Raw genomic sequence first — 253242 nt, forward strand, 5'->3', positions numbered from 1 at the left:
GGACAGGCAGCCAAGCCTCTGCTGATTGGAAGGTGGTCCACTGGGACCCTCCATTCACTGGAGACTTCTTTTGCACTTCTCCTGGAGGAGAAAGAAGAACTTGATGCAAACATAGGCTGACATTGTCAGTTTTATGACCCTTGGTCTGATCACCTCATCCCCATCACAATTAAAGGGGTGAGGACCTTCTAGGTATATCATAATTTGTACTTTTGCTGTAAGAAGGAAAAACACTTTCCTTAGCCCATCCTGGAGGTGAGTGTAAAGGGAATATATATGTGAATTCACTTAAGATGATCATGGGCCTCAACTCTGCAGAATCCATGTTCTGGAGAAAAGGAGTTTTCCCCTTTACCAAAGCAGATATGAAGACTTATGCTTTTTACAGAGGTTGGCAACAAAGACAAATCAAAAGCATGCATCAGGCAGCCCAGTAAGCTGAAATTCTGTCTTTCTTGATAACTTGCATGTATACATTTTACCCTATGTGTCTGGATTTAGAAGCGCTACATACACACACCCACACCCAGATAGGGATCTAGAGGGAGAGCACTGAAGAGATTCCAGGGGAAGATAGCATCAACCACAGCCGCTGGCTGGGTCTGTGTGAAGACAGATTCCACACCCTTCCTGTGTTCATAAGCAGCAACTAAGAGTTCCTTAGATTAGGAATATTCTGGGGGAAGCCTCTGAATTGGAAGGGTTTTTTAGGTACTCTGGTTCCCCCTACCCCCGCCACCCTATGCCAGGAAGCTCTCTAATACATGCTGGCAGATGTCCACGTGGTCTCTGAAGACAAGACACCTCAATCCCCCAAGACAGCCTGGGGCATCTCAGAGTTGCTCCAAGGCATGCAGTGGAGCCGGAAAGGCAGAAACCCTGAGAATCCACTTGTGCAATCTTGGGAAAGGCATTCAACCTCTGTGATATCTTCACTCATTCAACAAGTATTCACCAGGTAATGGTCTAGGTGCTGAGGATACAGCAGGATGCAATTTCTTGATCGTTCCAATTACCTGGATCTATAGCATGGAAATAATAGCTCACCTTACAAATGGGCTCATGCTTTTGACACTTGTAAGTGGTATACAACTGACACTATTTCTCTTGATTATAATGATCAGAAAGGTTGTCTTTATATATAGGAAGGTGTATTCCCTGTATCTTGCACCCTTTGGTTTTAGTTCTACCTCAGCTTCTTCCTCAATGACATGCATCTCTCTCACAAATCCTGTTTGCATTTCCAGGCAGAATGTTCTCTGATCCTTCAGCCTCTCCTCACACCACATAATTTCTTGAACTTTCTTCATCTTAAGCAGTCTATCTCTGAGCACACTCTGATTCATCAATGCCATTCTCAAAATCTGATGCCCAAAATTGAATATGATACTCCAGATGTCATCTGACTAAAAATATAATGAGACCACTCCTTCCCATGAGTACTGGATTTCTCTGAATACTTCTGTCTCTTGTTGCATCGGGTTGTTAGCGATCATATCACACTCTTGGCTTATTCTGGGCTGGTGGTCATTGAAAAGCCTCAGATATTTTTCACGTGATTTCCTGCCAAGGCGATGAGCCCTCCTCTGGTTTTTTTGCCACTTATTTTTTGCATGTAAATGCCAGACTTTCCATTCAGTCCTGTTCAGTTGTATCTTATTGTTTTTGACCCAACATTCCAACCTGTCAGGACCACTCTGGGCCCTCATTCTGTCACCTCTGGTATTAACTCTCCCTCTCAGATGTGTGACATTTACACCTTTGATCAGTTTCCCTCCTGAGTTTTCATCTAATGATAAATCAGACAGGATCAAGGTTAGAGCTGCTGGCACTTTGTAAGAGACCTCCTTGAAGGTTGATATCCATTGTCATGAGTTGGACCCAGCCACCTTCAAGAAGCAAGGAGCAGAAACCTGGAGCAGGACTGTATGCACACCCACTCCTATGACTTCCTTTGACTTCCCTCTGATCCCGCCTTCCTCTTCCTCCCTCCTGAAATCCATCTCTTTGTCTGCATCCTCCTCTCTAGGTCTTCTCCATGATCGTTCTCACTTCTACCCCCATCCTGTGTCCTCCTGATCCACCCTGCTTAACCCTTGGTCCCTGGGTGACAGGTCCAGGATTTGCTGGCACTAGTCCTGCCCATTTCTAGACTGTCTCACCCAGAGTGTCAGACTTTCGCTCCCAGCCAAGCCTTTGGCCCAGGCCAATATGTGACTTCTCTCCCTACCACCCTGATGGGGCTCAGCACATGGTCTGTGACATCCATTCAACACTCAACACTCTTTGGATTCAGCTGTTGAGACAGCTGCAAATACACAAAACCACTGCTCTCATCCAACCCACATTTCACCATCTTAACCACAAGGAAACCATGAGAGAAACTGTTAACCCTAAGCTGAAATCAAGACTTGCAATGTTTATGGCATACACCTGATTCACAAACATAGTAACTTTATCAAAAAAGGAAATGAGGTTACTTTGGAATAAATTGTGCTCAGTGAAGTCATGTTGCTTTCAACTGACCACTGCATTCCTTCCTAAACGCTCACTCACCATCTGCTTTTTAATGCATCCTGCTTCTCTGTTGTCACCTACCTCAAATCTACTTGTCTAGAGTTTCCAGAAACAATTTATTTTCTTTTTATGAAAATCAGGATAACCTCTGACCAGTTCCTGATTCTGGCACCACCTTCTATTCTCCACAATTACTTAAAGTTACTGACTGTGGCTCCCCAGCCCCACCGGAAAGTTCTTTCCACACCTCGAGATGTGAGTCATCAGGCCAGTTCCTGAGACCCAATTAAATCAGCTTCTTGCCCTCTTCCTATCTGATCTCCTCAGCTTTCTTGAGCTCTGAGCCAGCCAGGACACTTTGGGCTGCAAAGAGCAGAAACTCTAGGCTCAACTGGCTTAAAGTATAAGGAAAATTGGTTGTCTCATAAAATGAGAGGGGCTAGGAAGAGGAGCTTCAAGATTGATTACTTCAGTAGATGGATTGCATCTCCAAGGATACTTCCCTACCCTTTTGTTCCACCATCCTCAGGTGGCCAATTGTCAGTTGAATTCCCTCATGATCTCAAAACAGGTTTTACAGTTCCACCTACACCATGAAAATGCAACAATGTCCAGCAATAAAAGGACTTCTGGTTTCATGTATCTTCTACTTAGAAGCAAGGACACATTTTCAGAAATCCAGACAGGCAGACAATTCCCCTATCTCTTTGGTCAGAAGTAAGTCTCATGCCCATCCTTAAGCCAATCCATGATGAGGAGAATGGAACCACAGTGATCTTCTTGGATCACTGCATCTCAGACATGGGGGAGGAATGTTGATACATTAAAATATCAGGCCCGACCAGACGCAGTGGCTCATGCCTGTAATCCCAGCACTTTGGGAGGCAGAGGCAGGTGGATCATCTGTGGTTAGGATCTTGAGACCTGCCTGGCCAACATGGTGAAACCCTGTCTCTACCAAAAATACAAAAATTAGCTGGGTGTGGTGGTGTGTGCCTGTAATCCCAGCTACTGAGGAGGCTGAAGCAGGAGAATCACTTGAACCCAGAAGGCGGAAGTTGCAGTGAGCCGAGATCACGCCACTGCACTCCAGCCTGGGCAACAGAGTGAGACTCCATCACAAAAAAAGAAAAAAAAAAAAAAGAAAAAGAAATCAGGCTGAAGACTGGGTGTGGTGGCTCACACCTGTAATCCCAGCACTTTGGGGGGCCGAGGTGGGTGGATCACCTGACGTCAGGAGTTCAAGACCAGCCTGGCCAACTTGGTGAAACCCTGTCTCTACTAAAAATACAAAAATCAGCCAGGCATGGTGGCGGGTTCCTGTAATCCCAGCTACTCAGGAGGCTGAGGCAGGAGAAGCGCTTGACCCCGGGAGGTGGAGTTTGCAGTGAGCCAAGATTGCAGCATTGCACGCCAGCCTAGGCAACAAGAGCGGGAGGAAATAACCATTGAGTGAGCCATCCCTGTCTCTCTACAGACTTTGAATCTCAATACTGTACATTGTTTGTTCTTCCCTTTCTGGTTTGACATCCTTGATGGAAAAATTACATTTTCAACTTTTCTTTTACTTTCTCTGTCTTTTTAATCTAAAAATATCTCCTTTTGCCCAAGCAATGCGTCTATGCTTACTCTGTTTTTTGCTTACTAAACAAAGCCCCCCAAAGATTTTAATTGTCCTCAAAATGTCTTCCTCTTTAAATCTGAGTTTATGCTGAATCGGCCTTGTTGTAACTATTTCCAAAGACCCCCCCTACTCTTTGTTCATCATCCTCAGGACCCTATGGTTCCTATGTCATTTTAAAGTCAGAACTCACCGTAGAGCAACCTGCATGGCTCAAGTGTGGCTTTAGTCACCTGCTCCATCCCATCTATGCCTCTCCTCATTGGGATCAGCTCTGACCATAGTTTTATTACGTGTTTTCTAAACACATCCTGTCTTCCTTTATGAGGTCGTTGGCTATAGAGCCAGTCTTCTCTGTGAACATTTAGATCATGTTATGATGGATACATTATAATGTTCCAGGGATCATATTTCCTTTGTGGAACTGCTCCTCCCACACCCTCGCTAACCCAAACTCCATCTCTGGGTGAAACAGTGATTCAGGCTGTCTCAGGCATAGTATGCCATTGAGCTTGCAATAGTGACTAGTACAGAGGGTGGCATGAGACCTAGCCATGTCAATTAGGGATCTGGCTTGAGTTGAAAAATAGAAATTGAAGGAGATAAAGGGTAGCTAAGGTGAGAAGATATAAATCTGAAAGTATTTGCAGTTGCCTTTCCCACTTGTCAGCAGGTGTCGATACACGGAACCAAGGGATGAGGCAATAGAGATCAAAGTAGCCCTTGGAGTCAGGTGTGGTGGCTCACACCTGTAATCCCAGCACTTTGAGAGACTGAAGTAGGAGGATCACTTGAGGCCAGGAGTTTGAGACAAGCCTGGGAAACATAGCAAGACCTCGTCTCTAAAAAAGAAGAAGAAACAATTAGCCAGGTATGGTGGTGCGCACCTGTAGTCCCAGTGACTCCGGAGGCTGGGGCAGGTGGAGTGCTTGTGCCCAGGAGTTCCAGGCTACAGTGAGCTATGATCACAACTCTGCACCCCAGGCTCGGCTCCAGAGCAAGATCCTATCTGAAAAACAAGACAAAACACAACAAAAAAGGAGCCCTCAATGCCTTGTTGTTGGAGCTCCTGATCATAGCAGTGCCCGAAGCCAATCACCCGTGGGCTTCCCATGACTAGGGCCAACTTACCCCCTTCCTCTGCAGGCTATTGAGAGCACCCTGACTAATACGTCTACCTTCCCAATGTCCAGGCACATGTTTACCTGGGGCCGTGGTCCTCCTTCTTCACTGTCCACACCTGACTCCAACAGGACTGGAATAGTTTTTCTCTCCCAGGGTCCCCATGACTTCCATGGGAACAGCTAGTTCATCCCTGGATGTACAAAATGCATGTGGACAGTTCTCTTTCCTTCTCCTTTGTCTCAGAGAGGATGTCATTTTCCATGCAAGGTGAAAACACTTTGCCAAAGATTCAGCTTTTAAGATAATAAGACCCCCACCATCAGCAGATGACTGGAAAGTTGACAGTCTCTATCATTTCTTCACCTTTTGTCTGTGCTAGAGAATCAGAACTTTAAAAAAAAATCATCTGTATCTTCTGTTATTCCAGGTGGCCACATATGCATAAAAGCTTAGACTCTGTGGATTCCCTGGGTCTGGATTCCCACTCCATTTTCTTTCAAGATGACTTTGGACAAATGGCCTGACCTTTCTAATCCTTAGCTTCCTAACCTATAATATGAGAATAATAATAGTCTGTGTCTTTTAAGATTGTAGTGAAAATTAAATGATATATTGCATGCCATATGCTTCGACGGTGCCTACCTATAAAAGAAACCTCAATAAACATTAGCAAAGATTATTATTATTTTTTCTCTCATCACCCAAATTCTCTACTCTGTTCACCCTTAAGTTAATTTTCACACTCCTCATATGTACTAGTGCACTCCTCCCTGCCTTTATTAGAACTCTCTTTTATTTTATTTTATATATATTTTTTGAGACAGAGTCTTGCTCTGCCGCCCAGGCTGGAGTGCAGTGGCACAAACATGGCTCACTACAGCCTCGATCTCCTGGGCTCAAGTGATCCTCCTGCCTCAGCTTCTTGTGTAGCTAGGACCAAAGGTGCACCACCATGCCAGGATATTTATTTTATTTTTTGTGGAAACAGGGTCTCGCTTTGTTGCCCAGACTGGTTGCCTTTTAAACCATCCACTCCTTCCACTGCCAGATGAGCATGATCCCAGCACATGTCCAATTCTCTGAAATCATACTTGCTTCTTCATGTTACATGTCAAGTTTGCCTTTTGCAGACTCCTGAACACCTCTGTTTCCATGTTACCTTTGCTGGAGAGCCTGGCTCAGAGGTTTTGCTATGTCTCATGCATTCGGCTTATGGATCATCTCTCTATCTCGTTTACACTTTCTCTTACTTCATCGCACTGACCCACGTTTAAAGCCAAGTTCTTATCCTTAGTTTCTACACGAAAATACTCATGCGAGGTATTTCTAAGCACAGCAGAAAAACAACTACAAATGAACATGAAGCATCTTCATTTCAAAAGTCCTTCGTCTACCCTGCTATAATGTTGTACTTTGTCCTCTGTCTACCTTCTGCTCTCATCCCCACTCTCTCCCACTTGCTGCAAATTCCTGTTTTTTATTAACATACAGAGGTTTTAGCTGATTCTTTTTTTCCCTTGAAGCATGCTAGATTATTTCTACTATACCCTACCTTCAATTGCAAACTGCTTATCAAGGGATTTTCCTGATCAAAATAGTTCCTTTCTTAAGAGGACTTCTGGTGCAAGACATAAGAATGTTTTCATTCATTCATATCCTTCATACCATTTATCTTAGCTTTTTTTTTCTTCCTCAGTTTAAAGAGTTTTGATCAGGTAGGCAAGTTTCCTCTCACATATGTTGTTGTTTTTATAACAGGCACTCCTGTTACCATAAGCATGGTCCCAGATACCAAATGCTATTTTATTTCATTTTTTTGTAAAGGGCTCTGATTCTTTCCAATTGAAAGCCCCAATTTCAGGAGAGAAAAGAAGAGAGAAATAGAGATGAATATGCCTTCAAGTCGTCCTGTTTTTTTATCTACAGTATTAAAACATCCAAATAGTTGTGGTCGTGTAGACCTCTGCTCACTGTACCAGTGACTTCAGGGAACTCAGCAAAAGCAGGTAGCGACTGGTAGGTCTTCAAGATGACTCTTGGCAGGTTCTTCATCATGCCTGGTGCACACATTAAAGATAGAATACTTTCCAGTGAAGTCTCAGCAGCTCTACTCACAGAAAATTCCACATCGCCTCTCAGGACGACAGTGCTCATTCCCATAATACATCTGTCCCACCCTGGAGCGTGGGGGCTCCTTCCACTAGCTTATGCCTGTTAGCATGATGGTGGGTGAGTCTTGAGTTGAGATTTCTTCAAAACATCTAGAACTACCCTCTTTAATACTATACCCTGGTGTAACAGGCCCGGGTAGAGAGGCAATCTGAGGCCAGACTGAGGGTGTAATCAGATTTCACCACGGTACAGGGAAAAATTATGTCAAGATCCAAAAAATGGCACCAGGAGTGGACCACTAGGTCAGTAATGATTGTATTCATTCACAGAGAGTACCCAGGGTCGTTCCAGAAGGGGGTCATTGGACTAGGAAATAAATCAGGAATCTTGGCCAGGCACAGTGACTCACACCTGTAATCCCAACACTTTGGGAGTCCAAGGCAGAAGGATGGCTTGAGCCCAGGAGTTCAAGACCAGCCCCAGCAACATAATGAGACCCTGTCTCTGCAACCAATTTTTTAAAATTAGCCAGGCGTTGTGGCACACACCTGTGGCCCAAGATAGTTGGACCTGAGGCTGAGATGGAGCATTGCTTGAGCCCAGGAGGTCGAGGCTGCAATGAGCCATGATCACACCACTGCACTCCAGCCTGGGCAACAGAGCAAGACCCTGTCTCAAAAAAAAAAAAAAGAAGAAGAAGAAGAAGAAAAGAAAAAAGCAGAAATCTTAAGTATGAAACAGAAAGCCACAAAAGGAATGCAGACCCAAGGATTGATACAAATGCAGGAAGTCACTATACCTATTGAGAAGTCCAGATTATTTTATCACACCTTTTGTTTGCTGCCAGAGTGGATTCTAGTTGACCACCTGGAGAAATCATGGCTTCTCTACCCAAGAAATGTACCCCAAAGCCCCTTTCAGCTGAGGGACTGTGGGCCTACACAGTGCATGTTTAGGGCAGATTCTGCTTCTTTCTCTCCCCTAGGTCACATTCTTACACTATCCTGATTCTTGACCCTTTTAACAAAGTCCCAGCTGGTGCCTAAGCTGTGTCTGTAGCTAGGATTCAAACACGCATCCGGGATGCTCTAGAGTCCTACCTGGAGTTTACTTATTCACATCCAAAGCTGAGGGGGACTCCTAAGAAATAACTCACCCAACAAGAACAGGAAGTTGGACAGAGGAGCGGGGCCTAAACAAATCCTTATGCTGGGAGGAAGTGTGGCTCTGACTATAGAATAGCATCTGCCTCTTGGATTTGTCTCCTTGCCAGCCTCCCTCACAGGCTCATGCCTAGATCCTAGGAAATGATAGGCTTTGAATAAAAAATTTTTAAAAAGTAATGTTGCTGAAATTCTGCATGAAAGCAGGGCTCTTGTCACAAAGCATAAAAAAAATCAATCTCCCTCTCCTTCCCCTTGTAATCCAGCTCACAGCAGTATTTTCCATACCCAGAGAGATGAATCAATGGAGGTCGATGGTAGGCAGCCTCAAGACAGATCCCAGTGATCCCCCATCTCCTGATAATCACACTTTTGAGTAGTCCCCTCTCACATTGTATCAGGGTTAGTCTGTGTGACCAATGGGGCATAGCAGAAGTTATGATTTGTCATTTCCAAAACCAAAAGGCACTGAAGCTTCATATTTGCTCTCCCTGAACCACTCACTCTGGGTGAAGTCAGCTGCCATGTTAAAAGGATGCATTTGGAACTCTGTAAAGAAGTCCATGTGGTGAGAAACTGAGGCCTCCCGCCAGTAGCCCTTGAGGAACTGAGGCCTCTAGCCAACAGCCATGTGAATGAGCCATTGTGGAAGTGGTTCCTCCAGGCCTGGCCAACATCTTGACTGCAACCTCATGAGAGACCCTGAGCCAGAACCCTCCCGCTAAGCTATTTTTGGATTCCTTGGTCCTTAATTGGTGAGATTAAAATGTGGGTTTGGGGGTGGGGGGGGGCAATTTGTTATGCATCAATAGATACAGATTTTGGTACCAGAAGTGAGGTGCTCTCAAAAGTAATATCTAGAAATGTAGGCATGGCTTTAGAACCAAGCAATAAGCAGAAGATAGAAGGATATTGAGGACAGTGTTAGCAAAGGCCTGAAGAGCTTCAGCAAAACTGCTGGTGGATGCATGATGATCTTTGAGGAGGCTTCAGATGAGGGCATAAAGGACATTGAGGAAAAACTTACTGGAAAGTAGAAGAAAGGAGGATCCTTGTTGTATTGTGGCAAAAAGTTTAACAACACTGTCACCTGTACTTAATGAACTGGATCTAGCTAAAGAGACTACTAAGCTATGTGTTAAAGGTGCCACCTGGTTTCTTGCTGCTTAGAGTAAAATGTGAGGGGAGACAGGTAAGCTAAAAGAAGGACTGCTACACATGGAGGTGCCAGGACTTGATAGTCTTAAAATTTTTCAACCTCCCAAGATGGCAATCAAAGCTAAAATTAAGAAATGACTTCCTGGGCAGGCATGGTGGCTCGCGCCTATAATCCCAGCACTTTGGGAGGCCAAGGCAGGCAGATCACAAAGTCAGGAGTTTGAGACCAGCCTGGCCAACAAGGCGAAACCCTGTCTCTACTAAAAATACAAAAATTAGCCAGGCGTGGTGGTGGGCGCCTATAATCCCAGCTACCCAGGATGCTGAGGCAGGAGAATGGCTTGAACCCTGGAGGCAGAGGTTGCAGTGAGCCAAGATCATGCCATTGCACTCCAGCCTGGGCAACAAGAGCAAGACTCCACCTCAAAAAAAAAAAAAAAAAAAGCTTCCTAACATGGTAATGTATTGAAGGAAAAAATAAATAAAAAGAAATGCCTTCCATCCATGATCACTTTCAGGACACTGCAGGAAAAAATGGTCAGAAGATGAAGCCAAGAGTGTGGCAGTTAAAGCCCTTTGTTAAGACCTCGGAATGCTCTAAGGTAATATTTCAGAGTACTATTCAATCAGACAAAACACCTCTAAAAAATGGGTGTGTACCTCACAGATACTCTCAAATAATAGAGATTCTAAGAAGCTTAATGTCCCTCAGCCATTTTAGCAGAAGACCATGAGTTTATCTCAAAGAGATTTCTAGGTATGACTTTTGTCTAATGGAATGACTCCAATATGGTTCAGAAGAGACTCACAAACTTTTTAAGAAAATTATATTTGCAGAAACACCACTGGCTTAGACAGTAACAGTACAAAATGGAAAACAACTTTGAACCTTCCTCCCCCAACCGCACCACCTCCTACAAATAAAACCTGGTGTGAAATAAGCTGAGAAAACTACACAGTCGTAGACAAGACTACTTCTCATGGAAAAGGAAAAGTGACTCAGAGAGCAAACTAAGACCCCAGATGGCAAGGCAAAGAGCCATGAAAAATTATTTCCAGTCAGGAGTAAACCAAGTCTTAATCAGAGAACTTCCAACATTTTTCTAATTGTATTTCAGACATTCTATGGACTAGTGACTTTTATGCCTCCCATTTTCCACATTTTTGAACATAAATGTCTATAGCGATTATCCTATGCCCACATAGTGCCCACATTTTGAGTGTGTGTGTTCACAGGTCTTCCTTAAAGAGCTGAATTTAAGGAATTACACCTGAGGCATCTCATCAGCTCCTAAATTAGATGAAAAATGTTGGAACTAGCTCTGATGCTGTGATGAAATGACATTTGTGTGTCTTGGGAGGTGGGTGAGTGTATTTTGCATGTGGGAGGAATATAAACCATTAGTGGACAGAGGGTGGATGGTGCTTGTTTTTAAATGTCCACAGATTGTTTGTACACCTCCCTCCAAGTACATAGTGGTACACAGTAGACAAGTACATAGTAGTACATAGTAGACAAGTATATAGTAGACATAGTAGTACATAGTAGACATAGCAGTACATAGTAGACAAGTACACAGTAGACATAGTAGTACAAGGTAGACAAGTACATAGTAGACACAGAAGCAAGTAGCAAGTACTATAGTAGACATAGTAGCAAGTAGCAAGTACTATAGTAGACATAGTAGCAAGTAGCAAGTATTATAGTAGACAAAGTAGCAAGTAGCAAGTACTATAGTAGACATAGTAGCAAGTAGCAAGTACATAGTAGACATAGTAGCAAGTACATAGTGGACACCATGCTGAGGGTTGTCAGCTGTCCCTACAGCAGAGTGGAGGTAAGGTAGTCCAGTGGTTAAGAACACAGATGTTGTAATCAAGCAGAACTGGGTGAGAATCAGGCTCTGACACTCCTTAGCTCTGTGACCCTAGGCAAGTGACTTCCTTTCTCTGTGCCTCCATTTCCACATCCATAAAAGGAATAATTCTCACCTTTTCAAGATTATTGTGAGGATTCAATAAAATACTGTATCTAAATTACTTGGAGTAGGGCCGGCATGGTGGCTTACGCCTGTAATCCCAGCACTTTGAGAGGCTGAGGCGGGCAGATCACTTGAGGCCAGGAGTTCGAGACCAGCCTGGCCAATGTGGCAAAATCCCATCTCTACTAAAAAAAAATACAAAAATTAGCCAGGCATGGTGGCATGCACCTGTAATCCCAGCTACTCAGGAGGCTGAGGCACAAGAATCACTTGAACCCAGGAGGTGGAGGTTGCAGTGAGCCAAGATCACGCCACTGCACTCCAGCCTGAGCGACAGAGTGAGACTCCATCTCAAAAAAAAAAAACAAAATTACTTGGAATAGGCTCTGAAACACAGTAAATGCTCAGTAAATAGAAGATACCATTAATACATGGCAGTGTGAAGTTATAGAAAGAACAATGGAGCCAGGTTCAGGTTCCACCACATGAGGTTATAATGAGGATTAGATAAGATCAAGGAGTATGATGTGCCCAGCACATACAAAGCAGTTCGTAACTGTTCACTTTCATAGTGTCCACTCTCTCTAATAACGCTGTGGTTCATACACACAGGTTGCACCTAATAAACTCCTTTCATATTTCTAGGTTTTCAAACTACATGGAAACAAACAGCATAGATAATATTCTGTTCCCGGTTCCATGTATGTCTGTGCATTTCTACATTAAATAGCACCACAAAGACACACTATAACATAATACTGATAGAAAAGAGGCCTGGCACCGTGGCTCACACCTGTAATCCCAGCACTTTGGGAGGCTGAGGCGGGTGGATCATCTGAGGTCAGGATTTCGAGATCAGACTGGCCAACATAGTGAAACCCTGTCTCTACTAAAAATGCAAAAAATTAGCTGGGTGTGGTGGCACACGCTTGTAGTCCCAACTACTTAGGAGGCTGAGGTAAGAGAATCGTTTGAACCCAGGAGGCAGAAGTTGCAGTGAGCCAAGATTGAGCCACTGCACTCCAGTCTGTGCAACAGAGTGAAACCCTGTCTCAAAAAAAAAAGAAGAAAGAAAGAAAGGAAGGAAGGAAGGAAGGAAGGAAGGAAGGAAGGAAGGAAGGAAGGAAGGAAGGAAGGCAGGCAGGCAGGCAGGCAGGCAGGCAGGCAGGCAAGCAAGCCAGCCTAGAGGCCAACTAATCCAACACACCCCTACCCACCGATTTCACAGAGGAGAAAGTTGAGGTCCTAAAGGAGTAAAGGATGTGAGAAAGTCCCACATCTAGTGAGTGGCCATGTCAGGTCAGCCCTGACCCCTGCCTCTCAACTCCCAGCCTTGTGCTCTTTCCTTTCTAGCAGTAGAGTGCTGAACTTGCTGTTTGCCCATGCATTTGGGGTCGGGACAGGGGAAAGGACATTGAGAAAGGGATCGCTTTAATTAACACAGACACAGAGGAGGCATGGGCTGGGCAGGTGTTGTGGCAGAGGGAGTTTCAGAAGGGATTTCCAGGCCACTGACTGTGCCAGGCTCCAAGTTCCAGATGCTCTTTGTCATAGGGGCCCATCCACATGACATCCGCCACCATGGCACAGGCTGGATGGAGGACATGCCCTGCCTGACCAACATTTTAGGGGCTGGAAGACGAGAGGAATCTTCCTGGAGAGAGGCTGGATTCTGTGCCTAGCTGCACTAGGGATTCACGAGGAAACTAACTTGAAAGGTAAGGTGGTGTACCAGAAAGCTCGTCAGACAAAAATTCAGTTAAGCTTTGCTTCTGCTCCTGTCTTACTGTGTGACCTTGAATCTCTCCCTTAACCTCTCAGAGCCTCAGTTTCCTCAGTTATATCAAGTATCACAACACCTGCTATTCCACCTACTCACAATTGTGGGAAAACTCTAATCTAACTCACTAATTCGATAGATAAGGAGCTCACAAATCCATTTGTATAAAATCCTGAACATGGGTGAGATAATAATAAAAGGTGGTTTGAACATCCTGGTGTCTAGGAATTAAGGTACACGAAATTACCCAACCACACACCGCTTCCAGAGTCCAAAGGCTGGAGAGATTTCAGCAGCCTCCATTTCAGGGCCAATGAGATTCTTGAAGACAAAGGGAAAAATGTTCTCAATTCCTTTGTCAAGAGACTCACATCAACAGATGTCCCAGATAGAGACACTCAGGATGTGGAATGGAATAGTGCCCACAAGGAATAGGGGCCCAGGGAACCCTCAGAGCTCCAAGTCCTGGTCCTGCACATGGAGCTCCGGAGAGAGGCCAGGAGGGAGGCTGGGATCCAGGGCAGGAACATGTGGAGGAGGAAAGGCGAATGGGCCAGCTCTGGGGAGACATCCCAAACATCCGGAACCCATTGCTCAAGCAGGGCACTGGGCTCCAGAGGCATGCTGAGTGGAAGATGGTGGGGTTTTGTTTTATTTTTGGATTTTGCCAAATCAAAAGAATTCAAGAAATTTTGGGAACTGTTATGTTGAAATGCAGACCCTGCCAGGGTTGGCACAGGCCTGTTTATAAGTAATTCAGTCTGAGGCAGGGAGGAGCTGCAAGCGTGCACACATGCACACTCACACACACTCGCACACACATTCTGCCTGCACAGGCCAGTGGCCACAGGAGGCCTGATCTTCCCTTGTTGGCTCCTGAGGGGGTGGCCAACACACATGGGCCCCAGGCCAATATTCATTCATCTGTGCACTCCTGTATTCACTGAGTGCCTACGACGCAGCAGGCAAGTCAGAAGCTCACAGATGGTGTGGGGAGCAGAGATGGCCCCTCCCTTCACAGTACTGCCATTCTGCGGGGCCATACAATGGTAGGGGATGCAGGTCCCCCCTTTGTATCTGAGCCTAAGTAGAGAAGAGTAGGCGATGGGCTAGGGAAGGCGAGTAAAGGGGAAGGAGACATGTAGCAGACACTGATGGCTCCCCACCTATCACCCATCCATACTTCCTGCTTTTGCTCTTGCTCAGGTAAGCAGTCAGGGATCTCAGGGATCCCTTGATCTTGGGGAGAGGAGACACCTTCCCAGTCTTAGGGGATGCATCATAACAGGTCCAAAACAATCATGGTCACCTCATTACCTTTAGTTAGTAATTGGCCTGAAGGTCTACACATGTGACCCAGTTTTAGCTAAAAAGCTGTAAGAATTCCCCTAGGAGAGCTAAGCTCTTTTGCCCTTCCCCTTTCTTCTTACTAGAACATGGACATAAGGGTCAGAGGTGTCAAATCCATTTGAAAACCAAGAGGCAACGTGTCAACAAGCTAAGATGGCAGGACTACAAGAAAGAGCCTGCATGTTTGACAACACTGAGCCATTGCACCAGAGTTGGAATGCCTGCCTTCAGACACTCATCAGGTGAGACCAAATATAAATATATATTTATACTATATATTTATTAAGTAAATATCTATTTATATAATATCTATTTATAAATAATATATATTTATAGTATAATATATATTATATATTTATATTATAAATAATGTATATTATATATTTATATTATAAATAATATATCTTTATATATTTATATTATAATGTATCTTTATATATTTATATTATAATGTATCTTTATATATTTATATTATAAATAATGTATCTTTATATATTATAAATAATGTATCTTTATATATTTATATTATAAATAATGTATCTTTATATATTTATATTATAATGTATCTTTATATATTTATATTATAAATAATGTATCTTTATATATTTATATTATAAATAATGTATCTTTATATATTTATATTATAAATAATATATCTTTATATATTTATATTATAAATAATATATCTTTATATATTTATATTATAAATAATATATCTTTATATATTTATATTATAAATAATATATCTTTATATTTATAAATAATATATACATTTTTGTCTCATCTGATGAGTGTCTAAAGGCAGGCAGTCCAGCTCTGGCTCAGTATGTCAAACACACAGGCTGTTTCTCTTAGTTCTGACATATATATACTTTAGATAGATAGATAGATAGATAGACAGACAGACAGACAGACAGATAGATATAAAATGCCCTATTTGTTGAAGCTGCTTTTAATTGGGTTTTTCTGTTACTTACAGCTGAGAACATTCCTAAAGCATCTGAGAGAGGATGTTACTAGTATTATCATGAGAAAGCCATGTTGCAGGGCATAAATAGGCCCCCGCTCCAAGAAGAGCCATTGGAAAGAGCCAGGAAACAAAGAGCTCAACCACACTTCTTTTTTTTTTTTTTGAGACGGAGTTTCGCTCTTGTTGCCCAGGCTGGAGTGCAATGCCGCGATCTCGGCTCACCGCAACTTCCGCCTCCCAGGTTCAAGCGATTCTCCTGCCTCAGCCTCCCTAGTAGCTGGGATTACAGGCATGTACCACCATACCTGGCTAATTTTGTATTTTTAGTAGAGACGGGGTTTCTCCATGTTGGCCAGGCTGGTCTCGAACTCCCGACCTCAGGAGATCCTCCCGCCTTGGCCTCCCAAAGTGCTGAGATTATAGGCATGAGTCACCGCGACCGGCCAACCACACTTCTTTTTTAAACAAAGTGGTCTCCTGGGTGATCTGTTCTCTATTAGGTGCTAAAGGCATGTATGGTGCTAAGGGTATGTATACCACCCCTTCCCACTGGAGGGACTTTAGCACCAAAATTCCTTCCTGAAGAGGACTTACTAAATCATTCCAACCCCAATTTCTTGTTCTTCAATACAAGTTGGTATTATAATTGCATTTGGAGGAATCAGTAAGTTGGGACTTTAAATCCTGTGTGTGTGTGTGTGTGTGTGTGTGTGTGTGTGTGTGAGAGAGAGAGAGAGAGAAAGAGAAAGAAAGTTGCTGTTTAAAAATTGCTATTGCTTCATGTCTAATAATGGCATTCAACAATCGCCTGGGTTCGAATCTAGCTACTCCCTAACCATATGAAATTCAGTTGTAAAACCTATCTGTGCCTCACTTTTCTCATCTGTAATAGCTTCTACTTCATAGAGCTGATGTGAGGAGTAAATAGATTAATTATTATTTAGAATTAAGTCTTAGAACAAGTGCCCAGCACATGATAGATCCCCAAGAAATATTACCTAATATTTTCATTGATTCTGAGATGCACATAGGTTTGTCTTAGGGTGTTTGTTTTGTTTTTTGGAGACAGGGTCTCCCTCTGTCACTCAGGCTGCAGTGCAATGGCAGAATTACAGCTCACTGTAGCCTCAACTTCCCAGGCTCAGGCAATCATCTCATCATCTCACCTCAGCCTCCTGAGTAGCTGCGACCACAGGCATGCGCTACCATGCCAAGCTAACTTTTTTTTTTTTTTTTTTTTTTTTTGTAGAGACAGGGTCTCTCTATGTTGCCCAGGCTGGTCTCGAACTCCGGGCCTCAAGTTATCCACTAGCCTCAGCCTCCCAAAGGGCTGGGATTATAGGCATAAGCCACCACACCCAGCAGCCTATTTTTTTAGACATTGATTTTGAATTTTATTCCAGTATTTAAATTTCTAAAATACATTAATTTGTCAAGTGGAAATCAAGAACATTTAACTGCCTGTTGATGAATGAGCAGAGAAAATCTGGTGTCTACAAAGCATCCAGATAAGTATATAAGTACAACGTACGCACACACTTTACATTCAGCATTGTTAACAGTCACTTTCAAAACCTCCTCATGGTTGACTTACAGCTCATTGGGCCCCCTTTTTGTACCTCCACAGAACTTTCAGGGATTTTGTTCTTTCCAACTTTTATTTTAGGTTTGGGGGTACATGTACAAGTTTGGTTTACAGGCAAATTGCGTGTCATGGAGATTTGGTGTACAAATTATTTCCTCACACAGGTAATAAGCATCGTATCTGACAGTTTTTCAGTCCTCACCCTCCTCCCAACCTCCACCCTCAAGTAGGCCCCAGTGTCCATTGTTCCCTTCATTGTGTCCATGTGTACTCAACATTTAGCTCTCACTTTTACGTGAGAATATGTAGTATTTGGTTTTCTGTTCCTGCAATAATTCACTTAGAATAATGGCCTGCAGCTCCTTCCATGTTACTGCAAAGGATATGATCTCATCCTTTTTCATAGCCGCATAGTATTCCATGGTATATATGTACCATATTTTCTTTATCCAGTCCACCACTGATGGGCATTTAGATTGATTCCATGTATTTGCTATTGTGAATAGTTCAGCTCATATTTTTACCATCCCTCAAACCATGATGTTTTTCAGAGAATAGTACGTGTCATAGGTAACTGGAATCATTTTTTTCTGGGTGATTTGCTTTTACAACCTGCAATATCTTTGATCTGACAAAGTGTGGAATTATTATTGAAGGAGATCTCCTTGCTGTGAAAAGGGCCACTTATGTAGTCCTGTAGGCTTAAAGACATATAAAGCAAATAGGCACCTCATTCTCACTGGGGAAGGAGTTTTGAAGGTTTCTCAAAGGCCACCCTATCCAGTACCTTTTGTTTGTGGAGCTCAAAGGCTCTGGTGAAGGAACGGGTAAATTTGTGTAGGGGATCAGCAGATCCAAATGGAAATCAATGCTTTTTAAAGACTTTACTTTTTTAGAGAAATTTTAGGTTCACAACAAAATTGAGAGAAAGGTACAGAGACTTCCTCTATACCCCCTGCCCCCACACATGTTTAGACTCTCCCACTATCAACATCCCTCACCAGAGTGAAGCATTTGTTACAATCAATGAACCTACATTGACACATCATTATCACCCAGAGTCCACAGTCTACATGAAGGTTCACTCTTGGTGTATATTCTGTGGGCTCTGATAAATATATAATGATATGTATCCACCATTACCATATCATACTGAATAGTTTCGCTGGCCTAAAAATCCTCTGTGCTCTGCCTAGTCATCCTTCCCCCTCCTCTAACCCCTGGCAACCAATGATCTTTTCACTGTCTCCAGAGTTGTGCCTTTCCCAGAATGTCATGTAGTTGGAATCCTACAGTATGTAGCCTTTTCAGTTTGGCTTCTCTCCCTTAGTAATATGCATTTAAGGTTACTCCATGTCTTTCTGTGGCTTGATAGCTCATTTCTTTTTAGCGATGAATAATATTCCACTGTCTGGATGTACCCCGGTTTATTTATCCATTCACCTCCTGAAGGACATCTTGGTTGCTTCCAAATTTTGGCAATTTTGAATAAAGCTGCTACGAACATTTGTGTGCAAGCTTTTGTGTGGACATAAGTTTTCAATTCCTTTAGTTAAAAACCAAGGAGTGCGGTTGCTGGATCGCACGGTAAGAGTATGTTTAGTTTTGTGACAAACTGCCAAACCATCTTCCAAAGTGGCTATACTGTTTTGCATTCCCACCAGCAATGAATGAAAGTTCCTGTCACTCCACATCCTCACCAGCATTTGGTGTTACCAGTGTTTTGGATTTCCGCCGTTCTAATAGGTATGTAGTGGCATCTCACCGTCATTTCAATTTGCATTTCCCTGATGACATATAATATAGAGCCTTTTTGTATGTGCTTATTTGCCATCTGTGTATCTTCTTTCATGGGGTGTCTGTTAAAGTCTTTGGACCATTTTTTAATCAGGTTGTTTGCTTTTTTATTGCTGAGTTTTAAGAGTTCTTTGTATATTTTGAATAACATTCCTTTATCAGATGTGTCTCTTGCAAATATTTTCTCCCAGTTTGTCACTTGTCTTCTCTTTCTTTAGACATTGTCTTTCACAGAGCAGAAGTTTTTAATTTTAACGAAAACCAGCTTATCTGTTACTTATTTCACAGATCATGCTTTTAGTGTGGTATCCAAAAAGTCATCACCATACTCAAGGTTATCTAGATTTTATTCTGTGTTACCTTCCAGGAGTTTTATAATTTTGTATTTTACATGGAAATCTAGGATCCATTTGAGTTAATTTTTTATGAAGAGTGCGAGGCCTCTCTCTAGTTTCAGTTTCTTGCATGTGGGCGTCCAGTTTTCCAGCATCATTTGTTGAAAAGGCTATTAGATCAATGCTTTTGGATTTAAGATTATTCAAAAACCTAAAGAATTGAGGTTGTACAGTGAGGTCACTTGAGCAGAAAGGACATGAAGGGCCTCCCAAGAAGGAGCAGAAAAACGTGCGGTGACTTCGACTAGAGCCGGAGCTGAGAATGTCAGGTGGAGATTCATTGCTCCAGCAACTAACGTGGCAAAGGTGGACCCAGGACAGCCAGGGCCTCACCAGCTTCCTGGTGGCACACCTGCATCTGATAGAATCCCCAGTGGGACTGGATCGAATATGAATAAGCATTTGGAGGGTTGCAACTATAAGTTGAAACTCCATCATTCCTCTTCAGTTCAATGTGGGAGGGTAGACACCAGGAAGGAGAGAAAGGCAATCTTCTGATGGAGAGACAGGGTTATGATCAGTTTCAGCTTGAACAACACAGGAAGCGTGGGCTTATTTTTTAGCTTAAGCATGTGAAGCAAGTTATGTGAATGAAATTATTATTATTAATAATTATTATTTACAATATGACATTATTACCAGTAGCAGCCGACACTTATCAAGTACTACTATGTGTGGAGCACTGGACTATGCACCTTGTGTAGATGATCACATTTACTCTACAGAGCTAGGAAGTAGCAGCGATGACTCATTTGACAGCTGCGGAAATGAGACCCAAAGAGGTCAATTAATTTTTCTATAGTCACTCTGCCAGCATGCAACAGGGCTCAGGTTCAAACTCAACTTGTCTCACAACAGAGCCTGCGTTAATCACTATTCATGTTTGAAAATAGTTTCTTCTTCTTCTTCTTCTTCTTCTTCTTCTTCTTCTTCTTCCTCCTCCTCCTCCTCCTCCTCCTCAGGTTCAAACTCAACTTGTCTCACTCCAGAGCCTGCGTTAATCACTATTCATGTTTGAAAATAGTTTCTTCTTCTTCTTCTTCTTCTTCTTCTTCTTCTTCTTCTTCTTCTTCTTCTTCTTCTTCTTCTTCTTCTTCTTCTTCCTCCTCCTCCTCCTCCTCCTCCTCCTCCTTCTTCTTTTTTGAAATGGAGTTTCGCTCTTATTGCCTAGGCAACCTCTGCCTCCTGGGTTCAAGCAATTCTCCTGCCTCAGCCTCCCGAGTAGCTGGGATTACAGGCATGCATCACCATGCCTGGCTAATTTTGTATTTTTAGTAGAGATGGGGTTTCTCCATGTTGGTCAGGCTGGTCTCAAACTCCTGACCTCAGGTGATCTGCCCACCTCAGCCTCCCAAAATGCTAGGATTACAGGCATGAGCCACTGAGCCCGACCGAATTTCTTCTTTTAATAGCAGTGTTTCAGTTGGTTTCTGACTGCAAAGTTGGCTGAGTGTGTGTGGCTTCTCCCTCTCTCTGTAGAAACTCCATCATTCCTCTTCAGTTCAATGAGGGTTATCCAGGATTTGCTGGATACTATTTTCTCTGCCTCAATGCTCCCTTGCCAGATGGCCTTACTTCAGCAGTGTATTAGTCAGGTTGGGCTGCCAGAACAAAATACCATAGATTGGGTGGCCTAGACAAAAGAAATTTATTTCCTGACAGTCCAGAGGCTGGAAAGCCAAGACAAAAGTCTGGCAAAGTTCGGATCCTGGTGAGGACTCTCCTCCTGGCCTGCAGACGGCTGCCTTCTCTCTGGGTCCTCACACAGCAAGAGGGGGAGAGATTTCTTGCTCTTCCTCTTTTTATAAGGCCACAGTCCTATTAGATTAGGATACTACCTCATTTAACCTTAATTATGTCCTAAAGATCTTATCTTCAGATATAGTCACATTGGGGGTTAGGGCTTTAACTTACGAATTTGGAGGGGACACAATTTAGTCCACAGCAAGCAGTTACTTTTTTTTCTTTTTTTTTTTTTTTTTTTTTGAGACAGGGCCTCACTCTGTCACCCAGGCTACAGTGCAGTGGCACGATCGCGGCTCACTGTAGCCTTGACCTCCCCAGCTCAAGCAACATTCCTGCCTCAGCTTTACAAGTAACTGAGACTACAGGAGTGCACCACCATGCCCAGCTAATTTTTTTATTTTTTGTAGAAACAGAGTCTCCCTATGTTGCCCAGGCTGGTCTTGGACTCCTGAGCTCAAGCAATCCTCCTACCTCAGGCTCCCAAAGTGCCCAGGCCAGAGTACAGTAGTGTGATCTCGACTTACTGCTTGTGCCTCCTGGGCTCAAGTGATCATCCCACCTCAGCCTTCCAAAGTGATGGGATTACAGGCAGGACCCACTGCACCTGGCCAATTTACTCTTTTTTTTTTTTTTTTTTTTTGAGACAGGGTCTCGCTCTGTCACCCAGGCCAGAGTACAGTAGTGCAATCTCAACTTACTGCCTCTGCCTCCTGGGCTCAAGTGATCATCCCACCTCAGCTTCCTGAGTAGTGGGAAGTACAGGCACATGCCACCATGCTTGTCTAATTTTTGTATTTTTTGTAGAGACGGGGTTTTCTATGTTGCCTAGACTAAGGTTATTCTTATATTCTTTAAAAGAATGAAATTTTCCATGAATGTCTACTCTCAGGTATCTCGATGACCACAGATTTTAGATCTTAGAAGCATCTTAGAGGAAATCAAGCCCAAATTCTTCTTCATTTTACAAATTAATACATGTGATTCCGAGACATTAGGGGATTTGCCTTGAGCCACACAGCTAGTTAATGGCAGAGCTGAAACTAGAACTAGGTCTTCTGATTCCAGTGGTGCAGTGGCACCATTGCAAGGTCTTGGAGGAACAATGATGGTGATGATGATTCAAGACCCTACTATTTGACAGGCATAGTATGACTTATTTTATACACACCACCTTATTTATTCTTCACAATAGCCTGGTGTAATGGGTACTATTATCCACCCATATAGATGAGGAAACAGGCTCAGAGAATGAGACACCTTACCAAATTCACACAGCCAGTTGGTGAGGGGGGCCTGGATCCAAATTCTGTGCTCCTTTGATTTCACTGTGCTCTATTTCCACTGAGCAAGCGGGTTCCCTGGTGGGGCCAAGGAGGTGGCTCTATGGCTATGAGCCAAGATTTTAGGCCAAGTCAAGGTCATGGACTCTTGGAATCAGCCCTGGGGCCAACAGGCTGCCAGAAGTGACAGAATGAAGAAAGAAAAGGAAGGGGAGAAACAGGAGACAAATCTTGATGGCTTCCCCATATTGCCATTGTCCTACTTGGGGAGCTCCAGTTCCATCTGTTTTATCTTTTTTTTTTTCCTTTACCTTCGAGCTCTATGTCTCTTTATCAATAAACCAGCCTTGCAGACAAGTACAAACTGTGCCAGCCCTCAGGCTGCAAAGGAAATGAAGTTGGCATTCTGTAGTCCTCACCTGGCATGAATCATACGCAGCCCCAAGGGACCGGGACAAGGCTACATGTCAGACTGATGGGCTATTGTCTGGAGCCTTGAGAGAGGAAAAAGGGAAGGCTGCTTGCAGGAGAAAGGTGAACAGGCTGGCCCCGGACCAAGAATGACAGAGGCACCTTGCTCCTGCCACCCGGCTCTGCTCCTCTGGCCCAGGAACAATAACAAGGCGCTGTCAGGAAGTGACACTGAAACGCCATTCCCCTTATACCTCGTTCAGCCTCTGGCAAAAGGAGGTTCCCGGAGGGAATATTTTTAGTTTGACAAATGAAAGCCTGGGACCGAGGACAGGAGGGATTAAGGGAGCTCTTCTCTGACACTCCTGGAGACGGGGAGATGATGAGTCAGATACAGAGGGCTTAGGCACGACTTCTCAAGACATTCCTCAGGCATGAGCACAAGCCAGCCGCTCAAATTCCTCCTGCGAGGCCCGCCAGCCGGCAGTCAGGGCGGAGGGGCCGGGCCAGAGGAGCAGCTCTGCTCTGTCTTCCTCTTGGCACATTGTTGGACAGCAGCTTTGGAAGATCAAAGCAGCCGCCTGTATTGCTTTCCGGAACTGGGACTCAGGAGGCCTGGGTTCAAGTCCAGGCTTCACCATTTGCCGGCTGTGACATTAAGTGTCCTCATTTCTCCCTTTATGCCTCAGTTTCCTCATCACCAAATTGAGAGTATTATAACACCTTGGAATTATTATGAGGCTGTACCTTTGGAAAAAAAAGCTTTGAGAATGCAGTGTTTAAAAGCATTATTTTTCTGTATTGCTCCCGGTACCCCATATGCAGATGGACTCAAAATCTCACAGTGGTGGCCAGGTGCAGTGGCTCATGCCTGTAATCCCAGCACTTTGGGAGGCAAAGGTGGGTGGATCACCTGAGGTCAGGAGTTCGAGACCAGTGTGGCCAACATGGTGAAACCCCGTCTCCACTAAAAATACAAAAATTAGCCAGGCATGATAAATAGGTGCAGGCCTGTAATCCCAGCTACTGGGGAGGCTGAGGCACGAGAATCACTTAAACCTGGGAGGCAGTGGTTGCAGTGAGCCGAGATTGCACCACGGCACCCCAGGCTGGGCAACAGAGAGAGATTCGGTCAAAAAAAAAAAAAAAAATCTCACACTGGTAACAATAATAACCAGTACCTACTGAGTGCTTCTTATTTACCAGGCTTGTGCCAACTGCTTTCACATTCAACCCTCTCAATAGCTCTGTGAGGTAGATCTAATCGTTCCCACCTTCTAGACAAGTAAACTGAGGCTCAGAGAGGTGGCATGGGCTGCCTAAGGTCACAGAGCTAATAGATGATAGGTTGACATTAGACTCCAGCTCCCTAGACTCTGAAGCCCACTTTTCTTTTTTTTTATTATCATACTTTAAGTTTTAGGGTACATGTGTACAACGTGCAGGTTTGTTACATATGTATACATGTGCCATGTTGGTGTGCTGCACCCATTAACTCGTCATTTAACATTAGGTATATCTCCTAATGCTGTCCCTCCCCCCTCCCCCAATCCCACAACAGTCCCCGAAGTGTGATGTTCCCCTTCCTGTGTCCATGAGTTCTCATTGTTCAATTCCCACCTATGAGTGAGAACATGTGGTGTTTGGTTTTTTGTCCTTGCGATAGTTTACTGAGAATGATGGTTTCCAGCTTCATCCATGTCCCTACAAAGGACATGAAGTCATCATTTTTTATGGAAGCCCACTTTTCAAATCCCTGTGCTGGGAACCCTCAGCCTGGGCCTGTAACCAGCAGGAGAACAAGATCAAGGCAGTGCGCTGGGCCAGGCACCAATCCGGGAGCCAGAGGGAGGGGAAGGACCAGAACAGATAAAGAAATCGGAGGTGGAGCCAGGGTTCAGATGCAGAGCAGCAAGTTGAAGGAGGAGGGAAAGCACCAGGGGCTGGAGCTGGAACCCTGGCAGCTGTCCACACTTGGTGCAAACATGCTTATGGCAATATGGTGGATGGCTGGGGCAGGGAAGGGTGGGTGCACTTAAAAGTCAGAATCTGCTCATCTGATTGGAAGAGAGAATGAGGCAACTAACCATCTGTAGATAGGCTTATTTCTCACTTTTTAAACAGCTGGTTTGGGTGGGTGCACCCAGGGACTCAGCGCCAAGTCATTGGGTGAATTCTACCCAAAATATGTAAAGCCATGATGAGCAACCCACCCCACAGGCCACACATGGCCCACCTAGTGTCATTGGGTCCGTGATTTAATTTGGGGATGAATAGTAAGAGGCCATCAATGTGTGCTGCCTCTCAAAAAATTCTCATAGTGATACTTTTTGTTGTTAAATTTAGTGTTACTTCACTCATTAACATCCTTCTCTTAGGTAGGTGATCTAACTCTTGAGAAATCACTTTTGATCCCCTCATAGGACTTGATAGAGTCATTTTGTTTTAAGCAGAAAACAAAAGATGGCTCTTAAAGTCAATTATTTTCTTCTTTAATTCACCCTCAGGAAGGAAGGAGAGGGTGAGAAAGGGAGCAAGGAGGGAGAGGGGAAGAAGAGAGGCAGGCAGGCTACCACTGATGTTGAGTCTCAACATCCTCAAACTGCAGACCATGAACTCTTTTCTCTGTGTACTCATAGGAAGGTCATCCTACTGCCTCCTCAGCCAAGCTAAAACCCAAGAGACTTCTCACCATTCCTCTCTCTCCTTCTCCCAGGGATATCACCCCCAGCATCACTGCTAGGGCTCAGGATATCACTAGTATTCCCAACATCACTCAGTGTCTCTCTAGAAGATCTATGAAGAGTCTCCTCTCAGACCTCAGTGTCAAGGCAGACAGCAAATGGCTGCTTTTATCTGGTAGGTGATGTGAACATGTAAAAGGGTCATGTCCTCATGTTTGCATTGGTCACTAAAAACGTTGAGAGCGGATGTTGCATCTTTCCTTTCAGGATCTCACAATGTGAATGTAGGTTCTCCTGCAAGTGTCCCCAGTGACAAGACATGGGACCTTGGGCAAGTCATTTAAACTCTGTGAACCTTATCTGTAAAAGAGAGTTAATTACCACCTGCCTCATAGGGCAGATGTGGAAGTGAAATTTAGGTGATAGATAGATAGATACATAGATAGATAGATAGATAGATAGATAGATAGATAGATAGATAGATAGAGAGATAGAGAGATAGATCGATCACATGTGCCTAGCATATAATAGGTCATCAATAAGTGATAGGTGGTGTTATTATTATCTGCAGCAGCACCCTGACACTATGTATACTAAATTTTCTTTTTTTTTTTTTTTTGAGATGGAGTCTCGCTCTGTCACCCACACTGGAGTGCAGTGGTGCCATCTTGGCTCACTGCAAGCTCCGTCTCCCGGATTCACACCATTCTCCTGCCTCAGCCTCCCGAGTAGCTGGGACTACAGGTGCCAGCCACCACACCCAGCTAATTTTTTGTATTTTTGGTAGAGATGGGGTTTCACCATGTTAGCAAGGATGGTCTCAATCTCCTGACCTGGTGATCCGCCTGCCTGGGCCTCCCAAAGTGCTGGGATTACAGGCATGAGCCACTGCGCCCGACCACTAAATTTTCTTTTACTGCATTTTATTCAACTACCTTTCTCTTTCTATTTCACAGAATCTCTATCTTTTTACTTCTCATCTTATGGTAGTATGTGTTTGTGAGGTTTGTGGGAGGGAGTTGCAATCCACCTTAATATTGTGGAGCAGAGCAGGTCAAAAAAGCCAAACAACCATAATACTAAAATGAGGACTGTTTTTCCCAGACTCTGCAGCTAGGTTGAAGTTGTTGTCAAGCTGTTTGACTGCAGAATCTCTTGAATATTAAGGAATGTGGGGCATGGGGGTAGGTGTGGCAAGGACACCAGTGAAGAAAGAGGGATCTTGCTTGGGATGCAAGATTGAGACCTACAGGAAGTAGGGAACCTTTGCCATGCCAGGGCACTTCCAGGAGCTGATGGCTTGGTCTTCCTTTTGATAGCCACTGACCAGGTTCTCTCTCGTGGGAACATGGTCTCAGGGACCAGCTTTTCCTGCATGTGCTGTTCTCCTGCTCCCAGCTGGCCCACCCTCTCTTCCATCTGTATGCTTCTGTTTCCTTACGGTTTCTACAGCCTGCTGCTTGGGTTCCAGAGGGCCCAGGGGGCTATGACACCCTGTCTGTATGTCATAAACCTTCAGCTTCAGCCACCTCTGCCACCAGCCTCATTCTCCTATCATTTCCTAAGTCAAATTCTCTAAGGAAGAAATATGATGGCATATACTCATCCTTCTCTAAACCTGTGTCCTAGTGGTGGACTCTGTAAGGGATGCCACTGAGTCCCACCCTTGGGGATTCTATGGAGCCAAAGAGTTGGGATGGGGACAGAACATGGAATAATCAGCCACCTATTTGGCTGCCCTTTGAGCAGGGATATGAGAGATATGGCTTTCCCCTAACAGGGAGGCCCCATGGTTGACATATGGGGATACCTTGGCACTTCCAAGTGGCCTTCCTGCAGTCTCCACCTGTACTTACGCTTTGCCCTCAGGGTCTAGACTTGGGACACAAATCCCAGCCCTGCCACTGAACAGCTGCTTTGTTTCAAGCAAGAATTCTTTCCAACTCTCAGATTTCTTATCTGTAAATAGTGATCCTGATAGTATCAACCTCAAATGGTTGTGATGTGGAGTAACTAAGATTATCGGAACACAGCCTAAAACATAACAAACACTCAACACCTACAAGTTGCTATTATTGCGATTGCCATTAATACAATTCAGAGTTGGGTAGAATCGCTCAAATCCCATTTGAGAACTCTTTAAGCCTCAGTTTCTACATCTATGCCAAGGTGCTTCTAACACCTTCCTTGCAGGACTGGTGCAAATGCTAATGTATGTAGCGATCTCAAGGAGTACCTGGTAGACACTAATATTAACAAATGCTTACTCTTTTCTCCCTCATTCTTTATGAGGTGCCCCTTGACTGTTTTCCTAAAAGGCCATTCTCCTCCCCATAAGGTACCTCTAGAAGTATCCTATAAAGAGCTCATCCCTTTGGCTCTTGGAACCAATCATTGGCTAAAAACTCAACCTCAAGAAGCCATAAGATGGTAGAATAGGTAGGAAACTTGGAGTCCCACTGACCTTATCATTTACAGATGGGGGAAACTGAGGCCAATGATAAGAGGTAATAGACCCATGTAAGAAAGGGGCCAACCCAGAAACAAGACCCTGCCTCTCCTGATTCCCAGTGCAATGTTTATGCCACAATTTATTTGCCCTCAGTAGATTTCTCCATCTGAGGTTCCCTTTCTCTAGTCATCAAATACACTCACACCCATGCTTGTGCTACCAGAACCTTCTCTGTGAAGAATTAAAAGCAAAGACTTTGAGGCAAACTGAAAGGGGAAAGAAAAACAGCCCCAGAGACAGCAGGAAAGCAGCAACAAGCACACCCACAGCCTGGTCCCTCACAGACCCAAGCCCATGGCTTAGCTATAACAAGAGTGATTTCGGAGTTATTAAGGAGCCTTTAAACCACGACGTCATAAGAATGGCGGGTGTCTGTGGGCCTTGAAAGAGAAAGGGGATTAGGCCAGTGTTCCAGGGCTGAGCCGTTACGGCCTTGAGGTCCCCAAAGCAGACCACCTGCCCTGCCTAAGAAATGTTCACCAAAGCTCCAACATGAGAAATGAATTTTTAAATTTGACATTTTTAAAAACCATCCCTAGCTCCAATTTCAAAGGCTGACAAGCCTGCCCCTGCTCCCCTACCCTCCCAGGCCCAGCCCATCCCACCAGAACAACTAACCCATGACATCAGAGCCTGCCCTGGGGAGATAGTCTGGTAAATCAGCACTATCTACAGAGGCAGAGGATGGAGTTACAACCTCATCAACTGGGGAGAATTTGGGACTCCTTCCTGGCTTAGCTCACACTTCCAGTTGCTTGTCACAATGCCTATGTCCAGAACTTCTGGGTCTTGACAGCAAATCTCTTGCCTCCTACACTCCTACAGAGTGGGATCCCAAGCCCCAGAGAGGAGGTCAACGGCATCCATGTGGAAGGCAGGTGGGTTCCCAGCCACTAGCCCTCTCAATCCCACTTGCTAAAATAGTTCATAACTTGCTCTCCCTTTCATCCAGGGGTCCCCAAGTTGGGCTAAACTTGGGATGCTGGGGGAGGGGGGAGATACACCTAATGCTAAATGACGAGTTAATGGGTGCAGGAAATCAACATGGCACATGGATACATATGTAACAAACCTGCACATTGTGCACATGTACCCTAAAACCCTAAAGTATAATAAAAAAAAAAAAAAAGAAATAAAAAAAAAATAATAATAAATAAAAAAATAAAAAAAACTTGGGATGCTGCCCAGGTCCAGAATCTTGACACTGGTGTTTTTTCAAACCGCCCCCCAGGAGACACCAGTGAGCAGCCATGGTGGGAGCCTCTGCTGCAGTCAATCCACCCTTCACACTGCAGTCAGACTGTTCTCTCCAAAGCACAGATCTGTTAACACATCCAAGGGGAGGGACCCCAACTCCTTCCCTTGGGGTCCAATTTCCTTGTCCATTGACCTAGTCCTCCACTCCTGCCCCATCTGCCTTCACTCCCCCTTACACTCTAGTCATTGGCCTGGTTTTTTGTTGTTGTTGTTGTTTCTGTTTTTTTTTGTTTGTTTGTTTGTTTTTTAATTGAGACTGGCTCTGGCTCTGTTACCCAGGCTGGAGTGCAATGGTGCGATCTCGGCTCACTGCAACCTCCAACTCCCAGATTCAAGCGATTCTCCCACCTCAGTCTCCCAAGTAGCTGGGACCACAGGCGTACACCACCACACCCATCTATATTTTGTATTTTTAGAAGAAATGAGGTTTTGTCATGTTGCCCAGGCTGGTCTCAAACTCCTGAGCTCCAGCCATCTGCCCACCACAGCCTCCCAAAGTACTGGGATTACAGGCATGACCCACCTAGCTTGGTTGGATCTCCTTTTTTTTTTTTTTTTTCTTTTTGAGATGGAGTTTCAGTATGTTGCCCAGGCTGGAGTGCAGTGGCATGATCTCTGCTCACTGCAACCTCCGCCCCCCAGGTTCAAGTGATTCTCCTGTCTCAGCCTCCCAAATAGCTAGGATTACAGGTGCCTGCCACCACTCCTGGCTAATTTTTTAATGTTTAGTAGAAATGAGGTTTCCCACGTTGGCCAGGCTGGTCTCGAACTCCTGACCTCAGGTGATCCACCCTCCTTGGCTCCCAAAGTACTATAATTACAGGCATGAGCCACTGCGCCCAGGCTGGATCTTCATTTTCTAAACAAACCACCTCTTTTGACTTTGGGGCTCCAACTATTCCATCTGCCTGGAACGCCGAACCTTGCTCCCACCCATACCTAGGAAAGTTTTCCTTAACTTTCAACACTCAACATGAATGTCTCTCTTGCCCCACACCGTATTCATTGTTTCCTGGTGATAGTCAAAACCCATCCTTCAATAGCACTCACCATGAGGTAGTTGCCACATAAATGGTAATTTTACATATTCTAATTCATTTCATCCTCACCACAACACTTCAAGGTAAGTATTATTATCATCCACACTTTACAGACGAGTAAACAGAGGCAAGGAGACATGAAATTACTTGCTTGAGATCACACGGCTAATGACTGATGAAGGAAGGCTTGAACCCCGGCCTCCTGGGTCCAGAATCCACTGTGCTATAGGCCACTGCATAAGGCTACCTTTTCTTTTCTTCCTCTATTGTAGAGAAATAGAAAAAAAAGAAAAACCAAAAAGGAAATCTTACCCACCAAACACCAAGCTCCTTGAATGCAGGAATTGTCTTTTATTATTATAAGTATTACAGTAGTCTAAGTATTATTATTCAGTATTATTAATAGATCACTACATTAGTAGAAATTACAGTCACTCTCACGTATGTATGGATTATTCTCTGTGTGTGTTCATGTATTATCTTCTCTATCACTCAACAACAACATGAGGATGTGTATTATTTTTACTTTATAAATAATCTAATTTATCTATAGGCTTTGTGAAGTTAACACCAAAAGTCACCCACCCCTACCCTAAATTCTCCACTACTTAGCACAGTCAAGATGCAAAGTCAAGACTCAATGATCTGTTTAATTAATCTGAATGTCTCATTGTAGGCCTCTACATTTGAGTTCTAATACAACCTATTAATACAAGATTGCAACTTCCAATAACTAGGAGCTATTACCTTCCTACTATGTGCCAGAGGTGGTGCTGAGGGCTCCACTGGCATAGATTTGTTTATTCTCAAAACCCGCTGGGGCAGGGCCCATTGTTCGACTCGTTTTTCAGATGTCTCGCGGAGACTCGGAGAGGTTGTGTGATGTGCCCAAGGTCACAGAGCTGGCTAGAAGCAGGGCCAGTGGAGGAGCCCTGCTCTTTGGGGGCTGTGTTCCCAGGCTCTCTTCTACACTGAGAATAGAAGCACCAGAGACAGAGGTGGGGATGGTGCGGGGCAGAGAGGAGGGGGCGGCTATGAGCAGCATTCCATCAGATACAACTTTCTCAGACATTTCAACGAATTCCTCAGTCCCTGTAGGACCAGATTGTCTCTACGGCAAATGATGACATGAACCGTCCAGTTGCTCCCAGTGACATCTTACTTCTGCTCCTTCCGGGCCCCTGCACAGGCCCCTGTGCATTCCTGGTGACGTCACCCAGCTGTGCTCCCTCATCTCCCGAAGGAAGTTCTGTCACAGTCAGGAAGGGGGAGGGCCCAGCGGGGGTGCAGAGGGATGGCACGGAGACAGGCCGCCTCTTGGCGCCTGAAGGAATGCGTTCTGGCCTGGCCGAGTTTGGGGAGGGTCCCCAAGCAGGGTCACTTCCTGATGATCAGAAGGTGGACGCTGGGGCCTGAAACGCCCAGGCTCGAGATGAAAAATAATCCAACTGAATAAATAAATCACCAAAGAGAGCAGCAACCACCGTCTGCCAAGAAATTTAATCCTGAATGTGGAGAGAGTTGATGGGGGTTGGGGGACAGGGAGGGCTGAGGTTCTGAAAAGATTTAATTGGTGATAGGGCCCTAAGAATATGTAAATAGTCTCTTGGTTTCTGTCCTAAAAGGAGAAACAGATGCCAAGGACTCCAAGCTGAGCTTTCTTATGAAAATGACTAAGACCCCAGAATGCCATTTAAAATGTATATAATTTGATTGTTATCTCCTATGGGGAAGGGCTCCTTGCTCAAGGTTTCCTTTTACATCAGCCCCCGCCCCCCCATTGTAAGACTCAAGGCTCCATTTTCTGTCCCCCTTTCCCCCTTCCCCTCCTCCAAGGCCCTACAACCAGCTCCAGCTGGAGAAGGCAATGGAGTGTTCAGTGTGGGGGGTTGCACTTTTAAGGTCTCAAAAGCCTGTAGCTAAACCTTTAACTCACAGACAATAGAAATAAGGTTAACAATTTCCAAGTCCAACCTCTGCTAAGAAATGTCCAGTGGCAAGGAATCGGTTCCCTGTTTCTCCCTGGGCAGCCAGTCCTATTAGTTTGGACATTACTGATTCTTAGACTGCTCCCCCATATGTTGAATTAAATTCGTCTCCTTAAAACTTTTCACTTTTGCTCCTTGGCATGACACAAACACAATGGATCGTTCTTTCCCATGGCAAGCCCTTCTAGAAGTGCTCTGGGGTGTCAGATATATCGGACCCTTAAAGATAAGAAGTGGAGGGTGTCATGGAAGGAGCTTGGAGGTGAGAAGTAGTCAGGACACCTGTGTTCTAGGCCAATGTTACTTCTTGAATGTTGAGGGCCTCAGTTTCCCTGTCTTTAAAATCGGAAGACTGATGCCTGCCCTTTGCCAATGGGTTGAGGATAAAGGGAGAAAAGGGAAACCATCTATTCTGGACATAAAATAATCCCATAAAAGTGAGTTATAATTAAAACACCACCTGAACCTACGGAAGTGATGGGATGGGGCTGCGTTTCCTCCCCCTGCAAATTGAGGGGGTTGAACCAGTTATCTCCAGAGTTCCTCCAGCTCTGATGGGCAAGAAGTCTCGTGTGATTGGGAGGAGAACAGAGTGGCAGTTTTTCAGGCTTGTGCACCTCAACAAGCACTAGCCCATTTGTCTCTGGCCAGGGTGGCTCCTGTGAGCAGATAGGATATTTCCAGAAGCACAGAGGAAGAGAGGGTAGAATGGCAGGAGGAAGTGTGGAAGGAGGCTCTTCTCATTTATTTAAGCATTTGGCAAGCTCCCACTGCAGGTAGCACACTGGACAAAGCTCTGTGCAGGAGAATGCCCCCAGCAGTGGGAGGTTTGCCAATGGGCCGCATAAGATGATTTAGCATGGTGTGGGAGGCTGAATATGCCCCCCAAAGCAATCCACATCCTAATACCCAGAACCTGTGGATCTGTTACCTTACCTAGCAAAAGGTAACTTTGTAGATGTGATTAACATTTGTAATCAGTTATCTTGGACTCTTCAGGTGGGCCCAATATAATCACAAGGGTCCTGATAAGAGGGAGGTGGGAGGATCAGTCAGAGAAGGCCACGTGATGCTGGAAGCAGAGGTTGGAGTATGCAGGACATGAGCCTCTAGAAGCTGGAAAGGATAAAGGGACAGATTTTCCCCCAGAGCCTTCAAAAGGAACACAGCCCTGCTAACTTATTTTGGACTTCTGACCTCCAGAACTGTAAGAGAATAAATCCGTGTTGTTCGAAGCCACTAAGTTGGTGGCGGTTTGTTACAGCAGACTTAGGATGTTTTAACTCTATTACAGCACATGGGCCAGGTAAAAGACACATGTATCTGTATACAGAACAAGCACATCAACCCAATTTGATTCCACTCAAGGTCTTTGCACATGCTTTTCCCTCTGCCAGGAAAGCTCTTCCCCTAAATTGTCACACAGCTCCCTCCTTTCACCTCTGTGATTTCTGCTCAAGCTTCAGGTCCTCAAAGATTCTTTTCTGGCTGCTCTATCTAAAATTGTGCCATACATGCCACCACCAATCCCTAGCTGTTCCAGTGTTTTTCAAACTGCAGGCTGCAATCCATTTCTAGATTGTACAACCCATCTAATGTGGCCCATAACCAGCATCTTCTAAAATAAAACAGAAGAGAAAATAGCAGAACACATCATGTGTAATAAAGGTAAGTAGTGTTTCTTAACATTTTCATTTGTCTTTTTTGTATGTTTGTGTGTACATTGGGCTGCAATGTAAAATCAGTTTCTTACTAGGAATCAAAAATTTTGACCTAATACATTACCCTGCTGAGTTTTCTTCAGAGCAGCAGATGTTATCTGAAACTCTCTTCTGTATATATTTATTCTCCATCTCCTCCAAGCAAACGTAATCTCCATAAGGGAGAGACTTTGCCTGCTCCTTTTTTCTTTGCTGCATCGCCAGCACATAGAACAGTGCCTGTACCCCATAGGCATACAATCAATATTTGTAGAACAAATGGATGAATGGATTAGTGAGCCCATGATTTCATGAATATTATTGTTTAGGACAGAAGCAACATTTCTTAAAAGTGAGTAAATTTAAAGGAACATATTAAGTAAATAGTAATACAAGAGGTACCCAGTGAGGCAAAAATCATAAAGATGGGGATATTGAAATACTAAACTTGGGGACATAAATATTCCCTGCTCTTGTGGAAGCTTCAAGCTAGCTGGTGAAACTAGCTGCAGAAGGGCTAAAGAAAGGACGAATCCTGTCCCAGAATGTTGGAGATCACGTCCGCCTCCTCTCGTTTCACCAATAAGAATGCCGCAGCCCAGAGGGCAGAAGTGACTTCTCCCAGGCCACAGAGTGGCCAGCGGCAGAAGCCACAGCAGAACCCCACGTCCCGCCTCCTGGGGACAAGCTCTCTCTCCTTTCAGCCCGAATGACAGCTTTGGGGACACTGAGTCCCAGTCAGTTTCCTTTCAACCCCAACACATTTGGGCCCCTAACTCCAAAAATCCAGGGCAGGAAAGTTCATCCTAATTTTAGCCTCCCCCTCCCCACCCCCTGCTCTCATCCAGTGCTTTTTTTTCTCTTCTGTAATATACTGTCCAGGAATTTAGAGGCAATGCCATGTAGTAGAAAGACACCCAGCTCAAGAATCAGACACAACTGGCTTCCAATAGGCCTGTGTCTATTCCTTATGAACCAGGAAGCTTGGGCATGTTTCTTAACCCCTCTGAGCTTCACTTTCCTCACCTGTAAAACGGAGCTTATAAATAAAATAGCTCTGGCTGGGCGCAGTGGCTCACGCCTGTAATCCCAGCACTTCGGGAGGCCAAGGTAGGTGCATCACGAGGACAGGAGATCAAGACCATCCCGGCCAACATGGTGAAACCCCGTCTTTACTAAAAATACAAAAATTAGCTGGGCGTGGTGGTGGGTGCCTGTAGTTCCAGGTACTCAGGAGGCTGAGGCAGGAGAAATGCTTGAACCCAGGAGGCAGAGGTTGCAGTGAGCCCAGATCGCGCCACTGCACTCCAGCCTGGGTGACGGAGTGAGACTCCTTCTCAAAAATAAATAAATAAATAAATAAAATACCTCTGTAAAGTGCCCAGAAGAAAGTAGGTTCTCAGGAAATGTTGATTCTCTTATGCTTTCTGCCAAGAGATTTATGCATTATTATTGTGGTTTCATCTTTAACCAATGCCCACAGAGGGTGGACACTGTTCAGATGTCTTCACTGACAAGCCAGCCAGGAGGCATCATCTTCCAGTGTCAGCTCCAGGCACTCCAGAACAGGTGTCCCTGCAAGGGGAACTCTGTCCTCTGAGGTGGAGGGCGCTCATTCCAGCGCAATGAGACACTAAAGCAATCATGCAGGTGTCAGAACGTGAATGAGCTGCTCAGGAATGGTGACAGGCCTCCTCCAGTGCTGAGGGTCTGATTCCCCCTCCCTTTCCCACTAAGGTGCAGTCTAGCCAGAACCACAGGATGACTCCTGTGGGCTCCTTCCTCCATGAAACAAACATGAATGCACATATTTTACAACTGCATTGGTATAGAGACAAAAGTCAATATATCATAAAACATTTTCTTTGACCTAAAATTTCATTTTTTTTCTGATTTTAAAAGAAATTAAAATACATTCATGGGACCCTAAAACTATTCTTATATCCTCTGAGCACTGTGCCTGTGTGTGGTACCCAAGGGATAACTTGGTCCTGCTCCAGCCTCCCTTTGCCCACCTCTTCCACAGGGCAGGCCAGCTCTGTGTTGGTTAACTCTGACTTAGAACATTTTTTGTGTGTTGTTTTTGTTTGTTTGTTTACAGACAGGATGTTGCTCTGTTGCCCATCCCGTGGCACCATCATGGCTCACTGCAGCCTTAAATTCCTGGGCCCAAGCAATCCTCCCGCCTCAGCCTCCCCAGTAGCTGGGACTACAGGTGTATACCACCATGGTTGGCTGATTTTTTTTTCAGAGATGGGGTCTTTTTATGTTGCCTAGGCTGGTCTCAAACTCCTGACCCCGAACGACCCTCCTTCTTCAGCCTCCCAAGGTGCTGGGATTATCGGCGCAAGCCAGCACACTGGGTCTACCGTTCTTTACAGTGAGAAAAACGTGTGTCCCTTGAGCTTCCACTCTCTTTGGCCCCAATCTTAAGTACAGAGAAAAGAGAGCTCCTGTCGTCCTGTAGGAGGTCAGCTGTCTGTAGTGGGTGGAATGGTGGCCCCCAAAGATATGTCCACGTCCCAGAACATCTGAATGTTGCCATATTTGGGAAAAGGGTCTCCGAAGATATAATTAAGGATCCCCAGGTGAAATCATCCTGAGATTATCCACGTAGGCCCTAAATCCAATGACAATATATATATAAGAAACACACAGAGAAGGCACGCTAGGAGAAGACAAGACTCTGTAAAGACGGAGGCAGGGATTGGAGTGAGGCAGCCTCAAGCCAAGCAAGGCCTGCAGCCACCAGAGGCTGGAAGAAGCAAGGAAGGATCCCCAGCTGAGATGGTTTGCATTTGTGTCCCCACCCAAATCTCATGTCAAATTGGAGGAGGGGCCTGGTGGGAGGTGACTGGATCACAGATTTCCCCCTTGCTGTTCTCGTGATAGTGAGTTCTCCCAAGATCTGATGGTTCAAAAGTTTGTGGCACTTCCCCCTTCACTCTCTCCTACCGCCATGTGAAGAAGGTGCTGGGTTCCCTTCACCTTCCATCATGATTGTAAGTTTCCTGAGGCCTCCCAGTCATGCTTCCTGTTAAGCCTGTGGAACTGTGGGTCAATGAAACCTCATTTCTTCATAAGTTACCCAGTTTCAGGTAGTTCTTTAGAGCAGTTAGCAGAGACTAACACACCCTGCTGGAACCATTGGAGGGAGTCTGGCCTTGCCCACATCTTGATTTCAGACTTCTGGCCTCCTGAGCTGTGAGAGAACAAATTTCTATTGTAAGCCACTCGATCTGTGGTTATTTGTCACAATAGCCCTAGGAAACAAATATATTGTCCATTCCACAGTGCTCCTGCCCCAGGCTCCTGCCTTGTGGAGCTGTAGAAAGAATAAGTGCTTCAAAGTAGGCTCTGAATCTGACTCTGCCAGTGAGTATCTGAGTAAATTGTCCTACATGGGACAAAAAAAGTATTGAATTTTTTATTTCCATTTATGTAATTACAACTGACAATCTAGGCCAACATGTATCTCCTTGAAAAAGAAGGAAAATTGAAAGGAAAGATGACTTATAAGTCCAGAAACAAGAAAATGCAAGTGATATTTTCCAGAAGGGTCACATGAATTATCCCATAAGTATAAGGTGAACATGCTGTTTCCACCAAGAGAGTCGCTGAGGTGGGAAAAAGCCAATGAATAACATCATCTCTCAATAAAAAAAAAAAAATGGTACAGTGCCCTGTAGTGGCATAGAGATGTCCACATCCCCCCCACAGAAACCCTGGCAAACCCTTGTGTGGTTCCTAGAACCATACTTCTCTCTACCCTATTAACTCATATGTAAAATGGGGACAAAAATCTCTACCTTGCAGCACTGTTTAGAGGATTAGAAATAATAACTAGAAAATGCCTAGCTCGAGCTTAACAACAGAGGGAATCATCAAGTTCTGTTGGGCTCCAGGAATTGAGCCCAACACAGGCCTCTCCCTTGCTCAGACTCCTATATAGCCTGGTCCTGACATTTGGGGAGAGGATGGGATGCCTGGAGTTTTGAGAAGAGGAGCCAGCTCTAAGGGGAGTGAATTTGAGAAAGATTTCCAACTAGGAGGCAGTGTTTGTCTTGGCCAAAAGGCCTGGAGCATCCAGGAGTCCCCTTGGAAAAAACCTGGGGTCCACTTTTCTTCTGATCAGCAAACATTTGATATTTTTTTTCAGATATTTTCAGATATTCTTTTCAGATATTTTCTATTTGATTATTTAGACAAAGAGAATACGGAGAGTTGATGGAGGAGAAGGAAGAGCATCTTCATGAAGTCCCAGCAGAAGGATCAGACCCACGAAGAGGACACAGGATGGGCAGGACAACCTCAAGTGACTCTTTTTTCCATTTTTGAGGGGACAAGGTCTTGCTCTGTCACCCAGGCTGGAGTGCAGGGGCACAATCATAGCTCACTGCAGCCTAAAACTCCTGGGCTCGAGCGATCCTCCTGCCTCAGCCTCCCAAGTAGCTGGGACTACAGGCATGCACCACCACACCAGGTTATTATTTTTATTTTTCATAGAGTTGGCATCCCACCGTGTTGCCCAGGTTGGTCTTGAACTCTTGGCCTCAAGTGATCCTCTTGCCTCGGCCTCCCAAAGTGCTGGGATTACAGGCATGAGCTACCATACCCAGCCCCTTTTTTGAGGTTGCAGGGAAGAGTATAAAGAGCAAGGAGTCGTAGGGATTCCAGGTAGTTGGGAAAAGAAGATGGGAATTACCAGTTTGGGCAAAGAGACATAGGAAGGCTAAGAATCCAGGAGCCGCAGGAGGTGGGAAATGTGTCGGATGCAAAACAGGCACTCAAAAGTCCCAGATCCCAAAGGCCGCCCTGAGGGCACCTGAAAACACTCAGCTCAAGTCTGATCTTCACCAGCTGACCCCTCTCTTCCCTGAATCTCCCCTTCTAAGTAACCCCCTCAGGGATCCTGAGGGTCCGAGGCTGATGGCTGCAGAAGTAGGAGGCACCGTGGGGCACCTACAAGTGCAGAGATGGGCCAGGCAGACCTCAGCCTGTCAATCAGTGGAAGAGGTAGGTTTAAATCCCGAGCCCATACTCTGTACCCAAATCCCCAGCCCATACTCTGAACAAGAATACTGGGTGTTCCCTCCTCATCTATAAAATGAGGACAATAACACCTTTCTCACAGGCTGTTTTGAGAATTAGAAACAACCCATTCAGCTTCCCTAGCACATCCTAGACCATACACCAAAGCTTTCATCATGGCCAGTGGGACCATGCCTGGGCCAGATTCCCATCAGTCTCTGCTATAATTTGGATATTTGTCCGCACCCAAATATCATGCTGAAATGTAATCCCCAGTGTTGGAAGTGGAGCCTGGTGGGAGGTGTTTGGATCATAGGGGTGGATCCCTCATGCATGGTTTAGGCCATCCCTTTGGTGCTAGGTGAGCTCCTCTCTGAGTTCACAGGAGAGTCTGGTCATTTAAAAGCATGCGGCACCTCCTCCCCCGCACTCTCACTCTCTGGCTCCTGCTTTCACCATGTGAAATACCTGCTCCCTCTTCATCTTCCGCCATGACTGTAAGCTTCCTAAGGCACTCCCATGCCTCCTGTAAAGCCTGTAGAACTAGGAGCCAATTAAAACTCTTTTCTTCATAAATTACCCAGTCGCAGATACTTCTTTATAGCAACACAAGAACAGCCTCATATTGTCTCCCAGGATGTCAATGGCTGGGCACTCACTTTGTTGATGCTGTATTATACTCTCATTCTACTAAATGGTAATAATGCCTTTCCTATATCTCTCGTTGTCTTACACAGGGCCAAAAAATATTGATTTTTTTAAATTTCCATTTATGCAATGACAACAGTCAATCTAGGCCAAAACATGCTTGAAAAATGAGGAAAACGAAAAGATGACTTATAAGTCCAGAAACAAGAAGATGCAAGTGATATTTACCAGAGGGGCCACAAGAATTATCCCATAACTATAAGGTGAACATGCTGTTTCCACCTAGAGAATCGCTGAGGAGGGAAAAGGCCAATGCATAATGTCATCTCTCAAGAAAAGAATGGCACAGTGCCCTACTGTGGCATAGAGGGGCCCACATCCCTCACAGGACCCTGGCAAACCCGAGTTCTTTAAAACTTGGCCCAGGGACCTGTCATTGCACAGGCATTTTCCAGAAAATCTATCCCCACCCAGTCCAGGTAAGGTAGAGGCTGGAAGGGAGCTGTGCAACTCATAGGCGAGGCCTCACTTCCTTTGAACCCCAAGAATCTGAAGATTTGGAATCAAGCAGAACTGGCTCTTCAACCTGTAACTGAGAACTTAGCTCCAATTATTTATAATAAATTCTCTGAGTCCTCCGTTGAATGGAAATGACAACTTTCTTGGGCTGTTTAGAGCCCAAATGAGGTGACTTGTGGAAACACAGTTTAGACAGATGGCAGGACTCAAGGACTGGTAGCTCTTATTTCAACAGGGCAAGCTGTTTTCCTGAGCAAGTCTAGCGTTTCCCAGGCCGATGCCGTAGGACTATACGTTGGGCCAACAGCACCACCTGGTGGTCAGTATAAGATCTGGCAAATCTCGCCCAGGGCTTCAAACTTAGTCTGGTCCTAGGGAGGCTGGCGTCACACACACAAAAACAGACTGTCCCATAAAGAGGAACCCGGTTGAAAGAGGCCCCACAGTCAGGAAGGAAGCATAACCTGACCTATTTTCTTCCCTAAGAGAAGAAAACCTGGTAGTGTCCAAGAAACTGAACACTGGGTTCCATCCACCTTAGGCAAGACATTTCACTTCTCTGAGCTTCCATTTCTTTATTTGTATAATGAAAACAATGATACCTTATTTGTAAGTATCAAAAATGAAATAAATCTAGGTCTAGTGACAGGCATCTAGCAAACACTCATGGCAATTTTTTATGTTTAGGAAGCAACTGCCTGTGTCTGATCCCTAAAAGCTTTACCTAATCTTTAGACAACATTATGTCTTGTGTGTCTGGGGCAAGTTTTCAAGAAGAAACACTCAGTAGCGAGCCCTCGCCTGGGCCCAGCTCCCTACCTCTGAAGCCACCCCCTGCCTCTGGGGCCACTGCTTCAGGGTCAGACCTGCTTGGGGAGCACCCATGAGAAGCTAGGGTTCTTGGACACTGGCAAAGAAGGAGATCACTCATTCATTCATTCATTTAACAAAAGCACTCAACATTTGAGATACAAGGATGGTTTTGACATGGCTCCTGTCACCAAGGAGCTTGCATTCTAACCGAGACAGCAGAATAATAAAGAAATACTTAATTGCTGTCCAGGCGTGGTGGCTCACACCTGTAATTCCAGTACTTTGAGAGGCCGAGGTGGGCGGATCACCTGAGGTTGGGAGTTGAGACCAGCCTGATCACCACGGAGAAACCCCGTCTCTAATAAAAATACAAAAAATTAGCTGGGCGTGGTGACGCATGCCTGTAATCCTAGCTACTCGGGAGGCTGAGGTAGGAGAATCGCTTGAACCCGGGAGACCGAGGTTGTGGTGAGCAGAGATCGCGCCATTGCACTCCAGCCTGGGCAACAAGAGTGAAACTCTGTCTCAGAAAAAAAAAAAAAAAGAAAGAAAGAAAGAAATACTTAATTGCGACAGGCCAGGTACTCTGACAGAAATGTGTACTGTTTAGAAAGATAGCACAGAGGAGAAAGTAGCCAATTCATCCTGGGCGAGTCTGATGGATTGAACAGTTCAACAAACACAGGAAAGAATCTACCAAGCACCAAGCACAACGGGAGGACCTGGAGATTCAAGGATGAGTAAAACCCAATCCCTTGCCCAAAGAGGTTGTGGTCAACCCGGGTAAGGGAAAGATGCAGAGAGAACATGATATGTGGTCTGGGACTGCAGGGGTGTTGGTTAGGTGAGCTTGAGGCAAAGGGAACAGCCTGAGCAAAGAAAGGCTTAGAGTACAGACGGAGCAGTATCCACCAAGCGCCTTCTCCACACTCATCCTTTGTGTCTTCCGAGCTGCTTCCTCTGCTTTGGGATTCAGGAAATGCAGTTTTTAAAATTCAATGCCATTTTTTAAGCCTGCTTATCCTCCACTCTGGTCCCCTTTCCCTGGGGTTGCAGATGTGCAAGGCCTGAATCACATCACCCAGAACATGCCCAGGCAAGCCCACTCCCTACTTATGTTGCCCTGGCACGGGCGACACCGCCATCCCCACCCCCCTCGGTTGTGAATCCTCTCTCCAAGGTGACCTTCTCACCAATGGCCTGGGACAGCTTCCCGAAGTCTCTACACCACGGTCCTCCCTCAACCCCCAAACTACCTGAGGCTCCAGTGTCCCTCTGCCCTACCAGCTGGAGGAGGCTGGGATGGAGGGACATGTTATAAGGGTGCTATGGTAGAAGAGGTGCCCACAGGTTCTAGGTGCCCCTGCTGATCAGTTCCAAGAGAAGTGAGTGGAAACTACCACCCAGGCAGCTTCATTTCCTAAAAGCCTACTGTGTTCATTCACTCTTCAGTGGCAGCCAAGCAAGGCAATTAAGGGCTTAGGGCCTGGATTTCACATCCAAGTTCTATCATTTCCTGGCTGGGTGGGCTTGGATAAGTCACTTCGACTCTCAGTGCCTCCATTTCTTTTTCTGTAAAGTGTAGACTGGGGCTTTTGTGAAGATTAAATAACATAAAGTACTTAGAAGGCTGCCTGGCACAGAGCAAGAGCTCACTAACCATTAGCTATTGTACAACAATAATTATTTCTTGAGCATCTACCATACGCCAGGACTGAAGCTGCAGCTGTGAACCAAAAAGACCTGGTCAAGAGACAAGCCATGAAAGTAAGACACAGATGTTGCTATAATCACCACTGTGATGGGCGTTATGGAGAAAATGGATAGTATTAATGGAGAAAATAAAAGGAATAAAGAGAGGCAATGGAATTGTTAATAGATTGGGGGTAGTGAAATTTAAGCTGAGACCGAAAGGATGTGTAGGAATGACATGAGGAGCTGTAGGAATGGATGCCAAGGTCCTGAGGCAGCCAAGAACACTGAGCCATCAGGAGCTGGAGGGAGAGGGCCAGTGTGGCTGCCTTGCAGTGAACAAGAGAGAAAGGACCCTCCAGCTAGGGCTGGAGAAGCAGGTAGAAGTCGGCTGCACCTGGGCCCTAAGGCTCGAGGAAATGAGCACTTTACTCTCAGTCAGTGGGAAGCCAGTGATGTTTCCGGACAGGGTATACTTTCACACATGACTTAATTTACATTTTCAGAAGATCACTCTGCTGATTACCATAAAAATAGAGCTGGGGGCATCAGAAGGGAAGTGATTATAAATAGGGAGGTGCCCAGGGCTAGTGCAGGGACACTGGAGATACACCTGCAGATATAATCAATGAATATGGTGACAGAATAGATACGAGAGATGAGGGAGAGGGAGGATGAAGATCACATTTAACCTGGGGAATGACTGAAGGAGGCGCAGATGTCAAGCAAGACCAAGAATCAACTTTAGAGATGCCAGACAAATGCTCTATCTGCAAACGTGGAATTCCAAAGAAATGTACATTTAGGAGCAATACGTCTAAGAGTGAGAGCACACAGATTTCATGTCAAGTCATGGGAATGAACAAAATTACTTGAGAACTTATAGAGAGAGAATAGAAGTGGGATCAGGATTAAAGACTTCAACATTTAGAAAGCAAGTACAGAAATGAGAACTGGCAAAAGAGATCGAGGAGAAGCCGAAAAGATAGGAGGAAAAGCAGGAGAAACTCATGTTTCAAAAAGGAGGCAATGGGCCGGGCGCGGTGGCTCACGCTTGTAATCCCAGCACTTTGGGAGGCCGAGGCGGGCGGATCACAAGGTCAGGAGATCGAGACCACGGTGAAACCCCGTCTCTACTAAAAAAATACAAAAAATTAGCCGGGCGCGGTGGCGGGCGCCTGTAGTCCCAGCTACTCGGAGAGGCTGAGGCAGGAGAATGGCGTGAACCCGGGAGGCGGAGCTTGCAGTGAGCCGAGATTGCGCCACTGCACTCCAGCCCGGGCGACAGAGCGAGATTCTGTCTCAAAAAAAAAACAAAACAAAAACAAAAACAAAAACAAAAAAAACAAAAACAAAAAGGAGGCAATGGGCCACAGGGTCTACAGCTACTTCCAGGTTAAGTAAGATGAAGACAAATAAGAAGCTATTGGACGGGTGTGGTGGCTCACACCTGTAATCCCAGCACTTTGGGAGGCTTCAGCCCAGGAGTTTGAGAACCAGCCTGGACAACATGGCAAGACCCCTTTCCCTACTTTTAAAAAGACAGAGAGAATAGGAGCCACTGTATTTGGCATCATGGCTGTTGTTGATGACCTCGGCAAGAGCAGCCTCATGGAGTAGCAGAGTGGACGCTAGATTAGACTGGGTGGGTGCAGGGACAGATGTGTCGGCAGTTCTGTGTAGCAGCTTGAGTCTGGCATGGGTAAGGAGTAAAAGAAGGGTAGTAGCTAGACAGGGATGGAAGGGGTCAAAGGCTGTTTTTCATCCCTTTAAAAAGTTCAAAAAATTCAGCAGTTGTTAGAGCACTGGCTGGGATGATCTATTAGAGAAAGCAAAAGGACAACACAGCAAAAGAGGGGATAATAGTAGAGAGAGGGCCTGAGAGGTCATATGAGGCTGGGTAGAGAGCACGTGTGGACGGATGGGCCTATAAGGAGATAGAGGAGAAGCTGGTGGCCGATGGAGGTAGGTCTGTCAAATTGAACTGTAGACAAGTGAGAACCCAGCTCTGTGCAAGGCCGTTCCACAATTTTTTTTTTTTTTTTTTTTTTTTTGAGACAGAGTCTCACTCTGTCGCCCAGGCTGCAGTGCAGTGGTGCGATCTCGGCTCACTGCAAGCTCTGCCTCCCAGGTTCACGCCATTCTCCTGCCTCAGCCTCCCAGGTAGCTGGGACTACAGGCCCCCACCACCATGCCTGGCTAATTTTTTGTATTTTTTAGTAGAGACGGGGTTTCAACGTGTTAGCCAGGATGGTCTCGGTCTCCTGACCTCGTGATCTGCCCACCTCGGCCTCCCAAAGTGCTGGGATTACAGGCGTGAGCCACCGCGCCAGGCCGGCCTTTCCACATTCAATCTTCAACATACATCCTAGGAAATTGGCTCTGCTTCCCCCACTTGAGAAATGAGGGGGACACAGCCCAGGAATGTTAAGTTGCTTGGCCCATTGTCCTGTTGTTGGGCAGCCCAACCAGAATTCAAACTGGACTTTGTCCAACTTAAAGACTCTGTCTTCTTCAGCATGTTACCCTGAAAAGCTCACAAAATAGTACTCATTACAGAGGGGGAGCTCACTAAGTGTTCGTTGGATGAAGTCTTAGTTATAAGCACACTGACCCCAAACTGTTTTGATGTTGATTTGGATCTTGGCAGCAGCAGAGCATGGAACCCCCCGGGAACAAGAGGGACTGGTGGAGAGGGGTTGCTTAGAAAGGAGTAGGGAGAGCTAAGATGAGGCCAGGGTGGAAGGGCAGGTAAGAGAGAAACCGACCAGCATAAATCCACTAGGATGCAGATCTCCACTAAGGCCTCTGGAAGTTCTCTGGTCTCTGAGCTCACCTCTTTCATCCCACTACACTAAAAAGTAACAGTGGGGCAGAGACGGGCTAGCTGTTTGCCAAGCCTATTTTCTCTTGGTCCTGGGCATGCAGGTAGACTACACTTCCCAGACATCCTTGATCCAGACACCACACACCAGAATACAGAGGAGCTGGGGTTCCCCTGGATTCCTAGCTTGCCAGATGTCACGGATTGGGAATTCCCAACAAAGGCAGAGGCCCCCAATATTATGCAGCCCTGGATTCTGGATCAAGCCCCAGCTCTCTCACTCGCTAGCTCTGTAGTTGTCACCAGCTCAGTTTATCTCTAAGATGATGAAACACTCATTGACAGGTTTTCCTCTAGTATTTCCTGTCTGTCAGGTCCATTCTCCCATTAGACACAGGACTTTGCAGCATCTATTTCTTCAGAGAAAGAAAGCTACATCAGAAGCAAAGCAAACATTTTTGATTTTCAGAAATAGATAGACCCTGGAATCTCAGGACACAGCCATCACATGATACATCAGAATTAGGCTCTTGAACCAAGATTGATTAAAGAATCCCTCCGTATAAAGAAGAAATGGTGGAGCCAGGCATGGTGGCTCATGCACTTTGGGAGGTGGAGGTAAGAGGATCACTTGAAGCCAGGAGTTGGAGACCAGCCTGGGCAACATAGCAAGACCTCATCTGTGTAAAAAAGAAAAAAATTAGCCATGCACCTGTAGTTGCAACCATTATTTCACATTCAGAATAACAGCTACTTGAGAGTCTGAGGCTGGAGGATCACTTGAGCCCAAGAATTCAGAGGCTGCAGTGAACTATGATCATGCCACTGCACTCTAGCCTGGGCAACAGAGTGAGACCCTAAATAAATAAATAAATAAATAAATGCCAGGCAAAGACAGGCCAGCTGTTTACCAAGTTCATTTTCTCCATGGTCCTGGGCATGCAGGTAGACTACAATTCCCAGATACCTTTGCAGGTAGACATAGCCATGGGACTGAGTTCCAGCCAACAGAATGTGATTGGCACTATGTGTGCACTTCTTCCAGGCTTGGACTTGGGAAGTGTTCCAAGTTCGATTCTTCCACACTCTTGCTTAATTCGGGACCTGATGCCGTTATACCCAGCAACTTTGAAAACCACGTGTTAAGGATGAGGGAGCTACAGATGGAAGGTATCTAGAGAGCCACCTGCCAATTAGGAACACCCATTTTGGCTTTCATGTGACTGATGAAGAAGCTTCTACAGTGTTTAAATTATCATATGTTCTTGGCATTGTCATCTAATATTGCCTTCGATAATACAATTGGAGACGAAACCCCAAGGGAAACACTGCAAGGCAGTGCAGGCGGCCACAGGGAAATAGAACTGGCCAACAATCCCGTTTTATCCCCACAAAACGATGGGAGCTCAAAATAGAAATTAAAGTTGACTATTTGTGCATTGGAGTTTGTGGACTAAGATTTTTTTCTTGCTGCTTCTCCAATAATGGAGCTAAAAATGTGGTCCTTCCTTCCTCATAGAGTTGTAAGAATCAAAATCAAATAATGTACTTCATAGTAAACTGCAAATTATTCTGAAATATAATATATCATTATTGTCATCATCATTATTAACTTTGGCCAAAGTTGATGGGGAAGGAATCTCAAGGGTCTAGATCAGGGGACATTTATAGCAGGAAGACCAGACCCTTCTGCCAGTCCAAGGAAAAGGGGGAATGTCCACTCCTCGGATAAGGCCTATAATCCCAATTCACAGATCCTAATCCTGAAGAAATGGCTCCTTCTCTATTCCTCAACCCCTATGCCCTTCCTCAAGAAAAAGCAGCCTTGTTTCCTAGAGATCTATCAGATGCTCCTGATGACAAAAGAGAAAGAGAACTTCTGATGGAGAACAGAACCCGAGAACGTGAAGGGTGTTACCGCCTCACCCAGGAGGCAGGGCGGAGTCCACTTCACTCAGTCCAGGCTGCCTGGAGCCCACGTCCACGTAGGAACAAGCTGATCTCCCCCTCCAAAGGAGGCTCTCAGCAAATGGGACCTACATCCCCCCATGGCAACTTACCTTCTTCACTATATTTGGTCCTTAATGGAGACATTGCTTTATGAAAATAAACAATAATTATTTCACATCCATAATCATAGCTTAAAATAATTAGTACATTTATTAAGCACTCACTGGGTGGCAGGGACTATATTAAAAATGTTAATACCACATGTCCTCACAAAAATTATTATTATCCTCATTTCTTTTTTTTTTTTTCTTTTGAGACAGAGTCTCACTCAGTCACCCAGGTTGGAGTGCAGTAGCGTGATCTCGGCTCACTGCAACCTCCACCTCCCAGGTTCAAGCGACTCTTCTGTCTCAGCCTCCTGAGTAGCTGGGATTACAGGCACTCACCACAATGACCAGGCAAATTTTTGTATTTGTAGTAGAGAAGGGGTTTCACCACGTTGGCCAGGCTGGTCTCGAACTCCTGACCTAAAGTGATCCGCCCGCCTTGGCCTCCCAAAGTGCTGGGATTATAGGCGTGAGGCACTGCACCTGCCCTTATTATCCTCATTTCAAAGATGAAGCACCTAAGACTCAGAGAGGCCAGGTGACTCGTCCTAAATCACAAAGCTTGATTGTGGCAAAGTCAGAATTCAAATCTATGACTGCCTGACTTCAGAGGCCAAGCTCTTTTACTCAGTAAGCTATATGGCATCTTATTTTCTGTTTATGTTGTTACAGGCATTGGCCATGTGTTCTACACATGTAGGGCACCTGATGCTTTTGAAAAGAGAAACATTATTATCAAGTCTCATCGGCCTCCTTGTTTTGCATGGTACCATGTTAACTGAAACTCATCGATATCATCACCATGTTCTCACTTTACAATTCTCAGTTGCCATGGAGCTATGCAAAGCGAGAACAGCCTGTGTTATCCTCATTGCCATTATCAGAGTATCAGACTGCAATCATGCTGCATAACAGGCCTTTCCAAAACTCAGTGACCTACCACCACAAGCATTTGATCTGTGTCACTCTCGGGTGTCTGAGCAGGTTGGGGCAGCTCTGTGTCAGGCTGCAGGGCAGCTGTGCTTGGCTCCAAACTCTGGGTTGGGTTCATACCTATGCGTGTGTCTGTACCTTCTTCTTGGACCAGCAGGTAGCAGGGCGTATTCTTCTCATCGAAGATCCTAGGAGTTCTGTACAAGAGGCCAAGTTGCACTAGAACATTTAAGGCCTCTGAACACTCTTAGCATCCCATTGACCCAAACAAGTCAGCTAGCCAAGCTGACATCAATGAGGTGGGAACGTGTACTCCACTCACAGTCGGGGGGCACTGTGAAGTCACATGGAAAAAGGTAGAGATATACAATCCTATTCCGGGGGTAAAAAAATAGGACCCAGAGCCAGTCAGCCACAGTCAGTGTCTTCACCATCATTACCAGCAGGCTTCTAGCTTGGTTAATAGGTTGGCAGAGAGCAGTCCTGATATCCTTCTGAGGGCTGCAGGGGACACATCAGCCTAAGAGATTGCGGATGGCCTCCCTTTCCTTTCCGCCTCCTCCTCCCTCCCAGTGATATCTTGGCTTCTCCCTCCGCCTCCAGGCACCCTCCTCTCAACGCCTTCCCTTTCCTTGGCTCTGGCTATTGCAGAGATGGTCAGGTTCTCGTCAAAACCCAACTGACCCAAAACAGGACTGCAGCAAAATTCAGAATCCAATTCACGAAAATAAATAGAGTCCCTCAGCTGTGCAGCTATTTCCTGACTTAAACTTCATAACTGTATGAAGTACACAGGGCTGGACTTGTTTTCCAGGTTCCCACTGTATGGGTGGGAATACTGAAGCTCAGAGAAGTTATGATTTGCTAAAAGTCTCATGGGAGCGTCAAAGTGGCCCAGCCCAAACTTGAATACAGGTCTTCTCTCTCCAGGCCCTGGTAATGGGAGGAAGGAAAAATCATCAAACCCAGATCCTGAAAACAGCTAGGGTTTGGGCAAGTCAGACTCGGTTGGGAGAAACGTCTGGGAAAAGGTGTGTCCCACGAAGATTCCCTGCACACACTTCCCTCCGGAAGTTTGGTCGGCACAGCTGAACATAGTCCAGCTCTCAACAGTCCTCCACTGGGACGTGGCCAGAAGCATCTGGGCCACAAGAATTCAGTGTCCTTCTGAGTGTCTTAAGAAGAGCCGATTTGGATCTGAATTCTAGGAACTGTGTGAGTTGATTCACGTCCATCACCAGGCCCAAAGCGGCGTCGTTCTCCATTTCTCCAGGGCCTTTTCTCCAGCCACCCTTCCTCTCCACCCACTCCATTCCTGCCCCCTCCCACTTTCTCTAGACATGAAGATGGTCTCCTGGCTGATTGGGTTTGAAGTGGAATAAAAATTTTAAACAGACTCCATCCTGCAGACATTTTAGCTACAAAGTGGTATTGCTATGTTTTGGGGATGATAGTAAAATAAGGACTTTTTTTTTAAGTTAATGAATTGGCTGACATTATGATGTCAGAAGGACTGGAGCCAAAGGTGTTTTGCTAAAGGGAGTCTCCCCACAGCCCCCACTCCAGACGACACAGCACCCCTGGAGCCCATAGTACTTGCGACTGTTCACGCTGTTTACACACCCAGCTCCGCTGACTGCCTCTTTGTGGGAAGTTGTTTACATGAATTTATTTTGGGAAAATTCCATTAGACAGCACTGGGATTTCTTCACAAATCATTGCCTCTCACTTGTGTCTTGATCAAATCTGGGCAGGCGACTTTTTCTTCAGAGCCCTGTCTCCCTGTGTTTCTATTAGGGATTGAGGGGGTACTCAGGGAGAGGGGACAGGAAGGATAATGAAGTAGCCAGGGATGGCTTGGAAAGAAGAGGCCTGTCTGGTTGGATTAGAAACAACACTTGAGGGACAAAAAAAGGGGTCTCTACTGGCTTGGGGGCTGCAGGCTCACATGCGGTTTTCCAGGCCACAGCCATTCATGGACTTGCCCATCCTGTGCCTGGCCCTGTGTTAAGGTGCTGGGACATAGAGACACATTGCCAATGCTCCATGATTCCAAGAACCTTGGAGTTAAATGAAAGAGCAACAGAAACAAGCAATTCCAATCAAATTGTCTTGAGGTCCTTCTTGCCCCACCTGACCCTTCGTTAGGTGTGTGGATCCTGTCTATCAACTCACTTTTGTCATTCTCTCTGTTGAACGAGAATCCCAAACATTGGATGCACCCCAATTAGCTACCATTGGTTTAACCTCAAATTGACATCACATGTAAACGTGCCACCTGGTCACTTCTTTAGTGCTGGAGAAATTCCCTCTTGTCCCCAAAGACAGATTTACCAGATACCTACTTGGTGCCAATGCCTGTGGATCGGAGATCCTGAGACATTGCCCTTGCTCTGCAAGAATTCAGAGGAGGGAGAGGAGTGGGACCGCAGATAAACCATAAAGGAGACACTTGCTCCCAGGTGAGGGAAGCTGGCTGTGGTTCCAGGTACCCTACAAGGAGAGCTAGAAGGAAGGGGACAGCTCCTAGCAGTATCCCGGCTCCACTCATGGGTCCAGCCACCCTGTGCCTTCATCTATCCAGCAGGTCTGGCTCCCCTGTCCCAAAACACTTCTCCCAACACACAGACTGCCAAGGTGTACGGTCACAGGGTTCAATGAACACCCCTGGGAGGGATCTGCTTCTCTGAGTTTCCTCATTTCTAATCAGAAGGGGCTGCCCCACCAGGTCTACACATGTGTTAGCCATAAGAGCCTCTGTGGAAACATCTTGGGCGCTGTTAGTGGCCCACATTTACTGAGCACTTACTACACATTAGGCACAGGTCTACCTGTTTCACATGTGTCAATTCACTTAATCCTCACAGCAACCCCGTAACAGGTACTTATAGCCATCCACGGGGGACACGTTGCAAGACCCCCAGTGGATACCTGAAACCTTGGATATACTGAACTCTGTATACAATGCTTTTTCCTATACATACATAACTATGACAAAGTTTAATTTATAAATTTGGCACAGTAAGAGATTAATAACAATAATTAACAGGACAATTATACCAATATACTGTAATAAAAATTATGTGAATGTGGTCTCTCTCTCTTTGTGTCTATCTCTTTCTGTCTGTCTCTCTCTCTCTCAAAATATCTTATTGTACTGGACTCACCCTTCTTCTCGTGACCTGTCAATCTGATAACCAAGACAGCTTTTAAATGAATAATGGGCAGGGAGTGTCTACCGCACAAATAAGCTGGACGAGGGGATGATTCAGGGCCCTCATAGAACTGAGCAGGAGAGCGCGAGATTTCATCACACTACTCAGAATGGCACACAACTTAAAACTTACAAACTGTTTATTTCTGGAATTTTCCATTTAATATTTTTGGATCACAGATGATCAAGGATAACTGAAACTGTGGAAAGCAAACCCGTGAATAAGGGAAGACTACTGTGCTACAAATAAGCAAACGTTAAATAATAAGTCACTTACCCAAAAAGCCAGTTAAGAAACCAGATAATAGCACAGCACCTTTTGTCAATGAAAGGGTGGGTCTGCTCCACCTCACAGCTCTCACTCTAGTATCTCAGTGTTGGAAATAAAAGGACTTGCTTTGTGGACACCACTCCATGCCCCTAGGAGGCTCCACTGCCAGGAGCCTGCTAGTAGGGAGGCAGTGGGACAGGGTAGATTGAGCATTCACTTCAGAGTCAGATCTCACTCATATTCCAACTCCATCCCTCAACAACAGGGCAAGTTACTTCAGCAAACTTCTTAAACTTTCCAGATCTTGTTTCCTTCATAGGGCTTCTGTGAATGTTAAATGGGATAACGTATGCACAACACCTAGTGCAGCATTACGGTAGGTATTCAAAAATACAGCAATTGTTATTAAGATGGGTACAAGAGGCAGCATGTTGTAAGATGTTCAAGCAAGATGTGGTGCCATTATGGGTTATTCCTTGAGCCTCAGAGTGGCTCTATTTGGGAGATGGAGACCATCCGAGCAACTGGCCTTATTTTGTTTCATATCCCCCACTGTTCTCAACACATTTCCATGCACATAGCAAGTGCTGTTGAATGAATGATTCGTGGATGGCTCAATTGGTGGGAGGATGGATGGATGGATGGATGCATGGATGGATGGATGGACGGATGGATGGATGTATGGATGGATGGGTGGATAGATGAATGGACAAATGGACAGATGGACAGATAGATGGATGGTCTAAATTTGTCAACTCCTTATAAAATATTCCATCACACACCTCTACATGTCTCATTTCAACACCTCAAGGAACACTCCAGTCTTTGACTCCTCCCCATTCTTTCAAACCTGTGACTCATCCTGCCAGATAACCTCATTGTTGTCTGTCTGCTCAGCCCCTTTGCAATGATGCATTGTTCCACTATCTGGTGGTTCTTGACTCTTGCTCTTCCTCTGAACAGTTTTAGAGCCACACTCCACATCCATGGGCCAGTTCCATCCCAGTTCCCAGTACTATCCTCCAAAACCCCAGCCTGTGCACAGTGTGGTACAGCTGTTGGGGAGGAGGTAATGTCCAGGTATGCATTCCCTGAAGCCCTGGTCCCTGGAGACCCGGGCTGGAACAGTGGTTCCTGTGTGTCTTGGCATTCCATGGCCAGACTCCAGCCACGCACTGAGGTTGTTTCATGCACAGTCCTAAGTGCTCTGTGTTCTGCCTACACAGGAGCCAGGAGCAAACCCAGCCTGAGGCTCTGTCGCCCTCCCTTGGCAGTGGCTCCAGCAGAGCATGGAGCCATGGCATGCGATGGCTTCCTAGAAGCCAATGCAGTCCACCAGCTGCAACAGATATAGCTGGATTCCCAAGGTGAGGGCTGCCAGTCTAGCACAGTCATGCACCCACCAATATACCATCATAGACTGCTCTCACCATGACCAGTCGCAGAAAATCTACCTGATACCTTAGAGAATCTGTCTCCTTCCTCTTACAGATGCAGCACTACCAAGAAAACCTCAGGTCCAAGTTCTCAGGGGATCGTGCATGTCACCCTCCCGGTTTTATACCTGGTGGGGAAGATAGGTGGACTTGGCTTTTTTTCCCACAACTGGGGATAATAGTGAGGCCAGGTTTAGCCTGTGGTGGCATTAACGGGTCTTTGTCTCTTTTAACATCCCAGCCTCAGTTTCTGGAAAGAACAGCCTATGTTTCATAAGAGTTCTTGGTAGTAGGATGCTAATTAGCAATTATAGATTTAATGGGAGGGCATCAGCTCTCACCTGGCTGAAGGTCAGGTCTCTACAGACAGACACTGATGACAAGCAGCCCTGGCTTAGGGGAAAGGCAACTTGTCAGTCATGAGTTATTCCCTATACCATGTGTTGGAAGCATATCCAGAGGCTGATGTCCTGTCACTTGCTACTCACTTTAACTTTGTCACTGGCTTCTCTTGCCCAGAGGCCCTGATGCAACGTTCTCCCAGGAATCCCATTACCTCTGCTTCAGTGCTGCCTTCTCCTGGATGCCACCTCTGTGCTGCTGGTTCCAGAAAAATATGCATTTTATAGGGATGTGAAGGTAGGTGCACTGCTCTGGAATCACTTCCGTCCAGTTTAACCTGCAGCCCATCTCTGTGATAAGCACATAAACTCCCCTTGCAAAGACATCACCGCCAAGTGATCCTGTGGTTTGCCAGGCCCTCCACCTTCCCTGCAGGCTCTTCACCCAGGGCCATGTTAGAAAGGAACAAGGAAATGTGGGTGGGGGGATCACCCTAAAGGATAGAGCAGGTGCCTAAATCATCCAGGCAGAAGGTTAGTTCCCAAAGAGACTGTTAGTTACTGGCTTGGGCTAAAGTTACCTGATTGAACTAAAATTTACGGTTTTCTGTCCAACCCCACCTTCCAGGAATAAAAGGGCCTCATGAGGAAGAGAAAATCTATTATAGAGAACTGTCCTTGAACTATAATTTCACTGCATATAAAATTTTAGTACAAGAAAATGTATGCCCCCACTGAAAACATACAAGCAGCGACCTCAGAAAGGGATGACAGTGTTAAAGGAGAGAGGTGCCCAAGGCTCCTGGCTCTGAGTGAATGCTCAAAAAGTAGCTGCAATTATTATTTTTATCAAAACGAAGTTTATAATGACTCTGCTTTAAACATCATAGAAGTTAAAAGGGACTTTCCCAGGGCTGTGTCTTACCCCACTCACATCAGGGTCCAGGGATGCAGAGAAATGGCCTGACATTCACAGCTTGTCACTCAATTCCATGGCTGGGGCCAGAATCCCCAGTCACTAGCAGTCTCATTGGTGGACTGCAGCCCCAGGTGTTGTGGAAGAGGGCAGGGGGTAGAGGAGAGCAGGCACAGTTCAGAGGAGAGCTGCCTACTCTTATTTATGACTTTGACCCTCCCCAGATCCCAGGGACAGAAGTTTAGACTTTCCCCAGTCCAGGCTGGCTAAGGGCAAGATGATTAGCAGAGCACCTGGGCTATGCAGAGGAAACCACCATGTATATTAAAGACCTGGGTTCCAGGGAGCTAGTAATGTTCTGTTCTCGATCTGGGTGCTGGTTACAAAGGTGTGATAACTTTCTAAAAAATCCTCAGGTTGTATATTTAGGATTTGTGCAGTTTTCTGCACTTATACTTTGATTAAAGATTTATTTTTAAAAATCACCAAAAACCAAATACCCTCCCACACAACCTCTGGATTCTTCCCTGCACCCAACCTGCTAGGCAGAGATGAGCATCCTTGCAGCTGTTGCTGTAAATTATCCAGTATGTTTATTGATCTACTTAAGAAACAGAATCCCATTCTGTTGCCTAGGCTGGAGTGCATAGCTCACTGCAGCCTCAAACTCCTGGGCTCAAACGATCCTCCCATCTCAGCCTCCAAAGTGGCTGGGACTACAGGTGCATGCCAACATGCCTGGCTATAAATTGTCCAGTTTAATCCAAGTTATTGAGAGATTGGGTCGGGCCAGTCAGGACTCCCATGGGATAGCTTACTCTTTCACTACAAAACTCAGAGTCTGACCTTGATTCATTCTTTCACTCATTTCACATGTTTATATGCACCACATGTTTATACTCATCAGATGCTAAACTGGACTCCCCATGCCTTACCCTGAAACCTGCCTGACTTCCATCAGCCAATACATCACCATCTACCCAGACACAGAGTCCAGGAGTTGTGATTCCACCTCTAGTCTACCCCACCTTCCTGGTTTACAAGAACCAATCAGTTATGCTTCAAATTCTGCTTTGGAAAATTCATCAGACTCCATCTCTTCCTCTCCAACTGCATGGCATGTCCCTCATCCTCTCACACATGGGCTACTACAGTGGCCTCTTGCCTTGTATCTCTGTCTGCAGCCTTCACGGCCTTGAAGATGACCTCTGATATGGTTTGGCTGTGTCCCCACTCAAATCTCATCTTGAGTTATAGCTCCCATAATTCCCACGTGTTGTGGGAGGGACACAGTGGGAGGTAATTGTATCATGGGGGCAGGTCTTTCCCGTGCTGTTCTCGTGATGGTGAATAAGTCTCACAAGATGTGATGCTTTCATAAAGGGGAGATCCCCTGCACATATTCTCTTTGCCTGCTGCCATGTAAGATATGACTTTACTCTTCCTTCGCCTTCAACGATTGTGAGGCCTCCCCAGCCATGTGGAACTGTGAGTCATTTAAACCTCTTTCCTTTATAAATTACCCAGTCTCAGGTATATCTTTATTAGCAGCATGAGAACGGACTAATACAACCTCCTATGCCATCATCAGAGATAGGGTCATTCATCATCCAAGACCATCAATGCCTCCTGACTGCCCATGGGGAGAGGGTCTACATCCCTTTACTTGCCAAAAAGGCCCTTCATGATCCAAGTGCACCTCCCACCGCATTCCTCCATTCACCTACCACTGACTATGATGGGTCACTCTCCACTCCCCCATGGACATGTAATACATTTTTATTTCCATGACTGGGCTCACACTATTCTTCCAATACCAGATACTCTCCCCACTTCCCCATCTTTTGACACTTCACTCAGCCTCCAGGGCTCTGCTCAGAAGTGACCTCCTTTGAGAAGCCTTCCCTAATCCCTTGGTCAGCTTTAATTGCCTCTTCACTCAGCATCTACCACATGCTGGTAGTCCTTTAATGCCATTTTGCCTTGTCTTGCCATGATTGTTACACAATCAGAAACAGCAGCTGGGTCTCCCTACAAAATAGTTCCAGAAGCTGGACCTTTCCAGCCACTTCCAAGACTGCTGGACACTCTGTCCAAGCCACCACATCTCTTGCTGGGATTTTCACAATTGTCCCCTAATTGTTCTCCTTTTATTCTGGCCTCCTCCTCCACAAGATCTCTTCTTTAAAGACTGGTGCTGCTAAAGATCTCAAGGCATATTAATCTTCAGTGCAAAGTCTCTCTCAGAATAAAATCCAAATTCCTCACCATGGGATGCAATGTTCCTGGATCCATAAACCAAAACCAAGGCAACTCTCTCCAAGGTCCTACAGGATGGGTCCCAGTCACCTCTCTACAAGATCCTATAGGATGGGTCCCAGTCACCTCTCTACAAGATCCTATAGGATGGGCCCAGTTACCTTTCCACAAGGTCCTATAGGATGGGTCCAGTCACCTCTCTACAAGGTCCTATGGGATGGGCCCAATTACCTCTCTACAAGGTCCTATAGAACAGGACCCAGTCACATCTCTATGAGGTCCTACTGGACAGGTCGCTATCACCTCTCTATAAGGTCCTATAGGACAGGTCCTTGTTATCTGTCTCCAAGGTCCTACGGGATGGGTTCCTATCACCTCTCTGTAAGGTCCTATAGGAAGGGGCCCAGTCACCTCTCTACAAGGTCCTATGAGACAGGGCCCAGTCATCTCTCTACAAGGTCCTACAGGAAGGGGCCCTGTGGCCTGTCTCCAAGGTCCTATGGGATGGGTTCCTATCACCTCTCTACAAGGTCTTATGGGATGGGCCCAGTCACCTCTCTACAAAGTCCTATGGGATGAGCCCTGTCACCTGTCTACAAGGTCCTATGGGACAGGGCCCTGTCATCTCTCTGCGAGGTCCTATGGGATGGGCCCTGTCAACTGTCTACAAGGTCCTATGGGACAGGGCCCTGTCACCTCTCTACGAGGTCCTATGGGACAGGGCCCTGTCACCTGTCTACAAGGTCCTATGGGACGGGGCCCTGTCACCTCTCTACAAGGTCCTATGGGACGGGGCCCTGTCACCTGTCTACAAGGTCCTATGGGACGGGGCCCTGTCACCTGTCTACAAGGTTCTATGGGATGGGCCCTGTCAACTGCCTACAATGTCCTATGGGACATGGCCCTGTCACCTGTCTACAAAGTCCTATGGGACGGGGCCCTGTCACCTGTCTACAAGGTTCTATGAGATGGGCCCTGTTACCTGTCTACAACATCCTATTGGACAGGACCCTGTCACCTCTCTACAAAGTCCTATAGGACAGGGCCCTGTCACCTCTCTACAGGCTTCTCCTCAGCAAGGGCCAGCCATCTCTCTGACCTTAGCTCCTGCCTCTACCCAGCCCCAACTCATTCATGTGGACCCTTGGCCCCTGGGTGAGGCCTCAACCACACCAACATGATCACGCTACCACCCCAGAGACTTGATGTTTGCTGTTCCCTCCACCTGGCAAGTCCTGACTCCCCTTCTTGCTGCTCCTCTGGGTCACTCATTCTCATGCATCGTAAGAGAGGCTTTACCACATCTCTCCTCAACCCTCCCCTCATACTCTACTTTCCTGCTTAGTTCTCCACAGCACCTACAGCCGCTAATATGCTATGTGTTTCTCTCTTAGTGTTTGTTGATGGGGATCAGAGTTTCAGCTCCCTGAGAGCAGAGACCTCATTTTATTAGCTGTTTTTTCCAGGGGCAAAAACATCACTTGGCTCATAGGAGGTGCCCAGTTATTATTGTGGAGTGAATGAATGAATGACACACACATCTCTTTCCCCTCACTATATGATGTTAGTAAGAAATATTTTGGCTTCCCAGGACAGAAAGCCAATTTAAACTAGCCCAAACAAGAAGGGACATGGATTGGCTCACGGAATCCATAGACAGAGTCCACATGGCAGGAGATACAGAAGGTGGCAATTCTCAAGGTTTATATCTAATAGCTTGAGCTGCCAGAGAACAAGCCACTCAGTTTCGTTTCCAAAAATCCCAAGGAAGAAAACTGATGCGTGCTGCTCAGGTCAGGCATCCATCCCTGGACCAATCAACTGTGGGCTGAGGCAGTGCCACAGCCTTCATGTGAATAAGGGAGGGAGGGAAGGGCAGTGCCCAAAAGATGAGGGCATGGGGGGAGGGGAAGCTGGGCAGACAAGCCCAGAGATGCCCATGATAAACCAGTGACCTTAAGTCTTAGCAACCCTTGCATACCCCAGAAGAGTCTAACACCGTGCTTGCCTTTCAGTAGGACACTTTAGTAAAGTGTCTGCTGTTGTTGAATCACTAGTGCTGCTATTGTATCTATTACTCTTCGAGAAGCAGGATGGAGGAAGCCAATTATATAGGAGGCCAGATGCTTGCCCTCAGAGAGCTTACAACCAACTAAATTATTTCCAAGCTTGTTCTAGTGGTAGAAGCCTTTCTGCTGAGGCCTAAGAGTAAAACAGTTCATGATGGTGAGCAGGGGATGATTGAAGCAAGGGATGGAGGTGGGGGGGGGTCCCCTGTTCATCTGTTTATCCCTCGAGGCCTTGCCATCCCCCACCCCCAGGAGAATCAGGCTCTGCACAGAAACCATAGGACCCCATAGATCCCAGTTTGAAACCCACCATCTCAGACCATGAGCGCCCTATGGGCAAGTTTATGTCTTTTTCATCTTTCTGTCCCTAGCCCCTAGCTCAATACAGAATATATGTATGTATTGGTTGATTCTTTCAGTGAAAGATTGAAAGATTTCAATCTCTTGTGAAATACCTGAAGAATCATCAACACAAAGCACATGAGCAAACGCATAGTTTTGGTTTTATATCTCTTTTAAGTTTCATAGATATTCGGCCCAAAGAAAGCACTCAAAGTTGGGTAGAGAAAAGCCAAGAGGGATTCCTGGAAGAAAAGGCTTTTGAGCTAGATTCTGAAGGAAGCATAGTAAAACAGAGAAAAAGCAGAGAGAAAATTCAATGAGGAGAGCCCATAGGAACAAAGACATGGAATCAGGATAGAGCTTCACCCATGTGGGGCAAACCCTGGGCTCAAACAGGGGGTTAATAACAAGTGAAGTTGGTACCACACATTTATTCTCTTTTTCTTTTACACTTCCTAGAGTGCTTCAGTGGAGGCAGATAGGGGTCCAGCAAGAATGCCAAAGCAGCCATCTCATGATGTTTGACAACATTCATCTGAGCTGTTTCATGTTTAACATGTCTTCCAACTCTGTAAAATTACAGAATGGAATATGAAAGATGGCATTTTATTCTATTGCTGGCGAAAAGGATGAAAAAAGACACCACTCGTTTTTTTTCATTCATGCAGCTGATACTGGTTGAGCACCTATTATGTTCTTAAGCACGATGCTAGACGCAGGCAATATCAAGTTGGCTAAGACTCTCCAACAACCATGCTTTGGGCTGATAGATGTGTGAACAAATAACTACTGGTGGTGATCACTGTCATGGAAGAAGGTGACACAGGTGCAGAGAAGGAAATGGCTAACTGCCAGAGAAGCCAGATAAGGCCTCAAGGTAGAAGCAACCTCTGAACTGAATCTTTGGTTTTTTCTGTAAAGGACCATACAGTAAATATCTGAAGCTTTGCAGGCCATACGGTCTCTGCTGCAACTACTCAACTCTGCCACTGTAACACAAGGTCAGCCATAGACAATAGGTAAATGAATGGGTGGGACTGTGCACCAAAATGACATTATTTACGGACACAGAAATTTAAATTCTGTATAACTTTCATGAGTCATGAAACATTCTTCTTCTGGTATTTTTTTGTCCATTAAAAAATATGTTTTTCACCAACCTGATGCTTAAAAATGAAACTATAAAAACTTTCTTGGCTCATGGGCCACAGGAAACCAGGTAGTGGGACAGATATGATCCATGGGCTGTGAGTTGCAGACCTCTATCTTAAAGGATGAATTGGCATACCCCTGGTGAAGATGGAGTTATGGGTTAGTAACGAGAGTAAAGGGGGGTCTCTGCAGTGTAAGGTCCTTAGCAAAGTCTCAGAAACACATACAGATAGAGTCTATTTGGGAAATTGAGGTCTGTTGTGAGAGTGAGGCCTGGGGTCCAGATCGAAACTGGGAAAGTCAATAGTCAACAGTTTTTATATGCCCACTGTTGAACACATCATTATTTTCAAATTATACTACATAAAATTACAATTAAATAAATTACATTTAAAAGAAAAGTGGCCAGGCACAGTGGCTCACGCCATAATCCCAACACTTTGGGAGGCCAAGGTAGGCAGATTGCTTGAGCCCAGGAGTTCAAGACCAGCCTGGGCAATATAGCAAAACCTCGTCTCTACTAAAATTACAAAAATTATCCAGGAGTGTTGGTGAACCTGTAGTCCAAGCTACTTGGGAGGCTGAGGTGGGAGGATGGCTTAAGCCCAGGAGACAGAGGTTGCAGTGAGCTGTGATCATGCCACTGCACTCTAGCCTGGACGACAGAGTAAGACCCTATCTCGAAACAAGAAAACACACACACAAAACAAAGGTAATAAATACTCAAAAACTCATCACTTCCTCATTATTTCTGATATTTTACTATTATCTTTGCCTTTGAGATTATTTACCTCAAGTGCATCCACATAATGGAGATGCCATGACATGCTACTGTGTTTCTCTTCCCAACTCTGCATTCTGCTACTTCACATGGGTAGCTTGACATTGGCCATGATGGGGATATTTACACTGCAGGAATTGACAAAGGCTACAATGTAGGGCTTCTTTTTAGTCCCCCAGAGAATCAGTGGTTAAGCCTTTACCACTGACTACAAGCAAAAGAAAATTAAGTCCAGGACTTAAGTAATGATGGCAAAAGTGGAGAGAAGGGGGATGATTGGGATAGAATTAGACTCAACCAGGTAGCTTCGGAGGAATGAGGTAGAAGTGGAAGAGAAGGATACCTCCAAGCCCGGGAAAGCTATTTATAAAGAAGCACTTTGAGAACTAGACTTGGCTCGGCACTTCCTCCACACGCCTTCTCATTGGACAACCCCAGAAGTAAGTGTGGGAGCTCCAAGTCCCAGGCCCCTGGCAGCTGGTGCAGCAGCAGGAGACACAGAACCCTTGCCTAAGATCACCCGAGGAGGTGCTGCTACAGCCAAGCCCCCAGCCTTCCAATCCCTCTGCACCACAGGCCCGTGTCTGTGTATGTTTACATCTCATATATAGCCCCTTGCAGAGCTGTGTGGGCACCCACAGTGCTCCACGAGCGGTCTGTGTGTATTTATAACCACACAGCCATGTGTGGACAGCCCCACATATAGATCTCACCTCCATCACTTCACACATCCCCGAGGTGCCTGGGGCCTGCTTCCTGACCTCACATCGGGGGCTGTGGGCCTGCTAATTGACTCTGATGGGAACCGTGCCCTGCCAGCCAAAGGCATGCAGCCCACCTCCCACAGCCAGCGCCTGCTACCTCCCACGGCCCTTGGGGGCCGGACCTTCCTGGTAAAGCTGTGTGAGAGGCAGCTATAAACATGCCGCAGGCTGACCTGCATATGGAAATGAGGCTCGCGGTTTGCCTGGCGCCCAGCCACAGGCCTGTGGCCTTGCTACCGCCAAGTATCTTTAGCATGAACTGCGTTCACTTTGTCCCCCTCCAATCCTTTTCAGTCCCTCTCATCTCCTGCCCTGTCTTACTCTCAGTTTGGGGTGCCTCTTTCCAGACTGGGGTCTTATCCTCAAGCCTGCATGGAGGGCTTCGCCTCATCACCCCCCATCTGACAATAAGAACAACATAATCATAGCTTGCAATTTCTGTGCTAGGCACTTCGTGTCCATTATCTCACTGAATACACATGGAGGCCTTGTTTTACAAACAAGGAACCTAAGGCTGTAAGAGGGCCATTTGGTGGAGATTAGGACTGAAGAGGTCAAGGTTGGCAGATTGGTTGGGGCTCCCTGAGCTGCACATGCCATGCTGGAAGGGCCTCTGGGTGCAGGAGAAAGACAAGGAAGCCATCACTAGGCCAGCGATGGCCGAGTAGAGAGAAGGGGATGATTGGCATAGACTCAGCATCAACCAGGTAGCTTGGCAGGATGAGGGAGAAGGAAGAGGAAAAGAAGGATGCCTCCAAGCCAGAGAAAGAGCTATTTATAGAGGACAGTCAGTCTTTTTCCAATCGAGAGTGGGGCAAAGGCCATCCAGGAGGTAGTAATGGGAGGAAGATGCCACCCTGGGGGCACAGGCTGCTCCTGGTTGGGCAAGGTGCTTACTCTTAGACAGTGCCAGTCTCAGCTTCCTAAGGGATCTGATCTGGAAGCTCACATTGAAGACACACTCAAACAGCTGCCCTGGACGTGCTTTAGGAATGTCAGTCCATCATTTCCTCACCATTTCACAGACTTCCCTGAGGTGGGATCCAACCACCTTGGGGAGAGGAGATGGGAGAGGTAGACATAAGACTTCTCTTGTGGTCAGTGAACAGTGGCCTAGGGAGGCTTTCCTAGGCTTTGTTCTCTAAATGCCCCGACAGAGACTGAAGTTAACCAAGGCTGGAGTTGTGGTCATCTCCTACTTTCATTTGGCATGTCATTGTCCTTTGCAGGCCTACCCTTGCCCATAAGTATGTATGTCAGCCCCTCCCTCCCTCCTTCCTTACCTCCTTCCTTACCTTTTTCTTTCCTCCCTCCCTTCTTCCTATTCCTTGTTTCTACAATTTAACGGAGTATTCTTTTTTGAGTTGAAGCACTATTGATGTCCTTATGACCTCCATCTATTTGCTCCTCTGTCTGCCCTCTGGGGCCTAGCTACCCTGTGGAATAGGTTCTTTTGCTATCCCCATTTTAGATATGGAGAATTGGAAGCTCAGGAGGATTAAGTAACTTGCCCCATGTTTCACAGCCAACAGGTAGCAGAGCTAGGAATTGGACCCAGGTAGCCTGATGCAAAAGCCAGTTCTCTTAACCACCAGGATGCACTGGTTTTTCTGTCTTCCACTTGCAAATCTTCAAATAGCTTCTCAAAGGTCATCTCATCCAGCCCCCTGCTTTTAAGCAGGAATGCCTTAACCATGAATGTCCACTTTATGTCTTTCAGAGGCCTTAGAGATTCAACCACTAAAGAGAGATAGTGAAATAAACTATGCTGAGCATCACCAGGAACCATGTGCACCATCTAGTTACATTACTTGCAGTCACCCATTTGGGGATCTTCCCTAAATCAGCCTCCCATCCCTCCTAGCGCTCCTGCAGCATGTTTCCCCTAATTCTGTGCTGGTAGGTCCCCACTGCATACCCTCCATCCCCCACTCCCAAGCCTTGGGCCACAATAAACCCAGCTGAAATGCAAGCCCAAGCCCTGCCCATTGTCATCACAGTAAACAGCCTGGACCCGAAAGCTGCCTCCCTCACTCCCCAGAAGATTAATAAATCAGATTCAGACGCCTATTGTTCTGGACACAGTCAGAATCAATTGCAGGATTTTAAATCTCTCAGCATAGAGCAGCTGGCTGGCAACAAGAGGCCCCGCTATGTCTCTGGGAAAGCTGGCTAGGGATGGAAATAAGAAAGAGTAAAAGACCAAATAATCAATAGTTACCACGCGCTCTTGGCTATCACACAGTATTGCTCAGGAGGCTGGTCCGTAACTTTATTGTGAGTCACACATAGTAAAGGGACGAGGAGGAGGCAGAAAGTCCAGCCGGGAAGAGAGGAGGCCAGAAAGAGCCAGGTCTGGTGGACCCAGGGTTAGCCCTCACATGGGTAAGACTGCTCCACACCCATCTCCTCACCTCACGGATGGCTAATTTCATCTGCAAATGTTTGAATCTCTCAAAAGTGAGCACTCACTGCCCAAAGCCGCACAGTGAATTCTAGCTTAGGATCCCAGAATTCCCAAGAAGAATTCATAGAAATACTTGTATCTTAGACTCATTCCCACTCCCTTGTCACCCGCAATTCCTAGACTTTGGTTTTGTTGTTTTGTTGTTGTTGTTGTTTTTTAATCCCTTATTCCCATGGGGGATATAGTGTGCCCGCCACTGCCGCCTGAGTGGCTGCTAGCATTTTCCCTAGCTGTTTATGTGGAAAATCATAAAAATATTTGGTGGCCAAAAAAAGAGAGGAGAAATGCTTTGGTGGTCTGATGCAACAGAATTCCTTTGGTGGGGGAAGGAAGCTGGATGTCTTATTCTAATCCAAAAGCATGCACAAACGCTGTATTGATTGAAGAGTACTAGATAGAATGCACGTTCTTCTCAGAGACCTGTCCCCCACCCAACCCTCCCCAAGCAGACAAAAGCACTGTTGGCAGCTGGTAGAATGTAAGTCACTTATAACTCGGCCACAAGGTTTGGGAAGAGCTGAAAGCAGAAATTCTTGCAGGCTGCGCTCTACCCTGAGTCTGGTATTATGCTCCTGCCCTGGTGGCCTAATTCCCTTGGCTGCAAGAGGAGGCGAGGATGCTGATGTTAATGATGGTGATGGTTGTGGTGGTGATCCAGATATTGCTGTTGTTACTGCAGCTGATGCTGATTTTTTTTATGTGCTGCATGTTATGTTATAGTTATGAAGCCTCTCCATATACATTCTCTCCTTTGATGCTCATAGTGACTCCCCATGGGAGGCAGATCAGGTATCATATCACATCACACCCATTTCACCCGGGAGGAAAGTGAAGCCCACAGAGACAAAGTGTCTTGCCCAAGAGAACACAACTTGCCAATGCCAAAGCCTGCAAATCAGCTTTACACCATGTTGACTTGAACTCTGAACAGCACAGTCCAAGAGGGTCATAATGCAAGCTACATATGGCATTTAATATTTTCCAGTAGCCACATTTTTAAGGTTATAAGAAAGCAAGTGAAATTGATTTTTAATAGTATATATAATATAACCCAATATATCCAAAATATTATCATTTCAACATGTAATCAATGCAGACATCATTAATGTGATGTTTTACATTCTTTGTTTTCATACTAGATATTTGAAATCTGGTGGGTATTTTTCACTTTGAGCACACCTCATTTTAGACTAGCGACATGTGGCTGATGGCTATGTTACTGGCCAGCCCAAATCTACAAGGACTTGACAGTGTCTTTGATGCCAAGTGTATTTTTGAGAAAAACCTCAAAGAGAGGAAAGGAGGATCATTGCTTGATTCATCTTTATTCATTAAGAGGAAAAACTTTCATCTTGACTTCACCTCTTTCTAGACATGCAGACAAGGTACAAAAATTATTTCAGTTGACAAACTATTTTTCCTCTTCTTTCCATCCTCTTTTCCTTCTTCTCTTCTTTCTCCACCTTCTTTTTTTTTTTTTTTTTTTTTTTTTGAGACGGAGTCTCGCTCTGTCACCCAGGCTGGAGTGCAGTGGTGCAATCTCAGCTCACTGCAAGCTCCACCTCCCGGGTTCACGCCATTCTCCTGCCTCAGCCTCTCCGAGTAGCTGGGACTACAGGCACCCGCCACCACGCCCGGCTAATTTTTTTTTGTATTTTTAGTAGAGACGGGGTTTCACCGTGGTCTCGATCTCCTGACCTCGTGATCCGCCCGCCTCGGCCTCCCAAAGTGCTGGGATTACAAGCGTGAGCCACCGCGCCCGGCCTCTCCTCCTTCTTCTTAATAATCATCTGCTAAAAAATCTAATCCAGATATTAGCACTGAGTGATTAGCAGTCATCTACAAGCAGCAACTTGGTCTACTTTTTGAACTGCACCCTAATTATACATAGTGCTACATGAGGCACAGGGCAGAAATAATGATCCCTCCAAGAACACTGGGCACTAGAAAAGGAGGCGGAGGGAGAGAGGGCACTCGAAAAGGAGGAGGGAGGGAAGGAAGGAGGGAGGGACGGAGGGACGGATGGAGGGAAAGGGGGAAGGAAAAAAAGCATACCGAGTTCAATAGTGCCCCACCCCACAAAACTCATGTTCACCCAGAGCCTCAGAATGTTACCTTATTTAAAACTAGAGTTTTTGCACATGTAATTAGTTAAGATAAGGACATTGTGGTGGGCCCTAAACCAATGACTGATGTCCTTAAAAGAAAGATACGTGGACACACACAGAAGACACAAGTAAGAACACCGTATTAGTCCATTCTCACACTGCTAATACATACCAGAGCCTGGGTAATTTATAAAGGAAAGAAGTTTAATGGATTCACCGTTCCACATGGCTGGGGAGGTCTCACAAACATGGCTGAGGATGAAGGAAGAGCAAAGAGATGTCTTACATTGGGGTGGGCAAAAAAGAGCATGTGCAGTGGAACTCCCCTTTATAAAACCATCAGATCTCATGAGACTTATTCACTATCACAAGAACAGTATGGGGAAACTGCCCCCATGATTCAATTGTCTCCACCTGGCCCCATCCTTGACATGTGGGGATTATTACAATTCAAAATGAGATTTGGGTGGGGACACAGCCAAACCATATCAAACACTATGTAAAGATGGAAGTGGGGATTGAGCGATGTGTCTACAAGCTGCCTTTGACCACAAGAAGCTAGGTGAGAGGCATGGAACAGATGCTCCTTCAGAGCCTCCAGAAGAATCAACCCCACCAGTCTCTTGATTTCGGACTCCAGGTCTCCAGAACTGTGAGAGAATACATTCCTGTTGTTTTAAACCACCTAGTATGTGGCAATTTGTTATTGCAGCCCTAGGGGACTGATACAGAAAGGAAGTGCCAAACCAGGCATGCATTCTTGTAAAAAATCAGTAAAGACACGTGATCAAAAAAAGCTTGCAGTTGAGAACATGAACTTAGGGGCAGCTTCCCTATCCACTCTCCCCCTGCTGCTCGTGAAATCATATCAGCTTCCCTCACCTTCCCTGCTCTCAGTTGCCCATTCTGGTAACTTGAGCCCCAGGTTTCCTATGAAAAGGTACAGCCTTAAAATGAAGGGTTTAAGTAATTCAAATATTGTCCTATAAAAGAGGGAACTATTTATTCTGGGTGACTTTTGAGGATAGGGTGAAGACCAAAGAGTAAAAGAGAGGAAAACAAATTTCAACTCTGCTTGTAGAATTTTTGGACAAGCAGAACTGATCCATGGTAAGAGGGATGCCTGGCATGCATGCCTCTAATGAAAGCTGGTCTTGGGGCATCATGAGGAAGTTAGGGGGATTTCATCTTTCTGCCATCATCAAAGGAATTTCTATTCAAAAAGGAAAATAAACTGGATGGTCATAGGGCCCTCTTCCATCTGAAAGCTGACTATTTGATTCTGAGTCAGAATAGAAGGCAGTACACTCTGAAGAGGTTGAAGGAGACAGTGACTCTCTCATAGGCCAGACTCAGATGAGACACTGACATGGATCATATATGGCTGGGACACTGATGCGGACCTTATACAGATGGGACACTGATGCAGACAGTATATGGGACACGGATGTGGACCTTATATGGATGGGACACTGACACAGACCGTATACCGATAAGACACTGACACAGACTGTATACGGATGAAACCCTGATGCGGACCGTATATGGATGAGACACCCACGTGGACTGTATACAGGTGGAACGCCGACACAGACCATATACAACACGGACCATATGCAGATAGGACACTGACACAGATGGTATACGGATGGGACACTGACGTGGACCGTATACGGACGGGACACTGACGCGGACCGTATACGGACGGGACACTGACGCGGACCGTATACGGACGGGACACTGACGGGGACCGTATACAGATGGGACACTGACTCGGACTGTATATGGATGAGACACCGACATGGACTGTATACAGGTGGACACAGACCATATACGACATGGACCATATACAGATGGGACACTGACACAGACCGCATACGGACGGGATACTGACGCGGACCGTATACGGATGGGACACTGACGGGGACCTTATATGGATGGGACACTGATGCAGACTGTATACGCATGGGATGCCAACACAGACCATATACGGAAGGGACACTGACGCAGACCATATACAGGTGGGACACTGACATGGACTAGATACAGATGAGAATCAGGGTCTGCTGGGCCCTGACCTCCAGAAGACATGGCCCTCTTTCCATAACACATGACCGCATCCCTAGCCTTGGCTGATCAGAGTCTCAACTGTTTTGACTAATATGGAGAGTACCCACAGAGCGGCGGGGGCTACAGCAGAAAGTTGGTTGTATAACTGGGACCACAAGTTATAGCCATGTACAAGTTAAATTTAGAGGGGAGCAGGAAATATGAGTAAACAAACAAACAAACAAAAGCCAGGAAAGAGCAGAAAGAAACAGACTTCCAGTGCTCTGCTTATTTATTTCTGCATATCAAACTACTCTGAAACTTAGTGGCTCAAAACAACAACTTTTACTGCTGGGCATGGTGTCTCACGCCTAACCCCAGCACTTTGGGAGGCTGAGGCGGGCAGATCACCTGAGGTCAGGAGTTCAAGACCAGCCTGGCCAACACGGCCAAACCCTGTCTCTACTAAAAATAACAAAAATTAGCTAGGCGTGGTGGTGCGCGCCTGTAATCCCAACTATTTTGGAGGCTGAGGCAGTAGAATCGCTTGAACCCGGGAGGCAGAGGTTGCAGTGAGCTGAGATTGAGCCATTGCACTCCAGCCTGGGTGACAGATCAAGACGCCATCTCAAAAAAAAAAAACCATTTCCTTCTGTTTCGTGAATGTGTGGGTTAGGAATTCAGACAAGGCTCAGCTGGGTGGGTCTTCTATTCTATGTGGAATGGCAGAAGTCACTCCATCGTAGTCAGCTGGCAGATGGGCTGGTGCAGCATCTCCAGGATGACTTCATTCACACTGGCACCATGGCAGGGACAGCTGAAAGGCCTGGCTCAGCTGAGGCTGTAAACCAGAGTGCCTCCCTGTGGTCTTTCCAACATGGCCTCTCAGGGTAGCTGGACTTCTTATGAGATAGGTCAGGGCTCCAAGAGCCAGTGTTTCAGTAAACAAAGTAGAAGTTGCATAGCCTTGTAAGGCCCAGCCTTAGAAGTCACATGGCATCACTTCTGAGATACTCTATTTGTTGAAGCAGTCATAAGCCCACCCAGATTCCAGAGGCAGTGATATAGGTCCTACCTCTCTATGGGAGGAGGGTCAAATAATTTGTGACCATGATTTAAAACCACCATCCATCCAGAGAGGAAAAAGAGATAGGAAGAGTTGCTTTCTACTTCACAGTTCTCATGAGATAGCCTCATCCTTAAAAATAAACCCTCTTGGCAGGGCGCAGTGGCTCATGCCTGTAATCCCAGCACTCTGGGAGGCCGAGGCAAGCAGATGACCTGAGGTCGGGAGTTCGAGACCAGCCTGACCAACATGGAGAAACCCTATCTCTACTAAAAATACAAAATTAGCCAGGCGTAGTGGCACATGCCTGTAATCCCAGCTATTCAGGAGGCCGAGGCAGGAGAATCACTTGAACCTGGGAGGAAGAGGTTGTGGTGAGCCAAGATCGCACCATTGCACTCTAGCCTGGGCAACAAGAGTGAAACTCTGTCTCAAAAAATAACAAGAATAATAATAAACCCTGTTTTTGCTTGGCTAACGTGAGTAGGTATCTATTCCTGCAACCAAAGTAGTCCTATTATGGGCAAAATTCTGTCTCTCAAATATTCATATATTGAAGACCTAACATCTAGTACTTCAAAATGTAACTATATTTGGAAATAGGGTGTTTAAAGAGGTTAAGTTAAAATAAGCTCATTAGCATGGGCCTTTATTTAATATAATCCGTGTCCTTATAAGGAGAGGAAATTTAGGATGGGCACAGTGGTTCATACGTGTAATCCTAGTACTTTGGGAGGCTGAGGCAGGAGGATCACTTGAGCCCAGAAGTTTGAGACCAGCCTGGGCAGCATAATGAGACCTTGTCTCTTTAATAAAAAACAAAAAAAAAAAAAAAAAAGAAAGAAAGAAAAAGTAAAAAAACCCATCAGCCCGGTGGGATCCCAGCTGCTTGAGAGGCTGAGGCAGAAGGATTGCTTGAGCCGGGCAGTGGGGAGGTCGAGGCGCCACTGCACTCCAGCCTGGGAGACAAAAAAAAAAAAAAAAGAAATTTAAACACAGAGGGAGGACAAAAAACCAAACACCGCATGTTCTCACTCATAGGTGGGAATCGAACAATGAGAACACATGGACACAGGAAGGGGAACATCACACTCCGGGGACTGTTGTGGGGTGGGGGGAGGGGGAGGGATAGCATTAGGAGATATACCTAATGCTAAATGACGAGTTAATGGGTGCAGCACACCGACACGGCACATGTATACATATGTGACAAACCTGCACGTTGTGCACATGCACCCTAAAATTTAAAGTATAATAAAAAAAAAGAAAAAAAAGACATGGGGAGAAGATGGCCATCTACAAGCCAAAGAAAGAGGTCCCAGCAGAAACTGCCCCTGCCCACACTTTGATTTTGTACTTCCAGCCCCCAGAACTATGAGAAATTAATTTCTGTTGTTTAAGCCACCCAGTCTGTGGTACTTTGTTATGGTAGCCCTAGCACACTAATACAAGCCCTGACAAAACAAATGTGCCCAGTTTATGTATCTTGGTGCTAATACAAGCAATAGGGAGTCTGGCCCTGCAAGCCTACTAGTTAGAGCAGAGTATGGCCCAAGCCCAGGTAGCTCCAGTGTGCTGCAGGACATGAAGTATTCTCTTGGCATGGGCTGGCTGCCTCTTCAGTGTGCATCCACTGGAATCAGGACATATGGAACGGGTGATTCATTTCTTCCATCTCTACTCCTGGCAAACAAAAGCATTTACTATCACCTCTACAAAGGCAGCAGCATGTTTTTCTTTGCCAAAAGGAACACTCCTGGTTCGGCTTTCTTACAAACACAGACATGTGAGTGAGAATGTGCGTGCACGTGCACAAACACACATGCACATATGCACACACACACTAGCCTTCTATGTCTATGTTCCCTTTCTAACATACTTTCTTCCCTATTCCATCACCAATGCTCAGCAACTGGGAGTCAAGAAACCTCGGTTTGGTCCCAGTTACGTGAAATTTGACTTAATTTTCTTAGATTTCTGTTTGTTCAGCTTTAAAATGAAAGGATTGGCCCATCAATGATTTCTAAGATGACTTTTCACACTTAAGACTTGTGGTTCTGCAATCTCAACACAGTGAAGGTGCACAAGGCTAGCATTAAGGCAATAACGGTTCTGCTGCTTATTAGCCATGAGCAGTTCACTTCACTTCTCCCAGCCTCAATTTCCTCCACTGTGAAATGTACTTAATAGTGTCTGGGGCTCCCAACAGTCTGACCCAAGACCTACTCTTTATCCTGTAATTCACTTTCCAGACCTTAAGTGTTCTTTATCTTCTTGCCTTGAACAAAACTGTCTCCCCTTGCCATCTTGAGCCTTCCCCTCTTCCCCTCATTGCTTTGCTCTATTGACCCCCCAGTATCTCCCCAATATTTATCCAATAAGGGCTCCTGCTCCCATTTTCTGTCTCCATCCCAAGTCAACCCATGCATCACCCTGGCCTCAGTCAATGACCTTGAATCCCTTCCATTTCAACGCCCCTCTCCCAGGATCACAGTCACAGCCCTCCAATGCCCACCTCTGAAATCTCTCCATCAACACTTCCCTCCTAGCCACAGTAACCAGCATCCTCTCATATTTCTTTTTCACTAACTCCTGCAATGCCCACCCTTTGTCTTTATTAAGATCCCCTTTTTCCTGCATGCTAATTTCCCTCCCTTCCTTGCAGGCCTATAGGTCCTTATTACTCATTTAGACCACTCTCCTGCTGTCACTATCAACCCCTTGCCACCTTGTCCCCTGGTCACATGTAACCCATCAAGCCTTGCAGCTTTGTAGTCAATCCAACAATGAACCTTCTCCATTCCCAGCTCTAGACACCAGAATTTCACTAGAGAGAGACCAGTCAACTGTGTGGACACATGCCAACACAAATGAACGGCCTCCAACAGCAGCTGGCCCCCAACAGAGACTGACCATTCTCCCAACTGTACCCACCAGGACTTCTTCTACCCCCACCCCCAGCCCCACCCCGTGCCTTCCAAAGCTCCTCCCAGGAACTTCAGGCCCCCAGCCTGGGAAGCTGACCATCTCACTCTCAGGGGATGACCTCGCCTCCTACTTTGAAGAGAAAATAGAGGCAATCAGGAAAGGACGCCCTCATCTTCCTGCCACCCCACCTACAGCTGTGCACATGTGCACCGTCCTTCCTGCCTTCCCTCCTGCTGCATGAAAGGGATGCTCCTCCACCTGTCAAGGGCTAATCCTACCTCCTGTGCCCAAGATTCCACCCCACCTCTTTCTCCCTAAGTCCTTGTCCAACCAAGAAGCACCACCTCCTCTACTCTATCTGTGTCCCTTCCCCCAACTGTAGGCACCTTTCTGTCAGCACATATGCTCAGTCATGTCTCTTCTTCCTGGAAAAAAGAGAAAGTCCTAGACCTTCGTCCTTGCCCTTAGTAGCAATTTATTTCCCCCCTTACCTTCCTGTCTGAGAGACCTGAAAGCCAGAACGGATCTGAGACTTCTTCCTTATTTGCCACTTACGGATTTTAAATGTGAAAATATTTTAGGGCTTTTTCTTTCTGTTAATATAAGGGCATATGCTCATCATTTATTTACAAAAGAGTCAAACAATACGGGAACATTTAAAAACCAAAGTCAGAATTTCTTCTGCAGAGAAAACAAGGTTTTGCATGATGCTGCACGACTTGCTCTCAGGCTTCTGTCTATTCACAGATAGGTGCATGTGCTGAGCGCTGCACGGATGGGTCCCCAGTCAGTGGGTCATCCTGTAACCTGCCTTTCTCACTACACAATAGGCTGTGGGTGTCTTCCCATGTCAACAAATGTGGAGCTATATCATTATTGATGGCTACTAGCATCCTGTTTTATAGACTTACCATCATTTACTGAACTTGTCCCTGTTGATGGGGGTTTGAGTTTGTCATTTACACTTCCCCACCCAACTCTCCTTCCTGTCAAGTAAAAGAGAAACTCATTTTAAGCATTCAAGGGAATCTCTCAGAATTCAATGGCAGAAAGCATAGACACCTCTCTTCTCTCTTGCTCTCTCCCACACTCTCCATTTGAATGGTCTCCCGTCTCTGCTTTTTCCTGAGCATCACTTAATTCTTCCTGCTCCTCATCACAGGCCCTGGTCTATCAAGTCCATGCACATACACGATCATGGCTCCTAAGTCTACACAGACTTTACATTTGCTCCCCAGTGACCACACTGTTCACTCACAACTCTGATGCAGATCAGCCTCTGCCTCCACCGTCTTCTTGGATGGGTGGCAAAGGTTACATCCATTCCAGCAGGACTCAGGGAAGGTGCAAACACAACACACACACACACACACACACACACACACACACACACCCCACTGCCAGTGGCAACAGCATCCAAAGAGAACCTCAGAGAAGGTCCAGGGACAAGACCCTTTACCTACTGACTATGGCAATGTGGCCACAGTGGCTCCACCATGACCTGGCAGCCATGGGGACTGGTGGTGACATCAGCTCTAGCATCTCACAGACCTGGGTTTAATCTCCTCCCCGCTGTCTGATCTCAAGCAAAGCACACAAGGGCTCTGAGCCTGCTTCCCTATCTGTAAAATGGGGATAACACTTGCTGACTTGCAGGGTTCATTTGAGGGGCCACCATTGTAGTGATTTGCTGGCACGGGTGTTTCGGTAGGGAGGAACAAATGGCAGCTGCCATCACTCTCATAACTATGATGGATGTGGAGTATTCTGCCTCCCATGGAAAAGGCCACAGAGGAGCAGAAGATTCAGGAACCTGCCAGCTGGGCTGGATAAACTGGGGCCTAAGTAATGACAAGAATAGAGGCCACCATGTGTTGAGTGCCCAGGACTCGATTAACTTATTTCTCAAATAAACCCCCATGAGGCACCAACTAGGAAATAGAAACCACTCTGAGTACTTAAAATAGAGGGAACTTAATGCAGGGAATTGGCTTTCTTGGTGACAGAAGAGCAAAGAAGCCAAATAAGGATAGTGAGAGGGCCCAGAGATGAGCAATAGGAAGAAACCACCACCCCTCCCCCCTAGGCACAGCTGGGCATTTGGCTCTGGGGTCACCAGGAAGCTGGAATCACAGCATCCCTGTCCAGCAGAAGTCAGAGTCCTGAAGGAGAAGCAACTGCTTCTAGAAAGTAGGCCCAAGGCAGAGAGAGAGAGAAAGAAGAAACCCTCTGGCTTTTCTCTTACTCTACCCCTCAACCTCCTGCCAATGCCTCCTGCTGGTAAAACTCTGCTGGAGACCAGATGTCACAGGAGCCTGCAAACACAGCCTGCAAGGGTCAGGTGCTCCCCCACCCCCGCCGCCACTTTGATGCAGAGCAAGGAAAAGGCATAGAATGGATATCAAAGCAAATAGGCCCAGGAGCAGCACAAGTACCTTTCTCATCCCCACTTACACATGAAGAAGCACAGAAAAGTTAAGCAACTTGCCCAAGATCAAACAGCTGATCTTGGAGAGAGAATGTGAACTCAAGCAGCCTATCCCCTGAGCCCATGATCTTAACTGAAATGCTATAGCACCTCCCCTAGAGCTGTCTCAGCCCTTGGCTTTCTCTTACTTTTCTCAGTCTTTCGTCCTTTCTCTTTTTTTTTTTTCTTTCTTTCTTTCTTTCTGGCACAGACAGCATTGCTGGGGCAGGCACAGGGCTTTGGGCTTTCAGCTTCGGCTTTGCTACTGATGATCTGGGTAAAGTTACTTAATCTGGTCCATCAATATGTATTTATTGAGTACCTACTATATGTTGGTTTCCCTCCAAGCCTCTGTTTTCTCATCTGGACAATTGGTATAATGATATAAGGTAGTCAAGCAGAGACAGCAAGGTGACTGCATACAGTCTTATTACATTTGTTCCAAAAAATGCTGCTTCTCCCACTCTTCCCTCTTTCCTGCCTTTTCGTTCCTGCCAAAGCTTTAGGTTTCCCTTGCCAGACTCACTGCTCGTCTCTGCTGGTGGTTCTTGGAGCAGATGTCACTGGCTCCTATTGGAGCTAATCCCCCAGAGGAGCAACACCCCCCCACCCCGTGTCACCTCCTGCCCTCCAGGCCAGCTCTACCTCTGTCAGCACCTCAGTGCCCCAAACTGGAAAGTGGGTTGAGGGGACAATTCCCAGCTGTCTCCCAGCTTGGCCACAAGGACGAGGAAGGGGGTGCGGACAGAGGAGCAAGAGGGAAACTCTTTGTAAGTGTGAAAAAGCATTTAAAATATTTAATAGCATGAGCAATATCAGTAATAGCTTTGGGCAGCAGAATTTGGTGTTTGTTTACTTTCCTTGCTCCCAGACGTCCTGCTGCTTCGTACAGGAAGGAAATAAATAGATGCTGGGCACATTCATGCAGAATCCATCAGCCAGGCAGAGTGATATGATCTGTTCTCAGAACAAGTCACTGTGAGAAGACATGGCCAGCCGGTCTGAGCCCCCACCCTACATGCTCCCCAACACCCCCACCCTGCACCCCACATACCTACTCTCACCTGCCTCTGGCCTCCCTGCAGCCCTGATGTCAGGGACCCAGGAGTTTGTTTTGGAAGCCATGTATATCCCATATGCCCAATGTATACTCCCCTGCAGGTCCAGGGGAAGCCCATCCGGCCTGCCAGCTTGTATGAGATAGTGAAATTGGAAAGACCACTATGTCTCTTACAAGCACTGCAGCCTTGGCAAGATCTGTTAACCTGAACCTCAGCCTCCTCCTCTGCAAAACAGAGAAAGAAGCACTTGGTGGGTTGTAGGAAACAGAAGATGCAGGGTAGGGTGGGCTTGAAGAGAATTTCATGAAGGAACTGTTTATGGAGGTGGGAGCAGGGCTAAGGGACCCAATGTGGGATGTTGAGACACCCAAGGACTAGATAATGTAAAGCTGTTACCTCCCTCAGGGCTGAGAGGCCAGGCAAGAGCTGGTGACAGGGAGGGACCCACCACTAAGAGCTGTCACTGAGAGACACAGAGCTGTGGCACAGAGGGGGCAGAAAGGAAATATCCCAACCTCTCTTCTCACTCTCTGAGTTCCTGATAGTATCTCCCCTTGGACAAGCCCAAAAGGAAGCCAGAGGGCAAGCTAGCCCAGTTAATGTGGTCTGTAAGGGTCCAGCCTCCCCTGCATAGAAGGAAGGGCAAAGCACGGATCTGGAAGGGGAACAGCCATCACACCCTCTCAAAGCATGTCCGTTAAGTGAAACACTTGGCACAGTGCCTGCCCATAGTAAGCACTCAGTGCATTCTGGCTCCTGTTGTCATCATTGTCAATTGAATTGTTTGTCTAGCATGAAAACTACCCCTTCCCTACAGCTCTGTTCTTCTGTCCCCTCTTCCTCCATTCTAGGGAATTAACTTGGGTATCCCTTTGAGGCAGGAGAATAGGGTCTGGAGACAGGGAGCCTTCACTTCAGCCTCTGATTGGTCACAGGCCAATTCTTCATTTGCATAGGGCTGATTGGTCATGGGCCAAGTCTTCGTTTGCATAGGGTGTAACTTTACTTCAGCCTCCAATAGGGTGAAACCAATAGGAAATCTCTAAAAGGTACTTAAAGATTTTGCAACCCGTGCTCCTGAGCTGCTCGCTTGAGCCCGCTCCCACTCTGTGGAGTATATTTTCACATCAATAAAGCTGTGCTTTTGTTGCTTCATTCTTTTGTTGCTTTGTTTGTGCATTTTGTCCAATTCCTTGTTCAACGCACCAGGAACCCGGATGACTCATAGTCAAGACCCTCCACTGGTAATACCTTGTCTTCGTAGGGAGGAAAAATAAAGATAACAACATTCAGCTCCATTCTAATGATCAAATCTCATCCTGGTCTCACTTTACAGAGTTTATTACGGTGCTAGGGACAAAGGGAGCTGAGACACCAAGTCCTCCTTTGTCCTCACCAAAGCCTTACTTAGAACCCTTTGCTCAGAACTGATTTATTGATTCCATTTGATTTGTCAAGGAATCAAGGATATCAATCAGCATTGACTGAGCGCCTATGCTGTCCCCTGCACATTCCATGCTCATACCCGATTCAGCTTAGTAGTTAAGGGCATTCACTTTGGAGCCAGGCCAATCTTGGGCCAGCTAGTAAACTTCTCTAGCCTCAGTTTCCTCCCTGCAAAAATAAGCCTGCTGCCATCCTGCACGCTGCTGTGAGGATAGTTGGAGAAGTCCCGGCACAGAGAAGACCTTCCATAACCTCTCAGTGCAGGTGTGACAGATGAAGAAATGAGCATCAGAATACACAAGGGATTTCCCCTGGACCCATGCTAGCAAGCTGCTCTTGAACAAAGGTTTGCCTTGGCCCAAAGCAGGAGGCATTCTGCTCTGCACTCCACATTGTCTCTCCTAGTCGACTTATCCCCATCAGCAGATAGATGCGGTGTTTCAAAGAAACCAAAAACATTTTCTTCCTTCTTGGTTTGAGAACATATTCTGTGTTTTTATTTTTCTGGGAATTACTTCTTTGTTGTTACGGACAGATGGGAACATAGGTGTGCAGCCATTGGCCTCTGTGGATGGCAGTTGTGGACACAGCTCAGAAAAACATAGGGCAGCAGGAGGGAAGACTTCTGCTTCTTCAGAGAGGCACATCCAAGCAAGGACACAGAGGGGCTGACCGCAGCCTGTTCTTTGGATTTTTCTTTTATTGATTTTTTTAGGTTTTTTTGTTTGTTTGTGTTTGAGACGGACTCTGGCTCTGTCGCCCAGGCTGGAGTGCAGTGGCACAATCTCGGCTCACTGCAACCTCTGCCTCCCCTGTTCAAGCAATTCTCCCGCCTCAGCCTCCCAAGTAGCTGGGATTACAGGCACTTCCCACCACGCCTGGCTAATTTTTGTATTTTTAGTAGAGACGGGTTTTCACTATATTGCTCGGACTGGTGTCGAACTCCTGACCTCAAGTGATCCACCCGCCTCGGCCTCCCAAAGTGCTAGGATTACAGGTGTGAGCCACCACGCCCAGTCTGGTTTTTTCTTTTATTGAAATTGCCAGCCTTGGGTTTTGAGTCAGGACCCTGGGAACCCCAGCCCTATTCCTGGCCCACCAGGAACCCAAAACTGCTCACTTCCCCAGGTCCCATCCTATAGATCTAGAAAGTAGACCCTTTGCTCTCTTGAAAGGCTATGGGGTGAAGTCAAGTCATCCAGAAGTGTGGGATCCAGGAAGTCCATGTTGTGGGTGGTTCCAAAATGAGCTTTGGAGTCAGCTAGACTTGGGTGTGAGTCCTGATGTGAACTTTATTCTATGTGACCTTGGGCAAGTGTCTTCATCCTTCTGGTCCTCAGTTCCCCCATCTGTGAAACAGAGCTAATAAGGTATAACTCCCGGTGTCATTAGGAGGGTGCAGTGAAGTCAGGGCTTGGAGGAGACTTCACACAGTGCTGGGAGGTGCATTTAGGGACAGGGCCTCAGGGAGCAAAAGCCATCCTCTCCTGCCACTCAGGCCAGGGCTGCCAAGAGCAGCTTCCCAGGGCTCTTTAGGCCGAGGCCAGGCTCCTGTCTGCCGGCCTCAAGTCTGAGGGCCTTTCTTTCCTGCGTTTCCTGTTGTCCTCTTTTACTCTTCTAAAGAAAGGAAAAGAAGCATCCTTCCTCTGGAGACCTTTGTCCTGAAGCTTAGCTGGGGAATGCTAGAGACAGTCAGTCCATGCTGAGTGTGTTGAGCCACTTTCTGGGTTTGAAAAAAATATATTATTGTTTACCTAACAGTTCTTCTGTGAGAAATGGGTGTCTGTTCCTTTAAACAGAGCACAGGGCAGACAGAGTGGCTCCGGGGTTGTTTGCAGCAGAGAGGAGGGGGAGGGAGAAGGAAGGCATCCTGTTGTTGAGTAGAAATGACAGAGAGGCCAATCGACAGACAGACAGACAGCAGAGGGAGAGGTCAGCAGAGACCCAAGCAGTGGAGCTCAGCTGTTTTTCTTTTTTCTATGAAGAATTTGCTTTTTCAGAAAGAAAAAATTTACAAATTTTTTTTTTCTTTTGGCCTGTATTTTGCCAGTCTAACCCAAGATACTACTGGTTTACTTAAGATCAGGGAATCTTTTTCACCTGAACTTTGCTGGGGAATGGCATTGCAATGTTAAAAAAAAAAAAAAAAAAAAAAGTCCTGACAGTCTCAACTCATTAAACTTTGTGCAGAAGGTGTTGTGAGCTTTTCCTAAATTCAGCACTTGGGAATAGAAATCAGGAATAACCCATCTTAATATCTACTGAATGGCCATGCTTTTCCTGCATTATCTCCAGTCATCCCAACATCCCTGCCAGAGAGGTTTCTGCATCCCCATTTTACAGATATGGAAACTGAGGCTCAGGCACATTAAGAGCGTGCCCAAGGTTAGGAAGATACATAGGAGGCAAGTAGTGGGCTGAGGTTTCACCGTGAGTCTTTCCAACATGCCCCACTGCCTCCTTTGTGAACACAACAGCAGGTCCAGTGGGGCACGAAATGGGAGAGGAGAGAGGCAGGGTGGACTTCCTGGCTGTGTGATTTGCCAGCCTCTAGTATAAATACTTCTAGCAACCCCTTGGCTCTTTAGGGTTCTCCAGCAACAAGGAACAAGCCCAAGATTGTAAACTCCCAAGAGTGGGTCTAATTCAACCGCCACCATTGTCAGCAACATTACAGAGCACTTTAAAACTTTAAGAGGCATTTTGTCAATTGCCACATCAGACTGTGTGACTCTCCTGCTGACATTTAGGAGTTGGCCCCCAAGCTCCTGCATGATTTGGTCTCTGCCTCCTCCAGTCCCATCTCCTTGCTCTCACCCTTGCTCACTATGCTCTCCATAAATCTCTCAGTTCTTCAAACATGATGCTACCAGCATCACCTAGGAGCGGGTTGGAAATTCAGGAGTTCTGCCCCACTCCAGAACTACTGAGACAGAGTCTGCCTTTTAATAAGACCCCCAGGTGCACAGTGAAGTGTGAGAAGCACCACTCTTGCACATTCAGCTTTTCTACCTCAGGACCTTTGCACATGCAGCTCTGTCTAGAACACTCCTTTTTTTTTTTTTTTTTTTTTGAGACAGAGTCTCGCTCTGTCACCAGGCCGGAATGCAGTGGTGCAATCTCAGCTCACCGCAACCTCCACCCTCCTGGGTTCAAGTGATTCTCCTGCCTCAGCCTCCCGATTAGCTGGGACTACAGGCACGCGCCACTACGCCCAGCTAATTTTTTTGTATTTTTAGTACAGACGGGGTTTCACCATGTTGGCCAGGATGGTTTCCATCTCTTGACCTCATGATCTGCCCACCTTGGCCTCCCAAAATGCTAGAATTACAGGTGTGAGCCACCACGCCCAGCCACACTCCTTTTTTTAAATCTTGAACTCTGAGATTCATATGTCCTGAGCTCACAATGTCACTTCCTCTGAAAAGGCCCCCTTGACCTTCCAATAAAGTTATTTTTTCTTAAGAGTCCAGTTCTTTTCTTTCATAGCACCTATTGCAGTGTGTAATTACATACCGACTTACTGAATATCTGTCTCCATGAAGGCTGAGGCCATGACTCACTTGCTTACCACGGACATAGTGGAAGCTGCACAGACACATGCTGAAGGAATAAGCATGGTGCTGTTTCTATGCAGCATCAAAAGAGAAGTTCACAACAGAGTGCATTGGGTCTTGGGTCTCTCTAGGCATTTGGTCTCTGCATGAAGCATTTGGTCTCTACAGGCATTTTTATTCAGTTTCACCAAATGTTCACTGAGTGCTATTATGTGTCTGGAGCTGGAGTCATATGTGTAAGGAGGCCTAGTGTGACAAAGTGGATCCCAGAATTTGGTGTAGCGACTCAGTTGTCTTGTTCAGTGGACAAGGTTGGGGGCTGAATGAAATAGCCCAGGAAGTGTACATTTCTGGTGATTACAGGAACAAACCCTCAGAAGGTGGGAAAGGAAATTAACATTTCCTACCCCCCACATCTGGGCCAGGTACCTACACGGTTAGCAAGTGTCAAACAGGGATTTCAAATCCACTAGAATAACATACGAATTGCTTAACTAAAACCCATGGCTTTTGCCTTTTGTTTCAAATAAAATTAAGAATGCACACAGTTAAAAAATAAGATAGTATAGAAGTGTTTCATCCCTTGCCAGCCTTAGTTCCATACTCCAAAGATAACTACTTTTTATCTCTTTTATCTGTTTCTTCTGGTAGCTGATTTCAAATCTCTGAGTATTTTTATTTGCCTGTTTCTTGATGTATTAATTTTATATAGTGGTTATTAATTCTTTCTTATGACATCAGGAAGCAAATTTCACTGTTTTACATCACTCTCACCTCCTTTATTCTTCCCAAATAATTATATCACTATTATATTTGTAAATATAAGTTGATATAGTTTGGCTGTGTCCCCACCCAAATCACAACTTGAATTATATCTCCCAGAATTCCCACATATTGTGGGAGGGACCCAGGGGGAGGGGGGTAATTGAATCATAGGGGCCAGTCTTCTTCCTGTGCTATTCTTGTGATAGTGAATAAGTCTCATGAGATCTGATGGGTTTATCAGGGGTTTCCGCTTTTGCTTCTTCCTCATTGTCTTTTGCTGCTGCCATGTAAGAAGTGCCTTTCACCCACCGCCATGATTCTAAGGCCTCTCCAGCCATGTGGAACTATAAGTCCAATTAAACCTCTTTTTCCTCCCAGTCTCGGGTATGTCTTTATCAGCAGCGTGAAAACTGACTAATACAGTAAATTGGTACCAGTAGAGTAGGGCATTGCTGAAAAGATACCCGGAAATGTGGCAGCAACTTTGGAACTGGGTAACAGGCAGAGGTTGGAACAGTTTGGAGGGCTCAGAAGAAGACAGGAAAACTTGGGAAAGTTTGGAACTTCCTAGAGACTTGTTGAATGGCTTTGACCAAAAGCCTGATAGTGATATGGACAATAAGGTTTAGGCTGAGGTAGTCTCAGATGGAGATGAGGAATTTATTGGGAACTGGAATAAAGGTGACTCTTGTTATATTTTAGCAAAGAGACTGGTGGCATTTTGCCCCTACCCTGGAGATTTGTGGAAATTTGAACTTGAGAAAGATGATTTAGGGTATCTGGCAGAAGAAATTTCTGAACAGCAAAGCATTCAAGAGGTGACTTGGGTACTATTAAAGGCATTCCATTTTATAAGGGAAGCAGAGTGTAAAAGTTTGGAAAATTTGCAGCCTGACTATGTTACAGAAAAGAAAAAACCATTTTCTGGGGAGATATTCAAGCCACCTGCAGAAATTTGTATAAGTAGCAAGGAGCCTAATGTTAATCCCCCAGACCACAGGGAAAATGTCTCCAGGCCCTGTCAGAGACCTTCACAGCAGCCCCCTCCCATCACAGGCCCAGAGGCCTAGGAGGAAAACAGGGTTTTGTGGGCCAGGCCCAAGGTTCCCATGCTGTGTGCAGCCTAGGGACTTGGTGCCCTGTGTCCTAGCTGTCTAGCCATGGCTGAAAGGAGCCAACCTTCAGCTCAGGCTGTGGCTTCAGAGGGTGGAAGCCCCAAGCCTTGGTAGCTTCCATGTGGTGATGAGCCTGCAGGTGCACAGAAGTCAAGAATTGAGGTTTGGGAATCTCCACCTAGATTTCAGAAGATGTATGGAAACACCTGGATACCCAGGCAAAAGTTTGCTGCAGGGACGGGGCCCTCATGGAGAACCTTGCTAGGGCAGTGTGGAAGGGAAATGTGCAGTCAGAGCCCCCACAGAAAGTTTCTACTGGGGCACTGCCTAGTGGAGCTGTGAGAAGAGGGCCACCGTCCTCCAGACCCCAGAATGGTAAATCCAGTGACAGCTTGCATCATTTGCCTGGAAAAGCCGCAGACACTCAACACCAGCCTGTGAAAGCAGCTGGGACGGAGGCTGTAACCTGCAAAGCCACAGGAGCAGAGCTGCCCGAGACCATGGGAACGTACCTTTTGCATCAGCGTGACCTGGATGTGAGACCTGGAGTCAAAGGAGATCATTTTGAAGCTTTAAAACTTGACTGCCTCACTGGATTTCAGACTTGCATGGGCCCTGTATATAACCCCTTTGTTTTGGCCAATTTCTCCCACTTGAAACAGCTGTATTTACTCAATTCCTGTACCCCCATTGTATCTAGGAAGTAACTAGCTTGCTTTTGATTTTACAGGCTCATAGGCAGAAGGGACTTGCCTTGTCTCAGATGAGACTTTGGACTGTGGACTTTTGGGTTAATGCTAAAATGAGTTAAGACTTTGGGGGACTGTTGTGAAGGCATGATAGGTTTTAAAATGTGAGGATATGGGCCAGGTGTGGTGGCTCACACCTGTAATCCCAGCACTTTGGGAGGCCGAGGTGGGCAGATCACGAGGTCAGGAGATCAAGACCATCCCGGCTAACACAGTGAAACCCCGTCTCTACTAAAAATACAAAAAATTAGCCGGGCATAGTGGTGGGTGCCTGTAGTTCCAGCTACTTGGGAGGCTGAGGCAGGAGAGTAGTGTGAACCCAGGAGGCGGAGCTTGCAGTGAGCCGAGATTGCATCACTGCACTCTAGCCTGGGTGACAGAGTGAGACTCTGTCTCAAAAATAAAAAAATAAAAAAAATAAGGACGTGAGATTTGGAGGGTGCAGGGGCAGAATGATATGGTTTGGCTGTGTTCTCACCCAAATCTCAACTTCAATTGTATCTCCCAGAATTCCCTGAGCCTCAGTTTCCTCATCAGCAAAGGGGAATAACCCTTACCTCATAGGAATGTTGTAAGGGTCAAATAAAATAATGGTAAGGCGCAATATAAATGCTTATTGTTAGGGGAAAGTGAAAGTTTACAGCAGCAGACAGGATGGGTAACCAGGGAAGGCAATGAATTGGAAAAGCCTTTTTCAGCATTTTGAAAATAATTAGATGGGCCTGCTCCATGCTAGATTCCCACCATCTCTGGTTCAAGCATCAGCAACATGAATTCTCATGTCTCTGCAGCAGTATAATAATACCTTACATTTACATAGCTTGTTAGGCTTGCAACATGCTTTCTCATGCATTACCTTATTGGATTTGAGTCTTCCAATATCCCTGAGAGGCAAGGAGTACCAGCATTCAAATTTCCATTTTATAGACAAGGAAATTAAGAGTCAGCATGATGCAAACATGACCAAAATCACAGAGCTAGGAAGCTCTGGGACCAAGCTCTAGTAGAACTGGAACCAAATCCAAACCTTCTGAGACAGGAAGCTTGTCACTGCCCTGCACTGTGATACCAAGAAAGGACATCTCAGGGTCAAGCATGGTGGCTCATGCCTGTAATCCCAGCACTTTGGGAGGCCAAAACAGGAGGATCACTTGAGCTTAGGAGCGTGAGACCTGCCTGGGCAAATAGGAGACTCCATCTTTACAAAAAATATAAAAAACTAGTCAGGCATGGTGGGGCACACCTGTGGTCCCAGCTAATTGGGAGGCTGAGGTGGGAGGGTCATTTGGGTCTGGGAGGTTGAGGTTGCAATGAGCTTCAATAGTGCCACTGCACTCCAGCCTGGGTGACAGAGAAAGACCCTGTCGAAGAAGAAGGAGAAGGAGAAGGAGAAGGAGAAGGAGAAGGAGAAGAGAAGAGAAGAGAAGAGAAGAGAAGAGAAGAGAAGAGAAGAGAAGAGAAGAAGGGAGGGAGGGAGGGAGGGAGGAAGGAAGGGGAGGAAGGGGAAAGAGAGAGACAGAAACAAAGAGGAAGGAAGGAAGGAAGGGAGGGAGGGAGGGAGGGAAAGAAAGAAAGAAAGAAAGAAAGAAAGAAAGAAAGAAAGAAAGAAAGAAAGAAAGAAAGAAAGAAAGAGAAAAGAGAAAAAGAGAAAGAGAAACAGAGAAAAGGAGGAGGGAGGGAAGGAAGGAAGGAAGAAGGAAGGAAAGAAGGAAGGAAGGAAGGAAGGAAGGAAGGAAGGAAGGAAAGAAGGAAGGAGAGAGAAACTTATGCATGTGCAAAGGTTACTGGGAACAAGTGAGTACCTTATACACCTTCCTGGACTTGGAATGTCTTAATCCAGAGATGGCTAGCTGGAGACCCACTAGGTCAATCAGCATGCCTGAGAGGTTTGTTCAATAGTAGCTCAGTGTTCTCAGAAGTGCTCTATGTGTCACCATTCAGACATACCTAAACACAGTGGATGCCACCCCATGTAATCTCTCCACCTCTGTGCTTTTGTCACTCACACAAGGTTCCAGGCCTTAGAAAGGAGCATCTATTGGCTGAGCCTAGAAAGGGCACCTGTGCCTGAGCTGTCAGGAGCAAAGATAAAGAGGTATTTCTTATTCACCTTCCACAATGGGAAGCAAGATCCTCCATCCCGGGCCACCCTGTGTGACTGTGTATTACACAAAGGTAGGCTAAAGAGGATGCATAGGGGCTGAAACCCAGCCTACCTCTGCTCTTCGAGTCCTGTGTCCTGGCCCAGGGCGTGGTACATGGAGCTTTTACTGAATTTTAGGCTCCAGCTACCCACTCAGCTGAGCACTCTTGTGCAGTGTAAAATCTGCAGAAGCAAACATGGCAGCCCTGCTTCCTCAGAAGAGCTGGCAACGCTAGATGCCACTCTCACATGGCAACAATTAGAGGGAGCCCAGTCATAGCTGCCCTTCTGGGACAGGGCGCACACTCCCCTATCACCACACTCCCCACCATGCCTACCTCACTTGTTTGTGTCACCTGCCAGTCCCCTAAGGTATTTGAGTTTATGACCCTATCTGAAACAATAAATTTTTTTTACATTGGTTTATCCAGGTAATTAGTTTCATGTTCTATTTCTGAATGGCATTTTTCTTTCCCACCTAACCCCCTTTTCCAGCAGTCCTAGTTAATCTATTTATTTTTACACTACCTCTTTCTAAAAATACATACAATACAACAAGATTTTTTAAAAGTCAGACTCCTGGTAATCTCTGGAATGTGGGAAAAGCACTCTTACCACAAAGTTATATTAAGAAGTTTAATTATCAGAAAATTACTGTATAATAAATATATCAAACATTAAGTATGTACACTGTATATGTACACTGCGAATTCCTGGGCAACCTCAGTCTATAAACCCATTCACCTCACCCACAACCTCAACCGACTCTTTATTCCTTTTCTTTGACTGGCACGGGAGACTCTGAGATGAACTTGCTTCTGTATGTATAGCCTCCCACCTTTTCCAGGACCCACTAGGTCCGCTGAGTTTTCCAAGCAGTCATGAGAACTTTGTCAGTTCATCCCAAAGTCTATGATCATTCCTCCTTTCTGTTGGTATCAGCCCACTCCCAAATTGTTTGCCATTTACTTTTGTACTTCCTATCTTTAAGGAAGCCATGGGGCTCCTGGTTGCTATTGTAGGTTGTCTCAGTCAGCCACTACTGTGTAACAACCAACCACAAACATCACAGTGCCAAACAACAGGGGGTATTTCTCGCCCATGTGCCTGAGGGTCACACGGGGTGGCTTGGCTTCAGGCCACAGGTTTACAGGTCAGCTGGGGCGGCTTTGTTCCAAATACCTCTCATCCTACTGGGCTCGTATCATGTTTTTCTCGTGGCAATGGCAGAAGTGCAAGACAGCAAGCTCTAGAGCACAAGCACATTTCAACTCCTGCTCATGTCACCTCCATTAACATCTCATTTGCAAAAACAAGTAAAATGGCAAGGCCCAAAGTCAAGGGCAGGGAAGTGTGTGTGCCCCCTGGAGATAGGTTGAAGGGGAGGGAGTGAATATTTACAGACAATGGCCACTGTTTGCCCTTTTGGTCACAAATATTCACTCCTTTCCCACACGCAAAATACACTGACTGCATCCCTAAGACACTCCAAAAATCTTATCCAATGCTGGTATTGAGCTAGAAATCCATGCTCCATGCCAGATCTCACTGAGGCTTCTCTTGATTTGATAAGGACCTAAAAAATCAAAAAGACAAGTTGTTTTCCATATGTATCCAGGTGCAGTGGAACAGGTGTAGAATCACAAAAACACTGCTACTTGGAAAGAAAAGGAACGAGAGTCACTCAGCCCTCACTGAGCTGCAGCAATTCTGATGTTCTGCTGGGAATTTTTGGCCAGGTCCTCCAAATCCAGGAGTTGAGAATTTTCCTTGCTTGGGCCCCTGTTCCACACTCAGTCCTTTCTCCTCTGGGTTCTTGGCTCTGCCCTGTGAGAGGTTTTCTTTTCCCCTCAGCCTTGATCACTTCGAAAGAGCACATCGCAGAATATGACAATGACCATACTCTTAGTCTGCTTCCTGTCTATAAGAAGGTGGGGCCCTAGAAATTTGTTTTTATCTCCAACAGTTTCATTTTCTTTTAGACAAGCCTGGTGGTAGTTTTGACAGTAAACTCTCTCAAAAATTTTGTGGGTTTTCTGTGCATTAGATTCCATTCAACTCCAGGCACCAAAAGCACAAAATCCACAATTTCTTGGAGACATGCTTCTCTTTCTCTCTAGACTCACACCCTTAATTTTTCTATGAGTTCTTTTGTCCAGCTGAAGGGGTACACTGGACACTTGTGCCTTAAGAGGAGCTGCATCTTAGCGGATATCAGAATCAAAAACTTTAAGGAAAGCTAGTGCAATTGAGCAAAAATTTTACTGAGTTTCCTTGTGGCCAAAGGAAAACATAATGAGATGCACAATTAAAATATGCATGCTAGTTTGTTAATTGAGGCATCTTTTTTCCTAGGGACCATCAAGTACAGTAAGCAAGATAAAATTCAGATGCAGAAAACTTCCTACAGTGAAGACAATGTCCCACAGGCCTGTGAACTCAATAATTACCTTGGGAGTAAAAAGAAGGGCCTTGCCAGGCGCGGTGGCTCACACCTGTAATCCCAGCACTTCGGGAGGCCAAGGCAGGCAGATCACGAGGCCAGGAGATCGAGACCATCCTGGCTAACACAGTGAAACCCCGTCTCTACTAAAAGTACAAAAAATTAGCCAGGCATGGTAGTGGGTGCCTGTAGTCCCAGCTACTCAGGAGGCTGAGGCAGGAGAATGGCGTGAACCCCAGAGGTGGAGTATGCAGTGAGCCGAGATCACGCCACTGCACTCTAGCCTGGGCAACAGAGCGAGACTCCATCTCACACACAAAAAAATAAAAATAAAAATAAAGAAGGGCCTTTCAGAGTTAATGAGAACCTCAAGCTAAGGCTTTATATCCTAAAGGCAGCCTTCTATTTGGGGGAGATTGGAACTTGGGATGAGGGAAAAAGAGAAGGCATTCAAAGCATCTTCCAAGAGAGAAAAACTCAAGATTTACCCAAATGTATTTTATTTTGTTTTTCAAACTGCAAAAAGCTGAGGAGAATCATAAAATTAATTAGCTTAGTTAACTAGAGAGCAAGGAAGAAGATGTATTATTTCAGTTTCATGACTTGTTAATTTGCAGGTTTTATCGTTTGTACTCTAATTACTTGGCGATATTACTTGGTCTGATGGCTGAAGGCTGATGCAGAGATTTGTTTTTTGAGTGTGTTAGGGAGCCAAGATCCTGGGTACTCCTACATCACGTTTAGGGAATAGTCAACCACTCTGGCCCATGAGCAAGAGGCTATAATGTCTCTTCCAGCCTGGAGGAGCAGGATGCCAGAAAAGGAGAGTTGTTACACTAGTAATAGAAAATGTTTGAAAGAGGCTGGGCGTGGCTCACATCTGTGATCCCAACACTTTGGGAGGCAGAGGTGGCAGGACCACTTCAGCCCAGGAGTCTGAGACTAGCCTGGGCAACATAGGAAGACCTGTCTCTACAAAAAATTTAAAATTAGCTGGGTGTGGTGGTGTGTGCCTTTAATTCCAGCTACTGGGGAGGCTGAGGCAGGAGGATAGCTTGAGCCCAGGAGGTTGAAGCTGCAGTGAGCCGGGATCACTGCACTCCAGCCTGGGCAACAGAATGAGATCCAGTCTCAAAAAAAACAAAAAAGAAGAAAGAAAAGAAAAAAAGTTAAAAAAGAGAAGCTTCTTGTGTTAAAATTTTCTTTCACCATATGGAATGAGATTTGGTTCCTGGGACAACCGATTCCCAAACTCACTGCCTATTTGGGGCCTTTGTAAAACAGTGCCAACACCTCCAGTCCAGTAGTTTATATTATCACATTTTGTTCTAGAAGCCAGGCTTCAAAGTTCTGGGGGCTGCTTTGTCAGAGAAGGACGGGGAGATGCAGACATCATATTTATGGCATATCCTTTGTTAGGAATTTCAGAGAAGTGAACTCAGTTCAGAGCTACCTTGAGTATGACACTATCCTCCTTGATTTGGCTCTGTTGGGCTTGAAGTGGAGGTGGGGGATCAGAGGAAGGAAGACAGGAGAGTTTACTGGATCCAAGGGATTAAGTTGTAAAAGCACCTAGGAGCTGATGTCACCAATACAAGGGGCAGTTTTGTCTCCTCAGCCTGGCCCATGGCTGAGTGCTGAAGCCAAAATTTGGTCAAACTCTTTCCCGGATTCCCAGCTGGGTCTCCCCTGTCCTGGATTACTGGCATTTTCTCTACTTACTAAATGTGCTTTGTGATCTCAGCTAGTGGGAAGCAGAAAACCCACTGCTAAACAGGGAAGCAACTGAAAACCCAAAATGCCAGCATGTCTAGTCAAGTACACAGTAATGCACTACCCCGTTCATTCATTCATCTCTCCATTCACAAATATCTGTTTTCTGTCCACTGCAGTGTGAGGGCTTTCAGGTCTAGAAGTTTCATTCAGAACTGAGAAAGGATAACCAGTGGTGGTCAGAGTCGTTAGAATAAGGGAAAGTGCCTTCAGTCTAGACAATGTGATTGGGTGTAGCCTGGAGGCAGGGTCTCCAATAGAGATCCCTCTCCAGCTGGGGTATCCTAAAGAGTAGCATGAAGAATGAGATGGAGCCAGTGGGTTAGTAAAACAATTAAAGAACAAAATGAAGAACACTCTCAGCACTGGCCCCCAAGGAAGGTTACAGATTGGAATAGAGCACAGCGAGCCTCATCTAAACCTCGCCAAAGAGACCAACCCCAGGGCACTGCGGAACTCCGGGCGGCCTCCCTGCTGTGGGGCAGGCATCCTTGGCGGGCAAGGAAATCATCAAAGGCTCCAGCGGCAGGAACGCTCCAGCCATCAGACAGTGGAAGACAGATTTCCTCTAAAATGTGCCTTTAAAGGCAGCTCATTTGCCTTCATGGACCCCGGGAAAGCCTAAGATAGGTGCCATCCAGGAAACCCAGACTCTTTAAGATCAACACGGTTTAATGCAGCATAAGAGCCTTAGGTCAGACCAAGAAATGACTTCCTGACTGTAAGGGCTTATTGGACCATGAAAGCGGACTCCTAGAGAGACTGTGAAATTGCCTTCTCTCAAAGTTTCTAGATTTTTTTTTTTTTTTTTTTTTTTTTGGTGGTGGCGAGGGGAGGCAGTGGATTGAGGGCCAGCCCAGAGGCTGGCAGAGAGGTTTGATGAATTCTCAGGCCACTCCATCTCACCCCAGGAGGCAGTTTCCAGCCTAAGAACTAAGGTTTCCCCCTTTCTGGGTAGATCATTGGGGCCAGAAAACCAGCAGGGGCAGCAAATATTAAACTCTGCCTAAATTGCTCTAATGTCCTTGGGGGCAACAGGAGTAGGATTAAGCCTTCATTTTTTACTTTCTTCTTTTACTTTCCAGAGATGGGTCAACTGGGTAGCAGGCTCCAAATCTTCAAACACTAAATAAGAAATGTTGTCAGCCTGGAAACCATTTTAATATTTTAAATACATGGGGTTTCTCCAGCATTGCAACAGCTGTGGGACGTAAAATAAAATCCATTTCTCTCCAGCCCCTGGGCAGCTCTAAAGTATCAAATGGTCAATCTGGATGATGGGAGGTGGGAGGTAGAAGGTGAGAGGTTGGGGGCTTGGCAGGCAAGGGTGGGGCAGAAAGTGCATTTTCTTCGTGTTGTGGAACATTTTTTTAAAATAATCAGATCCAAACCCTCAGAGTCCTAGGGAGCTATAGATTTTGTATCAGAAGAATGTCTGAGAGTTTTGGAAATGCTCCCAAAATTTGAACACAAACTCCCTGGGTCAGACGCAAGCAGGCTGTGCCTCCGGCAGCTGGACACTGACATTCCCCAGTTTGAAGAAGAGAGAAAGGGTGGAAGGTTGGGGTAGGACGGAGCCCTTTCATCTGGGCTGTTGGGATTTGTGATCCTCCTCCAGGATAATTCTAAATGGGCTTGTAAGCATAGTGGCCACACAGAGCAGATGCCACAGCCTACTTGGTTAGATGAGTTCACGTATTTAATGAATATTTATTGGGCCCTTGCATTGCTTCAGGAAATGAGATAAGGGGTTGGAGCTGGGCTTCTGATGATGGCACCAGGGGCCCTGATCTTACCTGATCTTCCCTCCCTGCTCTGTCCCTATCCTTGGTGCTTTGGAGAGCACAGAACTATTCATTCATTCATTCATTCACTCATTCAATTATTCAATGCCTTCAGTAAATACTCATTGCACTCTTCCCAAGAGCTAAAAATACAGCAAGGAATAAGACATTTCCCACCCACTGCCCTGCTCCTATGGGCCTCACACCCTAGTGACAGGACACCCATAAACAATGAACAATTATATATAATAGAGATACATAGATAGAAGAATGCTCATATTTATCAATAGAAAAATGATTAAATTTATGTATGTATCAAATAATTTTAAATAGTGTTGAGTGCTATGAAAAGAACAAACCAGGCTCAGGTAATAGAGAGTGACTGGAGTGGGATCCAATATTAGCTCAGGTGGGTGGGAAAGGCCTCTCTGTGACATGTACGCTGACACTTCTTGCATGTCCAGGAGCCGGCCTGGCTCCTGAAGCCAGGGGAAGAAGCTCCAGACAGAGAACCTGCCAGGTGCCAAGGCCATGGGGCAAAAAGGAGCTTGGCATGTTCAAAGAACAGAGGAAGGGCAGGGTGGCTGGGGCATAGGGAAGGGGCAGAGTTGGAAAGAATCATATAGATCCAGCTGGAACTTAACCCAGAATTAGTGCCAGCTAGAAATTTAGAGGTCACTGGATTCAATTCCCAGATTTACACTTGGAAAATCTGAAGCTCGCAGAGAAAGTATGACTGTCTCAGGGTGACCCAACAATCGGGAGCAGAGCCAGGACAGGTCCCTGTGCCTGCGGACACTCCTGTGTAGTGTCATTCCACTGTTCATGTCTGTCACATGTGTCAAGGCTCACATGTGTGCAGCACAGACCCTCCAGCAGATTCCTGCACATTTAGTGACCCCCGGAGACCAGCATGGCCCCTCATGGAGGAGTCAGGTTTGGAAAAAAAGCAACAGCAGCAGAAGGTGGTAAAAGAGAAGAATGAAGAATCCAGACTTCAGTGTTAGCCAGAGCTAACCTCAAGTTCACACTGCCCCTTACTAGATCTATGACCTTGGAGACATCATTTAATCTCTGTGAGCTTCAATCTCGCCATCTGTAAAGTGAGATCACAGTCCCACCCCATAGATGCACTGTGGGGCTGGTGTGAGATGGTGCATCGGGAAGACTTAGCACAATATCAGGTGCATATGAAAAGCCCCGTTACGGGTCATTGTTATATGATTATTATATAGTCCCAGGCCTAAAGGAACTTCCGTCATCATGCTGGAGAAAACAACCATGCACCAGCACTGCAAACACTTTACTTTTCTTCATGCACTCGCCAAATATTTATTGAGCACCCATTCTGTGAAAGGCACTTGCACTGATCACTAGAAATATCTCAGAGAACAAACATAAATGTAGCCCTACAAATGCAGAGGCAGGCAACTATCCACATAGCCACATTAAAAAAAAAAAAGTGCAAAATTGTCGTCAACAAGTACTAGGAGAGGGGGATTTGCAGTACTTTGAGAGACCATCAGGATTTCAGTGACTTGGTCAGGGAGATAGCACAGGCAGCATATGTCTCCCTGAGAAAGTAAAGCTTGGGATGTTACATGATGAGCTGGGGGTAGCCAGGCAATGGATAAGGAGCAAAGGACAGTGTGTCAGGCAGAAGGAATAGCATGTCTTAAGACCCTGGGATGGCAGGCACATGGTGGGTGCGAATAACTGGGCAGAGGGTGGACCACTAAGATCCTTGTGCCAAGATAGGTAGTTTGAGTTTTATTCTGAGAATAGTAAGAAGCACTAAAGGAGATTTAAGCAGGATGCTTGGAATATAATTTTGCCAGTCTCTCAAATGTATTAATTCATTCAACAAACATCTACTGGGTGCTTTGTGTGTACAAAAGACTGTTCAAGACACATGAGGATAGAGAATTTTCCCCAGCCACAAAGTCTCTTACAGAATAGTGGAGCAGACAGACATATTAGCAACTGTTAACTATAGAGGAAAGAGCACTGGACTTGAGTATTAAAGACATAGGGTCAAGTTTCAATTCTACCTTTTATTGAACAACCAGAGTTTCATAAGGACAACGACTGAGTTTAATTATGTCTGGGACCCATCACCTGACATGCAGGAGAACCAGCAAACTTAGAATGATTATGTCACCTTGGGAAATATCAATAAGGGAAGTATCAATAAGGCCTAATTTTTGTTTCATGTTTTATCATCTTTAAAGACCTTTCACATACTGGATCTTATTTTACCCCCACAATATCCCTGTTAATGTTGTGGATATGAGGTGAATTCAGCACTGGCTACATAGTTTGAGGAGCCAAGTTCAAAATGAAATGTGGAGCTCTTTGTCCAATTAATAAGAATTTCAAGACAATGACAGCAGAGCATTAAACTAAGTGCAGGATTGTTGTGGGCAAGGGATCCAGTGTCGCTGCACAAGTTGTGCATACATAAAGCCAGCCCTGAGTAAGTTCTATTTCATTCACTTTACAGATGAGAAAACCAAGGCACGTGGTAGAGTGATTCTGTCAATGTCACTCAGCTCACTGAAAGAGTGAGGCCTCAAAATAAACCCAGGACTTCTGACTTCCTGCTGAAACAGGACTGCCCTGGTTTCTGCCTGAGTTGCAGTGTTCCTGGAAGGGCAGTTTGAAGCATCTGTTTAAAAGATGATATAGACAAAGAAATTGAAGGGAAATGTTCGGGATGCTGCCCTGTGTGAAACCTTTCAACAATTCCCACTGCTCTTAGGACAAAGCCTAAAGGCTTAGACTGATGATGCACAGAGTCCTTTCGTGGTCTGACCCCTGATTAAAATTTTCCAGCTGCACTGCCCACCGCTTCCCGCTCCTTCAAAATGTGCTTTACGACATACACCTTCTTGCCATTTCCCAGCTGGGCCTTGCTCCTTCTGGCCTCCAAGCCTTTGCTCCTGGCCCTCTCTCTGCCTCAGATGCTGTGTTATGAAGGGGGACTACAAGTAAGTCAGCTGAGGAAGGCAGTGGGATGAGGAAAGGCAGCTGAGGCACAGGGAAATCATGACTAATTTTTCTGCATCTTTGGAATAGCTATCCATCCTGCCATCCATCCACCATTCCAACCACCCATCCACCTATCACCTATTCATTTTTCCATCTACCCTTTCATCTATCGACCCATCCCCCTTCCATTCATCTATCCACCCACTCATCCTTCCTCCATCCATCCATCATCCATCTATTCATCCACTCATCCATCCACCCTTTCATCCATCTATTCATCCATCCTTCCATTCATTCATCTATCCATCATCCATCTATCCATCCATCCATCTATTCATCCACCCACCTACCCACACATTCATCTATTCATTCACCTATCCATCTACCCTTCAATCCGTCTATCCACCCATACATGCATACATCCACCCATCCATCGAATCATCATTCTATCCCTTCATCCATCCATCCATATTTCCACTCATCCACCCATCCATCTTTCCATTCATTCAACAATTATTCACTTAGTCTCATATGCTACATGCCAGGCACTATGTGAAGCACTGGAGATCCATCAATGAATAAGCTACACTTCCTCCCCACAACAGAGCTCACAGTCCAATGGAAGGACAAACAAATATCACCCATAGCTTAAATCCCCAATTTCATAACCTATATGAATCCAGACTCCCTTCTCACAACTTATGGAAATTCCACTTTCTTCCTCGTGATCCTGTCTCCATTCCTGTGTCTATAGGTGTCATCCCAGGATGGTCTTGAGGCACTTGGGACACAGTTCTAAGCCCCTTTACCATTTTTTCACAAGAAATACAAATCCAGCAGTGATGTTGTGGGTTTAGTGATTTGACTGTAGATCTGAGAAGCTACTGTAAAGGATTATGTTCTACATGCTACAGCCTTCCACCATCTTGCTGCTTTCCCACCAATAATTGTCCAGTTCCCCAAAGCCCAAGCTATTGACATGGAACCCTCCCTGCTGCACAGACTCCTGGAAATGTAATCTAGTCGTCACTCTCTAATATGACATACTGCCCCTGCCCCAGGTCAGCTGTCCCTCGAATCTGGTGAATATAATGCGCTCCAACTCATGACACATGTAAATAGACTGCTACAATACAGAGAATGGTGAGCTCTACAACAGAGGTAAGTTCAGGATGCACACACAGAGGTGGCAGAGAAATGCCAGACCTAAACTAGTCTTGGGCTTCGAGAGTGGCTTCTGGGAAAGACTCTTAGATAAAGAGAGAGTGATGAAGAGGATATTTCAAGCACAACAAATAAGGACAAAGACACCAGAAAGGTTACTGTGCTTTGCAATAGGGACAAAAGTGGTTCAAGAGGACTAGAGAATACAGTATGGGGAGCAGCAGCAGACAACACTGGAGAGGGAGGCAGGTGGGGGTTGCCCATAAAAGGTGGGGCAGGCCATGCCTGGGACTCTGGACTCTAAGCTACAGCAGCAGAACTGCTATTGAGAGCTCCTAAGCCTAGAAGTGACTTGATTTGAGAATTTTAGAAAGACTGTAGGGGCTGGGATATGGGGTCACTCAACCCTAACCTCAAGGCTGTGGGAGCCTCCAGCTCAAGGCCAAAATCATTACAAGGCAGCAGTCATTTCCCCTTCCAAGGAGTAGGTATGGAACCAGACCAGTCCTGGAGAATAAGGTCTTGTGATAAAGACAGACAGTCAGAGCCCAGAGTGGCCGTCCTTGTGTCCCCGGGGAGGTGGCCTCATGCCCACTCTGTTTTCTAACAACTTTTCTTGGGTATATATCAGACCAAAAACTAGGTCTGCGAGATTCACGAGACCTGGTCAGAGAATTCATACTCATTTTCAAATGTGTTTGGTCAGCAAAATCTCACATGCACTTTGTCCAGAGTCCTTTCCTCCCCTTCACACCCCCACTCCCACCCAGCTGCTGCTAATTGTAAAAGCCACATGCACTACAAGGGAAATGGAATCAGTCTGGTCCTGGTTCATTCAACTTTGCATCCCCAAACAGGCTGTTTTATAAGAGACCCTGGACTTCCAAGACACCCTCGCAGGCTCCCTTAGACAGCATCTTGTTTTGAATCAGGAAATTTTATTTTCCAGAACTTGATGTTCAAGCTCAATATTAATGTCAGAACCCACGAAATGTTAGCGGGTTCTAAATTTGGAAAAACATGGTCTCTAATATCTCCCCAAAGCATTCCTTCAGCTATTGACTTTGGAGGCAACTTCTCTATACTACGTAGCTGTCCATTGTTTGCTCTGAATGACACACAGAGCCTTCAAACACGGGAGGTGCTTACTCAGCAGATCAATATATCATCACCCCCATCATCTGCGTACATTGGTTGAACATCGTAGAGGAAATCCAACCTACAGCCTGCTTCCTGTCTTGGCAAAGCCACCAGATTGAGTCCTATTTCCATGCAACACTTCTGCCCTGACTTAAACTTTGACTCCAGTGTCCTTTCTGAGCTATTTGCACTGTGAACATAGCACCTAAAAAGATTTGTTTAAAAAAATTAAAAAGCAGGGGGCGAATGTCATTTTTAGAAAGGCGAGACACCCAACACATCCTACTCTGAGTAGATTTCTTTGACAGCTTGTGATGTTGCCTGAATGGTAAATATATCCTCAGACTCCAAGTAAATAGTCCATGGCATGTAACTTGGGTATAAAAGAGGAAATTTTACACAACGTGGCCACAGACGCCTTGTCATTTCCCAGAAAATTAGAGGGTCTTCAAGTGACCCTGTAAATTTATCTCACGAGTACTCTTCCACAACTTCAGGAACAGATGGGGCCTGTTTTGATAATGTTTTCCAGTCCTCATAGATAACATGCTGGGGGTGGCGGGAGAGGGAGAGGAGCAAGAGAGCCTGCTATTGCTACCAGAAGCTCAGCCTGTGGGCGATCTGTGCCTTTGGTCATCTGAAAGACACTTTGTTAGCACCAAGCATTTCGTTGCTGAAAGGAGTAGCAGCTAATTTTTTTTATTGGGTAGCCTCTTTACTAAAGCTTGAAGGTGTGAAAGGATTGGCGAAAAGACAGGTTCAAACCCAGAGGACGGGCTGGGGTCAAAGAGAGGCTGCAAGGCATCTTGAAGGCATCCTTCTGCCTCCAGGAAGGATCAGAGAGGTTTTGAACCCAGAGGAAGATTTCACAGCCTCTCATGGCAACTTTTTTCAGCATCTCCGTGGAGATGGAGAAATACAAATCAATATCTTCCAGGTAGTAACTATTGGTTCACCTTAACCCAGGCCCTTCCATCAGTAATCATAATAGCTAATATCGACTATTCGCAGGCACTATGCTGAGCACTTGATGTGTGAGGTGAAATATGTCATCTATTCCTCACCAGCCTGGATGCCAGAGGAGGAAAATGAGGATCAAATTGCTCACAGCCATGCCCAGTGTCAGCAGCTGGTGAGGACAGAGCTGGGGGCAGAGGTCAATCTGTGCGAGTCTCTTGGGCGCTCTATGCCTGGGTTTCCTCACCTGTAAAGTGAATGGACCCAGTAACAATATAATACCAAGGCTTCCAGGGCTTTTCATTTTTGTTTTGTTTTTCGTTTTTTCACTGTCTTTTTTGACCAGGTCATGGTTCTTATTTCCAACTCTCGTCATTCATTTGTCCATTCCACAGTGTTACTGAGTACTTCTATTTATGTCTCTGCCATTCAGACTTTTTATCAGAGCCTTTATGATTAGCCAATTCATCGCCTCTTCACAGTGGGCTTTACATATCATTATCATGCCTTTAACAAGCACCTCGTTATGCTACTGTCTGTTTTACAAAAACTGATATCTGTTTTTATTTGGCTGTTCACAAAGTCCCTTCACATACACTTACTCATGTCATCCTTATGAAAACACAGCAAAGAAAAGAAAAATAGATATAATATTGTTTATTATTATTATTTTCCTATTTTACCCACAAGTAAAGTAAGATTCAGGCACATTAAGTGAATGCTGGAGCCAGAATTCAACCCCAGTCTTGTGATACATAAACCGGAACCCTTTCCACTACCACCCACAAAATAAATGTGGACATGGCCTTCCAGGAGCTGCCACATAACAGCAGCGTTCATAGAAACACACCACAAGCACAGAGGGTGGGGAATCTTGGTGATTAAGCACACGGACTCTTAAATTAGACGGCCTGGGCTCTAAAACTTGCCTCTGACACTCACCAGCTGGATGACCTTGGGCAAGTGACTTAACTTCTTGATATATCAGTTTCCTTATGGCTAAAAAGGGGTTAATAATAGTACCTACCTCAGAGGATGACTGTGGAAATCAATGATTAATATACATAAAGCTCTTAGGACAGTGTTTCAATTTAATTAATATCATCTAATTGTTATTTGTCTTAACATTATTATAGATGCACCTGAAAGCAAACAGAGGCTGTGAAGGGCAGGACAGAGTTGGGCAGAGAGGCCTACCTCCCCCACAGGGAAGAAAATTAACTGAAACTAACAGTCAGGAGATGTGGTTCTACTCCTCATTCTGCCACTTACCATCTGTGCTATCTTGAACCAATCAGTCACTTTACTCCATTTAGGTTTCCTCATCTGTCAGGTGAGAAAAGTCAACCAGATTGGGTAGGGGAGGCCTAGCAAATGTCCACTGACTCCCTCAATATCATCCAGTGCCCCGTAGACTCCAAGGGGTACACCCAGCCACCCCACTTTAATTAAGACTGACTAGTGAAGACACCCACTTAAGACCAGGTTGACCAGCTCATCCTGGTTTGCCTGGGACTTTCCTGGTTCTAAAATGAAAGTTTCATATCCCAGGAACATAATTCCAGAAAAATCAGGATGGTTGATCATCCTAATTAGATAAAAATTATATCATCTAGTCCATCATTTTCCCAAACTTTGCTACTTATGGTACCACCATCATATATTTTGCCATAGCTGTGTAGGGAACTGTAAAATTACTCAAATACATTTACTTCAGAAGAATATATCACATCACTACTGCCACAGTCAGGATAGACCAGGTTAGCTGAGGCAACAGATAGCCCCACAAAGTAGGAGGCTGGAATATGCAGTGAACAGCGCTACAATTGTAAAAGCAAACTAGCGTCGCTTGCCATAAAGTGAAGGAAAAATAAAAAATGGATGAAAATGAAACAACTATCACTAGGTAGCAGTGCTGGCTGAGGTTCTGTCTGGCCCTAAGGGCCTGCTCACTTTTGTTAAAAAGGAGAGATAAGTAAGCATTAAACAATCCTGGAATTTTTCTCCTTTTCATAGCAGGATTAAAAATAAAGTAAGTTCATCACTCTGTGATTTAATGTAATTTAATGCCATATCTGTTTGCCACTTAACATTATCCCCCTGCCATCAGCAGAGCACCTCACACACATTTGGGAAGTTGGAATCAGCGAGAGTGTAAAGGTGAGAGGATGAAGGCTGGGTCATCCATTTAAATTTAGGGGCACTCCTCCTTCCAAAGCAGCCCTTACCACTAATTAATACCCAATCCAAACAGGGCCAGGTGGCTCACGCCTGTAATCTCAGCCACTCGGGAGTCTGAGGCAGGAGGACCCCTTGAGCCCACAGGTTCAAGACTAACCTGGGCAACATATTGAGCCCCTATCTCTACAAAGAAATTTAAAAATTAGCCAGGCATGGTGGCATGCACCTGTAGTCCCAGCTACTCAGGAGGCTGAGGCAGGAGTGTCACTTGAGCCCAGGAGTTCAAGCCTGCAGTGAGCTATTGTCCTGCCACTGCACTTCAGCCTGAGCAATAGATTGAGACTCTGTCTCCATTTTTATATATATATAATATTATACATTATTATATATAATACAATATTATATATTATATATAATACGTGTTATATTAATTTACTTAAATAAATTATATATCATATATTAATATACTATTTATTGTATTAGTATATATAATATATATACTAATATGTATAATACATTATATATACATACACACACACACACACACACCAAGTCAGACAGGCCACCAATTGAGAGAAGATGCCCTTACAAACTTGCTTTTTTCAGGAATTTTCGCCTTGCCCCAAAGGCTACCTAGGAAGTACTATAATGGGCCAAAGGACAGAGAGGAGCACCCAAGAAAGGTCCTTGTTCCAACAAGATCACATGGGAAGAACTTTAGCAAAACAAAACAGCGGCAAAGGACCTATGGCTTTTCGACCTCAACAAGGTTCTGCCAACTCCCCAAAGCAAGCTAAGAATGACTGAAGATTCATCATGTGGCTGAAATTTCAAGTCACTACTATTTCTTCCAAAAACATAAAAGTATAAAAAATGGTTTGCCACCTAAGATTGGTTTCCCAAACAAATGCCAAATCATCCTGTAGGAGAGCCTAACCCCGCCATGTGTGGTTCTTCCCTTATACAGCCCCTCCAATTCCAGGAACGCCATTCACCTTCTCCATCCCAGCACTGCCCTGCTCACTCGGTTGGGCCACCTCACCCACTCCATGGCATTAAATACCATCTATGAGCCAGTGATTCACAATCTACAACACCAGCCCAGCCTATCAGCTGCATGCCAGACCCTACCCGACACCTGCCCCTGGACATCTCACTAGGACCTCAATGTCAATTGAACATGCGATCTGCTCTGCCCCAAACCCACTCCCTTCCACCATCCACTCTTCTGTTCAAACTCAAAACCTGGAAGTCTTCTGTGATTCCTCTTTCTCCCTTGTTCCCACATCCTATCAATTCTGTCACCTAAATGTTTGTAGAATCCACCCACCTTCTCTGCCCTGACCCCTCCCACCCTACTCCAGGCCACACTCATCTCTCCCCACCGCCTACTACAGAGGTTCCTAGTTAATCTCCCATGCCACCTTGGCTTCTCTCGAACTCTCTCCACTCCATATTGCAGATAGCTAAAAGAGGCATTTTTTAGATGTAAATCTCATTACCTTCTTCTCCTTGTTTAAAATACTTCCGCTGAATCCTATTACCCTTGTAATGAATCCTCAAAGCCTTACTGTGGCTATCAATCAACGCTATGGATGGCCTACCCCACCCCTGCCCCATCTCTGCAAGCTCACCCCAACTCACTCTCCCTTCCCTGTTGTTCTCTCCACTCCAACCCTGCAGGGCTTTTCTCTGTTTTCTCAAACCTTCCACGTGTTCAATTTCAGGGTCTAGCACAAGCTTGGAACACTCCACCTCCTCTCTTTGCCTAGCTACCTGCTGTTCATTCCAGACAGCAATCCTCTGGAGGCCTTCCCTGATCTCTGGGCCAAAATAGGGCCCCCTCATCCCTATATAAACTCCATAGCACTCTGAGCACACTGGCCTTCTCCTTCTCCTTCCCAACACTCAGCAGAACAGTAATTATTGTTCCCTGTTAGGCTGCATCCTCCATGGAGATGGACCCACCAATATCCCCACACCTAGTACTGTGTCCATGAATATAGCAAGTGCTTCATAAATATTTGGAGACTGAGTGGCAACTGTGAAAATCACTGCCAAGCAGCCTGAGTCCCCACCCACACAAAGAGATCTGAGTCTTCCTCTCCATCCACTTTCTGGAGAAAACTCAATAGCATGCATTTTGGTCTTGGAGAACGTGGTGTCTCATGACACCACTGGGAACACTGACAAAGGCTGTAGTGGGTTCACCCAGCTCTCAGGAAGGAATAAGTGTCAGGTCATGCTGCATCATCCACAGGAAGAGCATAAGCTGGTGCCGACAGCGTGGGGTGTCCCAAGCCTTTGGTCTTGGGTTTCTCTTCCTAGAGTATTTATATCCATCCGGAGAAGCTGGCTGGCATCATTAATTGTGAGCATGTGTCCACTCAAAGCAGCCATATACCAAATATATTGAGTATCAAGCCTAATATGGATATCCTTGTTGATTTATATATTGTTAATAAGCAACAACAAGTGAATGTCTAAGGTGGGATGCCAAATGTTTGTCTTCCTTTGTCTTCTCAAACGTGCAAGGTTGTTGCTTTGGTGTACTGTTTGTTTTTCATGGAAGAATGACTTTTTAAAAGAAAAAGAGGGAGTTATGAGGCCCACAGTCATTTGATGAACTGAATAAGGACAAACATCCAGGTCACAAGTGTCAGCAAAGAATGCAAATTCTGTGTCCAGTGTCTCAAAATAAGAATCACTAACACTTAGTGGTGATTTGTGCCAAGCACCATTCAAAACAAATACATTAATTCATTTCATCCTCATGACACCTCTAAGAGGTAGGGGCTACTATTACCCCCATTTTGCAAATGAGGAAACCAAGACCCAGAGAGGCTTAAGTGACAGTCCAGTTTAGCAAGCAGTAGAGTTGGAATTTTCACCCAGGAACTCAAACTCCACAGTTCAGAAGTAGTCAGGCCCCATGGAGATCCATTCAGTCCAAAGCAAAGACAAACCCAAAGGCCCACTTCCAGAGGACTCAGACCACTGCCCTAATTGGTCTTTTCTCTCTTGAGGGCCAGAGAAACCACAGCCACAGTGCTGGCCTCAAGGAGTTTACATTTTTGCAAGGAGATCAAACAAGAGCACAATGTATTTACAGTAACAAATTAGTAAGTGTGAAATGCCATGCAAGGGATTTAGATGCTGCCCAAGGAGAGAGAGGTCTGAAGCATCGACTGATGGGTCTGCCTTCCTGCTCTGCAGCTGCCAGGTTCTGTAACTGTGGGCAAATCGGTTGCCCCCGCTAAGGATAAACTTTCCAATCTGTAAAATGGGATGATGATGATGATGATGATGATGATATCATCTCTAGTTCCTATCTCACAGGGCTGGTGTAAGGATTAAATGAGAGAAAGCATGCAAAGCATTTAGGACGGAGATATGACATATTCAGTATGCACTGGCCCTTATTTCTAGCAGAGGAGTTCGGGATATCATATATTCACTCACAAACATATATTAAGCACCTCCTAACAATGCACCAGGAACTGTGTCAGGTGCTAGGGCTACAAAGAAGAATGAGACAGTAGCCAGGCTTTCAAAGAGCTCATCCTCCAGAGAAAGAGACAGTGGGGGAGGCAGGCTGCCAGGAGGGTAGGAGTCTTGAGTCTTTGCAAAAAGAATCGGAGAGGGTGCCTTGGAGGAGGGTGACGGGAATGCAGGAATGGGGTGAGGGTGTTTCCCACGTGTACAAAGCAACGGCAAGCAGGCAGCTTCAGGGCATCCTATCTGCCGAGTGGGTAGGATTGGGGATGGGCCTTGATGACCACACACAGTTGATTCCAGGGACACTCAGTTCGAGATTCCAGGCAGGTAGCTCTGATGTTGTGAAGTCTGCCTCCAAGTCCTGAAGTTCTCTTTACCTCCAGACTCAGCTTGAGACAAGAGAATAAGTACTGAACATTGAAGTGGAAATCTAAGTGGGTTTTTCTTTTCTTTTTTGTGCCCTGTTATTTGCCTGTTAGGTAGACTGAGGATAAAACTGAAGTTATGTCTCAGCAAGGAGGCATAGGAAAGTGAAGAGAGAGAGAGATTATACAGGGTTTTTTTTTTCCTTCAAAGTGTCTCCTCTGCAGACGCCTGGTGCAGCTCTGTCTCCGGGGAGCGGTTCACCCTCCAGAAAATATGACACTTTATTTCCTGCCCTTGTTTGCTAACACACCCCATTACCATCCATCTCAGTTTCATGTAACTGCCAACCGGCATTAACGCCCTCCCCCTCGCCGAGGCAGAAAATAGAAAAGGAAGAATTCAGCAGATTTTCCCCGGTGGCCCCCTCGGCGGCACCAAGATAACCAGGGCAGAAACCACAATTGGATCCTTATTCCTCCAGCCCAGGAATGCAAAGGACGGGACGGTTTAACCGCCTTCTGCATTTTCCTGCAAAGAGAGCTGGCTTGTTATTTCGGTTGTCTGGGCTCCCTTCTTTACTACGGAGAAAGATACATTAATTAATTTTTTTTTTTTAATGTTAGGCAGGAAATGTTGCAAACTGTCAAGAACTGTCAGCGGGCGCCTGCCCCAATCAGGTAAGCGGCGCGCGGGCGCCTGCGGCGGACACACACTGACCCCTAGTGGCCGGCTGGGCCCTCGCAGCCCCCGCGCCCGCCCTCGCTCTGGGCGGCCAGAGTCGCAGTCAAGTCGCTCTTCGCACAGAGCAGCTCTGTGTGGACTGGCGGGGGTGTGGCCGGTGCTGTGTCTCCACCGCCCGCCCCAATGCAGGCACGCGCGCACATACACCCCATGTCCATTTGCTCCTCCAAACCAGAGAAGCAATTTCTGCTCTCCTTGTCCAATTCCAGAGAACACAGATGCCTGAGAACCTTAAGCAGTGTGCCTCTGTGCTGTTGCTCAGGCACGTGCCTCTGCTCTGGAGGAGTGACGGGAAAGACAGACAGGGTCCCAGTGTGACACACGGCTGAGAGGAAGGAAGGGGGTGGCGTTTGTGGAGACTCCCAGTACCAGACACTGTGCACACGGTTATCCCTTGGAGCCTGATGGTAGCCCCAGATTTGGAAACTGAGGCCCCAGCTGTCACATGGCTTGTCCAGGTCACAAAGTTCATGTTTTTATTCATTTGTGTTGATTTTAATAAACAAATGTTTACATAGCACTTGTCTGCCAGACTTTCTTCTAGTGCTTTACCTATATTAAAATTACCTGTGTGGAATCCTCATCACAACCCTGTAAGTACTACTATAACCTCCGTTTCCCAGATGAGAAAACCGAGGCACAGAGAGGTTAAGTAACTAGTGAGCGTGAGTCTAGCGTTTAATCTAGGCAGCCTGGCTTCAGAGTGCTCTCAGCCACTGCACTGGGCTGTGTGTGTGTGTGTGTGTGTGTGTGTGTGTGTGTGTGTCTGTGTGTGTACCCCATGGATACTAGTTAAAAGGAGACCAGGATTCTAGTCTGCACATCACGGGCTCAAAAACCCAAACTGTTCTGCGTGTACCTCCTTTGTTCCCTAAGCATGAAGTGCTACAGCAATGCAGGACAGGCAGCAATAATTCTGGCTGCCACAAAAGGAATGCAACTTGTGGAAGAGGTGTCTGATAAACTCCTTGAAGACATAGACCGTGTCATCACCTTCAGAGCCTCATTCACGCCTGGCGCACAGTGGGTGCTTAATAAAAGCTGAACTGGACTGGACCTTGAGGGAAAGTCCAAGGAAGGTGTGAAGGCAGGAGGGAGGCTAAGCGAGTTGCAAGAACCACAACACTGCCGCAGAGAAACACAGGTCCCCTAGCACTCCGTGAAAACACGTTTTCAGACACACCCACACTGCATGTTCTCTTTTTGGCCAGGACAAGGGGATGAGCTAACTGCAACCGAGCAGCCCCTACTCCACAGTGATGTGATTAATACCAACTAAAATGTGTGTCCCCACTTTAGTTTTTCTTATTTGCATTTCATATAGCCCCATGAAGTAGGTAAAACCAGCCTCCATTTTAACATGAGAAGATGGAAGCCTTTTCCAAAAGGACTAGGTAATGTGTCTCAGGTTTTCCTAACTAATAAGCAAAGACCTACAACCCTGGCTTCCTGACTCCAAAGCTTATCCCTTCTCACGCTGTTACTGTCAGCCAGGACTCCACGCGCAGAAAGCCCAGCCTCCTCATCCCCCACCCAAGCAGCTCTGGCCTTCTCTCAAGCAGCCCCTTGAACTGGCCAGGCTTGTTCCTGCCTAAGACCTTTCCCTGAGCCATTCCCTCAGCCTGAAATGCCCTTCCTGTACATGGGTCTTCACACAGTCGGCTCCTTCCTGTCATTCCGGTGTCAGCTCAAATGTCACCTCCTCCGAAAAGCCTTCCTTGTCCACCCAACCTAAAATAGCCTTCCAGTCACTCTGTTGCATCACGGTTTTATTTACTTCCCAGCAGGTATTAATCTCTGGCAATTTCTTATTCAGTTACTATTGTTAGACTCATCTCATGTATAATAAGGGGTATCAATTACAGAGTGCAAACCGATAATGTCCCAAGCAAAGTTCCAAAAGCTTTACTCACAGTGAGCCATGAAATTTTCACAACCACCCTTTACTGTGGGTGCCGTCCTTAACCCTCATTTTACAGAAGGGGGAACTGACGCAGGAAAGGTTCAGTAACCTGTCCAAGATTTCACCCTGAATAAGTTGTACTCTAGTCACTACAAAAACATCAGCAGAATTTGTAAATGGATAAAGGACTTAAATAGACATTTCTCCAAAGAAAATATGCAAATTGCCAATGAGCACATGAAAAGATACTGACATTATTAGTTGTTAAGGGAATGCAAATCAAAACCACAGTAAGCTACCACTTCACACCCATATGGCTTAATTTTTAATGTAAAAAAGGGGGTGGCGGGGGAAATAAGTTGTTGACAAGGGCATAGAGAAATTGGAACCCTTGTACCTTGCTGATGGGAATGTAAAATGGGGCAGCCACTGTGGAAAACAGTTTGTTGGTTCCTCAAAAGTTAAACAGAGAATTACCATTTGATCCAGCCATTCTACTCCAAGGTATATGCCCTAAGGAATTGCAAACAGGTTCTCAAAAAAAACCTGTACAAGAATGTTCATAGCAGCATGGCTCACAATAGCTAAAAGGTGGAAGCAACCCAAATGTCTATCAACGGATGAGTGGATAAATAAAATGTGGTATAACCATACAATGCAGTATTATTCAGTCCTAGAAAGGAATGAAGTACTGATACATGCTACAATATTGCTGCCCTTAAGAACAAGTGCTAAGTAAAAGAAGTCAGATACAAAAGGCCACATATTATATGATTCAACTTATGTGAAATACCCCAAATAGGCAAATGCATAAGGATAGAAAGTAGATTGGTGGTTGCCAGGAGCTGGAAGGAGGGAGAACTGGGGGGTGACTGCTTAATGAGTATGGGGTTTCATTTGGGGGTAGCAAAATATTCTGGGATAGGCCAGGTGCAGTGACTCACGCCTATAATCCCCACACTTTGGGAGGCCGAGGCGGGTGGATCACCTGAGCTCAGGAGTTCAGGACCAGCCTGGTCAACACGGTGAAACACAGTCTCTACTAAAAATACAAAAATTGGCTGGGCACGGTGGCACGCGCCCATAGTCCCGGCTACTCTACTCGGGAGGCCGAGGCAGAGAATTGCTTAAACCCAGGAGGCAAAGGTTGCAGTGAGCTGAGATCGCGCCACAGCACTTCATCCTGAGAGACAGGGCAAGACTCCGTCTCAAAAAACAAACAAACAAAAAAAAAGTTCTGGGATAAATGGTGGTGATGGTTGTGCAATATTGCAAACGTACTAAACACCGATTTGTATACGTTAAAATGGTTAAAATGGTTAATTTTATGTTATATGAATTTTACAACCTTTTTTTTTTAAATCAGCCTTGTCTGTCTGGTTCATCACTGCACTCCTAGAGCCTAGAGCAGTACAAGGTACACAGTGGGTCTCAGAATATATTTTTTATTTTTTAAAGAAATAAGTAAAGGAGATGAGAACCCAGGTCTCCCAGGTCTCAGTCTCAGGTTCCTTGTTTTTAATTTTTATTTTATGTTCTAGGGTACATGTGCAGGATGTACAGGTTTGTTACATAGGTAAATGTGTGCCATGGTGGTTTGAGGCACCTATCAACCCATCACCTAGGTATTAAGCCCAGCATGCATTAGCTATTTTTCTTAATGCTCTTCCTCCCCCATCCCACCCCCTGACAGGCCTCAGTGTGTGTTGCTCCCATCCCTGTGTCCATGTGTTCTCATTGTTCAGCTCCCACTTGTAAGTGAGAATATGTGGTGTTTGGTTTTCTGCTCCTGCATTAGTTTGCTAAGGATAACAGCTTCCAGCTCCATCAATGTTCCTGCAAAGGACATGCTCTTGTTCATTTTTATGGCTGCATAGTATTTCATGGTGTATATGTAGCACATTTTCTTTATCAAGTCTATCATTAATGGGCATTTTGGTTGATTCCATATCTTTGCTACTGCGAATAGTGCTGCAATGAACATATGAATCCATGTATCTTTATAATAGAATGATTTATATTTTGGGGGGTACGTACCCAGTAATGGGACTGCTGGGTCAAATGGCATTTCTGGTTCTAGATCTTTGAGGAATTGCCACACTGTCCTCCACAATGGTTGAACTAATTTACACTCCCACCAACAGCGTAAAAGCGTTCCTACTTCTCCACATCCTCAACAGCATCTGTTGTTTCTTGTCAGCCCCAGGTTCTTTCCACACATGAAGCTTCAGGAAGCTCTATGCTGGTGGTTCCCAAACTCCAGCATGCATCAGAATCACCAGGAGGGCTTATGAAAACCCAGATCGCTGGGCCTCAGCCCCAGAGTTTCTGATTCAGAAGTGTCACGGACATCCAAACCAGGGTAACTCCATCTTGAATAAGAACTGAAGAAAGTGAGACCTGCTGGGTTACAATCCCAGGAGGCTACGCACTCCTGGTCACAAGATGTTTATGGCTGAGGGAACAGATTAATGATGCTTACTAATAGAACAGGACTCAGAACTTAAGGAAATCTCCTAATGTCCCAATATCTTAAGAACAAAAAGCATTCTTAGTTTAAGAATAGGTTTTGCTTTAGAGATAACAGTATGTTCATAAATTTTTGTAAAAATCAATAGTTACACAAGAGAATAACAATACTAACAGCCTGTCACAAGCTTGTCATGAGCCTTTGTAGTAAAGCACATAAGGCCATTATTTTTGGCTCTGTTATCTTGTACAAGCAAGCACTGTATTTGAGGTAGGGGCGTTCCTTCTCTTGCTTTTGGAGGACAGCCTACTCTGAAATAGAGCAGTCTCTAATAAACTATCTTCACTACACTGTACTCTGCAACCTGCTGTAAATTCTTTCTTGCATGAGATCCAAGAACCCACTCTTGGGGTCTGGGTCGAGACCCCTTTCTGGTAACAGAAGATCTGAGTTGGGCCTGAGAGTTTGCATGTCTAACAGGTTGCCTGGGGGCTACATTTTGAGAACAGAAGCTGTAGCTACCCATTAAACCACAAGAGAAGACAAGACACATATCGACATGACCTGGATGGAGGAAAGGCAGGGCCCACATGTAATTAGAAAGAGAGAGAGAGAGATTTCAACCACCTGAAAACTGAACCTCACAAGAAATAAGTTGTCAATTTTAATCAATTGAAGAACCTCTGAAGCAGGAGCTTGTTTGCTCTCAGGTGAGTTTACAGGTTTTGGGGGAGGGTAACTTGGTTGTATGACACTTGCTGGATCGTGGGAGTAGACTCATGTTCTGATTTGAAATCAGAGAACTCACTGTGGCTTCCTGCCTCCACGCCCATCTGTTTCCCTGTATCATTGGGATAACATCCAAATTCCTTATAAAGGTCTGTGAGGCCCATAAACCTGGCCCCTGCCTGCCTCCCAGGCTCATTGCAGACACTCTCCCCTCACTTTAGGGAAAGCCACGGTGATCTTCTGGAAGCTCCTAGGACAAACCTGCTCCTTCCCCACCTCAGGGTCTTTGCACTTGCTGCTGCCTCTGCCTGCAACAACTCTCTCCACCTCCATCCGGTGCCACTCATTCTACCCCCACCCTTCCCTGCCTTGTATCCCCATCTCCATCTCCTTTGTCATAATTCCTTGACACATCACTGAAGGTACCCCCTCTTCCTAGAGCCTTTCCTGACAAGCAGCTCTGGGTGGGTACCTGTCAATGGCCACATACCTGGTCATCTCGACTGCTCCTTCCTAACATTCCGCACACAATGTGTTCTTCCATTCTGGCCTCTGTTTCAGTGGGAGTTTCAGGAGGAGTATCCAGTACCTAGCGCAGTGCCTAACACATAGGGAATAAATAAGCAAAGAACAAACAAACCAAGAAACCAGATCCAGAAGCCAAAAGCAATCAAGGCCAGCCAGCATCTGGCATCAGACTACTGTCCATGACAGAAAGCTGCCAGAGGAAGGAGGAGTAAGGGTTTGGAACAAAGTCCAGGTGGCATAGCAAAGTGCACCTTTGCAAAGAGATTTTCCTTTGGACTGAAATGCCCTTCCTCCCCTTTCCCACCTGGAAGACGGCTTCTTACCCCTCCTGCTAAGTAAGCTTCCAGTAATGCCTTGTCTTGAGCCATCCCTAACCCCCTGCCTCAGAGAAAGAGTTATCATAGTACCATGTTTGCAATTCGGTGCTGGGGTGGGGCAGGGCAGGACACGGAAAGAACTCACCACTCAACAAATAAATATTAGTGAGTGCTACCTATGTGCAGAGCAATGAGCTAGGCATGGAGATACAGTACACAGAAATTGTCTGTGCCTCTCAGCTACTGCTCCAGCAAACAACAGCCACCTCCCTTATCCACGGGGGATGCCAGGACCCCCAGTGGATGTCTGAAACCAAGCATAGTACTGAACCCAATTGCCGACCACATTTCTGTTCACATCTTCCACCCACGTTTTAGAACTTTTCCATCTTAACGAAGCATTTTTCACTGTAGCCATTAACTTTTGCAGTTCAAGGTGCAAGAGCAAAACTAGCACAAATTTATTTTTCCTTCTTCACATTTCTCAGAAAGAAGATTTGCTCTTACCACAGATCTTGGCAATCTCAGCACACTTTTTTTTTCTTAACTAAGTTGAGAACCTTCGCCTTTTCACTTAAAGGTAGCACATTATGGTTTCTCTTTGGCGTATTTGAATTGCCAGTGTCATTACTCTTGCAATGTGGGGGCATTATTAAGTAAAAGAAGGGTTCCTTGAACACAAGCACTGCCATAATGCCACCTGACAGTCACTCTGATAATCGAGCCAGCTAATAACTAACAGGGCAGGTAGTACACACAGAGGAGTGATTCATGCCCCAGGCAGGAAGCAGCAGGATGGCGTGAGATTTCATCACGCTACTCAGGACGGCGCGTAATTTACAACTGATGAATTGTTTATTTCTGGAATTTTCCATTAAATGTTTTCAGACTGTGGTTGACCTTGGGTAACTGAAACCTCAGAAAGAGAAACCACAGATGGGGGAACTACTGTGATGTTTTTTGGCCAGCTCACGTGTGCCAGCCTCTGAGATGGACACTTTCTATGGGCCCTGAGAAAGAAGCACAGCACAGAGCTAACACTGTGGCTTCTGGGTCAAGTCACTTCCTAATTTTGTGACTTAATGACTTTGGGTCCATCACGAAACCTCAAAAGCCCACATCTGTAAAATGGGGATAATAATTGTACCTACCTCACAGGATTATTGCGAAGCTTAAATGAATACAGTGAAGGAATTAGCATGGTGGTTGGTACATTTCAAGGGCTCAATAGAATGTTAGCAGTTGTCCCATTTAATACTCCCAGCAACATAGAGACCAATATGACTATCCCATATAAAGATAGGGGAGCAGTAGACTTGGAAAAATTAAGTGATTCACCCAGTGACACCACTCAGCAGAAGGTTAAATTACAATTAGAATCTGTCTTACTCGAAAACTAGGTTTCTTTCCAGTCCACCATTTACCCCATTCTTGTCCCCTACTTACCCCTCTATATAGTAGCCATGCCCATTTGTTTACTTATTGTCTTTGGCTGCTTTACAAATACAATAGCAAAGTAGTTGTATGACAGAGATGACATGGCCCACAAGACAAAAATACTTGCTATCAGGCCCTTTACAGAAAAAGTTTGCCAACCCCTGATCTATAGAGCAGCTACCTGCTTATATATCTGTCTCCACCACTAGACAGTAAGTTCATTTGAACTGGGATCTTATTTCTCTTCGAACCTCTAGGAAGAATAAGCACTTTTTTGCAAGGGTCTCAGTGTTGGTTAGATGAAATATGAAATGCAATTCCCTCTGGAAATCCTTCTGCCCATTTTTTCTGACCCCAAACCCAGACCATAAGAGCCAATGGTCTCTGCCTGTTTCAGGAAGCACATGTATTAGTCAGTAAGACTGAATGCTTCTGCCAGTAGCTCGGAGGCCTATGAGCTGCCCCACTGGAGGTGCTCTTGGTAAAGTTGTTTCTGCTCCACCATAGAACCTTCCCAGGAGGGATGCTTTTGGATACGAACAATATATAAAAATCAATATTATTCCTACACATACTAGAATAACCAACTAGAAAATGTAAATTTAAGAAAATTCCAGTTATAATTCATAAAGATCCATAATGTATCTAGGATTAGTGCTGTTTTGAAAATATATATATGATATTTACAAAGAAAATTACAAAATTTTAATGACAGACATAAAAATGGCCTAAGTAAATGGAGAAACAGACCAGGTTCATAGATAGGAAAATGCAATACTGTAAATAAGGCAACCCTTTCTCAAGTAGGGAGGCCTTTTGACTCTAGGTCTCCCAAACACTCTCCACTTCTTCTCAAAATAATAGTTTTTTAAAAAATATAGAGAGAGACAGAGACAGACCATTTGTCTTAACAGAATAATGCCCAAGAATTTTAAAAACAGTAATAGCTAGCTTCATGGAGTGCTCACCCGATAAACTAATTATCACAATGGCATTTTGAACTAAGTACTATAATCATTCCCATTCTACAGTAAGGAAACTCAGGCCCAAAGAGGTTAATCAGCTTGCACAAGGACACACAGCTAGTCAGTGGAGCCAGAATTTGAATGCAGGCAGTCTGGCTCCAAGCCTGGATTATGAATTACTGCTGTCCACCACTTTCAAGATTTCTGTCACTCACCTGCCTTCTGAGAAACTTTGGTGGTGGGCAAACGGGGTGTGAAGTTGCAGCAAGCTTACTGTGAATTGCTGCACTTCAGCCCCTTCATCTGTGGGCCTCAGGAGAGTGTGTTCTGGGTAAACACATGCATTTTGTGTGTCAAGGGGAGGAGGCTGAGAACCAGGCTGCATGTGACTGAAGAATCCTTTTTGTTCTTAAAGGAAGTTTTTGCCCCTGATATGTGCGCCATACCCGGGGTCCTTAGAACCTAAAGGAAGCCCTTCCTTCTCTTCCTGGATGCAGGACCCTGGCTTCCTGTGGGTCTCATTTATTTTTAATTCTGCTTCCCTCCTTCTCTTTTTTGGGACCTGTTAGTCTCGTTCCTGTGCACTCTGTCCCACATGCAGGGATTCAGCTCCTACTTCTTGTAAACCACTCTGAGAGGCAGGTGGGGAGGTGGAGGAGGGAGCCTTCTGTCCACCACTGTTCCATGTACCCTGGGTAAGTCCTGGCACTAAATATCAGAGCCCATGGAAGGTGCCTGTGCTCAGATGACATCCCAGCTAGGTAAGGAGTGCAGTTGAGTCTTAGTAAGACACATCCTCATTCCTTAAGGAACTCGGTTTAGAAAACTACTTCATTGAAGGCATAAGAATATCAGGTTTAGGGCAGAGGTGCAGAGTGTTTGTGGATGGGGGGAGGGCGGGCATAGTAGTGAGGGGCTTCCCAGGTTCAAATCCCAGGTCCTCTACCCACCAGCGGTACGAACCTGAACAAACTGCCTAGGGTAGGCAGAATGATGGCTTCCCCAAAGATGTCCATGTCCTAATCCCTGGAACTTGTGAAAATGTTACCTTATATGGCAAGGGGGAATTAGCATTGTGGGTGGAATTAAAGTTGTTAATCAACTGACCTTAAGATAGAGAAATTATTCTGGGTTATCTAAAGGGCCCAATGTAATCATAAAGGTCCTTAAAAGTGAAAGATGGAGGCAAAAGAGAAAGGCAGAGTGATATGATGTGAGGCTCTCATCACTGGTGGCTTTGAGATGGAAGGAGTCATGAGCTAAGAAAGGCAGGTAGCTGGAAAAGACAAGGAAATAGATTCACCCCAAAAGCCTCCAGAGAGGAGAAGAATGCAGCCCTGCTGACACATTGATTTAACCCAGGAGACTCCTGAACTTCTAACATACAGAACATAAGATAATTAATGTGTTGTTTTAACCCACTAAGTAATTACAGTCAAAATAGGAAACTAATACACTGCCTAAATTCTGTAAACTTCAGTTTCCTCCTCTATAAGTTGGGGATAGTACAGATGCTCCTAGACTTACAAAGCGGTTACATCCTAATAAACCCACTGGAAATTGAAGATGCATTTAATACACCTAATCTACCAAACATCACCGCTTAGCCTGTAAATGTGCTCAGAACCCTTACATTAGCCTACAGTTGGGCAAGATCATCTAACACAAAGCCTATTTTATAGTAAGTGTTGAAGAGCTCATGTAATTTATTGAATGCTGTACTAAAAGTGAGAACCAGAATGGTTGTATGGGTTCTTGAAGTATGGTTTTGGCTGAGGGCGTATCACTTTCACACCACCAGAACTCAGGGACCATCTGTACAGAGTTTGACCCAAAATGTTGGTATTGTTATTACTGAGAGATTCAGTACCTTTATCCCTAGATGAACACACCTAATATAGTTTGGATCTATGTCCCTACCCAAATCGCATGTTGAAATTTAATCCCCAATGTTGGAAGTGGGGCCTGGTGGGAGCTGATTAGATCATGGGGGCAGTTTCTCATGAATGGTATAGTGCCATCCCCTTGGTACTGTTCTCACAATAGTGAGTGGGTTCTCACAAGATCTGGTTGTTTAAAAGTGTGTGGCATCTTTCCGCTTCTTCTCTTGCTCTTGCTCTGGCCATGTGACTGCTCCCACTTCACCTTTCACCATGATTGTAAGTTTCCTGAGGCCTCCCCAGAAGCCAAGCAGGTGCCATCATCATGCTTCCTGTACAGCCTGCAGAACTGTGAGCCAATTAAACCTCTTTTCTGTATAAATTACCCAGTCTTAGATATGTCTTTATAGGAATGCAATAATGAACTAATATACCACCCAACCTCCCTTGGGACAAGCCCTCCTCTGTAGCCCAGGGTGTGTGGGCATCACTCCTTACCTTTTTTTTGAGGATGCCAGATTCTTCTTTCCCCAGAACTATTTGGCCCACCTTCCCTTGCCCTCCAAATTTCTGCTTTTCTTGGCCTCTAATTATCCAATCTGATTCCGAGGTTGTGGGGCAGGTGAGGGCCTCTGGGATACAGGAACTACAACCCACTTTTCACAAGAAATGTTGCCTTTGCTAAAAGACCAGGGTGTATAACTGGTATTAAGCAGTGGCCCTATTTCCAGAGCTGGCCTTAGGCAAATAATCTCATATATATATGTATGTATATAAATATATATATAACCCTTGTGCAAAATTGCTGGGAGTTTGTATTTTCATTCATTCAAAGAACAGTAAGCTTTCTGATACTGGATTTGCAAAGATAAACAAGAGAGGGAAATCTCTGTTTCACTACTTATAGAGAAAGAAAGAGGCCGGGCGCAGTGGCTCACACCTGTAATCCCAGCACTTTGGGAGGCCAAAGCGGATGGATCACCTGAGGTCAGGAGTTCGAGACCAGCCTGGTCAACATGGTGAAACTCCGTCTCTACTAAAAATACAAAAGTTAGCTGGGCATGGTGGTGTGCACCTGTAGTCCCAGCTACTCGGGAGGCTGAGGCAGGAGAATCACTTGAACCTGGGAGGCGGAGGTTGCAGTGAGCCAAGATCATGCCACTGTACTCCAGACTGAGTGACAGAGTGAGACTCCATCTCAAAAAAATAAAAAGGGAGAGAGAGAGAGAGAGAGAGAAAGGAAGAGACCACTAAAAGTAAATTTAATACCAATGTTTATTAGGGCAGAAAAGAAGAGGAAAAAAATAGAAGACAAAACAACTCAGCAACCCCAAGTGGTATGCTTCACTACTCTGAACAAAGATTCCCCAAATTCCTTAGGGCAGGCAGACTGCCCCAACTCCTGGTCTGGGAGTTCCAGCTCCATCAACCCCAGGTAAGATTCTGGTTGTTCCCACTCTTGCAAACTGATGGGAAGAACTTTGGAAGGTGTCTATGATTTAAGCTATTGGTTTTAGTGATTTATGCAAGTTAGTAAAATGAAGCAGTATATATATTTGCCATTTCCAAGGCAATCTTTGATATGCCCACAGTTCACGAGGTCTGAAGACATCCATTTCTGCAATTTAAAAACAAGTGAAAGAAGCAGCCTTGTCTTGTTTCAACATTGTCCAGCTTGTTGTCTATTAAAATGCTTGCTGAAAAAGAACAAGAAAATAACATTAAGATAATTTTAATGATTGTGGTGGTGGTGGTGGTGATGATGATGGTGTGGCAGTGATGGTGATGATGGTGATTGTGGTGGTGGTAATAGTGATGATGGCTATGATGGTGGTGGTGGTGGTGATAATGATGATGTGGTGGTGGTGGTGGTGGTGGTGGTGATAATGATGATGTGGTGGTGGTGGTGGTGGTGATGGTGATGATTATGATGGTGGTGGTGATGATGATTATGATGATGGTGGTGATAGTGGTGATGGTGCTGATGGTGGTGATGGTGATGATGGGGTTGATGGTGATGATGGTGGCAGTAGTGACGACGATGATAGTGGTGATGGTGATGGTGATGATGGGGGTGATGATGGTGGTGAGAGTGGTGGTGGTGGTAGTGGTGGAGATGTTGGTAGTGGTGATGGTGATGATGGTAGTGATGGTGGTGTTGATGGTGGTGGTGGTGACAGTGATGATGGTGAGAGTGGTGGTGGTGGTCATGGTGGTGGTGGTCATGGTGATGATGGGGGTGATCGTGATGGTGGTGGTGGTGATGGTGATGGTGGTGATTGTGGTGGTGATGGTGGTGGTGGTGATGGTGGTGGTGATGGTGGTGGTGATGGTGATGGTGGTGGTGATGGTGGTGGTGGTGGTGATGGTGGTGGTGGTGGTGGTGATAGTGATGGTGGTGGTGATGGTGGTGGTGGTGGTGGTGGTGGTGATGGTGATGGTGGTGATGGTGGTGGTGGTGATGGTGGTGGTGGTGGTGGTGGTGGTGATGGTGGTGGTGGTGGTGGTGGTGGTGGTGATGGTGACGGTGGTGGTGGTGATGGTGACGGTGGTGGTGGTGATGGTGGTGGTGATCGTGGTGATGGTGATGGTGGTGATGGTGATGGTGATGGTGGTGATGGTGATGGTGATGGTGGTGGTGATGGTGGTGGTGGTGATGGTGGTGATGGTGGTGGTGGTGGTGATGGTGGTGGTGATGGTGATGGTGGTGGTGGTGGTGGTAGTGGTGGTGGTAGTGGTGATGGTGATGGTGGTGATGGTGGTGGGGGTGATGGTGATGGTGGTGATGGTGATGATGGGGTTGATGGTGATGGTGGTGATGGTGATGGTGATGGTGATGGTGATGGTGGTGGTGATGGTGATGGTGATGGTGGTGGTGGTGGTGATGGTGGTGGTGATGGTGGTGGTGATGATGGTGGTGGTGGTGGTGATGGTGATGGTGGTGATGGTGGGGGTGATGGTGATAATGGTGGTGATGGTGATAATGGTGGTGAAGGTGGTGATGGTGGTGATGGTGATGGTGATGGTGATGGTGATGGTGATGGTGATGGTGATGGTGGTGGTGGTGGTGATGGTGGTGGTGATGGTGGTGGTGATGATGGTGGTGGTGGTGGTGATGGTGATGGTGGTGATGGTGGGGGTGATGGTGATAATGGTGGTGATGGTGATAATGGTGGTGAAGGTGGTGATGGTGGTGATGGTGATGGTGGTGATGGTGGTGGTGGTGGTGGTGATGGTGATGGTGGTGGTGATGATGGAGGTGATGGTGGTGGTGGTGGTGGTGATGGTGGTGGGGGTGATGGTGATAATGGTGGTGATGGTGGTGGGGTGATGGTGATAATGGTGGTGATGGTGGTGGTGATGATGGTGATGGTGGTGATGGTGATGGGGTGATGGTGATAATGGTGGTGATGGTGGTGGTGATGATGGTGATGGTGGTGATGGTGGTGGGGTGATGGTGATAATGGTGGTGATGGTGGTGGGGTGATGGTTAGTGATGGTGGTGATGGTGGTGGGGTGATGGTGATAATGGTGGTGATGGTGGTGGTGGTGATGATGGTGATGGTTGTGATGGTGGTGGTGGTGATGGTGGTGATGGTGGTGATGGTGATGGTGGTGATGGTGGTGATAGTGGTGGTGGTGATGGTGATGGTGGTGATGGTGGTGATGGTGGTGGTGATGGTGGTGGGGGTGATGGTTAGTGATGGTGGTGATGGTGCTGAGGGTAATGGTGATGATGGTGGTGATGGTGATGGTGATGGTGGTAGTGATGGTGATGATGTTGGTGGTGGTGATTGTGATGATGGTGATGGAGAACAAGAAGGAGGAGGAGAGGGGAAAAGGAGGAGACTAAGGAAGAGGAAGAGTAGACCAAGGAAGAACAAACACCATCCAGCTATCATTTTCTGAGCACTTCCTTTGTGTGCCAGGGCAACACTAACTATTTTCCAGACATTGACTTTTTTAATCCTAGAATCATAAGGAAGGAGCCATTACCATCCTCATTTTACAAATGAGGAAACTATTCAATTAGGCATTTTTTTCTAAGATTATTCAGCCAGTGACTGGAGGACTCATTAGCTGAAGGCTGTCTGACTCCCAATTCCAAGTTAACACATTTCTCCAGCCACCGCTTCCTTGTCTTTATGTAAGTGGGAGCTGCCTGGACTGAGGCCTCTGCAGAACCCTGTGTTTGCAGGAGCTAGGCACCCAAGCTCACTAGCAGTGCCTGTCCTACCAAGAATCAGAGGCCTCAGTCACCCTTGGAGGGTACTACTGTGGGGCTGAACCCAGGAACCTCTCCTTTAACTTCAACGGCACAACAGTAATAAGTGCTTTTATTTTTAGAGTCATTTACTATGCACCAGGCTCCCTAGACATCATTATTACCCCAACTTACAGAGGCAGAAGCAAAGAGTCAGTGAGGTTAGGCAACTTGCCCAAGGGCACAGAGCTGGAAATCAGAAAGTCAAACTCAGCTCTGGCCAGTTCCAGAGCCAGTGCCTACGCATCCAATTACTCCACAGTGCTGTTTTCTGGAAGAAGCCAAGTGAGGGCTTCCAGTGCTAAAAGACAAAGGCCCTTGGTGCAGGGGAGGCCAGCACCCTGGAAGTTGGGAGCCAAGCCCAGGCACACCAGAACCCTGACCCAGAATAGAGCTCCAGCAGCTGGAAGAATTAGAAGAGGGACGTAGCCCATCCCTACCCCCCAAAAGCAGAACTTTTATTCCACTGCCAGCAGGTGATCCTCTCACTATCTGTGAAAGCTCCCTCAGAGTGATTCCATGCCCACACACACACAGGACTGTGCAACACAGTCCACATAAAGCATGCAGATTTACAGTAGTCAGAAGCCTAGCATACCAACCACTGCTTAGCCTGAGTTAGTAGCTTAATCATGCTCAATTAGCTCCTCTTTAAAATGGGGTTAAAGTGCATGCCCTGCAATGACACCAGGGTATTAAGAGGATCATATGAGGCAATTTATGTTACATTATAAAGAGTGGTTAATAGGAGTGCCCCTGTGTCAATTCACAGTAGCACAAAATAAACAACAAAGGTATAAGATTTCTCTTAACCACAAAGATAAACTACCTGATTGTATCTTGTCCTGCTTGGTCCATAAAACTTACAGAGGAGAAATGAAATTCACTGGGCTTACCCTCTGAAGGAATTTTGCTACCTTATCTAACAGGATTTGGAAAGGGGGGAAGATGATGAGGACAGACAGGGAGAAGCAAACAGCCTCATCTAGGCACAGAGGTACAGAGTTGGGGGCATGCAGGGTGTGGGGGGAAAGCTGGGCAGTCCCCTGCTGGTGGGATGAAAACAGAAGCCCCAGGGAAAGGGAAAGACAGAGGGTGGGCTGGGCAGATTGGTAGCCTTGAAGGCTGCAGGAAGGCAGTGGGGAACAGGAGTGAGATCTGGGAAAGAAGTTGTTGATCCTGATGACAGTGGTGACGATCGTGGTAGATGTCACAGGTTGACTCCACAAATGCTGAGCCCACCTGAAGAGACCCAAGTCTCAACAAAACACACTTCTCCACATTTGGGGTCCAGAGAGAGCTTTTCTGCATGGCAAATAGGGTCACATCCCTCCCCATTTTGGATCACTTTGTGATTCAATAAAAGTTGGACTCCCCCGTTTGTCCCCCAGTGCTCCTCTCAACCTGGCTCCCCACTACGTCTCCTGCCTCACTCTTGCCACCCCCACTCCAAACCCATAACCAGCTAACCAGCTGGCCTCCCTGAGGCATGGTCCAGAAAGTCTCCCAGCCCATGCCATGCTGTCCCCCGCCACTCCCTCAGACAGAGGCCTGGGAGAGAGAAGGAGATGTACCGAGGCTGGTCCTGATCCCCTTACACAGGATGAACCCTGTTCCTGTCACAGTGGGGTTTGCAGTGAGGATTCAGCCAGTGCTCCAGGAACTGCTCCTCAGCGCGATGCTCCAGGGCGAGCAGGTGGTGCATGTATTCCTGTCAAAACAAACCACACCGAAGAACGCTTCATCCACAGTGACAGCCGAGGGGTCAGCATGCGTGGTGTGGCTCTGGCTCCCTAGACAGGGCAGGATGGGAGGACAGGCAGGGAGAAGAAATCAACGGCCACACCTGTGCCTCTCTGTAGGGAAGACCAGTCAGACTGACCCACCCAGTGGGCAAAATAAAGAAGTCTGACAATACTAAGTGCTGAGTGGGTGGATTTCCATGAAAACATGGAACAACCACTTCAGAAAACATCTGATTGTCTGCAATCTAGAAATTTCACTCCTACTTTATACCCTAGCGCAGTGGACCTCAAACTTTATCAGATATCAGAGTCACCTGGAGAGCTTATTACAACACAGATTGCTGGGCCTATCCTACAGTTTCTGACTCAGTAGGTCTTGGGTGGGACTTGAGAAGTCGCATTTCTAACAAGTTCCTAGCTAATAGTTATATTGCTAGTTGCTCTGAGAACAAGAGAAACTCTTATATCAGGAGAGGCGTATAAAAATGTTTATAGCAGCAATAAATTTGTCATAGCAAAACACTGGAAACATGCCAAATAGCCACTTACAGGAGAATGAATCAACAAATTATGGTGGGGTTATGCCATGGAATATTATACAGCAGAGAACATAAATTATACTGTAGCTACATACAACAACATAGGTGGGTCTTAGAAATAGCATACTGAGTGAAAAGTCCAAGTAACTACATTTATAGTGTGACACTATTTTTATGAAGTTCAAATATGCATAACTAAATCATGTAATATATTACTTATGGCTATATGCATTTCTGATAAAATCATCTTTTTTAAAAGACAAGGGATAAGCAGAAGAAAGATAGGGTTGCTATGCTAATATCAAACAAAAAGACTTTAAAATATTTAATAAATGGTGCTGGGAAAACTGGCTAGCCATATGTAGAAAGCTGAAACTGGATCCCTTCCTTACACCTTATACAAAAATTAATTCAAGATGGATTAAAAACTTAAATGTTAGACCTAAAACCATTAAAATCCTACAAGAAAACCTAGGCAATACCATTCAGGACATAGGTGTGGGCAAGGACTTCATGTCTAAAACACCAAAAGCAATGGCAACAAAAGCCAAAATTGACAAATGGGATCTAATTCAACTAAAGAGCTTCTGCACAGCAAAAGAAACTACCATCAGAGTGAACAGGCAACCTACAGAATGGGAGAAAATTTTTGCAACCTACTCATCTGACAATGGGCTAATATCCAGAATCTACAATGAACTCAAACAAATTTACAAGAAAAAAACAAACGACCCCATCAAAAAGTGGGCAAAGGACATGAACAGACACTTCTCAAAAGAAGACATTTATGCAGCCAAAAAACACATGAAGAAATGCTCATCATCACTGGCCATCAGAGAAATGCAAATCAAAACCACAGTGAGATACCATCTCACACCAGTTAGAATGGCCATCATTAAAAAATCAGGAAACAACAGGTGCTGGAGAGGATGTGGAGAAATAGGAACACTTTTACACTGTTGGTGGGACTGTAAACTAGTTCAACCATTGTGGAAGTCAGTGTGGCGATTCCTCAGGGATCTAGAACTAGAAATACCATTTGACCCAGCCATCCCATTACTGGGTATATACCCAAAGGACTATAAATCATGCTGCTATAAAGACACATGCACACGTATGTTTATTGCGGCACTATTCACAATAGCAAAGAGTTGGAACCAACCCAAATGTCCAACAACGATAGACTGGATTAAGAAAATGTGGCACATATACACCATGGAATACTATGCAGCCATAAAAAATGATGAGTTCATGTCCTTTGTAGGGACATGGATGAAACTGGAAAACATCATTCTCAGTAAACTATCGCAAGGACAAAAAACCAAACACCGCATGTTCTCACTCATAGGTGGGAATTGAACAATGAGAACTCATGGTCATAGGAAGGGGAACATCACACTTCAGGGACTGCTGTGGGGTGGGGGGAGGGGGGAGGGACAGCATTAGGAGATATACCTAATGCTAAATGACGAGTTAATGGGTGCAGGAAATCAACATGGCACATGGATACATATGTAACAAACCTGCACATTGTGCACATGTACCCTAAAACCTAAAGTATAATAAAAAAAAAAAACTATGAGAAAAAAAAAAGAAGTGAGATTGCTGAAAGGAAAAAAAAAAAATGTTACTAGAAATAGAGAAGCATTTTGTAAAAAGAGTCTGGCAGTTCCTTACAGTATTAAACATAGAATTACCATTTGTACTCCTGGCTAGCAACTGTACTTGTAGGTATATACCCAAGAGAAACAAAAATGGATGTCCATACAAAAACTTGTATACAGATGTTTGCACCAGCATCATTTGTCACAGCCAAAAACCAGAAGCAACCCAAATGTCCACCAATAAATGAATGGATAAATAAAATGTGCTACTTCCATATAATGGAATATTATTTTGCAATTAAAATGAATGAAGCAGTGATTCCTCCTACAACATTGATGAACCTTGAGAACATTATGCTAAGTGACAGAAGCCGGTCACAAAGGACCACACGGTGTATGATTCTGTTCATATGAAAGGTGGCCAGGCCCATACATTAATCTGTCCACAACAGAAAGCAGCTCCTTGCCCTGACCAGTCCTGCCCCTTACTGTGGCCAGCATCTCCATCTACTCAGGAACCCGCTCCAGAACATGAACTGTCATTGCCTCCCTCACCCTCAAACTCAACATAAGACTGAACATCGGGACGTTGAGGCTATCTCCTGAATAGTTCTCAGATGCTCTCCCTCGTCTCTGCCACTTCCCTAGGTCAGGTCTTCACCATTGTCCACCAAGGCTGCCGCAGACTCCTTACCCCTCTGTCTGTCCCACGCCTCTGTGTTGCATTCCTCCCACCCCATGCCTCCTCCCTCCCCCATCCCTGCTCCACTCTGACAGAGTGACCCAAAAGGGTCGAAGGTGGCCCACCAGGGCCATCTTCCTCCTCGAAGCCTTCACCAATGCTGTCTACCTGCAAGGAGTCAGCGTCTGTCTCTACCCATGGGTTTTGTCTGTGGCTCTGGATAATCTACTTGCAAGCCAGCAGATGAGTGCAGCTTTGGGTAGGATTCCCCACCTTCCCCCACTCCTCCCAACAGCAGGGAGTGGCCCTGCCCTCCCACCTTGGTCTACAATGGTCATTGACAGCCTTTGTTAATCTCTGTGCTTCTCAAGAACACAATTTCTCCCTGAAATGTTTGCCTGAGGAGACTTTAATGAAGGGAACATTCATAGCCATGTGAGTAGGGTTAAGGGAACTACCAAAGAATATTCTAGCACCCAGGGACTAGCAATAGAGGGAAGTCATGACCATGTCTAAGTTTGCAGGGCCAAGGGTGGAGAACCCTTAGAGGAGCCATCAGGCCTGGGGCCAGGGGGTTGGGGCTGCTGTGGTCTCTCAGGCACAGCACAAGCTTTGCAAGGCAAGGAGGGAACAGGGAACAAACAGCCCATCCTCTCCCTCCTCTTCCCCTCAATCTCCTGCAGGGCCCAATCAGAAGCCAGCCGGCCAGGGAACCAGGGGATTCAGTCTACAGGAGTCAGTCTCCTTGAGCACAGAGTGGGGCACAGCAGGGTGGAGAATGGACTGGGGTCAGGGCAGAGAAAAACCACGTCCATACCAGGATGATGAGGAGTGGCAGGTGTGCTACCACCAGAGAAGGGAGCAGACAGAACAAATAACAGAGGGCCATGATAGGGCCTCTCTGCAACCTGCAGCTCATCAGCCTCTGAACACACCCATCCTTTGCATGAAATTTTTGTCTTTGCATCTCCTCTCTCAGTTTGCTTTTGCTCTGCCCTTTATCAACAGGAATGTCACTTACAGCCTTTAGGGCTGGCCTTCTCCTCCAAATGTGCCTTGGTCTTCCCCAAAGCCAGTTCAGGCTGCGAATTTTCTGTATATGGGTTACTCATGGCATTATGTCCTATAAGTGATGCGTAAAACAGAAAAACGATAAATCAACAGGACCTCTCTTAAATAAAAGAATAAAATGTGATTTCTCTTGTTTTAGTCAGTTATAAGGTCTCCTCCTTCCCTCTCCATCTTCTGGTGCAATCTCTGGCCTATAGGCACTGCCTATCATACTGAAGGTGGTTCATCATATCTCTGTTCATGGCACCGCATTGCTAGTTAAGCAAGAAGCTTCAGTGCACTCCTCTTCCTTGCCCTCCCACCATCCAAGCAGCCTAACTCCTGTGAATGATTCTGAATCCCTTCTACCCAGCCCGACTGCCTCTGCCCAGCTTAGGCCCCAGCCCAGGCCCCACACCTGGGGCTAGATCCCTGCCACAACCTCTGCAGGCTCTTACTACCCCTTGTCTTACCTTCTTCCTCTTGTGGAGTTTTTTTATTGTTTTATTTTGTTTTCTTAATAGGCATTATTGTTTAGAGCAGTTTTAGGTTCACAGCAAAATTGAGCAGAAATATAGCATTCCCATATATCCCCTGTCCTCACATAGGCACAGCCTCCCCCACTACCAACATCCTCCACCAGCATGGGATATTTTTTACAGTTGATACACCTGCATTGACACAGCATCATCACCAGTCCATAGTTGATATTAGGGCTCACTCTTGGTACTACACAAAGGCATGGCAGCCGGGCATCATGGCTCACATCTGTAATCCCAGCAATTTGGGAGGCCGAGGTGGGCAGATCACTCAAGCTCTGGAGTTCAAGACCAACCTGGGCGACGTGGTGAAACCCTGTCTCTACCAAAAATACAAAAAAAAAAATGAGCTAGATGTGGTGGTGCATGCCTGTAGTCCCAGCTACTCAGGAAGCTGAGGTAGGAGGATCTCTTGAGCCCAGGAGGTAGAGGTTGCAGTGAGCTGAGATCGCACCATGGCACTCCAGCCTGGGAGACGGTGCGAGCCTTTGTCTCAAAAAAAATAAATAAACACAAATAAAAATAAAAGTACGGCACCAACAGCTGCTTCTGATGAGGGCCTCAGGAAGCTTCCACTCAGGGCAGAAGGTAAAGGGGAGCCAATATATACAGATCACATGGTGAGACAGGAGGCAAGAAAGAGAGAAGGTGCCAGGCTCTTTGCAGGAATCCGTTCTCATGGGAACTAAGAGTGAAAACTCCCTCATTACCACCATTCATGAGGGATCCACCTCCATGACTCAAACACCTCCCATAAGGCCTCACCTCCAACACTGGGGATCAAATTTCAACATGAGACTTGGTGGGGCCAAACAAACCACATACAAACCCTAGCACTACCATTGCAATATCACACGGAACAGTTTCACTGCCCTAAAAATCTGCTTTCCTCTGCCTGTTCATCTGCCTAACCCCTGGCAACCACTGATCTTTATACTGTCTCTATAGTTTTGCCTTTCCCAGAACGTCATGTAATCAAATGTTCTGATTGGTCTCTTTTCTTTAGTAATATGCATTTAAGTTTAACTCCATGTCTTTCCGTGGCTTGATAGCTCATTTTGTTTTAGGGTTGAATAATATTCCACTGTCTGGATGTATCATAGTTTATTTATTCATTCACCTGGACATCTTGGTTGCTTCCAAGTTGGAGTAATCATGAATAAAATTCCTATAAACACCTGGGTGCAGGTTTTGTGTGGATGTAAGTTTTCAACTCCTTTGGGTAAACACCAGGGAGTGTGATTATTGGATCGTATGTTAAGAGTAGGTCTGGTTTTGTAAGAAACTGCCAAACTGTCTTCCAAAGTAGCTGCACCATTTTGCATTTCCACCAGCAATGAGTGAGAGTTCTGTTACTTCACATCCTCACTAGCATTTGGTGTTATCCATGTTCCAGATTTTGGCCATTCTAACAGGTGTATAGTGGCATCTCATTGCTGTTTTAAGTTGCATTTCCCTAATAATGTACGATGTTTCACATGCTTACTTGCCATCTGTATATCTTCTTCAGTAGATGTCTATTCAAGTCTTTTGTCAGAATGGGTTTTTAAAATATAAAGAACAAAAATAGCTTTACTGGTTTTTATTTTTATCACAACAGTGATACATATTACTTTCTTAAAGTCATGAAAAAAAAAGTTATAAAGAAGAGGCTGAAAAATCCCTCTTGATTTTTCTGTATCCTGTTGCAAACTAATTTTTTTTTTTTTTTTGAGACGGAGTCTCACTCTGTCGCCCAGGCTGGAGTACAGTGGCGCCATCGCGGCTCACTGCAAGCTCTGCCTCCCGGGTTCATGCCATTCTCCTGCCTTAGCCTCCTGAGTAGCTGAGACTACAGGCACCCACCACCACACCCGGCTAATTTTTTGAATTTTTAGTAGAGATGGGGTTTCACCGTGTTAGCCAGGATGGTCTCAATCTCCTGACCTCGTAATCCGCCCGCGTCAGCCTCCCAAAGTGCTGGGATTACAGGCGTGAGCCACTGTGCCCGGCGGCAAAGTGATATATTTTTTTAATTTACCCACGTTGCGGCCGGGCACGGTGGCTCAAGCCTGTAATCCTAGCACTTTGGGAGGCCGAGGTGGGCGGATCACGAGGTCAGGAGTTCGAGACCATCCTGGCCAACACAGTGAAACCCTGTCTCTACTAAAAATACAAAAAAAAAAAATTAGCAGGGCGTGGTGGTGGGCGCCTGTAGTCCTAGCTACTCGGGAGGACTGAGGCAGGAGAATGGCATGAACCCGGGAGGCGGAGCTTGCAGTGAGCCGAGATGGTGCCACTGCACTCCAGCCTGGGGGACAGAGCCAGACTCTGTCTCAAAAAAAAAAAAAATTACCCACGTTGCTTCTTCACTTAAAATGCCTGCATGCCTCCCACTGGTCTCAGGAGAAAGTTCTGATTCCTTAAAGTGGCTAAGGGCTTTCCATGACCAGCTACACCCATCCCCTGAGCCTCTTCTTTCACCATCAATACACTTGAGCTTTGTTCTCCATCTTTCCCTGAACGGGTCATGCTTGCTGTTCTTTCTAAGGCTTCCAAAACACCTGTTGTTTGCTCTGCCTGGAACACCCCTGTACCTTCTTATTTTCCCGTCTCACTCTTACCTGACTTTTCAGCCTCAGCTTAGATGTTACTTCCTCTAGGAAGCCTTCTCAGATTCCCTGTGACCCCACTTCTCTGGGTCCCCAAAGCTCCATAGACTTTTCCCAGCATAGCCCTCCCTGGTCATCTGTGTGGCAGTGAGCTCTCCCTGAGAGTGGGGACTTCATTGGCCTGCCTCATACTGTTTAGTGGAGGTGGTAGGTGGGTTGGCTCATATAATGATATCAAAATTGGATGTTCCAGCTGGGTGTGGTGGTGCACACCTGTAGTCCTTGCTACTCAGGAGGCTAAGGCGAGAGGATTTCTTAAGCCCAGGAGTTTGAGGCTTCAGTGAGCTATGATCGTGCCACTGCACTCCAGTGCAGGCAACAGGGTGAGGCTCAAACAAAACTCAAACCAACAACAAAAAACTTGATGTTCTTTTATGTTCCCTCCAAAAGAGAATGGATAGAGATGGGAATGATTTTTAACTTGGAGTGTGTTTTTTATATTGCCCTGAAGGAAATGTTGGTGCTGTAATTATAGGATGTGAACCATTGCAAAGTATGCATAGAACAGGTCCATACAAACAGCAGGCCAATAATCAGAGAAGTGGCATTTCTCCTTAGTATGAGTAGACATACTCAGTCATATCTGTGATGTGATTAAATTGTTTTTGGCATGTATCAATATCATAAAAACTCTAAATCATGGAAACCTTCCTATGGCATTAAGAAGGCTTTAACAAAGGGTCCACTTTAGAACTCTAAGTTTTTAAGTTTTTAGAACACCCTCTAGGAATTCTGCATCCTACATCAAATGTAGTCACTTAAAAAAAAAAAAAAAGAATGTGCAAAGGAAGGAGTTATGAAGTGTCCAACTTTTCTGATTTTTTTTTCTTTCCCCCAGGACCCATGCAGTTTGGATTTGTTTTGGTTATAGTTGTTGTTTTCATTTAACTCATCAAAATACACTCAGTGGTCTGGCAGGGAGTCTCTGGGTCAGCTGGGGTAGAGGGCCGATGGTAAGAGGGCTCCTTGTGGGATCCAACAATGATTCCCTGGCTGCTTTCTGAACATGTTTGCGGATTTTGGGCTGAGTTCCTTCCCTATCCAGGGAGTCTTTGGCCAGAAGAATAGTAATTGGGAGGAACAGGAAGGCTGTGTGCAGTCTTGTAAATAAGGAACAACAAGTTCCCAGCGCATAACTTTACTTGTTCAACTATTCTGTGGAAGCAGCACACTGAAGGAACCCCTGCTGCCTGCTTCTTGCTGGCCTGTTTGCCAGACAGGGAGGAATAGAGGCTAAGAGTCTGAGTCTCCTTCAAACCTGGACCCTGTCATTATTGCTTTACCTCTCCAGCCTCAATTTGTTCATCTGCAAGATGGGGATTGCATTAGCACTTGCTTCCTTAAGTTAGTTAACTTGCTTCCTTGGGTTATTAAATGAAATGGTGCAAATAAAGTTTTGTGCCAAATAAGTAGCCTGCATTTGTCCCTCCAGATCCATTCTGTCTCCCTTTTCGCCTGGCCGTGGGACCCAGATTAACTGTCGCCATAGACTCCCTTGGCCTGTGGCTTCTGGCTGAGTTTCATCAGTGGGAGACACCAGAACGGATTAGAAGGTAGGAGGAGGGAGAGGCCAGGGTATTCAATCCCCTAGTTCCTCACCAAGGAGTCACAGCCACACCAAGCATAAATACAATCTCAAAAGAAATCATTTCAGCTTGAATGTCATCTTTTTAAAGAATTTCCACAGTTCACCTCAGCAACTGGCTGCATCCCTCTCCTGAAGGCCACAGCTCCTAGGAGGCTGTCCTCTCCAGCTCTGGGAACCATCTGCCTCCCTTACCCCTTTATGGTCTAGAGGTTGTTAACCCTGATCTTTTATTATTTCTTGCTGGTTTACCTTAATCCTGCCTACGCCTTTGTAAAAAGTCTCTTTATTAAACACTCCTCAGGTACCCAGTCTCCTGCTGGGACCCCAATACTATAGGGCCTTGGCACATGATTCTTGGCATGTAGTAGGAATGCATTAAATGCTAGCTGTTAACTTCGGCTACTATTAGATAACAAAGATCTGAGTACACATCAAGATTGTGAAGGAGAGCATCTTTCCCAGGAACTGGTACACAGGAAACTTTCCGTAAAGGCTTGTTGAAGAAAAGACTACAGCATCATTCTTCAAAGCGTAAGCTGTGCTCCCCTCAGGGGCCCATAAGGCCAAACTATTTTTAGAATAATACTCACATTATTTGTCTTCTTGCTGTATTGGCATTTTCACTGATGTGACAAGGCAGTGGCAGGTAAAATGACTGGCACCTTAGCAGGAATCCAGGCAGTGGTACCCAATTCTATTAGCGGTCATCGTATCCTTCCCCACCACGCACTTACAGTACGAAAATAAAAATAAAACATTCTTAAAATGCCAGTTGCCCTGAAGAATGCCCTGGTGAAACAGTACAGAGCGACCCAAAAGGGCATATGCAGGCAGTACTTCTGCTGTATGACAAAGTGCAATGGTTTTCACAAGGAAAAGCATGTGTGCAACTGCTGGTGTTGAACTGGCTAGGCATGTTTTATGTGCATGTTGGGCAGACATCTTGACAATAAATGAAGTGAGCCTGTCACCTCAAGGAAAACAATTTACGTTATTTATTAAATTGAGCTTCGCAGAGGAAACCGGATTTTGGAAAACTTGCATCTGCTACAGAAGGCTGGCAACTTCCCAATACTTAAAGACTTTTATAATGACGTCACTGGTGATATTAACGAATGTCACTATTGACACACAGCACCTTTTATAATTATATACTCATTTGCATCTTTACTCATTTAATCTCTGTCCCTCTCAGCCAAATATTCAACCAGATTTTTTACAGCAGTGACCAAAGTATATCTGGTCTGTGGCTTAGTGCTTGGCACACAGTAGGACCACAACAAAGCTCACTGGAAAAATGTATAAAGGAGCAAATGAATAAATGAAATAACTGTTCTTTCCCTATAATATTGCTAAATCCTCCCTGGAAATTTTCTTGATATCTGTGTCAATCTGCTCATTATAACAGCCTAGGCCAAATGTACATTAAAAGCACCAAAAAGTAATATATATTTCACATTCCTAAACACCAACTGAAATGATCATTGAAGAAAAACAACCAAAACAGACACACACTGAGAATAAGAAAGAAATGAGCACTGGTTTCCATGACATTTCACTATTTATTTAAAATGTTAGGAAAACGAATATGCCACAAAGGCTTAAAAAGAAATCATTAGTCAAATCAAATGGCAAATTGCAAATCTGCTGAAAACCACAAATTCAACAATTGCATTGGCTGAGTTAGAAATGGCCCAACATTAATGATAATCTCAAATGTTCCTGAACCAAGGAAGAAGGGGTATATGGAAAATGAGTTTTAATTTCTTCAGATTCCTTTCTCCAAGTGGGGGGGTGTAAATCAAAGCAAAACAAAAACCAGTACCTGTGTTCCATGTCAAATGCCAACTGTAATGATTTAAGTAAATTATTTCTCAGTAATTAGAGCAGAAATTAAAAGTAGTCCTTTATTATGGCTCTGGAGTGGTGTGATAATGAACTTAAATACCCACCAGAACTTGACCTATGCTAAGAATCATAAAGTGGACAGTTATTCTATCAAGGCAGGACCTTTTTCCAAGACGGCAAAATCCTTCCTGTGACATTTTTGCAGAATTAAAGATCCATCAGCATTTGGAAAAATTATTTTGCTCATTAGTACAAGCAATGTAATCCCATAGACAGAATGGTGGCTCAGAACTTAACTGCACTGGAATACTGAAGGCTCCATCCTAAAGAAAGGCAGAACAGTGTTGTGGGCAATTTACACCTCGGTCATCCAAACTGGCCTTTGAGGTAATGGGGAACAAAAGGGTAATGGAGTTACTACATACATTTGTCAAGGAGCTAAACATGAAAGTATATTTTACAAAGACTACTTACAATAAAGCTAAAATGATTTATATTTGCCCAACAAGAACATTCCTTAAAGGATCACAGGCCAAAACGGAACACTTCCAAGGAAAGTGTATTCCCAGGTTTCACAAGCTCTTACAAATATAATCACAAAACAAATAATCTAAGCTTGAATGTCATCTTTTTAAAGAATTTCCACAGTTCACCTGAGCAATTGACAAACAACCTCTTCCCTAAAATTTGAGTAGATTAAGAGAAATTTAATGAGTCTAAGTGAGGCGATAGAAAATATTTCTTTGGAATAACCTCCAGGTTTTATAGCAGAGCTATATCCCACAAAATTTCTACCCTGGAGAGAAGCAAAGGAGGGAATGGAAGAAGTAACAATCATTTAGTAAATGCCAATACTGTATGGTGCTTGGTGGTGGGGACCCAGAAGTAAAACAACTAGTCCATCTCCTCAAGTAATTTAGAACAGTCTGGTAGAGAGACATAAAAGAGTCAAAAATAGCAACCTTGCGCTGCAATCGCTATGCTAGCGGGATGTTCTGATTTACTAGGGGGAGGCACCAGGAAGCCCTCTCAAAAACGACATCATTTAAGGTGAGTTTTTGGGGATGAATAAGAGTTAACCAGGTAAACAAGAGCAGAAGATACAACTACAAACGCAGGTGCCATGGGAAGAGAACTTGCAACACACCATCATCCCACATACATTGTTTCTACTCATGGATTTCCAATGCCAATGAATGGCACTAAGTTGCCTATACAAAACCCTACACGTCATTTTTTATCCCTGCTCCTCCCTCCCTGCACCCACTCCTGCCCCAGCAACAGCCCACTGGTCTCCAATTCAAGATACCATAATCATGTTCCCATCATATCTCTACCTTAAAACCTCTACTAGAATACTCTCTCAGAAGACGGTGACATTGAATATTAAAAATAACATGAATTGTTTAAAGTCTTTTGGAAAGCAATTCAACAATGTATACTAAAAGCTTTAAAAATATTCTGATTCTTGGACCTAGTAATTCATTTTCTAGGAATATACCCATAGAAAATAACTTAAAATATTAAAAGTACTTTATGCACAAAAACGTTCTGAGTGTTTATAACAGAAAGATATTGGAAATGATCCAACTATCTAACAAAAGAGGATAATCATGGTTACAAATAGATTATAATAATATGAGGACATGTGTATGTTAATATTACGGGAAAAACAGGAAATTGTAGATACTTTTTAAATATATACGAAGACTAAAAAGAAATACATTTTTTAAATGCCTCTCTTTGGGGAGAAGGGACAGGACTACAGTTGATTTTACTTTTTTTTTTTTTTTTGAGACAGAGTCTCACTCTGTCACCCAGGCTGGAGTGCAGTGGCATGATCTCGGCTCACTGCAAGCTCCGCCTCCCAGGTTCATGCCATTCTCCTGCCTCAGCCTCCCAAGTAGCTGGGACTACAGGTACCCGCCACCACACCTGTCTAATTTTTTGTATTTTTAGTAGAGACGAGGTTTCACTGTGTTAGCCAGGATGGTCTTGATCTCCTGACCTCATGATCCGGCCGCCTCAGCCTCCCAAAGTGCTGGGATTGCAGGCGTGAGCCACCACGCCTGGTCTACAGTTGATTTTCTTTTATTCTTTTGACTCCTTCTTGGTTTCCAATTTTTCAATAGTACATGTGAAAGGTTTAAATATTTTTAATTATACAAGTAATTACTCTAGTATACAATTCAAACATCAAACCACTACCTTTAATCCTAGTCTCCTAAATGAGATGATACAGTTAAATGTCAACTGATTACCTCTCTAGACCTTCTTTTAGAAATTTACATGCATATCGATGTACCTATATAAATACTGCATATAGTATTGTTTTGGGTGTGAGTCCTAGGAAGGCAGAATTTTACTCTGTTACCCAGGTTGGAGTGCAGCAATCATAGCTCACTTCAGCCTTGAACTCCTGGGCTCAATCGATCTCCCACCTCAGCCTCTCCTGAGTAGCTGGAACTACAGGTGCACGCCATCCCACCTGACCAGGACTGTGAATTTTATTCAGAGTAAGACAGGAAGTCATTGGCAGGTTTTGAGCAGGAGAGGGTCAGGATCTTGTTTACACTTTAAAAAATGACTCTGACTGCTCCATTGAGAGCAAGACAGGAAGTAGGGAGACCATTACGAGATTATTGCTTAATCCACTCTATAGATAATTGTGGTGGAGGTGGCAGTGGAGGGTGAGAAGTAGTCAGGTTCTGGATTTGGAGGTGGTCTCCTTAGCCCAGTGTGGAACACTAAGGCAGCAGCTATTATGAGGGTAAAACAGTGAATTTTGTTTGGGGCTGTTAGATCTGAAATGCTTGTTAAATATTCCAGTACAAACAGTGGTGTGGAGTAGACAGTCATGTAAATGACCGGGAAGAGGTCAGGCTGGAGACAGAAGTGTGTGCCATCAGCAGGGAGGTGAGCTTTAAAGCCATATGGAGGGCAGAGCCCTGGGACCTCCTGACATTTAAACAACTGTCAGAGGCCAAGAATCCAGTAAAGGAAACCTAGCAGCGGGAGCCACCAAGTGGAATGAGAAGCCTGGGCGAGGCATGCTGGGAAAGTAGAAACCAAGTGAGCAAAGTGCCCAGAAGGAAGGAAGAGAGATCAATTGTGTCAAAACAAAACTAACATGTACTGGTTCCCAGTTCCAGGACGCCAGGAGCAGAGATGGACCACCTTTGCAGTTCTCCAAGATAGCACTTCTTGACTTGAAGGTGAACAGGGATCACCTGGGGGTTAGGGAGGCACAGATTTGCCTTCAGGAAGTGTGGAGAGGAGCCTGGATCTGCATGTCTGACGGGATCCCAGGCAAGGCCCGTGCAGCCCAGCTGGGGATCATATTTTGAATAGCAAGAGCTTAGACCACAATCCTGAAAATCAACATAAGCACATTCATCACTAAGGAAACCTTCAAGGAAAGCTCCGAATATTTTTCCACCTTCTTCCCTCTAAACACAAACCTAGCCCTCCTTTTCACACAGCCTGATCTTCATTAATTTCTCCCCAAACAGATGTTTTTTCTCTGTCAGGATCTTGAGCCTTCATTATACCATGAGCTCTCTAACATGATGCGGCCACGTTGTCTAAAGTAGAAAGTCAAGAGGATCACTTGAGCCCAGGAGGCCAAGACTCCAGTGAGCCATGATCACACCACTGCACTCCAGCCTGGGCAACACAGTGAGACCCTGTCTCAAAAAAATAAATAAATAAATAAATAAATAAATAAATAAATAAATAAATAAATAAATAAATAGTAGAAAGTCAATTCAGCTGAAACCTACATGCCTCCGAAAGGGATGTCTCCAAGCAAATTGGTTCCAGCCTTTGGAAAGGGTTCATCCCATTCCTATGAAGTCTAGAACCCTACTCTCCAAAATCTCTGAAAATGTGGGGTCAAGTTTATTCTGAATTATTCTCATAACCAATTTCTCTACCCCTGCAACTTCCACATTCTAGCCATTCCCTTGCTCTCTTTTCAGCCCCCACCACCCCATACAACACACCCCTGCCATCCACCATGCCCTCAAGGAACTGCTAACACAAAGTTTCTGTGTGTAGCGGACTTGTCCCAAGGTTTGCGGGTAGCAATGGGTAATAACAGCACAGAGCAGAAAGCAACTTTAAACTCAGTGTCGAGAGTTACCATAAAATAAATGTATCAGTTATTCCTGCTGTTGGGAATTTCAGTGGGTTGCTCTCCTTGGGTTCTACCTTCCCACCTTTCTCTTCATATGCTACCTCCGTACACTGCCTCCATACACTCAAAATCCCTCCTTCTCTCTTACCCAGAGCCATCTGTCTCCCTCTGATCTCCCTCTCCATCCCCTCTGGGCCTTGCCTTCCTCCATCTAGGGTCCCCGCAAGATGTCCGTGCTCCTCTGGGTTGAATACTGGCCCTCCCTACGGTACAGGGTTACCCAGCAATCTTCTCAAAAGCACTTTGTCCTTCCCACCACCAAGTCAGAAAAGAACAGCTTCTTGCAGTGAATCAGCAAGATCTATGTCAAACAGTCTAGCCCTTTGTGTGCACGGGCACAGCTTGTCTCAACCTGTTTCCAAAAAGCCTATAAATCCACAGAAGCCAACCTCTGCCAATATTTAAGCCAAGTGTTAAGTTTATAAACATGGCTCAGTAGATCTTCATGGGGAGAGACTTCTGCAAATCTTCATACTTGTTTTCATTTTGAATTCTTAACACCTCCCCTAAAGCACCATTTGTTTACCCTCATCAATGGCCTCTTCCCTCTCCGAAAGTGTTTTCTTTTGCACAGTCCCTTAACACGGAGAAGCAAAATAAAATAACCCGACCAGTCATCCCTCGGTAATTTAGAATGTGGAGGGATGTGTGTGAGGGTATGTGGCTCTGTTCTCAAGGGCATATGCATTCTCCAATGATCACTAACTCTACTCATTTGCCCAAGTCCACTTGTTTGTCTCCTGGGTACCATGGCAAGAAGGTGCAATAGTCACTTCCTATTTCCCAGGTATGACAGCATCTAAAGGCAAGCATTTAAGAGGCTGTGTCCTGAACCTCTAAAGGGCCCCTGGAAACAAGATCTAATCGCATCATCCCCCTGCTTGAAATCCCTGTACAGCTCCCTACTGTGTACAGAAACCCAACTCTGCTGTGGCATCCAAGGACCTTCCAACCCAGCCTCACAACAACCTGGCGATGCCATCTGCCATCATTCCACATAACCCGGTTCCTCAAGTCAAGGCGAAAGTAGAAGGGGCTGGAACTCAGACCTTCTGAAAAAATACTCAGTAAGGCCTTTTCAAAACACACACACACACAAACCCTCACACACCCCTCACACATGCACCCTCACACACACCCCTCACACACACCCTCACACATACACAGCCTCACACATACCCCACACACCCCTCACACACACCCTCACACATACACAGCCTCACACATACCCCTCACACACCCCTCACACACACCCTCACACACACACCCTCACATACACCCTCACACACACCCTCACATACACCCTCACACATACACAGCCTCACACACACCCCTCACACACACCCTCACACATATACAACCTCACACACACCCCTCACACACACCCCACACACACCCCTCACACACACACCCCTCACACCCTCACACATATACAACCTCACACACACCCCTCACACACACCCCACAACCCTCACACACACACCCTCACACAGACCCCCCCACACACACCCTCATACAGACCCTCACACCCCTTACACACTCACACACTCTTCACACATACACCCTCACATACCCCTCTACACACACTCACACACACCCCTCACACACAGACCCCTCACACACACCCCTCACACAGACCCCCCCACACACACCCTCATACAGACCCTCACATACCCCTCTACACACACTCACACACATCCCTCACACACAGACCCCTCACACACATCCCTCACACACACCCCTCTACACACACACCCCTCACACACAGACCCCTCACACACACCCCTCACACAGACCCCCCCACACACACCCTCATACAGACCCTCACTCACACCCCTTACACTCACACTCTTCACACATACACCCTCACATACCCCTCTACACACACTCACACACACCCCTCACACACAGACCCCTCACACACACCCCTCACACACACCCCTCTACACACACACACACCCCTCACACAGACCCCTCACACACACCCCTCACACACACCCCTCTACACACACACACCTCACACACAGACCCCTCACATACCTCCACACACCCCCTACACATACACTCACACCCCTTACACATACACCCTCACACACACCTGCACCTTCACACACCTCTCACACCCCTTACACACACCCTTACACACCCCTCACACATACTCCTCACTCACCTCACACACAATCCTTGCACAGACCCTTCACACACACCCCTCAGACATCCCTCATACACCCTCACACACGCATCCCTCACACACATCCCTCACACACATCCCTCACACACCCCTCACACTTCTCACACAGACCCTCACACTCCTTGCACAGACCCTTCACATACACCCCTCACACACCCCCACCTCACACACTCTTTGAACACACCCTTCACAAACACACCCTCACACACACCATCACACCCCTCACATACATCCTCACACACATGCATCTCTCTCCCACACCCCTCATGCACCCTCACACACACCTTCACATACGCCTCACACACATACCCCTCATACAATTCTCACATTCAAATACACACACCCCTCACACATCCCTCACACACACAAACCCCTCACACACACCCCTCACACACATATACACCCTCACACATACCCTCATACACACACCCCTCACACACACACCCCTCACACACATTCACACACACATACACACATACACAATACTGGCAGCCAAATTCACAGCATGGTGCATCCATCCCACCCTCTTCTCAAGCAAAGGGACATCTGTGCGCAGCTGTTCTTGGCCTACACTCAGAAACAGGGAGGGTGAGGAGGTCTTGGCAAAAGGCAAAGAGCCAGAAGGGCTGGCTACCAGGAGGCAAAGGTCTTAGCCTCTGAACTCCCTCCTTCCCAGGCTATGAAGATGTGGGCCCATATGGCAGCTCTAATGCCAGCCTCTGACCTCCCCTGGCCAGAGGTCCAGCCTCATCGGCTCCTCACCACCCAAGGACAAACCTGAGGCCACTGCCTCTTATGCTCCAACTGGGAGTGCAGGGCCAGGATCATTTTGACAGTCACAGTTAAATGCAGTAAATTACCTCTTTTTACGTGCCACTGACTAGCATTATTAATTTTGCTTTCAGTAAATCCATAAAAGAAGAATTCAACAAGGAGACCCAAGAGGCGTGAGTGGGTCAAATAGTAAGTCAAGGATGTGGAGTACTCCCAGCAACAGGGCCAGCATGAGGTGAGGAGGCCTGTGGTTTCTAGGGATACCCCTCCAGGGGCCTCAGAATAAACTGCCTGACTCCTCACTCGGGTTGGTATCCTGCTGCCTCTGGCTCTTCTGTCACATTGCAGACTGGCACCAGGAAACCTGTGTCAGCCCCAAGGTTCTATCCAGAGCCCTACAATATGAGACCTGGAATTAGACATTCTGGAATCTAGGCCAGATTCCAGCCAAACTCTGAATTTCATAGATCAAAAAACTAGGCTTCCGGCCGGGCGCGGTGGCTCACGCTTGTAATCACAGCACTTTGGGAGGCCAAGGCGGGCGGATCACGAGGTCAGGAGATCGAGACCACGGTGAAACCCCGTCTCTACTAAAAATACAAAAAAAAAATTAGCCGGACGTGGTGGCGGGCGCCTGTAGTCCCAGCTACTCGGAGAGGCTGAGGCAGGAGAATGGCGTGAACCCGGGAGGCGGAGCTTGCAGTGAGCCGAGACTGCGCCACTGCACTCCAGCCTGGACGACAGAGCGAGACTCCGTCTCAAAAAAAAAAAAAAAAAAAAACTAGGCTTCCAAAAGAGGGAGTGACTTACCCAAAGTCCACAACTAGTTAGCAGCAGAATATGGAGTGGAAATGCACTGGGTGGAATATTCTTCCTGCCTCATCCCTACCCCCTGCACTGAGAACTCCTGGTCATCCTTCAAGCCACAGCTGGGTGGGCACCTCCTCTGGGAAGCCTTCCCAGCCTCCCCTTTCCTTCCAGTTAGAGCTCGAGACTCTCTTTTTGCAGAGCCACAGTCCATTGTACCAGATAACCTCGTTAGTGAGCCCAAATCAGGCTGGAGCACTCTGGCTCCACCTCCACACAATGGGCACCTTGGGTAAGGAAGAATGTCTGGTTTATCTTTCATCCTCAGTCCCTGGTGCTTAGTAGGGCACAGTCAATATAAAATCTAATTAAGTGCACATCTTGATCAGCACCCACCACTTGACCCTCTCTTTTTGTCTAAACAACTAAGATACTCTCCATACCACTCAGTTCAACATTTAACAGCTTTCTAAATGCTTTTATGTTCCCAACTAGACCACAGGAGCTGGTACACACGTGGCTGATTTCTCCCAGATGGCCTAGCCCAGTGGTTCTCAGCCTCAGCTGCAGGTTGGCATCACTGGGGCTTTGGCCCCATCCCCCATACCCAGGTCCCACCCCAGGCCACCCCTCTGGGAGCGGGACCCAGGCATCAGAATTTAAATTCCCCAGGTGGTTCCAGAATGTAACCAAAGAAACACATTTCTAGAAAAAATATGATACCAGAAACTATTTGTTAATTCAGCCAATTCTGTGTGTGTTCAAGTGAATGCAATTATAGAGAGAGACAGAGACACACACAGCGTGACAGAGAGTAAACAAGAAAAAATTTACTTGGCAGTGTGTAGACTGGGTTCCTCTCCTTTGGCACTATTGACATTTTGGGCCAGATAATTCCGGGTTGTGGAGGCTGCCCTGTGCCCTGTGTGGGGTGTTTAGCAGCATCCCTGGTCTGTACCCACTGGGTACCAAAAGCAATGCCCCACACAGGTGTAACAACCAAAAATGTCTTCAGATATTGTCAAATGTCCCTGGGGATGAGGGGGCATAATCACCCATGGATGAGAACTACTGGTGCAGACTAGCCACCCAATGATTGACTGCATGTTTGTTTCACATTTCAATCGTAAAACATATGACCACTTTTCCAAACTGGACTGAATGCCTGAGGATTCTGGACATTGGATGAAGTGTCTCTGAGAGGGACATAGAGGATGGGATGGTGGCTCAGCAATAGGTTCTGAGGCAAGAAGGAGTTACATGGAAACTAATCAGGTAGGTTCGAGGCAGTTAAGAGGAGCAGGTGGTGGTCAAGCCTATAAAAGATGAGCAAAACAAACCAGAAAAAGCCAGATATTCAGTAAAATTGCATAGTTGGAAGCAAGCAGAGGGCTGTCAAGGATTAAGGGAGCTGATGACCACAAGTGGGAAAAGGCAAACAGAGGAGGAGCTTTCATAAGTTTTTGAGCAGGGGAAGGACCACACAAAACAGAGTTTTAGGGCCAGAGTCTAGCCTGGCAACAACAGTTGCAACAATGGGCTGCAACAGTTCAAACCCACCTGTTCACCCACATCTATAATGCCTCAGTTAGGACAAAGACTGTTATTCCACAGACAGAGTTCAAAAGAGCCAGGTGCAGATGCTGGCACAGAAAATGTCAGGGGGCAGATGTGGGAGTCATTAGAGCTGCCTCTCGAGCACCTTGAGCAGGAGCCACCGCTTTGAGGACTCTTCAACCAGCTCCCCCAGCCCCTGCCGGGTCCCTGAGGAAGAGCTGCAGAACGGCCCCTCCAGGCATCATGCCAAAATCACAGGGGGCCAGCCAGAGCCCCCACCCCCCGCACACCCCCGCCCCCGGCCACCAACAAGATCCCTCCCTCCAGGCATCCTCCTCCCCATCACGGTTGTGCACATGCTGCCCCTCCTTCACCCCACCCCCTCCTATGCCTATCCTCCTTGCTCTGCCACCCCCACTCTCTTAGCTTCTCTATCTCTGCATTCCTTCTCAGCCCTTTCAGGGTTCCTCTTCCCCTCTCATGGTCTCAAACTCTCTAACAACCAGATCTGTACTCCCCCACTTGAAAAATCCTTCAGTTGTTCTCTACTAGATACAAGATAAAACCCAAGATACCTCTTATACTACAAAAAAAAAAAAAATTAAAAGCCACATCTATCCCTAAGAGCCTGAAGTCATCTGTTCTTCAATCATACTGCATAGCAGCCATTTGCTTACTTCTGTCTCCACCACAGACTTTGAGCAGAAACCTACAGCCCCAGCACCTAGCAGGTACCAGGTACTTAATACTCAGAGGAGTACTTAACCATTTGCGGAGCACTTTCTAAGTGCTTTCCTAAGAAGTGCTTTATTTTATCATCATAAAATAATTATTTTACATTATTATTTATAATAATAATATTATAGTAATATCAGCAATAGCATTTATTATCCCCATTTTATAGATGAGAGTACTGAGCTGCAGAAATGTGAAGAAACTTCCCCAAACTTACCCAGTTAGAAAACAGGGAGATTCAAACCCAGTCTGACCCCAGAGTCAGCACTCTTCATCACTGAGCAATACTGTATCTTAATAAGAGCCTTTAAATGAAATAATCTAATTATGCACGAGATTTTGCAGTGAATGAAGGTAAATGCTACTGCAGCTCCTTCTGAGCCTCAACATGGAGATTCAGGGAAGACAGGATAAGCATGGCGCCCAGATGAAGGGGCCAGGATGGGAGACCAGCCTGAGAGACACAGCTTCCCAGACATTCTAACTTTGCTGGGTCACTGCTACTTCCCTTCACTGGGTGGGGCTAAAATGCCACCAAAGTCAGTATCATTTTAGCAACAGGAGGAACCAAGCCAGGCCTGAATTGGGTCCGGGGCCAGCATAGCAGGGTCTAGTAACATCTACTCACAGAGGAAGCCTGGTTCAGAAAGACTAGGCAGGTGGACATCATGACCCCACAGTGCAGAAGTACGGCCAAAGACCAAAATCAGAGGGATGAGATCAGAGCAGAACCTCTCAGGCAGCTGGGGCAGAGATTCTCCCTGCCTGGACAGACCATCATTGACCAAGGATGCTGGTCCAGCCTGCTCCGGGGCCCAAGGGAAGAGGCAGGAGATAGGGTTAGCATTGGCTAAAGGGAACAGCTCCCCAGCAAGCAGGACAGGGGTGACATTCAGCAGCCCTCTCCAGATTCTGGAACTCCCACCGTTGGCCTCATTATTTTCTATTTTAAGTTACCCTGTTCACAACAGGTGAGTTGGGCTGGCACCTCCAAAGGAGAAAACGCATAGGTAAAAGATTGAGATTGCAAGTATCTTATACCTGAAACTCTAACCGAACCTCTAACTAGCAGCCCATGCTGGGACCAACACCTAGTTTCATAGTAAATGGCATTCAAATGATCACATTTTCTTTAAAACTGCCAGAGCCAAGCACTCACCCGCATTGGCTCATCGGGGAATCCGGGTTTGCTTGGTCTATCCTGTCGCCGAGATCTTAGAAGCTGTTTGGCCTGCTTCTCCGTCAAAATCGGGGAGGTCTCTGGAAAAGTCAGGAAGGTGCCTTAAGGACACTCAGGCTCAGGAGTTCATGAGCCATCCCAACAGTCCAAGGCAAAAGATTTGCAAGTTCGATTTTGGTTAAAACATGAAAGTTCTTTCCCTGGGACCTGTCCCAAAGGACCCAGCATTCCAGAGGGCTCAGGAAGGAATTCTGAATTGTTTCTAACACGATTAACTCAGAGCAAAAGCTGCACAACTTAAACATATTTACTGATTGCAATGGTCCATCTCTTTAAAAGTGGGTATTAATTTAATGGATCTTCAGTTCACTGGTCTGTGTCTCTTAGGTTTGCTTTCGTGGAAGTTTTTTTAATCCTCAATATGCTAAATCAAGTTTAAAGTCATTACTGGAAGATACCCAGTGATAACAATATTATGTTAAACTTGATCATCACAACCCCTCAAAGAAGATAGTATAAAAGTGCTTTGATAATTACTTGCAAATTCTAAAATATATTATCATAATAAAAATATATCAAATTTTGGTGATCTCATATAAACCCTAAAATAAGCTATCAGAAGCTGGAGATTTATCAGCATTTTTGAGAATTAGTGCTCAAATACATTTAAAGATTTTTTTAAAAAATATAACGTATCTTTAATGATAAAAATTCTGGAAGCCTGCTCTTATGGAAAAATAAGAAAAGAAAGAGCATTGAAATATCTATATACACTATATATTATTTAAAATTTAAAAATTAAATATCAAATAGACTATTATTTATCATGTCAGCATAGAAATAGGCTGTTTTTGGAGTCAGTGCTCACCTGAGAAGACAGTCAGTAAGGTAAGAGACAGCACGAGCACAGGCAATGTCTTCATCCTGCCTTGGTTCCTCTGCCTCTTGCTGAGTGAATCCTCCCAGACTGAGTCAGCCAACTTGAAGGAAGCCACGCCAGGCCCTGCGCTTGTTTATGCTTTGACTAACAGGACTTACGGTATGATGCTGCATGTATCTGACTCTGAGCGTTTTAGTAATGACCACTGAAATATTTTCCTCCGAATTCCCATAAATTTTCATCCTGAGGAAGGAAATTGTTCCTCTGTAATATGACTTCCAGAGCTTGAATCTGAAAAAGCAACATGTGATATTCACTTCATTTAAACAGACAGATAAGCACCAGACAGACGTTTGTGAGTGTTTCTCTGGAGCTTCCGTTTATGCTCCTGTTTCATTGAGAATTCATGATCTATTACACGTTTGTATCTTTTATGACATTTTTCTAAAGCCCATTCACCAGTCTAATTTGATCTTCCCAATAATCTCAGAGGTAGGCAGGGAAATTAGCAAGGGGCATCACGAGTGGGGAAAAACAATTTTCAGCTGACTTTAGAGACAGAAAAACAGAGTTCAAATCCTAGCTTCAATTTTTTCTAGCAATGTAGCCTTAGGTAAGTGACTTACCCTTTCTGAACTTCAGTCTCCTCCCCTGTCAAAATGGGATAAGAGCACCTACCTTGTGGGGTGTGATAAAGGATGAGGGGAAAGCTATGACCTTCATGGCAGCTAGTACTATTCATCGTCCACTTCCATTTTACAAGTAAGAAAAGTGAGATTCAAAGATGTGAAATCAAGTTCAAGTTCACACATTATGGATGCCAAGGTAGAGCCTACGCCTTTTGTCTTCAAACCTAGAACATGTGCTCTTCCCAGTAAGCCCCATAACCTCAGCGACAACTCCTCATCTTTTACAGGGCCTCACGAAACATGCTGTCATAAGACTGGAACCAGCCATGCTCCAGATTCAAGGGTATTTTTATAAAGACAACAAAAGTTTAAGAAGCTGAAGTCATTTCAAATTCAAATCATCTATAAATATCACATGAAGAAAGTTTCTTGTTTTGTTTTGGTTTGGTTTGGCTTGGTTTGGTTTCGTTTGGTTTTGAGATGGGGATCTCACTGTGGGTCTCACTTCAGGCTGGCGTGCAGAGGTTCACTGCAGCCTCTAACTCCCAGACTCAAGCGATCCTCTCACCTCAGCCTCCCGAGTAGCTGGGACTACAGGCACGCACCATAACACTCAATTAACTTTTTTATTTTTTTATTTTGTAGACACAGGGTCTCGCTATTTTGACCAGGTTGGTTTCAAACTCCTGGGCTCAAGTGATCCTCCTGCCTCAGCCTCCCAAAGTTCTGGGATTACTGGCATGAGACACTGCTCTCAGCCTAAGAAATTAAATACACGATTAAAATATGTCTGGAAGGCATGTGACATTTATTTGGATAAAATTCTGTATTCAGAGAGATGATCTGATGTTTCTGTGGTCACTTTGCCAGCTCGAAAGAAAACAATACCCTATGTGTATTTCTCCAAATTTATGCTAATGTGTAACTGATAGTAAACCTGAATGTGCTGCCCACACAGTCAGCATAAAGATACTTTGAGCAGATTGTAAACATGAAAAAAAAAATCATGCAATGTTAGCAAAGTTGTCTCACATGTTCATTTCCTCAAATATATATACGTATATATATACATATATATATATATTTTTTTTTTGAGACAGGGTCTCATTCTGTTGCCCAGATAGAAGTGCAGTGGTGCAATCACAGCCCACTACAGCCTCAACCTCCTGTGCTCACGATCTCCCATCTCAACCTCCTGAGTATCTGGGACTACAAGTGTGCATCTCCATGCCCAGCTGATTTTTTTTCTTTTTTTGCGGAGATAGAGGCTCACTATGTTAGCCAGGCTGGTCTCAAACTCGCAGGCTCAAGTGATCCTCCTGCTTCAGCCTCCCAAAGTGCTGGAATTACAGGCAAGAAAGAATTACTGCACCTGGCCCATTTGCTCAAAATTCGATATTTGATTTCATGCACTCTGCTGCTATTAACATCCTTCTGTTTTCACATAATTTTCAATAACTAAGGAATTTTAGAAGCATTTTTCTGTTTTTGAAACAGGGTCTCCGTCACCGAGGCTGGAGTGCACGAACTTGGCTCAGTACAGCCTCAACCTCCCAGGCTCAAGTGATCTTCCTACCTCAGCCTCACTAGTAGCTGGGACTACAGGTATGTGCCACCATGCCCAGCTAATTTTTGTATATTTTTGTACAGATAGGTTTTGCCATATTGCCCAGGCTGGTCTCAAACTCTTGAGCTCAAGCAATTCTCCTACCTTGGCCTCCAAAAATGCTTGAATTACAGATGTGAGCCAACACATGCAGCTAGTAGCATTATTTAAAAAAAAAAGGAAAAAGAAAAATTGTCACGTTAAACAGCTTGAGTTTTGCATGTGTATATTCAAATTTTTCACTCCTTTTACTCTTTGTGGTTGGATAGAACACTATTTTGTTTTATTATATCAAATAAATATCTTCTGTGGGCCAGAAACAAAATCTATACTTAGCTATAAATTTCTAATGTGTCCAATGTAAATTTACAATAAAAGTATTTTTTGGCCAGGCATAGTGGTTCGCACCTATAATCTTAACACTGGGATTCCGAGGCCAGAGGATCACTTGAGCCCAGGAGTTCAAGCTTGCAGCGAGCTATGATTATGCCACTACACTCAAGTCTGGACAACAGAACAAGATCCTGTCTCCAAAAAAAAGTATTTTTTTAAATTTTGCAACTTTTGTCTATATCAGCACCGTCCAATAAAAACATAAAGAGAGCCACAGATGCAAACAACATATGTAATTTAAATTCTCAGTAGCCACTTTTTTTAAGTAAAAAGGTTAAATATTTTAATATATTTTAACATGATGAAATATCCAAAATATTATTATTTTAACACATAATCAATATAAACAAGTTATCAATGAGAGATTTTATATCCTTTTTTTGTACTAAACCTTCAAGATCTGGTGTAGATTTTACACTTACACATTTCAAGTGCTCGGCAGCCACATGTGGCTAGTGCTACCATATTAGACAACATGGATCTGGATCCTTCCATCTCTAATGCCACCACCCAAGTCTAGGCCACTGCTTCCCTCACCCAGCTTCTGGCACCAGGCTCCCAAATGGGATTCTAGTTTCCCTCCCTGTTCACTTCAATCCATTCTCCAGACAGCAGCAAGGATGAAACAAAGTATCAGTTAGACCTCATCATTTCCCTACATAAGATTTTTTCCTCAGCTTCCCACGAGAGTCAGAATAAAATTAAAATCCCTACCAAGCACGACAGGACCCTGTGTTTTTTGTGCCTACTGCCCTTTCCAACCTTACTCCAACCACTCCGCTCCTGCTCATTGCCATCTGGCCACACTCACTCACTTTCAGCTTAACAAGACCACTCCCGCCTCAGGACCTTTGCATGTACTTTTTCTCCCTCTTTTAATGACTGGATCTATCTCATCCTTCAGGTTTCAATTTGAATTTCTCCTACTCAGGAAAGCCTGCCCTTACCAGCCTTCTTAATAAAAAGTCCCCTGCCCCCACCACCACCGCTACTCTCTCCATCTCACAGCACTCACCATAATTTATACATATTGCATTTATTTGTTTACTTTTAAAATATCCGTCTCCTTCACTGGTAAGCTCTAAGCAAGCTTGTATTATTTTTATAATTTTTTAAAGCATAAGGAAACCTCTGGTGGACTGGGGTGGTGAGACTGGAGAGAGTCGGAGCCTGTATCACACCCTGGGAGGCTGCTGCAAGGTCTCAGGCGGGGAGGGCCGTTCAGGTGTGATACTGGCAAGACCATCAAATGCCCTTCAGCTTGGCCTCTGGATGTTGTCCCAAAAGAAGAGAGAGGGGGAGGAATATAGAAAGATCTAAAGAGCAAAGTGTCTTATCGTGAGTGTCACTCTGGCGGTGAGAATTCTCTTCTAAACCCCATCCCGGTTCTCAGGAAAAGCCCCAGCGGGGTAACTAGGTGAGTCAGCAAGGCTCCCAGTAGAAGACGCAATTCCCAATAAATCCACAAGGTGGCAGAGCAGAAGGTGGAACCAGGGACAACTAAGATCAGGGGAAAGAGCTCAAGGCCACCAGGGTTAATTATTCAAGAAGTTGCCAGCGATTCCAGAGAATCTACTGGAGGTGGAGAGAGAGGGTGCTGCTGCACCTAAAACTATTTCCGTACTTTTATTTTAATTGATGTATAACTTGAAGGCATTCATCAGATGTTGTGGCCTAGGAAAGCGGTACAGTAAGTCCTCACAACATTATTGCTGATAAATTCTTGGAAACTGCGACTTTAAGCCAAATGGTCCAGAATGAACCAATTTTACCATAAGCTAATTGATATACACAAGAGGTGAGTTCCTATGGCATATTTCTGGTCACAAAACATCACCAAACTTCTAAATAAGGACCCAAAACATTTCTAATATCAAACGTTGAAGGCTACACATGTATTTAAGAAAGATTAATTAAAACAAGTAAGATAGTTATTAATATTTACCCACTTATTCTAGTTCAGGGCCATGGTGGCTGGAGCGTGTCCCAGCACCTCAGGGCACCAGGCAGAAACCAGCCCTGGAGAAGACACCATTCCATCGCAGGGCACACTCTCACACACCCACCCACACGCACTCACACGGGGACAATTCAGACACACCAATGAACATACTGTGCACAGCTTTGGGATGTGGGAAGAAACCGAAGTTCCCAGAGAAAACCCACGCAGACATGGAAAGAACATGCAAACTCCACACAGACAGTGGCCCAGGGCTGGAATCAATTTTTTTTCTCATCAACGTTGTAATGAAACAACGTTGAAGGAAACAATGTTATTTGAGGACCTGTTGTGTTACCTATCTGATAACATTTAAAAGCCTATAAAGGAATAATGCTACCACCACCCATATTCACAACACCCAAACACAACTTTTTGTTTGGGTGAGTTTCCCTTTTTTTTTTTTTTTTTTTTTTGGAAGGAACTGTCCCATTACACAGATATTTAAGTGTCATTGACAAATGACAAACCCAACATTCTAGAGTTCTAAATGTCATCACACTGAACTAAAGAAACTTTAGAGACAAGAGAACTTTGTTTTGTTTTTGTTTTTTGAGAGAGGGTCTCGCTCTGTCACCCAGGCTGGAGTGCAGTGGCACAAGCATAGCTCACTGCAGCCTCATCCTCCTGGGTTCCAATGATCTTCCTGCCTCAGCTTCTCAAATAGCTGGATCCACAGGCGTGCACTACCACGCCCAGCTAATTATTTTTATTTATTTATTTATTTTTCGTAGAAACAGGGTCTTGCTATGTTGTCCAGGCTGGTCTTGAACTCCTGGGCTCAAGTAATCCTACCACCTTGGCCTCCCAAAGGATCATTTTTTTAAGTATAGAAAAATGCCAAATCTGTCCCCATCAAGAGAATTATAATGTGTCGACATTTTTTAGGCCCAGGGTCAATTAAATAAATTCTAACAGTCCTTTCCATATTTGCTTTGATTTTTTGTACTGTCTACCTCACATGTACATTGTAAAGAATTATAAATACATTGTAAAAATATGGAATTTATAGTATAGTTGGTAGACTAGACTACAGTATTTTTTAAAATAACGATAGTAACTTTAAAGCAGTGATAGTAACTCCATAAGCTGTGTGTGGTGCTTATGGGTCTAGAGCCTTCCATCTCTATTGTCACCACCCACATCTAGGCCGCTGTTATCTCTCACCCAGCACCAGGCTCCCAGCTGGCATCTCAGCTTCCCTCCCTGTTTCTTCAATCCATTCTCTATGCAGCAGCAATGATGATCTTCATGAAATAGACATAGGAAATATGTTAGACCTCATCACTTTGCTTCCCTGTAAACATTTATTTACAGGCACACTGTGCAGGCATATGTTAGGTCTGGGCAGGTGTAGTAGGTTGAATTACTAGCATCAATTCTTCACTACCACCCCAAATTTATGCTCTCTGCCACATGACTTTGCAGCCCCATGCCTTGACTTTGGACTCAACCAGATGACTTGTTTTGGGCAGTGGGATGGTGGCAGACATAACACTAACAAGGGTGTGAAATGGTTTGTGCAGTTAAGTGTGCCCTCTGACATGTCTGTCATTGCTACAAAAAGACCTTCCCCCCATTGGCTACTGCCCCTTCAAGCTGCGTCTCAGAATTAGCTTACATGCAAAGTAGCTAAGAAAGGAGCCAAGTTTATGCAGATCTGTAGCTTAAAAGAGACCCACGCAACCCAGCCCGGCCTAGTTCAGCTGACTTCCAGCTACCACAGCCTGAAACAGAGCCACATTACCTGCAGATTCCTGAGAATAAATGAGTTATTTTAAGCCACTAAGACTAGGAGTGGTTTGTTTCATAGCATTACTCTGACAATAGCTAACTGATACAGGGGATTCTAATGGGATGGTTGGTGTGTCCAAATCTGGGTGCTATTGCATCTAAGTTAATAATAGGGTCCTGCTAGAACATTCATTCAAAAGTGACTGAGTGTCTACTGTGTAGGCAGTGTGGTATAATGGTTATGACTGTGGGCAGCAGAGTCATCAACAGACCTGGCCTTGAATGCTGATTCTCAAACTTATTGCCTGTGTTATGTTGGAGCTGGGTGACATTGGGGAAATTTCTTAACTTTCCAAATCACTGTTTGCTCACTTATAAAAAAACTATAATAAAATGCACCTCAGAAGGTTAATATTTAAAAGAGGTATGTGTAAAGTTCGTGACACATAGTAAAATTCTACTACTTGGAAATCATTGTTATTATTTCTCCTCCTTCTCTATGCCAAATCTCTTTGCATATGCACCCTATTTTGTAAAACTGTTTTGAATAACTAAAGATTAATCACATGTATTAAGATACACAACTTTATTGTTGAAATATATATATTTATTAGAAAAGAAAATATGGTTCCTTTCTAATGTGAGTTGACTTGCCCCGTGTCAACACCGCAGGCCCTGGCTTCCCTTTACATATCCTCAGCACTTCTACAGGCATACACCCCTTCCTGTTTGCAGCCGCAATACAATGGTAAGATGTTTTGGCCTTGGACAGGGGCCTTTCCGGCCTGCTGCATGCCTCGACAAGTGGACTATAATTTCTACTCTGGGTGCAGGATGTTGGCCTCAACTATGTCTGCCCAGCAGGTGAGGACCGCCAAGGTCAGCATCATGTTCCTGATGGCCAGTGTCAGGCTTCTCTCCAACTTAAACAGGGACAAAGAAGTATTGGCACAGGCAGAAGAATGTAAGATGGGTACGAATAAACATACCAGGGGAGTGAACCACGCACAAAATAATTTATGAAACCACTTCTAAGGCTACTGTCATATGACATTTCATTCAGGGAAAGTGCTAGGCCTCTAATTGGTAGAGAAAAGCTCTAGTTCTGGGGAAAAATACTGAACTGTGTCACTTTTCTTGGTGGGATCTCTGTTGGGATGATTAAGCTTCGGAGAGGTTAGGAAACTCTCTAGCACTGCTTCTCAGCCTATTAGGTGCATTAGAATCACCTGAGGTTCAACAGACATCTAGAAGCCTCTGACATGAAAGGTAAAGACAAAAGATAAAAGAAAGAGCAACTTGGGGCAATCAGACACCATGCAATTGGAGAAAATAAATAAATAACATAATATCCTCTAAGAGACCAAAGTTTTGCTTGTGTGGAACATGAACAAGATGCTATAAAAAAGGAACGTTCAGAAAACAAATTAACCAAAATACTTCTTAGAAATGAAAAACCATAATAGCAGAAATTTAAAACTCAGTAGAGTCAAGAAAAAAGCTAAGGAAATCTTTTAGAAAAATAGAGCAAAACTGAGGAGGAAAGTTTTAAAAAAAACAAGAGAGAAAAACATATTTTTAAAAGACAGGACATTTACCCAAATGAGTTGAAAACTCATGTCCACACAAAAACCTGCACACAGATGTTTATAACCATTTTATTCATAGTTGGCAAAACTTGGAAGCAACCAAGATGTTCTTCTGGAGGTGAATGGATAAATAAACTGTGGCACATCTAGACAATGGAATATTATTAAGCACTAAAAAAAAAATGAGCTATCAGGCCATGAAAAAACATGGAGAAAACTTAAATGCATATTACTCAATGAAAGAAGCCAGTCTAAGAACGGGCTGCCTGTTGAGCCTGATACAGAAGCTTATTTGTATTTTATCTTAATGACTGCTACGATTGGAGTGCCCCTGCCAAAACTCACGTTGAAATTTTATTGCCACTGATGGTGTTGGGAGGTGGGGCCTTTAAGAGGTGATTAAGTCATGGGAGCACCACCCTCCTGAATGGATAAGTCTGTTATTTGGGGAGTGAGTTTGTTCTCTTGGGAGTAAATTAGTTCTTACAGGAGTGAGTGAGTCCTGAAAGCGGGTTGTTATAAAATTGAGCTTGGCTCACTCTTGTGGTCTCTTTTGCACACACTGGCTTGCCCTTTGGCTTTTTGTTCATGTTATGACACAGAGCAAAAGCCCTCACCAGAGGCTGCCACCATGCCCTTAGACTTCCCAGCCTCCAGAGCTATGAGCCAGATGAACCACTTTTCTTTCTAAATTTCCAAGTCTCAGGTATTCTGCTATAGCAACAGAACACAGATTAAGACAAGAACCAGGAGCTGATGGGCTCCCCATTCTCCCATGTCCCCATTCCCACGCCCCATTGCATGGATTAGCTAAAGATACTCATGTCTCCCTGACAGGCATTCTTTGTTCATCTTCTTCTGAGAACTCGAGGGAGGTCCTAGTGAGCTGAGCTGCAAAGATAAAAAGCAGCCTCCTTCCTCTTCAGCCATATTCTTGCCAGCTGTTCAAACGACAGCCCTGCTCAGATGCCCTCACTGTGATTAACAATCTTCCCAAGACCTTGCCCACTGACTTCCCCAGGTGGAATCTTCTCAAGGAAACTGAATCCAGACTCTGTCCCAAAGACATTGCTCAGCTTACCTCCTGCTGGGAACCTTCACATATCAATGATTTACTGCTATTTCCCAAAAGGGCCAGCTTTGGGCTTTTCAGCCTTTCAAACAAAACTGTATCATTCAGGGATACCCTTAGGGATCTCTAAAGAAAAGCAAAGAAATGAAGGCCACAAAAGTTAGGATAGTAGTTCCCTCTGATGGGGGAGAAGGTGTATCAAACAAGTGAGCACACAAGAGCTCTCAAATCTTCAATATGTTAACCGGGGTAGTGGGTTTTACTATTATTTTAAAAACTGTATATGTGTTTTATAAACTCTTCTGCATGTGTGACACATTTCAAAATATAAACAAAAAAAGTGAATAAATAATTACCTAGGGAACTTGTTAAGAAGTTAGATTCCTAGCTCCACTTCATATTCTGACTTCAGAGACCTGGTCAGGACCACAGAATCTATATTTTTAAATGATGCTGATGCAGGTGATTCAAAATCCACACTCTGAGGTATCCTAAATGGTTGAAGAGCATCACAAACTTCGGCATCAGATAAGCCTAAGTTCAAAGCCGCAACTCAGTTGACTCCTGACTGTGTGATATCAAGCAGGCTTTCTTCATCTGTAAAATAAGGATGATAAACTTAACACAGTGCCTAGGACCTACTAACTCGTCAACACAGGTTGGCCACAAATATTATTATTATTATTGCTTTTAGTGAATTAAGAGTGTATCTCCTCAGGTGTGGTAATTTCTATTAATCTGTCCCTACACAGGTAAATTTTCCAGATAAAAATTTACTTAGCAAAGAGAGACTACTATTCTTAAAAGCTTTCCCATAAGCCTTAAACTTTTCAAATTCTTTAACTGAATCTGAGAATCTAAGGAAATAACCCTAAACAGAGGATTTATAATAGCAAAATATTAGAAATAGCTACAACAAAAGTAAGGTTATACACACTGTAAGCTATATTCATAGAATGGAGTATAATGTAGCCATTAAATAGGACTTTTTAATAACATATAAAAGTTATTTTGTAATGCTAAATAAGAGCCAGATAGACACTATATCTACCACATCATCAAAAGTATGCATACAAAAAAGTAAATCAGTTTCCATAGAAAATAATGGAATAGACCAAAATGTTCAAACACAGGGTGTCTTTGGAGTGAGAAATGGTGATTCTTTTCTTCCTTTTTTTCAAATACTCTATAATGGGGATTGGGGGAAACCTGTGAATGAGTGTGTGTGTGTGTGTGTGTGTGTGTGTACGTGACCGAGTCTCGCTCTGTCACCCAGGCTGGAGTGCAGTGGCACAATCTCGGTTCACTGCAACCTCCACCTCCTGAACTCATGTGATTCTCCTGCCTCAGGCTCCCGAGTAGCTGGGATTACAGGCACGCACCACTACACCCAGCTGATTTTTTATTTTTAGTAGAGATGGGGTTTCACCATGTTGACCAGGCTGGTCTTGAACTCCTGGCCTCAAGGGATCCACCTGCCTCAGTCTCCCAAAGTGCTGGGATTACAGGTGTGAGCCACCGTGCCCAGTCTGTCACTTTTTAAGTGTATTATTTTGTTGTATCTTCAAATCTAAACTAATTTAAGGGTTCTGCATCAGCTACAATTCATAAAAGACAATGACACTTTCACACACTGTGCAGGCTACTGAAGCAATGCTTTAGAGATCTTACCTAACCTGAGCCCAAGGAGGTGAACTGACAAGCACAAGGGGACACAGATGTCTGAGGTCCAGGTTCTGTTCCCAGGCCTCACAATCCCATCTAACACTCCTCCCACTTCATTACACTGCCCCTCCATTTTCACAATACAGACTGTTAAATACTTCAGCCTCCAAACTCAAAAGTATGGTCCTGGAACTAGCAGCAGCACCTTGGAGCTTCTTAGAAATGCAGGTTATCAGGCCTCTTCCCTGAGAAAGGAAGTCAGAATCTGCATCTTAACAAGATTCCCAGGGCAAGGTTCTCAGAGAAGTAGTAGAATAAGAGAGTCTTTCTTTAATGGTTTAATTTCAGTTGAAGCTGACTTGGTTGACCAAGTTAAAACAGTGATCTCAGTCCCACCATTGGCTGTGTGACATGAAGTGTGTTTCTCAACCTCTCTGTGCCTGGGTTTTTTCATCTGTAAAATGGGGATCATAAAACTACATGGTGCATAGCAAGTGCAGAGATGGAAGCGGGGAGCAGTACCTGTAAACAGTGCCTATAAATAATGCTTCTTGTTGGGTATGTTTTGACAGGCCTGGCGCTCTGCACGAGCTGTGCAATACTTGGCACATAGTAAGTGCTCAGCCAGTACGTGCTTAATAAATAACCAGCAAGAGCACAGGTTATCATTTATCAATTTTTGACTTGAACTGTCCCATTCTTTAATATATAACATTCTCAAAACTGCCAGTTTTCTGCATCCCAACATTCAAAACTGTGCCAGCTCTCACCAGATGGTGAGAAAGTGCGGAGGCTGAAGGTCATAGATAAGCTTAACTCATACTGTAAATCATTCCTACCAGAATTTTTTTTGAGACAAGTAGATTTTATTTACAAATTTCTCCCTCTAACTGATCATAAAATTAACCAATCCAGGATGCCCACTGCTGATTGGGTGCAGGCGGAATGGTGGGGTGTTCTCTGGTGTCTGTTGTGGCTGTGGAATCCATGGTTACTAGGCAGAGCCCTGTGGCAGCACCTTGGAGCTTCTTAGAAATGCAGGTTATCAGGCCTCTTCCCTGAGAAAGGAAATCAGAATCTGCATTTTAACAAGATTCCCAGGGCAAGGTTCTCAGAGAAGTAGCAGAATAAGAGAAAGTCTGTCTTTAATGGTTTAATTTCAGTTGAAGCTGACTTGATTGACCAAGTTACAACAGTGATCTCAGTCCCACTATTGGCCATGTGGGACTGCAGTGTCATGGAGGGGCTGCGATCCTCTGTGGAGCTGGACCCTGGGCTGAACCCTGGGAAGCTGAATGAGGAGATGGTGGGGCTGCCGCCCCATGACCCAAGTCCTCAAGTCACTTTCCACAGCCTCCATGGGAAGACACTGGTGTGTCCACACCTCACGGGCTTAGTGATGGGTCTTAGTTTTATTCACTTAGTCAATGTATTAGGAATGGACTCCGTGTAACGTGGGCATGGAGTATATAACACACCTCAGACTGTGGTTTTCAAATCACCTCAATTAGCATCATTTTAAAATGTGGATGCTGGGCCAGGCGCAGTGGCTCATGCCTGTAATCCCGGCACTTTGGGAGGCCAAGGCGGGCGGACCGCGAGATCAGGAGTTCAAGATCATCCCGGCCAATATGGTGAAACCTCATCTCTACTAAAAATAAAAAATTAGCTGGGTGTACCCGCACTCCAGCCTGGCGACAGAACAAGACTCAGTCTCAAAAAAAAAAAAAAAAAACCAGGCACGGCAGCTCATGCTTGTAATCCCAGCACTTTGGGAGGCCAGGGTGGGTCGATCATCTGAGGTCAGGAGTTCTAGACCAGCCTGACCAACATGGAGAAACCCCATCACTGCTAAAAATACAAAATTAGCTGGACGTGGTGGCGCATGCGTGTAATCCCAGCTACTTGGGAGGCTGAGGTAGGAGAATCGCTTGAACCCAGGAGGCAGAGGTTGTGGTGAGCTGAGATCACACCATTGCACTCCAGCCTGGGCAACAAGAGCAAAACTCTGTCTCAAAAAAAAAAAAAAAAAAAAAATGTGGTTTCTGTGGTCCTGACCAGGTCTCTGGAATCAGAATATGAAATGGAGCTAGGAATCCACCTTCTTAACAAGTTCCCTAGGTAATTCTTTATTCAAAACTTTTTTGATGTTGTTTATATTTTGAAATCCGTCACACATACAGAAGAGTTTATAAAACATATATACACAGTTTCTAACATAACAATAAAACAAACACCTATGTACCCACTACCCAGGTTAACGTATTGAAGATTGGGAGCTCTGGTGTGCCCAGTTGTTTGGTACACCTTCTCCCCCATCAGAGGGAACTACTACCCTAACTTTCGTGGCTTTCATTTCCTTAGTCAACCTGTTAGGAATCGACTCCATGTAACATACAAAAAGCAGCTTGCAGAAACACTGGATTCACACATGGAGGAGAAATGCCAACTCACGGGCAAGTATAGTGATGCCAAAAAAAAACACTGCAGAGATTGAGGGATCTTTAGAGGATGTCAGGGTGTGAAAAAGTATTTAAACATCCCCAGTTTTGTAGATGCTTATAAGGTGAACAGCACCAACGCAATGCTGATGCAGAAATTCACATCCCAGCGGGGCACAGCTGCTCACGCCTGTAATTTCAACACTTTGGGAGGCCGAGGTGGACAGATCACCTGAGTCAGGAGTTTGAGACCAGCCTGGCCAGCACAGTGAAACCCGTCTCTACTAACAATACAAAAATTAGCCAGGCATGGTGGCGGGCGCCTGTAATCTCAGCTACTCAGCAGGCTGGGGCAGGAGAATTGCTTGAACCTGGGAGGTGGAGATTGCAGTGAGCTCAGATCGCACCATTACACTCTAGCCTGGGCGACAAGAGCAAGACTCCATCGCAAAAAAAATAAAATAAAATAAAAAAATAAAAATAAATCACATCCCTGGTTCAAGAACTGAAAGAAGAGAGGTTTAAAGAAGAAAAGAAAAAAGAAGAGAGATCCAGACTCTCTAAGCAAAAAGAAGGGCTGGCAGAGACATTATCTATGCTGGAGTCCCTGGAAGAGGCCATGGGAGTCACCCCGTCACAAGGAGCTTTTCCACACCAGCCAGGCAGCCAAGAGCCAAGCCCTGCTGCTCCCTTCCCCAGGAGGGCCTGGGTCTTAGGGCAGCACGTTCTCTCCCCTCCACTCAGGCCTCCAGAGCTGCCAGGCCAGGTTCTCCCATGTTGACTCCATCCGAGGGTCCCTGAGGCCAGTGGATCCAGGGGAGCCCCTTTCTGCGTTGAAGTTTCCACCTTCCCCTTCTGACACTGCAGCCAGCTCCTTCATGGTCAATTCCTCCAAATCTAAAGAATACAGGAGACCCTGGAGCACATCAGCAAAGTCTGGATTCTCTCTCATTAGCAGCAAAAGAACTGCCATACTTGAGAACCTCATCTTTTGCTCAAACTGAAACATCATCAAACTGCATTTCTCAAGACAATGCTCTGTAAATATTATTTATGTATTAATCTCCTAGGTGAACAATTTCTATTTTATCCTCTACAAAATTATTGTATTATACTTTGAAAGTAGATTTCATTTATCAATACTTTTGGTACTCAACTGCAATATTTTTTCTAGAGTTATAGTCCCAATAATTTTAAGTCATAAGTTAAAGCATCATTTTTTGGCTTGAGTATGTATTTGTTGAAAAACTTGGCTGGGCACGGTGGCTCACGCCTGTAATCCCAGCACTTTGGGAGGCTGAGGCGGGTGGCTCACGAGGTCAGGAGATCGGGACCATCCTGCCTAACACGGTGAAATCCCGTCTCTACTAAAAATACAAAAAAAATTAGCCAGGCGTGGTGGCGGGCGCCTGTAGTCCCAGCTACTCGGGAGGCTGAGGCAAGAGAATGGTGAGAACCTGGGAGGCAGAGCTTGCAGTGAGCCAAGATTGTGCCACTGCACTCCAGTCTGGGCGACAGAGCAAGACTCCATCTCAAAAAAAAAAAAAATTATGCAAAGGGAGATTTATTTTGGGATAAAGTAAAAGGGAATGTTTAAAGAGAAATTTCTATAATATTTAGATTCAAATAGTAGATATTTTTCAAAAAACAAAATTGATAAATTACATGGAGATGATTTTATTTCACTACAAGAGTGATGTAGGGAGAGATTTCTAAGAAGAAATCCCCCTGGACAACACTGGGGAACCCCACATCACTTTTCCCCATCTCCTCTCAAAATCACCAAAACATTTCTAAGTGGAAAACTGAGGAGGCTGTAAGGGACTTCTCTCTCACAAAATTAAACCAAGGTTCCCACAGTTAGTGTACTTAGACACCAGTGATGCCCCCTCATTAGGCAGTGAGCACAGATGGGTGTTATCCTGGTGGAAAGGAAGCAGCAATTGACATTTTGACTAACTGTGGTGGAGGGGAAGTCACACAGATCAATAACAGGGACAGCAGCAGCAGACGTGCTTTGGTTCGGCCGGGCGCAGTGGCTCACACCTGTAATCCAAGCACTTTGGGAGGCCGAAGCAGGTGGATCACCTAGGGTGAGGAGTTCAAGAGCAGCCTGGCAAACATGGTGAAACCCTGTCTCAACTAAAAATACAAAAATTAGCCGGGTGTGGTGGCGGGCACCTGTAATCCCAGCTACTTGAGAGGCTGAGGCGGGAGAATCACTTGAACCCGGGCAGCAGAGGTTGCAGTGAGCCTAGATCGTGCCATTGCCCTCCAGCCTGGGAGACAGAACGAGACTCCTTCTCAAAAAAAAAAAAAAAAAAAAAAAAAAGTCCTTTGGTTGGAGATAGCAATGAAGATTAGAAAGTCCCTGTCTTCATGTTGCTCCCATTTTAGGGTGGAAAGGCAGATACTAAACAATATAATTACACAACACAGCATGTGAGGAGGTGCCAGTTTTATGAAGAAAAATAAAGACGGAAAGGGGAGAGTGACACGTGGGAGGGTGGGGCAATCTTGGTAGGGGTGGTCAGCAAGGCCTCCGTCGGGAGGGAGCACCTGAGCAATGAAGACATGGGGAAAAACTTTGTAGGATAAGGGGGTGGAATTGACAATAGCCCTGAAGGGGGCATAAGTCTGGTAGGCGTGAGGACCATGCAGAGGCCAGAGTGGCCTGAACTCAGTGAACGACGGCCAGAGTGGGAAGTGAGTGAAGGGTACCAGGGGTCTGAGAATGGAGGGGTTCTCCCCACAGTAAGAGTTTCATTTCAATGTAAAAGTTCAGAGGCAGCCTGCAGGGAACATGGTAAAGCAGGGAGACCAGGTGGGAGGCTGTGACAGTCATTCGAGGGTGAGAATGGTGACAGCTGGACCAGGGGAGTAGTGGAGGGGGGGATGGAGAGATGGGCTCGAGTCCAGGACCTGTGCTGCAGCCAGAGACCGAGAGACTCACTGAGGCCTGCGGGTGCCAGAGAAAAGGGGAATCAGGATGAGGACAAGGAGTCCACTGTGAGCATCTCCCTGAGGGGTGGTGTCCTTTGCTGGAACAGAGAGGGATGGCAAAGGAGGGGCATCTGGATGATAAATTGGAATAAATGTTTGGGAGGAGACTTGGGACCAGGACCTTTTGACACTAGAGTAGAAATACCAAGTGCTCAGATGGACATAGGTGGAGAACTTGGAGGAGCAATCACAGCATCAGCAAGGAACGTGGAGGATCATTGGGGCATGAAGTTACTATTACACAGAAGTCCAAGGCCTGGGCAGATTCCAAGGGGTGAATGAAATGAGTCTGCTAGTGGCCAGAACCCTCCTCAGGTCTCCCAGTAGCCACAATACCACAAAAACCATCAAGAGTGACCGCCCCAAGTCTGTTCCCATTAGGGGACTTAAGTTGTGCAGAATCCTTATAAGACAGCCTCCACCAAACACGTGTCTATGCAGGTCCACGTGCCGTGTACATACATACCGACTGATGAAGATCCCCTCCTTGACCAAGCTCTAGCCAGGCTTCCCTGAGCCCCCTTTTCAACTAGGCCTCCACCTTGGCCTATGAAATCTGCAGACTTCAGCAAAAAGGATCGGGTCCATACTTCCCCCTATATTAAAATGCTTAAACACATAGTTTCTTTTTTTTTTTTTGAGACGGAGTTTTTCTCTGTCGCCCAGGCTGGAATACATTGGTGCAATCACAGCTCACTGCAACCTCCGCCTCCCGGATTAAGCAATTCTCTGCCTCAAGCCTCCCGAGTAGCTGGGATTACAGGCACCCACCACCACGCCCAGCTAATTATTTGTTATTTTTAGTAGAGACAGGGTTTCACCATCTTGACCAGGCTGATCTTGAATTCCTGACCCCGTGATGCACCTGCCTCGGCCTCCCAAAGTGTTGGGATTACAGGCGTGAACCACAGCGCCCGGCCTAAACACACAGTTTTTAACTGCTCAAAGCTGCATCCATAGGATGACCCCAGACCCCCTAAAGTGTCTGCCTGGGAAAGCTGCCAAAAGAACTCACTGTTGGCTATTGCCAACACCTTATAAGCAGCGCCTGATGTCCCTTTCTTAAACAGTTAACAACAACAAAAAACTAAACAATTGTGAATCCTTCCTCTGTCTCTCTGGGATGTAATGTCTCCTACACATCAGGAGTATCCTTCTCAAGAACCTGAAAGCCATTCCTCCAACATGCAATCACCAGGAAGCAAACGGCCTATCTCCCAGTTCCTGTGGGTGGATAGGGCCCTGACTCCCACCCATAACAGCCATCTAATAGGCACTGTCGCCTAACCTTACTTACACTGACCCACCCTTCACAAGTTTCACTTTCCTGACTACCGAGTTCCTGCTCATCCCCTTCATACTCCCTCCTCCTCCCTCTTAAACACCCAGTCACTTCTGCACAAAGTTCAGTTCCGTTCACGAGGTACCTTCTTCCCTAGTATATGATTAAAATCTGCTTTACCACTTTTACTAGTGTCTAGCTTTATCTTCTACAGTTAATACAAATATACGCACATACACATGCATACATATGCACACGTAACAATACATACACACACGTATATATACATCTATATGTGTATTCTTAATGAATGTTATGTCTTCTCTACTCCTTTGGAAGATATTATCAGGTATTTCTTTGCAGTTTTCCTATGATCTCTGCGCTTCTTTTCTGTTCTTTGGTCCCTTGCTTCGGTGTGTGTTTTCTTTCCATCTTTTATGCTAGAGGACGTCCTCAAGCATCAAGTGGTCCTCGGCTCCCATTCCTACCTACGTATGTGGTAGGAAGGAAGCCGCTGAGTGGAGCTGTGCGCGCCAGGCCGGTGCCTGTGCCTCTCTGGACTCCGTGTTTCTTCGGCGGTGCTGAGCGGCGGTGCTTCCGCGTCCGCGTTCTGCGGGTCGCTGATGTGCTGCAGGCTGCAGCCCGCGTGGTCGCGGCTCAAGTCCGCGTGGGGCCGATAGGACTCCAGCCGGGAGCGGACATTCCGCCGGAACCTGGGGCTGGACGACGGCAGCAGGAGGCGTGCTCCCATCTCCGGTGGTCCCCGGCTCCCGCCGCTCCCCTTTCTCCCCGGCCTCGGGCGCTGGCGGGCGCGGGCGGCGGGGTAGTGCCGGGGAGGCCCGCCCGCCACGGCAGGGGGCGGAAACAGCGGCCGGGCTCCGGGTCAGCGGCGACGAGCGGGCGGCTGCCCCGCTCGCCCTCGGCCTCTGCACCCCCACGCCGCTCCGCAGCGGAGGAGCGCTCGGGTCTGCGTTACTGCGGCCGCCGCACCTACCTCAGCCCGCCGCGGCCATGTCGGGCGGCGCCGCGCAGGTCGCCTACCCCCTCGCTTCCCAGTCGGCGTACGCATCCCCGGCGGCGGCGGCGGCGGCGGCGGCATCGGCTAGAGGTTCGGCTCAAGCCGGGGGCACTCGTGTCCGCGCCGAGCGGCGGGCGTGGGCGCGGCCCCTGGGCCCCGCGCGGCGCGGTGCTGCAAAGACGATGCTCGTGGCCCTGCCCCGCCGGCGGCGCTCCAGAATTTTCTACCATTACGAAGTTTCGGCATTTAACCCTCCATCCTCTCAAACGCCCCACTGTTCCTCCGCCCCCTTCCCCTAGGCCCCGCCCCCAGCCGCAGTGCCCTGCCCCCTTCCCTCCGTCTCCAGCCTCCTCCGCAGCCCCGCTCCCTCAGGCCGGTCCGTCACCCCTCCCACCTCACACCTCCGCCCCGCCCGTCAGCCCTAGCTCCGCCCAGCCACGGGGATCGCCGCCGCAGGCCCCGCCTCCAGCTTGCGGCCCCGCGCGCCGGATCGGCGTGCGTGCGGCTGGAGCCTCAAGCGTTTCCTCCGCCCGGCTTCATCGCCGCCTGCGGCCCAGCATCGCTCTCCTTCTGCGCGAGGCGGCTAAGGCCTGCTGGCCAGGAGCCGCGTCTCCACCTGCGCGAGGTAGGGCTTCGAGGACTGGCGCGGCCCAGGTCTCCGGAGGCCTCCCGAGAGGGGCGAGGGCTCCGGGCCGCGCGTGGGGGCGGGTGGGGCCCGGGAGGAGACGGCGCCCCGGAGGGGAGTGCGAGGCCTGGGCCGACGGTTACGGGCGCCGACCGGCGTCGTCTGGTCCGAACGCCCGGCCTTTCGGTGGAGGGCAGCTTTCTCCTATGTGTTGCGTCCTTCCATGGGTCAGACCGGCGGCGAGGTGAGGCGGCGGCGGCGGCAGCAGCAGTCTTGGGCTCCTGGACGCGCTCCCGACGTGGGGCGGGTTGGGGAGTGGGGACTGGAGCGTGACGGCTGGACGTCGCCTTCTCGGCGCGGCAGGTCCCGGGCGACGGGGGCACGAGGCGCAATCCCGCCCTCGGGAGAGCGGAAACACCTGGACTGAGGGCGCCCGGTTTGGCCCCGGAAAGGCAGGAAGGGGGCGGGGAAGGGATGGCGAGCTCGGGGTGCACCCCTGTTTCTTTTCTGGTTAGGTATCGTCCTTGGAGAAGATGGAAGTGGAGAGGCGGCCGGCGCCGGGCTCGCCTTCCGAGGGCCTGTTTGCGGACGGGCACCTGATCTTGTGGACGCTGTGCTCGGTCCTGCTGCCGGTGTTCATCACCTTCTGGTGTAGCCTCCAGCGGTCGCGCCGGCAGCTGCACCGCAGGGACATCTTCCGCAAGAGCAAGCACGGGTGGCGCGACACGGACCTGTTCAGCCAGCCCACCTACTGCTGCGTGTGCGCGCAGCACATTCTGCAGGGCGCCTTCTGCGACTGCTGCGGGCTCCGCGTGGACGAGGGCTGCCTCAGGAAGGCCGACCAGCGCTTCCAGTGCAAGGAAATTATGCTCAAGAATGACACCAAGGTCCTGGACGCCATGCCCCACCACTGGATCCGGGGCAACGTGCCCCTGTGCAGTTACTGTATGGTTTGCAAGCAGCAGTGTGGCTGTCAACCCAAGCTTTGCGATTACAGGTATGGTCTTCGTGGACACTCACTGTCCCAGAAGGCTCCGTGAGAATCAGGATTTCATAGAGTGGTGTAGAGGCCTGCTTTAATCTCTGCTGATGACCTAAACTCATCTTGAGGAAACAAGCTAATAAATAAACATCCCTGAGTTTGTGCAAGCGTGGCAGCTTTGCAGTAGTCATTTGCTGAGATGATGAATCCAGGCTCCACTCCTCAGCCAGCCTGCCCTTTTGGGTGATAAAACTTGGCTCTTAACGTTAATACAGAGGTTTCTAAGTGGTGCCTGCTTCATGGCCACCGTATATTTTAGCTTTTGTTCCTATCGATTATCTCCTTATTTTAAATAAGGAAAAATGAAATATGAACAAATTAACTTTTCCCTTCAGCCGCAAAACTGATGGGTCACAGGTTTTGTACTATGAATGTGCAGTGAAAACAAGTGTCATTCCAAGGCAGCAGTTTTATGTCTTTTGCTAATATAGCTGTTGGTACCGTAGCGAAATATACTCAAAAAGAACACTGAAAGGAATATTCCTTTTGACGCTTGATCTTTCAGGACATGTAGAATCTTAGATAAGTGACCTTGATTAAGCCAAGAATATTTTAATGTGTTTTATATACACACTGGACAACACATTTTTGTCCTTAAATATTGTCTGAAAATAGGTGAAGATGTCCTTTGCTGATGTTGGAAGTTGGTAAAGGAGAATGCTGCTTTGCAAATGATTTCTTCTAACTCAGTTCACAGTTGAGAAAATTAAAGCCCGTTAGGTCCACTCTGGTAACATAGGACTGGCCTCCAGGATTTCCAGCTCCGGACTAACATCTAGCCTCTTTTGAGCCTTAAGTCTGGACATCTTCATTGTAATGGGTTTTATTTCTGACAAGTAGAAAGGCGCATAAACATGCTTAAGAAATGAAATAAGCAGTAAATAGGAAGCTGCTTTTTAATTTTTTAAATTTCTTTTTGCAGAAATTCTTTAATTAGCATGAACGCTATTATAATGTCAATACCTGTTTTTAAGTCTTAAATAATTTTACAGATTATCAAAGAGGCTTAAGAATAAATGTTCAAAATAATGTATTCTAGACAACTACAAAGTTTTGTAACTATGCATTTTTATTTGGTATCTTTAAAAATTAAATGCTGTCCTTCTGGCATCAGTGAGAGCCAAGTTAGCAGGGACTTTAAATAAATTTCATAATGAATTGAGTATTGTTCTATTTCCTTCCCTTCTCTGATGTAGCCTCCAGTAGTCTGTGTCTGTGCAGAATTATATTAAAAATGGTTTCCATAAATAACCGTATTTCAAATACTCTTGAACACATAATCATGCTTCTGATCCTCCACCCAAATGATCTTTCTAAAAATGCAAATCTGATCAAGTGCCTGTTCTGCTTAAAGCCCTTTAAATTGCTCCCCATCGGCTTTGGGAGGCCAAGGCGGGCGGATCACGAGGTCAGGAGATCGAGACCACGGTGAAACCCCGTCTCTACTAAAAATACAAAAAAAAAAATTAGCCGGGCGTAGTGGCGGGCGCCTGTAGTCCCAGCTACTCGGAGAGGCTGAGGCAGGAGAATGGCGTGAACCCGGGAGGCGGAGCTTGCAGTGAGCCGAGATTGCGCCACTGCACTCCAGCCTGGGGGACAGAGCGAGACTCCGTCTCAAAAAAAAAAAAAAAAAAAAAAAAATTGCTCCCCATCGGGTAAGCTGACTGTTTTACAGTGTAAACCCCTAAGTGCTTATTCACAGCGTACATAAGGTTCTAGTACTTAGTACTTTCTGGCCTCTGTCCTTCTACTTTTATCCAACACCACCTGCATTAAACTTTATGCACCAGCAACATCAAGCTTCTTGTAATTTCCTTAAAATGTCAGGCATTTTCTGACGTTTCTGCCCCTTTGCTCAAAGCTTTCCTCTCAATATTCTTCTGGCTAGCTTCTAGGCACCCTTAAAGACCCATCCCGTGTCCTCGTCCTTTCCTCCAGGAACTCCTGCCTGATCTACTCACCTTCCCTCCTCCCCCAATTTTTCCTTCTTGGTGATAACATCCTATATCTCATCCAGCAGCATCAGCATCTCTTCAAAATCTGTTAGAAATGCAAATTCTAGGGTTGCTAGATTTAGCAGATAAAATATTGCAGTATTTGGAACATAAAAAGTTTCTCTGAAATTGAAATTCAACTAGGCATTGCCTTTTTTTTTTTTTTTCTGGCAACCCTAGCCCAACCCCAGACCTACTAAATCAGAAACTTGGGCTGGACATCAGCAGTCTTTGTTTTAACAGGCCCTACAGGTCCTTCTAAAGATGGAGAACCACTGCTATATTTACATATCTTTAAAAACATGCACCTCTGTCTCTTAATTTTGTGTCCTCCCATTGAGCACACTGAATCTTTGTGATAATCTTCTTTTCTTCATTAGTGCATTTTTACAGAGTACCCCTTACCCCATAATAGAAATTATCTCTGTATAATTTAGGAGATGTTTATTATTCCCAAGAGAAGAGACCACAGTGTCCTGAAGTTGTACATATTCTACAGTGTTCTGAACTGATTTATGTTGGCCAATAATTTTATACAGGATTACAAGTCTCCAGTGACCTTCTGTAGGAATGAAATATTTTGGAAGGAGAAACAAAATAAATAGCTACTTAGAACCTTTAAACACAGAGCAGACAGTCCTTCTCTGGATTTTATCTAGCCCTGAGGAGAGCTCCTTCCCAGTCTGCATCTCATTCTTAGGGAAGTGAGTGAACTCTGCAGACAAGTTAGCATTTCAAAGGACACTAATGAGAGATGATGACTGAGTTTAAAGCCTCCAGGATAAGTGAGAAAGGCCCTTTAATTTATACTCATTCGGTCATTATACTTATTGAGCATCTATTTTTGTACTAGACACTGTGCTAGAGTACTTTGTCTGTAGATTTTTTCTTTCTGTGTGCTCCTGTTTCTACCCCCAACCACTACATCTTCTTTTTCTTCTTCTTATCTCTCCTCTGACTAAAATAGGGAATTAGGTTATATTTTTACATATTCAATATATTTATTAAATGAACCTTTGTTTCTTGTAGTATTCTATCTCATTAAGAGAAAAAGAACTTAAAGTGCTTTTTAATTTATAGGACTTTTTATTCATTACATCTACCCCATGCCTCACACACAATTACTGTGATTAGTAAAACAAAGCTGCCGACTCTCAGAAGGCAGTTACACTGGCCTCAGTGTAACTAGTCTCAGCTTTGATAAATTTTGTTTCTGTATTCTATTGGTATGTGTTTATTCATTTCATTAATTATCTGAAACAGTGAAAGATACCAAATCATCTTCTAGAGCAGAGGTGGGCAAACTTACTGTAAAGAGCCAAAAGAATTTTCGGCTTTCCCAACCATTTCGCCTGTCATAATTACTTAACTCTGCCATAGTTGCAGTGCAAAACCAGCCATGGACAATACATAAATGAATGAGCTTACCTGTGTTCCAGTAAAACTTCATTCACAAAATCAGATGGCAGACATATTTTCAGCTTGCAGAACCCTGTTCTAGTGAATCTCATAAATGACCATCTCAACTTTATGTATAATTCAGCTGCCTCCTTCAGCACACTAAAAAAGAGAGCTGTTGTGAACAGGTGATTTTTTAGAGAAAAGCCTTGTTAAGCCTTTTTTTTTTCCTATAAATGTGCAGTCATACTCCTGCACAAGAACGGCATATAAATTCATGAGGCATTCCATATTTTCATATGAAGGAACTTTCTAGAGTAATGTTTATATCTTGATAAGGGTTTCAGTTACATATGTTCATTTATCAAAACTCAGGAAGTATATACGTACATTTCATTGTATGTAAATTTTACATGAAAAGGAAAAAACATGAATTCTAGGTAGTGATAAGCCTATTTGCTGATGTATTTAGGAAGTATTCTGATGTCTTCAGTTTACTTGGAAATGTACTAAAAATAAGATGGATTAATGGATAGAAATGTGACAAAGCAATTACAGAAAGATGTTAATGGTAGAATGTAGGTGGTAGGCATACCTGTAAAAAATATTTTTAAGTAAAATATTTTAAAAAGTAAGTAAACTATTCTTGCTTTTAGAATATATTTGCTGAAATATTGAAGGGTGAGATCTCATACTGTCTGCAGTTTACTTTCAAATTATTCAGCAAAATATGAATTTATATGGAAAGAGAATATTGTGGGAGAAAATGTCATTAAGAATCAGCGTGAAGGGTGGGCTTAGGGTATTCATTTTGCTATCCTTTTGACTTCTCTGAAAGTTTGGAATTTTTCAAAATAAAAAAGATCATAAGCTGTTACCCAATGACATGATGCTAAAGCTGAAATATCAAGACATTTTAGTAATGTCTTATCTTCCCAGTGAGTTTGAAATCTAGGTCATTAAATACAAATTACAACATATGTAAAGAGAATAGGATTCAGGTTTGAATATGGTATTTCTAAAGAAAAATGTAATACTGAGTAATTAGTAAGCATTTTATTTTATTTTGTTTTTTGAGACAGGGTCTTACTCTATATTGCCTAGGCTGGAAAACAGTGGCATGATTATGGCTCACTGCAGCCTCAGCCTCCCAGGTTCAAGCAATCCTCCCACCTCAGCCTTCCAAGTAGCTGGGACTACAGACATGCACCACCATGCCTGACATTTTTTTTTTCTTTTTTGTAGAGATAGGAGTATCACCGTATTGCCCAGGCTGGTCTCAAATTCCTGGGCTCAAGCAAACCTCCCATCTTGGCCTCCCAAAGTGCTGGGATTACAGGCGTAAGCCACCATGCCTGGCCCTAGTAAGCATTTTAGCTGTACGTTTATAGAGCAAAGGCTCATAATAGCTATTATCTTGGTTAAAATAATCTTTTCTGGGCTGAGCACAGTAGCTCATGCCTGTAATCCCAGCAGTTGGGGAGGCCGAGGCGGGCAGAGTTTGAGACCAGCCTGACCAATATGGAGAAACCCCATCTCTACTAAAAATACAAAATTAGCCGAGTGTGGTGGCGCATGCCTGTCATCCCAGCTACTCGGGAGGCTGAGGCAGGAGAATCGCTTGAACCCAGGAGGCGGAGGTTGCTGTGAGCCGAGATCACGCCATTGCACTCCAGTCTGGGCAACAAGAGCAAAACTCCATCTCAAAAAATAATAGTAATAATAATAATCTTTTCTGAAATTTATGAGAATTTAATAAATGATAAGTGTTCTGTCACAAATTATTAGGGATAGAAAAGATGGTTTTATGAATCATGTTAGGACAAGTGCTCTTTGGGGGAGGGAAGGTTAACTCTTCATAATACACCAGATTAATTACGGGTAGATTAATGCAGTGGTTTGTTTTGTTGTTTTTTGAGACAGTCTCACTCTGTCACTCAGGTTGGAGTGCAGTGACGCGATCTCGGCTCACTGCTACCTCTACCTCCCAGGCTCAAGTGATTCACCTGCCTCAGCCTCCCGAGTAGCTGGGATTACAGGCATGCACCACTACGCCTGGCTAATTTTTTTTATATTTTCAGTAGAGACAGGGTTTCACCACGTTACTCAGGCTGGTCTCAAACTTCTGACCTCAAGTGATCCGCCCGCCTAGGCCTCCCAAATCCTGGGATTATAGGCATGAGCCACTGCGTCCAGCCAATACAGAGGATGGAAAAGCCTGACACTTTCATGAGATTCTGAATGGAATCTATAGCCCCAGAAGGTTAAGAAGCACTGAATTAAAGATGTAACTATGACAACTGAACTGGGGGGAGGGGGGACGGGGAATAACTATAGGTGAATATCTAGGAAATGGTAAAAGACTTTAAAGCATAACAGCATTTAATTAGGTGCCTGTAGCCTAGCTACTCAGGAGACGGAGGCAGGATCACTTGAGCCCAGGAGTTCAGGCCAGTGTGAGCAACATAGACACTGTCTATTAAAAAAAATTTTTTGGCCAGACTCTTTGGCTCACACCTGTAATCCCAGCACTTTGGGAGGCCGAGGCAGACTGATGAGGTCGTGAGTTTTTGAGACCAGCCTGACCAATATGGTGAAGCCCCGTCTCTACTAAAAATACAAAAATTAGCCAGCCGTGGTGGCATGCACCTGTAGTCTCAGCTGCTCAGGAGGCTGCGGCAGGAGAATCACTTGAACCTGGTAGGTGGAGGTTGCAGTGAGCCGAGATCACGCCACGGCACTCCAAGCCTGGGTGACAGAGTGAGACTCCATCTCAAAAAAAAAAAAAATTTTTTTTAAATGAAACAGCATTTAAGCCAACTACAAACGGAAATACATATCTGTATATATATATATTTTTTTAAAAACTTAAGTAGATTAAAAAGACAATTTTAAAGAACACTGAAGCATGTTTGTAATAAATATGCCAGAAAAAAGGTTAATATTCTAGATAAATAAAAGTATATGCAATTATTAAAACCTAGTGAAAGATGAATATAGAACATGAATGCATTCACAAAAGGAGGCTGAAAAACTCAGTTTTACCTAGTAATCAAAGACTTCCAGATTAAAACAATAGGATACCTTTTTCTATCAAATTATCAAAGAAAAATTAAGTACTAATGAGCAGTATTAATAAGTGTTAGTTATGATGGGCACTTTCATGCACTCGTAACAAGCATATTGGACAAACATCCAGAACCTTAGGAAAATGCATGCCCTTTGATTCAGTAACTTCTGAGATTGCAAGGAAATAATCTCATTCATTTACCCACGTTATTTGTATTTTCAAAAATAAACTAAATGTCTTTTTTAAAAAACAGAAAAGGGGTCAGGTTTTTTTCGTTTTGTTTTGTTTTGTTTTTTGAGATGGAATCTCACTCTGATGCCCAGGCTGGAGTGCAGTAGCACAGTCTCAGCTCACTGCAACCTCCCTTTCCCGGGTTCAAGTGATCCTCCTACCTCAGCCTCTCTAGTAGCTGGGACTGCAGGCACACGTTACCACGCCAAGCTAATTTTTGTTCATTTTTCTTGTTTTTTGAGACAGGGTCAAATAAATTATACTATATTCGCATGATGTAATAATATACATTCTTTACAAACCATGTTTTAAAAAAATTGAATGATATACAAAAAAGTTTACGACACAATGTAGAAAAGCATTATCCAGATACATATACATCATACTTCTAACCTGCAAAACAAATGTATACACTATAAAACTGAGAATAAATAAGTCAAAAAGTTAAGAGTGACTCTCTCTGGATGATTTTTATTTTATGCCTTTTTGTATTTTTAAATTTTTATAAGCTAGTATTTAAAATAATTTTTTTTTTTTTTTTTTTTTTTTTTTGAGACGGAGTCTTTCTCTGTCCCCCAGGCTGGAGTGCGGTGGTGAGATCTCGGCTCACCGCAACCTCCACCTCCTGGGTTCATGCCATTCTCCTGCCTCAGCCTCCCGAGTAGCTGGGACCACAGGCGCCCGCCAGCACGCCCGGCTAATTTTTTTGTATTTTTTAGTAGAGACGGGGTTTCACCGTGTTAGCCAGGATGGTCTCGATCTCCTGACCTCGTGATCCACCCGCCTCGGCCTCCCAAAGTGCTGGGATTACAGGCTTGAGCCACCGCGCCCGGCAAAATAATTTTTAAAATTTATACAAGTAGTTCATGTTTATATTCTGGTTTTTAGGATCTCAAGCAATACATACAAAAAAAAACGTAGACTAAAAAGTTAATATTCTTCCCATTCCTCAGTCCTACTTTTCTTCCCAGAGGAAACCATTATGAAATAATTCAGTGGGTGTCCTTTCTGATTGCTTTTGATGGTGATATACTATTTTAAAGTTGTGGTAGACCAATAAGTAAAGATATTATACTTCAGCCACATAACCAGTCTATTATAGTTTCTCAAGTTGAGTTTAAAGTTAACAAATGTGATTATGCAAATTATTTTACTTTTCTCTGTAACAGATTATGCAGAGAACTCTTGCTTTTAGCAGTAAATAGGACTCGAGTATACAGCACTAAGTACTTGACAAATCTGAATATCCAAAAGGAAAAAACAGCTTAAAATAGAAGGTCAACAGAGGACCTCTGGGTGAAAGAATGTTTATCCTCTTTTTTTTTTATATTCATTTAATTATAACCATTCTTTTCTGGTGGCCTGCTTTATCTCTTCAGTCAGATCTGCCTTATCTGTGAGTGGATTAAATACTTAGCAAATTAATAATAGAAACCCAGGACCTTTACCAGCTCTGTTCTCTGCCTGTTTTACCAATTGGATCCAAACATAGTTGCAAATCTGAATGCACATGTTCTTATGTCTATTTCAAAAGCAAGCATATGAATTATTTTCGTATTAACTGACAAAAAGAAATGCATGGTTGTACTTACATTTACAGGTTAAGAGATTTTCGAGCTGGACCCTCAGGAACTCTTCAAGGGTCCATGTCAGTGGGGCATTTAAACAGCAAGGACTTTAGGCCTCATGAACCTACATTTCAGCCAAAGCACAAATATATATGAAACTATCATTTTAGATCAGCTTTTGTTTATGTGGATCATATCTATTGATATTTACCATGTCATAAATTAAAACTGATAAATTTTTAAAATATTTTTAAAATAATAGCAAATTATTTTTATGAAAATTGTGAGGAGAGTTACATTGTTTTAAATTTTTGCACATTTCTTTCACTTGTAATTCAGCTAGATTATCATATTTGCTTCTATTGTCATAGCACATGTCATAAAGCTTCTGGAAAATTCCCCTATACACTTTTGAGAGGATGAGGGTGAAATAATTCTTTAGTGTTATTATTAAAATTTTAACTTCACAGATGCCCTGAATGGATCTTGGGGCCCACATTTTAAGAAATGCTGTTAGGCGGGGCACAGTGGCTCACTCCAGCAATCCCAGCACTTATAGGAGGCCGAGGTGGGTGGACCATTTGAGGTCTGGAGTTCAAGACCAGCCTGGTCAACATAGTGAAACCCCATCTTTACTAAGAATACAAAAATTACCCAGGCGGTAGTAGCACGAACTTGTAATCCCAGCTACTTGGGAGACTGAGGCAGAAGAATCACGTGAGCCTGGGAGGCGGAGGTTGCAGTGAGCTGAGATCATGCCACTGCACTCCAGTCTGGTGGACAGAGTGAGACCCTGTCTCAAAAAAAAAAAAAAAAAAAAAAATGCTGTTAGATTAAACTGCCAAATATGTTCAAACCTTATTGCTCCATTTCACTGTGCAGATAGTGCATATCTTTTATTTGCCAAATGTTATGGTAAGTAGTGATAAAATTATGTTTTTTTTTTAAATAAAAATGATTGTTTTGGGGGTTATCATTGAGATTATGGTTTAAAGCTAGTTAATGCTTGTTTCTTCCTTCCCTCAGGTGCATTTGGTGCCAGAAAACAGTACATGATGAGTGCATGAAAAATAGTTTAAAGAATGAAAAATGCGATTTTGGAGAATTCAAAAACCTAATCATTCCACCAAGTTATTTAACCTCCATTAATCAGATGCGTAAAGACAAAAAAACAGATTATGAAGTGGTAATTAGAGTTTATTTCTCTTATACGATTGATTTTTAAAAAGCTGCTTAAGTCATTGTTTGAGATAGTTAAGACAGTATGTAAGAAGAATTGGTGCCAGGAATAAAATAAGCTTAAATAACAGATCAAGACCAAGGAGGGAAATAAAATGCCATTATGGTAAGCCATAAAATCCTACCTAGTTCCTAGAGATGGGTCAAAAATTTGGGCTCTTGAGTTCTTTCATGTCTAAAAGGAAATTGGAAATGTTATATTAGTGGTTTCTAAATCATTGCCTGCATCTGAATGATTTAGGGAGCTTTTTAAAAATACAGATTTCTGAGTAGTACCTTCATGGCCATATTTGATTTAGTAGGTATAGGGTAAGTCCAGGAATTCATCTTTTTTTTTAAGGTCCTCAGAAGATTCTGATGAACAGTCGGTTTTGGGATTCATGATTATTGTCAGTGAAAAGAAAATAGATTTTCCTCACACCTTGTTCTAAAAATATTTTTCTATTTTGAACTTTATACAGGGTCCCTAGTGATAAGTGCACATTGCACATTATAAATGCTCCCACAAATAATGGTGAACATTAAACCTGTTGACAACAGTTTATAGTATGTAGATATGTGTATGAAATTGATGTAACTTACTGAATCTCTCAGTCTTTATGTAGCTCTTAAGGAAATGTTATAAAAATTTATGGATTTATTTTCTAATTGGATATACCAAAATAATTGAACTATTTTATTTTAAAATTGTACCTTTTTCAAATTAAGATTTTATGTCTTACATGCCACCTCTGTCAATATTCCTGCAAGGAAAGGGACATTTTAAATTTTTCAAACAGTATTGTTTTGACACTTTTTTTAAATACAATGTCTTATTTATCTGAGTTCAACCTGAGATCACAAGAGAGGAGAATCTCTAAGTAAAACCACAGAATAACTTCATTAATGGTTACATCTACAAGGAGAGGGGAAGAAGAAATGGTTACATTGTGAAAAGTATTAATTTCATTTGACTTTGAGCTATTAGAAGTCCAGATTTTTTAATATGAGCACCCCATTTTAAAAAAAAAGAAATAAAACTTTGCAAAACACACCAGAATACATCCAGTAAAGGAAAATCAAGGTGAAAGATCAGAGAAAAAAATCAGTGCCGATTCTGTGAATGGTTGAACGTTATAGAAAGACAGATTTTCAACTCAGTTTAAGTCCAAACTTTCTAATAATTTGATGTAGCAGTGTAATGGGCTGCATTACTAGTGAGTTCCTTATGTGAGTGTCCGAGCATATGCTGGATGACTTATCTAGAATAATGTAGAAGAGAATTAAACATTGAATGGGAGCTTAAATTAGTTAATTTCTAGGTTCCCTTCCATTCTTAGAATTCTTTGATTTTTATATTGAATTGAGAGAACTAGTATAGTTGTTTTTATTTCAGCAAATTATAGCACCATTGTTCTCAAGGCATGGAAAATGTGCTTTTCATCTTTAAGATACTAAACCTTTTCACTCGTGGCAATTTTTTTTAGCTAGCCTCTAAGCTTGGAAAGCAATGGACCCCATTAATAATCCTGGCCAACTCTCGTAGTGGAACTAATATGGGAGAAGGACTATTGGGAGAATTTAGGATCTTGTTGAATCCAGTCCAGGTAACTAAAGAAAAAAACTTCCTTTTTATATTAATGTTTTCATTTTCCCTAAAATGCAATGATTATTAATGCTTCAAGTCACTAATCACCTGATCATAGGAAAGAATAATAATTACAAAAAGATCAGCCATTTAAGTATTTGCATAAACAGGAACTCTTGTGGTGGAAATATAAAATGGTACAACCTCTTTAGAAGACATCTTGGCAGTTTCTTAAAAAGTTAAATATAAATTTATTATATCTTCTAGCAATTCGTGTACTAGGAATCTACCCAAGGGAAGTGAAAACATTTCTCACAAAGATCTGCATGAAAATGTTCACAGCAGCATTATTCATGATAGCCAAAAAGCATAAACAGCTCAGCTGTTCATCAGCTGATGAGTTGATAAACAAAATGTGATGTAGCCATACAATGGAATACCATGAAATGACAAAAAGGAACAAACTACTGATACGTATATATTACAATAAATGAACATCAAAAACATACTAAGTGAAAGAAGGCAGATACAAGGGACCTTATATTGTATGACTCCACTTATGTGACGTGTCTAGAAAAGGCAAGTCTGTAGAGGTAGAGAATAGATTATTGGTTCTAGGGATGGAAATGGGGAGTGACTGCGAATGGACATTGAGGGATCTTATTGAAGCAACAAAAATGTTCTAAACTGGATGATGGTGGTGGTTGTGCAATTCAGTGAACTTATTAAAAATTATTGACTTGTTCACTTCAAATGGGTGAATCTTATATGTAAATTATACCTCAGTTTTAAAAATAAAAGGGATCATTAAAATTGAATATAATTTTACTTTGAAAAATTAACCAAAAAACAAAAAAATACAAAAAAAATTTAAAAAAAGAAAGCCCATTGTGTAGCAGTTAGAAATGCAATAACTTTGCCCTTCCAATTTGTATTTTTTACACTTTCAATATTATACAGCTTAAGAAAATTATAAAAAATACAGAGAAAATCATTTGCAGTTTCTCCATACAAATACATCAGTTCTTTTTTCTTGTTCTTTCCATTAATTATCTATGCATTTACTTTACATATTAACAGTACTATAACAATAATCTAGATACAAATTTGCTTCTGATTTTTTTAATGGTATAAATATTTTTCCTTGTTTCAACATAGTCCTCATATTACATATTTAATGACTAAAATAATTGAATGGAAATAGCATTATTTATCCAGTCTCTACTGTTGAAAGGTAACACTGTCTCTATGATTGTACTATAAATAATGCTACAGTGAATATTTTTATATATATTTTTAGACATTTTTGTCTTTTGAAATATTTTTCTAGGGTCATTGACAGAATTATGGATAATCAAAGTTACTTACATTTTTATGTCATTTTCTATGTATTGCAAAATTGCTTTCCAGAAATTTGTGCTGACTTGCACTGGTGATTTTTTTTTAAGCCAGTATAAGATATGAAACACTAATTAAAGGTGAACTTAGCACATTGTGGTTTATGTGAACAGGAAGGAGGCAATGTGGTATAGTAGATAAACTGTAATTTGGATTTTTTTTTTTTTTTTTTTTTTTTTTTTTGAGAAAGAGTCTTGCTTTGTTGCCCAAGCTGGAGTGCAGGGGCATGATCTCGGCTCACTGCAAACTCTGCCTCCCAGGTTCAAGTGATTCTCCTACCTCAGCCTCCCGAGTAGCTAGGATCACAAGCACACAACACCACACTGGCTAATTTTTGTATTTTTAGTAGAGACAGTATTTCACCATGTTGGCCAGGCTGGTCTCAAACTTCTGACATCAAGTGATTCACCCGCCTCGGCCTCCCAAAGTGCTGGGATTATAGGCGTGAGTTACCACACCTAGCCTTGTATTTCAGCACTTAATTACCTGGAGAATCACAGGCAAGTGATTTAACCTTCCTGCAACTCAGTTTCCATTTGTAGAGTCAGTGTGGGGATGAGCTACAATGAATATAAAGAGTCTGGCACGGTGCCTGGCATATTGTTAAATACATAGTAGCCAGTAACGTTATTTAACTATATCTCTACTCATCTAGAGGGAAATCATCCTTACAGATGAAGGAAAATGTTGGATAAAAATAATTTTTCTTTGTCTTTTGTTTCTAGGTTTTTGATGTAACTAAAACTCCTCCTATCAAAGCCCTACAACTCTGTACTCTTCTTCCATATTATTCAGCTCGAGTACTTGTTTGTGGAGGGGATGGGACTGTAGGGTGGGTCCTGGATGCAGTTGATGACATGAAGATTAAGGTATTAGTCTTTAAGAACTACTACAGAAGGACTTCTAAGATAAATATACTATATATATAAGGGGTTGGTTTTTTTTTTTTTTTTTTTTTTTTTTGAGATACAGTCTCGCGCTGTCACCCAGGCTGGAGTGCAGCGGCGCAAACACAGCTAACTGCAACCTCCATCTCTCAGGTTCAAGCCATCCTCCCACCTCAGCCTACAAAGTTGCTGAGACTGTAGGTGTGCGCTACCACGCCTGGCTAATTTTTGTATTTTTTGTAGAGACAGGGTTTCACCATATTGCCTGGGCTGCTGTCAAACTCCTGGGCTCAAGCAGTCCTCCCACCTTGGCCTCCCAAAGTGCTGGGATTACGTGGGTGAGCCACTGTGCCCAACCTAATATAGAATATTTTTGCTTTATATTTTTTATTATGCAGATGAATATTAGACATTGCCAGCTTCAAGTAGTTAAAAATGAAATGTTTTGATTAAGCAATTAGCATAAGCTTTACCAAAACAACATACAGTTGTTATATTTGTGTCCTTACTGTTTTGGTCTTATTAAATTTTACAAAATATTATTACCCAGCAAATAGTCTGCAGAGAAAAATCTAAAACATATCTTCCATATTCTAGGGACAAGAAAAGTACATTCCACAAGTTGCAGTTTTGCCTCTGGGAACAGGCAACGATCTATCCAATACATTGGGTTGGGGTACAGGTTATGCTGGAGAAATTCCAGTTGCACAGGTTTTGCGAAATGTAATGGAAGCAGATGGAATTAAACTAGATCGGTAAGTTACATTTCCCCAGAAAGTAGATTTCTTGAGATTTAGCCGTAATTGTTTGGTTTACAAATGAAGACTTGTGTAGATGAAATGTGCCATGTAATTTAAATGTGAAAGACTATGCTAGTTGTACTTATACATAGATGCTGGTGTTTTGTTTTATTATGTAAGAGCCAAAGTAATAAGTTACACTGAGTACTTATCCCTAAATTTGCATGCTCATATACATGTGGTTACTTTTTTAGATGGTATTTTAATAGAAAACCCTCATTTATCCAAACATCTAGAGTACGGGGTTTATTGTAAAAAGTGCTGTTTTTTTTAACTTCTGTTTTTTAGATGGAAAGTTCAAGTAACAAATAAAGGATACTACAACTTAAGAAAGCCCAAGGTATGTTGTTAGTGACTCAGTTGCAAGTGGTTTCAGCTTCATTGCACAAGATACGGCACTCTGGTGGGATACAGACACCTGGTGCTTATCTCAAGGGAGCTGGCTGTGGAGCAGAACAGAAGCTTATATGCTTACCTCACAAGCTGGACTGTAAATGTGTTATGGGAGAGAACAGGGTGCAGGTATGCTTAGTTCTGCCCTAGCTGATCAGGCTGAGAAGATTCAGAGGAAGTGATACGGGAGTTGGTCCTTAAAAAAGCAAAGGACTTTACAGGCAGAGGGAATAGAGGTGAGAGAGTGCAAAGCATGGCTAGCAAGTAGCAAATAATACAGAGAGAGCAGATCTGTATTTTTAAAAGATACTCTGGAGATAATGTGAAAATAGCTTAGAAGCCTGCACTAGGTAGAACCAGGATGAGGACAATGCAAAGACATTTTAGAGGTAGAATTAATCAATACTTGACAACTGATTAGTATAAAGGGAAGAGAGAAAATACATATTACTACTAGATTTCTAGTTTTTATAACTGGATATATGGAAATGACTATAAGAAAAATACCAAGTTTCAGGTTTGGGTAGGAAGAAAATGAGATAGATATTGGGCATATCAATCTAAAAGTTTTTGAAGTGTTAAACAAGAAGTTGGAAGTTTAGGCTTATTGCTCAGGAATAAAGACAGAGCTAGAGATGCAGATTGAGGAATCTAGACTGGGTTAGGAAGTAAAATAAACTGGGGTGGGGGCAGGGGGAGTAGCCCAAGTTGTGGGATTCACATCCCTATTTATCAGCCTTTATTTAGGCTGAAGCTTTATTTCTGATAATTGTTTACATGCTGAGAATGCATAAGAGAATGTGGGGAGTGAGAGGGGAAAAGAGGGCCAAGAACTACATCTTTTCTTTTTTTTTTTTCTTTTGTTGTGGAGACAAGGTCTCGGTCTGTCACTCAAGCTGGAGTGCAGTATTGTGATGACAGCTCACTGCAGCCTTGACCTCTGGGCCCAAGCGATCCTCCCACCTCAGCCTCCCAAGTAGCTGGGACCATTGGCATGTGCCACCATGCCCAGATAGTTTTTGTTTTTGTTTCTGTTTTGTGGAGAGACGGTCTCCCTATATTGTCCAGGCTGGTCTCGAACTCCTAGGCTCAAGCAGTCCTCCCACCTCAGCCTTCCAAAGTGTTGGGATTACAGGCATGAGTCACTGCCCAGCCATGAACTACATCTTGAAAAGAAACATATTTAGGTGACACAGATTAAGAGAGGCCACTAAAGGAGACTAAAGAGTGTAGTAAGTAAATAAGGAGAAAACAGAGAAAGAGAATTACAGTAGGTGGGTGATAAACAGCACAATTAAAGCAGACTTTAAAGAAGTGCATTTGGGGAACACATGCATGTTTCTCTGCTTCTCCATCTCCTTGCCACTGAAATCCCTCTAAAATGTGCCTTTAAAAGATCTCGTATAGATTTTTGAGAAGGCACAAAACCTTAAGGAGAAAGAGATCACAGCAGTCTTCAGAAGCCAAAAGTAGGAAGGTTTGCATATTGAAAAAAGCTCAAAAGTGCCTACACTGCAGAAAACCAAGAAAGAAACCAGTTTGTTGAGCAGAACCAAGCAAAGGCTTAGGAATTCAAGTCACCACATCACTCAGAGAGCAGTAGTGTAGAGTGGGTCTGAAAATAGAAGGAGTGAGCGAAAGAAGCTGTTCGTCCCCTAGATCACTTCCTCTTTCCCCAGCTTCACATGGTCATTTACTACCCTCCTCAACTCAGGTAGTAGATTGGAGGTTTACTCTGGAAAGTTTAGAGAGACTCTAGCCAGCTAACGCCATACTGAAAACAGATTTAGTGCAAAGTGAAATCACTGGCCGTTTTCATCCACTCAACTTCAAGAATAGTGGCACAGAGGATTTCTCTCTGGGGAAGCTAGCTTGCCCAAGGAAAAAATTAACAGGTACCAATATTTGAGTGTCTCCTAGCAAAAGGACCAGATTTTTGCACTGTAGTCCTATAATGAAGCTTATACCCTAGCAAGACCTGCTTTTGGATGCAAAGTTCACAGTTTACTTTTTATGCCTTACTCTTAAAACATGAACATATACAGCCAAGGATTGGAGGCACAAACATTTAAGGAAAGCCTCTGCCATGAGAGAGCCCCAAAGAAACAAGAAGAAAGAATTGTAGGAAACACAGTCCAGGAAGCTGAAGGAAGTCAGAGAGTGGGACTAATGTTCTCAGAGAAAAATGAAAATATTAATAGAACAGGGTTCTATAAAAGGAACATTCAGAAACACATGCCTCAGAAAAGGCTCTTATAAACTAAAATTCAGTATCAGATTGGAAAGTACAATTGAAGACACCACTCAGAAAGTACAACAAAAAGCAAAGGAACTGGACATGGGGGCACACGCCTGTAGTCCCAGCAACTCAGGAGGCTGAGGCAGGAAGATTGCTTGAGCCCAAGAGTTCAAGGCTGCAGTGAGCTGTCATCACGCCACCGCATTCCAGCCTGGGTGACAGAGTGCAGATGAGACCCCATCTCTAAAAAAAGAGAAAAAGAATACAGTAAGTAATATTTAAAATTTAAAAATCACAAATTGGCCAGGCACGGTGGCTCACGCCTGTAATCCCAGCACTCTGGGAGGCTGAGGCGGGCGGATCACAAGGTCAGGAGTTCGAGACCAGTCTGGCCAACATGGTGAAACCCCGTCTCTATTAAAAATACAAAAATTAGCCGGGCGTGGTCGTGGGTGCCTGTAATCCCAGCTACTTGGGAGGCTGAGGCAGGAGAATTGCTTGAACCCGGGAGGCAGAGGGTGCAGTGAGCCAAGATCACGCCACTGTACTCTAGCCTGGGCAACAGAGCAAGACTCTGTCTCAAAAAAAAAAAAAAAATCAAACAGTAATGATCTGATTATGTTATTTAGAAATATAAATACCAGAAGAAAGAACTATGGAAAGAGCTCTGGGAGCAGGAATTATAAATGAGGAGAAGTAGACAGAAAACTGCAGTGTTTCCTTTGAAGCCTTGTAGAACTATATAGCTTATTAAAGTGGACTGCTTTGATTTATTTAAAAAAAAATTGAAAGAAAAAAATAAGTATTGAGAGATCCTTTAAAATGGTTCCTGTGCTCAAAAGTATTTGTCAGTTATCATAGTGCCTGAAATGCCAACATTAAAGATGTATTTCTCTTTTTGATAGTAGCCAATCTAATAGGTGTGAGGTGATAGCTCATTGTGGTTTTCATTTGCAATTCTCTGATGATTAGAAATGTTCAGCATTTTTTCATATGCAGGTTGAATATCCCTTGTCCAAAAAAACGGGACCAGAAGTATTTCAGATTTCTGATTTTTTTGGATTTTAGAATATGTGCACAATATGTACCCCTTGAGCATTTCTAATCTGAAAAGCTGAAATTCAAAATGCTCCCATGAGCATTTCCTCTGAGTGTCATGTCAGTGTTCAAAAAGTTTGAGATTTGGGGACATTTCAGATTTCAGATGTTCATATTAGGGATGCTGAACCTGTATCTGTTGGCCATTTTTATGTCTTTTGAGAAATGTCTCTTCAAGTCCTTTGCCCATTTTTTAATAAGATTATTGGTTGTTATTGAGTAACTTGAATTCCTTCTGCATTTTGGAGATTAGTTCCTTATCGAGTGTATAATTTACGGAGATTTTCTCCCAAGCTGTGGGTTGCCTCTTCACTCTATTGTTTTCCTTTGCTGTGTAGAATCTTTCTAGTGTGATGCAATCCCTTTTTTCTATTTTTACTTTTATTGCCTGTGCTTTTGAGATCATATCAAACAAATAACTGCCCAGGCCAATGTCATGAAGCTTTTTCCTTACATTTTCCTTTAGTACTTTTATAGTTTCAGGTTGTACATTTAAGTCTTTAATCCATTTTGAGTTGATTCTTTATAATTGGTGAAATAAGGGTTGATTTTCATTGTTCTGCATGTGGGTATCCAGCTTTCCCAGTACCATTTATTGATGAGACTCTCCTTTCCCTACTGTATGTTCTTGGCACCTTTGTCAGAAATCAATTGGCCATAGATATGTGTATTTATTTTGGGCTTTCCTATCCTATTTCATTGGTGAGTAATAACAGATGTTGGCAAGGATGTGGAAAAGAGAGAATCCTTATACACTATTGGTATTGCAAATTAGTACAACCATTTTGGGAAACAATATGGAGGTTTCTCAAAAAACTAAAACTAGAATTACCATATGTTCCAGCAATCCCATTTATGGATATTACCCAAAGGAATTGAAATCAGTATATCAAACAGATGTCCATGCTGCCATGTTCATTGCAGCATTATGTACAATAGCCGAGATGCAGAAAATAAGCTCAGTGCCCATCAGTGAATGAATGGTTTTTTTAAATATGCCATATACACACAATGGAAAACTATTCAGACTTTAAAAAAAAAAAAACAGGAAAATCTGTCATTCTCGGCAACATAGCTGAACCTAGAGGACATTATGTTAAATAAATAAACCAGGCACAGAGAGACAAATAGTGTATGATGTCACTTATATGTGGAATCTAAAAAATCAAACTCAAAGTCGAGAGTAGAATGATGGTTACCAGAGGCTGAAGGGAGTAGGAGGGTAGATGGAGAAAGGGGAGACATTGGTTAATAAGTATAAAGTTTTAGTTAGGAAGAATAAGTTCTGCTATTGCACAGCTTGGTGACTATAGTTAATAATAATGTATATTTTCAAATTGCCAAAAGAGAGGTTTTTTGTTTTTTTGGTTTTTTTGTTTTTTTTTGAGACGGGGTCTCATTTGACTGTGCACTGGCGTGATCACGGCTCACTGCAGCCTAGATCTCTTGGGCTCAAGTGATCTTCCCACCTTAGCCTCATTAGTAACTGGGACTACAGGCACATGCCACCACACCCGGCCAATTTTATTTTTATTATTTTCAATAGAGACAAGATTTTTCTATGTTGCCCGGGCTGGTCTCAAACTCCTGGGCTCAAGCAGTCCACACCTCTCAGCCTCCCAAAGTGCTGGGATTACAAATGTGAACCACTGTGCTCAGCCTAAAAGAGAGGATTTTAGATGTTCTTACCACAAATAAATGATAAATATTTGAGGTGATGGATATGCAAAAAAAAAAATGATGTATTTCTCATTCATACCAGGATGTATTTCTATTCAGTAATAAAGCAGAGCTGAATATTTAAAAATATTTATCAGAGATCATTCCTCCAAAGAAAAATGGACAAAGTTTCACACCAGTTAGATGATTCAAATAAGAAGACATGTTCTTCAGCCATTTGCTTTCAAGAAATATGATATGTCATTAAAAATAAATATACCACAATCAAGTAGGGTCTGCTTACCTCTATAGAAGAACATCCAAACAATCAAATACAAGAAGGAACTTCATTACTCTATACATTCAAGCAAGTATTTTGTGCCCATCTGGTGCCAGGCACTGTTGTAGGTGCTGGAGTTTCAGTGATGAAGGCCTTGCCCGTATGAAGCTTATATTGCCCCACTCTTAGTTTCTGAAGAAAGGATGCCTAGGAAACTAGAAAAAAAGATTCAGTTTAAAAATAAAGGCAAATTAATGTACATTGACCTATTTTATTTAAAATAAGGTGTTTATGGGTTTTTTTTTTTTTTAAAGAACAACTAGGATTGAAAATTGTATTTTGGCAGTGAAGGGACAGACATTTAGTTCCATAAGAGATGAATGGGAAAAGGATGAAAAGAACAAGTGACCAAATTTAGACTTAACCATCAAAAGGAGGAAGAGCGTCTTTGATTTGGAGGAGAAAGGTGCACCTTATTAAAGTCAGAATTTTTAGATGGCAGAAAGAGAGCATGAGAATTCATACCTTTCATACCTGAGGATCTCACTTTTTTCAGTGAGGCAAGAATCAAGATCATCTGAACATAACAAAGGCAAGGGAGCTGGTTATCAGGGACTTGAAGAGAGTTGTAAATTTTGAAATAAACCACTAGGGAATACAGGAAAGGAGTCATCTAAAGGGTTACTGTGTCCTATTAGCGATTGTGTCCAGCCATCCTTAGAAATAACTTTGTAACAGGATCATAATTATAAGATTCTTACCAGCAGTGTCCAGCAATCTGGAAATAGAGCAGAGAAAACAGTTTGATTTAGAGAAGATTAACAAGTAAGGCTGGCCGGGCGCGGTGGCTCATGCCTGTAATCCCAGCACTTTGGGAGGCAGAGGCGGGCGAATCACGAGGTCAGGAGCTCGAGACCAGTCTGGCCAACATGGTGAAACCCCATCTCTACTAAAAATACAAAAAAATTAGCCAGGCATGGTGGCAGGCGCCTGTAATCCCAGCTACTCAGGAGGCTGAGGCAGGAGAATCGCTTGAACCCGGGAGGCAGAGATTGCAGAGAGCCGAGATCGCGCCACTGCATTCCAGCCCAGGTGACAGTCCGAGACTCCATCTCAAAAAAAAAAAACAAGGCTAAATTGAGAAGAGGTCAAGGGAGTGTTGGAACGAAGGATGGTGTTGAGTACAGTCACTGAAATGATTGACCTTGGAATCCAGGCCGCGTTGGGAAGTAAGATAAATTAAGGTGAGACCAGTAGCCTGGGTGGGACTAGTAGAAGCTGAGAGCTTGGAGGCTGTGATAAATGTAAAGAGCAAATGTAATGGGAACACAGGCATGACAAGCCTGGAAGCATCAAGTAGAGCCATTCTAGATGGTAAGGTCTGAGGTGTAGCATATAAAACAGAAATGGAAGATGAGATTCACATCTGTAGTTACCAGCCTTAAATGGAAGCTTTATTTCTGGTAACTTCACCGGACAGTATAAAATAGCCATGTGAAAAGTAAATGCAAAAAGCGTCTCCCTTTTCAAAAGAACACAAAGACTAAGATTGACATTTAATTATGACTCAGGCTTAGGTGGAACCATAGTCTGTTGCTTATTCTTACCCTTTCTCACAGGAATTCACAATGAACAACTATTTTTCTGTTGGACCTGATGCTCTCATGGCTCTCAATTTTCATGCTCATCGTGAGAAGGCACCATCTCTGTTTTCTAGCAGAATTCTTAATAAGGTGTGTTGGATAAAATAACATTTCCTGCTTATCACCAAAGGTACAGTAAAAATCAATAGTTCAATTATATTTAGCACTCTTAGATTCAGATTTAACTAACTTACAGAAATACTTACCTGCTCTGTTTTGTGTAGGGTTGTCAAATTAGATCTTTTTTTTTTTTAATTAGGTCTTTAAATGTACTTTATCAGGCCAGGCACAGTGGCTCACGCCTGTAATCCTAGCACTTTGGGAGGCGGAGGCAGATGGATCACTTGAGGTCAGGAGTTCAAGACCAGCCTGGCCAACATGGTGAAACCGTCTCTACTAAAAATACAAATTTAGCCAGGCATGGTGGCAGGTGTCTGTAATCCCAGCCACTCGGGAGGCTGAGATAGGAGAATCTCTTGAAACCAGGAGGCAAAGGTTGCAGTGAGCTGAGATCATACCACTGCACTCCAACTTGGGCAACAGAAGGAATTTCCATCTCAAAAAACAAAACAACTTTATCAAAGTATTATATAACTCTAACAAATTTTTTAAATTCAAATTTGGGATGTTTTATAGCATATTTTGCTTAGATGGCAACTAAATGGAATATATGATAGTTTATCTTAAATGGCAGCTAAAATTGGAAGGAAATTTTAGGCAGAATAAATTTTTGGTGAAGTCATTAAAGGAAAAGTAGATTTCATTGGTTTGAAAAACCTCCAAAAGGCAGATGAGATAAAGGAAAGACCAGCTTGTTTGCCACAGCTTTGAATTAAGGTCATCTCTGGTTTCTAGTACAGTTGATTCTGTTGATGGAGTTTTGCCTAGGAATTTTTTTAATAACGTTTGGTGATTGACCAATAGGATATCAAAAATAAATGCATAGCAATTGTATTCCTGGTTCTGTTTTACAAATATTTCAAATTTTGAAATAGTTCCCTTTTATTAATATAGTTACTAAGGTAATACGTATTACTATTTATACAGTTGATAATTAACTCATCTCAGTCTTTACATCAACCTTTCTGTATTCATGAGTGATTAGAAAATGTTTGTTAGATTAATATGCATTACTATTCTTAAGTAATCTGAAGTACTAGGAAAAAGTGAAATTTTCTAATTCGAATATTTTTCTTTATAAAATACAACTTTTTTGATAAATTGGGAGAAAACACTATTTAGAAAAAAATCACTTCTAGGCTGGGCGTGGTGGCTCACACCTGTAATCCCAACACTTTGAGAGGCCAAGGTGGGTAGATCACGAGGTCAGGAGATGGAGACTATCCTGGCCAACACGGTGAAACCCCATCTCTACTAAAAATACAAAAATTAGCTGGATGTGGTGGTGCACGCCTGCAGTTCCAGCTACTTGAGAGACTGAGGCAGGAGAATCACTTGAACCCGGGAGGCGGAGGTTGCAGTGGGCCGAGATCGCACAACTGCACTCCAGCCTGGTGACAGAGCGAGACTCCATCTCAAAACAAAGAAAAAAGAAAAGAAAAAGAAAAAAATCACTTCTATCCCACATTTCCCCTGAGAAAGAGGACAATTAAACTTAAATGGAATGGCCTGTATTGTCATCTTCCAAAAAAGAAGGATGAGTAACATTTCATCTACTGTACCACAGTTCACCTAGAACTTTTAAACTATTAATAGCCTAAGAGAATAAAATGGAAAATACAAATGATGCCAAAAGTATCTGTAATATGTTAAAGGCATTTTTATTTTTACATTGTGTTTTAATTATAGATTTCCATTGCTGCTCCTAGTGGATTCCAATTTTACCCTTTAAAATTACTAGAATGGAGGTGTTGGATAGGGCCAGAGGTTGCACACCAAAAGTATCCCCTTTGGTTGCCCTTCTTTTCATCAGCATCTAGTCTACTGTAAGGAAAATGCGTGCTTCAACATTCTTAAAGGGAGCTTTGATACAGTGTATTTTTTCTTATTGTTTACAGGGTTAGATTGTTTTAATATTATATTTTCTGCCCATTTTTCATAGGCGGTTTACTTATTCTATGGAACCAAAGATTGTTTAGTGCAAGAATGTAAAGATTTGAATAAAAAAGTTGAGGTAAGCTATTAACACTTTTTATTTTTTAAAGTTTTAGGTGGTCTCTGGATTATGAAGACTTTTTAAACAGAAATGCTAAACTTTGTTAATATATTTTGCCAGCATACATGGAGTATTTATTTGTGTGCCAGGCACTTTGCTACTTGCTTTATACACATTGTCCCTCTAAATTCTCCACAATTCTATAAGGCATGTATTATATATTCACATTATGCAGAAAAGAAAACTATTGTAAATGAAGTAATTTGCCCAAATTCTCTCATTTAATGCCTAAATGCACATGTAATAAAGATGTGAACCCAGATTTGTGTAAATCCAGTCTGTTTAACTGTTAGGGTGAGTGGCCTCCATTCATACATGATAAATAATTTACAGTTATCTAATACAGTGCCTGACTCAACATGAAGACACAGAGGAAGTTTAAATGGAAAGTTTAATTCAGATTACTTTTGTCGGGCATCTCTCTTATATACCAAAATAAAAATGTATAAATACAAAAAAGAAAATTAGCCAGGCATGGTGGCAGGCGCCTGTAGTCCCAGCTACTTGGGAGGCTGAGGCAGGAGAATGGCATGGACCCAGGAGGCGGAGCTTGCAGTGAGCTGAGATCACGCCACTGCACTCCAGCCAGGGCGACAGAGCAAGACTCTGTCTCAAAAAAAATTAATAAATAAAAATAATAAAAATGTATAAATAGTAAAAATAGAATATTAATGATTGCTTACTGCAACAGCCTCTCTGACATCATGATATGGCAGTCTTTTTTTTTTTTGAGATGGAGTCTCGCTCTGTCGTCCAGGCTGGAGTGCAGTGGTGCAATCTCCATTCACTGTAAGCTCTGCCTCCCTGGTTCACACCATTCTCCTGCCTCAGCCTCCCGAGTAGCTGGGATTACAGGCGTCCACCACTACACCTGGCTAACTTTTTGTATTTTTAGTAGAGACGGGGTTTCACTGTGTTAGCCAGGATGGTCTCGATCTCCTGACCTCGTGATCCACCCGACTCGGCCTCCCAAAGTGCTGGGATTACAGGCGTGAGCCACTGTGCCCAGCCAGATATGGCAGTCTTATATGTATTCCTTGCTTGATTCCAAAAAGAATCCGTAATGGTTAATAGCAACAACAAAGACATTAATTCAGAGAAACCTAGAACTGATAAAATAAATAAAAAGAGATCATAAACAGCTTGGGAAAAGCAGTGAGCAGGGAGTAAGGAGACTGATTATACATTAGTCAAGGAAAAATGTTGCCGTTAGGCGTAATGTTTAGCTCAAAGTCTCTGGGCTGCCATGGCGTAGAAGTAAGCAAGATTTTCTGTTAAAAAGAGTGTTATGTTACTTCATCATATCTTACTTTTCCTAGGCTTTGATAGTATTGGTAAGTATACAAGCATGTAAAATAAAGACCTTTATTTTATTGTCTGACATTTTATTTATATAAAAATACAAATTATCTTTAATTATACAGAAATAAAATAAATTTTATTTATATACCTACAAAATAGTCATTGTCCTCGATACTGGAGGTACAGTGATAAATCCCTTGCTCTACATTTACAGTCTAGAGTGAAAAAAGATATTTAAACCAGTCTGGGCACAGCGGCTCATGCCTGTAATCCCAGCACTTTGGGAGGCCAAGGTGGGAGGATTGCTTGAGGCAAGGAGACTAGCCTGGGCAACATAGTGAGACTCCACCTTTATAAAAAATAAAAATAGCTGAGCATAGTGGCATGTACCTGTGGTCCTAGCTGCTCAGGAGGCTGAGGCAGGAGGATCACTTGAACCCAGCAGGCAGAGGCTACAGTAAGCCATGATTGTACCACTGCACACCAGCCTGGGTGACAGATTGAGAGCCTGTCTCCGAGAAGAAACCAAAAAGATATTTAAACCACATTGCAATGCAGTATGAGAAGTTATATAAGAAAAGCATGTGGTCTTACAGGAATAAATAACTGCAATACGTAACCTAGGAGCTACAGAGACTAGGGAAAGTGGCAGGATAAGCAAGTCTTTCTGGAAGAAGTGACAAGCTGGAATCTGAAAATAAGTAAGAGTTAGCTAAGAGGAGGAGGAGGGGAAGATTGCTGTAGGCTAAAAACAGCATCTGCAAAAGACCCAGAGGCACACATGGCATATTTGAGTGAGTTCAGGCTGGAGCATAGCTTTCAGGAAGGAAAGTGACAAGAGCTGAGGCTAGAGAGATGGACAGAAGTCAAATCAGAGTGTCATATTTGCCTGGTATTGGAGCTTGTATTTCATCATGGGCATTGAAGGGTTGAAGTGAAGCCATTGAAGGGTTGTAATTAGAGGATGACGTATTTGCATTTTTTAAGTGTCGATCCAACTGCTCTGTGAGGGATGCATAAGAAAGTAAAGCTAGAGGCAGATAGGCCAGATAGGAACATTTTAGGGAAGAAATGGTGAAGAGAGAGAAAGACATAGAAATAGCATCAACTGTTTTTAGTGATTAAGGGGATGTGAAGGGTAAAAAGTCAAAGAAATCAAAGATAACTGCCAGGTTTCTGGCTTAAACAGCTGGGTTGGGGGTGAGTTAACCTACTTACCAGGAAAGAGTAAGAGTTAGCTAAGAGAAGGAGGAGGGGCAGATTGTTACTCTTTCCTGGTAAGTACATTGGGGAACAGGGAGCAAATTGCAGAAAAGTTGCTCGATCAATTTTTTACGTAAGAGTTTTTGGTGCCAGTCCATGGACATGTTTTGTAGGCAGTGGATAGATGGATCTGGCCCAGTTTACTTTCCTGAGAAGGAACATCCAGGGAAGTAGAGTGTGTGGTTCCCAGGAAGCAAAGGGAAAGAAGATTTTAGGAAAAGAGGAAGGGGGTCAGCAAGTGTCAGGTGCTACTGAAAAAGCAAGTTAGATAAGGCCTGAAAAAATCACGGGGCTCAACAAAAGAACATTATTGATGATGTTGATAGAAGCAGTTCCACTGAAGAGATAGAAAAGGGCAGATGAGAGGCCCTGAGTGAGAGGTAGGGAGCATCTTCTACATGTGCATCTCTCATATATAAGCACATTTATGAAAATAGATGTGAATTCTAAATGGATGTGTATGGGAATCGTGTACCCTGTAGTCACTGTCTATTTGTATTTCTTTAAAGCTAGAACTGGATGGTGAGCGAGTAGCACTGCCCAGCTTGGAAGGTATTATAGTTCTGAACATCGGATACTGGGGCGGTGGCTGCAGACTATGGGAAGGGATGGGGGACGAGACTTACCCTCTAGCCAGGTATGTACATTTGTGGTCTGTTTTTTTATGTCACTATTCTATTTAAAGCAATCTCTTGTTTATAGACTTTAACATTTTTCCTCAAATTTTCTTTTTTGTATATCTCATTAGTTGTAAATATTTTTTAAGTTGATGGTCCAACTGTGTTAAAAAGTAATTGCGCTAGCATAACTGATTTTATTTCATTGCATCATATAATCCATATTTTCTTTTTCTAATTTTAGGCATGACGATGGTCTACTGGAAGTCGTTGGAGTATATGGGTCTTTCCACTGTGCTCAGATTCAAGTAAAACTGGCTAATCCTTTTCGAATAGGACAGGCACATACAGTGAGGGTAGGTGAAATATAGCTGTAACAGGGTAATTTGTCCCAATCCAATTCTAAGCTGTTGATATGTAAAGTATACATGCTATACCTTTCTTTAAACAGTGGTTTATGGCTCATGCAGCTGGTCACTGTACACTAGGGGCTAGAGTGGGATGAGGAAGAAACAGAAACATGGCTCAAGATCCATGAGATAAAACGTTCACTTGAAAAAAGAATTCCTTAATCAATGAATAAAAACATACTCAGATTAATATTTTCTAAAAATGAAATGCATAAGGGTTAAGGGATTGTGGATGGTATTATTAAGGAAGAGCTTTCTAAATTTTGGGGGACTGACTTTAAACATTATTTGTTCTCTAATATCAGCTGATTTTGAAGTGCTCCATGATGCCGATGCAGGTGGATGGGGAGCCTTGGGCCCAAGGGCCCTGCACTGTCACCATAACTCACAAGACACATGCAATGATGTTATATTTCTCTGGAGAACAAACAGATGATGACATCTCCAGTACTTCGGATCAAGAAGATATAAAGGAGACTGAATAGATGGATGAGGGAGTGGAAACTTTGCATAGAATCCTCACGCAAGTAGATACATGTTCATCCAAAAGTATTAATAGAAATTCTCTATCAGCTATTCAGTCTTAATTTCACTAGTAGTATAATGGGTATACATTTTTGTAAATAGCATCCCCAAACCAGCCAGCCTTCAGTTATTTACAAATGTTTGTTCTTTTTTCAGCAAAATACTTCAAATGAATAGTATTAACTTACGAAAAGTCACAAAAACTTACATGAGAGTGAAAATTTGTTATGACTGTTTTGAGAGTGGGACTCACTCTGAAGTATGTGCTGTCTCATTTCTTATTTTTGAACCATGCATATGACGGACACACAATGGATGGACACATTATATCTCCAACGAGGTGTGGGTGGAAAGATCAAATTAACCTGCTTTTTTGAAAGGAAATGATTACTGTCAAACCAACATGGTTAATTGTGGGCATCCTCCTGCAGCATGCCTCTTAAGATTTTCTACAACCCAAACCAAGTGTATGTATTGATTTCCAGAAACCCCCAAAAGGAGAATAGTAAAAAAAGATCATACTTAAAATTTGTATTACAATTTTTATTTTAGGAACTTATTCAGACATGTAAATGTTGTTTAATTCTGTAGGTAACCACTTGAGCTGAAATTCAGGATCTTTTTTATAACACCAGTGTAGCCAAAAGAGAAACAGATAAGTGAATTGGTAAGAAATAAGATTCAGAGCACTTTGGATTGTAAGTTATAGGTTCTGAGCTGAACAGTTTATCAGCCTCTCTTTTTATTAAAAGACAGTGTCAACACTTCAAAAAATGTGCTTAAAGGAAACAACAGTGAGATTAATTGCTTAGGAAAAGCTCAAGGCTGACTGATAAGTTTTAAAAATTTGGTGGTCTTGTAGTATTTTGAAATACAGTAGTCTTTTAACAGAATTTCCCCTTAGGGAGGTAAGTGGACAGAAATCGTTGCTAAAATGTTTATATCATATTTATATTAAAATGAGAGAGATATATTTTTAAATTATTTATTATTTACCTTGTGGTATGGTACCAGTGTTTAGTGTTTACGTTTAGTGTTTATTTATTAAATAAAGCTAATAAATTGTAGCTTTATTTAATAAGTTAAATTGATCACATAAATTCTGCTAGTCACAATCAGATAGAAATTTAGTCTATTAATTAAAATTCTAATTTAATTCTCCTGACAGAAATCTAGATATTCTTATTCACAAATATTCCTCATTGTATTGAAAAATGAAGGAGGGTATGAAAAGCACTAGGGAACTACTTTTGGATAACTGAAAGCTTTGTTTCATTGTTTTATTTGCCCCTCAATTGCCACAAACTTACTGAAGGGCTAGTTTCATGGTTCCCATTAGAGGATGCTTGTTCCCTGCTGTTGACCAGCCCAAGGGTCCCAGTGGGCATCCAGCCTGGTGTTTTTCTGACACATGGCCCATTTGTAGGCTTTGTGGTCTTTCATGACATTAATCTCTGAAAGATCAGAATGTATCCCCCAAAATACCATTAGCTGTCCTTGAGGGTCTATTATGAATCTGTCATCCGTGAATTGCCATAAACCTAAGTTTGCCTCACCTCAGGCCCAGACCATGTTTTCAAAGAGAAACTTAGTAATGTATACAGTAGTCAGTACATTTTATGAAATACTTTATTTTGCTAACTTAACCTCTTCCAGATCTCCTCAGGTGATCTTAAATTCTAGTCCTGAGAAACTTTGTGGGCAGATCTGTTTTCAGCTTATTTATATACCTTTCATGGTAGGTAACCATGGCAGTGAGGATGGCAGAGTTTTGTTTTGTTTTTTTTTTAATGGGCCAATCATGTTCTGAGTATTGTGAAGTTTATCCTTTCATTCATGATCAAAATTGTTAAAGACATCACATTTTATAAATACACTGTTAAATCCACTTTACTGTAGGTTATAGTTTACCTGTTATATAATTCATAGTGCTAATTGTAGTAGAAGCAAATCAATTTAGGATGTTGGAATTAAAATAATCACAATAACTAATACAGGTTTTTAATTGTGAAAACTACAATTAAAAATTATAATTTTAATACCAACCATAATATTACATTGTATTTAGAACAGGCTTATGTAAAATGCCCTCATTTATCTAAATAAGTTGATTTTTTGGTTATCGTAATCTAGTAAGGTTTTTGCATCACTACTGATCTGTCATGAAGTTTTTCTGCTGGCTTATTCACTTATTTAGATTTCATTTAGGGAAGCTATTTCAGAATACCATATCATAAAACATATCATTATCTTATTTTTGCAAAATTCACTTACTTTTTTGGGCACATTTACCCAGCATTTCAAATAAATGTATAGGCATGTGCCTTGTTTAAATAAGTACAATTTATAAGACTTCATGTTTGCAAGTTACATATTAGGGTAGTGATTGTTTATATTACCAGGGATTCTACACTTTACCAAAAAAATTGCCATAAGATTTTCCTGTTCCATTTTAAATTGTCTTGATATTTAAAAAAATAACTTCTACATTCTCAGGAAGAAATACGTGAAGTAAATCATATCTCCATGTCTGTTTCCAGATTTCTCTCATCTTTTTACTATCCCAATACATTCCTAATTCCTATAAACATAGTGGCTTAAATACTGAATACCTGGCAGCTCTTAAAGATCCCGTAGGCAGATGATGATAATTTTCAGTGTTTTGTCATGTTTAATAGAAATCAAACTGACTTGTGTTTTAAAATACAAGTTGTCTACTAGTAAAGTTACATGATTTAACTGTTTTAGGTTTTCTGCAACAATTAGCTGTGAACCCCTAATGTAGCTGATGTTTATACAAATTTTATAATCAAAATTATTTATTTTTATTTTTTTAGAGTATGTCAAAAACATATAGTGTTTGCTCCATGAAATACATTTGCTTAGAGTTATAAAGTATACTGTGACTCAGAAATTGTAAAGTCAATTTGCGTTGTAAAAATGAATAAGCATGTCAAAAGAAAAATAATTTGCATTTGTAATATAAAGTAAAATTGTATTTAATATATTTATTGAATTTTAAATTTGCACTAACTTGAAAACTTTAAAGGTTATATTAATTTAAAGATTAATGTGGACCCAAATACATAATTTGGCCAAAAAAGTCATTAGAATGGGTAATGGTTTTGTGTGGTTTTCCTTCAAAATGATAATACTGAAGTAAGAACCAGCGTTTTATATTGATAATTTTTTAAATATTTCTACCCAGTTGAGGACAGTGGAATATAAGTAGATATATTTAAAATATCTAGATATTTAAAAAGAAAGAAAAGGTTGTTTATCCCAATCTGAATTCATTCTCAGCAACAAGACAGAAAAGGTGGTTTGGGTTTTGCTTTTAAGCAGTGTCCTCCTGTCTTTTTCAGTTTTTTCCTTGAAGCCTTTCTCTTGTTCCTCAGAGTATGCGCTGCAGGCTGTCTGCAGCATCAGAATGCCTGGGCTGTTGAAAGTATGGATTCCTGAGCCCAACCCTTAACTTAATGATTCCGTGTCTCTCGAGATGCGACACAGAAATCTCTGTTTTTATTAACAAGCAGCTCAGGCAATTCTTAAGCATACTGAAATTTGAAAGCATCTGGTCTGAACCTCATGTATTCACCTAGGGCTTTTGCTAGGTGGGATACCATGCCGAAAAATTGAATTAATTGTATGTTCTCAAAATTGTTTTTCTTCTACTCCACTGTCCTCTTCCCTCAAAATCACTTTTCTAAAAGAACTCTATGAAAAACTTATTTGTATGATACCCAAATTGATATATTTGTCTGAACTCTGTTACATAAAAATTGGTATGATTCATATGTGGGATCAGTTTTTGGACTGTGACCCATGCAGTGTTGGGGGACAAGGAGTTGCTTCAGGAGTTAGTGCAGTGCGCCTCCAAGGGGCAATGAGCCATGGAAGCTCCTACCTTCTCACTGCAATCAATGCAGCCACACTTGTGTATACTGAGTGCTGCTTCAGATCTCAGTAGATGAAATAATTCCACATTTAAAATGATTCTGCTATTTTTTATAAAGGGTTTGAAAGCCACTACTATAATGACTTTGTCACCTAATTGATTTTCTACTAATTTTTACATATTCAGAAACTTCATGTTTTTTTGGTAGACAGAATATTTTGGAGGTCTCCGTTGCTGCTTAGAATGTGGCCACTTGGCTGTTTCACAGTTTTTAAAGCTATTTTATTGAATAGTAAAGCAGCGAACTTAGCCTTTGTTGTGTGTGTTTCTAATTTAAGTATGTAGTCTGTATCTAATTTTAGATATGTAAATACACATCAATACATATATATTTACCCATATGGCCCTGTGTAGTCAGTGCATGAGGCTTGCATAGCCCAAAAAGGTACATTCCAGGGTTTTGGGGAAAGAATTTTAAAATGCCATCCTCTAATACAGACATTTGTAAAACTTACTTAAATGATTGAGCTTAACCATCTGCAAGAATGTCTGCAGAAAATAAATCACCTAAAAACTATAAATAGAAATGTGCTGCTGAGGCTGGGCACGGTGGCTCACACCTGTAATCCCAGCACTTGGGGAGGCTAAGGCAGGCGTATCACCTGAGGTCATGAGTTCGAGACCAGCCTGGTCAACATGGGGAAATGCCGTTCTCTACTAAAAACAAAAAAAAATTAGCCAGGCACAGTGGCACATGCCTTTAATCCCAGCTAATCAGGAGGCTGAGGCATGAGAATTGCTTGAACCCAGGTGGCAGAGCTTGCAGTGAGCCGAGATCAAACCACTGCACTCCAGCCTGGGCAACAGAGCAAGACTCCATCTCAAAAAAAAAAAAAAAAAAAAAGGCCGGGCGTGGTGGCTCACACCTGTAATCCCAGCACTTTGGGAGGCTGAGGCAGGCAGATCACAAGGTCAGGAGATTGAGACTATCCTGGCTAACACGGTGACACCCCGTCTCTACTAAAAATCCAAAAATTTAGCCGGTCGTGGTGGCGGGCACCTGTAGTCCCAGCTACTCAGGAGGCTGAGGCAGGAGAATGGTGTGAACCCAGGAGGCGGAGCTTGCAGCAAGCCGAGATAGCGCCACTGCAGTCCGGCCTGGGCCAAAGAGTGAGACTCTGTCTCAAAAAAAAAAAGAAAAGAAATGTGTTGCTGGTATCAGATATCAGACTATCAGACCAAGAACACTTCAGTCTCTCTAAGGATGCCCTGAGCTACCTCACTATTAAACAACGACATCAACACAGAATGCACTAAACAGGAAATAAGCTGTAATCTAGAGAATTTCCATTATGTGTTACTTTTTGGTGACTAACATGGAATGTTGAAAAGGAAGAGCTGGAAAGCTCAGTTGTTTTCCTTGTTGCTCTGACATTGTCCAGGCAAGAGGGCATCCTGATCTGATGAGTAGATTTGGCTGAGAAAAACCCTGGAGTAAGGCAGGCACTTTGTGGAGTTGGATGATGATGGCTTATAAAAACGTTTGTTCTCAATCCAGTTCAGGGCTCTGCCAGCAGTCTTTCAGATTTGAACTGCGTAAACGAACCCTACAGATAAATTGGCACTCTCATTTGTAATTCTGTTTGTACAAGTTTAGAGCAGCCTAGCTCGAGTCCTCAACCCCAGTCCTCTTAGAAGTGAACTGATTGCACTGGATCCCTAAACCCACAATGTTGATGACACATGTGGTGACTCCACTTGGGCAGCCAGCTGGCCTCTTGCACTTTCCCCTGTCCACCACTTGTAACTACCACTTAATTACCCTGTGTTAATTGCTTTTGTTGTGTTGGGTCTGTGTTTTTGTGGTCAGTGCCTGCAGGCAGAAATGTGAAAGCATTTGGTATGTTGAAGATACTTGCTTGTTTTGTAATAAAATTAAAAGTGCAGCACTTAAGTATGATACTGTGTAGTTTTTTGACACAACCATGAGATACAATAAGCAGCTTTGACTTAGTGTCCCAAAAAATAGTTCTTGGTCCACAGCAAGGCAAACATATATGTGGCAAGTTCTGAATCACATACTTCTAGACGGAAAGAATAAAAAATTCATATCGCATGGCTTTTGTAGCCTGAGAGCACAGAATCAGATACATGTGTTAGGAGAAATATTCATTCTCACGCATATCAACTGGCTCCTGGCAGAGTAGAGCAGTAAGTGGGATTAAATAGGTGAATTCACCTTATTTTCAGTTGGTAGAGTAGGGAAAAATGTATCATTTATTTGAAATACCTGAATGGAAACCCAGCCTCCACTACTGTAACGTAACACTGAGCAGTTACTTGTTCTTCCTGAGCCTCAAATTCTCTTTCTCTGTAAGAATGGGAATTAATGCCCACCTACGGGTTGCAAGTGCTTACAGGAGCTAGACAAGCAATGAAGGTTAAGAGTTGTAGAGACTTTGGTAAACTGGAGCACATCATTCCTGGGAAGCAGGCCTAGTGTGAACAGAATTTATTTTTCTAGAAAAGATAGAAGTTTAGAGTATATGAAATCTAATTTTTAAGTACTGGTTGGCAACTAATTGACTATCATCTACCATAATGTTATATGATAATTATTAGGGCAGGAGAGTGAATGCATCTTAATACGCATGGCAGAACTGTGTGTTTCCTTCCATCTGGATTTTCATAAAGCTTTCTGATTTATCAGTAACGATCTGAAAAACATACTGTGGCATGTGACATCTTTTATTCATTTTATTAGGCATTAGAGGAAGAATATTCTGTAGTCCTGCTTTATTCTGCCATCTTTACCTGGAAATCCATTTTTATAAAATTTTTGTAATAAAAATTCACTTGATCACTTGCCTGCTTTCTTTTAAACAGTGCCAAGCGTAATGCCCCTTGATAATTTACATATATGTGAATGTGGCTGTGATAGCAGCTGACGTTCACATATAGGCCATCTTACATGTAATGATTCCATGTTTGGACTTAAACAGCTTCACACATTTATTGTACAGTAAGGTGTCACATGCTTTTACTTTTTATTTTATAATCTGTATTTCTGTGAGGTAGGCATTATTGGCTTCATGTTATACACTGATAGCCCGGAGCTAGAGACTGAACGCAGGCCATCCTCCCCACTGCCTTTCATCGTCAACACAATCACCAACAACAGTATTTTAAAAGTGTTAAATATTGGCAGACATGTCATTGTTCTTTGCACTAGGACTAGGGCTTATGCGGCTGTCTGAGGAATTCCCTGTACAAGGAAACATCATATACCAAAAAAATTACTCACGGAAGGAGTTTGGAGATGATGAGCTAGAAGTATTACACATGGACTATTGTAAAAGAAAAAAAAGCAGACAATAAAATTTTAGAATGTACTTAAGAAGCAATTCGTGACTTGGGAAACCCCAAACCCAATGAGGATTTAGTGTTTCAATGACACAACATCAGAGGCAAGTATTCATAGGGTGGATACAGAAGCAAAATTAAGAAATGATTTGATTGGTTGCCTTTTTTGGCTTACTTTCTTGGAAAGTCCCCAGTCTCATGATCATGTTAGTTGGCTGCTTATGATTGGCTGAGGTTAAGTTTTGTTTCTAACATAAGCATTTACTAAAAATGACCCGTTAAGTTTCATTTATGTTTACAGTTTAAGTAGGTTAGGGCTATTTTTAAGGCCTAGTTGGTTTGTTTGCTCAGGAATGTTTCAAGCCTAGTTTCCATTTTAATTTTGCTTTGACAGTTCCCCACTTTCAGTCACCCTGTCAGCAAGCTGAGAGCGTGACCAAATGGCATAGCATTACTCTCAGTTACCGCTATTGACATAGTCTAGGAAGAAGAGTCAGATGTTTATCAATAGCTGCGCTAGGGCTGAGTCGCCCTCGGGAATGACATAGTCCATGCTGGTTTCCTCCAGTTGTCTGATCCTTACGGCAATCTTTTGACATATGAGTGACTACTGGAAAGCACTTAAAATCCTTGAAAGGACCAGCCTCTGTGAATAACATCTGTAATTGCAGAACTTTGGATGCCAGAGTAGGGGAATTGCTTGAGCAGGAGTTCAAGACCAGCGGGACAATGTAACAAGACCCCATGGCTGCAAAAAAAACCAAAACTTTTCTTTAATTAGCTGGGCAGGGCTGGGTATGGAGGCTCACACCCGTAATCCCAGAAATGTGGGAGGCCAAGGCGGGTGGATTGCTAGAGCTCAGGAGTTCGAGACCAGCTTAAGCAACATAATGAAACCCCGTCTCTACCAAAAATACAAGAAATTAGCCAGGCGCGGTGGCACACACCTCTGGTCCCAGCTGCTCAGGAGGCTGATGTAGGAGGATCGCTTGAGCCTGAGAGGCAGAGGTTGCAGTGAGCCAAGATTGCACCACCGCACTCCATCCTGGGTGACAGACTGAGACCTCATCTCAAAAAAATACAAATTAGCTGGGTAGTGCTCACTACAGCAGCACATATACTAAAATTGGAACAATACAGAGAAGGTTAGCATGGCCCCTGAACAAGGATGACATGCAAATTCATGAAATGTTCCATATTTTTACGTATAAAAGCAAGCTGAATCCTGATCACCTTGAGTACATGTCATCAGGACCTCCTGAGGCTGTGTCCCGTGCCCATGCATGTCCTTAATCTTGGCAAAATAAACTTTCTAAATTGGAAAAAAAAAAATTAGCTGAGTGTGGTGGCGCACACCTGTATTACCAGCTACTCAGGAGACAGAGCTGGGAGGATCACTTTAGTCCAGGAGTTCCAGGCTACAGTGAGCTAGGATTGCACCACTGTACTCCTGCCTGGGTCAAAGAGCACGACACTGTCGCTAAAAAATAAATGTTAAAAATTACTGAGAGAATACAATGCACTGTGTTGGGTAAGCCATTGTGTATGAGTACCCACTGTGTATAGGTAAACACAATAACTACAAGGAGAATAATAGCAAAGGATTGAAAAATAACCCTGAGTAAAGATTCCTAGGAGCCAAGATTTAACCAACTGAATAAATCAAGGGAGGCAGTGCTAATGAGATGAAAACCTTGTGTTCTTTAATAACTTTTACATTTTGGGCAAGAATATCAAATATAACAAACACTTAATGTTTTGTTAACATGAAAACACCATAAGCTCCTCCCTGCTGAGCAGCTAAAGTGTCAATTATAACTCCTACTTTGGGGTACTGCTGAGGTGAAATTATTCATCTCATATTGTACTGCTTGAAGAAAATTCGTAAGCATCACTAAAACTTTTTTCAAGAGTTGCTGAAATACTAATAAGCAATTTTTTCAATTCAGAGGCTCCCAGCTGAGGAAAAAGAGCTCTCACAAAAGAATGAAATCTGTAACCCCTTTGTATGATTGGGTCTGGAGATCACTCAGGAGGCTCATTTCTGAGGGCTCACTTTATGTACAAGTGACCTGAGGTTCAGAATTTGACTAACATTTAGAGTCATCTGGTCATTTTAGGTAGGACATAGCCGAAACATTCTGATCATTTAGGTGGAAAAACCTTTATATATTTGTCATACCAGATGAACAATCCGGCTGGGCGTGGTGGCTCATGCCTGTAATCCCAGCACTTTGGGAGGCCGAGGCGAGCGGATCACCTGAGGTCAGGAGTTCAAGACCAGCCTGGCCAACATGGTGAAACCCCGTCTCTACTAAAAATACAAAAAAATTAGCTGGGCATGGTGGTGGGTGCCTGTTATCCCAGCTACTTGGGAGGCTGAGGCAGGAGAGTCGCTTGAACTCGGGAGAAGGAGGTTTCAGTGAGCCGAGATCACGCCATTGCACTCCAGCCTGGGCAACGAGCAAAACTCCATCTCAAAAAAAAAAAAGATGAACAATCAAGTATTATTGAGAGAAAGGTGTAAAGTGAATCCCATTATCCACCAGTTGGGGGTGACATGAATGCCATAGCTATTCTTTGTCATATCTGCATTTGCACATTGCCAGGTTGAATGGTTATGCTTTAAAATTGGAGTTGGAACCAAAAACAGTTCACTGTACTTGATAAAGTAACTCATGTATGTCATCAACAACTAAGGATGATTGTTTCCTCTTCAAATATGCCCTGAGTATTTATCCAATAAACAAAACTGCTTATTTTCTAGAGTGGTACTATAGAGTCATTCCATTTGCTTCTAGAGTTTCCAGTGAACCAATGCCTAATTTCAGTGAGCTCTCTATGATATGGTTAAGGGTATCATGGTCATGTTTTGGTGTTATATCTGCATCGTTGTATAGAGTAGTTCAGTCTCCTATAATCTATATCAAACCGAAGAGTTTGATTACAGAGGGAGTCTGGACCACTGCTGAGATTAGTCCCAGTTTTTCTTTTCTCTCTTTTTTTTTTTTTTGAGACAGAGTCTCAATCTGTTGCCCAGGCTGGAGTTAAGTGGAACAAACATGGCTCACTGCAGCCTCTCCCTCCAGGGCTTAAGTGATCCTCCCACCTCAGCCTCCCAAGTAGCTGGGACTACAGGCATGCACCACCATGGCTGGCTAATTTTTGTATTTTTAGTAGAGACAGGGTTTCACCATTTTGCATAGGCTGGTCTTGAACTCCTGGGCTCAAGCAATCTGCCTGCCTTGGCCTCTCAAAGTGTTGGGATTACAGATATGAGCCAGAGCACCCAGCCCCATTGATGGATTTTTCTCTAGGCATAGAGAAAAATTACCAGTGATAAAATCAGTAGTAGTTATAGGCCATTCCTTTGCTTCTATTGCTTCTTCCCAGTGCTGTTTGTCGATCTGACCTACCTACCAAGGGAAGGATACCAAACCCTTTCATAAAAGCAGTTTCCTGAATTACTCAAGCACGTGTAGGAAGGAGCAGGTTCTAATATTAGTTGTGATTCTTCCCATTCATCTAGATAACTACATATCTAGCAATGCATTGGTTAATGCTATGGTTTGCATGTATTCCCTTAAATTTCATGTATTTGAAACTTAATCCCCAAATTCCCAAGTTGATTAGAGATAGGGTCTTTGGGAGATAATCAGGATTAAATAAGGTGGCCAGAGTGGGCCTCCCATTATCAGACTGGTGAAAGGAGCCATGACCTTCAATCTGATACTAAATCTTGACCATGATTTAAGTAATGGCAATGGACTCTGGGCCAGTGAAACCCTCAGACAACTGGAGGGAGGGGGAGAAAAGTAAGAACCTACTATTTCTAAATAAGTAAGACATTATGTAAATGGGAACATATAAACAAAGCCGTATGGTCTGGAGTCAAGTAACATACATATTAGCAGGGCATATGATCATTTATAAAACAATTTTATATAAAGTATTCCCCATAGAAACCCAACTGAGGAGGCAGAGTAGATATAATTTTTCTAAATGAGTACATTGCGATTCAGAAAGGCTAATGACGTGCCAGGGTTGCACAGAGCTAGGATACTGATCCAGTCTTGTGACTCCAAAATTTGGTGGCGTTTGTTCTTCCTTTATTTTTTCTCCCACTAAGTTATGCCATCTTTTTCCTAGGTCAGGGGTTCCTAGCCTTTATTGTATCATAGTTAAAGACACTTCCTCCCTCCCTCTGACCCTAGCAGTTTGGTGCATACAGCAGAATTTTGCAGCCAACTTCAAGGGCCTCCGAGACTCCAGTTAAGAACCTCTGAACCAAGGATACCAGTCCTAGCTGAGGTATCTCAGACATATTTAGTATAAACTGGCAATGAGCTTGTTCTGTCTGGTTATCTTCTTCTGTCTCTGGCCATTTTCTATTCTGATTCATCCACAAGCCCACAGAGAAGTCAGTAACACACAGGTTCAGAAAAGCTAGTGCTGGAGAGTGCTCGCTTTGGCAGCACATATACAGAAAAGCTAGTGGTGGAGAAACGTTTCTTGGAGGAAAAAACTGGCACTTAGGCTGCACCTCTAAAGAGATGCCATTCTGACATGGTCTGGGAACAACATGTTGGCAAGCTGGCAAGAAGAAAAGACTGATGCGTGGCCAGGCGCGGTTGTTCACGCCTGTAATCCCAGCACTTTGGGAGGCTGAAGTGGGCTGATCACCTGAGGTCAGGAGTTTGAGACTAGCCTGGCCAACATGACAAAACCCTGTCTCTACCAAAAACACAAAAATTAGCCGGGTATGATGGCGGACAGCTGCAATCCCAGCTACTCAGGAGGCTGAGGCAGGAGAATCCCTTGAACCCGGGAGGCGGACATTGCAGTGACCTGAGATCGCACCATTGCACTCCAGCCTGGGTGACAAGAGCAAAACTCCATCTCAAAAAAAAAAAAAAAAAAGAACCTAAAGCATGCCATAAATCTGTGAACTGTGAACTTTAGGGTGCCATGTACAAAAATGGCATTTTAAGATTATTCTGGGAGCAGTGTGGAAGATGAGTTGTAAGGGGGAGGGATTAGAAACAGGAAAGTTATTCAATAGAAGTAGAGGCAGAAATGAGAACATTCATGGAGGAAGAATTGACAGGCCAGGATGTAGGATATCTAGAGGAAAGGGGTAAGGGATCTCTCAAGATTTTCAGCCTCGGAAGAACGAATGTGTTCAATGACTATTTATTGTGTACACTCTGTTGATGATAGAAGTGTGGAGGTGCAGGGTATCAAGGCCAAAGCCAAATTCTGAGTCAACCAGTCAAGTTACAAGGAGCTACTTTAAGATTTAGAGAGTTTATTACTTACGGAGACAGCAAAAAGAATAAATGTGCCAGCTTCCTGTGATCTTTGTCCTACATACCACGAAGTGTATGACACCAAAACAAAGACCCACATGACTGCAGTGTGAGTTGTGGGATACTCCGTTGCTGAAATACTAATCCTAGAAGCTCTATTCTGAGGAAGCCGGGACAGAAAGCCTCCGTGTCACCAGAACCCCCAAGACATGAGAAACTGTCTCATGACAGCTTCCCAGGAGAGATAAGGAGGCGAACAGAAGATCTCCTCACAGTGGCTCTGTACACAGGCCTCCCAGCCTCCCACATCCAGGAAGACCATGAGGCGTTCTGCCAAGACTCTGCCTAAGTGGATACATGCAAGGTCACCATGATGCTGTGGTGGAGCTGTTCCCCAACACGGGAGAGCTGGTTTTGAGGAACAAGAAATAAACATGGTTTTAAATACATAGACTGTAAAGTTACATTCAGACATTCACATGGAATTGACCGGGGCTGTTGTTGTCATCAACTTTGTTTTGGCCGCTACACAGCAGTGGATAACCAGAGCACAGCTGTTGATTGATCACCCAACACCCGCTTCCCTTCTCTTTCCCTGCAGCAGACTGCCAGCTCAGTCCAAATGACAGCCAAGTACTCAGAGAAGGTGATCCACCCCAACTCAGGAGTAACCAGCATGCGAATCCCATTCTCTTTGCAATTGGAGGTGGACGTGCAAGTTAACTCTAGCCAATGAGATGTGAGGGGGAGATCTGCAGGTTGCCTTCAGGAAAGGCTTCCTGGCTCTTAAAAAGACAGAGACAGTATCATGACTGGGTGCGATGCCTGCAGCATTGCAGCCATCTTCTGACCACGAGGGACTCAACGCTGAGGACAAAGCTAACAGGCCAAGAAAGGTGGTGTAGAAAGAAGGAAGGAGCCCTTGATGACAATGTTGAGACAATGTTGTCAACCAACCCCGCAGCTGCCCTAGCTGGGACTATTGGATATGTGAGATGAAATTTTTCTTTATTCATGTATTTATTTATTTATTTATTTATTTTGAGACAGGGTGTTACTCTGTCACCCAGGTTGGAGTGCAGCGATCATAGCTCGCTTCAGCCTTGAAGTCCTCGGCTCAAGTGATCCTCCCACCTCAGCCTCCCAAGTAACTGGGGCTACAGGAACGCTCCACCACACCCAGCCCTTATTTTTTTCAGTTGAGTTTTCTGTTCATTGCTACCAAAAGCAGCATCCTAACTGATACTTATGTAAAGTCCTGTACATTACCAGGAACATAGGAAGTTGAAATAAATGTCAGCTATTACATGATGATGATGAAGAAGATGATGAAGAAAAAGAAGAAGGAGAAGGAGAAGAAGAGAGAAGAAAGAAGAAAAGTGGGTGGATTCTTGAAGGGCAAAATGCTAAGGTGAAAATAGCAGAGATCCTGGACCTTGGAGAACACTCACCTTTAGAGGAGACTGGACAGAGGATGAAATGACAAATAATCAGTAAAGGAAAGGGAAATGAAGTTTAATGCAAGCAAAGGGAATGAGAATAATACACAAGGGATACTAGTTCCACCATGTGCAATGCCACAGAGAGGACTCTTTCCCTTCCTCCCTTGGGGGGAGACCTCAAGGGGAACCAAATTTGATTCACAAAGGCTCACCTTTATGTACCAGTGGATGTCTTTTTTTTTTTTTTTTTTATGAGACAAAGTCTAGCTCAGTTGCCCAGGCTGGAGTGCGGTGGAGCGATCTTGGCTCACTGCAACCTCTGCCTCCTGGGTTTAAGCGATTCTCCTGCCTCAGCCTCCTGAGTAGCTTGGATTATAGGTGCATGCTACCACTCCTGGCTAAGTTTTGTATTTTTAGTAGAGACCAGGTTTCACCATGTTGGCCAGGGTGGCCTTGAACTCCTGACCTCAAGTGATCTTCCCTCCTCGGCCTCCCAAAATGCTGGGATTACAGGCATGAGCCACCACACCTGGCACCAGTTGATGTCTTTTAAGGTGTCTTTCTAGGCCAGTGATTCTCAAAGTGCAGTTCCCAGACCAGCAGCCTCAACAATACCTGAGAACTTGCTAGAAATGTGAATTTGTGAATTTTCAAGCTCCACCTTAAACCTGTCGAATCGGAAACTCTGGGAGTGGAGCTCGAGAATCTGGGTTTTTTTTAGTTATTTTCTATACATGGAGACAGAGAGTGAGAGTGAGGCTGGTGGCCGGGCGCGGTGGCTCATGCCTGTAATCCCAGCACTTTGGGAGGCAAGGTGGGCGGATCATGAGGTCAGGAGATCGAGACCATCCTGGCTAACACAGTGAAACCCCGTCTCTATTAAAAATACAAAAAATTAGCCGGGCATGGTGGCAGACGCCTGTAGTCCCAGCTACTCGGGAGGCTGAGGCAGGAGAATGGCATGAACCCGGGAGGCAGAGCTTGCAGTGAGCCGAGATGGTACCACTGCACTCCAGCCTGGGTGACAGAGCGAGACTCGGTCTCAAAAAAAAAAAAGAAAAAAAGGAAAAAGAGAGTGAGGCTGGAATGCAGCTCCCTGCAGACTCAACCTCCTGGTGCCAGACTAAATTTCTGTTCTTGTTGTTGAAACAAGGTCTCCCTCTGTTGCCCAGGCTGGAGTGCAGTGGTGCGATTTCAGCTCACTGCAGACTCGACCTTCCAGGTTCAAGCAACTCTCCCACCACAGTGGTGGCATGGGACTACAGATGCACATCACCACACCGGCTGACTTTTGTATTTTTTGTAGACACAAGATCTCGCCATGTTGCCCAGGCTGGTCTCAAACTGTTGAGCTCAAGTGATCCACCCACCTCAGTCTCCCAAATTGCTGAGATTACAGGCGTGAGCCACCATGCCTGGCCTATTTTTTCTTTAGGACTCTGGGAACGGTTATATTTAGTGTGTGTATGTGTGTGTGTGTGTTTTGGAGACAGAGTCTCACTCTGTTGCCCAGGCTGGAGTGCAGTGGTATAGTTTCAGCTCACTGCAACCTCCACCTCCTGGGTTCAAGCAATTCTCATGTCTTGGCCTCCCGAGCAGCTAGGATTACAAGCACCCACTACCATACCCAGCTAATTTCTGCGTTTTTAGTAGAGACGGGGTTTCACCATTTGGCCAGGCTGGTCTTGAACTCCTGGCCTCATGTGATCCACCCACTTCAGCCTCCCAAAGTGCTGGGATTCCAGGCATGAGCCACCACGCCCGACCTAGCATCAGGTTTTAAATTTTACTTTTTCTCCTCTGTTATAAATTCCTCTGGCTGACCCCAGACATACAGCACATCTCTTATGCATGCTGGGCTTGTGTTCACGATGAGCATTGACACATTAGACCAACATCTCTGGTGTGTCTCCTGTGTCCCAGGCATTGTTCTGAGTATTTAGGAAACAGCAACAAACAGAAGAGATGAAACTCCTGCACTCATGGAGCTCACTTTCTAATGGGAAGTGAAAGAGTAGGATGAAGGGAACTGTGCCCTTCTTTACATCACCACACGCTTAAAATAGAACCTAAAACCACACACAAGGTTCTTCAAATACCAGGCATGCTGCTGCCCCAGGGCCTTCTCTCTCTCCTAGAGCTTTGCATGGCCTAACCCTCTCCCCACTTCATTCTGGACACTGAGCAAATGTCATCCCATCAGAGAGGTCTTTCCTGAATGCCTTAGCTAGACCAGCACACACGTATCTATCATGCCATGCCCCTAACTGGCTTTGTTTTATGGCCCTTTTCCCTAGACTAATATGTTGTCTATTTCCTCTACTAGAATGTAGGCACCACAGAGGCAGGAATTTGGGTTTCTTTTCTCACTGCTGTCTCCCCAACCTAGGGACAACACCTGGCACCCAGTAGGCACTCAAGAAGTATTACTGAATGAATTGTGGCTGGAGTTCCAGGCGGGGAGTTTCAGGCTGGAGGGGATCATGGCTGGAGTTCCAGGCAGGGAACCACAGAGGCATACTTGAGGGGTAGGGGAAATGAAAAATTACCTGGAGGAGCAGCCATCCTAAATATAGCAGCAGCAGATGACCCGTGACCGGGGAGGTCACTGTCCAACCACACCAGATTCTGTAAGTTGGCAGGGTTTTCATTGAATATCATTGCCTTGTTAAGGAATGCAGGGTCATAATTTGCAGCATGGGAGAAGGAACTACCTGATGGAAAGGGAGAGAGTAAAGATATAAAAAAGGCCGGGCGCGATGGCTCATGCCTGTAATCCCAGCACTTTGGGAGGCTGAGGTGGGCAGATCACAAGGTCAGGAACTCGAGACCAGCCTGACAAACATAGTGAAACCCCGTCTCTCCTAAAAATACAAAAATTAGCCAGGCATGATGGCGCGTGTCTGTAATCCCAGCTACTCAGGAGGCTGAGGCCGGAGAATTGCTTGAACCCAGGAGGCGGAGGTTGCAGTGACAACTGCATATATATATATATATGAGACAACTATGAAATAGAATTCCAGCATCTATGTTTTATTTTTATTTTTATTTATTTATTTTTTGAGACAGAGTTTCATTCTTTTGGCCAGGCTGGAGTGAAGTGGCACGATGTCAGCTCACTGCAACCTCCACCCCCAGTTCAAGTGATTCTCCTGCCCCAGCCTCCCGAGTAGCTGGGATTATAGGTGCCTGCCACAATGCCTGGCTAATTTTTGTATTTTTAGTAGAGACAGGGTTTTGCAATGTTGGCCAGGTTGGTCTTGAACTCCTGACCTCAGGTGATCCACCCGCCTCAGCCTTCCAAAGCGTTGAGACTACAGGCATGAGCTCCCACACCCGGCATTGTTTTAAGCTTCTTTTAGTCTCCGCCTTGCCATGAGGCCAGGAGTGGTGGCTTCAGTACTCTCTCCTTTTCCCTGTCATAGAGACCACTGATTCCTAAAAGTGGACAGCAGTGCCCTGCTGAACCCAGTTACTAGTTACTGGCTGCCCTCCAGACGGGGGCCAAATGAAAAATCAATGTGTGCGATTGTTAGAATATGTTTTAAAGAAATCTGACTTAAGGCATATTAAACAGTTGGACATAAAGGGGTAGTGTCTCATTATGAGCCATTAGGAATAGGCAAGAAAAAGCGAAACAGAAACTGCTCCACCTACCAGGTAGTGCTCCTGTTCATAGAACGAAGTGCTGCTCACAGAATAGTACAAAGTCATGCAGCAACTGCATCCAGTACATAAATGCAGAAGCTTTTTAAATTTACACCTTGTATAATTTGTTAAGATTACATTGCTGGGCTGGGCACCATGGCTCAGGCCTGTAATCTCAGCACTTTGGGAGGCTGAGGTGGGTGGATCACTTGAGGCCAAGAATTCAAGACAGCCTGGCCAATATGGTGAAACCATGTCTTTACCAAAAAAATGCAAAAATTAGCTGGGTGTGGTGGCAGGCGCCTGTAGTCCCAGCTACTCGGGAGGCTGAGGCAGAAGAATCACTTGAACCCGGGAGGCAGAGGTTGCTGTGAGCCGAGATCGCACCACTGCACTCTAGCCTGGGCGACTCTGTCTCAAACAAACAAACAAACAAAAAGATTACATTGCTGGCATATATTTCTTTTCTTTTTAGAGATTGGGTCTCACGATGCTGCCCTGGGCTGGACTCAAACTTGTGGTCTCAAAGCAGTCCTCCCACCTCAGCCTCCAAGTAGTCGGAACCAGGCCTAGCTTTGCTGGCAACTAATGATAGTTGATACTTCCTAAATCATTAGTAAATTTCAATTTCTATTTTTAAAAGTAATTATCCAAAAAGGAAACACAGTACAAATTGCTTTCAGCCTTGTACAAATAAAGAGATAATCAGTGAGTAGTTTATAAAGTGGGAATGATAAGTTACTGAGCTTTTTTTTTTTTAAAAAGGAAATCATTTCTGTTAAAGAAGCATTGATTTAGTTGGGCACTTTAAGAACTTAGTTTCTGTGCTTTATACAGGTGACACTAACTCTGCGTGCCATTTCAAGGGCTGTGCATCTGGTAGTACCAGTAACATCAAAGGGTGATTAATAATCCAATATTATTAATGAGTACATGGATATTGGTATTAGAGGCCAAATACTATCTTTTTCTGTGAATTTTTTTATGTAGAGAAGGGTGACGTAAAATTACAAACTGAGTGGTTTTTTTCATATGAACATTCCCCTATCCTCAAGAGCAGGACAACAGTAAATTCACAGAACAATTGTAAATTAACATAGGTGCTGGCCAGTCTGAAACCAGTATATTAAGTGTTCAAGGGGAATCAGGCTGGGCTTAGCAGCTCACGCCTGTAATCCCACTTTGGGAGGCCGAGGCAGGCGGATCCCGAGGTCAGGAGATCGAGACCATCCTGGCCAACATGGTGAAACCCCGTCTCTACTAAAAATACAAAAATTAGCTGGGTGTGGTGGCGTGCGCCTGTAGTCCCAGCTACGCAGGAGGCTGAGGCAGAAGAATCACTTGAACCCAGGAGGCAGAGGTTGCAGTGAGCCAAGATCACGCTATTGCACTCCAGCATGAGCGACAAGAGCGAGACTCTGACTGACTCAAACAAAAAGAAAAAAGAAAGTGTTCAAGGAGAACGAAGAGACTGAGGGAGTTGGGCAGATTTTATTTTTTCAAAGCTGGCCACAGCACTATTTCCCATCCTACGTTAACTTGCTAAAAAGCCCAATAGTTCTCACATTGTGTGCCCACAGAACACTGACTGACACCGCTTTTTAAGGGAATTAGCATTAATGTACACTTCCTATTTATTACTGTCTTTAAGCTGCCTAGTATGATTATTATAACCACCACTAGCATTGAGCATTTACTGTGTCAGCTGCTTACTGTGTCTCATTTAGTTGTGTCATAACACTAAGATGTCATTACACTCATTCTGTTGGTGAGGAAATGGAGAAATACAGTAACTTGCCAAGGTCACAGAAATGGTGAAGCTGGGCTTTTCCTCACACACCACACTGCTTTGTCCCAATATTAAAATGGTGATCTGTCTCCAATTCACAGGAAAATAATTTAAAATAGCCAATAGAATGCTCTTAAGTTGGAAACGTTCTTCTATCCATTTTTTTGACCTTTCGCATTTTTTTTTTTTTTTTTTTTTTTTTGACTCTGAGAGAGTACTTATCTATGTACCCTGGAAGCCAGCCTCTAAATTTAAATATCTAGTGTGGGACCTTGGCCCTCCTGGCTGTGGGTGGATATAGGGATGGGTCCTGGAGCCCTTCCCTGAGAGTGGAACCCAGAGCCTGGAAGTGGGATGCCCCTGAGCCAGCAGCTGCCAATAGCTACAAAGGGGAGAAGGAGATGGGAGCCAGGCACTCATCCCAATCCTAGAGACTCCAAGGGGAAGGGAAGATGCTTTGGGCCTCACAGCCAGGCTGAGGGTTGGCCAAGCTGGAGGGTGCACACATGTGGAAGAAATGGAGGCCCAGTGCCATGGGCAGAGACTATACCCTAGGTGCCCACCCCAGTGCCAGCCAACCCAAGACAGGAGAAAGGGGTTGGCAGTTTTGCGTCTGAGAGATACAAGCCGTGCCTGGCCCTCCTGTGAGGTGAGGCAGTATGGGGGAAGGCACCAGCACTGCAGTCTAAGGGCTTATGGAAGGGGGAGTCTCTGAGCCTTTTGCATGGGTGCGTGCCCACCCGCCCCCCAGCTCTTCAGAGGCTGATGTGGAAGGCATCCTGCAGCCGCTGGTCACAGGCACTGTGCATCTGGGGCACAGTGAGGAGTGGCGGGTCGGGGGGCAGGCTGGCATTGGGAGGCTCATCATCATCAGACAGGACAGCATCAGGCGGGTAGGAGCTGTCTAAATGCAGGGAGGATAGCAGGTCCTGGATGAGCTCATGACCTTTCACATTTCTAGAGGGCAAGTGCCAGCAGATGACAGAACGAATGAACAAGTAGCAAATATACATTCATGGAAAAGGTCAGAGCAGCTGGTTTTGCTTGGTTCACTCGTTTGATTGTGGGTGTGGGTGTGGTGTGTGTGCTTTAGGGCAGGCAATGTGGCAGCTGCTCCTAGTTGTGAATATATTGCATGCCTTTAACACTGTTTCCATGTTTGCTGAGTTGCTATTTGTTTCTATGATGAAATTAAAGATACCTTTTCATGGAACTACACAAAGATCATCAATCATTCTGTGGCAGCAGCTTTTCATGAATCCCCTAAAACTGTGTGCAAAGCTGCGTTCTGTGTATGTGTATGCATGTGTTGTTTTGGTGAGGGAGTTCTGAAGTCAAGCTATAGTTAGATTACCAAAGAGGTCTGTGATTCCAGAAGGATTAAAAACCACTGACCATCTATCATTCTACCTATCTGCCATCTCTCCATCATGTTTATAACATCATCTATGCATGCATATATCTATTTATCCACTGAGACAGATTTCTTTCCAGATGGTAGCATTTGAGATGATTTATTTGTAATTTTCTGTCCTGCTTTACTCCTTCATAATGACCATTGTATTAGTCTGTTTTCACACTGCTATAAAGAGCTGCCCGAGAGTGGGTAATTTATAAAGGAAAGAGGTTTAATTGACTCACAGTTCAGTATGGCTGGGAAAGCCTCAGGAAAGTTACAATTACGCCAGAAGTCAAAGGGAAAGCAAGGCATCGTCTTCACAAGGCAGCAGAAAGGAGAAGTGCTGAGCCAAGGGAGAAGAGCCCTTTACAAAACCATCAGATCTTGTGAAAACTCACTCACTATCACGAGAACACCATGGGGGAGCCACTCCCATGATTTAGTTATCTCCACCTGCTCTCTCCCTTGACAAGCAGGGATTATGGGGATTATAATTCAAGATGAGATTTGGGTGGGGACACAAAGCCTACCCATATCAAAAATAATGAAGTGATTAAGAGAAAAGGACAACTGATCTGGGTGCCCCACCAGGTGTCCAACTTATCTTTATACCTCCATTGATGGGAAACTCAACCAGCTCTCTCGGTGGCCTAGTCTGTTTACCTCAAAGTATTAACATTTCTTCCACATGCTGAATTCATGGGTAGGCAATGAACAAATCAATGAAGAAGGCTGGGCACGGTGGCTCATGCCTGTAATCTCAGCACTTTGGGAGGCCAAAGGGCAGATCACTTGAGGCCAGGAGTCCGAGACTAGCCTGGCCAACATGGTGAAACCCCATCTCTGTTAAAAATACAAAAAATAGCTGGGCGTGGTGGTACACGCCTATAATCTCAGCTACTCAGGAGGCTGAGGTAGGAGAATCACTTGAGCCCAGGAGGCGGAGGTTGCAGTGAGCCAAAATCAGGCCACTGCACTCCAGCCTGGGTGACAGAGCTAGAGTCTTAGAAAATAAATAAATAAACAAACAAACAAATCAATGAAGCTCCAGGGGGCAGATAGAACAGAAGTGAGTCTTGGGGTAGGAGACAGGGAGAGGCATCTGCGGCTGGATCCCTAGAAGCCATCTGAGAACACCTGCCTGCTTTGCCATCCCAGATCAGGGACAGGGTGCCAAGGATAGCAAACAGGGCTCAGCACAGCCTGGGCATGCAAATGGCTTGTCTGTGGTTCACGGAACAAGCTCAGGAAGCTGGCAGGGAGGAAGGGGATATAGTGAGGCAGAAAGGAGAAGAACAAAGTTCAAACACACAAGGGAAAGGAGTAGGTGGGGCTCACCTAATGTCAGCAGCCCCTGGGTGCAGGAACTCTGTGGGGAATGTGACCCCAAGAAGGGAGTGGTGGCAATGCCAACATGCCTCGGTTAAGAGAAAAGGCCCTTTGGCTATAATACTGTGTCCTAGTTCCCAAGGCAGCCCCCAACTGGATTTCCCTCAAAATGCAGGTGTGTGTATGGGTATGTAGAGAAGGTAGAGTAATCACATGCACCATATTTTAAATGTCGACCTATTTTTACCTCAAAAATTTCATCTGGTCCTCATGGAACCTTTAATGCAGGCAAAGTTAAGACTCAGAAAGGAGATGTGCCTGGAATAAGGACACACAGCTCAATAAGGCAGCAGAGGCATCAGCAAAAGGACCCATTTTGTGTGTGCATTTATTCCAAATTGCCCCCTTTAAAATAGGCTTTTTAAATGTATCATTTCCCCTCCACTCTTTGATTTGCTTTTTTAGAGTCTTCCTGTATTTTATGTATTGGAATTGATCTACAATAAAATACAGGTAGACTGCAACTCCAAGGTCAATAACGGTTGGAGATCCATCGGTTATTCATGATGCTATGGCATTTCAAGACCGCCTGGGAACTGATGAGAAAACAGATGTAAAACCTATGAGCAAGTCCAAACTTAGCCCATGGGTCACTCTAGCAGACCACAAATGACTCAAAAACCACACACGCGTGCACACACATGCACACACACACACACACGCACGCACTCCCAGCTTGCCTTTAGTAAGGAGTCACAAATTACCATCCTGAACTTTTTATTGGAAAAAAAAGTGTCCCCGGACAGTTGAAGAGTCATCTCTGAATAGAAGGACAAGTCTATCACTGACATACTGAGTATTTCTATGGTTACAGTGACAGTGAGGAAGAAAAAACTACAAGAGGGGTTGGGGATGAGAGAGAACAAAATTCAGGACAGTAAACCAAGGGGACTTCACACAGGTGAGAGGAAACTCGGGAGGCTCCTGTGAAGAGCAGTGTGTTTTGTTCCAACCGGCTGGTCGAGAAGGGCTTACTCAAGGTGTGCAGATCCCACCGTCTCTGTTCTGACACCACCTGGTGTACCACACCACAATTCTAACAATGACCAGCAGAGTTAGATCAGATGCCACCGGCGAAGGGACATAGTCCCCAATGGGGCCACCCTCACTTCAGACACCAGCCCCACGTGGGGATCCCAGGCCACCGGTGCTTGTGACCAACTGGCTACAATCCCAGGAGGGTACCATGACCTTCTTCAGGTTCAATGATTCACTAAAAATCACAGAACTCAGGACTATACTTACGATTAGTTTTATTATAAAGGATACAAATCAGCTCCACAAGCCAAGGAAGACACAGGGAAAGGTCTGGAAGAGTCTCGAGCACAGCGCTCCCATGCCCCCTCTTCGTGGAATTAGGGCACACTGTCCTGCCAGCATAGCCACAGCTTCACCAACCAGGAAGCTATGCTGAGCTTTAGTGTCCAGAGATTTCATTAGGGTTTCATGATGTACTGATTAAAGCACTGGCCAGATGATTAAACTCGGCCTCCAGTCCCCCCCTCTTAGGTCAGGCTGACTCAAAGCCTCAACCCTCTAATCACACGGTCAGTCTTTCTGGTGACCAGCCCCAGCTCTGAGTCATCCCACCTTTTAGCATAAGCTCAGGTGTGATCCCATGGCCTCACAAATAACAAAGACACTCCTATTACCCTGGAAATGTCAAGGACTGAAAGTCTCCCTCCCAGGAAGCAGGGACAAAGACCAGTCCAATTCTTTTTTTTTTTTTTCTTTTTTTTTTTTTGAGACGGAGTCTTTCTCTGTCCCCCAGGCTGGAGTGCAGTGGCGCGATCTCGGCTCACCACAACCTCCACCTCCTGGGTTCACGCCATTCTCCTGCCTCAGCCTCCCGAGTAGCTGGGGCTACAGGCGCCCACCAACACGCCCGGCTAATTTTTTGTATTTTTAGTAGAGACGGGGTTTCACCGTGTTAACCAGGATGGTCTCGATCTCCTGACCTCATGATCTGCCCGCCTTGGCCTCCCAAAGTGCTGGGATTACAGGCTTGAGCCACCGCGCCCGGCCAGGCCAGTCCAATTCTTTAGACAACCTCCAATCCACACCTCCTGGAACTCCTACCCCAATTGAAACAAGGATAAAATCCACTGAATACGGAGGGCCCATTGCTGGCCTGAACTATTTTTGCTTCTTTTTTTTTAAAGCTTTTTATTATAGACATTTTCAAACATATACAACAGTAAAATGAATAATATAATGAACCCTCACACCTCCATGCCTAGTAACTGATTATCTGTGTGTGGCTTACTCTTTGATCCATACTCCCCCGCTTTCCCCTAGCCCCCACAGTTAGACTGTCCCGCAGCAAAGCCCAGACATCCTATCTATCGGTCTGAGAATTCCTTATCAAAAGCTTCCCGAAGAGGAACTCTATCTAGGGCGGGACTAAGTGTGCTGGCTATAGGTCTGCAGAAATCTTAACCCTCGGGAGCCCCTGGGTGGGGCCTGGGCAGGTCCCTGGGCAGTAGCCGTCTGTAATGGGTGGCTCATCTGTTGACAACAGTATGACGAACAAATAGCATTTTCTACCTGCACTACAATGCAGGAGAACGCCAAGCACCGCTTTATTGCATTCAAAGCTTCTAAGGCACGTCAGCCAGCCCTGGCCTTGGCTACAGCCGTGATTATCTCCTTAAAGAGTTAACTCTAAAAAAACATTAAGCTTAAGAAATAACAGTTCAAATACTCCTAATTAAAATCAATAGTGAGAGGCAGAATATGGTAAAAGATAACATATTAGTATTATTGATCGCAGATCGATTTCAGAGTACTTAAAACAGGAATAATCAGCTACCACATCTTGAAAAATACAAAGACTTGATCCTAACCTTTTATTTATCATGCCACACTGACTGAGACAGTCCCCAGTACCTGGGTCTAGGATAGTTATTTTATGTTTGCGTTTCTGGGAATTTCCGATACTTCCCAGTGTATCAGAGTGTTCCCCTCACACATGCTAGCAGGCATCTCCTAATGGAACAGCAAGAGTGGTGAACAGAGTGATCCTCTACTTTCTCATCATATTCCGCAAAATGAGAAGTCAGATGGACACAGAGGTTCCTCCAACTCTAGGACTCCAGGGTTGTATGGCGGCCCTGCAAAGCTAGGTTATGTAAGGTCTTACCATTGCAAACAGAATGGTTCAAGACAGCAAGGATGCACTCCTCAATTTACAACTCCAAAGCACCTTGCACAGAGCTTGGCTTTGGTTACCTACTTGACTCTCTTTTAAACAGAGGGTCTCATGCTTCCCTATCCTGAGCTGCACATTGGTCAGGGAAGTGGCCTCACTGTTGCCTTCATTTCTGCAGAAGAGAGCCAGAGCAGGAGCCATGGATTTATCTCTGGCATTCTACCTCCAAGCCCAGCTGTTTCCCAAGTATTAATTGGTTTCAGACAAGGCTTTCGTTTCAGGAAATCAATGAAGATGCTTTTGATAATCTTCAAAAGCAGAGAAGAATCACCAAATAACTTTTCTTCCAAGTAGTAAAGGAAGAAAACTTCTAAGGACCACATATCACCTATTGCAGGGATGTCTTTCCTACAAAGATTATTGCTCTCCTGAGGAACTGAAAATCCTTGTTAGGAGATGACACCGATCAGGTATGTACCTGCATGTCAGGTGTGTACCTGTCAGGAATATCAAGTGTTCTGAGCCTGCCTAGAGTGCCCTAGAGTTCCAGCACGAGGCCTGAGATGCATTACATTCTCAAATATCCATATGAAAAGGTATGGGGTCTCGCTTCCCCAATGGTGACTTCGTTTCATATTATAAGAAGCCTGACGGGAGCTCTCCTCTAAGCAAAGCCCAGAGTTGGACTCATTTCACTGTAAGAGGCTAAATTCCTCATACATCCTGACATCAGGCTATAAGGAGCTTGGGGAAAATCCAGCAATCCATTCACTCCCGCCCCTTAGTGAACTGGGTTATTTTCACCGCACAGAAACACTGCAGGGAAAATAGCCACTTGTGTGACCCTCTTTAGCTCTTTCCGTCCCTCCCTGACCAACGTGAGCTTATATAATTTGCTCAAATGAGGAAGGCAGTAGAAGGGGCTAGGGCCAGCCCCAGGCTCTGATTCACGCAAGGGCCAGTGCTGGGTGTGCAGCCTGTGGCCAGGGATGCACAGGAATGTTCCTGCTCCCCATGAGGTTTGCTGAAAGACCCTTTTGGTGGTAGGCTGACACCCCAGCAAGTGGCCTAGTGTGGTCCCTGAGGCAGCTGCATAGCCTGTCTGCATGATAGCAGGCTTCAGGGATCCAGCTAAGCTGGTGGCTTGACTGTGCTAGCCTCAGTGGTACCTGCACTGTCATTCCATACGTCACGATCCAGGGGAGAGAGGCTATCACCGAGGAGAGCTGTCAGTAGAAGGCAGGACGCTCTAACACGAGCAAACCCACCAGGCTTCTGTTGACCCAGGGCAGCATCCCCCTCGCCTGGCAGAGTTCCTTGCCCCACAGCCAAGGCTATGGGAAGCAAGGCCTCCAGCAAAGCTCATGGCTGCCACCAAAGCATCTCTGCCAAGATGCTTCTTATGATACTTAGGAAGGATTTCCACCCAAACTGGATCAGGGTCACCGTGACCTTGAACCACAAATACAACACAGGCTCATTCCAGTCATGGTTTGAAGCCTTAGCTGAAAAGTTTCCTGTTTGAAAACCATCAATGGAGGGGCGATGAGTGTGCAGGGTAGGAAGGGAATGCACTATTTTCCAGTGGAGGAAGAGGGCATGCCTCTTTAGGAAACTCTGTTCTGGGTAGAGACTGCTGTGGGTGTTTCCTCAAGCACAGATAATAACCAGGAGATCAAGCCCCAACATGCGGGTAATGGAGGTTATGTAATATTGAAATTCGGTGACTTTGGAATTTTAAAAACATCTATAGTGAGTAATCAAAACACCAAGATCTGAAGGCTACCCCAGAGAGCAAAGGGGCAGCCTTCAGATCCAAGTGGCCCAAGACAGAACCTACAGTAGCTATGGATTTTCTCTAAGAGGAATCAGGCACTCATGACTTCACTCCCCAGAGCTCTACCCAGCTGCCCAGCAGCCTGAAGATTTCCAGAACAATGGGGAGTAGGTCACCCTGCCCTGATAGGCACCAGGGGGTGGAAATGCCTCCTCGCCCACAACACAATCACTCTCACCCCTTTCCTGGCTAAATCCCAAGTCCCACCCTCCCGCCAGCTCCGCTCCCACGCTCCCAATCCTTGGGACCTCTTGGGGAATTATCCAAGGAGAGTTCTGCCTGCTGTATTTTCACTAGGGTCTTGGGACTTCTGCAGGCAGTCAGCCCAAGTGTCTACAGCCTGCCTACTTGGGGGAGCAGATGGAGAGTGTGGCACCAGCAGAAAATACCCAGAAAGCCGGGTACAAAGCCTCAGTAAACTCCACCCTGAACTTATACATCAGGTGGACCTTGTCGGCAACAGCGAAGAAGATGACAAAGCCGTGGTCACAGTTGAGAAGCACGCCTACCCGCGTGGCCTTGGTGGAGGGCAGGGTTTTCTCCACGTTATTGTGCCAGGCAGAGATCTTGGTGTTGAACCACTCCACGCACCAGGAGGCGCTGTTGCGGCCGAGCCTGCTCTCTGGGCCCTGCCGGTTCATGCTGCCGTAGCAGATGCCTACCCCACAGAAGTTGTTCTTCTGCAGCTCCACCTCCCAGTAGTGGATCCCCTTCTTGTAGCAGTGCAGGCCCAGCACCTGAGAGCAGTATGTGAACCTCTGGGGATGCGGCCGGTAGTTCTGAGGCATCTCAGCCACAGAAGCTACTGTATAGCACTCTGACAGAGCCACTTTATTGTGGGCGGTGTTGTAGTCCAGGATGACTTTAACGTAATCTGAGAAAACATCACCCCAAGGAATTAATTACAAGGGGCCCAAAGTGCTCTCACTTTTAGACCTTTGCCAAAGTGGTACTATTTATTCACTAGTTTTATCCATCCATGCACCCATCTACCCACTGGTCCATCCATCCACTCATCTATCCGTCTGTCTGTCTATTCATCCATCTATCTGTCTATCCATGTATCCATCAATCCATCCGTGTATCCATCCATCCATCTATCCATCTACCCGTGTATCCATATACCCATCTATCTACCTATCTATCCATTCTTCCATTCATCTATCTATCCACTTATCTATCCATCCTTCTGCCTTTCCATTTATCTATTCATTCATTCATTAATCTATCCACTCATCTATCCATCTGTCCATTTATCCATCCACCCATCTATCCACCCATCCATTATTCATCAGCTCATCTATCCATCCATTCATCCATCCATTCTGTCCAGCCAGCCAGCCATCTATCATCTATCAGTCATCCATATGTCTGTCCATTCATCCATCCAAAACCATTTACCAGGCACCTGACTGACACCAGATTCTGGCACAAGATGCACAACCATGAACCAGAGAGACAAGGTGCCTGGCCTCATGGAGTTCACACTCCAACGAGCAAGGCGAGTCCATCAGTAACAACACCATGCGACTCACACTCTGCCGGAAGGGTAGGCACACACTGTAGGGACACAGAGATAAGGCAACTGATGCTACAGTTGGGGAACATTTCACTGGCAGGCTGGAATTGGAGCCAAGTAACAGAAGATGAGAACTAGACAGAGGAGAACAGAGAGAGAAAAGCTGTTCCAGACAGAGGGAACAGTGAGAGTGAAGCCACGGAGAGCCAAGAGGGTTGGCATGTGCCGGGATCGGGGAAGCTGGGTGGCTGGGAACACAGATGCAGCAGAAGGGAAACATGTTGGGGCTAGAAACGGAAGGGCTCAGGAGTCTAGACTTTCACTGGTGCGCAGCAGGAAGCCAAGCGAGGTCTGTAAGCACAGACATGGCCTGACTATATTCTTGGTGTGACACTAGCATGCCCTCCCCACCCTTCCTGCCATTCACAAGCAGTTCCAGGACATCTGAGGATTAAGCTCCCCTTAGTGTCGTCCCCATACTCAATCTCCTCTGCCTCCGCCCTCACAAGCGATCCTGGACCCATGGGAGACAGCTTACGGGGCAGCAAGGCAGACAGGGACAAACCCTAGCTTGGGAACTTGGGAACCAAGAGACTTGGGCTTTCACTGTAGTCTCTTTTGACCCTACTCACTTGCTGGGTGGCTCGGGGCATGACACTTTTCACTGGAGCCCGAGTTTCCCCCCAGGCAAAATGAATAAGCTGGGGGTGGAAAGGCCCTAGGTTGATAGAACTTTACTTTCCCTGTTTATGCGGCTGCCACAGAGTGCACAGCAGCTCCTGAAACACGTGGCTCAGCACTGCCGCTAGCAGCTTGGGCAAGTTAGTTGCAGCCCAGGGCTGGTCTGGGCCTCTCATGGGGGGCAGGGACACTGGAGGGCTACAAGAAGGCCAGCCCTGAGAAAGCAAGGGACCCACAGATCCCCACCAAGCCTGCTGCAGCTGCTTATGATAAAGGAAGGGCTGTATTTTTCAGTGATTGGCTTTGGCCACCACATGGAAGTGGGTACCACTGGCAGGTGCTGCCTGGAGTGTTGCATGTGGGTGCAGAGGAAACAAGAAGACGGAAAGTGGGAGGGCCCTAGGCCTGGCCTTGACAACAGAACTCCACCCACTTCCAGGTTGGACGAGCTTGCAAAGGAGGGGGGGGTGGAAACCCAGGGGAGTATAGCGGCTCAAGCAGCAAAGGGAGAGAGTGTCAGAAGGAGGAGGAATGCCACTGACAGATGAAGCTAAATAAAAGCTGAAAGGCGTCCCTTGCATTTTGTGACACGGAGGACACTGAAGACCTTGGAGCTGCCTGGGTCAAGAGCAGGACAGAGGTCAGAATGGCAGTGGCATGAGGATTAGACTTCAGGCTCCCACCTCGGCCCCACATTGCAACCCTGGGCAGCCAAACACCAAGATTCTGAATGAACCAGTCTGGGGGACAGCCTGGGCATCGGGGATTTTAAAAAGCTCCCCAGGATTCCAACACACAGCCACAGTTGAGAGCCACCAATGCAGAAAACCTGCAGAGCTGCTTTTTCTCAACTGTCCTCAAAGGATCCTGGAGGAAATGAGCTAAACATACAGCTTTCAGTGCTTGCCTGAGTCTGATCTTGTAGGACTAGAACAGGGCCCAGGAATTTGTTTTTTGGGGTTTTTTGTTTGTTTGTGTTTGTTTTTTAAGACAGAGTCTCGCTCTGTTGCCCAGACTGAAGTGCAGTGGCACAATCTCAGCTCACTACAACCTCCACCTCCCAAGTTCAAGTGATTCTCGTGCTTCAGCCTCCCAAGTAGCTGGGATTATAGGCATGTGCCACCACGCCCGGCTGATTTTTTGTATTTTTAGTAGAGATGGGGTTTTGCCATGTTGGCCAGGCTGGTCTTGAACTCCTGACCTCAGGTGATCCACCCGCCTCGGGCTCCCAAAGTGCTGGGATTACAGGCATGAGCCACCGCACCCAGCTAGTAATTTGTATTTTTAACAAGCATTCAGGTGAAAGGGAGGCAGGAAACAGAGCTGCAGCTGAGACAGTTTTGCTGGGCTTGTTTTTGTGATTTGGAGAGACGTAAACACGCTACAGATAGGCAAGCCTAGGTAGAGACGCTGAGGGTGAACAGATGGGAATGGAAAGGCCCAAGAGAGAGCAGAAGATCCAGAGAGCACGTGGGGAGCAGACTCCAGAGCCCGGAGCCAGGAGGCGAGGAAGGGAGCATGGTAGATGCAGATGCGACGACAACAACAGAGCAGGGGGAGCCCCTTTTACAGTGTCTGTCTTTCCCGTCAAGCAGAAGGTGGGCAGAACAGGGAGAAGGCTGGAGCTATGGCCAGTGGGAAGTCTTGGGAATGGTGGCTCTGGAGAGTGGTGGGGAGGAGACAGGAGATGCAGGGCAGGCGTGCTGGCAACAGGACGCCCGGTGAAGGCCGGTGACCACAATCGCCCTGCCTTCTCTGCAGGGGACATGCAGGTGCCGACCCACAAAGAAAGGTGAGCTCAATTGGGCCAGACTAGATGGCAAAAGGGAGACACAAAGGACCAACTGTGAAATCTGAGCTGGTTAGGAAAAGTAAAGAAAGGCACTGATGACTGGGAGAAAATAAGGCAGCAACAAAGTAGGGGACAAGTGAAGGGGAGTGGCTGATGCAGCCGGCCAGCTGGCCCCACAGAGAGCTGCACAGAGCGGCGCAGGAGAGACAGAACCAGCAGAACTGCGCACCAGCCCCGAAGCTACTCACATTCCAGGAGCTCCGGTCTGGACTTGGCCAGGAAGGTCTCCAGCACCTTGGCCTTGAGAGATGCTGAGTTCGGATGCGAGCTGGTGGCTTTGGCTGCAGCTAGGAGAGGAAACAGCGATTTGCAGAACAAACTCAGAGTGGACACCCCAAAGCCCCTTGCCCACGATAACTTACCCTCCGAGCCAGCTTGTTTCAAATCCACTAACTGTTCCGGGGGTCCAAATGTGGGAAGCTTGCTGAGTGAGGCAGGGACAGGGGCTGGGGGTAAGGAAAGGGAAACATGATACAGAGCAACGGATGGCCTCTACTCCCTTTCACACTGATTAGGAGCCGCTTCTACAAACACACACCTGAACAGCAGGGCAACACAGGGGACAACAGGCAAGGCTAAAGTCACCTTCTTCATCTCATTTATGCTTGTCCTCCCCTCCAGCCTCAGGCCTGCTGCCATTACAGAATGGAATCATATAGAACCCATCACAGAACCCTGATGAGAGAGGTCGACTCTTACTACCAGCATTTAGTTCTGTGCTCGGGCAGTCTCAAGAAACGAACAGTTGCAGAAATGCATAACTTACGAGGTTTCCTGGATTTCTTTTCCTCTTCTGCAAAAGAAAGTTTTCAGAATTAAGATCTTTTAAGGCACAACACAATGACATTTTCAAAATAGTAACATTCATGTGCACGAATTTGACCCAGACAAATAAAAGGATGTTTTAATTTGAAAAACAGGAGTCAGCAGGCAAAACGAATTTACAGTGATAGAAAGCAGCACGAGCGGTCGTGGGGGCAGGGACTGACTAATAAGGAGCCCGAAGGAATTTTCTGGAGAAAGGGAAATTCTTTATCTTGATTTGGACAATGGTAACACATGTAAGCATTTGTCAAAATAGATCTAACTGCACATTTAAGATGTACTGCAGGGAAAAAAGAGATTTACTGCAGGTAAATTATATATTTCCATAAAGGAAAAAACATAAATAAAAACCAAATAGAAAATCAGATTAAAAAAAAAAAAAAAAGCTTGCCAAGGGCTGGGCGCACAGTGGCTCATGCCTGGAATCCCAGCACTTTGGGAGGCCGAGGCGCAAGAATCACTTGAGTTCAAGCATTAGAAAGGAGCATGGGCAACATGGGGAAACCCCATCTCTACAAAATCAAAAAAAAAAAAAAAACACTAGCCAGGCCTAGTGGCACGCACCTGTAGTCTCAGCTACTTGGGAGCTGAGGCAGGAGAATTGCTTGAGCCCAGGAGGATGAGGCTGCAGTGAGCTGTGTTCTCGCTACTGCACTCCAGCCTCGGCAACAAAATGAGACCCTGTCTCAAAAAAAAAAAAAAAAAAAAAAAAAAAATGCTTGCCAAGTCTTTTAAAAACATCTGGAGTGTCTACCTACAGGAACTGAGTTTGGCTAAAATAGTCGTTCTCAAAGTCTGGTGCCCAAGCCAGCTGCAGTGGCATCACCGGAGAACCCCTAAGAAATGCAAATTATTGGTCAGGCACTGTTTACTCCTCTAATCCCAGCGATTTGGGAGGCTGAGGCAGGAGAATTGCTTGAGGCCAAGAGTTCAAGATCAGCCTGGACAACATATCAATATCCTGTCTCTACACACATACATACAAAAATTGTTTTAATTAGCCTGGCTTGGTGGCACATACCTATAGTCCTAACTACTCAAGAGGCTAAGGCAGGAGGATCACTTGAGCCCAGGAGTTCGAGGCTGCAATGAGTTCTGTTCGCACCATTGCACTCCAGCCTAGGCAAAAGAGCGAGACTCTGTCTCGTAAAAAATAGTAAATGCAAATTCTTGGGCCCCAAGCCAGAGCCACTGAATCATAAAGGCTGGGGGTGAGACCCAGCAATCTGTGGTGTACAAGCCCTCCAGGTGAGTCCAAAGTCCACTCAAGTGGGCTAGAAGATCCCAGCTTCCTTCTTTGCCACCTTCCACAACACTGGAACAAAAAGGGGCATTTTTGAAATCATATCCCTGCCCACCTGCAGGACATCTGACATTACAGATAAGCCCCGCTCTCTCCTATTACCCTCTACCTCCCCCAGACCTCCGTCACACCACAAAGCCCCCTTGCTACCGCTTCTCCTACTTTGAAGTCACATCACTCACAGTCGCTCACTCTCTGTCCCATTTCCTCCCCTTCTGCCACTTTCCCACCCACTCCCTGTGGACCAGCATCTTGGGAGGCCCAGGCTGTGACATCAGTCTAGGGCACAGGCACCTCCCTCATCACCTACCCTTAGACATCTCTCTGCACTGGGACTAGTCCATCCCCCCTCCCCTACTTCCCCATTTCAGCCTAGAGGAGCCTCGATTCATTCCCAAACTTTATTCTCCAGGGTGTCATTCTGCTATGACAGGAGGACCTCACCTCACCGGGGAATACACCTGCCTGCTGGCTGGCATCCCCACCTCATTCATACCGAGAAAGGAGCTTTCAGAGGAAGGTGACTGGGGAAGGACACAGGTCAACAGTACTTTTCCACTTGCTCTTTCCCTTCCCTTTTCACACAAAGTACCCTTCGAGGTTTTCCAGCCCAGCTAAGGGCTCCCTCCTCCATCTGCACCAGGCATCCCAGCCCTGACTCTGTTCTATTTGGGCACCGATACCACACTCTGCCTGCTACAGGTGACCTGAACACTAAGCACAAGCAACAACAACAACAAAGAGCAAGCCCTGGCTCTCCCATCCCCCCAACACCAGCAGTGTGCAGCCAGCCCTCCTGAGTTCACACCGACTTTTCAGGGAAGCAATGACAGCTAACATTTCAGTGGTATATGGACATGTCAGCGATATATGAACATGTCAGCGGTATATGGACATGTCAGCGGTATATGGACATCTCGGTGGTATATGGACATCTCGGTGGTATATGGCTCATAAAGAGCTCTCGCAATCAGTGTCCCCTCATCACTCAGAATCATCCTGTGGCCTCGATATTGCTATTGTCCACATTTGCAGAACAGGACCACTCTTCTCCTCAACCCCCATGTCAATGGCAGGTGCCTGCCCAATGAGGGGGATCGTACCCCTAGGAGGGCAAAAATGGATCCTTGGGGGAGGGGGAGTAAAAAAGATTAATCTTTTTATGTGTAAAAGCACAGAACATAAACAGTTATGCAGTAGATGGGTGGTATTAAAATTTCGTGGGTTGTAATTAGGAAAAAAAAATTTCTCAAATGGTTCTGGGGATGAAGCAGGAGGAGGGTAATAATGAGAAACCAAAAAAAAAAAAAGGTTGAGAAACATGGTAATAGCAGAAGCCCATTACAACCCAGAGGTTGAACACTGTTGAGATGCCAAGGAGGTTTAGCCTCCGCCCTTCCCGGACCGCCATCAGTCTCCTCGCCCAAGGCTCTGCCCAAGGACTTGGGTATAGCAAATATTTCTCAAAACAAGCCAGCCTCGGGCATCTTGCTGTTCAGGCAGCCCAAACATGCAATGCTGATGGACAGGGGATCTTCTGCTACAGCCCCCCATGGTGGGGACTGCTGCCAACTTCGTTCCCACTGAGGTCCAGGCCCCACAGTGACTCAGGATGGGCCGGAAGTGACTTGGCCAGAGCCCGGGGAGGCTACAGCCATGCTGTCGCCATGGAGACAAGGGTGGGGCTACTTACTGGAGACCTTCTTCACAGGGCGTGTGGATTTGTGTGTGGACGCTGGGTCATGCTCTCCAGGGTCACCTGTGTCAGAGAAGAAGGGCTCAGTGTGTGCGGCTCCTCTCACTGACCCTAGCAGCCAGCTTTGCCATGGGTCGGTGGGCAGGCAGAGGGTTTACACAGACAGCCATTTCCTCCGACCTTCCCCATCCCATCGTTTACAAGAGCTACAAACAAGGTGATCTAAGAACCAGTTTGGTGTGTTCCCTCTTTTCTCTGACTTAAAACGTAGCGAGGGTCAAGTCTTTTTTCCACCAGCACCCAGCTCTGTGGCCTCTGAGACTTCTCTGAGCTTTGGTTTCTTCGAGCACACAACGGGGATGACCTCACCTTGCTCATGGCTGATGTGACTCCTGAATGAGATCAAGGTCATGTAGCAGAGGCTGGGTCACTGTTCTTTCTCTCCCCTCCTCCCACATACCAGCCACCTATAGCTTTGCGCCCACGCAGCACTTCCACAATGGGGCTGCCCTGCCACCGATTTCAGAAGCCCTTCTGCAAGGACACTCGGCAGGCCAAGCTGAGATTCAAGCCCAATCCTGGACTACACAACAGAGATTTACTATGGGCCAGGCTCTGTGCTAGGCACTAGGGAAATAGAAATCAGACAGGCCAGGCACAGTGGCTCAAGCCTGTAATCCCAGTGATTTGGGAGGCCAAGGCAGGAGGATCACTTGAAGCCAGGAGTTCCAGATCAGTCCGGACAACTTAGCGAGACCCTGGCTCTACAAAAAAAATGTTTTAGGCTGGGCCCGGTGGCTCATGCCTGTAATCCCAGCACTCTGGGAGGCTGAGGCAGGCAAATTCCTTGAGGTCGAGAGTTCGAGACCAGCCTGACCAAAATAGTGAAACCATGTCTCTATCAAAAATACAAAAATTAGCCAGGTGTGGTGGCACATGCCTGTAATCCCAGCTACTCGGGAGGCTGAGGCAGGAGAAATGCTTGAACCTGGGTGGCAGAGGTTGCAGTGAGCCGAGATTGGGCCATTGCACTCCAGCCTGGGTGACGGAGTGAGACTCTGTCTCAAAAAAAAAAAAAAAAAAAAAAAATTTGTTTAATTAGCCAGGCATGATGGTGTGTATCTACAGTCCTAGCTAGTCGGAGACTGAGGCAGGAGGATCGCTTAGGCCCAGGACTTTGAGGTTACAGTGAACCATAATCATGCCATTGCATTCCAGCCTGGGCAACAGAGCAAGATCCTGAATAAATAAATAAATAAGCCACAGCCCCTGACCTCGTAGAGATCACAACCTAATGAGGGAGATCTACAGGGATCCTGAGGAAGAGTGCGACAATACCCATGCAAGAGTCCCAAGAGGATGATAAGGACCCTGGGCCCAGTCTGAGGAGTGGGAGCAGCGGCAGGGGAGGCTGGCTATAATGTAAAGTTTTGGTAATCTTTGAAGGGTGAGAGGAGTTAATTAGTGAAGACGGTGGAGTTCAAGCCTTCTGGAGAGTGGGGAAGAGCAAACCCAAAGGCCCTGTAGCAGGAAGTTGTGCATATTTGAGGAACTGAATGCAGAGAGATGCACCAGAGGAGGGTGGGGGGGCACCTTGGGGCTGAAGAGAGACCAACAGGGCTTGACCTGGCATCTAGACCAGGTTCAAGGGTTTGGTCTACATCAGGCAGTAATGGGAAGCCTAGTGAGACGGCAAAGCAGAACAGGTCCCAGGACACGAGCTCTGTATCATGAAAATCCCTCTCTGGCTGCAGCGGCAGATGCAGAGGGTTTAGGAAGCTGCCACTGTCATGGGACGACAGCTGATGGCAATGGAGAACAGGCAAGCAGTACTAGGATCAGCAGACAGAGTCAGGAGATTGAAAGAAGTGAAATTGGGCAATGGATTGGATATGGGGTGATGAAAAGGGGGTGTCAAGGAGGAATTCTGGATTTCTGCCCCAAACGAGCCATTCCCCCACCAAACACAATAACAAGCCCTAGCCCATTCAAAACCCATCCAAGTTGGCCTCAAGATCACAGGCCAAAAGAGCCTATCTGTCCAGAAAGTCCGAGCATTAACATCAAGTCCCCAAAAATGCTTTAGGAAAGATCCTAAAATGTCAGGATAAAGCAGACTCCCCACTGGCCTCCAGACAGAGGGCAGATGTTTCAGGAGCCCTGAAACTCAGGCCCCAGTGCTCAGGATCACGCCCCAATCTCCCATCCCAAAACATTGAGGGGACCCATCGGGTTGCAGGGCTCCGCAGGGGGCAGCATAGGGGGCTGCTAAGGTCACCTGAGCTGGGGGTGGACTCCTGGAGCTGCCCGATGCACTGCTTCAGCTCATTTTTGAGGTCTATGGTGCTCTGGTGGATGCCTTTTATCAGCTTGTGGTTCAGTTCCACCTCGGGGATGTAGACTGGCTTTGTTGAGATTCCTCGCAGTTTTGATGCTTTCTGGAACATGCCAGGGGGTTAGTGCAGGCAGCTCTGGTGAAACGGGGACCTGGACTCAGTCCTCACCAACCCCAGGAGGCTCTCCCCTATGCCCATGAGTGCTAAGTCCAATTGGCCTTCTCAAATTACAGGCCAGAGGTCACCAGGAGTTTAAATGACACTTGAAGACAGTAATCTGGAGCTGGAAGGGACCCCAGAGGTCACTTATCTTACAGATGGGGAAACTGAGGTCTAGACATGGCAGGAACTCCGCCAGCTAGGGGTACAGACACAGCTGGGACGGAGGTCTTCCGATCCCCCAGGACAATGTTCTTTCCACTTTTCCAGCTGGGGGTGGAAAAGCACAGGAAACTCAGGACCACCCCAATCCTAGGGGAACAGCTCTAATCACACATTCTGGTAACAGACAGGGACATCTCAAGGGATGTGGATTCCAGCTAGGGAATATCTTATCAGAAGGGACGGTCTTCCTGGAAGTCCCAAACTTTGAGAAAAATAGGGTTGTACAGTATCAAGAAGCCTAGATGTGCACTCAGATCCTTCGAGAGCTCGGGGCAGCTGCTCCAACAGACAGGAATGAACACTTGGGACGAAACTTAACACCATCCAGACTAGGCACGCGTCAGGCCTCAGTGCACAGAGAGAAGGTTCCCACCTGATCTGAACAAGGAATCTGGGCCTTTCAGGTATAGCTGCAGGTCACTCAATCAACGGGGCACACCACTATATGCCAAGCACTCTGCTATGTGCTGATCAGATTGGCAGGAGGATGAATGGGGGTAATAAGAGATGGGCTTACAGTCAAAACAGCCATGAAAAAATGCACATCTGAAACAACATCACCCAATGCTACTGTAGAAGCGGTGTGGCATGCTTGGGAACACTGATACGGCAGGGCAATGGGATCCAAGGCCCTGGAAGGATACAACTCACCAGGCAAGAATGACGGGCATGGCATCCCACCCACACCCACTGTGTCTGGGGAACAGTGAGTGCACAGGGCATGAGCCAGGGATGGGTGATAAGAGATGAGGCTGCTGGCACAGGCACGGCCCAGTCACCCAGGACCCTGCAGGCCGTGCTAAGGGACATGAGGCCAGAAACAGCCGGGGGCCCATGCTTTAGAAAGATACTTTGATACAGTCTGGATGTTTGTGCCCTCCAAATCTCATGTTGGAATGTGATTCCCAATGTTGGAGGTGGGGCAGGGTGGGAGGTGTTTGGGTCATGGGGGTGGATCCCCCATGCATGGCTTGGTGCCCTCCCATGGTAACAGGTGAGTTCTTGCACAAACTGGTTGTTTAACGGAGGCTGGCACTTCCTCCTCTGTCTCTCGCTCCCTCTCTAACCCTGTGACATGCCTGCTTCCAGCTTCACCTTCTGCCATGAGTAAAAGCTTCCTTCCTCACCAAAGGCCTCACTAAAAGCCAAACAGATGCTGTTGCCATGCTTGTACAACCTGTAGAACTGTGAGCCAAATAAACCTCTTTTCTTTGTAAATTACTCAGTCTGGTTGGGCGCAGTGGCTCACACCTGTAATCTCAGCACTTTGGGAGGCCGAGGCGGGTGGATCACCTGAGGTCAGGAGTTCGAGACCAGCCTGGCCAACATGGTGAAATCCTGTCTCTACTAAAAATACAAAATTAGCTGGGCATGGTAGCGTGTGCCTGTAATCCCAGCTACTCGGGAGGCTGAGGCAGGAGAATCGCTTGAACCTGGGGGCAGAGGGTTCAGTGAGCCAAGATCACACCACTGCACTCCAGCCTGAGCGACAAGAGTGAAACTCCATCTCAAAATAAATAAATGAAATAAATAAATAACTCAGTCTTAGGTACTCCTTTATAGCAATGCAAAAGGGACTACTAACACACACTTCCAGGAGCTGCTGGAGGAAGGATGGGAGGAAGAGGTGGAGTGTGTGTGGTAGGCAACATTCTAAGATGGCCCTCAAGCCCTCGACCCCGACTGATGTACATACCCTATACAGTGCCCTCCCCTAGAGTATGGGCAGGATGGTGAATGAAACAGAATATCACTCCTGTGATTAGGTTATATGGCAAAGGGGGTGGAATATTGCAGGTGTAATTAGCATCTCAAATCAATTGATTTTGAGTTCATCAAAAGGGCAATTATCTGGGATGGGCCTGAGTTAACCAGGTAAAAGCCCGTAAAAGAGGGACTGCATCTTTCTAGAGGAGAAATTCTCATGCTGGCCTTGAAGAAGTCAGCTATCAATCTGAGAGACAACCAGCAGGAAATTGCAGGGGGCCTCAGTCCTACAACCACAAGGAACTAAATTCTGCCAACAACCACATGAGCTTGGAAGACAACCCTGAGCTCCAAAGGAAACAGCCTGGCCATCCCTCACAGACTGTAGCCTGGTGAGACCCTAGGCAGGCCACCCATAAAGCCATGTCCAGATTCCTGAGCCAGAGAAACTCTGAGAGAATAAATATGTGTTTTTTGAAGCCCCTACATTTGTGGTAAGTTATTGCCCAGCTCAGAAAACTAATACAGCGTGTGTCTCAGGGATGCTTCCAGTGACCTCTTCCAGTCCCCAGCTCCTTGAGGCCCCATCATCAACAGCATGACATCAGGCAAAAAAAAAAAAAAAAAACATTCAACAATGCCTAGTGGCGACCCACCTCCAAAAACTCGAACTCATCCCTCTTGGTCAGGCTCTGTTCAATCTCCTCCTTCAGGGTCTGGATCTCACTCTTCTTCTTGAGGAGAATCTGATAAATGGTGTCAAACTTGCTGTTGACCCTCTTCTCCTCTTCCTTTATCTTCCTTGTCGAGGTGGTCTCTGAGGCGTCCAAGAGGGCCTTCATTTCCGTGTATTCTTGTCGTAGCTGCTCCACCTTTCTGTTAGCAGTCATCTGAGAGGGCCAAGGTAAAAGGACGCTCATCAAAGGGGCAAAAATGCTAAGGCTGCAGCCCCGAGCGTGGGTGAGATGTGGAGTTCCAGGAACTCTTATCTGTACTTTGTGGGAGAACAAATCACTGTGGGGAGCAACTTGGCAATATCTAATAAACTTGGAGGTGCTTATACGCTATGACTCAGCAACTCCAGTCCTAGGAATATATGCTACAAAAAACTGCAGCCACCTGCCCCTGAGACATGCATAAGAATGTTCACAGGGAGCATTGTCTGAAGTAGCAAAAACCTGGAATCAACCTGAACATCCATCAGAAGAAGACTTGATGCAAAGACTGGGAGGGATTCATAGGATGGAATATTAAACAGTTATGAAAATTAATAAACTGGAGCTATGCCTGGATAAATCTCCATGACAGTAAAACAACTTGCAGAAGAAGATCCACCATATGATGCTCTTTCAATAAAGCTTAGAAACAAACAGAATGGTTATACGCACAAAGAAATGCGTGGGAATGAATAAATAAATTTAGGAGAGTGGTTACTTCTGGAAGAGAGGAAGGGGGATAGAATAAGGGAGAAACAGATGGGAGGGGCTGCATTGATGATATTTTATTTCTTAAGCTAAAGGTGGTTCATGGGCAATTCTTAAAAATACAAGTCAGCAAGAGATCAAGACCATTCTGGCCAACATGGTGAAACCCTGTCTCTACTAAAAATACAAAAATTAGCTGGTTGTGGCAGCATGTACCTGTAGTCCCAGCTACTCAGGAGGCTGAGGGAGGAGAATCACTTGAACCCAGGAGGCAGAGGTTGCAGTGAGCTGAGATGGTGCCACTGCACTCCAGCCTGGGAGACAGAGCGAGACTCTATCTCTAAAATAAAATAAAATGCAGTGAGCTGAGATCGTGCCACTGCACTCCAGCCTGGGAGACAGAGTGAGACTCTATCTCTAAAATAAAATAAAAATAAAAATGAAATAAAATAAAAATAAAATAAAATAAAATAAAATAAAAATAAAATAAAAATAAAATAAAATAAAATAAAAAAAAATTTAAAAAAATAAAAATAAATAAAAAAATAAAAAAAAAATAAAATAAAATAAAAAAAAATAAAAAAAATAAAACAAAATAAAATAAAATAAAATAAATAAAATAAAATAAAATAAATAAAATAAAATAAAATAAAGTAAAATAAAATAAGTAAAGTAAAGTAAAATAAAATAAAACAAAACAAAACAAAAAGTCAGGATGCAGCTGTGGAAAATGTCTAGAGAATATCATGCTCTAGAACTGTACTTTCCAATAACATAGCCACTTGCTACATGTGGCTACTGAGCACTTGAAATGTGGCTAGTCCCAACTGAGACTTGCCATGAGTATAAAATACTACATACTGGCTTTCAAGGGTTTCACACCAAAAAAAAGGAAGAGTAAAATATCTTTTTTTTTTTTTTTTTTTTTTTGAGACGGAGTCTTTCTCTGTCCCCCAGGCTGGAGTGCGGTGGCGCGATCTTGGCTCACCGCAACCTCCACCTCCTGGGTTCATGCCATTCTCCTGCCTCAGCCTCCCGAGTAGCTGGGACCACAGGCGCCCGCCAACACGCCCGGCTAATTTTTTTGTATTTTTTTTTTTTAGTAGAGACGGGGTTTCACCGTGTTAGCCAGGATGGTCTCGATCTCCTGACCTCATGATCCACCCGCCTCAGCCTCCCAAAGTGCTGGGATTACAGGCTTGAGCCACCGTGCCCGGCCGAGTAAAATATCTTAAAACTTTTAAATTGATATGTTGAAAGAATGATATTTAAGATATACCAAATTAAATAAACTGTAATATTAAAATTAATCTCAGTCAGGTGCAGTGATTCATGCTCATAATCCCAGCACCTTGGGAGACTGAGGCAGGAGGATCACTTGAGGCCAGGAGTTCAAGACCAGCCTGGGCAACATAGAGAGACTGTTTCTCTACAAAAATAAAAAAAAAATTAGATGGACTGTATTCCTGGATAGTGGGGGGGGTGGTGAAGGGGGTAGGCTGAGTCAGGATGATTACTTGAGCCCAGTTCAAAGCTGCAGTGAGCTATGATTGTTCCACTGCACTCCAGCCTGGGTGACAGAGTGAGACCTGTCTCTAAAAAAGATAGATAAATAAAATACAACAAATCTCATGTACTATTCAAATTAACTTAAAATGACATCTGCACTCCTACTGTATTTCTGCTGGACAGCACTGCTTTAGTAGCTGCAATTTTGTTTCACATCTTGGGTAGCCTCAATAGCTGCTATGGTTTGAATGTCTCCTCCAAAGCTCATGCTGAGATTTAATTGCCACTGAGGTGATTAGATCACAAGGGCTCTGCCCTCATGAATGGATTCATGTTCTTATCACAGGGGTTTGACCTCCTTTTTCCTGTCCCGCTCTCCTGCCTTCCATCCTTCCGCCATGGATGAGTCTCACCAGATGCCGGAAGCATGCTCTTGGACCTCTCAGCCTCTAGAACTTTGAGCCAAATAAACTTCTCTTCTTTGCAAATACACAGTCTGTGGTATTCCATTATAGCAGCAGAAAATGGACTAAGACAATAGCTCAGAATCAAACATAATAAAGAGAAAAACACACAAGAAGGACAGTAGACTGGAAGAGAGGAATTCAAGTATTTCTTCACCAATCTTTTTTTTTTTTTTTTTTTTGAGACGAAGTTTTGCTCTTGTCACCCAGGTTGGAGTGCAATGACATGACCTCGGCTCACTGCAACCTCTGCCTCCTGGGTTCAAGTAATTCTCCTGCCTCAGCCTCCCAAGTAGCTGGAACTATAGGCATGCATCACCACGCCTGGCTAATTTTTTGTATTTTTAGTAGAGATGGGGTTTCACCATGTTGGCCAGGCTGGTCTTGAACTCCTGACCTCAGGTGATCCACCGGCCTCAGCCTCCCAAAGTGCTGGGATTACAGGCGTGAGCCATTGGGCCCAGCCTTCTTTGCCAATCTTTTACTGTGCAACTTCTAATGTGACTACAAGTGTCCCCCAGTGTTCATTTTCCCTTTTTTCCTTTTGGTAAGAGAACATCCCTGGAGTTTCATCTGGGTGTGTGGCTACTCATACTACATTTCCCAGCCTCCCCTGCAGCTAGACTAGGCGATGTGACAAAACTCCTTCCAGTGACCCGTGCCCAGGAGTAATACGTGCAACACTGTGTCACTGGTGTAAAGGAAAATTGCTTTTTGTCCTCCACTTCCTCTTTGTCCCTTTTCTCACAGGCTAGAACAAAGATGTAATGGTAACCCAGCTTCAACCAAAGAGGTTGGGACAATACCTTGTGGAATAGTAGGGTAATCAGAAGGGAGAACCCTTAATCCCTGAATGATCACATGAACCTTTAGTCTGGGTTACTCGTGTGTGGGTCTGGACTGTCAGTTGGCAAAATAAACTTCCATCATGTTTAAGCCTCTGAATTTTGGTGTATCTTTGTTACAGCAGTATAGCCTGCTGTCTAACAAATACGGGTACTTTCACGTGCATTCTTTCATTTGTCTCACAATCATCTTCAGAAAGAACTTGTGATTCCATTGTGCAAATTGGGAAACGAAGGTTCAAAGATCTGTCAACATGACCAAAGTGACATAAACTAGTATGTGACAGAGCTGGTATTCTAACCTAGATCTCATCTAATTAAACCATAACTGCTGCAATAAAACTGGGTGCTGCAGCTCTGAAAAAGGGTAAAAATCTGATCTTTCCATTTAAAAGCAATTTAAACGTATTGAAAATCTGAAAAACCGGGGCAACAAAACCATTCCTAATTTACCACTCCAACACTTACAATATGATCCTTCTATAATATTCCCTTTCAGTTTCTTTCCATGCTCTCTGTAATGGGTTGAATGCTGGGCCCCCAAAAGACATGTCCATATACCAGAACCTGTGACTGTAATCTTACTTAGGAAAGAAGTCTTTGCAGATGCAATTAAAGACCTTGAGATTCGATCATCCTCGATTACCTAGGTGCTCCTTAAATCCAATGACAAGAGTTCTTATTGGAGATGGAAGACACTAAGGGATAAAGAGACCGGTGTGTGAAGACAGAGGCAGAGATCAGAGTGATACAGTCAAAAGCCAAGGAATGCCTGAGCCACCAGAAACTGTAAGAAGCAAGGAAGGGTTCTCCCCTAGAGACTTCGGGAGTGTGGCCAAGCCCACATCTAGATTTTGGACTTCCGGCCTCCAGAACTCTGCCAGAATACATTTCTGCTGTAAGCCACCAAGTTTGTGGCAATTTGTTACAGTGGCCCTATGAAACTAATATACTTCCTTTTTGTAAATAGATGCAGCCCTAGGAGGTATATACTTTTGCTTCCTCTTTTTCTCCCACTTTATATCATAACGATTTTTCTGAATTACTACTTTTTAACCCTAATTTATAATGATTTCCCCCACAGTTGGGCTTATAGGTAATTTTTGGTTTGGGTTTGCAAAGGATCTCTCTCAGACACACAGCTGTCTGCATGCTTTGCAAGGCTGATGTTTCATCCTGACACTGTGAGTGCACCCAACACCAGCCTTGTCATGGTCAGAGCCACGCCTGTCCCGCCTGGAGGCCGAGGGAAGCCACAGGGCAGGGCTGGCCTTGGAGAGCCCTGCCACTCACCCGCACGTCCTGCTGCCTGTTTCTCACATCATCCAGCGCTCTCGACGCCCCGTTGATCTGACCGTACATGACACTTAGTTTGTGCCTCAGGGTGGCCTGCAGGGAAAACAAATGAGGTTGAGAATGCACCTCTTCAGCCCAGCCCCACCAGAAGCCATCCCTGGATCTATCCCACAGGATAGATTCCTTCCTCTCCCACTCCACCCAAGTCTTGCCACCCCAAGTTCTGTCATCCGAGTCTTGCCTGCTTGGAGCTTTTTGAAGCATTCTAATACTTACTACCTCCCTTCATCCTTTTCAGGGGACAGTACAGACCAGGGTTCCAGTCCCAACTCCCAGCTGTGCAACTGTGTCCTTCACCTCAGTTTTCTTGGACACAAAATAGATACAACTGTCCCCAGCTCACAGGGCAATTGGGAGGATTAATTGAAACAATGTAAGTACTCAGCCCAATGCCTGGATCTTAGGAAAAACATACTGAATGTCAGCTTATATTATTACGAGTTTTTCTCTAATTACCCATTTTGCAGCCAATGAAACTCAAGCAAGGAGGACAGAAAGGTGGCCAAGCTCACACAGGAACAGAACGAGCTGGGACAGCTGCTTCGGTAATGGCAGGTGGGGCCACTCAGACCAATCCTCCCACTGCAAACAGCCAGGAAAGCAGTCCAAATAATGGGGAGATCCCAGCGGGGAAATCTGCTAAAAGATGCTGGAGAGCCAATCAAGCAGAGGATTAAGAAGTTAAGGTCCAGGAGAAGGGAGAAAGGGGCCCAGAGATAAGCCTGATCTCTAGGATGTTCTCTCCAGAGGCATCTGCCAATCCCAGAACAAGGCTGCGAGCCTTTGTCAGCCTCACAGGGCAGGGAGACAGAAATCAGAGTCCAAGGCTCACTGCAGACTGGGACCACCAAGGGCTGGGAATAAGATCAATCAGCCAGCCAGGCGCAGTGGCTCATGCCTGTAATCCTAGCACTTTAGGAGGCCCAGGCAGGTGGATCATTTGTGCTCAGGAGTTCGAGACCAGCTTGGGCAACATGGCAAAACCCTGTCTCTACTAAAAATACAAAAATTAGCCAGGCGTGGTGGTGCACACCTGTAGTCCCAGCTACTTAGGGGGCTGAGGCAGGAGGATCGCTTGAATCCGGGAGGTTGAGCCTGCAGTGAGCCAGGATGGCATCACTGCACTCCAGCCTGGGTGACAAAGTGAGACCCTGTCTCAAAAAAACAAACAAACAAAAAAAAAAAAGATGAAGCAGCTCACAGGGGCTGAAGCCCAGCTGCAAATCTGCTCAGTCCTGGCCACCTCCAGAAACAAAGGCAAACTGTATATGAAGGAAGCTAATATTCTCATCTGATTTCAATTAGTTTTCATAATCAATATCTGAGTCTCCTACCTCCCTGCTCAGATGAAATACTGGGGCACAGAAATGGGAAGGAAAATCACCACCACCGTAACAGCAGCAGCTAGTATTTATTATGCACTTACTGTATGCCAGGCACTGTTCTAGTGCTTTACCTGTATTAACTTACTTAAAGCTAAGAACAACACTGTGAGGTAGGAATTACCCAGCCTTTACAGACAAGGACACTGAGGCACAGAACAATTAAGTGACTTGCCCCAGCTACACTACTAGTAACTGGCACAGCTAAGATCCTGATATTAAAATCATAGACACATGCCCAAACTGAGCATGCTGGAGATTTCTAGAAAAAAACCATTTCGTTCCCGTAACTAGCAGGCTCAACATACCCTGGCCCTCTCTTCCACTTCCCAGACTCTTCAACTCCACCCAAGATATTCTGGGCGGAACCTGATCTTGAATCTGGATTTGAACAACCCAGTGACAGTCACATGTAGGGGATGGAAGCAGGGACCAAGGCCACACTAACTCAATCTGAAAAGCCCAAGCTGCTCATGATGTTTCAAACTTGACCTCTGTGACACTGCCCTTCGACCTGGCCTCTAACAGTGGCCAAGATAAGGTGTGGGCCAAAGACCAGGCCTACATACATCCGGCCTTCCTGGCCTCAGAGCAGGAAGAGACCTCAGAACACCCCAAGGCTGCCAACTACTTCACTTTCAAGAGCTGCTCATAGCACTACACCCTGAGCCCTATATTTTGAAAGATTTGATACACCATTAATCAAACACATGCGGCAGTACCCTCATCATGAATGGTGCCCAGATGACTCCAGACCAAAGGAAAGTGACCCAAAAACTGGTAGCAGCAATAATCCCCTAATCAAAGGTAAAGGACTTTTTGAAATTCTGAGGATCCCTTCACAGACTGGAGACTTGGGTCTTCCACATGGGAGGCACCAGAGTCTCAAGTCCATCCACACCAGTGGCCAAGATAACCCAGCCCCTGAGGCTAAGGGCATTGCCCAGCTGAGACTGGCTCTGCCAACAGTGATGAGCAGCAGTAGCAGGGCTCAAAAAGCAGACCTGTTATAGGACTCAGCAAGTCAGGACAGCGGGGGCAGGCGTTGGCAGAGGAAGGCCTGTTGTTAGGATTAAACAGCAGAGTTTAGGCCAGGCTCCTGGCTCACGCCTGTAATCCCAACACTTTGGGAGGCTGAGGTGGGAGGATCCCTTGAGGTTGGGAGTTCAACACCAGCCTGGACAACATGTGAGATCCCATCTCTACAAAAAATGTTTTAAAATATTAGCTGGGTGTGGTGGCGCGTGCTTGTAATCCTAGCTACTTAGGAGGCTGAGGCAGGAGGATCACCTGAGTCCAGGGTTTAAGGTTATAGTGAGCTATGATCATGCCACTGTACTCCAGCCCGGGTGACAGAGTGAAAACTTGTCTCTAAAAGAAAAGATTAAAAATATATATATATATGGGCCGGGCATGGTGGCTCACGCTTGTAATCCCAGCACTTTGGGAGGCCGAGGCGGGTGGATCACAAGGTCAGGAGTTCGAGACCAGCCTGGCCAATATGGTGAAACCCAGTCTCTACTAAAAATACAAAAATTAGCTGGGCATGGTGGCGCACGCCTGTAGTCCCAGCTGCTCGGGAGGTTGAGGCAGGAGAATCGCTTGAACTCAGGAGGCAGAGGTTGCAGTGAGCCGAGACCGCACCACTGCACTCCAGCCTGGTGACAGAGTAAGACTCCATCTCAAAAAAAAAAAAAAAAATCTGATTTTATACCCAGGCCCCATGGTAGCACACCTGTAGTTCCAGATACTCGGGAGGCTAAGATGGGAGAAGCATTGAGGCAGGAGTTCAAGACCAGCCTGAGCAACATAGTGAGATCCTGTCTTTACAAAAGAATTTTTTTAAAACTTAGCCAGGTGTGGTGGCTCACATTTGTAGTACTACCTACCTACGCAGGAGGCTGAGGCAACAGGATCACCTGAGCCCAGGAGTTTGAGATTACAGTGAGCTATGATCACCCCACTGTACTCCAGCCTGGGTGACAGAGTAAGATCCTGTCTCTAAAAGAAGAAAAAAAAAAAGCCAAGTTTATAGCCAGGCATGGTGGCACACCTGTAGTCCCAGCTACTCAGGAGGCTGAGATGGGAGGATCCCTTGAGGCTGGAAGTTCAAGAACAGCCTAGGCGACATAGCAAGACCCTGTCTCTAAAAGAAAAGAAAAAAAAAAAGCCAAGCTTATGTGCTACACAAAGCTGGATGCAGACCTCAAACTCTGACCTTGCTCAGGTTACTGTCTCCTTTGACAACACGAAGATGGGTCTTGTTCTCCCTGAAGGTGCTGTGAGAATGAAATGAAATCAGGCCATGCTTTGGATCTTAGGCTGATATAACAAAAGGTGGTTTGATTTCAGCCTCTGCTTTGAGTCCATAAGGGGAAGGTATGATACCCAAACCACCTAAAAACATTGCAGACCTGAAAGGCCCTTAGGAATCCACCTAGTTCCACAGCCTCACTATACTGGTGAGGACCCAGGTCCAGGGGCCAAACCCCATGCTCAAAGTCACACGGCCAGGACGGAGGACATTATGGTGCAAGAGTGTTGGCTCTCCCTGTGGCTCTGATCCAGTGATTACTGGGACGCTGCCCACCCTCCCTCTTAGGCCTCTAATAACAACCCTTCCTGATCACAGGAACTCTCCGGCCCACCAAAGGCTTTTGCTTACATGACCTCAAGCTTCCTGGACTCTTTGGTTCTCCCGACTCTAGGGACCTGGATACGAGGCTGGTCCACGGGGAGAAATGCAAACTATGAAATCGAACCAACCCGGGTCGCAGTGCCTGCGCGGCCATTTACTGCATTAGGTCAGGCTAAGTTCATTTCTCTGGACCTCAGTATCCTCAACAGTAAACTGAAACTCAATCATATCCACCTCCTGGGTGCCACCAGGACTTCGTGAGGGAACAGAGGTAACCTCCAACGTTCATAGTTGACATTCAAAACCCTCTACTAAACACCACCAGATGGTGGGGCGCAGTGGCGCACGCCTTTAAGCCTAGCACTTTAGGAGGTCGAGGTGGGCAGATCGCTTGAGCTCAGGAATTCGAGACCAGCCTGGGCAACATGGAGAAACCTCATCTCTACAAAAAATTAGCGGGCCTGTGGTCCCAGCTACTTGGGAGGCTGAGGTAGGAGGATCCCTTAAGCCCGGGAAGTCGAGGCTACAGTGAGCTGTGATTCTGCCACTGCCCTCCAGCTTGGGTGAGAGGGACGAGACCCTGTCTCAAAAAAATAAAAATAAACACCATCAGACAATGACAGGCTTATGGCAAGCAACCTAACCTGTCTTCATGGATGATGGGAAGGGACTATATAATCTCCCAGCCCCTTTCTACTCTGACATTGGAGATGCCCCGGCCTCGAATTCAGGGCCATCTCCCCAGGGCGTCCAGAGTGTGGCAGAGAGGCCCCCGGTGGCCCCTCTGCACCGCCCAGCAGGCCAGGCTGCCCTCTGTACCCTCCCGGGCCATTCCCTACCTCCAGGTCGGCGCTGGCCTGGCTCAGGGACGCGGGAGAGCAGGCCTTATGCTCCACCAGGCAGATGTGGCAGATGCACTCGCTGTGCTCGGGGCAGAAAAATTCCCGCAGCCGGTTGTGCTGGGAACATTTGCGGCGCAACAGGTCGCGAACGGGCGACTGCAGCGGGTGGTCCTGGAAGGCGGGGCTGTCGAAGTGCGGCTGCAGGTGCTCCTGACAGAAGGAAGCCATGCACACCAAGCACGTCTTCACGGCGGCCTCCTTCAGGCAGTGGTCGCAGGCCACCGGGGCACCTGGGCTGGGTGCAGAGGCGCGGGCGGGCGGCGTCCAGCCGTCGGCGGGTGTCTCCCGGGCCAGGTCGGCCTGGAGGAACTGCTCCACCACGTTGCACAGCACCGTGTTCTTGTGCAGCTGCGGTCGCGCCTGGTAGACGGCGCGGCACTGCGGGCACAGGTATGGCGCGCCCTGGACTGCCCACGTCTCGTTCAGGCAGGACCCGCAGAAGTTGTGGCCGCACGGAGTGGTGACCGGCTCCTTGAAGGGCTCCAGGCAGATGGAGCACGACAGCTCCTCGGCCAGGGGGCACAGCTCCGCCATGGCGCTCCCAGGGGTCGGGACGCGACTGCTGCACCCGCACTCCGAGGCGGCGGAGGAAACGAAACCTAGCCCGAGAGGGGCAGTCCCTGAAGCCGTCAGGAAGTCACGTGGGGCGCGCGGGGGGCGGGCGGCGAGGACTGGGCGGGTCTCGCGAGATCCTCCCGGGAAGTCCTGCGGGCACCGCAGTCCCAGTCGCCCACGAGCTGGTGAAGGTCGGCCGCGCTTCGATCCCCGAGAGCTCCCGCGGGCTGGGCGCGGGACGCCGGGCTCGGCCTTAGCCCCCGGGATTTAGAGGCTTCTGGGGGCCGCTCTGCGGATGAGGAAGCTGACGCCTGAGTGCAGAACCCGGGACCCCCGGATTCAGAGCCCAGGTCCAGCCGCGCTTCCACACAAACCTGCGCCCGGGGCAAGTCCCCTCCTTCCCAGCACTCATCTGAGACCGGAGGTGTCCCCACCGTCCCCGCGAGCAGCGCTGGTCATATTATGGGCCACCCTTAAAAAAAAGGAACTGTTAAAGCACAGTGCTTTTTTTCTTCTTCTTTTTTCTTTTTTTAATCCTTCCTCTTTCCTCGTCCGGGATTCGGACATGCGGACGTACAATCCCGGAAGCCTGGAGGCCGTAGTCACACACTCAGATTTAAACCTGGTGATTTCTTTCCATTCTACTGATGTATCATGCTTTTATAAAAATTCCCATCTCTACTTTCCTGGGATTTGGAGTTACCCAGTTTAACAAAGGCTTTCTCTCTCCTCTCTCTGTCTGTCTCGTTCGCTCGCTCTCTCTGTCGGACACGGACACACACACACACACACAAAATATTGGAACTTAAATATTTTTCTCAAAGTTATTGATTTAAACTTATTTCCTTTAATGTTTTCTTTTGCTCTGTTTTCCCTCCTCTGGCTTGACTGCAGGACATATGGGTGGACAGGAGAGTAGACGTGTTCAAAAGAGCGGGGATGGTGGCAAAGAGAAAGATGGTGTTTCGGAAGGAGTTAGTTGGAGTTTGCTTTGGGGACAGAGTGAGTAGCAAAATGAGGAAAAGGTAAATGTCTTAGATTACCTTGTAATAGCTACTATTTATGGCGTACCTTCTGTGTGCTAGGTAAGTCACATGGTTATCTCTTACAATCCTTATAAACCCTGCAAGAATGCCAGTCCATTTTAGGAATGAGAGTCTCAATTTATGCAAAGCAGGACTGGGATTGTAGCTCAGGATCCCTGACCTCCCCATTGTCACTCACTCCTGGTTCCCCTAATTCTTGTTCTGCAGACTCCTTTTCCCCAAAAACCTTTTACCATTTACCTTTTATGTATTCCTTTTCTTTCTTTTCCTTTCTTTTCTTTTTTCTTCTCCTCTTTTCTGTTTCTTTCTTTCTTTCCTTTCTTTTCTTTCTTTCTTTTCTTGACAAGGTTTTGCTCTGTTGCCTAGGGTGTGGCACTCCTCCCAAGTAGCTGGGAATACAGCCACGTGCCACCACACCCAGCTAATTTTTAAAAACATTGTTTTGTAGAGACAAGGTCTCTCTACGTTGCCTGGGCTCATTTTGAACTTCTGACCTCAAGCAACCTTCCCACCTCAGCCTCCCAAAGTGCCAAAATTACAGGCGTGAGCCACCATGGGCCTGTCCCACATCTTGTTTGCACGGAGAGGAGGAAGACAGAAAGATGAGGGGATAGGAAAGGAAAGCTATGCATAGAATGTCATTTCACCAAAAAAAAAAAAAAAAAAAAAAAAAAAAAAGGTTACAGATGAGAAAACTGAGGCTTAGAGAAACTAAATAACTTGTCTAAGAATGGACATTGGCACACGGCCCATCTGCTTTCCGAAGCCAAGAGTTTCCTACCATAAAATACTGCCTCCAAAGGGAGGAGTGGAGCAGTTCCAGGAAACACTGTGAAATCCCCTCTGACCTATTTATCATGGGTGAGGTGGCCTGGTGATTCACGCCAGAATGTGGAATTCACTTTCCAGGCTGATTGGTTTAGAAGGGCTTGTTAGACCAATGAGGATGAATAGGAGGGCCATACTTTATCAAATTCCATGCAGTAGATGTTTACTAAGACCTGCTGTGCAATAGGCATGCAACAGACTGAGTGCTAAGTGAGTAAGATGTGAGTCAAACATGGGCCTGCCTTCTAAAACAGGAAGAAGACGACAGCATAAAGCAGTAAAGAGGAATATGGGGAGAAGTCAGGTCCTGCTAGAGGTATGGATTCCTCATCTGGACAGTAAGAATCCCAATAATACCTTCTTCATGGGATGTTGTAGAATAAAAATGAAACACATGAGCCGGTCACGGTGGCTTACATCTGTAATCCCAGCACTTTGGGAGGATGAGGCAGGTGCATCACTTGAGGTCAGGAATTTGAGACCAGCCTGGTCAACATGGTGAAAACTCCGTCTCTACTAAAAATACAAAAATTAGCTAGGCATGGCGGCGGGTGCCTGTAATCCCAGCTACTTGAGAGGCTGAGGCAGGAAAGCAGGAGAATCACTTGAACCTGGGAGGCGGAGGTTCTAGTGAGCAGAGATCGTGGCACTGCACTCCAGCCTGAGCAACAGAGTGAGACTCCACCAAAAAAAAAGAGAGAGAGGAAGGAAGGAAGAAGGAAGGAAGGAAGGACAGACACACGTAAATCAAAGCAATTTTATTTAATTTTGAGACGGAGTCTCGCTCCGTCTTGCCCAGGCTGGAGTGCGGTGGCGCCATCTCGGCTCACTGCAACCTCCACCTCCTGGGTCCAAGTGATTCTCCTGCCTCAGCATCCAGAGTAGCTGGGATTATAGGCACACACCACCATGCCCGGCTAATTTTTATATTTTTAATAGAGATGGGATTTCATCATGTTAGCCAGGCTGATCTCGAACTCCTGACCTCAGGACCTGCCCACCTTGGCCTCCCAAAGTGCTGGGATTACAGGCATGAGCCACCGTGCCCAGCTGTGCCCGGCCTTGTTTCTTTTGTGTTTTTTGTTTTGTTTTGTTTAAACACACATAAATTACAGTAATACAGGCAGGATTGGGGCATCATGAATGTTAATCCTTAAATGGGCTTTGGAGGTCCAGGGACTGTCCCCAGGGCTGGAGGGTGCGTTTATCATCAGTAACCACAGTAGAACAATGTTGTCAAGTCAAATATGACCCAGCTAGTCAAAAGGGAGCTATATGGCCTAATCCAGCAGATGGCTGGCTATCTTAATCAGATTCTCACTCTGCATCTGTAGGCTGGGAAAATTAGGTGGAGTAATAAACTTTATTTGCCTGCAAATATAATCTGCCAATTATTTCTACCAATGACAATTCATAGAATTTAAGGTCAGATTGTGGCTGTGGTTCTAACACCCAGTGCTCCAGTCCTCAATGCTTTATGAAGGACATCTGTTCTTTTTCTCATTTGAAAGATGATCAGAGAAGTCTAAATGACCTACGATCATACAAACGGCCAGAGACAAAGTCCTAGGATCATCATTCCTGAGATGTGGAAAAGACTATGGTGCCTATGTCCCCACATGATGAAATTTTAAAACTAGCACACAAACAAAAATCTATTCTTAACCATAAAATAAGTGTAAAGAGTTCTAACAAAGTTTCTATCTTTTCCATAATAACTATGATCATTTTGTTGTTGAGGTACTCTCCTTTATTTTATCAATACTTTTCTAAACAACAATGATCATAGTTTTTTTCTGTCTTGATTTGGCCAATATGGTGAATTATACAAATGAAACATCAAACCAACCATGTATTCCTGAAATAAACCCCTTGGTCATGATGCATTATTGTTTTATAAATTGCTAGATTTGATTTGTTGGTATTTTGTTAAGGGTGTTTACATCTGTGTGCATGAGGGATGGTAGTCTAAAATTTTCTTGTAATATCTTTGTCAGGATTTGCTATCAAGGTCATGCTGTCTTCATCAAAATGAATTGAGAACTGTTCTTTCCTTTATTTTCTGAGCTTGTGTAAAATTGGCATTATTTCTTAAATGTTTGATAGAATTCATGGACTCTGAACCTCTTGGGCTTGAACTGGTCTTCTTTGTCTTTTTACTCTGCCTTCTAGGAAATTTCCTTAACTTTCTCTTCTATTAAAGCTATCCCGGGGCACATGACGTCAGGACCTCCTGAGGCTGAGTCACAGTCATGTGTCCTTAAAAAAAAAAAAAAAAAAACTATCTTGGCCTGGAATTTTCTTCACAAGAAGGTTTTAAATTACTAATTCAGTTTTTTTTTAACTGTTATAGGAATATTCAGAATTTTTGTTTCTTCTTTTGTTTATTTTTATTTATTTTTTACCTTCCTGGCTGAGTGACTTTTATTTCTTCTTGTGTCAGTTTTTGGTAAGTTGTATTTTTCAAGGAATTTGTTCATTTTCTTTAATGAATTAATGGCCAAAAGATTGTAATATTGCCATATTATTATTCCTTTATTTTTTTTAATCTGGCTCATTACTGACAGACCTTTTCCATTATTTTGTATTTTACATTATATTTTGTATTGAGATATTATTCATATATGATAAAATTCATATTTTTAAGTGTACAATTTAGTGTGTTTTAGTATGTTCAAAAGGTTGTACAACCATCACTACTATCTAATTCCAGAACATTTTGTTTATCTGCTCATCCGTTGATGGACATTTGGGTTGTTTGCACTTTTTGACTATTATAAATAATACTGCTATGAACATTTCTGGTTTTGTATGAACATGTGTTCTCTGTTCTCATGGGAATATATACCTACGTGGAAATGCTATGTCATGTGGTAATTGTGTGTGTTACATTTCCAGGAACTGCCAACTGTTTTCCAAAGCCAGTGTACTATTTTATAATCTCACTAGCAGTATATGAGGGTTCCAGTTTTGCAACATTTGTTATTGTCCATCTTTTTTAGTATAGTTCTCCTAGTGGATGTGAAGTGTTACATCATTGTAGTTATGATTAGCATTTTCCAATGACAATGACTAATGATGTTGAGCAACCTTTCATGTGTATGTTGGGCATTTGTATATCTTCTTTGGAAAAAATGTCTATTGGAATCCTGTGCCTTTTCTTTTTTTGAGACAAGGTCTTGCTCTGTTGCCCGGGCTGGAGTGCAGTGGTGTGATCATAGCTCACTACAGCCTCAACTTCCTGGGCTCAACCTCCCAAGTAGCTGGGACCACAAGTACTTGCCAACACATCCATCTAATGTTTTAGTTTTTTATAGAGACAGGGTCTCACTGTGTTGCCCAGGGTGGTCTCAAACTCCTGCCTCAAGCAATCCTCCTGCGTCAGCCCCCCAAAGTGTTGGGATTACAGGCATGAGCCACCACACCTGGCCTCTTCTATGAGATTTATAGTTTAGCTCTTCCATTTAGGTCTTTGATCCATTTGGAATTAATTTTTATATATGGTGTGGGGTAGGGGTCCAATTTCATTCCTTTACATCTAGTTATACAAACACCATTTGTTGAAAAGGCTATACTCTCCCCGGTCGAAATATCTTGGCAACCTGGCTGAAACGAATTCTCCCTAAATGCATGGGCTTATTTCTGGACTCTCAATTCTATTCAGTCTATGTCTCTTCTTATGCCAGCACCACAGTCTTGATTACTGTATCTTTGTGATAAATTTTGAAATCAGGAAATGTGAGTCTTTAAATTTTGCTCTTCTCTCTCAAGATTGTTTTAGCTATTCTGGGTCTCTTGAATTTAAATATCAGCTCTTCAATATCTGCTAAAATTCCAGCTCAGATTTTAATGGGGATTGTGTTGAATATGCAGATCAATTTGAGGAGTCATTTGGAGTATTGCCATCTTAACAATATTAAGTCTTCAGAGTTATGTACATGCGATGTCTTCCCATTTATTTAGTTCTTTCATTTCTTTCAACAAGTTTTTTTAATTTGCAGCGTACAATTCTTGCACTTAGTTTGTTAAATTTATTCCTAAGTATTATAATTTTTTTATTCTATTGTAAATAGAATTGTTTTCTTTTTTGTTTGTTTGTTTGAGATGGAGTTTCACTCTTGTTGCCCAGGCTGGAGTGCAATGGCGCAATCTTGGCTCACCACAACCTCCGCCTCCCGGATTCAAGTGATTCTCCTGCCTTAACCTTCCTGAGTAGCTGGGATTACAGGCACACGCCACCACGTGCAGCTAATTTTGTATTTTTTTTTTTTTTTTTTTTAGTAGAGATGGGGTTTCTCCACGTTGGTCAGGTTGGTCTCGAACTCCTGACCTCAGAGGATACACCTGCCTCAGCCTCCCAAAGTGCTGGGATTACAGGCGTGGGCTGCCACCCCTGGTCGGAATTGTTTTCTTAATTCATTTTCAGAGCGTTCACTGCTATTGCATAGAAATATAATTGAGTTTTGTATATTGATCTTGTATCCTGCAACTTTGCTGGACTAGTTTATTACCTATAATAGTTTTTATGTGTTAATTCGTTAGGATTTTCTATATACAAGATTATGTCATCTGTAAGCAGAAGTAGTTTTACTTCTTCCTTTCCAATATTTTACTTTTTAATTTATTTGTAACTTGTAATTTTTATTTTTATTTCCTTTTTGGTCAGTTGTTCTGGCTAGAATCTCCAGTACAATGCTGAACATAAATGGCAATAGGAAACATCCTTGTCTTATTCTTCACCTTAGAAAAAAATTTTTTAGTCTTTCACCACTGAGTATGATGTTAGCTATGGGTTTTTTATAGATGCCCTTTATTAGGTTGAAGAAATTTTCTGCTCCTAAATTGCAGAGTATATTTATCATTAAAGTGTGTTGGATTTTGTCAAATGCTTCTTCTGAATCTATTTAGATAATTATGAGTTTTTTATGAATATGGTGTAATTGTACTGATTTTCATATGTTGAAAAAACTTCACACTCCTGAGGTAAATCCCACTTGGTCATAGTGTATAATGGTGTGTATTATGGAAAAAAATGCTTTTTATACATTCCTGAATTTGGTTTGCTAGTATTTTGTAGAGAATTTTTGTGTCTATATTCATAAGGGATATGATTCTGTGATTTTTTCTTGTGATGTCTTTGGCTAATACTGGCCTCAAGGAATGAATTGGGAAATGTTCTCTATCCTTTTATTTCTTGGGAGAGTTTGTGATGGATTGATGTTAATTCTCTTTAAATGTCTGCATAATTCACCAATGAAGCTGTCTGGTCCTGGGCTTTTCTTTCAGGGAAGAGTTTTGATTACTAATTCAATCTCTTTACCTGTTGTAGGCCTATTCGAGTTTTCTTTTCTTCTTAAGTTGGTTTTGGTAATTTGAGTTTCCAGGAATGTGCCCATTTAGTCTAGGTTATCTAATTTTTTGGTATGCAATTATTCACAGTATTCCTTTATAATATTTTTTTCTTTCTGTAAGGTCAATAGTAATATCCTGATTTTTATTTCTTTTTTTTTTTTTTTTTTTTTAAGACGGAGTTTTGCTCTTGTCACCCAGGCTGTAGTGGAAGGGAAGGATAAGAAATAAGACTTTTCAGTATACCTTCTGAGTAAAACCTCAATGGTTTTATCATCCATTTTTTTCTTTCCTAAATCAAATATTACTGCAATTATAAAATGTAGATTTTTCCTTTTGAACCATATTAATGTTTAATATATTCCAAAAATAAAATCAACAAGGATGAGTGGTGGGAAGTACAATGGAATACAATAGGAATACATAAATTTAATTGACTATTACACCAATAACTTTACCACAGAAAGAGAAAGAGAAAAAAGATACAAGAGAAAAAGATTTTTTTTTTTTTTAGACGGAGTCTCACTCTGTCACCCAGGCTGCAGTGCAGTGGCGTGGTCTCGGCTCACTGCAACCTCCGCCTCCCAGGTTAAAGTGATTCTCCTGCCTCAGCCTCCAAAGTAGCTGGGACTACAGGTGCCCGCCACCACGCCTGGCTAATTTTTGTATTTTTAGTACAGACGGGGTTTCACCATGTTGGCCAGGCTGGTTTCGAACTCCTGACCTCATGATCTGCCCACCTTGGCCTCCCAAAGTGCTGGGATTACAGGCGTGAGCCACTGCGCCCAGTGAGAAAAAGATACTTAAGTAATTTTAGACTGCACACCTTTAGTGGCCTGTATGTAAGCACACAAAAAATTGCAAAGAAATATTAAATCAAACAGTAGGTTTGTAACTGGAAATACTATTGGTATTATAATTTTCATTATGCATATATTGTACAACTGAACAAATGACTGCATTTATTTATGTTGTTACCAGAGTTCTCACTGTAGGAAAAAAGGAGATCCAAATAGGAACTGAAAGAAGGATGCGGCCGGGCGCAGTGGCTCATGCTTGTAATCCCAGCACTTTGGGAGGCCGAGGCGGGTGCATCACAAGGTCAGGAGTTCAAGACCAGCCTGGCCAAGATTATGAAATCCCATGTCTACTAAAAATACAAAAATTTGCCGGGCATGGTGGCAGGCATCTGTAATCCCAGCTACTCAGGAGGCGGAGGCAGAGACTTGCTTGAACCCAAGAGGTGGAGGCTGCAGTGATCCGAGATTGCACCACTGCACTCCAGCCTGGGGGACAGATCGAGACTCCGTCTCAAAAATAAAAAAATAAAAATAAAGGAGAAGAACGCTATGGAATTCGACTAGAATTAGGGCTAATAATATGAAGCACTTTGGGAAGCCAAGGCAGGTGGATCACCATGTTGGCCAGGAGTTTGAGACAAGCCTGCCCAACATGGTGAAACCTCATCTTTACTAAAAATACAAGAATTAGCCAGGTATGGTGGTGAGCACCTGTACTCCCATTTACTCCAGAGGCTGAGGCACGAGAATCACTGGAACCTGGTAAGCAGAGGTTGCAGTGAGCTGAGGCAGCCTGGTGTCCAAGGCTGTGGTGAGCCATGATCATGCCACTGCACTCAAGCCTGGGCAACAGAGGAAGACCCTGTCTCAAAAAAAAAAAAAAAAAAAAAAAAGGGCCAGGTGCAGTGGCTCACACCTGTAATCCCAGCATTTTAGGAGGCTGAGGCGGGCAGATCATGAGGTCAGGAGTTCAAGACCAGCCTGGCCAACATAGGGAAATCCCATCTCTACTAAAAATACAAAAATCAGCCGAGTGTGGTGGCACATACCTGTAATCCCAGCTACTCAGGAGGTTGAGGCAGGAGAATTGCTTGAACCTGGGAGGCGGAGGTTGCAGTGAGCCAAGACCGCATCATTGCACTCCAGCCTGGGCAACAGAATGAACCTCCATCTCAAAAAAAAAAAAAAAATTTAAAAAGGGAGTATAGGGCCAGGCACGGTGGCTCATGCCTGTAATCCCAGCACTTTGGGAGGCCGAGGTGGCTGGATCACGGGGTCAAGAGATCGAGACCATCCCGGCCACTTCCCGGCCAACATGGTGAGACCCCATCTCCACTAAAAATACAAAAAATTAGCTGGACACAGTGGCGAATGCTTGTAGTCCCAGCTACTCTGGAGGCTGAGACAGGAGGATCGCCTGAACCTGGGAGGCGGGAGTTGCAGTGAGCTGAGATCATACCACTGCACTCCAGCCTAGTGACAAAGTGAGACTTTGTCTCAAAAAAATAAATAAAAGGAGTATAAAAAAATCTTTACAGAAGAATGACAATATAGAAAAAATACAGAAAAGGCAGGGCGCGGTGGCTCACGCTTGTAATCCCAGCACTTTGGGAGGCTGAGGCGGGAGAATCACGAGGCCAGGAGATCGAGACCACAGTGAAACCCCGTCTCTACTAAAAATACAAAAAAAAATTAGCCGGGCGTGGTGGCGGGCGCCTGTAGTCCCAGCTACTCGGAGAGGCTGAGGTAGGAGAATGGTGTGAACCCAGGAGGCGGAGCTTGCAGTGAGCCGAGATTGCGCCACTGCACTCCAGCCTGGGCGACAGAGCGAGACTCAGTCTCAAAAAAAAAAAAAAAAAAATACAGAAAAAATAGAAAAGTCTCCATTTTCTAATCACTATAGTAATATTTGATTTGGGCAAGAAGCAATCCAGATGAAAGCATCAAGTAAAGACTATTATGGGACAGAATATTCACACTGTTTCTACCATTCCATAGATCACTTGTTAATTACAAAAGGAAAAAGAGGCCAGGAACGGAGGCTCACGTCTGTAATCCCAACACTTTGGGAGGCCGAGGAGGGCGGATCACCTTAGGTCAGGTGTTTGAGACCAGCCTGGCCAACATGGCAAAACCCCATCTCTATTACAATTACAAAAATTAGGCAGGTGTGGTAGCAGTCACCTGTAATCCCAGCTACTTGGGGGGCTGAGGCAGGAGAATCGCTTGAACCCAGGAGGTGGTGGTTGCAGTCAGCCAAGATTGCACCACTGCACTCCAGCCTGGGCGACAGAGTGAGACTCATTCTCAAAAAAAAAAAAAAAAAAAATGCTCTTATTCTTAGCAGACATATAGAACAAATTAGGGGTAAAGTGCTATGAAATCTGCAGTTAACTCTCAAATTGTACAGGAAGAAAATTTATTAAAGTTAAAAAACGTGAATATTCATAGATATACATATATATGGGGGCAGGTAGAAAGGGAGGGACACACAGACAAAGAAAAT

The 253242-nt window shown here is 44.8% G+C and overlaps 3 protein-coding genes and 1 non-coding gene across 21 annotated transcripts; 2 read left to right on the plus strand and 2 right to left on the minus strand.

Annotated features, from left to right (window-relative positions):
- Window positions 1-116680: 116680 nt before the first annotated feature.
- C20H17orf67 (chromosome 20 C17orf67 homolog) lies at window positions 116681-163005 on the minus strand. 8 transcript variants are annotated; one of them, XM_063628451.1, is made up of 6 exons: window positions 162663-163005; window positions 153634-153874; window positions 144244-144546; window positions 143355-143455; window positions 121262-121398; window positions 116681-117120 (listed from the first exon to the last, which is right to left on the minus strand). In XM_063628451.1, the coding sequence occupies exons 3-5, from the start codon at window positions 144296-144298 to the stop codon at window positions 121282-121284; spliced, it is 273 nt and encodes a 90-aa protein (XP_063484521.1). In that variant the 5' UTR covers window positions 144299-144546; window positions 153634-153874; window positions 162663-163005; the 3' UTR covers window positions 116681-117120; window positions 121262-121281. The 8 variants fall into 8 exon arrangements, 6 of the variants coding, with proteins under 6 accessions (XP_063484521.1, XP_055114546.2, XP_063484519.1 ...); XM_055258571.2 differs by having other exon boundaries at window positions 161944-162964; XR_010117979.1 differs by lacking the exons at window positions 116681-117120; window positions 121262-121398; window positions 143355-143455 and adding an exon at window positions 155850-156000 and having other exon boundaries at window positions 144305-144546; window positions 162663-162964.
- Window positions 163006-163121: 116 nt separating this feature from the next.
- DGKE (diacylglycerol kinase epsilon) lies at window positions 163122-197957 on the plus strand. Of its 3 annotated transcripts, XM_055258567.2 has the most exons (12): window positions 163122-163311; window positions 163827-164308; window positions 173641-173800; window positions 175320-175439; window positions 177544-177687; window positions 178303-178460; window positions 178794-178845; window positions 185794-185907; window positions 187880-187951; window positions 191068-191195; window positions 191420-191531; window positions 191891-197957. In XM_055258567.2, the coding sequence occupies exons 2-12, from the start codon at window positions 163845-163847 to the stop codon at window positions 192068-192070; spliced, it is 1704 nt and encodes a 567-aa protein (XP_055114542.1). In that variant the 5' UTR covers window positions 163122-163311; window positions 163827-163844; the 3' UTR covers window positions 192071-197957. The 3 variants fall into 3 exon arrangements, with proteins under 3 accessions (XP_055114542.1, XP_063484508.1, XP_063484509.1); XM_063628438.1 differs by lacking the exon at window positions 187880-187951 and having other exon boundaries at window positions 163151-163311; XM_063628439.1 differs by lacking the exon at window positions 185794-185907 and having other exon boundaries at window positions 163154-163311.
- TRIM25 (tripartite motif containing 25) lies at window positions 165405-242875 on the minus strand. 9 transcript variants are annotated; one of them, XR_010117976.1, is made up of 14 exons: window positions 242096-242875; window positions 237174-237269; window positions 232295-232528; window positions 229490-229649; window positions 227209-227274; window positions 224154-224180; window positions 223750-223833; window positions 223576-223674; window positions 208672-208836; window positions 184199-184389; window positions 173979-174028; window positions 173269-173407; window positions 172639-172738; window positions 167776-167907 (listed from the first exon to the last, which is right to left on the minus strand). XR_010117976.1 is itself a non-coding variant. In XM_063628433.1 (10 exons), the coding sequence occupies exons 1-10, from the start codon at window positions 242690-242692 to the stop codon at window positions 199839-199841; spliced, it is 1809 nt and encodes a 602-aa protein (XP_063484503.1). In that variant the 5' UTR covers window positions 242693-242875; the 3' UTR covers window positions 191282-199838. The 9 variants fall into 9 exon arrangements, 6 of the variants coding, with proteins under 6 accessions (XP_063484503.1, XP_063484502.1, XP_063484504.1 ...); XR_010117978.1 differs by lacking the exons at window positions 173269-173407; window positions 173979-174028 and having other exon boundaries at window positions 165405-167907; XR_010117977.1 differs by lacking the exons at window positions 173269-173407; window positions 173979-174028 and having other exon boundaries at window positions 167169-167907; window positions 227209-227269; window positions 229485-229649.
- On the plus strand, window positions 200468-200574 carry LOC129470786 (U6 spliceosomal RNA). Its single transcript, XR_008653316.1, has one exon. It is a non-coding gene; the product is annotated as a U6 spliceosomal RNA (small nuclear RNA).
- Window positions 242876-253242: the final 10367 nt, after the last annotated feature.

The sequence above is a fragment of the Symphalangus syndactylus genome, chromosome 20 (assembly GCF_028878055.3).
Source record: "Symphalangus syndactylus isolate Jambi chromosome 20, NHGRI_mSymSyn1-v2.1_pri, whole genome shotgun sequence".
NCBI lineage: Eukaryota > Metazoa > Chordata > Mammalia > Primates > Hylobatidae > Symphalangus > Symphalangus syndactylus.

What these genes read in the sequence shown, in the direction of transcription:
- C20H17orf67 (XM_063628446.1), bottom strand. Translation starts at nt 162,419, where the DNA reads ATGGGAGCACGCCTCCTGCTGCCGTCGTCCAGCCCCAGGTTCCGGCGG. An exon ending in CCTTCCTACCACATACGTAG is followed by an intron (nt 144,547 to 162,156) that starts GTAGGAATGGGA and finishes TTGCTTTTTCAG; the next exon opens with ATTCAAGCTCTGGAAGTCAT.
- DGKE (XM_055258567.2), top strand. Translation starts at nt 163,845, where the DNA reads ATGGAAGTGGAGAGGCGGCCGGCGCCGGGCTCGCCTTCCGAGGGCCTG. An exon ending in AAAAAACAGATTATGAAGTG is followed by an intron (nt 173,801 to 175,319) that starts GTAATTAGAGTT and finishes AATTTTTTTTAG; the next exon opens with CTAGCCTCTAAGCTTGGAAA. An exon ending in CTAGCAGAATTCTTAATAAG is followed by an intron (nt 185,908 to 187,879) that starts GTGTGTTGGATA and finishes CATTTTTCATAG; the next exon opens with GCGGTTTACTTATTCTATGG.
- TRIM25 (XM_055258819.2), bottom strand. Translation starts at nt 242,692, where the DNA reads ATGGCGGAGCTGTGCCCCCTGGCCGAGGAGCTGTCGTGCTCCATCTGC. An exon ending in GGAGTCCACCCCCAGCTCAG is followed by an intron (nt 227,275 to 229,489) that starts GTGACCTTAGCA and finishes TCTCTGACACAG; the next exon opens with GTGACCCTGGAGAGCATGAC. An exon ending in GAAACAAGCTGGCTCGGAGG is followed by an intron (nt 223,675 to 223,749) that starts GTAAGTTATCGT and finishes TTCCTCTCCTAG; the next exon opens with CTGCAGCCAAAGCCACCAGC.